Here is a 288,358-nt window from a genome sequence, read left to right on the forward strand (position 1 = left end):
TTGTGTTGTATTTTTGTGTTGTTGTTGTGGTATCTAATAACCCGACAATTGTAATGCACTTTGGCACAATCTAGGGGGAGGCTCACGGTAGGAGGCCGGAACAACAACAGGAAAGAAAACCAAACTAGAATATCAAGAAACTCGCTATTAATGTTATAGCGGCTTGATTACTTTATATACTGATTTCTGCGTGTCATAGTGACCCTTAATCTATTATTCTTAATCTGTAATTTCTAACCCAAATAAATAAGAATGCCTAAATATAGTTAACATAATGAAAATTGTTGACGTAGGTTGACCATATTGACCATTTTCCATAGTTTATGACATGATTTGTCAACCCTTATCAAAAACAAATTAAGTAATATCTGTACTATCAGAAAGTTAATTAGACCAACGTGAAGTTTACTTGATTTAAAAACCTATTTGCTGTTTCCCACACTCACAAATTGAACATGAAAGTTTGGATTTTAAAGTATATAGCAGTTAAACAATAGTTGCTTATATAATATTTTTCACAGTAGATTTTACATGTATTAATTAGTAAACTATATGAAATCAAATAAACTGCATTTTTATATTACAATAATCGCTCTCCCTTTGAAAAGGAGATTGTTCCACCAATCTAAATTCACTAACACAAAGAAATAACACACAATAATTAAACAATATTTTTTTTTTCTTGTTACTATTTTATTTTTCATATATGCAATAAAATACACAATGAAAAATAAACATATATAGTATATAGTACAATTAAATTTATATATATATATATAATAATGAATAACATAAATTGATGGTCTTTAAATATTTACAGATGTACATAAAAAATACTTAATTAAATGACTCTGTTGAAACAAAGGATCATCGTAATGTAAATGTCACTCAATTAAGATCCAGTTAACTTTTATTTACGTTAACGATTTTCCCTTTCATGACGAAATAAGGGACATAATTGTCCTCCTTGAAAGGAGCTAGTGGGTCATACCACATTAAATTCCTTCGATAATTTACACATGTATTACAATGGCAGCGAGCTAATGTTTTTAATTTGTACTCGTGCAAGTTCTTCGCGTTTCTATACGCGTGCTTGAATTTATGGTAGGCGATTTGGGGATTATCTAATAATGTAAGGGAGAGTCTACCTTGAATGGCCCAATATTTTGCAATATTTGGAAAATTAAATATAAATAAACGATGAATAAATGGTAAATATAATTCGGCATTATAAATTGAAATTATAGAACTTGGTAATAATAATTTAAAGTTCTCTTCATATATATTTAGAAGTGCTACTAGGGGTAAGATTTTAAATAGAATGTCTTATCGACAGGAATATTTATATCGTGGGAAATTTTTTGTTTAAGAATGTGAAAAAATACTATCATCAAACATGGAATAATCTACCTTGGTTTCATTAAAACGTAGTAAAGAATGAAAATATTCAGCTAAATTTATAAATTTGTTATCTTCATGAGTTAAAATGATAGTTGTAGTAACTGTTGTAAATTTACAAAGAATTTCTATATTTAACAAAAGTAGCTTTTTATTTATCTATATGATTTATGTAATTTTTCAAAATAGTCGATATATAAAGTAATAAATGGGGGTAAATTGTTTGGAATATCTATTTCTTGATTTTTTGAAATAGTATTTAAACAGGAAGATTGAAGACTTGAATAGTCAAATGGATCGAAACTGTAAGATACTAAGTAATCAGTGGCTTCTAAATAATCTATATCGACATGGTTGTTTAGCAATTTATACCAGACTTGGGATGACGAAAAGGTGTTTATGTCCTTTAGCTCTGGAAAATCTGAGGAATAGAAAAGAAATTATTAGTATAAGGTAGAAGGATATACAGTAGTCTTGCGGTTGTTTTTTTGACCTGGGGTATCAATATTTGTCGTTTTGGACATTTGATATTATGATGAGATATAAACATAGGAAGGGAGTTTAAGTATTGACCTTAGTGCGCATGCTTGAAAAATGTTCAGATCGATAATTTCAGGTACATATATGGATTGGGAAGTATTTTTATTTCGAACTGTACAATTTGGATATGAAATGTGTAATTTAGGTCTGATATAATTTACAACAGTTAAAATTATCAATAATGTTTGGATATTGAACATCCCAGTATGTTGGACATAAAGGCATTGAAAAAATTGGAATGCAAACACAATCAAAACCTGTTATTATTTCTAAACATAATTTAGTATTCATATTTGTTCTTTTAAAGGATTTAACTACCAAAATAATGGTCATTAAAAAGGAAATAAAAACTAATGTAAAACAGCATGATCCCAAGGTATATTGGAATTTAATACATTGATCCATGTAGGAGGTGCTTGAGTTGTGGAAGGTTCAAATTTAAAATTTGGTAGTGTAGTAGCAGATATTTGCACAGGTTGATATATAGCAATTGCAGCAACGATGATTTTGAATTTATAAAATAACCAGATAAGAACAATTGAGTTTAGTGAAGTAATAATAATTGCAACCAATGATAATATATCATTTGTCGTAGGCCATTTTTCGAAGTTTAGATCAAGTTGTCCATCTACCATAGCATCAGCTAAAGTGGAATATATAGTATTTTGTGTCTTGACTCTTGTGACCATTTTTTTTTAAATTGAGGTGATATTTTTCATCTTTAGCAAAAATATGATTCATTTTATTTTTGTATATCGTGAAATTTGGTAAGGAAATAGAAACTGGATCAGTGAAAGTCGTGATAGCAAGGATGTTTTCAATTTTGTATCATCAAAGAAGTGTTGTAAAATTACTAAATTGACTGGATGGAGTTTCGTAAAATCATGTGTTCCATTTTCACATAGTGATGATTTTGTTGCAAAGTGTGAAATTTTTTAAAGTAAAATACAGTGACAAGGGATCTTGAAAATACAAAAGGAATAACCTGATTCCGTTATATTTTTGTCTTTGCACATTAAATTTAAAATATCATATTTATAAATCAGAACTGAATCGTCTGATATTTGCTCAATATGTTGTTAAATGGAATTAGGCCAAAATTTAAAATCACAAAAGTTTTTAATTTTCTGTTTGTCATTATTGAAAATATGAAAAGCACATTCTGTAGTATTGGATGATTCAAATAAAGGATTAAAATAACAATGTTTTGGAGTTATACCTTGGCACATATTCATTTGTTCAAAGGTAAGAGTTGTGAAAAATTTACGATCATGCGTGATCAGCATATATTTAGGTAAATCAAAAAGTTGAGTTGCATGAGAAGTATTAGTAGTGATTTCAACAGGGAAAGATTTTATTTTATACACCTCAAATAGTTTGCCATGAGTTGTTAAAGGAAATTGAACAGCTAAATACAATTTTGTATCGTTTTGTAGAACAATATATTTAGCGTAATTATAATAATAATGTGGATTTGAAGCTAAAATTTTGTATCCAGTGTAGTTAGCATTTAAAATGTTTTGAATATCTGATACAGTTTGTTGAATTACTTCCGGTTTAAGAAGAAGAGGAGATAATTTTCCTTCTATTAAATTGATTAATAGCTGTTTTCAAATCCATTATATAATTCTTAAGAGTATAAGCATCTTGAGTTTGATCTGTTAGAATTTGAAAATAGTCTGTATAATGGTCTTCTAGGTTTTTATAATCTCTCTAAATAAGGGTATTTAAAAAGGATAAAGCCTGATAATTTTTTTCAATACCTTGCATTGCATTGTCAAGTCGTTTCTCTGTTTGTGAAACAAAAGAGACTAAACTACCTCTATATTGTTTTTAAGCATTTGAAATGTTATTGTTTTCAGATGTTAAGGCATTTATATGGGTAACTATTTTTTTCATGGATTTTTCGGTTACTAAACCGAACAACCCCCTTTGATTGGGGATAAATTTTTCCAGTGGTCTAAATAAAGAAAAATTTAGATATAGGTAGTCAAGTGGATTAATGTGATTGTCAATTGCATACCACTTTTGTGAAATAATTAAGTATTTATTAACGTCTTCTTTTTAATCTTTTGCGCGCTTTTTCTGAATGAAATGCTATCTTTAAAAGTTCACTAACATTTTCTTGCGGTTCCCATGTTGGGTTTGAATTATCTTTCCATTGAACTAAATAATATTTCTTACCTGATATCCATTTTAATTCTAATAATTTTATAGCCTCGTACCATTCGTCATTTTTGTTTTGACCTTGATTTGATGTTGATTCGTCAACATCACTTTGAGAGTTGTTTTCTTGATTTTCTGTTTGATTTAAATCTTCATTTAAATTATCAGGATTTGGTTGATTTATATTATCAGGCTCATTATTTAAAGCTTCGTTATCTTTTAAAAGATTTGGAGGTAGCCTGAAATCATTTGGATCTTTATACGCTTTAAGTCTGTATGCATGAATGAATGATTTAAGTGGCCTAAGGGTTTTTAAATTAAGTAGCTTATAAATTAAACCATGTCGATTTTCAAGTATAGAAAAATGGTCCAGTCCATTTAGGTTCTAATTTCTTTTTCTTTCCTATTTGTTCTTTTTCCTGTTTAAGTAAAACATGATCACCTACCTTAAAATTTGGTATTTTAGTAGCTTTATCATAATATGTTTTGCATTTAAGTTGAGCATCTTTCAAATTTGTTCTAGCAAGATCATTTGAACTCTATTCATTAATTGATCTATATATTTTCTGGAGATTGAGTAATTAATTCTTCAGGAATTAAGGCTGTATCTATTGGTAAAGGAATTTTTCTTCCAAATATCATATGATAAGGTGAAAAACCTTTAGATTGAGTACAAGGACTCATTCTAAATGCCATCATAATACTCGGTAAAACTTGCGGCCAACTTGTTTGTTGTTCAGAGCAATACGCTCTTAAAGATTGAGCTAAAGTAGAATTTGTTCTTTTACATGCTACATTACTTTGCGGATGGTATGAACTAGTGAAATGTTGTGTAACATTAAACATTTTGCATAAAAGATTGACAAGCTTGCTTAAATTACTTGCATGTCTGTCAGATACCAAATATTGACAAGCTCCATATCTAGTAAAAATTTCAGAATATAAAATGTTTGCAATTTCTTCAGCTTCTTGAGTTTTCATTGGAAAACTTTCGCACCAATGCGAGAAGGAATCTGTCACTAACAAAATATATTTGTATTTCTCTTTTGAAGTTGGTAATCCCCCTAAAACACCCATGTGAAGACGAACAAAAGGTCCTTGGATTGGCAATGATTTTAAAGGTGCTTTTTAGCAGTACTGTCTTTTTTCACAGTTTGTCAAATTTGACAACTAGTGACATAATCATAAACATTTTGATACATTTTTGGCTAAACATATCTTTGTTTAATAGCTTCATAAGTTCTTTGAACACCTAAATGTGCACCACCTGCATTTTGATCATGAAAAGATTATAAAATATCATAGCGCAATGTCTGTGGAATTGCTACTTGTTTGATGTTTTGATGTCCTAGTTTTCGTTCTGGGTTGAAAAAATTATCATTAATTATCATTTAGAAGTTCGTATTGACTAGTTTCATACGGTATAGCTTGTGCACTTTTCTTATTATCTGGTAAAGTACCGTTTTGTAAGAAGGTGATTATTGGTCCAAAATATGGACATTGTTTTTGTAAAGATGAAATATCTAGTAAGGAAAAGATTGGGACTTCTTTTACAGAATTAGTGATTTGTTCCAAAGTTTCCCCTGGATAAATGAAAGTAACTTCGGTTAAAACTTTGGTTTGTTCCGACTGTCTTTCATAATTGCGTCTGGAAAGCGCATCACAGTGTTGATTTTGCGATCCCAAACGATGTATAACGTCAAATTTGTATTCTTGTAGTTTTAACGCCCACTTTATTAATCTTGAATTTGTTTGTTTAATAGTTTGTAACCATGTTAAAGCTTTATGGTCTGTGTAAATAGTAAATTTGTTAGTAGCAAGACACACGTGAAAATACGCGACTGCTGATACTAGTGCTAACATTTCTTGTTCTGTAACCGTGTAATTTTTTTCTGCCGGCGTTGAAGCTCTACCACCATGACCACCATAACTAATGACATGTTCTTTTTCATCACTCCCACTTGTGATAAAATATAATCTATTGCGGAACAAGAAGCGTCACAAGATACAATAAATGGTTTATTGAAATTATGGAAATTTAAAACTGGAGTTGATGTTAAAGCATTCTTTAATGTATCAAAAGCGTTTTGACAGTTTTAAAAGGAGTATCTTTAGTAAGAAGTCTATTTAGAGGTGATGCAATTTTAGCATAACCCTTAACAAATTTTCTATAATAATTGCATAAACCTAAAAAAATGCAGACATCATGTTGATTGTTTGGAATAGGAAAAGTTTCAACAGCTTTAGTTTTAGAAGTGTCGACTTTAATACCTTCTTTAGAAATGATGTGTCCTAAATAAAGAATTTCTGATTGGGGCAAATCACATTTGTTAGGTCTTAATTTTAAATTTGCCTGTTTTAACCTTTGAAATATCAAATATAAATGTTGTAAATGAGATTCAAAATCTTTAGACCAAATAATAACATCGTCAACGTACACTAAACAATGTTTCCATGTTAAACCTCTTAAAACTTGTGTCATTAAAGAATGAAAACTTTGACAAGCGTTGTTCAAACCATAAGTCATTCTCTTAAGTTGAATGAAATTATCATGAGTTATAAAGGCTGTTTTATGCTTTGAGTGTTCGTCCATTGGCATTTGAAAGTAGGCCGTTGTTAAATCAAGTCGTGAATAAATTTTGGCATTTGATTGGCCTATAGCATCAAATACATCGTCTAAACGAGGCAGAGTATGTTGCTGAAGAATTGACTGTTTGTTAAGTGAACGAAAATCAATGCATAGTCTCCAAGTGTTATCTTTGTTCCTAACAAGCACGGTTGGTGAACTATATTCGCTAGTTGATGGCTCTATTATATCATATTTAAGAAGTTCTTCAACTTGCCTTTGATTTTCTTGTTTAGCAGATGGTGATGTCCTATAAGGACGAGATTTTACGGGCGGAGCATTTCCGGTATTAAATTTGTGTTTATAGACATCAGTTTTCCCTAATTCTTTTAAATTGGTTGCAAAGACATTCCTATTTTGGTTTAAAAATGTTTTCAATTGTTGTTTTTGTAGATCTGTTAAATCAGCTTTTGATAAATCAAATTGAATATCTGTTTGATTTGATTTAGTTTGTACCGAATTTATATATTTATCTGTGGATTTATTTGTAGACTTGTCATCGTCTAAAGTAAATATATTACCTTTACCTACATCATTAAGAGTAGCTAAAATCAAACCTGACTTTAAAGTAATGACCTCATTTGTGGGATTTAAAATTTGTAGGTAACATTTGTTATTACGATTTTTGATTAAACATCTAGCTGTTAGAAAATTGTACTTTAAATTTTTGAGTGGTTCTAATAAGTAATTTTGATGCGGCAATGCCTGAGACAATCTAACACAAACATTCATAATTGTAAATGGAGGGATGGTTGATTTCCTATAAACCCTAGCAAAACCTGGTGTTACTCTTACTACATTGATTGTAACTGAATCTTTAATTAAAGATAATTTATTAGTGTTCCAGTTTAAACAAACACTCTTTTCTTTGCAGAAATCTGTTCCTAAGATCATAGAATGTCTTAAAGCTGGTATAATATAAAAATTTTGAGAAAGGACTACTCCGCTTATTTCAAGATTTAACTCAATTTGGCCTTTTACCGGGTAAGTAGCTCCACCTGCTCCAACTATTTGCTTAATGTCTGAATAATTTAATTTTGGATGTAACGCGTCTTCCCGATTGGCTGACGTTGTTTTGTTTATCAGCTCATAGACATAATTTTGTCATGTGACTGCGACGTCATCAACGTTTTTTCATGATTTACTCCGGTTTAAAATGGAATTAAGAATTAAATTATAAGAAATGACTGTAATATTTTTATGTCTATTCGAAATAACATAAAAAATGTGGTGCACACTTTAAAATAACCCGCGTAGCGGGTTATTCAGTGTGTGACACATTTTTGATGATATTTCTTCATAGACAGAAAAAATATTACAGTCATTCCTTAAATGTAATAAACGATTGCTTGCAAATTTTGTTTTCAAGAATGTTTTTTCATTGATAGCAGATATTGTTGAACCAGTGTACAAAAGTGCTTTAATGTTAATACCGCCAAAATTTACCGGGATAAGACATTGATGCATATCCGTAACAAATTGTTTTGTCTGCGTTTTTGAATTTTCACGATTTGAACAATTGTTTTTAACTTTGTTAAATTTTGTATGCATGTCCAAAGTAGAAATTCGAAGAGGCCTGGATTGCTGTTGTGTTTGCATTCTTCTAGTAGATAGACAAGCTTTAGAAAATGTCCCATTTTGTTACAAAGATGGCAAATGACACCGCTGGCGGGACATTGGGCCCTATAATGAAAAAACCCATTGCAGTATGAACATCTACGAGATGATGTTTGCGATTGATTTTGATATCTAGTTGGTTGTCGAAAATTTTGATTAACTGGATAGCGAGGAGACATCCTATTGAAATTTTGACGTGGATGTTGATTTTGTGGTGCCCTATACCTATTAGATGGATGCATAGTATGATATGGTGCTCTTGGGGTATGATAAACTGGCTGTTGTACTAAACAGGATGTTGAGAAGGTTGATAAGACTGATGTTGGGTAGTATCTGGAACTGTACTATTCACATTAATAGATTTGATATGTTCCTTTAATGAATGATTCATGAAATTTACAGAATTTACGTTTGAATCAATAGCTTTTTCTGCCAAACTTGCGGCATGCCTAAATTCTTCAATATTTTTAGGTTCTTTCGTCATGACTATTGTTTTTAAATCGACCTTAAAACTATTCATTGCTACGGCTAGCAATATATCATCATATATATTTCTGTTAGTAGCTAATTTCAATAACCTAGATAAGAAATCTAGTACAGACTCATTTCTTCCCTGATGTGTTTGTAAAATTGTAATGTCCAAAAGATGTTGTTTATCTTTAAAACGATCTTTGAAAGCAGCGATCAAAAAAATCAAAATGATTTTTCTTTGAATCAGCTACAGTGTCATACCAAATTTTGGCATGACCTTCTAAATGAAAAGGAAATGAGTCTGCACTCTTCTTCTTTGATAAGTCGTAAAAACTACAATACTGGTTTAAATTAGTTAACCAAGTTTCTGGATTTTGAGTGTTGTCACCTTTAAATTTTTCAATTTTCAAAATTGATGACGTATTAAAAATGTTTGTAGGAGGTTGTACTGTCCTACCTGATGAATTTGAAGTAGTTAATACAGTTGTGGCCGTGCTCCTGCTCCTGGTCCTGCTGTTGTGGTTGTTGATGATACTACTGTTGAAGGAGTGGTTACAGTAGAAATGTTGGTTGCCGTAGTGTTGTTAGTAGCTGCTGGTGTAGTTGTAGGTAATTTTGGATATATAGCGGAAAATAGTTTTGTAGTCTGTAGTCGAGAATTTGCAACTGGTGCTGATCTTTTAGAAAAGGAAGATGGAATTGATGGCCTATGTATGATGGACGGTCTCAAAGGGGTGATACTGGTCGGAAGGGTACCTGTCCACGATGAAAGGAAATGATTGGTCTTTGAATGAATAGGCGACGACTGAAAGAAAGGCTGGTCGTCTACGTATGGTAATGTTGTGTCGTTGTCACAATCGACAACTGGCTGCGAAATTGGATGATCTTTTTTGAAGATGACAGCGTCGTCTGGTTGGTTGGAAAAGATGTTTAAGTTATCAAATGTAGACTCGATTTTAGATTGGACCTCTTGTAGGTTGTAGTTAGAAGGTGTTTTTCCTGGTTTCAGTGGTTTCTTTCCGTTGCTAAACATGGTCCTCTACCATTCTATTGTGTTTTATTTTTGTGTTGTTGTTCTGGTATCTAATAACCCGACAATTGTAATGCACTATGGCACAATCTAGGGGGAAGCTCACGGTAGGAGGCCAGAACAACAACGGGAAAGAAAACCAAACTAGAATATTAAGAATCTCGCTATTAATGTTATAGCGGCTTGATTACTTTATATACTAATTTCTGCGTGTCATAGTGACCCTTAATCTATTATTCTTAATCTGTAATTTCTAACCCAAATAAATAAGAATGCCTAAATATAGTTGACATAATTAAAATTATTGACGTAGGTTGACCATATTGACCATTGTCCATAGTTTATGACATGATGTGTCAACCCTTATCAAACAAAATTCAGTAATATTTGTACTATCATAAAGTCAATTTGACCAAGGTGAAGTTTACTTGAACTAAAAACCTATTTGCTGTTTCCCACACTCACAAATTGAACATGAAAGTTTGGCTTTTAAAGTATATAGCAGTTAAACAATAATTGCTTTTATAATATTTTTCACAGTAGATTTTACATGTATTAATTAGTAAACTATATGAAATCAAATAAACTGCATTTTTCTATTACAATAGTTACATATAAATCTTGAATGTCTCTTAGTTTAGTAATTGAAGATAAAGAGATTCCAGGAATCAAACAGAAACCTTCACTATTGCCCTTTTTATCTTTTACTGGTAGTTGCATACTTTTTTTCCTGAAAACATCTTCGCTGAAATAAGATTCCGAAATTCTGCAAATAGCTGCACTAAACACAGTTTCTGGTGATACGTTTGATACTTATATTCAGCCGAATAAATCAATAGCGCCGAGTTACAGTGCCTTTACTAGTTTAACAGCATGGAAATATCCTTTTTTACAATGGAAAACCTTTTCATACAGTCACTTCTGAAGCAGCTTTCCAGAGTTTTGTACTTTGGTTAGAACAATACGGTCAGGTCATGCTTGTTCCACATAATTGCAAATTATTTGATGCAAGGCGTTTGATTAATAACAAGTCCAAATTAACCTGCTATGCAGCTTTCGGGAAATATAGATTTCACCACTGCAACAAGTGTGTTACGATATTTCTCCACTCGAGACAGTTAAATTTTTTATATTTAAAGCGCAAGGCTTGCCGAGCTTTTTTTATACTTTAAATTTAACTGTTGAGAGTGGAAAAATATCGTAATACACGAGTTATAGTAGTGGAATCTGTTTCTCTAATGATTCTTATCCTTCCTTTTCAAAGATTTGCAGAAAGTTGTGTTCTTTATATGTGACGTCATCAGGCATGGTCGCCTTTTTTCATAACGTCACAATAGGAAAATTCAGAAGAAACTAAGAAAATTTGACGTCATAATTAAATTTCGACAAATCATTTGCCGAGAACAAATTTTTCACTAGTGAGGAGAAATATTTTTCTCACACCGGTCAAGAAATGTGAAAATAGCACAAAAATTAGAGAAATGTGATTCTGGATTCGCAGTCACGCTTCCGCTTTTCCGGCAACAATTTTCCAGGCCTAAATAGCTACAGTCAGCAAAAATTATTTTAACATTTTTGTAATGAGCAGTACAATGCGCATAATGCCGGTGATGATGTCGATTCCTTACATAAGTTAATGACTTTTTCCAAAGTAGAGAAACAAGATACACGTGAATTTTCCTTTATAGTTGAATCGATTGCTGAAAACATGAAATATGATAAAATCGTAAAAGATGATGCTGAGAGTTTTGGAGATCTTGTTAAAATGAAATATATGTCTGCTCACTCAGATGGCTGTAAGATGTGCCAAATCCGGTCTTAAGAAATGTCATCTGGATCTAGCGTTTAATAGAAAAGGCTTTCTGGTTGACTTGATTTGTTGTCTCAAAGAAGACAGGACGGTTCACCTCGTGTTACGAAAACCGCGGCCGTCATAAAAAAAATAACTGGATATGACGAAAATAAGTAATTGAAAAAAACATTGTTTGGAGTTCTTAGTTATTCATTCAAATAACAAACATTTTTTTTTTAGAACTGTTCTGTTTTTATAGTACAACTATCATCTATTTCTACAAAGTTTAGCTTTGTAATCACATAATCATTGAAACTTGTTGAACATTATCAGATAATCTTAATTAATCATGTTAACAAAATGCTTTTGCAGTTCGTGATTCTCCAATAAAGTTTTATCGCCTTTTTTTTAAAGGAATGCTAGTTTATATATAGTTAAGAAAAAAAAAATGTAATCTTAATTTGTTCCTTTAGGAAAATATATAAGTACAAAATGTATTGTGCTTTTATTACTGTGTAGAAAGAAAAAGGTATTAGCTTCTTTGATTATAACTGATAACTTATAAATCTTGTTTGAATGATCTTTGTTCGTTTATAGTAAATGCAATATTTTGTACTGATAAATGTATTAACACATTTATTTCTCGTGTTGTTTTTACTTTTTTCCTAAAAAAGAACTCTATTAATTCTGGAACAATAAAAAAAAAAGAAGTTGGGGTATCAATGATCATGACACAAAATCAGCACATACTCAGCCAAATAAAAACACATTAAAAACAAAGGAACAGCGCTGTTCTTCATCTCAAAGTCTCAGTTCGCTGTTTATACTAATCATGAGAAGACTTGCCAGAAAAGTACAAGTGTGTATAGAAATGAAAAATAGTCCAAGGTTTGTAAGTCAATTAACATGCAAGAGGGTAATTTTAAATTTTTAAGTTATCAAATATAATTGTGCTACTATATACTCACAGTAAATATTCATACAAAATCAAAAGGTGTACAACGTTTGAAAATTCAATGACAGGAGAAGAGTAAACTAATATGCATATGGTGTATAGCTATCCTTACATGACAAAAGAATGTTTGATCTTATTTTGGTGCTAATTTTTTCTCGTGGATTGTTTGGTCTTGTGTTTGTGACAGCATAATTCTTTTATTTTTTTGTATCTGTTAGGAAAGAAAATATAAATATAAAAAAACATACAAACCCATTTGTTAATATTGATTACAGAAATATCGGTATTTGCTGCTTCTCCGCTAAGCACGCGGCATAAAGGAGTAAGAGCAAAGACTGGTTAACTTGGATTCGGGTTAATATGTCAGGCTATGGTGACATGTCTTCCTGTGTACGGTTACTTTGTTAACTAGAACGTTAAACTAGAACGGCCATAGTGTCTGTCTAGTACAAAGCATGGTTAACACTCATATTGCATTAACATTCCCTCGTTCTGATTAAAAAAAATATATGTAGTATGATTACCAATGAGACAACTCAACACAAGAGACCAAAGGACACAGAAATTAACAACCATATGTCACCGTACGGCCTTCAACGAATGCATTTGATTTGCCACTGGACATAAAACAGCCATACATCGACATCATTTCTAATACCAGATATGGTGCACTAATCAACTGATGAAGTGTATAGTCACTTTTGTAGCTTTTCAAAAGGTGAATGTGCATCTGTCTGTCCTTCCGTTCATTCATCTTTTTACATGTTCTTTTCTTCTGAATAACTGGGCGTAAAACATCAAATCATGTATACAAGATCTAGTATAAAAAGTTTTAAATCATTTTGTTCAGAACCACATGGCTGACAGCGGTTTTTAATTCTCCTATGTCAATTTTCAATGTTCCCGTTGACTATACAACTTTATTACATTATAATGGAAAAATGGTTGTTCAAATTTTTGTAATCACTTATTAATTCTCCTGAACACCAAAATGATTAAAGCAGTACTGAGATGACGTGTATAGTCACTTTTGTAGCTTTTCAAAAGGTGAATGTGCATCTGTCTGTCCTTCCGTTCATTCATCTTTTTACATGTTCTTTTCTTCTGAATAACTGGGCGTAAAACATCAAATCATGTATACAAGATCTAGTATAAAAAGTTTTAAATCATTTTATTCAGGACCACATGCATATGGCTGACAACGGTTTTTAATTCTATGTCAATTTTCAATGTTCCCGTTGACTATACAACTTTATTACATTATAATGGAAAAATGGTTGTTCAAATTTTTGTAATCACTTATTAATTCTCCTGAACACCAAAATGATTAAAACAGTACTGAGATGCGGATCCAGGATTTTTAAGAGAGGGCACTATAGAAATTCATCGTTTGGAGTGATATTTTTAAAAAGTCTATGCATTTATCATATATCATATATAATCCTTAAGGATTACCCGGACCCCTGCCCCCTAAATCCAAGTCTAGAAAGAGTAGGAGGATGTCATCCCGAATTCCCGATAAGAAATTCACTAATCCGATTTCCAATGAAAATAATAAGTTTCCGCATCACGATATAAATAAATCTCGACTTCCTGTCAATTTAACTTGCTGTTCTTGAACTCCGTCAAATATTAGACATATCAATCCCAAATTCCTGAATATGGCCCTTCCACCCCTCAAAGTAAAGAGAAATAATCATTATACACCTTAATCAAAATAATTGTATAGTTTCTCTGTCTGGTAAAAGCCTCCTTTAACAAATTGAAGATTCTGCTACTTAAGATTTTTTTTTGTTTTCTGTCAAGTTCCGTTTGCAGGAAAAGACATCATGTGAGTAACCTTTGTGCTGAGATCCAATGGAAATAAGTATATACAAGTGAACTTTAAAAACTGGTTAAAAACAGTTTTCTTCAACTGTAATCATTGACCCGAATAACAGTTTGATTTTATGAATAAATGTGAAATTCTTAAAAAAGAGATTAAAATGTGAATAAAAGGATTTTAAGGGGTATGTTAATGAAACAGCAGCCCACCAACTAAAATAAACAAAAACCACCTAGGTGTCAACATATGGTCTAAAATAATACACGAGTGTGTACGGTACCTGCATGTCAAGTTCTAAATTGCCGCGAGTCTTTAAATTAAGCCGTAAAAAAAAATATCATCAGTCCGCAATAACTATGCTTGAGATGTTTCTCACTTTGATCACAAACGATAGAGGTATTTATGATACACATGATTTTTTTCCCGAAAACAATATTACCGATTTATGGGTAGCCTTATCTAAGCAATATTTATACATCTGAAAAATGTCGCCGAACACTTGCAGATAATTGGCGGGAGACGTCAAAATTCTCTGCCAGCGACGTCGTGCGTTTTCGCGCTAACATTGAGGTTACCAAGGGGGGACGTAATTTTTAGGATAAATCGCGATTTATCTTCGAATCCAACACGGTGACATATATTTTTTATCTGATATTTGGAGAAAGCATGACAAAATGCAGTTAATGTAGAAAAATGAGAAAAATGACATTTTCAGAAACACTCGATTTCCATATTTTTAGGTTAAAAAATATGACACTTTGAACATCTTGTCCGCAATGTCAAGCAAGGCTTTAATAATTATATTGTCATTCTTGTAGGAATTTATTTGTTCCTTATTGTCACTTATCACAGCTTCAGATTGAACCCAATCTTATTAATTTACGACGAAGATTATCTACTCCAATTTTTATATCATTGCCTAACTTTTTTACAAAATTGCACAAATCCCCAACTTTCAGCCTCAATTTTCTCGAAAACAAGCTTGTTGACCTATCTTTTATTTGGTGTTTTTTTTTTTATAACTCGCCAAGGCCTACAACATATTTCAAAATTATAAAAATGACATTATATCGAGAAACTGTATCGGATGCCCTTAAATGGAATTTAGACGGGTCTTTACTGAGTTTAGCCATAAACTGTGATTTATAACAGTATAGAAACAAGTCTGTTATTAAAGGGGATCAATAGGTGCCCATGGGAATACATACAATCTGTCGATAAACTTTAATGCCGAAACGTACATAAATGTTGTCAAGGAGAAAATTTATTGTTTAATCATCTCATCACACCTCCAGTCTCATGTGAGAAAAAAGGCTTTTTATGTGTTACAGCAAATAAATTTGCAAACAGATTTATTAAACGAACATTTAATTATATAGGAAAACTTTTGTTTGATAAGAATGTGTGGAAGTGTAGTATAAAGTGTTGAAAAGTCAACACTGTCAATGGAATCAAAATTACCATCAAAAGCACGTAATTTATCTAAAAACATCCAAAGACTTTTTTACACTCCAAAAATGGTTATAGTTCCACTCTTTTCATATGTTTTATTACAAAAATTAATGATAATTTCTTTGATAGTAGTTAAGGAACTCGTTAAAAGACGTGAAAGATTAGTAATAAACTTACTGGAGGCGGAGATGAAACGATATTTGACGGATAGTTTAGGTAACTAATGCATAGTGAGGACCTTCAACTGTTCAGAGGAGGCCTTAAGCTGAGCTGTGGTAGTGACATGATTATTTAGTATATTGCTCTCTGTGGAGCGTACGGCCTTGAATGCAGTTGAATGTATAATTTAATTCTTAAGGACTTCCGTATAGTATTTACGACATACCACCACCAAGACAAGGACGTATTGTTCTTTTATTTATTTCTAAATTATTTTCGAAATGTGATATGCGATTATCAACAATATTCAGACATTTTACACTAGTCATTTTGGAACCCTTTATAGGTTGCTGTTTGGTGTGAGCCAAGGCTCCGTGTTGAAGGCCGTACTTTGACCTATAATTGTTTATTTTTTACACATTATGACTTGGATGGAGAGTTGTCTCATTGGCACTCATACCACATCTTCTTATTTCTATTTAATTAAATAGGAATCAAGTGACTTTTTGTCAGATTTCTCCCGTTTACACCACTTTTTACAATAGGAATGGAAGAATGAAAGAACATCTTTGATAACCTGACGACACTCTTCCCAATTATTTTCGAAGGTGGACAATATTTTGGTCCTTTTTCAGAAAGTTTACCTCTCGGTCTTGAACGATTTTGAGGTCCCCTGTAAGTACAAGGTCATAGGGATCATAGCTAAACTTCGATGTTGCATAGTCTCATGTCGAAGGAGCATATACTGCTATACTTACATCCTGGTTGTTTCAGGACGGTTTGGAATTTTACAAATTTAATATTGTGTTTGTTTTTTTCCAAATGTTGGTAAATTAAATTTTTGAATTTCTTAGGTCTGCGGAAGCGGTATAGATGTTCTTGTGTTCGTTTGAAAAATTCACGTCCAGTTTGCCCTACATATTGAATACTACATTTCGGTTTTGTTAATGTTACAAGATATATGAGGTTTTGGGTTTTTCAAGTAATGTCACACGAAAAGGAGAGAGGAAAGGTTCATCCGTTCACTGATGACTGAACAGTATTATCTGAAGATAATCTGGAGCAGTTTTGTCATTTTCTGGCATTGCACGCGAATATTTGTTGATGTCCACATGCGTTTTTGTTGAAAGATCTAGCTGCATTGCCTCCTTTAACACAATTGTCATGATTGCGTCATGTGTTATATTTTGAAGGTAAATTTCGATTAGCGGCAGTGGAATTTATATTTTGAACGCGATTTTTAAGCACATGGGTATTCGAAGTGTGGAGAGCTTTTTTGTTATATTACCGTTTCTTAAAATCATGATATAATATAGTTCAAAAGTAGATAAGTAAAAGAGGCCGAAACTCAAAGCTTTGAATTTGAATTATAATTACGGGATAAGTAGTAAGTAGTGCAGTCGAAGAAAAATTGTAGTTAACTGGCGCGAGACCACAGTTATTTCGTTGTGCATTTCTTTTTTGACAATAAATTCAAATGAAAAAAAAACGTTCCTGCTCTATCTATATGTTCGTTATATTTTAGCTACCCAGTTTTTTCTATTCGATATTTTTTAGTACCCCATTATTCTCTATTCTTTAAATTTTAGCATCCCATTATTCTCTATTTTTATCATATCATTTTCTGTTCATTTTTTTGTTCATTCTGTAGCCTTTGTCCTTTATTCTATGTTATATCAACATCCATCCAGACCTTCATTCATGTATATGGCAGGCATCATTATTTGTCTAGTAATATAAAAATATTTAGAACGAAATTTACATTTTAGTCTTTTAGCTTATAGTTAACATAATATTCTTTATTTTTATCATATATATATCATTTTTTATTCCTTTTTTTGTGTCCATTCTGTAGTCTAGCTTTTTCCATTATTCTCTATTATTACATTGGTAGCAATGAATTACATTGATTTCCCAGTTAAATAAAAACCGATAATTTCACATGTGAAATAAACGTGGTTATTTCACTCTCTGACGTCATACAACAATAGGCGTTGTCAAGACGTCGATAACGTCGGATCAAAACAAATTGTGAATGCGTAGAAAAAAGATATAGTTCCTTACATTTTCTACATTAATTTCATTAAAAAAGCCATTTGCCAATGTAATAAAAAGAATAACTAATCAAAGAATTCAAATATCGAAAAATATTCAACTCGTGACCGAACAACACTGATAATTAACTCATGCGCTACGCGCATTCGTGAATTAATGTGTTGTTCGGTCACTCGTTGAATATTTTTCTCTATTTGAATTCTTCGATTAGTTATTCTATAATTATATAAGCACCCCATCGAGAACTTCATTCATGCATATGGCAGGGCAGGCATCATCATTTGTCTAATTTAAATTTGTTTAATTTAAATAATTAGAACGAAATTTACATTTTAGTCTTTTAGCTTATAGTTTACATAATATTTAAATTTAAAGGAGATACTACAAAGCCAATGAAAAATACTTACATTTTCAAAATATTAATTCAAATAAATCCTGACAAAACAATTCAAATTAGGTTAAGAACGAGAAGAAAAGAGTTGTATATTAGATCTTTTTGAGAAAAATACATTTGTGGATGTATGTGTGATTTAAAAATGGTTGTGGAAGCGCACATCTCGTCAATGTTTCTTTTTAGCAATCCAATATTTTAATTTTTCTCTGAAAACTTAAGATTCTGTGAAAAGGGAGGCAAATCAAATTTACCAAAAAGGTGCCATATTGCCAGCTGATGGTGCTTTATCAGCAGGTGCTCTATCAGCAGCTTAGTGATCTAGACCTTATTGAATGATATATGCATTCTCTTATAAAACCAAAAACAAAAAAGAGCAGATTTAATCTTTAATAAGTTGATTCAACATTTCGCATACACCTTAACTTCATTTAGATGGAAGTATCCTTTGACTTTTAAGGCAATCTTGACAAACCGTCCTGTTATAGCGTAGTAGCATTTCATAATTAAGTGCTGGTCATCACTAGCCGGGCCTTTGTATCTCCTGCATATCCGCATGTTTTTTAAAGTGTGACCAACCATAATATTCATTTCACGCAATCTACTACCTAAAATGAATATGAAAATGTTCAACACTGTGCAGGCATTTTAAATACATAATCATGAGGCAACTCTGAACAAATATACCAGTTCCTGCATTAAAAAGAAATTCGTGCAAATCAGAAAAGAATATCACTGTATGCCTGTCATTCCAACAATACATGCAAGACAGATTTTCAATTCAACATGTTTGACATGTATTACTCAATCTTTCAATTTCATGCGGAATAAAGTAGCAGTTTGTTCTTGCCAGAAACTTAAGACGAAAGACCCAAAATTCATCTACGTTTGTTAAATATGGCTACTTTGCTTGTGTAATGTTAAATTAACTATAATCACTGCAGCATTGCTTTTCAAGGATTTTGGACTTAAGCTTATTACAAGATTCTATACAAAAAACTTATCAAACGAAAATATAGTCCGACACCCCAATGGTCCGACAAATGAAGAAAGAAAGGGATGATTCTTTCAATTCACACGGTAAAGGCGGTTTGGTTGGTAAGAACGGGTAATTTTGCGTTAAAATAATAGTAACTGAAAGTTACAAAAAAGTATAAAGATGAAAACTATAACCTTTAGGTAAAAGGTGGAGAAATGAAAAAATAAATATACAGCAGTCAGGAAAATAAGAATTGAGCAACCTGAACCCCACAAAAACCAGAGATGGAATATATGTTCATTAGGGATCAGCAGTTCCTAATCCACTAGAGACACCCATCATGTAAATCTTGTCGTACACTAGCCATTTAGTGAGTCAACATCCTGTATTTTAAGACGTCATGAAACAAATGATAGCGTAAATATAAAAATAAGAAGATGTGGTATGATTGCCAATGAGACAACTCTTCACATGGACCAAATGAGACAGAAACTATAGGTCACCGTACGGCCTTCAACAAAGAGCAAAGTCCATACCGCATAGTCAGCTATAAAAGTCCCCGAAATGACAAATGTAAAGCTATTCAAACGAGAAAACTAAAGGCCTGATCTATGGACAAAATAATAAACGAAAAACAAATATGATATACAGCAACAAACGACAACCACTGAATTACAGGCTCCTGATTTGAGACAGGCACATACAGAATGTGGCGGGGTTAAACATGTTTGACGGGCACAAAACCCTCCCCTTACCTTGGACAGTGGTGCAACAGCAATAGTACAAACAGTCAGCAAAGTTAAAACATCCTAGCATTCAAACTGTAGGAGGAGTTATCTGGAATAACTATATACCCATAATGGGACGAACGGAAGGAAGGACAGACTGAAGGACGGATGGACGGAGAGGGATAAAACAATATCCCCCCCCCCCCCCCCCCAACTTTCAGTTGCAGGTGCATAACAAATCATGTATCTAAGACAAAAATATCAATCAGTACACATCCAACATCCAATGGATTAAGTGTAAAGACGTGTCATAAACAGTCAGAGAAAAACATGACCTTGTGCAATGTAAGTTTTCTTGTCTAGCCCTAGCTAAGACACAACCAAATTCATTAACCGTCGGTACAAATAAATTTTAAATATCTCTGATACCTGACCGAGGGCTAAATTATTGATATTTTTTAGACAAGGTCGCAAAACTACATGGATATGGAACAAATAAAATTTGCTGAAATATACCACACACTAAATAGAGCAAAAACAATAGCACGCTTGAACCCTTTCAAAAAAATATAGGGATAAACTCCTGTGCCTTCGGAAGAGTAAGCCGCAGTTCCGGCTTAATGCAATTCGTATTACAAACAATTAAATTATTATCAGATGACTTTTATATATGTGCTTCTTCTATTCCTTCATTTTCATCTACACATTTTGAAAATGACTTTATTATGCTATCATGAGTACAGCACACTATCTAAATCAAAAATGATTCTTCACAGAAAATTATCTGTTTGGTTTGGATTTGCTACCCTCAGACTATGCAATTGATATAGAAAACAAAGGAATTTACCAAGATAATATGGAGCAGGATCTGCTTACCCTTCAGGAGCACATGAGATCACCCCCAGTTTTTGATGGGGTTCGTGTTGCTCAATCTTTAGTTTTTTATGTTGTGTTTTGTGTACTGTTGTTCATCTGTTGGTCTTTTTCTTTTTAAGCCATGGCTGTGTCCATTTATTTTCGACTTATGAGTTTGAATGTCCCTTTGGTATCATTCGCCCCTCTTAGAATACACATGGTAAAAATATTTTTGATCTCTTCTTACCCTCAGGGCTACTAATAGCAAAATGGAAGATTATTAGGAGATTCGTTAGGTTATTATGCTTATATACACACACCGCGTCTAAAAATGGTTTTAGCACTGTTTATTATGCTTTAATAAGGGAGAGTCTCCTGTCCTCAGTTCAATATTTCAAGACAAATGACTTAACATATCTCTCAGATAATGCTAAAGTTGATTAATCTTTAAAATGTTTAATTGATGAGAACCACAATAGGTATAGTGTCAGGCTGGGATCGTATTTTTCAAGTGATTTGATCGGGTGTTTTCGATCGTGACCATGTTTTTTTGAGTGAATATCATCAAAAATGTAAACAAACAGACTTCCTTCCTGGTACGTCGTACAAAAAGAGGCTAGAACCTTATATACAAGAGCATAGAAGTTATTTCCTGATAAGTCGTACAAAAAGAACCTAGAACCTTATATACAAGAGCATAGAAGTTAAATTAGTATTTGTGATAAAAAAATAATTTCAATCCTACATTATTTTGTTTTAAAAACGTTTAATTTAGCCTTGCAATGCTTTATTCCAAAATATAGATTAAAGCCATTTCTATGCACATACCAATGCAAATGTCAACAGTACGTGGACTCTATACATACTTAGATATACAGACACTTTACAAAAAATCTTGTTTTTGCAATGAAAGGACATTTTGGATAGTAAATTCATTTTTATATGTCCGTATTTTTTCGAGAGCAGTCCGTGTTTTTTTCAAGTGTGTTGTGAAAGGTCAAAAGTGGACATCACTTCTTATCAAATTATTTATAAATTTTATGTGAAATAAATAAATTCAATTATCTAATCAAAAAGTGTGTAAAGAAATAAATGTCTCAATTTTATTAACATGTAAAGATTTTTGTTTACAAAGCTTTTTGTGTTATAAGTAACAATCAAGTGTCAGTATATTTTCACAAAGACGGCAATTTGTTTAAGGATATTAATACTTTTGATAAATAATAGATAAGGTAACAGCTTTACATAGTCCATGGAAGTAATATTGAGAGGAATAACAACGACTAATTAGCATGTATTTATGGCCTGCAGAGCTCTGTACTAAAGTCATATGATTTTATCCAATTATAGTCTAAGCGGCAAGACCCCTTTGGTTACTATCTGTGATACCCGGTTGTAAAATGGCATCTGGAATTTCTTATCACTCACGTGATTTTATCGAGTACGGTAATTATAAAGCACCTGTGTGAAATCCTAGTTTATTAAATAACAAGGTGGCGCTGTATCATATAAAACTTCTACCTGCAAAAAGAAATCGAATGATGTAAAAAACTTGAAAAACGGACGAGAATTGTTTACACTGCAGCAGTTAAACATGGAAAATTGTATTTATTTTTGCATATTTTTGCTTTTTATCGTTCGTTTTACACTGATCTAAAAGTATTTTCCGATTGAAAGCGGATCCCGAGTAAAACATGTAATACCGACGAAGCGATCTGGTTTCACATGATGTTTAACAAAATAATGAAGACAAATGAAGACATAGATTTTTTTACTGTTGAAATGTGCAAAGTTTATCGAGATTTAAAAAAGGATATTTACTTTCAAGTATTTTAAATTTATGTATATATGTAATAAATGTCATTGATTACATTATTTGTTTATTTATTTTTGGTGTTTTAACGCCACTTTTAAGCACCGTTTTTTGGCTATTTCGTGGCGGCCAGTTTTTATTGGTGGAGGAAGCCGGAGTGCCCGGAGAAAACCACCGACCTTCGATAGGAAAACTGACAATCCTAGTCAATTAAGATTGGAGTCGAGTACACCCGCACGAGCGGGGTTCGAAATCACAACCTCAGTGTTGACTGGCTAGTGATTACAGTAGTAACTACTTAGACCACTCGGCCACCGAGGCCCCTCATTGATTACATTATTGAAACTGGACAACTAAAATCGGGATAATAAGTTCGTAAATATCTATTTTTAAAAAGTGTTTTAATACAGTTAATATATAACACGCTACAGCTAAAATAAAAACACACAGACAAAATGAGCTTGACCCTATCTGCCTAACAGCAAATTAATTTATACGAATTAGTTTAAAGAATAGAAACGTTTGTGAATATTTTAATTGACTGGTATACATGCATGACTTGGATTATTCATATTTAATAAAAGGGGGTCCAAACATATTTTTTGTACAATCATATTCTTAAATTTTTAAGAAATGGCGTCTTAACTGTCTGTAAATATTAAATTGAAAACGATCCACCCATGTTCTCCAGTTTTTAAGATCGAAATAAACAGAAATAGGAAAATTAGACTAAAGTCAACATTGAACGAATTACTCTATTCGGCAGCGTACATCAGCGGAATGTAACGAGTGTATTCGGGTTACTTCGCACGAATATAAGACAACAACTTGTCTGTTCGTAATTTTCCGTGAACACGAAAACGACCGAAAAGTGTCAGTGATTTGATCGATCACATGCCGAGAGTCAATTACCATGCCATATATTAAACCAATTAACGAGTTATCGAAAAATGGGCGGTAACGCAGATGAAACCTTTGAACTGGCGTTGTAGTGATTCCTTTCAATATTACTTCCATGCATAGTCTTAAGTTTTCTTATGTAAAGAATAATTAATCCTGTAGTCATTCAATTAGCACTTATTCGGCCAAAAACCCAAACGACAGATTTTTGTTATGTAATAAGACAAGAGGACCGTTCAGGGTTCTCAATCACGTAAACCGTTGTTAGATTAAATAATAAACCTGTAGTGTACCAATTCTAGGAATGTTAACTTTGACCATTATAGTATTAATGTTTACCAACACTTTTTATAAAAAAAAGTCCCATTTAAGGATATAAAATCTAAGACAAATAAGTTTTTTTAGAAGTTTTTTACTATCCATTTTATTTTTTAACATGGTTAAACAGACTGGTTCATGTATTAGAAATTGTATCCCCCAAAGGAAACAAAATCTAAAACAAATAAGATATTTTAGATTTTAAAAATTTTATCTATTCTTTAAACTTTTAACATGTTTAAATAGACTGAAACATGAAATGGCAAATATAATTTAAAAACTATAAAGACTATAAAACCTATACGTCCATCAAGTATCAAGCAATGCCTCAAGGGAATGGATAAACAAACTCCAAGTTTATAAGTTTTTAAACCGCTATCCCATAAGGATGCATGGATTAAACTGAGAATCTATATATATATATATACATCTTCATGCCTTATATATCATGTACTGTATTACGACGCTAGATTAAAACTGACGAGGAAAGGTAACACCCGGCCACCGAAAGCTTTATTATAGTAAAGCCTAGGTGGTCGTGTGGTCTAGCGCGTCGGATACAGTGCAGGCGATTTGGTGTCACGATATCTCAGTAGCATGAGTTCGAATCCCGGCGAGGGAAGAACAAAAAATTTGCGAAAGCAAATTTACAGATCTAACATTGTTGGGCTGATGTTAAGACGAGTTGTATATATATATATATATATAAGTCTAGAGATTTGCACAACGATACTAATATAAGATGGTATTATACGAAGATGTTGTTATTAAATCGTGTTGACAAATATTTCGGCTTAACAAATAGCCTTCCTCAGTGTCAATAATTTTAACAATACTGATTATATGTATAAAAATAGCTCAGTAATACAGGTAAGTTTTGGTCTATTGATTTAATTCAAAATCCTGAACATCATAATATAAAACAAAACTCAATACTCAAATATACGTGACTGTGTATATTTATATCCCAAAATGAGTGAAAAATAAAACTTAGTATTTTTTATTGATGCCGTTTGGATGATGAACATTTAGTTCCTTTATCCAAAAGCTTTCCCGAACCTGTCGCTGGGCATCACTCCAGTGAATGTTCTGTTCAATCACTAGGATCTTCATGCGGTTAAAGTCATCAAGTTTGTGACCAGACTGTCTGAAATGCTGAGAAACTGGGAGAAGTGGCTTCTTAGAGATATCACTCCTATGGCCATTGAGGCGTTTGTGGAAAGGCTGCTTTGACTCACCAACATATAGGAGGCCACAAACCGAACATTCTAGAATGTAAATAACATTCATACTTTTGCAGTTTACATTGCAAAATATCCTATAGTTATTTTCGGTTGCCTTACTGTGAAAAGTTGATGAGTGATGCATCTTTAGGCAGCATTTGCAGCGTTTTTCATCACACGAACGACATTCTCCAGAAGTACTTCTATTATCAGACACTTCAGCCCGCACCAGCAGGTTCCGCAGACTATTGGGTTGCCTAAAAGTTATCATGGGAGGCTCGGGAAAAATCTTGGATAGTTTGGAATTCTTTTCAACTGTTTTCCAATGCTCACGAATGACACCAAAGCTGTTTTTGAGAGATGGGTGGTAAGTAAGAACACATGGAGTCCTTTTATTTTTCTTTTTATTTTTGTATTCTAACAGTTTACTCCTTGGAATAGTTTCCGCTTTCTGAAAACCTTTTTGGATAGTTCTGTTCTCTTCAAGCGGGTTTCGAGTTGACGTAGTTGTTTTTTAGTTGTTTCTGTCTTGGAACATATTTGCTTGACTCTGAGTGCCTGACTGTACGGGATGCTCTTAGTACAATGAGCAGGATGGCAACTTTTAGGGGACAGATATTGGTGATTGTCAGTAGGCTTAGAATATAGATCAGGTATCGAGGAAGGTGATTTTGGATTTAGATTTCTCATGAGTAACCCATTATGTGTATAATGAAAGTATTCCTAACGGACTACAAATCAAGCTCATGCCACAAACACCTGGCTATTTATCCAACACATTACTTCGCAAATGGGATCAAACCCTCTACCATTGTTCCAAGCGGTTAATGGTCCTCCTCAAACAACACTGCGAAGAACATCTGAAAACTCTTACTGGCGAATTTAACACCCTTTTTAATAGCTGCAAAAAAGATCTCATATCTGACAATTGTGATGCTATCAATGCTCGCCTTAAAGACATAACAACCATACAATCTCAAAATTTGAGTGAAAGGTAGAAAAGAAAATTCCGTAGGGATGGCATCGAACATATCCATCCTTCTTTACCATCTGAAAAAAAGAGAAAACGAGTAAGACGCTTTAAACGTAGGTCACTAGACACTGATTCGCCCTCCAACATTGTGGTCAATCTTTTCAAACACCAGTTAACGGAAGCTGAAACATCTCGTCTCTCGAGAGGCTTAAATTTCTGTCCTCTACCTGCCCCTGTCAATGAAACTAAATTGTCGGAAGACCTTGACAATTTTGCAAGAAGTCTACGCATTAAGGAATATTTCGCGTCGAAGGAGAATAACAACAGAAGCTCGGATAGCGACTCAGAAGTTTCGGAAGACGAGAATAACTACAAATTTATAAAAAAGAGTACTTGGATCCCTAAACCGAGCAAAAATGCCACCTTGGAATCATTTATTGACAATTTTAAGTCGGACATTATTAGAAATACTAAAAAATAACAATAAACCTTTTGACAATCTTACCAATGAAGAACGAACTGCACTGAAAAACTTACGATCTAACGACAATATCGTCATTAAACCTGCAGAGAAAGGCAGTGCAGTGGTTGTCATTGATAAATCTGCCTATATTCAAGAGGCTGAACGACAACTTGGCGATGCAAGGTTCTACCAAAAACTAGACTCTGATCCTACTACATCTTTTAGCAGAGAAATAACTGATAGTTTGGTAGAAATGCACAACGATGGTTTCATCGATGAAAAGACTCTTGAATATTTGAAACCAGAAAATCCAAAACCGGGCAGATTTTATCTTTTACCTAAAATTCATAATGCCAATAACCCAGGAAGACCTATAGTTTCTGCGAACGGTCATCCGACGGAAAAAATATCGGAATTCGTTGACTTCCATCTTCGTCAACATGTTGAAGACTTACCATTTCACATCAAAGATATTACCGATTATCTTAGAAAATTGCAGGCCTTAAATCCACTCCCCTCCGACACGACACTTGTCTCTATGGACGTCACCTCCCTCTACACGAATATTCGACATCCAGATGGCATTGATGCATGTAAAGAAGTTTGGAAATCCGAACCAGTGAAATATCCACCTACTGAATGCCTGGTCAAAATGCTCACGCTGGTACTAAAAAACAACAACTTCACTTTTGATGGAGATCATTATCTGCAAGTCAATGAAACTGCTATGGGCACCAAAATGGCTCCATCATATGCCAACATATTTATGGGCAAATTAATAAAAAACAACTACTTAAATCTTCCATCGAAAAACCGCTTTCCTGGTTTAGATTTATAGATGATGTGGATATGAAATGGAATAAAAGTGACGAGGATTTAGATACGTTCATCACTCATGCCAACAAGATACATCCAATTATCTAATTTACTCATGATAAATCTAAATCCAAAATCACCTTCCTCGATACCTCCAGCTCGCTCACAGATGGCATCATATCCACTGATCTATATTCTAAGCCTACTGACACTCACCAATATCTGTCCCCTAAAAGTTGCCATCCTGCTTATTGTACTAAGAGCATCCCGTACAGTCAGGCACTCAGAGTCAAGCGAATATGTTCCAACACAGGAACAACTAAAAAACAACTACGTCAACTCGAAACCCGCTTGAAGAGAAGGGGCTACAAACACAGAACTATCCAAAAAGGTTTTCAGAAAGCGGAAACTATTCCAAGGAGTAAACTGTTAGAATACAAATATAAAAAGAAAAATAAAAGGACTCCATGTGTTCTTACTTACCACCCATCTCTCAAAAACAGCTTTGGTGTCATTCGTGAGCATTGGAAAACAGTTGAAAAGAATTCCAAACTATCCAAGATTTTTCCCGAGCCTCCCATGATAGCTTTTAGGCAACCCAATAGTCTGCGGAACCTGCTGGTGCGGGCTGAAGTGTCTAATAATAGAAGTACTTCTGGAGAATGTCGTTCGTGTTATGAAAAACGCTGCAAATGCTGCCTACAGATGCATCACTCATCAACTTTTCACAGTAAGGCAACCGAAAATAACTATAGGATATTTTGCAATGTTATCTGCAAAAGTATGAATGTTATTTACATTCTAGAATGTTCGGTTTGTGGCCTCCAGTATGTTGGTGAGTCAAAGCAGCCTTTCCACAAACGCCTCAATGGCCATAAGAGTGATATCTCTAAGAAGCCACTTCTCCCAGTTTCTCAGCATTTCAGACAGTCTGGTCACAAACTTGATGACTTTAACCGCATGAAGATCCTAGTGATTGAACAGAACATTCACTGGAGTGATGCCCAGCGACAGGTTCGGGAAAGCTTTTGGATAAAGGAACTAAATGTACATCATCCAAACGGCATCAATAAAAAATACTAAGTTTTATTTTTCACTCATTTTGGGATATAAATATACACAGTCACGTATATTTGAGTATTGAGTTTTGTTTTATATTATGATGTTCAGGTTTTTGAATTAAATCAATAGACCAAAACTTACCTGTATTACTGAGCTATTTTTATACATATAATCAGTATTGTTAAAATTATTCACACTGAGGAAGGCTATTTGTTAAGCCGAAATATTTGTCAACACGATTTAATAACAACATCTTCGTATAATACCATCTTATATTAGTATCGTTATTATTATAGACGATCCGGTACATAGTAAATTTGCTGGTTGGTCCTTTTTATAGACTTCTATATATATATATATATATATATATTTATATATATATGCATTATGTAAATAATTCACTCGCACTAATAGGTATAAATAGAGTTTAATCATAGTTTTTACATTTCTGTAAACTTTTTAGGACATTAATATTTACGAAAGACTGTATATAACCCTTTTTATCATTTTACTATTTAATTTTAATTCCCAATCAAGTAAAATTAAGGGCTTTTAATGCCGTGTGACACGGGTGCTCCGATAACGGAGGAATCTTCTTAGAGAAAAAGAAGTACCTCACTTTGAAACAAAGTCACATGACTTTGGTATTTTTGTGGGGTTGGTGGTCACTTGCAAAGTGACCGTCAATAAAGAAAGTCTATATTTGTCTGTATTTTTCCAGGGGAGTCAAACATTTTAATAGTTGTCTAATATAAATCTTAATTCATATGATATTCAGTGAAATCTAATATCGTAAAGTATTCACAAACTTGTGCAAACATATTTCATCTTTGAATTGAAAAGAGTAGTTAAAAGATTCTGCAATTAAAACTTAGTTAATATCTAACGAAGTGATTAAACTATTTAAGTGTAAATATTTAATGTGTGTTTTTATGTGTAAAAAGGCAAAGTCATGTGTCATAATTAGCAAGGTTATTTTTCTAATTTTATTCATAGTTATTTTATTTAATCTATGTTTCGGTGCGCTGCTTCAAGGTATTGTAGGTGGCACAGTAGTATTTTCTGGCCCATAGGGATAATGATAGCCTTTTTAGAATTTTCACCACTTTCTAACACTGCCCAAAATTCTACATACATGGTAAACTCTAGTAATTTCATAATAATATTCAGAAATGAAATTGAATATGTATCATGATCGTTTACTTTTTTTGCTATTTTTATAAACCTAAGGCCACTAGTGCTTTTAGGTCTTTTATCATGCAGTGAATACAAAATTTAAAAAATTTCTCAAAAATTCATTTTCACCTGCATGTAAAATTATTTCATATTTCTAAACCGGATACACCCCTCAGTTTGGGAAAGTATGTTCAGTAGATACTGTATTTTTTGTCCAATCACACTGTTCAGATACATTGACTTAAGTAGGGTACACAAAAGAGCAACCTAAACTCTGGAATGTAAATACTACCGTGCCACCTGTAATGGTTATGGTTACAAGAGCACAATTATTCGTAATGCATTTTCCATAGGGTACCAGTGGTGTTTCGTATTTTTTTCTCGAAGACTACACAAACTAGGGAAAACGGGTAGCAGTTCCTGTAACTAGAAATGCCAGTGTTGCATTACAACCAAAACAATATATATGGTCATGCGGCAAAAATTGGCTTAAAATGCAGTTGAAAAAGATCGTCTATTTTTTTCGCTTAATGAAAAAGGCATATTTTTAATTGCCCTGCCGTGCAGAAATGGAAGATATTTTCTATACTTTGCAAAATGTGAATTTGATTTTCTGGATTTTTTAAACCTAATTGGATAAGTTTTCGATTAAAAGTAATTTCAATTCTCTATCATCCAATCAGAAACCGTACAGGATTTTATTCTGAGTACCGGGGTAAAAAACTTGCCGGTAAAATGTAAACAAATAATTGCGCTCTTGTAACTTTTATTAGTCAAGTAAAATATAGAGTTATCTCCCATATGAAAACAGCATTTTCATATTCACATCAAAATCAAAGTTATCATGGGAGTCCAAGTGAAAATGTACTATTTCAAAGACTCAGTAGGTAAATCTCAAGTCATAGACCACGCGTTTAACGAAAACAATGTCCAGTAACTGTTAAAAAGGTCAAATAGATCTCCAACGAAGATGTTCAAAGTCTCAGTACAATTGCAGCAGGCCCGTGTTTTTGTGTAAATAGCGCATTTTTTAATTTATTTATTGTACTGTTTTATATTGTCTGTCAGCTTTATTATCATAAGTTACGATTCCTAGTTTCATGTTAAAGATAACAAAGCAAGTTTAATAATATGAGTATGCAAAATACAATCAATCTAAATTTAGCATTGAAACTTAGTCAAAATTCATTTTTGGTAATTAAGGGGCCAGGGATGGGGTAAACGTAATCTGTAATCGTAATCGATTGTAATTTTCTTGGCATGATCACGTGTTTCACTAAGTTTAAATGTGTCGTTATAAAGAATCATGTTGATTCTTGAATTCATCAATTCATATTTGTACTGCATTCTTATGTTTATTTATTCATATTTCATTCCATTGTGTATTGTATAATTTTGTATATCAATTGCAAAGTGACTGTCTATAAAGAAAATTCTTATTTCTATTTGTCTGTATTTTTTCCAGTCAGCCAGTCAGCGGTTATCTAGCTGTATTCCAATACACATCAGTCAGACATCATTGGTCACACATAACATCATACAAAGTCACAAGTCAATCTTTCATCATCATCATTCCCCCCAACCCACCATACACGACAATCAACAAGATCACAGGTTCCTTGTTTTATCGAGTGAAACAAACAAACATCCTATGGCTTAAAATGTAATATGTCAGTGCATTTAAGTTTAAAAAACAATGAAAAGGTTCAAATAAAGTACTTTTCAAAGCACGAAACAATGCATTAAACCAGTTTGATAAAGCTGTATTAATACATACATTTCATAAAAGGTATTGTTCATTTTTATTCAGAAATCTTCATGTTAGTGTTCCGAAATGGATTTCATACAGTAAATATTTCGTGATGTAAACGTGATGTATGTGATCTCAGACATTTTGGATTGCGACGTATGTACATATAGTGTGTAAAGCGGGTAAATGTGTGTTTTGTTAACAGAAAATACAACCTATATGTTTCATTTACTATTTGTCTTGATGATAATACGCTTTATCGTTCTAGAAATGAATATCGAGAACAATGTGTAAATGCTCCTAGTGTAAAGAGGGGTCTGAGCAAGCGTATGCTATGCTTGGTCACACAGAAGTAAAGCACCATCATAGCTTCATTTCCATCAGAATTTTAACACTTTCACTCCTGAATTTTATTTTTTCGCGGGATTCTCTGGCCGAAATTTTATTTGCACGAGCTATTTGCCTGACCGGAATTAATTTAACATATGCTACAGCAAAAACGACCTCGTAGTTTTGATCCTTGAAATCTCATGAACCGTAGCGAATTATACGGTCAAATATTGATAAAATGTAGATAAATAACTAAGGTTGAGCGTCCATAAACTGTTCAAAGAGTAACAAGCAGTTTACCTTTAAAACGTAAACAATAACTTAGGTAGATCGAGTCGGAAGATATTTTTGTCATTGCATCATCGTATAACGCATTGACTTGCATTCGGAAATATCTTTTAAGCAAACGAGTGTTTCAAAATGCAATTTCTATAAGCCACTGAATCATTTAGCTTCAAAAACCGTTTCCGTATTCGTTTTCCTGACAAAAGTACTTGTAAATCTAGCCTGTCGTTCACGTGGATTTTGGCCGCCATTTGTTTACGTTTTGGGAAGAAGAAAGATAACTCGAGCTCGATAACGGCCAACAACTCTTCCAGACGAATTATATAATATTCCCCACGTTGATGAGTCAATTGAAAATAAATTTAACTGCAGCAATAATTGATGGGACTTCTTTACTTTATGACTTGAAAATCACGCCAGGAATGCCTTAATTCTTCCACCAGTGAATAATTTAATTTTGGATGTAACGCGTCTTTTGATTGGCTGAAAGATTTTTGTCTACCATCTCATAGACATAATTTTGTCATGTGACCGTGACGTCATCAACGTTTTTTTCGTAATTCACTCCTTAAAAATGGAATTTAGAATTAAATTATAAGGAATGACTGTAATATTTTTTCTGTCTATTCGAAATAACCTAAAATATGTGGTGCACACTGTTAAATAATTAGCTACGCGGATTATTCAGTGTGACCACATTTTTGATGTTATTTCTTCATAGATAGAAAAAATATTCTATAAATGAGACGAAGCTGTCCAATAAAAATCTCAAATAAAACAAAAGGAAATGAAACCAAGAAGTGCATTTTTTAAGTACTAAGCTCAGTTAATTTTATATGAGTGTGATCGTGTCTTGGGGGCAATATAATATAAAAAAAACATTTAAACTTAAATTAAGGTACTTCAGGTAAGCAAACATTCATCCGTGTCTCAAGAAAAAAAGCCTTCAGAAAAAAAAATAGAAAATTGTAAAAAATAAAATCTAAAGTATTTACAGTCAAAACTTATATTATATGGCAATAAACTATTGATAACTACATAAACCGATGTTTGTTATAGCAGCGCAAATAAATTAAACAAATGCTGACAATTTATTTTAAAATTTTTTTTAATCAAAGTTAAATTAGTTAACCACAGTAGAAGTAAAGAAGATTTTTCTACTCATGATATGCAAACAATTACACAATTAATTCTACTCGTGTTAAGTACACAGGCAGCTGCAAGTCACTGAAAGCTATTGTCAAAAAGGGAAAGGATAGACATTTGAAATATATGTTTTACTGCTGAATGCTTCAGTTTTAAAATACATTTTTGGAAAACCACATCAGTAAGTAGGCGAACTTATAACTGTCTGATAACATTTGGAAGGATGAGATTTGTTTTATTGCCAGTTTATCATGCTGGGTTGAATAAGAGGGTTTATGCCAAAAATCAATTTTCAAATTGAGTGAGAAAGATGGAAATTGAGATTTTTAAAATTTTCTGTTGATATTGTTGGGTTTAAGGGGTCTGTCAAAACAAAAATCAACAATACTTGAGTGAGGTTGTTGTACTATTTTCAGTCTATTGATTAATCATTTGTTTGCCTGACATCCAGCAGCAAGTTTACTTACGTATAAGCCTAGATATTAATGTGGTATGAAGATTACCTGCTTTGTACTAGACTAAGTGACTTGTAGTCCAATAAACTGTTTAAATTTAACAAGCTGGCTTACAAGTTTATTTAACAGTCACAAGAATACCCTACTCTGGACACATCTTTCTGACTCCAAGTTAATCAGTCTTTACTGCTTTATGCTTGGGTTCTGAGGGAAGCAGACAATACCACTTTAAGTCTTCTAATTGTTTTAAAAAAAGAGATGTTTTTCCAGTGTCAAAAAATGATTGTTAATAATAATAAACCAAGTGAAAAATGTGGCAATATTTGCATATCAAATGCATTTATTACATTGGTTGCAATGAACTACATTGATTTCCCAGTGAAATAAAAACCGATAATTTCACATTAAACGTGGTTATTTCACTCCTCTGACGTCATACAACAATAGGCGTTGTCAAGACGTCGATAACGTCTGATCAAAACAAATTGTGAATGCGTAGAAAACGATATAGTTCCTTACATTTTCTACTTTAATTTCACAAAAAAGCCATTTTCAAATGTAATAAAAAGAATAACTATTCAAAGAATTCAAATATCGAAAAATATTCAACTCGTGACCGAACAACACTGATAATTAACTCATGCGCTACGCGCATTCGTGAATTAATGTGTTGTTCGGTCACTCGTTGAATATTTTTCTCTATTTGAATTCTTCGATTAGTTATTCTATAAGTATTATGTCTAGAACACTCAGTAGACCCCAAAACCTATTGCCAAAGAAAATGTGCACTCTCCAAAAAAAAAGTAGGAAGAGGCCTTGGTCTAGAAATCGATTTACATGTGTAAGATTTATGCAGTACCTTTTAATATGGCAAACAACAAATGATTTCCCATTTCTAAATTTTTAAAACCAGTTTGTACAACATCAACGCCTTTAATGAATAGCTGCAACTATGATCCTAGTCTACTGATATTGATAGAATTCTTTTTAAATGCTCACATTTGCAAAATAGGATATCTAAAGTTTTAAACAAATTAGAATATTTATATAACTTTAGACACCAGCCATTCATCTCTTATGTTTGAGTGCAACTTGAAGGGGATGAGTTTTCTTTTATAATTTTCAAATTTTCCAGATAATAAAAAAAATCACTTCCCTTCTGAAACAAATAATTTTTCCCCTTCCCTTCTGAAACAAATGTATTTTTTTCACTTCCCTTCTGAAACAAATATAAATTTTTTTCACTTCCATTCTTAAACAATTTTTTCTCTCAACAAAATGAGAATAAAAACAATTTGTTCTATGAAAACAAATCATCTTGTCCTTAATTTTTGTATGATCACCTAAACATAAAATAAAAACTTTTAAAAACCTCTGTTAGATAAAATAAATCATGGAATACTATTTATACTCGATTTAAATATGAATAAAATTGAAGCATATTGTCTAATCTGTGGAAAACCCCTTTTCTGTTGAATGATAACAAACTGAGATGCAACAATACGTGTTCTTATTATACCTTACATATATTTCAAACAATTCAATTGGGTGAAACGTTATCACGTGTCATGGAATAATTCAGTTAATTTTCATTCAATTGCAAGGAAGAACGAATAACCCTAGAAATTTACACTAGCGTTGGATAACCCTACTATTCACCGGCGACTAATCTTTTTAGTTTGTTGATTTGTACTCATAAAAATGACGTCACAGACGTAAATAAACAAAATGGCAACGTTCAAGTTACAGGAAGCCCATTGATCGAGAGAAGAGGAAATAAGGCTTTTGACATGCATTTTGTGCCGATGATATCTCTAATAACGGTCCTTTTCAGGGCCATCAATATTTTACAAAAAGAATCTACCTTTGTTGTACATACGAGAATTCTAAGACACAAATTATATGTATTTTTGAACGTCAACTTGTGTTTGTTACTGACTCAAGTAAGGGTAAGTGCTTTTACAATGATTCAAAATGCCCTTCCACTGTTAGTTCGGTATAATAAAACAATTGCGGCCCCTTAGAAGCGATGAATATCCAAAATTGTCAACCCTTAAAAGTTATTTCACTTCGGGCTGCGCCCTCAGTGAAATAACCTTCTCGTGTTGACAATTTTGGATATTCACCTTTTCAACGGGCCATACTTGTATATTTTTAACCGAACTATTTTTAGACTCAGCTGTCAATTTTGTCAATATCCGATTCTATTTTTAATGAAAGTTGACATTCGTTTTTTCGACATTCAGACGACCAAGTTGCTTTTCGACGAAAAGAAATAAAACCTGTAACACCACAGCCTCCCAAAAGTCTCTACAATGACAGTAAAAACTCGGATCTATTTGGTAATGAACAATTAACTGTCAAACGGCAGAGAAATAAAAAAGATACAGCCATGCACCACCTGACGACAATCAAAGTCCCGATTTCGGGTTGTTTTACAATTATCCCTCTCACAACCCCAAAATATACGTACATATATTACTTTTGTACAAGTTCAGCTACTTTCATCACCGCGGGTTACGTTTTCTAAATGTTTTAACTCAAAAAAAACATTGTGTCTGACAGCGTAAATACGCTTGATATGAATATATGGAATGCATTTTATGTTTATTATACTATTTATGGATCAACTATGTCAAATTCGTTAGAACGATATTTTTTTCTGTTTGCATTGTGACCGTCTAAAAATAGAAACTTATGTATCCTTAAGGATACATTCGGCATCTGGACCGGTGTGCTAAAAGGATAATTTCGGCATGCGCACGAGGGTTCCAAAAGAATACATTCGGTATGAAAGGGTTTTAATTAAAAGGAATAAAAATTGACAATGTATATTTGTGAGGCGTTCGCATATTATATACACATTTCCATTTTTTTTTTATAATTTCAAAAGGATCGTATTAAAGCTTACATATTATTTATTTCGTTGTTTAGCAAATACATTGGATAAGTCCCCCGAGTTTAGCATCATCTTAGTAGTCAGCACTTCGGTACTAACATGATTTAAAACAAACCTTTCAAAAATTGTTTATCTCCAATGGGGACTGGGGAATAGAAAAATGGACACTTAGGTCCTCTTTAGACCGGCTGTAAAACCCTTGCAAAAGTGCGGCCTCCGTTTGGTTTTATGGGATGTTAAAGTACACAGCCACGTTCGCGGTCAGAATGGGGCGTGTAGAGAGAGTGTTACGCTCACTGCACGTTAATATACCCTCATTTTCAGTGAGTCTAAATTTACCAACCTTCATCCGAACGTCCCCTGTTACAGGACCTACCTAATTGACTTATTGTAAATTTGTTCTCGTCCTGAACATGCATGAAATATTTTCCACTGGACGTTCAGGAACCAGTAATCAATCATTCAAAACATTGTCCGTTAATAAATTAAAATAATTATAAAGAAACTAAGGTTTTAACTCCATCAGACAAAAATGACTCTAGATAGTTTGGCTATCTTGTAGGTCCTTTTGGTCATATAGCTCTTTAAATGTTTCGGTTCTTCTATATCCTTGGCTTTCAAATATTCCAAATGAAGGGAATTCCAGAAAAGCGCTTCGAACGCATGAAATTTATGAAGACTGAATTACGTCGGATAGAAATCGACATTATGCAAGTGCACATATATATGTACATGTATAAGACTTTGATTGATTTTGGAACATTCAAATACGAAATAAAACATGAATTTTGGTGTGTTTTGGATGGATCTTATAACAACTCAAGGGGGGGGGGGGGGGGGGGCTCTTTTCGTACAATAGTTTGGGTTTCTATTTTTACTTATTTCCCTTAGTTTTCTTGCTCCTAAATTTTTTTCGTCACTGTTATATATATCAATCATAATATAGTATTGACTGCAAAATCAAAGATAGCATGAAAAGAAATTAAAAAGATTAGGAGTCCCTGTACTCGGTTCTAAAGACCGTTTTAAATGGGACATAGTGATTTCATATATATATCGTGATATTGAAAAGTTATGCTAAAAACAAATTCAGAACTAAAAATTATCATTAAAGTGAAAAGGGTTAAATTTGATCAACAAAGTAATATGTTTTGGGACTTATTTAGAATATATAATATGTCCTTCGCTAAGTTACAGCTACAAACTGGAAAAATTCAGTTTTAAGCCCAAGAATGTCCTTTCTTAATAACATTTTTTTTCAAAAAAATCCCCGGACCATTTATTGAAAAACCCAGACGTTTCAGTGTCTAGGCAGAAAGTTGATGTGCCAATGTTATGTCAAAGAAAGTCTCGTCCTTTTTCTACCAAAAAATGTCATTGGAAGATACCAAGACCTTGTTGATAAATATTCCGTATCAACTTTACAAATAATACATGATGGTCTTGGGGTATAGATTCTAGGTACTGACGTTGTTTATCATCTTAATTACGTGTTAAAGTTTCGCTATTTTTTTTACCTTGTATTTTTTTTAACCTTTACTGTTTAGTCCATTTTTGATTATATACTTATGACGTGGCTCGGTACTTATACATCCCGCCATTGTGTTATTGTGCTATGGTTAATTTTGTCTTTCATTTGTGCTTATGTACTTTGTCTATATGTCATTTTATGTTTCTTTGTTGAAACAGTTATTTGTTTTTATAGTGATTAAGATTATATTACAATGTTGACCGCTGTACCCCAATTTTGGACGTTTTTACCTATTATGTCTGTTTGTTTTGCTCACACATTGTTGTCAATATAATGGAATTTAATGCGACTGTCATACAAGTGAGAAGTTTAGCTAGTTATAAAACCAGGTTTAATGGGGTTTTTTTGCTGAGCATGTACTGATTTTGTGTCATGGATGGATACCCCATATTCTTTGTTTTTCTATTAATCCACCATTTTCTACATAAGGAAATACTTGTACCAATTTATGAATATGACAAGTGTTTTCCATTCGTAAGATGTGTTTGAGCTTTTGATTTTGCCATTTTATAAAGGTCTTTCCGTTTTGAATTTCCCTTGGAGTTCGGTATTTTTGTTATTCTACTTTTTTTTAAACGTTGCTCTAGAAAAAAACACGGACAATATAAAACACTGAATTGTAAGTGAACTAAAATGAAATTGTGCGTCGTTCGTGCTAAAAAATGTCACGAATAAAACTATGATACTCGCAAAATAGCAGTAAATTGATCTGATCGCATATAATATCACTCGAAAAAATCTGATCTACACTCGAAAAAAGTGGACTGTTTCACTGGAATAATACGATCTCAGCCGGACACCATATTTACCGTGAGAACACTGAGTTTAAATTAGATAACAGTAAATGGAAAAGTATAAATGCTTACAAATGTACAGAACAATCAAAGAACTTGGTGATTAATACTCTATCCAATGGTAATATCAGAGAAGAAATCATTAGTCTAGAACTTAATATTGATAAAACTCAAGATGGTGTTGATGAAGCAGTTCAAAAGCTAACACATATTTTGCAAAATAGGGTGCAAGAAAATTTTTCGAAGTATCAAATAAAAAAAGACAACATTGGTCAGATAATGTAATTTATGAAACGAAGAAAGAGATTAATTCCATTGATAATAAAATGAAAAATAACCAAAATAATAACCATTTAAGGTGGATCATTAGTATATATTTCTTCAGATAGAATTTCTTATACTTTGTCAAAATGTAGATTTTTCCATGTTTTTTTTCAAAAACATAATAAAAAGTATATTGGGTCACCGTGCTATTTTTCAAGCTTCAGGTCGTTCAAAATTGCCCAAATTTGCATAGATTGTTCATGAATAAAAAGAAATCTATGAGATAGAATTTTGAAATAAAATATGAGAAGATAGGTTTTAAAATATGCTTTAATTAATTAGTTAATTTAACCCTTTCATACCGAATGTATCCTTTTGGCACCCTGGTGCGCATGCCGAATGTATCCTTTTGGCACACCGGTGTAGATGCCTAATGTATCCTTAAGGATACATAAATTTCTATGTACGTTTTGACGGGTTTCTTGACCCAGTTGATCCATAAATAGTATGATTAACACCAAATGCATTCAATATATTAGTATCGGGCGTAAAAACGCTGTCAAAAATGTTTTTATCAAAAATTGTTGAAAGAGAAAAAACTCGTGAAAAACAAAAAGGCGGAATCAAAAACAATCGCGGTCATGAGTTTCATTTCGAGTTGAAACATATAGAAAACTTAACCTGCGGTCATGAAAGTCGTTGAACTTGTACACAAGTAGTGTATGTACGTATATATTTTGGAGTTGTAAGAAGGATATTTGTGAAAAACCTGAAATCGAGACTTTGATTGTCGTCAGCAGGTGCCCGACTGTAACTTTTTTCTCGTTGCCGTTTAACAGTCAACCTTACATTACCGAATGGATCAGAGTTTTTTACTGTCGTTTTATGCACTCTTGGGAGGCTGTGGTGTTTTTATTTCTTTTCATTGAAAAGCAACTTGGCAGTATGAAGGTCGAGAAAACGAAAGTCCACTTTCATTTAAAATAGAACCGGATATTGGCAAAATTGACAGCTGAGTCTATAAATAGTGCGGTTCATAAAAGCACGAGTTGCTACATCTCAGTGCTTTATTATTTAACAGAAAAGTGGTTTTGAAAGATGAGACAATATGCTCCAATCTTATTCGTATCTTAATCGAGTATACATTATTTTCCATGATTTATCTCATCTAACAGAGGTTTTTAAGTCTTTATTTTAGTTCAGCATACAAAAATTCTAAAAGTTGTTTTGTAAAACAATTAAATTCTATTGACAGAGAGAGTGAAAAATTGAAAGAGGACAAGATGATTTTTTATGTAACAAATAGTTTTCATTCTCATTATTGTCAAACAAGAGGCTCTCAAGAGCCTGAATCGCTCACCTGTAATTTTTAGCTTAAATCTTTCATCAATGATTATTTTTGCTTGTTAATATATATATTAATGAGTGGCTTAAAAATTCCATTGAGATGTTCTTTGTATCTGTCATATTTTCTTCAAAAGCAAAGAAATAAATTGTACCCTTATGGTCCATTTTAGCCATAGTGGCTATGTTTCTTGACGTACAAGAAAATAAAATACAAAATTTATACTAGATATTCTGAAACTCATTCAGCCCAAAATGGCTGAAGTTGATTCAGCAGTTTCAAAGGAGAAAATTTTTTAAAGTAAGCAAACTAGATGAACAAATTGTGAAAAATTGTCTTTAAAGGGCAATAACTCCTTAAGGACACATTTGACAGTTTTGGTCATATTAACTTATTTGTAGATCTTACTTTGCTGAACATTTTTGCTGTTCAGTTTATCTTTATCATTAATAATATTCAAGATAATAACCAAAAACTGCAAAATTCCTTAAAATTACCAATTTAGTGGCAGCAACCCAACAATGGACTGTTAGATACGTCTGAAAATTTCATGGCTGATAGGACTTGGCCTAATGAACATTTTAACTTCTCATCAGATTTGCTCCAATTGCTTTAGTGTTTGAGATATATTAGCCAAAAACTGCATTTTACCCCTACGTTCTAATCTTAGCCATGGCGGCCACTTTTTTTGACGAAACAGAAAATAAAACACAATCTTTATTCTAGATACCCAAAGGATCATTCAGCTTAAGTTTGGTTGGAATTGGTTCAGTTGTTTCAGAGGAAAAGATTTTTTAAAGTTAGAAAACATGATAAACAAATTGTGTAAAATTGTCCTCAAAGGGCAATAGTCCTACATTTTACCCTATGTTCTATTTTTAGCCATGGTGGCCATGTTTTTGGACGAGACAGAAAATAAAACACAAACTTTATTCTAAATACCCTAAGGATCATTCAACTTAAGTTTGGTTGGAATTGGTTCAGTGGTTGCAGAGGAGAAGATTTTTTAAAGTTAGAAAACATGATAAACAAATTGTGTAAAATTGTCCTTAAAGAACAATAATTCTTTAAGGGGTCAATTGACAATTTTGGTCATATAAAACTTATTTGTAGGTCCTACTTTGCTGACCATATTTGCTGTTTACAGTTTATCTTTATCATTAATACTATTCAAGATAATAACCAAAAACTGCAAAATTTCCTCAAATTTACCAATTTAGTGGCAGCAACCCAACAATGGGTTATTAGATTCATCTGAAAATTTCAGGGCTGATAGAACTTCACCTTATGAACACTTGTACCCCATGTCAGATTTGCTCTAACTTCTTTGGTTTTTGAGATATAAGCCAAAAACTGCATTTTACCCCTATGTTCTATTTTTAGCCATGGCAGCTATGTTTTTTGACGAAACATAAAATAAAACACAAACTTTATTCTAGATACCCTAAGGCTCATTCAACTCAAGTTTGGTTGGAATTGGTTATAGTAGTTTTAGAGGAGAAGATGTTTGAAATAGTTTACACCAGATGGACGACGACAACGGACGACGACGACGACGACGGACGACGACGGACGTCAAGTTATGGCTAAAGCTCACCGTTCCTCCACAAGGGAAGTGAAAAAAATAATTTGTTTTAGAAGGGAAAGGAAACAAATATTTGTTTAAGAAGGGAAGGGGAAATAAATATTTGTTTCTGAAGGGAAGTGAATATTTTTCCAAAGTGAAATAATATAAGGTGTTGTTTGTTTCTACTGATTAATCTTAAGGTGGCTTCATTAACTTTTGTAAAATAATACTGTTCCTGTATGTTGCTGAAAACAATAGTTGTTTAATTTTCGTTTTGAAAATTATGAAGGAACATAATTAATTATTCCCCCTCATGTCGCACACAAACACAAAAAATGAATGGCCAGTGCCTAAAGTTATATTTACAATTTGTACAAAATTTTAGATATCCTTTTTTGCAAATGTAAGCATTTTAAAATAATTCTACCCATATCAGTAGACTATAGGATCATGGTTGCGGTTTTGATGTTGTACAATTTAAAAATTTATGGAAAAGCATTTGCTGAGTACCATATTAAAAGTTACTGCATAAATGGTATACATGTAAATGGATTTCAAGACCATGGCCTGTTCCCACATATTTTTTAAGGTTGCAAATGTTCTTTGGCAAGAGGTTTTTACTGAGTGTTCTGGATATAACACATGTATGTTGCTACTGTATCCTAGATGTCTTGTTCATTTGTCCATTTAAAATGCAAATATTGTCATATTTTTTGTGAATTTTTAACTTGGTTTTTGCTAATATAAACAACCATTTTTGACACTAGAAAATACCTCTTTTATGTAAAAAAAAAGAGACTTCAAATGGTATTTGCTGCTTCTCTCGCTTAGAAGCCAAGCATATAGCAGTAAGGAGTTAGAGAAAAGACTGATCAATTTGGAGTCGGAATAATGGGACCAGTGTAGGGTCAAGAGTTTTATTTCCAGTTGCCTGTTACCTTGAAAGTCAGCTTGTTAAATTTAAACTGTTTATTGGACTAGTACATGTAAGCAGGTATCTTCATACCACATTAATATGTAGGCTTATATGTAAGTAACACATGCTGTTGGATGTAATAGATTAATCATTAGAGTGGATGTAGTACAACAACCTCACTCAAGTAATTTTATCTATTTTTTTGACAAACCCTTCCATTAAATAACCTAACAATATAAACAGAAAATAAAAAAAAATCAGTTTCCATTATCCTCATTCAATTAAAAAATTGATTTTTGATATGAATCCTCCTATTCAATCCAGCATAATACACTGAAAATTAAACAAATTTCACAGCTTCCAACTGTTATTACACAGTATCAGCTCACTTACTTCCTTATGTTGCTTTCCATAATTGAATTTTAAAACTGAAGCATTCTGCAGTAAAATATATATTTCAAATGTTTATCCTTTCCCTTTTTAGACAATAGTTTTCAGTGACTTGCAGAGACCGTGTATATTTACGCCAAACATTTTTCATTTTAAGCTGAAAAAATAGATTTTGCAAAATACGCTACAAATTTTAAAGTTAATTGGTTTGATAAATGTAACAAAAATCTGTTGAAGTCACTTCTGAAAAATCATTTTCGTTATGAGATTTGAAATTTATAAGTTTCATGAGATTACGTTATTTGATTTCACGAGGATAATATAAAAAGTAATAATAAGTTTGTCTTAAAAAGATTTCATCTTATCAACAATTTGAATAAATTAAAACATTCGAATTTGATTGTTTTAGAAAAAAACAAATTTCAATCTCCTTCTAAAGAACAAAATATTGAAATTACTAACCTTAAGCATTTTTCAATTTGCCTTAAAAAATTGAAAAATGAAAAATGCTCCAACGTGGAGCATTTTTCAATTTGCCTTTAAAAATTGAAAAATGAAAAATGCTCCAACGTGGAGCATTTTTCAATTTGCCTTTAAAATATTGAAAATTGAAAAATGTACCGTATTGGTTGAATTTTCGTCTATAGAAAATTTTCTCAAAAATGAAAATGTTTTTGTGTGGAGCATTTTTCAAATTTTGTAATCGTTTGACAAAATGAAAAATGCTCCAAAGAGGAGCATTTTTCATTTTTCAAATTTATCAAAGATATTGAAAAATAGATAATCAAATTATTTTTTCAATCATTGTTGACACTTTAGAAGTTTTGTTTTTATGCTTTAAATATAATACACATGTGTGTATGTGTGAACCCGTATATACACATTTATTACCTTACCCCGAAAAGATAGGAGAACAACAACGCACCAGCAAAATTATTTGATGTGGCGCAGGATTATTATGCAATTGTTATTTCCCTTGTTTAAAACCATGAATTTTATATTTCCCTATTTTGTTATTTACATTCAGGTTAACTAAATATTCAATATATATCTGTTAAATTAAATAGATATTGGTATGTTGAATTCATTGATAAAGATATTTATTTTTACTCTCAAGTTTAGTATTTGCATCGTTGCAAAACATTTGTAAACTTCTTTTAAAAGTTAATGTACATTGAATATAAGATCTGAGCAATGTACCTGAGTGTAGATCAAACCATAACTATGTCTGCTCTTGAAAACACGTAATTGTTGTGGCTATCAAAAGGATTACGCATAGTTGAAAACAATAACAATGTGCCCTAAGCCCTCGACGACTAAATAGTTTACCCGAAGTCGTGAGAGTTATTCTGAATGTAAAGTAAATAAAAAAATATTGAAACAGGAAATTTTATTAACATAAAATTTCGTACTTTCATGCACTGGCTACGGGTTTGGTGATATCCTCGATGACAACCTAGAAAAGGTGTAAAGATAAAAACAACACATTGGAAAGCTGTTCTTTTCCCAGTCTCCCTGTATAAGGTTGATGAATATGCCATATTCCATCTAAATACGGCTTATTTTGGAAGTCATTGAATGCTCCATTTCTTAACTAGATAAAATGATATAATTTTCACTGTTTTTGGTTTTTATTTACTTAGCTATTTAGATACCAATAGTGCTTTAGCATTTGGCATCCATCGTCTCTGTTTACAACTAGAACAAGCTGTGGTCCACATCTCCGAATCTCAATTAAAATTACTCATGCTACATTTTGGTCCCGCGAGTTGGATGTTGAATTTTACAGCAATTTTTCTGTTTTTAACTGAAATACATTATTTTGGCAAAACTAATCAGGAAGCAGACATTTGAGTCAGTGCTTGGTGGAATTAGATACGACTGTCTTTAGGAGACAAGTTTTGAAGATTTAGGTGTATAATTGTTCCTGTGGTCTTTTATTTTTATAGTATGGTTTATTTGGTAAATGTATAGTCATAATAGTTTTGATGTTGTCAACACTGATATTGCTGATTACTTTGTTCATTTTGAGACAGATTTTCTATTATTTGAAATGAATGTGAGGTGGCATTTTAGTTGAAAATGAACTTCAAATGTGAAGCTAGTTTACGTTTCTCTAGATATAAGAAGATGTGGTATGAGTGCCAATGAGACAGCTCGCCTTCTAAGTCACAATTTTTAAAATAAAAACCATTATAGGTCAAAGTACGGTCTTCAACACAGAGTCTTGGTTCACACCGAACAGTAAGCTATAAAGTGTCCCCAAAATGACTAGTGTAAAACTATTCAAACGGGAAATACAACGGTCTAATCTATATACAGAACGAGAAAAACTTATGAACCACATCAACAAACGACAACAAAGAACATTAGAAGATAACAAAACCTTTAAACAAACTTATTAAGAAGGGATATAGTTACGATACTATTGTCAGGTCATTAAAGATTGCATATTTTGGCTTTAATATTGATTCACTTAAAGGGTCTTTACATCGGAATTAAACACATTTATTTAAAAATTCGTAAGGGTTCCGCGGAACCCAGTGTCTCGCCTACTTTTGCTGTTAATCACAGGCTCAACAAAAATGAGGGAAAAAAAATAAAAATATTCCTCTCTATCTTTTGATTGTAAGTAGCTTCTGTCCAAGTTTGGTAAAAATCCAGGATAATTTATGAATCTAATAAATGTTTTAAAAACTTAAACTGCAGACTGTATGTAATGTTGACTGGAAGAAAAACTAAGTCCATTTATAAGTAAAATACGGAAAAAATGGAACAAAACTTTATCAAAATTTCCTTCTAGATACTAGATTTTGATCATAAACATTAGCTTCTGTCCAAGTGTGGTACAAATCCAGGATAGTTTAAGAAAGTTGTTAAAATTTTAAAAACTTTAACCACAGAGTGAATGTAATTTCAACTGGCAGAAAAACTAAGTCCATTTATAAGTAAAATACGGAAAAAATGGAATTTTTTTTACAATAATCTTTCAATAAGTTTAATTTAGGTCTGGAGCTGGCATGTCAGTAACTGCTAGTAGTCTGTTGTTATTTATGTATCATTGCCATTTTGTTTATTTTCTTTTGTTACCTCTTCTGACATCGGACTCGGACTTCTCTTGAACTGAATTTTACTGTGCGTTTTGTTATGCGTTTACTTTTCTACATTGGCTAGAGGAATAGGGGGAGGGTTGAGATCTCAAAAAACATGTTTAACCCCATCGCATGTTTGAGCCTGTCTCAAGTCAGGAGCCTCTGGCCTTTATTAGTCTTGCATTATTTTTAATTTTAGTTTTTTTGTGTTTAATTTGTTTAGTATGACGTCCATTATCACTGAACTAGTACATATATATTTGTTTAGGGGCAAGCTGAAGGACGCCTCCGGGTGCGGGTGCATTGAAGACCTATTGGTGACCTATTGGTGACCTTCTGCTGTTGTCTGTTCTATGGTTGGGTTGTTGTCTCTTTGACACATTCCCAATTTCCATTGTCAATTTTAGAAAAGGGTATTGTCTGTTTAAAAAAATAGAAGGTACAAAATTATTATGTCTGAACACCAGACTCAAGCTAGCGAACACTAAGCCAGCGAACAATAAGATGCATCAAGCTAGCGAACAATAAGCCAGCGAACAATAAGAAAACGCGCCAACATGATCATGCCTAAAAACCGAAGACTTGCAATAACACAAAACGTCCTTTTAATTCTAATGAAACTAATTTCCAGTAGGAGAACGAAATGCAATTCCATTTTAACACAGACAAAGTTAATTAGTTATTCGTGTATCTAATACAACTGTTTTTTAACCGGACATCTAAAATTCCTATTAGGTAATCCTTTCTCTTTTTAGTGCTGTCTGATTAGAGATGGGTTTGTTGTTTTTATAATAATGAAACTAAACTAGTGTACATGTAACGATACAAATAAATCTTCTACTTTACATATGCGTTTGAAAAGAAAAGAAAAATAAATCATCTGATTTTGGAACGTCCAGTATTTTTTGTTAGATTTTCTTTAGAAATAAAAGCATTATACGCAGTTTTATTCTTTTGTCAAAGAACTAGTTCATTTTTCTAATTATTCAAAAGTATGTCGTCACTCTGGTAATGTATTTACTATATTTCGAAAGGAAGAGTGATAAGTGTAAGAGAGGCACCCAAATAGAACGAAAAATGAATTGACATAAAGATTTTGGTCCAAAGTTGGGGTAGGGTGACCCTACCACCATCTAATTTTAATTCATAAAAAAGTCCCTACATCAAAACTTTTGTCCACACTAGGTACAAATGATAAACAATTGCCTAAGGTTGCCTGGACCCAAAGACCCAGGTGAGTTAAGTTATGGAACTTGTATAATTGAGGTCAAAAGTTGGGGTAGGGTGACCCTACCCAACCCAATTTTAATTCATAAAAAAGTCACTACGGCAAAGCTTTTGTCCACACTAGGTACAAATGATAGGCAATTGCCTAAGGTTGCCTGGACCCAAAGACCTAGACGGGTAAAGTTACGGACTTTTATTATTGAGGTCCAAAGTTGGGATATGGTGACCCAACCCCCTCCCTTCTTTAATTCATAAAAAATACCCTACGGCAAAGCTTTTGTCCACACTAGGTACAAATGATAGGCAATTGCCTAAGGTTGCCTGGACCTAAAGACCCAGGTGGGTAAAATTACGGAACTTTTTAAATTGAGGTCCAAAGTTGGGGTAGGGTGACCCAACCCCCTCCCTTCTTTAATTCATAAAAAGGTCCCTACGGCAAAGCTTTTGTCCACACTAGGTACAAATGATAGGCAACTGCCTAAGGTTGCCTGGACCCAAAGACCCAGGTGGGTAAAGTTACGGAACTTTTTAAATTGAGTTATTGAGGTCAAAAGTTGGGGTAGGGTGACCTTACCACCACCAAATTTTAATTCATAAAAAAGTCCCTACGGCAAAGCTTTTGTCCACACTAGGTACAAATGATAGGCAATTGCCTAAGGTTGCCTGGAACCAAAGACCCAGGTGGGTAAAGTTACGGAACTTTTTAAATTGAGGTCCAAAGTTGGGGTAGGGTGACCCTACCACCACCAAATTTTAATTCATAAAAAAGTCCCTACGGCAAAGGTTCTGTCCACACTAGGTACAAATGATAGGCAATTGCCTAAGGTTGCCTGGAACCAAAGACCCAGGTGGGTAAAGTTACGGAACTTTTTAGATTGAGGTCCAAAGTTGGGGTAGGGAGACCCAACCCCCACCCAATTTTAATTCATAAAAAAGTCCCTACGGCAAAGCTTTTGTCCACACTAGGTATAAATGATAGGCAATTGCCTAAGGTTCCCTGGACCCAAAGACCCAGGTGGGTAAAGTTACGGAACTTTTATAATTGAGGTCCAAAGTTGGGATATGGTGACCCAACCCCCTCCCTTCTTTAATTCATTTAAAATTTCTTACGGCAAAGCTTTTGTCCACACTAGGCACAAATGATAGGCAATTGCCTAAGGTTGCCTGGACCTAAAGACCCAGGTGGGTAAAGTTACGGAACTTTTTTAATTGAGGTCCAAAGTTGGGGTAGGGTGACCCTACCACCACCCAATTTTAATTCATAAAAAAGTCCCTACGGCAAAGCTTTTGTCAACACTAGGTACAAATGATAAGCAATTGCCTAAGGTTGCCTGGACCCAAAAACCCAGGTGGGTAAAGTTACGGAACTTTTTTAATTAAGGTCCAAAGTTGGGGTAGGGTGACCCAACCCCCTCCCTTCTTTAATTCATAAAAGATACCCTACGGCAAAGCTTTTGTCCACACTAGGTACAAATGATAGGCAATTGCCTAAGGTTGCCTTGACCTAAAGACCCAGGTGGGTAAAGTTACGGAACTTTTTTAATTGAGGTCCAAAGTTGGGGTTGGGTGACCCAACCCCCTCCCTTCTTTAATTCATAAAAAAGTCCCTACGGCAAAGCTTTTGTTCACACTAGGCACAAATGATAGGCAATTGCCTAAGGTTGCCTGGACCCAAAGACCTAGGTGGGTAAAGTTACGGACTTTTATTATTGAGTTCCAAAGTTGGGATATGGTGACCCAACCCCCTCCCTTCTTTAATTCATAAAAAAGTCCCTACGGCAAAGCTTTTGCCCACACTAGGTATAAATGATAGGCAATTGCCTAAGGTTGCCTGGATCCTAAGACCCAGGTGGGTAAAGTTACGGAACTTTTATAATTGAGGTCCAAAGTTGGGATATGGTGACCCAACCCCCTCCCTTCTTTAATTCATTTAAAATTTCCTACGGCAAAGCTTTTATCAACACTAGGCGCACATGATAGGCAATTGCCTAAGGTTGCCTGGACCTAAAGACCCAGGTGGGGAAAGTTACGGAACTTTTTTAATTGAGGTCCAAAATTGGGATAGGGTGACCCTACCACTACCCAATTTTAATTCTTAAAAAAGTCCCTACGGCAAAGCTTTTGTCCACACTAGGTATAAATGATAGGCAATTGCCTAATGTTGCCTGGACCCAAAGACCCAGGCGGGTAAAGTTACGGAACTTTTATAATTGAGGTCCAAAGTTGGGATATGGTGACCCTACCCCCTCCCTTCTTTTATTCATAAAAAATTTCCTACGGCAAAGCCTTTGTCCACGCTAGGTACAAATGATAGGAAATTGCCTAAGGTTGCCTGAACCCACAGACATAGATGGGTAAAGTTACGGAACTATTGTAATTGAGGTCCAAAGTTGGGGTAGGGTGACCCAACCCCCACCCAATTTTAATTCATAAAAAAGTCCCTACGGCAAAGCTTTTGCCCACACTAGGTATAAATGATAGGCAATTGCCTAAGGTTGCCTGGACCCAAAGACCCAGGTGGGTAAAGTTACGGAACTCCTACAACTTAGGTCCAAAGTTTGTAGACCGTATCTCCCAACTTGAATTCTTAAAAAATTTCTCACGGCAAAGCATTTGTCCACTCTAGTAACAAATGATATTAATTTGCCTAAGGATGCCTGGACTCGAAGAACCCGCAGGTGGGTAAAGTTCCTGAACTTCTACAACTGATTTCACATTTGGTGTTTGCACACCCTATCACATTCCAAGTTTAATTTTGTCAAAAAATCATTCCGGCTAAGCGTTTTTCTCACTAGGTACAAATGATAGGCAATTCCCTACGTATTACCTGGAACAGATGGGCCGGGTGGATAAATTCTTGGAACGTTTGCAACTGAGGTCCAAAGTTGGGAAATGGAGACCTTTTCCTCTCAAAACTTTAATTCGTCAAAACAATTCTCTACGCGGCAAAGCTTTGACCACATAAGGTACAGATGAAATTCAATGGCATAAAGTTGCCCGGATTAGATGAACCTGGTGAGTTAATTCACGGAACTACTGCAACTGAGGTTCAAAGTTGGGATAAGGAGATCATTCCGTCCAAACTTTAATTGTTATAAAATTTCCTACGACAAAGCTTTGATAGGTTAGGCCTTGAAGTTGCCCGGACCAGATAGCGGAGGTGGGTAAATTCACCGAATTTCTTCAAATGAGATTCAAAATTAGGGTATGGATACCCCCACCCTCCCAATTTTACATGTAACCCTTAACAGATTCCTATGGCAAAGCTTTTGTCTTTTGCCCAGACAGTAGTGTGAAAAGGCCGATTCTGCCGCACTCCCCCATTTTAAGGAGAAATCCTGCATAGGACCCCTAAACCCGAGGCTAAGATGCAATCCGACAGCGTCCCTTCTTAGCGTATAATAAATCATGACTTTTGTACAGAATGGTTTCGTCGACACAGATGACTTCATCAGCGAAGACACCTTTCAGGAAAGGTGCAGGACCAGAATCAGGAAGCCATCAAATGGAAAGACTTGCCCACCGAGGTGATCTATAAGATCTTGGAGGTGGCTGAAGTGGATGGTAAGTTTGGAAAAAGCAAAATCCTCACCCTGAAGGACCGTCAAGGAGAGACCAGTAGAGTATGGGCTTGCCCCACGCTTAATAAGGAGAAATATTCTTTGCAAGGAGCCTTCGTACGAAGCACTGGGTTCAAGCTCAGCAAAAAGTCCAAGCAGGAGTATCTCTCATACGATCTGTTGAGGAAGTAAAAAAAAAAAAAAAAAAAAAAAAAAATAACCGAGGGCTAGGGGTAAGGACGCAAAAATTGGGAAATTTTTTTGGTCACCTAACACTTTGATCTGGAGGGTTCGGGAATGAGCGGGGAGCGAGGCGTAGCCGAGCGAGGCGCGATTGGAAGAACCCTCCCTACGGCGCATGCGCATTCAATTCTTCACTAATTGGGGTAGAAGGTTGACGAAGCTGATCCTTTTCATCATAGCAGTTTTTCAGGCAGACTGCAGGAGCACCGTCTTCACCTGCCAGCTGGAACTTGTAGGTTTTGGCTAATGGCACGCTGTCTCGATGCTTCTTTTTCTTCTTGGCGACTCGGCGTGAGATGAAGGACAGAACCATTATCCCCGTGACACATACACAGACGAGGGAACCTAGGGGAATGGATGCCACGGCACCCACACCGGTCAGAGCAGACCCCATGGTACCACTGGTCAGCAATAGACTGCCTACGCAGCACCAACCCAGGGCAATGGAGATAACCTTATCCAATCGGTTGTAGATCTTCAACGCATGCTCATATCTCCGGATTTCTGCGGTGAGCTCCTCTTCCATGCATGCGATATGACTGGCATCTACTTGATCCATTTATTTATAGGAGCATACCGAGGAGGGGAATATTTTTGAAGGGACTGTTAGCACCTAAGATCAGACCGGCTCCGTCGTGGAATTGCTGACCACGCTTCAGGTAAAGTCCATCACCATAGGTGATCCGGGCGTTTGAGGGTTTGAGGAAGAGACCGTTGCCACTAGGTTTCACGGTGCAAACGCATCCACCACGTTTCAGGTACAATCCAGACCCTAAGGCCTTGTTGACGGCTACACCACCCAGACCACTCAAGGCTCCAACACCCAAGGCGGGTAGAATGGTTTTTGCTAACATGGGAAGTGCCCTCATTGCCAGCCCCGCCAACATGGGTAGGAAGCCACCTACCTTCTGCATGTTTTCCTTCAATTGGGTCGCACTTAACTTTAGGACCATGTCACCAGTACCCTTCTGTAGAAGCTTGGCGATCTTTTGAACCTGGTGGGTGGTGAGCCACATCTTGTGTTCGCCTTGCAGGTTTGCGTGGGACAAACGAATGGAGACCGGACAACCTTTCTTGGCAGCCCGTTGTAGTTTATCAGCTTGACCTTTTGTCAAGTTTAAACCATGTTCGTGATTTATTTATACCTCACGAAGATGAAAGCGGATGGTGAGATGTTCACCCCTGAAATCGATGGGCCTACCGTCTTGATCGGTGAGATACGTTTGCATGCGATTGATGGTTCGCAAGGTCACTGGCAAGTATACTAGATTCTTAGGGGTTTGAATGATCTTCATACCAGGACCGTCTGCGGGAAAGAAGCTGTAGATGGTAGACTGCTGTGTACCATTCACATAACTTCCATGGATGATATCACTATTCACCAGAATGCTGTTGATGCTGATGATATTTACAATGTGTTCCCCTTCAGTATAGCCGTTTGTGATCATATCGAACATGTAAATCTGCCGCTCGAATCCCAAGACGGTGCTGATGCTATTGACAACGTTGAAGTCTACTTGATAGTGTCTGGCGAGGGTCAGCGTTGCTCTTAGGGTCGCCCGGTTGGCATCGATGATGATCTTCGTTTTGTGTTTGTTGAGCCGTAGCCGCCGCTGGATCTCATTGTTGATGTCTTCGATGTCATAGTAACCTGTGCTCAGTGCGATGGGAAACCAGTTGGCACCATCGTCGGGGGAGTAACGGAAGGAATTGTCACCTGTTTGAATGTTGGGGATGGAGTTATAGGTTTCCAGGTTCACCAATGCCATTTCGTAGGTCTTGGATTCCTTGAGATGTAGTGGGGGGTTGAACCGGGTAAGCATTTGGCTATCGTTTCCAGAGACGATGAAGGAAAACCCATGCTTTGGGTCGGTATTATCAACAATTTGCTGCAACAATGTGTTGTCCATTTATTTATGGTAGACCATTGTCACATATTTTTGCGTCCACTTTTCGATACCGCCATACTGCTCCTTGAGTTGTTTACCAGCCTTCACTACGATCGCATAGACTTCGGCGGGGCGACTGGTAAAGAGGAGTTGTAGGTGAATTTTATCCATTTACTTTTTAGTACACGACGTTCATCTTCTGACCATCGGATTCAAACTGTAGGATTCTGTCGGAAATAACAAGTGCAAACGCCTCGGTGTTGGCTGGAACATTGCGGGCGAATTCGGCCCGGATCTGAATGTCTACCGTAGATTCTTTGAGACGCTCAGACTGATGACTCACATCGATTACAAACAAGGGGTACAAGTCGATGTAATCGGAGGGATTAATACCACCATTACTGAGGAGACTGTCCATGTTGTGGAATTTCTTTCTGAAGTCAGAGGCCTCTTTGAACACTCTGGCGATCCTATTTTCGTTGAAAACTGCATTATAGTCAACTGCCGGATAACGTTCAGCGTTGAGGGTGACATGGATATTTCGCAATCGACAGTGATCGAACACGAAAGCATTATGGGTTTGGTCACCACTTTTGTCGGTTTGGAAGGCAACAATGATATATCTAGGCTTTTCGCGACCACTCTTGGCAGCTAGGCGCCAGTTAAACTGTGAGGCTTGGGGAACGGCTAGGGAATCACACTGTCTCATGCGAAATCCACAGTGGATCTTGGATTTACTTTTGATGGTTTTGTACAGTTGCATCTTATTTTCGTCTGATTGGGTGACGTGAGGGACGAACCACGATAGTTTACTCAGGACAATCTTTGCCGGATCGTTGACGGCAGCTGCTCTCAGAATGGCATTAGCATTTGAATCGCGAACGAGTGAGAGTTCGTGCCTGAACCCGTACACTATTTTGTTGTAATCATCTGCGAATCCAAAAATATGTTTTAGGGGGATGGCAAACGAAATCGATCCTTTGTTGGTGGGCTTGGTGATAATGTATCCATGGCGGGCTGCAAATCCAGTGTTCTCAGCCTCAGCATCGGTGGAAGAATCCTTATACCACAGTTGGTTGAGACCCTGCGATTTGGAGAAGTCGTCGGGGTAGGTTAACATTCCGAGCATAATGTTGGCGATGCCGGGGTCGTTAATATGTTCGATCTGCTGACCAGAAAGCCTGTAACTGATGCTCTTGAAGAGATACATGATACCATTATGGGTGAGCGACACAAGATCGCCATCGGCATATGCTGTGTCATCATTCTTGAGGAGTCGACCTTCCACCACGAGATAACTCTCGGCAGGGTGTAGGAACAAATCCTGGGTTTCGATGTTGATTCGGATTTCAGCACCGGCATTGTTCAGCTGGGCACCGGCTTGTGGTTCGTATTCTCGAACCTGATATTCCTGGAGACTTTCGTCGAAGGTCAATCCTTCGGTGATTGTAAGAATGTTAGACATAATGTATTTGTTTATAGCGTTGGACGAAGTCGTGAATGGTTTTGATACCAGAGCCGGAGATGAGATTGTTTAACCGAACTTGATCTGGCTTCTTGCGTTGAACACTAGGCTGTTGAGGGGTTTTACTGCGTTTTCTGGGGCGGATCACTTTATTAACCACATGGTCGACGCCTTTGGAGGCTCCTTTTTCAACACCTTTCAAGGCCGCATTGGTGGCAGCACTCACGGCCTTACTTCCTAGGGTTTTGGCGGCAGAGGAAGTAAACATGCGTCCAGCCAAACTGGCGATTGTGTCAAACAGTCCTTTACCACCGTAGGCGTACTTTCGAGCGTAACCTTTCTTGATTTGCAACATTTATTTATAGGATGCTACGATGCAGTGCCTTATATTCCTCGATGCTGATATGTTTACCCTTCTTCATAGCATCGATAATCGACACAATTTCGTTGCGCACACCATTATTTCCTGCTCGGTATGCTGCGGCACACAGTTCCAAGCGATCAAGAAGCTGCTTGAAGTTGGAAGGAAGAAATATGGTTTGCAGCCCACTACCAAACTTATCCTTCTTGTAGATGTGGGATACGATTTCCTTCCACTTGTAACCCTTATTTGCCTTCGGGGTTCTCGAGAGGGTGGAATTGCCTTGATACATGGCACCGGAACTTTTCAGGATCTGTGCATAGTTCTCTAGGTCTTCGGGCTCGAACGATTCTGGATTCTTTTAGACCATGAGTTCCCATAGGCCGGGGGTACCTTCGTAGCGCACTCCATCCACGAAAATATCATCACCACTGAACTCCACCGGTGAATTCCCGATCATGTAGGTGTTGTCTTCCACCCTCAATCCGAATGTATGGTCAGCCTCCGGAGTCGTACCGAGTTTGAGGTATTGCTGAGCTAAGGGTCAAAGTACGGTGTCAGCAAACTCGGCTGGTGGGGGAGGAAGGGCTGGTACCGCTGCAGGAAGATCTTCAATCGTTTTGGTAATCTTTGAAGCCGCTTCCCGCTGAGCCTCAACCACAGGCTTAAACACCTTGGAAAGGTCTCGGCTGAGTCCAATCTTGTCGAGACGATGCTGCATATTACTGGCTTGAATCTTCCGCTTGGTGTCTTGCAACTCCCTGGCAAGTGCCTCACGCTGCTTAGGGTCGGTAATCTTGATAAACGTCATTTATTTATAGGATCGAACGCTGTTGAACGCCCCTAAGCGTTGGATTGAACGCCTCTAAGCGTTGAATCGAACGCCCCTAAGTGTTGGTTTGAACGCCCCTAAGCGTTGGTGTGAACGTCCCATAGCGTTGGTTCGATCGCCCCTAAGCGTTGGGTCGATCGCCCTTAAGCGTTAGGAGAAACGCTCCCAAGCGCCTGGGGGAAGGTTCAGACGCCTTTCCTGATCGCTAGGGGTATCGACCGTATCCACTACGGCCCCCTTTTTCTTTTCAAGATTAAAGTGTCTACCACATAGGTCTTTACCAGGGCGGCATGGGTATGTGCACTGATGGCATCGAATCGTCTTGGTAGGGCATTGGGGTTGAGGAAAGCGCTCCACCTTACCATACAGACGGCCAGAGTTCCATGCGTCGAAATCACCTCCATTGCTATCAATCGGGCGGATGATTGTTACACCGCATTTCCAACACATACTAGTCATATCGACTGAGTCCCAATCGTGCTTGCATTCAGGGGGTGGTCGTGAGGGCTTGGGAGCATTCTCAAACTCCCTATCCAAGTCCCGTTGATTCTCCAGGAAAAATTCCTGCAAGTGATCCATTTTTTTTTTTATTTTATAACTCATAGAACTCATCTAATTTGCATCGGTGTTTCCCTGCTGACTTGGGGCTTGTGAGATCGATGGTTACAAATCCATAGGGTTCGGACCAGCAATGCTTACACAGAGCGTCAAATTGTTCCTGGGTAAGATCGTTGCAGTGATCGTGCCGAATATGGTCGAGATTCTTTGCGTCCTGCTGGAAGAGGCAGAGGAAGTTTGCATTTTCTCGGATCGATTGTCGGGGTAGTTTGAAGTAGTTCTGACACAGGTAGAAACAATCGATGTTGTTGTGGCGACCGCGCACGTAGTTGTCTTCACACGTGTTCTGTTTGCTTAGCATCAAGTCGTCAAACACCATGAGGTTTTTGCGGCTGGGATCGAGTTCCCGGGGGTCTGGTACATCGCTCGCTTGCTCGAAGAAAAAAGTGTCGATACCACCCGGGTGTCGTGGTGGTGGTAAGGCGTCGACCACATCGATCAACGAGTAGGGTGACTTGCTCTTGCACTGTAGGAGGTCTCGAATATCTTCCTTAGGGAAGCCTTTTCCCAGCGCTTGCTGCAACAGCTGGTAGATGGGCTGGTGAGGTGATTTTCCGAAGACGTACAATCGATCGTAGTCGAGCCATCCATCGCGCAGGAGTAGGTTGTTCAACAGCGTTGTTTTACCACAGTCCGACTTCCCAATGATCAACCCTCTGATCGACCGCTGCGGAAGGAGGTAGTGATTGCTCCTCGACGGAGGAAGTTTGGCAACTGCAAGGTGTGCGGTGCCAAGAAGTCTCAGTATGTTGCTACAACCGGTGCAGGGTTCATTAACAAGCTAATCAACCGATTACCCATGGAAATGCATCTGCCCGGACACAACTTCACCGGGCCAGGGACTAAACTTAGCAAGCGACTACTCCCCGATGGCACCCCGAAGGCTTGGTCAAAACCCATTAATCGAGTGGACCAGGCTGCATATCACCACGATCTTTGTTATGCCCAGCACAAGGATACAACCGCACGCAACTCCATCTGTGACAAAGCTATGCTAGCCTCGCTTAACACCATTCCCAACCCTACCACACGCAAACGCATGGACCGCAGCATCGTCGGACCCATCATCGGTACCAAAGCTCGATTCGGTCTGGGTGTTAAAAATAAAAAAAGTTCGCTAGACCGATGATTTAGCTGAGGAGTTGCACAAACCAGTTCGACGTAAGTTTCAAAACCGCCGTGTGGTAGTGGGTGGTGTGGATGAGACCTGGGCGACCGACCTTGTTGATATGAGTGCCTTTTCTAGGGACAACAAGGGAAATAAGTTCATCCTGAGCATCATCGATGTCTTCTCCAAATATGGCTGGTTGATACCGCTCAAAAACAAGAAGGGGGTGACGGTGCGGGATGCCTTTCAAGCGGTGTTCAAGGAGCGTGTGCCCAAGAAGCTTTGGACAGACAAAGGCACTGAGTTTTACAACAAGGATGTAAAGCAGCTGCTTCAAAAGCATGATATTGAGCTCTACTCCACCGAGAATGAGGAGAAGTCGAGAGTGGTTGAGCGCTGGAATCGCACCATGAAAGAGAAGATGTTCAAATATTTCTCGGCCAACTCCACGCGCGCCTATATCGATGTCCTGGACGATCTTGTTCGCCAGTACAATACCACCAAGCACCGCTCCATCAAGATGACCCCTGTCGCCGCAAGTCACAAGGAGCATGAAAACAAGGTGTATTGGAACCTTTACGGCAGCATACCTCCCATGAAACCACCGCGATTTCGTGCTGGCGACAAAGTCCGAATCACAAAGAAGAAAGGTACATTCGAGAAGGGATACACACCCCGCTGGACCGAGGAAGTATTCACCATTTCCCTAGTGTTGAACACTCAGCCGCCCAATATCGCCTCAAGGATTTCAGCGGCGAGGAAATTCAGGGATCCTTCTATGAGCCAGAACTTCAAAAGACTGATCAAAACATCTACCGCATCGAGAAGGTTTTGCGCCGGAGAACCCGTCTTGTATAATGAACGTACCAACAATATCGACTTTGTTACTCATACGGATGTCTGACTCGTCAGATCTACACAACAAGACCAAATACGGTCAACGTACATCTGGTGTGACTCATGTTATTGTCATGTGGTGCGTCATGCCCTGATCTTGCATCCTGATGACTCGTGGTATCGAAATGGTCGGATCGCATAATGACCAAAAATGGCGGGCGTGCATTCGGTATGACTCATGAGGGGGGATTGGCATGGTTCAACGTGAGTCCAACTGTTATATTCATATCCAAATATGGTCAACATGCATCCGTCGTGATTCATCTTCCTTACCTCTGTTCAACATAGGTGATATCAGAATAAAATGATATATATATATACTTAATTCCGGTGACGTCATTATGTTGGGGGAAAGGGGGGCGGTATATATACATCCAAATATGGTCAACATGCATCCGTCGTGATTCATCTTCCTTACTTCCAGTGACGTCATTAGAATGGGGGGGGGGGCGTATATGCCCATATATCATATAACATAAGGGGGCGGGACATGCCCATATTTGGCTTTAAGGGGCGGCGCAAAACCATATTTGGGACAACCACAGCAGCACTGGTTGTTGTGGGGGTTAAAAAATCAGAGACAATACTACTGGTTCACCTTTTCCCACGCAATCAAAGAAAAATATATATCAAATGAATCTACAGTTCCATACTGGGAAAAAGACCAAATTATTATTATCAGCTTCTTTGACAACATGTTTTTCAATAACTAGAATACTCAGTCAATCCAAGATGCGGGGTTATTAGTCCAGCTTAATGGAAAGTTCTAGTTAACCTGGTCTAAAGGTTCAGTCTGAGCTTTTTACAATATTTGGCGTCTGTTGTTTGTAGTCAGTAGTCGTCCGCCGTCATCATCCATTTACTTTTACAAAAGATTTTCCACAAAAATGATCCGCTAATTATGATCTACTTATTAGTTATTGTCGTCAGTTGATTGTTTATATTTTGCTGGTTTTTGCAGATAAATTTCTATATTTTGTTAAATAATCTAATTTAAAAGTGTAAACAACATTCCCTATTATTTTATCAACTTTTCAATTATAAATTATGTGTTGTGTGAAATGGCTTTCCGTACTTTCGGCATCCTGTCAAATAGTTCCTAAAATAACATTTTTTGTAGAATAAACGTATAGACAATGTAAAAACTATGTAAATGATTACCTTTCAAGACAAAAGTGTTTAAGTAAATTGATTTTTTCTTGAAAAAGCGGATTTCGTTTATCTTTTTGTTAAAGGCTTGAGAACTATATTATGTATCAATGTATGGTGCGCAACTTTTTTTATGAATTAAATTAAAAAGGTGATATACCCCCAACTTTGGACCTCAATTAAAAAAGTTCCGTAACTTTACCCACCTGGGTCTTTGGGTCCAGGCAACCTTAGGCAATTGCCTATCATTTGTACCCAGTGTGGACAAAAGCTTTGCCGTAGGGACTTTTTTATGAATTAAAGAAGGGAGGGGGTTGGGTCACCCTACCCCAACTTTGGACCTCAATTAAAAAAGTTCCGTAACTTTACCCACCTGGGTCTTTGGGTCCAGGCAACCTTAGGCAATTGCCTATCATTTGTACCCAGTGTGGACAAAAGCTTTGCCGTAGGGACTTTTTTATGAATTAAAGAAGGGAGGGGGTTGGGTCACCCTACCCCAACTTTGGACCTCAATTAAAAAAGTTCCGTAACTTTACCCACCTGGGTCTTTGGGTCCAGGCAACCTTAGGCAATTGCCTATCATTTGTACCCAGTGTGGACAAAAGCTTTGCCGTAGGGACTTTTTTATGAATTAAAGAAGGGAGGGGGTTGGGTCACCCTACCCCAACTTTGGACCTCAATTAAAAAAGTTCCGTAACTTTACCCACCTGGGTCTTTGGGTCCAGGCAACCTTAGGCAATTGCCTATCATTTGTACCCAGTGTGGACAAAAGCTTTGCCGTAGGGACTTTTTTATGAATTAAAGAAGGGAGGGGGTTGGGTCACCCTACCCCAACTTTGGACCTCAATTAAAAAAGTTCCGTAACTTTACCCACCTGGGTCTTTGGGTCCAGGCAACCTTAGGCAATTGCCTATCATTTGTACCCAGTGTGGACAAAAGCTTTGCCGTAGGGACTTTTTTATGAATTAAAGAAGGGAGGGGGTTGGGTCACCCTACCCCAACTTTGGACCTCAATTAAAAAAGTTCCGTAACTTTACCCACCTGGGTCTTTGGGTCCAGGCAACCTTAGGCAATTGCCTATCATTTGTACCCAGTGTGGACAAAAGCTTTGCCGTAGGGACTTTTTTATGAATTAAAGAAGGGAGGGGGTTGGGTCACCCTACCCCAACTTTGGACCTCAATTAAAAAAGTTCCGTAACTTTACCCACCTGGGTCTTTGGGTCCAGGCAACCTTAGGCAATTGCCTATCATTTGTACCCAGTGTGGACAAAAGCTTTGCCGTAGGGACTTTTTTATGAATTAAAGAAGGGAGGGGGTTGGGTCACCCTACCCCAACTTTGGACCTCAATTAAAAAAGTTCCGTAACTTTACCCACCTGGGTCTTTGGGTCCAGGCAACCTTAGGCAATTGCCTATCATTTGTACCCAGTGTGGACAAAAGCTTTGCCGTAGGGACTTTTTTATGAATTAAAGAAGGGAGGGGGTTGGGTCACCCTACCCCAACTTTGGACCTCAATTAAAAAAGTTCCGTAACTTTACCCACCTGGGTCTTTGGGTCCAGGCAACCTTAGGCAATTGCCTATCATTTGTACCCAGTGTGGACAAAAGCTTTGCCGTAGGGACTTTTTTATGAATTAAAGAAGGGAGGGGGTTGGGTCACCCTACCCCAACTTTGGACCTCAATTAAAAAAGTTCCGTAACTTTACCCACCTGGGTCTTTGGGTCCAGGCAACCTTAGGCAATTGCCTATCATTTGTACCCAGTGTGGACAAAAGCTTTGCCGTAGGGACTTTTTTATGAATTAAAGAAGGGAGGGGGTTGGGTCACCCTACCCCAACTTTGGACCTCAATTAAAAAAGTTCCGTAACTTTACCCACCTGGGTCTTTGGGTCCAGGCAACCTTAGGCAATTGCCTATCATTTGTACCCAGTGTGGACAAAAGCTTTGCCGTAGGGACTTTTTTATGAATTAAAGAAGGGAGGGGGTTGGGTCACCCTACCCCAACTTTGGACCTCAATTAAAAAAGTTCCGTAACTTTACCCACCTGGGTCTTTGGGTCCAGGCAACCTTAGGCAATTGCCTATCATTTGTACCCAGTGTGGACAAAAGCTTTGCCGTAGGGACTTTTTTATGAATTAAAGAAGGGAGGGGGTTGGGTCACCCTACCCCAACTTTGGACCTCAATTAAAAAAGTTCCGTAACTTTACCCACCTGGGTCTTTGGGTCCAGGCAACCTTAGGCAATTGCCTATCATTTGTACCCAGTGTGGACAAAAGCTTTGCCGTAGGGACTTTTTTATGAATTAAAGAAGGGAGGGGGTTGGGTCACCCTACCCCAACTTTGGACCTCAATTAAAAAAGTTCCGTAACTTTACCCACCTGGGTCTTTGGGTCCAGGCAACCTTAGGCAATTGCCTATCATTTGTACCCAGTGTGGACAAAAGCTTTGCCGTAGGGACTTTTTTATGAATTAAAGAAGGGAGGGGGTTGGGTCACCCTACCCCAACTTTGGACCTCAATTAAAAAAGTTCCGTAACTTTACCCACCTGGGTCTTTGGGTCCAGGCAACCTTAGGCAATTGCCTATCATTTGTACCCAGTGTGGACAAAAGCTTTGCCGTAGGGACTTTTTTATGAATTAAAGAAGGGAGGGGGTTGGGTCACCCTACCCCAACTTTGGACCTCAATTAAAAAAGTTCCGTAACTTTACCCACCTGGGTCTTTGGGTCCAGGCAACCTTAGGCAATTGCCTATCATTTGTACCCAGTGTGGACAAAAGCTTTGCCGTAGGGACTTTTTTATGAATTAAAGAAGGGAGGGGGTTGGGTCACCCTACCCCAACTTTGGACCTCAATTAAAAAAGTTCCGTAACTTTACCCACCTGGGTCTTTGGGTCCAGGCAACCTTAGGCAATTGCCTATCATTTGTACCCAGTGTGGACAAAAGCTTTGCCGTAGGGACTTTTTTATGAATTAAAGAAGGGAGGGGGTTGGGTCACCCTACCCCAACTTTGGACCTCAATTAAAAAAGTTCCGTAACTTTACCCACCTGGGTCTTTGGGTCCAGGCAACCTTAGGCAATTGCCTATCATTTGTACCCAGTGTGGACAAAAGCTTTGCCGTAGGGACTTTTTTATGAATTAAAGAAGGGAGGGGGTTGGGTCACCCTACCCCAACTTTGGACCTCAATTAAAAAAGTTCCGTAACTTTACCCACCTGGGTCTTTGGGTCCAGGCAACCTTAGGCAATTGCCTATCATTTGTACCCAGTGTGGACAAAAGCTTTGCCGTAGGGACTTTTTTATGAATTAAAGAAGGGAGGGGGTTGGGTCACCCTACCCCAACTTTGGACCTCAATTAAAAAAGTTCCGTAACTTTACCCACCTGGGTCTTTGGGTCCAGGCAACCTTAGGCAATTGCCTATCATTTGTACCCAGTGTGGACAAAAGCTTTGCCGTAGGGACTTTTTTATGAATTAAAGAAGGGAGGGGGTTGGGTCACCCTACCCCAACTTTGGACCTCAATTAAAAAAGTTCCGTAACTTTACCCACCTGGGTCTTTGGGTCCAGGCAACCTTAGGCAATTGCCTATCATTTGTACCCAGTGTGGACAAAAGCTTTGCCGTAGGGACTTTTTTATGAATTAAAGAAGGGAGGGGGTTGGGTCACCCTACCCCAACTTTGGACCTCAATTAAAAAAGTTCCGTAACTTTACCCACCTGGGTCTTTGGGTCCAGGCAACCTTAGGCAATTGCCTATCATTTGTACCCAGTGTGGACAAAAGCTTTGCCGTAGGGACTTTTTTATGAATTAAAGAAGGGAGGGGGTTGGGTCACCCTACCCCAACTTTGGACCTCAATTAAAAAAGTTCCGTAACTTTACCCACCTGGGTCTTTGGGTCCAGGCAACCTTAGGCAATTGCCTATCATTTGTACCCAGTGTGGACAAAAGCTTTGCCGTAGGGACTTTTTTATGAATTAAAGAAGGGAGGGGGTTGGGTCACCCTACCCCAACTTTGGACCTCAATTAAAAAAGTTCCGTAACTTTACCCACCTGGGTCTTTGGGTCCAGGCAACCTTAGGCAATTGCCTATCATTTGTACCCAGTGTGGACAAAAGCTTTGCCGTAGGGACTTTTTTATGAATTAAAGAAGGGAGGGGGTTGGGTCACCCTACCCCAACTTTGGACCTCAATTAAAAAAGTTCCGTAACTTTACCCACCTGGGTCTTTGGGTCCAGGCAACCTTAGGCAATTGCCTATCATTTGTACCCAGTGTGGACAAAAGCTTTGCCGTAGGGACTTTTTTATGAATTAAAGAAGGGAGGGGGTTGGGTCACCCTACCCCAACTTTGGACCTCAATTAAAAAAGTTCCGTAACTTTACCCACCTGGGTCTTTGGGTCCAGGCAACCTTAGGCAATTGCCTATCATTTGTACCCAGTGTGGACAAAAGCTTTGCCGTAGGGACTTTTTTATGAATTAAAGAAGGGAGGGGGTTGGGTCACCCTACCCCAACTTTGGACCTCAATTAAAAAAGTTCCGTAACTTTACCCACCTGGGTCTTTGGGTCCAGGCAACCTTAGGCAATTGCCTATCATTTGTACCCAGTGTGGACAAAAGCTTTGCCGTAGGGACTTTTTTATGAATTAAAGAAGGGAGGGGGTTGGGTCACCCTACCCCAACTTTGGACCTCAATTAAAAAAGTTCCGTAACTTTACCCACCTGGGTCTTTGGGTCCAGGCAACCTTAGGCAATTGCCTATCATTTGTACCCAGTGTGGACAAAAGCTTTGCCGTAGGGACTTTTTTATGAATTAAAGAAGGGAGGGGGTTGGGTCACCCTGCCCCAACTTTGGACCTCAATTAAAAAAGTTCCGTAACTTTACCCACCTGGGTCTTTGGGTCCAGGCAACCTTAGGCAATTGCCTATCATTTGTACCCAGTGTGGACAAAAGCTTTGCCGTAGGGACTTTTTTATGAATTAAAGAAGGGAGGGGGTTGGGTCACCCTACCCCAACTTTGGACCTCAATTAAAAAAGTTCCGTAACTTTACCCACCTGGGTCTTTGGGTCCAGGCAACCTTAGGCAATTGCCTATCATTTGTACCCAGTGTGGACAAAAGCTTTGCCGTAGGGACTTTTTTATGAATTAAAGAAGGGAGGGGGTTGGGTCACCCTACCCCAACTTTGGACCTCAATTAAAAAAGTTCCGTAACTTTACCCACCTGGGTCTTTGGGTCCAGGCAACCTTAGGCAATTGCCTATCATTTGTACCCAGTGTGGACAAAAGCTTTGCCGTAGGGACTTTTTTATGAATTAAAGAAGGGAGGGGGTTGGGTCACCCTACCCCAACTTTGGACCTCAATTAAAAAAGTTCCGTAACTTTACCCACCTGGGTCTTTGGGTCCAGGCAACCTTAGGCAATTGCCTATCATTTGTACCCAGTGTGGACAAAAGCTTTGCCGTAGGGACTTTTTTATGAATTAAAGAAGGGAGGGGGTTGGGTCACCCTACCCCAACTTTGGACCTCAATTAAAAAAGTTCCGTAACTTTACCCACCTGGGTCTTTGGGTCCAGGCAACCTTAGGCAATTGCCTATCATTTGTACCCAGTGTGGACAAAAGCTTTGCCGTAGGGACTTTTTTATGAATTAAAGAAGGGAGGGGGTTGGGTCACCCTACCCCAACTTTGGACCTCAATTAAAAAAGTTCCGTAACTTTACCCACCTGGGTCTTTGGGTCCAGGCAACCTTAGGCAATTGCCTATCATTTGTACCCAGTGTGGACAAAAGCTTTGCCGTAGGGACTTTTTTATGAATTAAAGAAGGGAGGGGGTTGGGTCACCCTACCCCAACTTTGGACCTCAATTAAAAAAGTTCCGTAACTTTACCCACCTGGGTCTTTGGGTCCAGGCAACCTTAGGCAATTGCCTATCATTTGTACCCAGTGTGGACAAAAGCTTTGCCGTAGGGACTTTTTTATGAATTAAAGAAGGGAGGGGGTTGGGTCACCCTACCCCAACTTTGGACCTCAATTAAAAAAGTTCCGTAACTTTACCCACCTGGGTCTTTGGGTCCAGGCAACCTTAGGCAATTGCCTATCATTTGTACCCAGTGTGGACAAAAGCTTTGCCGTAGGGACTTTTTTATGAATTAAAGAAGGGAGGGGGTTGGGTCACCCTGCCCCAACTTTGGACCTCAATTAAAAAAGTTCCGTAACTTTACCCACCTGGGTCTTTGGGTCCAGGCAACCTTAGGCAATTGCCTATCATTTGTACCCAGTGTGGACAAAAGCTTTGCCGTAGGGACTTTTTTATGAATTAAAGAAGGGAGGGGGTTGGGTCACCCTACCCCAACTTTGGACCTCAATTAAAAAAGTTCCGTAACTTTACCCACCTGGGTCTTTGGGTCCAGGCAACCTTAGGCAATTGCCTATCATTTGTACCCAGTGTGGACAAAAGCTTTGCCGTAGGGACTTTTTTATGAATTAAAGAAGGGAGGGGGTTGGGTCACCCTACCCCAACTTTGGACCTCAATTAAAAAAGTTCCGTAACTTTACCCACCTGGGTCTTTGGGTCCAGGCAACCTTAGGCAATTGCCTATCATTTGTACCCAGTGTGGACAAAAGCTTTGCCGTAGGGACTTTTTTATGAATTAAAGAAGGGAGGGGGTTGGGTCACCCTACCCCAACTTTGGACCTCAATTAAAAAAGTTCCGTAACTTTACCCACCTGGGTCTTTGGGTCCAGGCAACCTTAGGCAATTGCCTATCATTTGTACCCAGTGTGGACAAAAGCTTTGCCGTAGGGACTTTTTTATGAATTAAAGAAGGGAGGGGGTTGGGTCACCCTACCCCAACTTTGGACCTCAATTAAAAAAGTTCCGTAACTTTACCCACCTGGGTCTTTGGGTCCAGGCAACCTTAGGCAATTGCCTATCATTTGTACCCAGTGTGGACAAAAGCTTTGCCGTAGGGACTTTTTTATGAATTAAAGAAGGGAGGGGGTTGGGTCACCCTACCCCAACTTTGGACCTCAATTAAAAAAGTTCCGTAACTTTACCCACCTGGGTCTTTGGGTCCAGGCAACCTTAGGCAATTGCCTATCATTTGTACCCAGTGTGGACAAAAGCTTTGCCGTAGGGACTTTTTTATGAATTAAAGAAGGGAGGGGGTTGGGTCACCCTGCCCCAACTTTGGACCTCAATTAAAAAAGTTCCGTAACTTTACCCACCTGGGTCTTTGGGTCCAGGCAACCTTAGGCAATTGCCTATCATTTGTACCCAGTGTGGACAAAAGCTTTGCCGTAGGGACTTTTTTATGAATTAAAGAAGGGAGGGGGTTGGGTCACCCTACCCCAACTTTGGACCTCAATTAAAAAAGTTCCGTAACTTTACCCACCTGGGTCTTTGGGTCCAGGCAACCTTAGGCAATTGCCTATCATTTGTACCCAGTGTGGACAAAAGCTTTGCCGTAGGGACTTTTTTATGAATTAAAGAAGGGAGGGGGTTGGGTCACCCTACCCCAACTTTGGACCTCAATTAAAAAAGTTCCGTAACTTTACCCACCTGGGTCTTTGGGTCCAGGCAACCTTAGGCAATTGCCTATCATTTGTACCCAGTGTGGACAAAAGCTTTGCCGTAGGGACTTTTTTATGAATTAAAGAAGGGAGGGGGTTGGGTCACCCTACCCCAACTTTGGACCTCAATTAAAAAAGTTCCGTAACTTTACCCACCTGGGTCTTTGGGTCCAGGCAACCTTAGGCAATTGCCTATCATTTGTACCCAGTGTGGACAAAAGCTTTGCCGTAGGGACTTTTTTATGAATTAAAGAAGGGAGGGGGTTGGGTCACCCTACCCCAACTTTGGACCTCAATTAAAAAAGTTCCGTAACTTTACCCACCTGGGTCTTTGGGTCCAGGCAACCTTAGGCAATTGCCTATCATTTGTACCCAGTGTGGACAAAAGCTTTGCCGTAGGGACTTTTTTATGAATTAAAGAAGGGAGGGGGTTGGGTCACCCTACCCCAACTTTGGACCGTTTCCCCGATTATAATTCCAATGTTAAAATGAAATACTTTGTATTGTTGTGATTGCATCCTCTTCTTGTTAATTTAAATCAGTGTAAAGAAATTGTTCTTCTGATTTCGGTTTTTTCGTCTGTTTCCCGGTTTTTTTTTAAATATGCCTCCTTGAAAAGCTTTGATTTGAAAATTTTGTCTGTTAAAGTAGCTAAAATCTTTATATCCATTCAGATATCGTGTCACGTGTGTCATTGTCACATAAAACACATTTCCTATTGAAATGTAATAAATAAATTGCCAGTTTTCAATCATTCCTAACGAAAACTGTGGATATTTATTAGCTTTTATTTCAACTTATAATTCTGACTTCAAAATTCTGTACTTTACGTTCCAAAATCGGTATTTTGTTTTCTTTTAAAAAGAATATAAGCATGTGGATTTAATTTTATCTTTACACTAGTTAAGTATGGTCTAATTTTTTTATTTATTCACTATTATCATGATTATAAAGACAAACCGTTTCTACTCAAAGGTAATCAAAAAAGGGAGAGGAGAACCTAAAAGGAATTTTGAAAATCCTACAAGAGATATCCTGTGGTCAAGAACAATTATGTTGTCTTGAATATATAAATAAATAAATAAATAAACAGTTTTCAATTAATAGTCTTTTTGAAAATGTATTGCATTTCGTCTTCCTACTGGAAATGATTGTCATCAGATTTCAAAGAACGTTTCATGTTATTGCAAGTCTTCGGTTTTTAGGCAAGATCAGTTTGGCGCGTATTTCTTATTGTTCGCTGGCTTATTGTTCGCTAGCTTGATACACCTTATTGTTCGCTGGCTTATTGTTCGCTAGCTTGAGTCTGGTTGTCTGAACAACACTAAAATCTTATTCCGACATTACAGATGGAATTTTATTTCATTAACGTGAATGAGGTCGGAGTGACTCGGTGTGCGCCTTTTCCTAAATTTCTCTTTTTTTCTCCAGATCCCTCCTTTGTTGTCCCCTTGATTTCATTACCCCAATTTTTATAATCCTATATCCAACATCCCCTTTTTGTAACCTCGACATCACCCCCTCTCTTTATCCCACTTCGAGGGCTACTTGCAAGATTCATTTTGATCAAGATGAATTTTATTCCCAAAATTATCAGCCTGGTATGGAACAGGATTAAAGTTTCGTGATCCCTGTTAAAAAAACAAAACAGTTGTGACTTTCTGTTTACATAACGAATATAAAATGGGAGCGGACGAGCTACAAAAAATATAATAGTATCAACAAAGAGGCAATATCGATAAATGTTTTAATCAAATTATTTAAAATTTCACAAATTACGACAAGAGTGCGCACGCTGAAATGTCTCGCCTTCTTTACTTATCATTGATATTATGTTGAGGGGGTCGGATGGGTCCTGATCCCGAAATCCCGGACTTAAAAACATGAAATCCCGAGGTCCCGAATTAAAAAATAAACAACTGCGCCATGAGCGCATGATACGCCCTTCGTCTTGTGTGCAATAATCATAAATAGTTTCTGAGATACAGCGTGACATATGAAAACCCACCGTTTTTAACAAAAAAACTCAATAATAACTCTAAACCAAAATTTTGAATCATCACCAAAAAGTATACAGATCTTAAGATAAATATAACTTAGAAGTATGGAAAGTCTTAAGCAAAAATCATAAATTGTTTTGGAGATACAGCGTGACACGTGAAAGCCGCCCCCCTTTTTTTTTTACAAAAAACTCAATATTTCTAAAACAAAATTTTGAATCATCACCAAAAATTATACAGATCTTAAGATTAATATAACTAAGAAGTGTGTGAAGTTTTAAGCAAGTATCATAAATCGTTTTTGAGATACGGCGCGACATGTGAAAAAAAAAACACACCCCTGTTTTAGTTACAAAGTCCTGTAACTCAAAAAGTTTTAATCTTATTTTCACCAAAAAGTATACAGATCGTTTGACTATCATAAGGAACAACTGTATTAAGTTTCATGAAATTTAGATGAGTCGTTCTCAAGTTACGGTGAAACATGTTTACGCCAGACAGACGGACAGACGGACGGACGGACAGACGAACGGACAGACGGACGCCGGACATTTGTATACCATAATACGTCCCGTCAAAATTTTGACGGGCGTATAAAAATTATATCCCGACATCCTGGAATTTGAAAAAAGAAATCCCGGATCCCGAAAGGATCAATCCCGAAATCCCGAGCTTAAAAACACCCGATCCCGACGTCCCGAAAAAGGTCCTGCCCACCCTCTATGTTGATAGTCCTAAATATAAAGCTTTACTACAACTATCACATAAACTTAACATGGTCCAAGAAAATGAGGTCAATGTCATATAAACAAAACAAGAAATACATGTACACCTTACAATTAATCACTAAGTATAGTTGACCTATTGCTAATAGTTTCAAAGAAACAGACTTAACCGAGAAAACTAAACACTGACTAATGAACCATAAAGTTAAGGTCAAGGATCTGAACCAGACAGGCAGGCAGGCAGAAGTGTACAGCTAACAATTCTTCCATACAGCAAATATAGTTAACCTATTGCTAATAGTTTAAGAAAATCAGACCAAAACTAAAAAACTGAACACTGAGCAATGAACAGTGAAAATGAGGTCAAGGCCAAATAAAACCTGCCAGACTGACATGCACATCATTAAATATTTCCATACACCAAATAAAGATGAAATATTGCATATAGTGTTAGAAAAAAAAGACCAAATATCAAAAACTTAACTTTGACCACGGAACATGACATTTTGGTCAAAGTCTGATGAGCACAACCATGCTTGACACATCTATACCATTTCCTCTATTGTTCAATAAAATATCGTCATTTGATCTCGATGGATCAGCCAACGCGTTGTGACTCAGTTTAGATTGGTTGATCCGACATGTCTACTGGATCTGTTTTCGTATCAGAGGCTCCTCTGATTCTACCTCTATTCCTACCATCATGCCCACTAGTTCTGGTATATTTTGGTGGTATGCCTGTGTTGTTTTCGAGAATTCTACGTATTAATGACAATTAGAAGAAATGGAACAGTATTTATATGGAACATGATGTTGACGTTATTGACGAGAGCGTAGTTAGATCACGGTATGAAAGTGGAAAGGTCGTAGACTGATCGATGTAAGAGCGTTCTATAATCGCAGAAGTAGCGTGTTAAGATCGTGTTGCAATCGGATAAATCGTGCATGTATTGTCGTTATGAAAACGTGATTAGCGTAAGAAGAAAAAATTCCTAAACTGTACAACATCAAATCAAAAATTATATAAAAAACAATAGGGTACTTAGTTTAATAGATATAAACTAGTCACCATAGTTTCATCATAAACTACTGAAAGCATTTTTGATTTATTATCCGAAAAACTGAAAAAAGCCTCATTTTTTTATGAATAAGACTGCATAACTCCAAAAATGTAAATGTTTCATTAAAGTTGGTAAAAGTGTTTTTGAGTTATTGTCCAAAAACTGGAAAAATTCCCCTTTTTTCAATATAAAAATTCATAACTGAAAAAACGTAAAATCTGAAATTTATAAAAATTGAAAGGTAGCTTAAGTCAACAGATAAAAACAATTCACCAAAGTTTCATAAAATTTTGTGAAAGTGTTTATGAGTGATTGTTCGAAAACTGGAAAATCCCCCTCTTTTAAGCATAAAAATTCATGACACGGAAACGTAAAATCTGAAATTTATAAAACTCAAAAGGGAGCATACGTCAATAGATATAAACAATTCACCAAAGTTTCATTAAAGTTGATGGAAGCATTTTTGAATTATTGTCCTAAAACTGGAAAATCCCCCCTTTTTTAAGAATAAAATTTCATGACATGGAAACGAAAAATTTGAAATTTATAAAAATCGAAAGGGAGCTTACGTCAATAGATATAAACAATTCAACAAAGTTTCATAAAAGTTGGTGGAAGCGTTTTTTTATTAATTGTCCGAAGTGTGGACGAAGGACGGACGGACGGACGGACAACGGTATACCATAATATTTCCCGTCTTAGACGGGCGTATAAAAACCAATAAACAAGTTATAAAAAAGGCTAAACACATAGTACAGATACAAGCGTGCTCGAAGTTTGTGATAGTTAGTTCAAAGAGAATAACAACCTATAACAAGGCATCATGTGTCTGTGCCTAAAAAATCAGTCAGTACAATTGCAATGGATTTTGACAAAAAAAATTACTGTAATTTTATTATCGACACCTGTTACGATTATAAATCAATTATGTATCAAATATATCGACAGTTAATTTTTTTATCATTTTTTTTCTGTAAGTTAGTATTCTCAGCAGAATCTCTATTAAAACTATGGCTTTATAATTCTCTTCATACTTTTTATCTATTACATAGCAACACGACGATTTGATATATACTGATATGAACAGAAAAAGATGTCGCTTACACGGCAGCGAAATAACAACCCAACTAAACACATAATCTTGCGAAGCACTTATATTGTATTCAACAGAAGACAGGTGTCTCAATACATATTATGTCAACTTCCGAATCGTTTGAAAAGTATGATATACCTTAAGCGACTATCAAGTTATTTTTGAAAGTCACACTGGAAGTACATTCGCTTGCACAAACTACTTATAAATAAGTTAAGTACTATAATAGAATAAAAAAGAAGCTGGTAGCCTTAGTTCGTTTTGTATATAATTTTTTTTTATTTACGTTTATTAATATGTTTCGGAATTTAATGTGACGTCCATTTTCGATGAACTAGTACACATTTGTGTAAAGGGTCCAACTGGAGCACGACTTCCGGATTTTCTCGCTGTATTGAAGACCCACTAGTGGCCTTGGGCTGTTTTTGCTTTTTGGTCGGGTTGTTGTCTCTTTGTCTAATTCTCGTTCCTATTCTGACAACAGAAAGGAAAGATTGATTTTTATTTATAATTCAGGGGAAAGGTATTAGTATGAAACAGTTGATTTTACCCTACAGTGGTTAAAGTTCCATAAATCTTAAATATTGTCACATAAAAAGGAGAGTAATGACTGCTATGCTACCAAGTATATGAACTTTCTGCCATTTACATTAAGTTAAACCTTGCATAATTATATTTCCGTAAGCGTATTACAAAATGATATGAAACAATATTCCAAAACATCGTTCCCTGCAGAGAAATAATAATTATAAAAAGCCGAGAGATTGGTCGGTTAATCTGTATTGAGTATGCGGCTATATGGGCGGTTGGTCTGTTAATCGGGTCGGTTATACGTCTGTTAAGAGTAAAACGCACAATTTAAATGTTCAACTCTGTTAAATATACAGATTTTTGGCATATTATAAGAACCAAATAAAAAAAAAGAAAAGTGTCTGATAAAATGATATCTATCATAGAACATTTTCCACCTGTAAAAACATTTCATAGTCTGCGCAAACTTCAGTAAAACTAAAATGCGTCGCGCAAGTATGTGGTATTTATGCTTATACGCATAGCAATTGTTTTAATAAAAGGCGAAACAAACAATTTTAGATATCATTTAAAGGACACAAAATAGTACTTTGGTTCTAAAAAATAAATTGACATTAGTAAATATTTCATAATTGTAATATAACGTGAGTAATACCACGTTTTAGTGACTATTAGGGGAATAAAGTCTGTTAATGGGTTGGACAATTAAAATTGTGTCAGTTAAGAGTTATTTAGCCACGACAATAGTTTTGCTACCTTTATAATTTCCCATTAAAAAAGTTAAGAATGAGATGTACTTGAGTAAAAAAAAAATGACAATACGGTGCAACAGTATCCTTGTAGTAAGAGCATTTTTATTTTGACTTTCTATGCATTTTTATGAAAGGTGTGTCACTGCAATATAGCCTGATATGGATTGGCCGCTGGAATATGCATGAAATTTATTATTAACGTTTTCAATCAGCCTTGATTTTTGTGTCTGTTCAAAGAAGCACGTTCAAAAATCCGACTGTAAGTGTCTGTCTTATACAACACCGGGTACATATAACTTGTTGTCGTTCTCATATGGACATGATATTTGCCACTGGACGTTAAACCCTAATTCGTCAGCATCATCCAATTGGTTCTTTTGTTTTTTTACTTAATCATATGTTGTTTACAAAACGTTCTAAAGAAGTAAATGAAAAGAAGCGAATGCAGCTACATTTGATTATCTTAAGTTTTAATTCATTTTATTCCGTTTAGTTCCTTTCTACATAAGTGCAGAGGAGAACTGCAGTTGCGCGCTTGTAAAATTCTAGCATTTGTCACCAATTTGAGTACATCACAATCCGTTACTGTTTCAACCACCCCCTCTCCCTGAAATTTTGTTTTATTTGCACTTTAAAATATTTACTGAGCTATCAGATTTAGCGGTTGACAGGAGGCCAATGTTTATCGGACTCCAGTTTCAAATAACATAAAGTGATATACAGTAAAAGAATTGCAAAGCATCTATATAGATATCGTTGTCTATACTATTAATTTAAAAATAAGGAGATGTGGAATAAATGCCAAAATTGTTTTAACAATCATCTTGGAGGGTCTAAATAGTAAAAAGGGGTGTTTCATGTCTGTTATTTTTCTCTCTTTTTTAGCAATGCATCACTCTCTACTGTCCTTATCTATTATTCTATATTCTGCGTCTCCATCCAGATTCTCGTGTATACCATGAGGGTCCGGATTGGGGGTGTTGTTTATTTCTGTATTCTTTAAATTGTTATGTCACTTTTCTCTACATTTTATTTATTTTTCTCATTATTCTTTCTCTATTCTTTATATTTTAGCATCCCAATATATTTTACTTACTGATGTTTAGTTACATTACGACGTTTATCTCTGATATAAAAAAAAAAGCAGATGTGGTATGATTGCCAATGAGACAACTCTCCACAAGAGACCAAAATGACACAGAAATTAACAACTATAGGTCACCGTACGGCCTTCAACAATGAGCAAAGCCCATACCGCATAGTCAGCTATAAAAGGCCCCGAAATGACAATGTAAAATAATTGAAACGAGAAAACTAACGGACTTATTTATATATAAAAAAATGAACGAAAAACAAATATGTAACACATAAACAAACGACAACCACTGATTTACAGGCTCCTGACTTGGGACAGGCACATACATACATAATGTGGCGGGGTTAAACATGTTAGCGGGATCCCAACCCTCCCCTAACCTGGGACAGTGGTATAACAGTACAACCTAAGAACGAACTATAAAAATGATGTATATACTGGTTACCAATGTAGATCACAAATTGGTGTCATTCATAACAACGAAACAGAATTCACATGATATATGCGACCATTCTTTAATGAAATTAATATTACTATAATATTACACTTTTTGAAAACATTTTTATCAATTTCCAATTTCCATTGTCCAAATTTATGTTTCATTGTTCATGTGTTGTTTCCGTACATTTTAGCCACTCGTCTTGAGCCTACCCATTTGATCCGACAACTCCCCATAAAGCAATCAAATTATATTTTCATTGCCATTCATAACTCTTAACAGACCAAATAACAGACCGTGTTTTATACATCCGACCCATTAACAGACCAGGTTTTTAATAAAAATTGATTAATATCACCAAAATACAGATTTTCGTGTAGATTTTTCACACAATGATATTAATATGGTTAACAAACATAATGCCTGTCTTTTTTCGATGTTCAAAATATTGCATGCAAGTAAATTCAGCCAAGTTGTCATTTTGTGTACATTTTGTGTGTGTAAAATGTGTATAAATTTATTGATGAGTAACCCGCCTTTTCATTTTATTGATTGTTTATCGAAGCTAGAAAAAAAAAAAATAATTACACCACTGGATTCAGTACATTGAATTGTTTTGTCAGACATGAATAATTTTTATGATAGAAAATATATTTAAAAAGTTATACAATGAAACATACTAAACTTGCAAGTATTTTCTCGATAACATCTGATTAACAGACTTTAGCCAACCCAATTAACAGACCAACCGCCGATATAGCCGCATACTCAATATAGATTAACCGACCAATCTCTCGTTTAGCCGAGTGACGGCCGTGTATATACGTTTGTTACAAATAATTAAGAGCTGGATTGATTGATTGTTGGTTGCTAAACAAATACTAGGTAGAGGAAGCGAAATAAACTAATTATAACTTTTAGTTTGTTATCATCATTATTATAGGAAACCCAAAAATCGAAACAATAAAAGAAACGGGAAAAAACACGGTCAAGATTGCAATAAAACGATGAAAAAATAAGTTATGACTGACAGCAAATTGAATAAGAACCACAACTGTAATACATTCATACAAATTAATAGCTTGGGATACTAGTAGACAGGTACAGAAAAAGAAAGTTACTGTTTTAGAATGTTTGTAGGGTTCAAGTACCTGTCATGCCATTTGGGAGTAGTAAAGAACGATACCAAGATAATGATATATAAGAAGAAAGCGACATGACTCACTAGAAGACGATTTTTACACACACACACACACACACACGAAACTTGTATAATGACAAAAGATTTATCTATTTTAAAATATCAACTTTTTATTTACCTATCTTTTGACTAGCAAACAAAAATTAAGGCTATTCAAAAGAGATGTTTTATGTCCCGAATAAAACGCAAAATCCATGACCGATCATGGTAACAGTCACGAAAGCAGAAGGAATGTAGGATGAAAAACTTCAATCCAATAGTTTGGGGTGGGAGAGGGGGAGGGGGTGTAAAATTGCTGCGAGTTTTGTTTATCCAAAATCGATTTTACATATATCCATATTTTACAATCATTTTTCCCAAATTAAGTTAAGAAAAAGGGGGGGGGGGGGGGTGTGTCAGTGAACAAACTATGTGAATTAAGTTTTTTATCCTACATTGAACTTTTGACGTCGTCCCTTACTTCTTGGCTTTGTGAAAGCGTCGGCGATGTGCATAATACGCTGTCATCACTGCAGAAGTTGAAACACTATGTATTTCCGTTGGTGACCTACATGTAGATGAATGTCCTAATAAAACTATAAAAGGTAGCATTCATATTTCAATTTAAAAGGAATAAATGAGGAAGTAAAATAAAACAAATCAATAACTCTGAAATCAGGGGCTTCGAGTAGAGGATAAATTATGTAAATTATTCAGCACTGAAGTTGAAGATAAAATTCATTTTCTTCTTCAGTGTCCAGTTTTAGAAAATAAAAGATCTGAATATATAAATAACTTTTAAAGCCCCCAAATGAATCATTATTAATATGGTTAATGTCATCTGAGGATAATGTTAAAATTAAAAAAGTAAGTTTATTATTGTGTACTTTATTCAAAGAGAGAAATTTAATTCTAGATACAGTTTAGTCACCGGTAGTTTGTCCATCTACTAGTATATTATATTGTAAAACAATATATATCATGTATATTATTCCTGTAGAAATTATTCTGGTGAAAAAGACTTGATTTTGTTTAATTTTTAAATAATCAATGTCATCAATATGTAATCACTTGTATGAAATTGAACTTAATTGTACTGCTCAAATTATTGGGCGTCATAATTAGCAATAAAAAAACTTTGTATTGCATTGTATTGTATTGTATTGTATTGGTTTACATGTTACATCTTAAAAATATTGTGTGATTTGGAGAGTGTTATGAACGCCGAGGTTTCGTCACTTAACCATCAGAGAAGAAGGAACAAGAAGTTTGAATCATCACAGACTTAAGTCAAACCCAGCATATAATTGTGTAATGAATTATTTCCTATACCTGCTCATTTGCGGATCCAGGGATCCAGGGGGGGGGGGGGGGGGGGGGGGCGCCCCCCTTTTGTGGGGAAAATTTGGTTGATTATATAGGGAATCACTGGAGCATGACTGGAGCGGCCTCCCTTAGGTCAGTCAGTGCCCCCCTCCCCCTTATGAAAAGTTCTGGAACCGATGCTTTACCAACTCTAGCCTCAGACACGTTGATTCCTTTGCTTGATAAATGGCCTGTCATCATTTTCAGACCGTATGTGGGTCCAACCTGAAAATAGCACACACTATGCGCACATCATATTTTGAATGTAACTACTAGTATATGTTCCATGTACATGATGTATATGGTTCGGAATATGTTTGTGTCGATCTGTTTTTTTTTTTTTAACTTTTTTTTTTTATTTCAAAAGAAGATTGACTGAGACCCATTTTTTGTGTCGACATATTTGTCCTATAATACTCGTTTTGCTTTCACATATTAAAGATGTAAAATCATATTGAATAAAAGGTAATAGAATGTACATAAAACAGAACTTAGGGGCTAGAGGTATAGGGGGAGGGTTGAGATCTCAAAAAACATGTTTAACCCCGCCGCATTTTTGCGCCTGTCCCAAGTCAGGAGCCTCTGGCCTTTGTTAGTCTTGTATCATTTTTAATTTTAGTTTCTTGTGTATAATTTGGAGTTTAGTATGACGTCCATTATCACTGAACTAGTATACATATTTGTTTAGGGGCCAGCTGTAGGACGCCTCCGGGTGCGGGAGTTTCTCGCTGCATTGAAGACCCATTGGTGGCCTTCGGCTGTTGTCTGCTCTATGGTCGGGTTGTTGTCTCTTTGACACATATCCCATTTCCATTCTCAATTTTATTCATGGGAACTGTTTTATGTTTGTTGAAATACTATTCACATAATTATGATATATTCTTTGCTACATTTTTTTTTCGGTAAAAACAAAAATAAGAAGTCATTCATCCTTCGAAATATACATTTACCACACATACATGCATGCAAGTTACTTTCATATTTTCTTTTATAAGATGATGCTTATTTGATATTCTGCGACAGAGAATTGTGAATATTATTAGCTTGGGGAAAAACAAGTTTGCATTAAACAGATTCAAAATTAGGAAATGCTGTACAATGCAGACAAATACAAATTTTAAAACAAATACTAGCGCAGTGATCAGAATAATATAACATCTACACCCATCCCTCCCCACCCCACTCCACCCGCGAACCCTCCTCCTTGAACATGTACAGAAACTGACATGGACAGTATCTTATATTCTAATATTTTCCCTTCTTTTCTAACATGTTTTACACATTCAGCCACGATATGGTTTAATGCTCCTTCGTCTACTCCGCATCGCCTAGTAACTCCATTTTCAGAACAAAAACGGCGTATTGTTCGCGCTGATACATGCTTGATTCCTAAAGAAGTCAAGTGTTGAGAAATGTCTTGGTGTGTTCTTCCGTCAAGTATCATGTGTTGAATCAAACATCGATGGTCTAAAAGTTCTTCTATTCTTACAACATGTACATGTATGTAAACAAGTGACTTCTTCTCTTCGAGAGAACTAAATTAAAGATTTCAACCCCGACAATTCAAAGAAAGAAAAGACAAAGATAAACAAAAGTCAGATAGATAGACAGATAGATAGAAACAATGAATGACAGATTGATAGATCGAAAGATAGATATAAACATGTAGCTACAAAGACAGCTAGATATATAGATAAAAAGAAAGAATCATGTTTTGTGGTCATTATCGTACTTGTCAGTGTACCATTCTTGTTCGGAATTTGTTGATACCACACATAGTTCACACACACAAACACACACCTTAAAAAGATCTTCAAGATATTGCGCTTAAAACAAGAAAAAAGAAAACGGAAATAAAAAGTGTCAACAATTTAAACATTTAAAACGTCTATATTGAAACAAATTACATTTCGTTCTCATTATTAGACATTTAAATAATGAAGTAGATGGGAACATTTTTCAAATTTGAATATTGCACAGTAAAATGAAAAATGCTCCATATTGGAGCATTTTTCATTTTTCAATATCAAACGTCAAATTGAAAAATGCTCCACGTTGGAGCATTTTCATTTTTCAATATTTGAAGTCAAATTGAAAAATGCTCCACGTTAGAGCATTTTTCATTTTTCAATATTGTAAGCCAAATTGAAAAATGCTCCACGTTAGAGCATTTTTCATTTTTCAATATTGTAAGCCAAATTGAAAAATGCTCCACGTTAGAGCATTTTTCATTTTTCAATATTGTAAGTGAAATTGGAAAATGCTAAAGGTCAGCTATTTCAATATTTGCGTTTAAGAATGAGATAGAAATATGTTTTGTTTTCTAAAACAAGCAAATACAAATGTTTTAATATATTTAAACTTTTGACAAAATAAAATCATTTTTAACGCAAACTTATTGTTATTTCTTTCAATATCTTCGTGAAATCAAAAATGTAATCTCATGAAAATAACAAATTTCAAATCTCATAGAGAAAATGGTTTTTCAGAAGTGACTTCAATAGATTTTTGTTACATTTTTCAAACCAATTAACATCAAAAGTTGCAGAGCATTTTGCAAAATCTATTTTTCATTTTAAAATGACAAATGTTTGGCGTTAATGTACACGGACGTTGCAGCTGTGTGTGCATATCATGAGTATAAATAATACTGTACCCAGTACGACCAGTAGTTGTTGTTTGCATATATTATCTTCTTTACCTCTACTGCATGTGATTAATTAATCTAGCTATGATTAAAAAAATTAAAAATAATTAATTGTTAGCCTTGGTACTGCTATAACAAACATCAGTTTATGTCGTTGTCAATAATATGTTGTCTTATACATCCTAAATTTTGACTAACTACATAGTTTAGATTTTATTTTTTACAATTTTCAATTTTTTTTCAGTAGGCTTTTTTTTGCTTGAGAAACAGCTGAATGTTTGCTTATCTATAGTTCATTTATTTATGTTTAAATATTTGTTATATTATACTACCCCATGACACAGATCACGTTTATGGGAAATTTCATGGATTTAGAACTTTAAAAAAAGTGCACTTCTTGGCTACATTTGCTTTTGTTTTATTTATTGGAAAGCTTCATCTCATTCACATGTGGAAGAATTTTAAGGCATTACTGGAGTGAAGTCAAAAAGTAAAGAAGTCCCATCGATTATTACTGCAGTTAAAATATATTTGTAATTAGCTCATGATCGCTCATCAACGTGCGGGATATTATACAACTCGTCTGGAAGAGTAATTGTCCGGTATCAAACTGGAGTTTTCTTTCTTCTTTCCAAACCGTAAACAAATGGCGGCCAAAATCTACGTGAACGACAGTCTCGATTTACAAGTATTTTTGCCAAGAAAACGAAAACGGCAGCGGTTTTTTGAAGTAATATAATTCAGTGGCTCATAGAAATAGCATTTTGAAACACACGTTTGCTTACAAAATGTTGCAAATTGTGGGTCAAAGCGATATACCATGTATACGGTACGCAATGCCAAAAATTATCTTCCAACTCAATCAACCTACGTTATTGACACGCGTTTTAAAGGTAAACTACTTATTACTCTATGAAAAGTTTATGGACGCTCAACCTGTGATATATATCTACATTTTATCAAATTGACCGCATAACTGAGATTTCAATGACCAAAACTACGAGGTCGTTTTTGCTGTAGCACATGTCAAATTAATTCCGGTCAGGCAAATGGATCGTGGAAATAAATTTCGGCCATGAAATCTCGCGAAAAAAATTAATTCAGGAGTGAAAGTGTTAAGAAAATAAGTACCGACCTTGTGTTTTTGTTAAGTAAAAATTGAAAATTTCTCTATCATTCCATTATAAAAAATTTACTATCTGAGTTATCTTCCCTTAAATGCCCAAGTTGGCAATTTGTTTCGAACAAACACAAATGTTTGGTATTTGTTAAATCAGTCTAAATAATGCAATAAATCACATATCTTCCCTTATTCCAAATGAACAGTCTAACACATAATAGCAAATCTGTCTCAAAATTTGCAGACTTAAGCAAAGAAACAGACCGATTGTGAACTGCTTTTTTAAAATCCAAGATGGCGGTATACAGTTAATCTACCTTAAAGCAATATATATTTCCTATATGTAAAAATTTTAAACGAAAGTAAAGCTTAAGAAAATACAACAAAAACTATTTGCTTCTTTATCGGAAAATAATGGTCAAAGTCCAGAAGAATATTGGAACAAACTAAATCATTTATAAAGAAATCGACAGATGAAACAGAAAAAAAAAAAGAAGATGATAAATTGATATAACACTTAATGGATCAAAGAAATCAAACACAAATTCCAAAGGGAAATAGAAAATAATATTATAGAAAATTTAGAAACAGATAAACCATTCAGTTTCTCAGAAATAAAAAACAAAATATAAAAGGACTAAAATTAGGGAAAGTTGCTGCCCGAGATAGAATAATAAATGAAGTTATAAAATATCCTAAACCATTAATGATTTAATTTTAAAATTATGTAAAAGTATTTGATGTTATTCTACAAACAGAAAAATACCCCAAAACATGGAGAAAGTTATTCAAGTCCCATTGCATAAATCTGGGATAAAAATTATCCCAATTACTATAGAGGAGTCTCCTTGATTAATTGTCTTGCAAAAATATTTAATGCAACTCTAAAATTATAGATAACCTATTAAAAGTAACAGGCAATATGGTTTCATATTCATATTCAGAGAGAACCACAGAACTGCAGATAGCACTTTCGTTTTAAACCTCTAATAAATAAGTATATAAAAACAAAAAGAAATTTTATGCTTGTTTTGTAGATTTAAGAAAGGCATTTGACTCTGTATGGAGATATGCTCTTTTGTTCAATATTTATAATATGGGGGTAGAAAAGAAACTTTTTAACATCAATATGATGACACTGGGTCTTCACTAAAATACAAAAAAAAATGGCTACTGAAGTGTTTAATATTACAAGAGGGGTAAAACAAGATAATTCACTATTTTATTTAATAATTTCATTAATGATATTACAGAGATCTTTGAAAATGATTTATTTTATCCTCTAAGAATCATAGATTCAAAAACAAGTTGTCTGATTTTTGCAGATGACTTATTGATATTGTAAGGAACTAAAATAGGACTTCGGAATGGTCTCAATAATTTAGCAATATAATGTAATAAATGGCAGATAGAATAAAATGTCAATTGTTCTTGAACAATTGAGAGGTCCTTCCCTTTCATTATGTAAAATATATGTTTAAATAAGCGTATAATGCATTGAAAAGCTCTAAAACCCACACAAAACCCTTAAAATATGGTCAAAAACACATAATTCGGAATTTGGGACCTTTACTTTTGACCTAATGACCTTTGTCAAGGTCATTGGTCCACGATGTCATTACAAAAGATTCCATGAGTCGAGGACCTTTGGTTCAAGAGTTAAAGCTAATTTTGTCTTTTCAGAAACAGTTAACGGGGGTTATGCCCATTACGGATAGGTCAAATCTCTTCGGTCAAAATGTAAAAAAGTTGCGGCTTTATGACCCACACATTTTTCAATATTTACAGTTTCTGTAAGTATAATTGTTTTTGAGACATCCAAAAAAAGTTGTGGGGTCAAAGGTCAAGGTGAACATTAAAAACCTTTAAAACACACTTAAAATCCTTTAAATAAGGTCATAAACACATAATTCGCTATCTTGGACATGACCTTGACCTTTGATCTTGTGTCCTTTGTCAAGGTCATTGGTCCCTAATGTCATTGCTGAAGACCCTATGGGTCTAGGAACTTTGGTTCAATAGTAAAAGATAATTTTGTCTTTTCAGAAACCTAAAACAGGGGTTATGTCCCTTAGAGAAAATTCAAATCTCTTCGGTCCAATGTAACAAAGTTGCCCCTAAATGACCCAAACATTTCCCACTATTCAAAACTTCTGTAATTATAATGGTTTCTGAGATAATTCCATAACAAAGTGTTAGGTTAAAGATCAAGGTCAACATACGAATTTGACTTTGAGGCATTGTCAGAGTCACATAAATTGATGATGATTGGTGAAAATCCTAGGTGGCTACGACTTACAGTTTCTGAGTTTTAGTGGCCAACCTACATCGGTTAGATTTCATCGGGGCATAATCCTACCAATGAGTCGTTGAATCTTTTCGATCCAAATGTAACGAAGAACCATGGTCTGGTCCTGAACAAATTTCACACTTCGTTTTTTTGTACCTATTACGGTTACGGTGTTTGAATGATAACAAGGTTTTTAGGTTTCGGAGGGATAACTCTGGACCGACAAAATTTTACAACTCACAGGGTGAGTTCCGGATAGGTATTAATGACAACGATACAAATTGTGAACATGAAAGCGACACGTTTTACGGTTAAGGCTGCTAACTTCGTCAAAGTTTGGCGGAAAAGGAATAATAATAATTAAAATATGACAAAAACAACAAAATTCGCTATTCAGGACATGACTTTGACTTTTGACCTTGTGACCTTTGTGAAGGTCATTGGTCCACGTTGTCATCTTAAAAAAACCCATGGGTCTAGGACCTTTGGTTCAAGAGTTAAAGCTAATTTTGTCTTTTCAGAAACAGTTAACAGGGGTTATGCCCTTAAGTATATGTCAAATCTCTTCGGTCATAATGTAAATAAGTTGTGCCTTAGTCACCTTAAATTTTCTCACTATTTACTATTTCTGAAAGTATAATCGTTTTTGAGATATCCAATAAAAAGTTGTAAGGTCAACCTTAAAAAGTTTGAAAACACACTAAAATCCATTATATAAGGTTAAAACACTTAATTCGCTATCTGGGACATGACCTTTGACTGTGTGACCTTTTGTCAAGGTCATTGGTCCCAAATGTCATTGCTGAAGACCCCATGGAACTAGGACCTTTAGTTCATGAGTTAAAGCTAATTTTTCTTTTCTAAAACTGTTAACAGGAGTTTTGCCTCTTACGGATAGGTCAAATCTCTACGGTCATAGTGTAAAAAAGTTGTGCCTTAGTCACCTAAACATTTCTCACTATTTACTATTTCTGTAAGTATAATCGTTTTTGAAATATCCAATGAAAAGTAGTTAGGTCAAAGGTCAAGGTCAACCTAAAAAACCTTTAAAACACACTAACAATCCATTAAATAAGGTCAAAAACACATAATTTGCTATCTGGGACATGATCTTGACCTTTGAACTTTTAATCTTTGTCAAGGTCATTAGTCCCAAATGTCATTGCTGAAGACCCCATGGGTCTAGGACCTTTGGTTATATAGTAAAAGCTGATTTTGTTTTTTCAGAAACCTAAAACAGGGCTTATTCCCCTTACATAAAGGTCAATATTCTTCGGTCAAAATGTAACAAAGTTGTGCAATAATGACCCAAACATTTTCCACTATTCAACACTTCTGTAAGTATTAAGGTTGCTGAGATTATCCCATAACAAGGTGTTATTTCAAAGGTCAAGGTCAACATACAAATTTGACCTTGAGGAATTTTTCAAAGACACATGAATTTATGATGGTTGGTGAAGATCCTAGGTGTCTACGACTTACAGTTTCTGAGTTTTGGTGGCCAACCGACACCGGTTAATTTTCATAGGGCATAACCCTACCAATGAGAGGTTGAATCTTTTCGAGTCAAATGTAACGAAGAACCAGGGTCTGGTCCTGAACAAATTTCACCCTTCGGTTTTTTTGTACCTATTACGGTTACGGAGTTTGAATGATAACAAGGTTTTTAGGTTTCGGAGGGATAACTCCGGACCGACAAAATTTTACGGAGTTCCGGATAGGTATTTATGACACCAATACAAAGTGTGAACCTGAAAGCGACATGGCTTACGGTGACGGAGGGAAATTTTTTCAAAGTTTGGCGAAACAAAAAGAATAATGAATATAAATCAATTGTTTTAAAAACAATTGTTAACGGTCTTTCCCCTCAGAAACATGATTGATTGATTGATTGATTGATTGATTGATTGATTGATGAATGGATTGATTGATTGATTGATTGATTGATTGATTGATTGATTGTCTTATTACACACGAAAAAAATGAGATCTTGGACCCGTATTAAACACAAAGGACCGAAACATGCATGTAATGGATGGTTGGTTGGTTGGTTGGTTATACACATGGGGCCGAGCCACTAGGACAACGCGAAAAGGGAATTGAGAGTCTAGTGCCCGTGTTTAAACACTTGAGACCTAGCCTCTAAGAATGCACAAAAAAGGAATTGAGAGCCTAGTGGTCGTGTTTAAACACTTGGGACCTAGGCTTAAGGAATACGCGAAAAGGGAATTGAGAGCCTGGTTCCCGTGTTTAAACACTTGGGACCTAGGCTTAAGGAATACGCGAAAAAGGAATTTAGAGCCTAGTGGCCGTGTTTAAACACTTGGGACCTTAGGCTTAAGGAATACGCGAAAAAGGAATTGAGAGCCTAGTTCCCGTGTTTAAACACTTGGGACCTAGGCTCTAGGAACCGCGAAAACGGGTCCTTGCAACATGTTTATTTATATTCAAATTATGACATTTGTAGGAACATGCAAGGATTTAAACACACTTACAAAAAGTACCCTTGCATTTTCCTTTATAAATGTTCCCTTTTTTCATAAGGCTTCCCAGTACTTGTGTCTTATTTACTTATTGTGTGTGCATTGTTTTCAATTTTATGATTAAAGGACATCGGATCTAACCTGCATGGATCTTTTGTATTTAACCCTGTACGTGCACATTTTAATTATTTTCTAAAAGGGGAAAACCCCTATTTTATTTTAGGCAGCACGCGCTGCACCGGATAGTTGGTGTGATTGTGACGTCACCAAGCTGATTGATATACACAGAAAGACTTTAGTTGCAGAGGGATTGTCGTCAGGACCAGACCTGTGTATAAAGATTGTCAGCTAACGGATTTAAATTTTCTTTCATTTACAGGTCATTGATGTCGGATCATGCATGCTTTTTTTCGTACAGTACATATATTTACTGGAACACAGATTTGTTTTTTAATGCATGCTTAGAAATTTGATTCTAGGGTTTTACTACTATTCACGAACTTTTGAGGGATTTTTACGCCATTGATTTTAATTTATTCAATCCAGATTGGAACGTCAAGCGGACTGCACGTGATTTTTACTGCTAACGGAAAATATATTTTCTAGGTTTATTCTACAGGTAAACTATTATCCGAGCGCTGACCACTGGTCGACTCATTCATTGCATGCACACAAAAATAATGCTGGCGTTAGTACTTTTACAAAACGTTTATCGATTAATTTTCAGAAATACATGAACATGATTTGGAGCAGATTTTATTTTGCAGGAATAGATTTGTATTTCCGAAAGAAATGTATTCATAAAAAAAAGAAGGATAAGCATTTTTATAATAAAATAGAAATGGGATTCCTAAAAAAAAAAGGGGGGGGGGCTAGATGGGTAGTTGTGGGCATTGGATGATTTACAAAGATGAATTGCATGTACGCATCATGAGAGCTGTAAAATTTGAAGCTATAATTAGTTAATTTGTTCATTTTTCCATTTCAGTGGCATGAAAACCCCCAAAATACTACGCGTATCATTTTGACAAATACTCTCGACTTAAATAATGTCGTGACTAACATTTTGCTCACATTCTTTTAAGTTTTACCCCTAACTTTTTTCTGAGTAAAAGCAGTTTGAAGTGAATGTCAAAATTTAGAACATGACCTTGACCTTTGACCTTGACCTTATTTTCTAAGTTGGGACCCAAGGACCTTCAATAAAGCGACTCTAAGTTTATACGGCTTACGGTTTATGAGTTTATATGTATATCACTTATATCAAATGCATAAGGGGAAATAACTCTCATATGGAGACTCCGGAGTACTTTGGTGCAAACCGACTCATTATCTTGAAGATATAGCAAGCACTTTGGTAAAATAAATTTGTCGTAATCTTTTACGGTTGCGAAGGAGTAGTGGTCACAAGAAAAACAGTGTTCTGGGAGATAACTCTTACAACGTAAAGTGTACGGTTTAACAGGGTCAGTTTCAAAAGCGCAATAACTGTTCGATATCATATGCGAAAAATCTAAGCGACATCTTGCGAAACCACAATACTACGCAAGAACAAAATGTGGCGGAAGAAAAAAAATAAAATCTCAGAACAAAACCAATAGGTCTTTCCACGGAAAAGTGGAAAGACCTAATAATAATAATCAGAAGAGATACAGTAAGGTATTTCCTTATAGAAAAAAAACCTTAATTAAACACACATACAACTGTAAAAATATGACATAAAAAAAAAACAAACAAATTCGCTATTTAGGATATGACCTTGACTTTTGACCTTGTGACCTTTGTGAAGATCATTGGTCCACAATGTCAATTTGAAAGACCCCGTGGGTCTAGGGCCTTAGATTCAAGAGTTAATTTTGTATTTTATGAAACCGTTAACGGGGGTTATGCCCCTCAAGGATATGTCAAATCGCTTAGATCATAATGTAAAAAAGTTGTGCCTTAGTCACCTTAACATTTTTCACTGTTTACTATTTTTCTGTAAGTATAATCGTTTTTGAGATATCGAATAAAAAGTTGTAAGGTCAAAGGTCAAGGTCAACCTTAAAAACCTTTAAAACACACTAAAATCCTTCAAATAATGTCAAAAACACATAGTTCGCTACCTAGGACATGACCTTGACCTTTGACCTTTTGACCTTTGTCAAGGTCATTAGTCCCCAATGGCATCGCTGAAGACCCCATGGGAATAGGAACTTTGGTTATATAGTAAAAGCTGATTTTGACTTTTCAGAAACTTTAAACAAGGGTTATGCCCTTTACAGAAAGGTCAAATCTCTTCCGTCAAATGTAACAAAGTTGCGCATTAATGACCCAAACATTTTCCACTATTCAACACTTCTGTAAGTATTAAGGTTTCTTAGATTATTCCATAACAAGGTGTTTGGTCAAAGGTTAAGGTCAACATACCAATTTGACCATGAGGAATTTTGCGAAGTAACATGAAATGATGATGATTGGTGAAAATCCTAGGTATCTACGACTTACGGTTTCTGAGTTTTGGTGGCCAACCGACATCGGTTAATTTTCATAGGGGCATAACCCTACCAATGAGTGGTTGAATCTTTTCGATCCAAATGTAACGAAGAACCAGGATCTGGTCCTGAACAAATTTCACCCTTAGCTTTTTTTCAACCTCTAACGGTTAAGGTGTTTGAATGATAATAAGGTTTTTAGGTTTCGGAGGGATTACTCCTAACCGACAAAATTTTTCGACACACAGGGTGAGTTCCTGATAGGTATTTGTGACACCGATACAAAGTGTGAACCTGAAAGCGACACGTCTTACGGTGAAGGCTGCTAACTTCGTCAAAGTTATGTGGAAAAAGAATTATAATAAACAGAAGAAATACTGTAAGGTCTTTTCCTTTTGAAAAAGGAAAGACCTTTATTAAAATGTCGATTGTTGGTCTTTCCTTTTCGTAAGGTAAAATACATGTCCCAATAGACGTAAATTGCATTGAAAAGCTCTCAAACACACATAAAACCGTTAAAATATAACAATAAACAACAAATTCGTTTCTTAGGACATGACCTTGACTTTTGACCTTGTGACCTTTGTGAAGGTCATTGGTCCACGATGTCATTATAAAAGACCCCATGGGTCTAGGACCTTTAGTTCAAGGGTTAAAACTAATTTAGTTTTTTTTTCAGAAAGTGTTAACGTAAAAAAAAAAAGATATAAAAAGACTACAATTAGGGAAAGTTGCTGCCCGAGATAGAATAATAAATGAAGTTATAAAATATCCTAAACCATTAATGATTTAATTTTAAAATTATGTAAAAGTATTTGATGTTATTCTACAAACAGAAAAATACCCTAAAACATGGAGAAAGTTATTCAAGTCCCATTGCATAAATCTGGGATAAAAATTATCCCAATTACTATAGAGGAGTCTCCTTGATTAATTGTCTTGCAAAAATATTTAATGCAACTCTAAAATTATAGATGACCTATTAAAAGTAACAGGCAATATGGTTTCAGAGAGAACCACAGAACTGCAGATAGCACTTTCGTTTTAAACCTCTAATAAATAAGTATATAAAAACAAAAAGAAATTCTATGCTTGTTTTGTAGATTTAAGAAAGGCATTTGACTCTGTATGGAGATATGCTCTTTTGTTCCATATTTATAATATGGGGGTAGAAAAGAAACTTTTTAACATCAATATGATGACACTGGGTCTTCACTAAAATACAAAAAAATGGCTACTGAAGTGTTTAATATTACAAGAGGGGTAAAACAAGATAATTCACTATTTTATTTAATATTTTCATTAATGATATTACAGAGATCTTTGAAAATGATTTCTGTTATCCTCTAAGAATCATAGATTCAAAAATAAGTTGTCTGATTTTTGCAGATGACTTATTGATATTGTAAGAAACTAAAATAGGACTTCGGAATGGTCTCAATAATTTAGCAATACAATGTAATAAATGGCAGATAGAATAAAATGTCAATTGTTCTTGAACAATTGAGAGGTCTTTCCTTTTCATTATGTAAAATATGTGTTTAAATAAGCGTATAATGCATTGAAAAGCTCTAAAACCCACACAAAACCCTTAAAATATGGTCAAAAACACATAATTCGGAATTTGGGACCTTTACTTTTGCCTTAATGACCTTTGTCAAGGTCATTGGTCCACGATGTCATTACAAAAGATTCCATGGGTCGAGGACCTTTGGTTCAAGAGTTAAAGCTAATTTCGTCTTTTCAGAAACAGTTAACGGGGGTTATGCCCATTACGGATAGGTCAAATCTCTTCGGTCAAAATGTAAAAAAAGTTGCGGCTTTATGACCCACACATTTTTCAATATTTACAGTTTCTGTAAGTATAATTGTTTTTGAAACATCCAATAAAAAGTTGTGGGGTCAAAGGTCAAGGTGAACGTTAAAAACCTTTAAAACACACTTAAAATCCTTTAAATAAGGTCATAAACACATAATTCGCTATCTTGGACATGACCTTGACCTTTGATCTTGTGTCCTTTGTCAAGGTCATTGGTCCCTAATGTCATTGCTGAAGACCCTATGGGTCAAGGAACTTTAGTTCAATAGTAAAAGATAATTTTGTCTTTTCAGAAACCTAAAACAGGGGTTATGTCCCTTAGAGAAAATTCAAATCTCTTCGGTCCATATGTAACAAAGTTGCCCCTAAATAACCTAAACATTTCCCACTATTCAAAACTTCTGTAAGTATAATGGTTTCTGAGATAATTCCATAACAAAGTGTTAGGTTAAAGATGAAGGTCAACATACGAATTTGACTTTGAGATATTTTTCAGATTCACATCAATTGATGATGATTGGTGAAGATCCAAGGTGTCTACGACTTACGTTTTTTGAGTTTTGGAGGCCAACCGACTGCGGTTAATTTTCAAAGGGGCATAACCCTACCAATGAGTCGTTGAATCTTTTCAATCCAAATGTACTGAAAGACAACATTTTTCGACTCGGGTGAGTTCCGGATAGGTATTCATGACACCGATACAAAGTGTGAACATGAAAGCGACACGTCTAACGGTTAAGGCTGCTAACTTCGTCAAAGTTTGGCGGAAACAGAATAGAAATTAAAACCCAATTGTTCAGAGAACAACTGAAGGTCTTTCCAACCGAAACGATATATTTTAATGCGAAAAATATTTAAACTCGGTTAGAAATGTAATTTTCAGTGCCAAATGATAGCTTATTATACGCTGTATTTAAAATATATGGTTTCTATAAATTTTTGTTTGAAATAAGGGAGATAATTTGTTACTTCCGGTTTGAAAAAGATCATTTCCCGTATCATTTGATAGTTTACTTGAGACTGATTCCAAAAATAAATGGTTCTATGTACTTTCACATTAAATATGGACAAGAAATAGCTACTTCCGGTTTACAAAAGGTCATTTCCGGTTTTTTTTTCAAGGTCATGTGGCTTGCAACTTAATGCGCAAAGTACCATAGCTTTATCAGGCATACATTAAAAGTTAAAGCAAAGGTCAAAATTTAGAACGTCAAATCAAACTTTGACCTTGACCCCAATTTCAAGGTCATAAAAAAGGGCCGCAATCAAAACACTCTAGGTTTCTACTATATATTGTTAATGAGTTATATTATCATACAGCTAATATTAGATATAAAAGGGGCGAAAACTCCCATTAAATGTCTACGTACCCTTTCAACTAAAATATACATGTTACGACATGTCACATCTAACAATTCTGTAAAAATATTTTGTCGATTACTTATACAATCACTGAAAATAAGTGATAACAAGCCAAAACCAAAATTAAGAATATGACTTTGACCTTTGACCGTGACCTTTTTTTCTTCTTTTTTTTTGGACATAGGACCTCAAATCAAAAGACCCCAGGTCTCTTTAAGTTATGGTTTTTCAGTTACAAATGCACATCACTTATATCAAATGCATAAGGGGAAATAACTTTCATATGAAATCTCTATACTGCTTCGGTCAAAATTAATAAAAACATTCTGAGAATATAACGAGCAATTTGGTAAAATAAATTTGTCTGTTTCTTATACAGTTGCGAAGTATTAGAAACAACAAGAAAAACAGTGTTTGGGGAGATAACTCTTACATGGACAAGTATTAGGTTAAGCGGGGTCAGTTCCAAAGCGTATTAACTGTTCGATATCATAGAACAAATAACTAAGCGACATCTTACAAAATAAAAAAACAGCGAAGGAAAAAAGTTTAGGCGGAAGAAGAAAAAAAATAATAATCAAAACAAAAGCAATAGGTCTTTCAACGGAAAAGTGGAAAGACCTTAATATATGGTTATATGTAATTTTAAATTTAATATGGACAAGAAAAAGCTACTTCCGGTTTACAAAAGGTCATTTTCGGTTGATTTTTTTCAAGGTCTTTCCTTTTTTCTTTTATTGATAGCCTTCTTAGTTCAAAAATATATGGTTGCTAAGGACTTTTATGTTCATAACAAGTAGTTGTTAAGGACAAAAATCATTCCTTAGGATAAAAACCATTCCTTAGGATAAAAATATTACTTCCAGTATAAAAAATGTCATATGTACTATTCATAGTCTTTCAAGTTAAAAAAAAAAGTAATTGCTAAGGACTTATATGTCGTTGCTAGGGACAAAAATGTCATTTCCAGTATTAAAAATTTCATATTTATATTATTCATAGCCTTCTAAGTTCAAAAATATATGGTTGCTAAGGTATTTTATGTCGTTCCTAGGGACCTTGACCTCTGATATTGACCTAATTTTATAGATCTTATTATGCTGAACATTTTTGCATTTCAAAGTTTCTTTCTATCTCTAACCTCTTTTGAGTTATAAGCAAAAAATCATCATTTCGGACCCGAAAAACAGTTTTGGTGCCCTAGGTCAATAAAAGTTGGTCCAATAATTTTGAACCCACAAAACAAATGTAGATCTTGCCAAGACACACATTTTCTCCGTTACATTTTATCAGCCATCTTTTGAGTAAATCCAATAACAAGCTAATGTCAAAATCTAGGTCATGACCTTGACCTTTGACCTTAAGTCAATTTTCATGGTCACGTGAATTGATGATCATTGGTGAAGATTCTAGGTGGCTACAACTTACGGTTTCTGAGTTTCAGTGGCCAACCGACATTTGTCAATTTTCAAAGGGGCATAACCCTACCAATGAGTCGTTAAATCTTTTCGATCCAAATGTCTCGAAAGACCAGGGTCTGCTCCTGAACAAATTCAACCCTTCGTTTTTTTTCTACCTAATATGGTTATGGAGTTAGAATGATAACAAGGTTTTCGGTATTAGGGGAGATAACCGCTTTAAAAGAAATGTTATGGGGTCGTGCCCTCACCACAAGATAGCTTTTGGTCAACCGATACTAGATACCTAATATCATTTTAACATGTCGCTTACTTTTTTTGGGAAATGTCGTTAAAGTTTGGCGGAAAGAATAATAATAATAATTAAAATGTCAATTGTTCTTGAACAATTGAGAGGTCTTTCCTTTTGTGATGTAAAATACATGTTCCAATAGACGTAAAATGTATTGAAAAGTTCTTAAACACAAAAAACTGTTAAATATGATAAAAATCAACAAATTCGCTTTTAAGGAGATGACCTTGACTTTTGACCTTGTGACCTTTGTGAAGGTCATCAGTCCACAATGTCATTGTAAAAGACCCCAAGGGTCTAGGACCTTTAGTTCAAGAGTTAAAGCTAATTTTACCTTTTCAGAAACCGTTAACGGGGGTGATACCCCTTAAGAATATGTCAAATCTCTTCGGTCAAAATATAAAAAAGTTGTGCCTCAGTCACCTAAACATTATTCACTGTTTACTATTTCTGTAAGATTAACAGTTTTTGAGATATCGACTAAAAAGTTGAAAGGTCAAAGGTCAAGGTCAACCTTAAAAACTTTTAAAACACACTAAAATACTTAAAATAAAGTCAAAAACAAATAATTCGCTATCTGGGACATGACCTTGAACTTTGACCTTTTGACCTTTGTCAAGGTCATTAGTCCCCAATGTCATTGCTGAAGACCCCATGGGTCTAGGACCTTTAGTTATATAGTAAAAACTGATTTTGTCTTTTCAGAAACCTAAAACAGGGGTTATGCCCCTTACAGAAATGTCAAATCTCTTCGGTGAAAATGTAACAAAGTTGCGCCTCAATGACCCAAACATTTTCCACTATTCAAAACTTCTGTAAGTATAATGGTTTCTGAGATTATCCCATAACAAGGTGTTAGGTCAAAGGTCAAGGTCAACATACAAATTTGACCTTGCGGCATTTTCAAAGTCACATGAATTGATGATCATTGGTGAAGATCCTAGGTGTCTAGGACTTGCGGTTTCTGAGTTTTAGTGGCCAACCGACACCGGTTAATTTTCAAAGGGGCATAACCCTACCAATGAGTCGTTGAATCTTTTCGATCCAAATGTGACGAAGAACCGGGGTCTGGTCCTGAACAAATTTCACCCTTTGCTTTTTTTCTATCTATTACGGTTACGGTGTTTAAATGATAACAAGGTTTTTGGGTTTTGGAGGGATTACTCCAAACCGACAAAATTTTTCGAATTACAGGGTGAGTTCCGGATAGGTATTCATGACACCGATACAAAGTGTGAACATGAAAGCGACACGTCTTACAGTTAAGGCTGCTAACTTCGTCAAAGTTTGGCAGAAAAAGAATAATAATAATAATAATAATAATAATAATAATAATAATAATAATAATTAAAATGTCAATTGTTCTTGAACAATTGAGAGGTCTTTTCTTTTCGAAATGTAAAATACATGTTCCAATAGGCGTAGAATGCACTGAAAAGCTCTCAAACACACATAAAACCGTTAAAATATGACAAAAAACAACAAATTCGCTATTTTGGACATGACCTTGACTTTTGACCTGGTGACCTTTCTCAAGGTCACTGGTCCACGATATCATTATGAAAGACACCATGGGTCTAGGACCTTTGGTTCAAGAGTTAAAGCTAATTTTGTCTTTTCAGAAACCGTTAACGGGGGTTATGCCCCTTAATGATATGTCAAATCTCTTCGGTCCAAATGTAAAAAAGTTGCGCCTTAGTCACCTAAACATTTTTCACTATTTTCTATTTCTGTAAGATTAACCGTTTTTGAGATATCCAGTAAAAAGTTGTAAGGTCAAAGGTCAGGGTCAACCTTTAAAAGCTTTAAAAGACACTAAAAATCCCTTAAATAAGGTCAAAAACACATAATTCGCTATCTGGTACATGACCTTGACCTTTGACCCTGTGACCTTTCTCAAGATTATTGGTCCCTAATGTCATTGCTGTTGACCCCATGGGTCTAGGACCTTTGGTTATATAGTAAAAGCTGATTTTGCCTTTTCAGAAACCTAAAACAGGGGTTATATCCCTTACAGAAAGGTCAAATCTCTTCGGTCAAAATGTAAAAAAGTTGCGGCTTTATGACCCAAACATTTTTCACTATTTACTATTTCTGTAAGATTAACCGTTTTTGAGATATCCAATAAAAAGTTGTAAGGTCAAAGGTCAAGGTCACCCTTAAAAAGCTTTAAAAGACACTAAAAATCCCTTAAATAAGGTTAAAAACACTTAATTCGCTTTCTGGGACTTGACCTTGACCTTTGACCTTGTGACTTTTCTCAAGGTCATTGGTCCCAAATGTCATTGTTGAAGACCCCATGGATCTAGGACCTTTGGTTATATAGTAAAAGCTGATTTTGTCTTTTGAGAAACCTAAAACAGGGGTTATGCCTCTTACAGAAAGGTCAAATCTCTTCGGTCAAGATGTAACAAAGTTGCGCCTTAATGACCTAAACATTTTCCACAATTCAAAACTACTGTATGTATAATGGTTTCTTAGATTATCCCATAACAAGGTGTAAGGTCAAAGGTTAAGATACAAATTTGACCTTGAGGCATTTTCAAAGTCACATGAATTGATGATGATTGGTGAAGATCCTAGGTGTTTACGACTTACGGTTTCTGAGTTTTGGTGGCCAACCGACACCGGTTAATTTTCAAAGGGGCATAACCCTACCAATGAGTCGCTGAATCTTTTCGATCCAAAATGTAACGAAGAACCAGGGTCTGGTCCTGAACAAATTTCACCCTTTGCTTTTTTTCTATCTATTACGGTTACGGTGTTTGAATGATAACAAGGTTTTTAGGTTTTGGAGGGATAACTCCGGACTGACAAAATTTTACGACTCACAGGGTGAGTTCCGGATAGGTATTCATGACACCGATACAAAGTGTAAATCTGAAAGCGACATGGCTTACGGTTACGGAGGGAAATTTTGTCAAAGTTTGGCGGAACAAAAAGAATAATAATTAAAATGTCAATTGTTCTTGAACAATTGAGAGGTCTTTCCTTTTGTAATGTAAAATACATGTTCCAATAGACGTAGAATGTATTGAAAAGTTCTAAAACACACAAAAAACTGTTAAAATATGATAAAAATCAACAAATTCGCTTTTTAGGAGATGACCTTGACTTTTGACCTTGTGACCTTTGTGAAGGTCATCGGTCCACAATGTCATTGTAAAAGACCCCATGGGTCTAGGAACTTTGGTTCAAGAGTTAAAACTAATTTTACCTTTTCAGAAACCGTTAATGGGGGTTATGCCCCTTAAAAATATGTCAAATCTCTTCGGTCAAAATATAAAAAAGTTGTGCCTCAGTCACCTAAACATTTTTCACTGTTTACTATTTCTGTAAGATTAACCGTTTTTGAGATATCGACTAAAAAGTTGAAAGGTCAAAGGACAAGGTCAACCTTAAAAACCTTTAAAACACACTAAAAATACTTTAAATAAGGTCAGAAACACATAATTCGCTATCTGGGACATGACCTTGACCTTTGACCTTGTGACCTTTGTCAAGGTAATTAGTCACCAATGCCATTGCTGAAGACCCCATGGGTCTAGGACCTTTTGTTATATAGTAAAAGCTGATTTTGTCTTTTCAGAAACCTAAAACAGGGGTTATGCCCCTTACAGAAAGGTCAAATCTCTTCGGTCAAAATGTAACGAAGTTGCGCATTCATGACCCAAACATTTTCCACTATTCATCACTACTGTAAGTTTTAAGGTTTCTTAGATTATCCCATAACAAGGTGTTAGGTCAAAGGTCAAGGTCAACATACAAATTTTACCTTGAGGAATTTTTCAAAGTCACATGAATTGATGATTGATGAAGATCCTAAGTGTCTACGACTTACGGTTTCTGAGTTTTGGTGGCCAACCGACACCGGTCAATTTTCATAGGGGCATAACCCTACCAATGAGTCGTTGAATCTTTTCGATCCAAATGTAACGAAGAACCGGGGTCTGGTCCAGAACAAATTTCACCATTGGGTTTTTTTCTAGCTTTTACAATTACGGTGTTTGAACGATAACAAAGTTTTTTGGTTTCGGAGGGATTACTCCGAACCGACAAAATTTTTCGACTCAAAGGGTAAGTTCCGGTTAGGTATTCATGACACCGATACAAAGTGTGAACATGAAAGCGACACGTCTTACGGTTAAGGCTGCTAACCTCGTCAAAGTTTGGCGGAAAAAGAATAATAATAATAATAATAAACAGAAGAAATTCAGTAAGGTCTTTCCCTTTTGAAAAAGGAAAGACCTTAATAATTAAAATGTCCGAATTTCCTTTTCATTATGTAAAATATATGTTTAAATAAGCGTATAATGCATTGAAAAGCTCTAAAACACACACAAAACCCTTAAAATATGGTCAAAAACACATAATTCGGAATTTGGGACATGACCTTGACTTTTGACCTTATGACCTTTGTCAAGGTCATTGGTCCACAATGTCATAACAAAAGACCCCATAAGTCTAGGACCTTTGGTTCATGAGTTAAAGCTTATTTTGTCTTTTCTAAAATAGTTAACAGGGGTTATGCCCCTTACGGATAGGTCAAATATCTTCGGTCAAAATATAAAAAAGTTACGCCTTTATGTCCCAATTATTTTTCACTATTTACTATTTCTGTAAGTATTATCGTTTTGGAGATATCGAATAAATAAGTTTTAGAATCAAAGGTCAAGGTCAACCACAAAAAGCTTTAAAACACACTAAAAATCCTTTAAATAAGGTCGAAAACACATATTTCGCTATCTGGGACATGACCTTGACCTTTGACCTTTTGACCTTTGTCAAGATCATTAGTCCCCAATGTCATTGCTCAAGACCCCATGGGTCTAGGACCTTTGGTTTAACAGTAAAACCTGATTTTGTCTTTTTAGAAACCTAAACTAGGGGTTATGCCCCTTATAGAAAGGTCAAATCTTTTCGGTCAAAATGTAACGAAGTTGCGCCTTAATGACCCAAACATTTCCCACTATTCAAAACGTCTGTAAGTATAATGGTTTCTGAGATTATCCCATAACAAGGTGTTAGGTCAAAGGTCAAGGTCAACATACCAATTTGACCTTGAGATATTTTTCAGCGTCATATCAATGGATGATGATTGTTGAAGATCCTAGGTGTCTACGACTTACGGTTTCTGAGTTTTGGTGGCCAACCGACACCGGTTAATTTTCATAGGGGCATAACCCTACCAATGAGTTGTTGAATCTTTTTGATCCAAATGTAACGAAGAACCGGGGTCTGGTCCTGAACAAATTTCACCATTGGGTTTTTTTCTACCTATTACCGTTACGGTGTTGGAACGATAACAAGGTTTTTTGGTTTCGGAGGGATTACTCCGAACCGACAAAATTTTTCGACTCAAAGGGTGAGTTCCGGATAGGTATTCATGACACCGATACAAAGTGTGAACATGAAAGCGACACGTCTTACGTTTAAGGCGCCTAACTTCGTCAAAGTTTGGCGGAAAAAGAATAATAATAATAATAATAATAATAATAATAATAATAATAATAATAATAATAATAAACAGAAGAAATACAGTAAGGTCTTTCCCTTTTGAAAAAGGAAAGACCTTAATAATAAACAGAAGAAATACAGTAAGGTCTTTCTCTTTTGAAAAAGGAAAGATCTTAATTAAAATGTCAATTGTTTTTGAACAATTGAGAGGTCTTTCCTTTTCGTAATGTAAAATACATGTCCCAATAGACGTAAAATGCATTGAAAAGCTTTTAAACACACATAAAACCGTTAAAATGTGACAAAAAACAACAATCTCGCTATTTAGGACAGGACCTTGACTTTTGACCTTGTGACCTTTGTGAAGCTCATTGGTGCACGATGTCATTATAAAAGACCCCATGGGTCTAGGACCTTTAGTTCATGAGTAAAAGCTAATTTAGTTTTTTCAGAAAGCGTTTAACGGGGGTTATGCACCTTAAGGATATGTCAAATCTCTTCGGTCATTATGTAAAAAAGTTGTGCCTTAGTCACCTTAACATTTTTCACTATTTACTATTTTTGTAAGTATAATCGTTTTTGAGATATCGAATATAAAGTTGTAAGGTCAAATGTCAAGGTCAACCTTAAAAGCTTGAAAACACACTAAAAAACCTTTATATAAGGTTAAAAACACTTATTCGATATCTGGGACATGAACTTGACCTTTGACCTTGTGACCTTTGTCAAGGTCATTGGTCTCATATGTCATTGCTGAAGACCCTAGGGGTCTAGGACCTTTGGTTCAATAGTTAAAGCTAATTTTGTCTTTTCAGAAAGCGTTAACGGGGTTATGCCCCTTAATTATATGTCAAATCTATTCGGTCATAATGTTAAAAAGTTGTGCCTTAGTCACCTTAACATTTTTCACTATTTACTATTTCTGTAAGCATAATCGTTTTTGAGATATCCAATAAAATGTTGTAAGGTCAAAGGTCAAGGTCAACCTTAAAAAGCTTTAAAACACACTAAAAATCCTTTAAATAAGGTCTAAAACACATAATTCGCTATCTGGGACATGACCTTGACCTTAGACCTTGTGACCTTTGTCAAGGTCATTGGTCACAAATGTCATTGTTGAAGACCCCATGGGTCTACGATCTTTGGTTTAACAGTAAAAACTGATTTTGTCTTTTTAGAAACATAAACTAGGGGTTATGCCCCTTATAAAAAGGTCAAATCTTTTCGGTCAAAATGTAACGAAGTTGCGCCTTTATGACCCAAACATTTCCCACTATTCAAAACTTCTGTAAGTATAATGGTTTCTGAGATTATCCCATAACAAGGTGTTAGGTCAAAGGTCAAGATCAACATACAAATTTGACCTTGAGATATTTTTCAGAGTCACATCAATTGATGATGATTGGTGAAGATTCTAGGTGTCTACGACTTACGGTTTCTGAGTTTTGGGGGCCAACCAACTGCGGTTAATTTTCAAAGGGGCATAACCCTACCAATGAGTTGTTGAATCTTTTCAATCCAAATGTAATGAAGAACCGGGGTCTGGTCCTGAACAAATTTCACCCTTCGGTTTTTTTCTACCTATTACGGTTACGGTGTTTAACTGATAACAAGGTTTTTAGGTTTCGGAGGGATTACTCCTAACCGACAAAATTTTTCGACTCACAGGGTGAGTTCCGGATAGGTATTAATGACACCGATACAAAGTGTGAACATGAAAGCGACACGTCTAACGGTTAAGGCTGCTAACTTCGTCAAAGTTTGGCGGAAAAAGAATAATAATAATGAGAGGTCTTTCCTTTTCATCATGTAAAATATATGTTTCAATAGGCGTAGAATGCATTGAAAAGCTCTTTAACACACATAAAACCCTTAAAATATGACAAAAAAACACAAATCCGCTATTTGGGACATGACCTTGACTTTGACCTTATGACTTTTGTCAAAGTCATTGGTCCAGGATGTCATTACAAAAGACCCCATGGGTCTATGATCTTTGGTTCAAGAGTAAAAGCTAATTTTGTCTTTTCAGAAACAGTTAATTGGGGTTATGCCCCTTACAGATAGGTCAAATCTCTTTGGTCATAATGTAAACAAGTTTTGCCTTTATGACCCAAACATTTTTCACTATTGACGATTTCTGTAAGTATAATCGTTTTTGAGATATCCAATAAAAAGTGGTTAGGTCAAAGGTCAAGGTCAACCTTAAAAAGCTTCAGAACACACTGAAAATACTTTAAATAAGGTAAAAAATACATAATTCGTTATCTGGGACATGACCTTGACCTTTAACCATGTGACCTTTGTCAAGGTCATTGGTCCCAAATGTCATTGCTGAAGACCCCATGGGTCTAGCACCTTTGGTTTAACAGTAAAAGCTAATTTTGTCTTTTCAGAAACCTAAAACAGTAAAACAGGGGTTATGCCCCATACAGAAAGGTCAAATCTCTTCGGTCAAATATAAAAAAGTTGCGCCTTAGTCACCTAAATATTTTTCACTATTTACTATTTTTGTAAGTATAATCGTTTTTGAGATATCCAATAAAAAGTTGTAAGGTCAAAGGTCAAGGTGAACCTTAAAAAGCTTGAAAACACTAAAAATCCTTTAAATAAGGTTAAAAACACTTAATTCGCTTTCTGAGACATGACCTTGACTTTTGACCTTTCTCAAGGTCATTGCGCCCAAATGTCATTGCTGTTGACCCCATGGGGCTAGGACCTTTGGTTATATAGTAAAAGCTGATTTTGCCTTTTCAGAAACCTAAAACAGGGGTTGTGCCCCTTACAGAAAGGTCAAATCTCTTCGGTCAAAATGTAAAAAAGTTGCGGCTTTATGACCCAAACATTTTTCACTATTTACTATTTCTGTAAGATTAACCGTTTTTGAGATATCCAATAAAAAGTTGTAAGGTCAAAGGTCAAGGTCACCCTTAAAAAGCTTTAAAAGACACTAAAAATCCCTTAAATAAGGTTAAAAACACTTAATTCGCTTTCTGGGACTTGACCTTGACCTTTGACCTTGTGACCTTTCTCAAGGTCATTGGTCCCAAATGTCATTGTTGAAGACCCCATGGATCTAGGACCTTTGGTTATATAGTAAAAGCTGATTTTGTCTTTTGAGAAACCTAAAACAGGAGTTGTGCCCCTTACAGAAAGGTCAAATCTCTTCGGTCAAAATGTAAAAAAGTTGCGGCTTTATGACCCAAACATTTTTCACTATTTACTATTTCTGTAAGATTAAACGTTTTTGAGATATCCAATAAAAAGTTGTAAGGTCAAAGGTCAAGGTCAACCTTAAAAAGCTTTAAAAGACACTAAAAATCCCTTAAAGAAGGTCAAAAACACATAATTCGCTATCTGGGACATGACCTTGACCTTTGACCTTGTGACCTTTGTCAAGGTCATTGATCCCAAATGTCATTGTTGAAGACCCCATGGATCTAGGACCTTTGGTTATATAGTAAAAGCTGATTTTGTCTTTTCAGAAACCTAAAACAGGGGTTATGCCCTTACAGAAAGGTCAAATCTCTTCGGTCAAAATGTAACAAAGTTGCGCCTTATTGACCCAAACATTTTCCACTATTCAAAACTTCTGTAAGTATAATGGTTTCTGAGATTATCCCATAACAAGGTGTAAGGTCAAAGGTCAAGGTCAACATACAAATTTGACCTTGAGGTATTTTTTAAAGTTACATGAATTGATGATCATTGTTGAAGATCCTAGGTGTCTACGACTTACGGTTTTTGAGTTTTGGTGGCCAACCGACACCGGTTAATTTTCATAGGGGCATAACCCTACCAATGAGTCGTTGAATCTTTTCGATCCAAATGTAACGAAGAACCGGGGTCTGATCCTGAACAAATTTCACCCTTCGGCTTTTTTCTACCTATTACGGTAACGGTGTTTAAATGATAACAAGGTTTTTCGGTTTCGGAGGGATTAATCCGAACCGACAAAATATTTTGACTCACAGGGTGAGTTCTGGATAGGTATTCATGACACCGATACAAAGTATGAACATGAAAGCGACACGTCTTACGGTTAAGGCTGCTAACTTCGTCAAAGTTTGGCGGAAAAAGAATAATAATAATAAACAGAAGAAATACAGTAAGGTCTTTCCCTTTTGAAAAAGGATAGACCTTAATAATAATAATCAGAAGAAATACAGTAAGGTCTTTCCCTTTTGGAAAAGGAAAGACCTTAATAATAATAATAAACAGAAGAAATACAGTAAGGTCTTTCTCTTTTGAAAAAGGAAAGACCTTAATAATAATAATAAAAATAATAATAAACAGAAGAAATACAGTAAGGTATTTCCCTTTTGAAAAAGGAAAGACCTTAATAATAATAATAAAAATAATAATAAACAGAAGAAATACAGTAAGGTCTTTCCCTTTTGAAAAAGGAAAGACCTTAATTAAAATGTCAATTGTTGTTGAACAATTGAGAGGTCTTTCCTTTTCGTAATGTAAAATATATGTTTCAATAGGCATAGAATGCTTTGAAAACCTCAAAAATACACATAAAACCCTTAAAATATGACAAAAAAACACATAATCCGCTATTTTTCGAAATGACCTTGACTTATGACCTTTGGCACGGTCATTGGTCCACGATGTCGGTATAAAAGACCCCATGGGTCTATAACCTTTGGTTCAAGAGATAAGGCTAATTTTGTCTTTTCAGAAACAGTTAACAGGTGTTATGTCCCTTACGGATAGGTCAAATCTCTTCGATCAAAATGTGAAACAATTGCGGCTTTATGACCCAAATATTTTTCACTATTTATGATTTCTGTAAGATTAACCGTTTTTGAAATATCTAATAAAAAGTTGTAAGGTCAAAGGTCAAGGTCAACCATAAAAACCTTCAAAACATATTCTAAATCCTTTAAATAAGGTCAAAAACACATGATTTGCTATCTGGGACATGACCTTGACCTTTGTCAAGGTTATTGGTCCCAAATGTCATTGCTGAAGACCCCATGAATCTAGGACCTTTGGCTATATAGTAAAAGCTGATTTTGTCTTTTCAGAAACCTAAAACGGGTTATGCCCCTTACAGAAAGGTCAAATCTCTTCGGTCAAACTGTAACAAAGTTGCGCATTAATGAACCAAACATTTTCCACTATTCAAAACTTCTGTAAGTATAATGGTTTCTGAGATTATCCCATAACAAGGTATTAGATCAAAGGTCAAGGTCAAAATACAAATTTGACTAGGAGGAATTTTTAAAAGTCACATGAATTGATGATGATTGGTGAAGATCCTAGGTGTCTACGACTTACGGTTTCTGAGTTTTGGTGGCCAACCGACATCGGTTAATTTTCATAGGGGCTTACCCTACCTTTGAGTCGTTGAATCTTTTCGATCCAAACGTAACGAAGAACCGGGGTCTGGTCCTGAGTAAATTTCACCCTTCGGTTATTTGTCTCGCTTGACGGAGTCAAAAAGCGAGACATAGGTATGCTGTTTCCGGCGTCGGCGGCGTCAACAATGTATTAGTTTGTGATTAGGTCTAGTTTATGGTGAACCACTAGTGGTAAGTTAAAGATATTTGGTATGCAGTTGTTTTAGTATTGGCACATCTCATTACCATGGAGATTATTTGGCCCCGCTCCCTCAGTTATGGTCTATTGACTTTGAAATGTTTGCTTAGTTTTCGTTTATTAGTTTGTTATTAGGTCAGTTAATGGGGAACCACTAGTGGTAAGTTAATGATGATTGGTATGCAGTTGTATAAGCATTGGCATATCTCAATTCCATAGAGATTATTTGGCCCCGCCCCCTCAGTCGTGGTCTATTGACTTTGAAATTTTTAATTAGTTTTCATGTATTAGTTTGTGATTAGGTGGGTTTATGGGGAACCACTAGTGGTAGGTCAATGATATTTGGTATGCAGTTGTATTAGCATTGGTACATCTCATTACAATGGAGATTATTTGACCCCGCCCCCTCAGTTATGGTTTATTGAATTTGAAATTTTGCTTAGTTCACATGTATTAGTTTGTGTTAAGGTTTGTTTAAAGGGAACTACTTATGATAAGTCAATGGTATTTGGTATGCAGTTGTATTAGCATTGGCACATCTCATTTCTATGGAGTTTGTTTGGCCATGTACCTTCATTCATGATTCATTAACTTTGAATATTTGCAAAACTTACATGTAAAAGTGTTGCTATTTTAATTTCAACATTTGCATTATCGAAATAACCAAAAAGCGAGACATATCTCTGTGATAACAGTTTATCTGTACCTATTACGGTTACGGTGTTTGAATGATAACAAGGTTTTTAGGTTTCGGAGGGATTACTCCGAACAGACTAATTTTTTTAATCACAGGGTGACTTCTGGATAGGTATTAATGACACCGATACAAAGTGTGAACCTGAAAGCGACACGTCTTATGGTTAAGGCTAATAAGTTCGTCAAAGGTTGGCGGAAAAAGAATAATAATAATAATTAAAAACCAATTGTTCAAAGAACAATTGAAGGTATTTCCACATCAATTTTCTAAATAATTGATAGGAAGCTACTTCTGGTTTACTCAAAGTTATTAATAGCGTCAAAGTATAGATTTCTTCATACTGATTCAATAAATAAATGGTTTCTATATACTTTTGCCTGAAATAAGGGAGATAATTGCCAACTTCCGGTTTAGAAAAAGTCACTTCCGGTCTCATATGATAGCTTTATTCACACTGATTCCAAAAATATATAGTTTGTATATACTTATGCCTGTAATAAGGAAGATAATATGCTACTTCCGGTTTATAAAACGTCACTTCCGGTCTCAAATGATAGGTTAACCTATGATCATTCAAAAAATATGTGGTTTCTAGGTACTTTTCCATGAAATAAGTGCAAAAAATACTACTTCCAGTTCACTCAAGGTCACTTCCGGTTTACTTTTTTCATGTTCATATGTCAACCAACAGTTTGCAAAAGACCCTATGGCTTTATCATGTACCAAGTTGGAGTAATAATCAATTAACCTTAAATTGAATCATTTCATGGACAATAAATCCTATAAGATATCATTGGATTGTTTCAGACCAAACGTATCATATCTTAATCACAATTAAGCAAACATTTTGCACTAGTTCTTCAATTTGTAATTTTAAAAGTGACAGAGGAGATCAAATAACAAGGAAAAGTCAAAATTTAGAATATGACCTTGACCTTTGACCTTGGCCTCAATTTCATTTAAATGAACCAAGGGACTCAAATCAATATACCTTAGGTCTCTATCACTTACCATTCATGCTATACATTTATATATCCCTTATGTCAAATACAGAAGGGGAAATAACTCTCATATGGAGTTTATGTATCGCTTCGGTCAAAATTGGACAAAACATCCTGAGGATATAACAAGCAATTTGGTAAAATAAATTTGTCGCTTTCTTTTACGGTTACGGAGGAGATGCACACACAAGGAAAACAGTGTTCGGGGAGATAACTCCTACAAAGAAAAGTATTCGGTTAAGCAGGGTCAATTTCAAAGGCGCATAAACTGTTCGATATCATATACGAAACATCTAAGCGACATCTTGCGAAACAAAAATTTATCGCAAGAACAAAATTTGGCGGCAGAAAAAAAAAATTAAAAACCAATTGTTCAAAGAATTTTCTAAATAATTGATGAGAAGCTAATTCTGGTTTACTCAAAGCTTCTATTGGCGTCCAATCATATGTTTCTTCATACTGATTCAATAAACATATGGTTTCTATAGACTTTTGCCTGAAATAAGGGAGATGATTGTCAACTTCCGGTTTAGACAATGTCACTTCCGGTCTCATATGATAGCTTTATTTACACTGATTCCAAAAATATATGATTTATATATTCTTTTGCCTGTAAAAAGGGAGATAATTGGCTACTTCCGGTTTAGAAAATGTCACTTCCGGTCTCATATGATAGATTTATTTACACTGATTCCAAAAATATATGGTTTATATATACTTTTGCCTGTAAAAAGGGAGATAATTGGCTACTTCCGGTTTAGAAAATGTCACTTTCGGTCTCATATGATAGCTTTATTTACACTGATTCCAAAAAAATATGGTTTATATATACTTATACCTGTAATAAGGGAGATAATATGCTACTTCCGGTTTATAAAATATCACTTCCAGTCTCAAATGATAGATTAATGTATGACCATTCAAAAAATATATGGTTTCTATGTACTTCTACATGAAATAAGTGCAAAAATGACTACTTCCGGTTCACTCAAGGTCACTTCCGGTTGACATTTTCAAGGTCATATGTCACCTAACATTTTGCAAAAGATCTTATGGATTTATCATGTACCAAGTTGGAGTAATAATCAATTAACCTTAAATTGAATCATTTCAGGGACAATAACTCATATAAGATATCATTGGATTATTTCAGACCAAATGTATCATATTTTAATCACAATTAAGCAAACATTTTGCACTAGTTCTTTAATTTGTAATTTTAAAAGTGACAGAGGAGATCAAATAACAAGGAAAAATCAAAATTTAGAATATGACCTTGACCTTTGACCTTGGCCTCAATTTCATTTAAATGAACCAAGGAACTCAAATCAATATACCTTAGGTCTCTATCACTTACCATTCATGCTATACATTTATATATCCCTTATGTCAAATACAGAAGGGGAAATAACTCTCATATGGAGTTTATGTATCGCTTCGGTCAAAATTGGACAAAACATCCTGAGGATATAACGAGCAATTTGGTAAAATAAATTTGTCGCTTTCTTTTACGGTTACGGAGGAGATGTGTGCACAAGGAAAACAGTGTTCGGGGAGATAACTCCTACAAAGAAAATTATTTGGTTTCGCAGGGTAAATTTCAAAGGCGCATAAACTGTTCGATATCATATACCAAATATCTAAGCGACATATTGCGAAACAAATATTTATCGCAAGAACAAAATTAGGCGGAAGAAAAATAAAAAAAAAAATAATCAGAAGAAAACCAATAGGTCTTTCCACAGAAAAGTGGAAAGACCTACTAATCAGAAGAAAACCAATAGGTCTTTCCACAGAAAAGTGGAAAGACCTAATAATTATAATAATAATAATTAAAAACCAATTGTTCAAAGAACAATTGAAGGTCTTTCCACGTCAATTTTCTAAATAATTGATAGGAAGCTACTTCTGGTTTACTCAAAGTTATTAATAGCGTCAAAGTATAGATTTCTTCATACTGATTCAATAAATAAATGGTTTCTATATACTTTTGCCTGAAATAAGGGAGATAATTGCCAACTTCCGGTTTAGAAAATGTCACTTCCGGTCTCATATGATAGCTTTATTCACACTGATTCCAAAAATATATAGTTTGTATATACTTATGCCTGTAATAAGGAAGATAATATGCTACTTCCGGTTTATAAAACGTCACTTCAAGTCTCAAGTGATAGGTTAAACTATGATCATTCAAAACATTATATGGTTTCTAGGTACTTTTCCATGAAATAAGTGCAAAAAATACTACTTCCGGTTCACTCAAGGTCACTTCCGGTTTACTTTTTTCAAGGTCATATGTCACCCAACATTTTGCAAAAGATTTTTTGGCTTTATCATGTACCAAGTTGGAGTAATAACCAATTAACCTTAAATTGAATCATTTCAGGGACAATAACTCCTATAAGATATCATTGGATTATTTCAGACCAAATGTATCATATCTTAATCACAATTAAGCAAACATTTTGCACTAGTTCTTTAATTTGTAATTTTAAAAGTGACAGAGGAGATCAAATAACAAGGAAAAGTCAAAATTTAGAATATGACCTTGACCTTTGACCTCGGCCTCAATTTCATTTAAATGAACCAAGGAACTCAAATCAATATACCTTAGGTCTGTATCACTTACCATTCATGCTATACATTTATATATCCCTTATGTCAAATACAGAAGGGGAAATAACTCTCATATAGAGTTTACGTATCGCTTCGGTCAAAATTGGACAAAACATCCTGAGGATATAACGAGCAATTTGGTAAAATAAATTTGTCGCTTTCTTTTACTGTTACGGAGGAGATGCGTGCACAAGGAAAACAGTGTTCGGGGAGTTAACTCCTACAAAGAAAATTATTTGGTTTCGCAGGGTAAATTTCAAAGGGTATGAACTGTTCGATATCATATACCAAATATCTAAGCGACATATTGTGAAACAAATATTTATCGCAAGAACAAAATAAGGCGGAAGAAAAAAAAAAAAAAAATTAAAAACCAATTGTTCAGGGAACAATTGAAGGTCTTTCCACGTCAATGTTCTAAATTATTGATGAGAAGCTTCATCCAGTTTACTCAAAATTACTATTGGCGTCCAAGCCTTGGTTTCTTCATACTGATTCAATTAATATATGGTTTCTATATACTTTTGCCTGAAATAAGGGAGATAATTGCCAACTTCCGGTTTAGAAAATGTCACTTCCGGTCTCATATGATAGCTTTATTTATACTGATTCCAAAAATATATGGTTTATATATACTTTTGCATGTAAAAAGGGAGATAATTAGCTACTTCCGGTTTAGAAAATGTCACTTCCGGTCTCATATGATAGCTTTATTCACACTGATTCCAAAAATATATAGTTTGTATATACTTATGCCTGTAATAAGGAAGATAATATGCCACTTCCGGGTTATAGAATGTTACTTTCGGTCTCAAAAGATAGGTTAACATATGGTCATTCAAAAAATATATGGTTTCTAGGTACTTTTCCATGAAATAAGTGCAAAAAATACTACTTCCGGTTCACTCAAGGTCACTTCCGGTTGACATTTTTCAAGGTCATAGGTCAACCAACAGTTTGCAAAAGACCCTATGGCTTTATCATGTAACAAGTTGGAGTAATAATCAATTAACCTTAAATTGAATCATTTCAGGGACAATAACTCCTATAAGATGTCATTGGATTGTTTCAGACAGAATGTATCATATCTTCATCACAATTAGGCAAATATTTTGCACTTGTTCTTTAATTGGTATCTTTAAAAGTGACACAGAAAAGTGGAAAGACCTAATAATAATAATAATAATCAGAAGAAGAAGAAGAAATACAGTAAGGTCTTTCCCTTTTGGAGAAGGAAAGACCTTAATCAAATATTAAATAGACAAAATCCATGATATATATAAGGATGATCTAAACTAGAACCACCATAGCTGTATGTTTTAAAAATTCTAACATTGATAATGTATCAGAATATTCATTTTTAGGCTTAAATGTAATGGCAACCTGTCTCATAGAGAACTAAAGAACTAGTAAAAAAAGGCCAAAAAAGCTTTATTACGTTTGAAAAGTTATACAGTCTTTGAATAATTTACCAGTCAAAGTGGCATGCCACCTCTTTGATTCCCTCATAAAACCAATTATGAAATACAACTCTGAAGTGAACTATTTAAACACACACACACACATATATATATGTTTTTAGAGCAAAAAATAGAGCTTTAAATTCTGGAAAAGAAGTAGACATTTTAAGTTTTGATGGAACAAGTCCCACTGAAAAATACATTGTGAATTTTGTAATTTTTTACTTGGAAATAAAAAGAATGATTCTAATCTTGCAACTAGAGCTGAATTGGGGAGACTTCCTATAGAATTATATATTAAAACACAAACATTATTATATTTAAAGAGATTTGAATGTTGTAAGATAAATCTTTTTTTGAAAGAAGCTTACATGCTTAGCAAAGACGTAGACACAAAAGGAGTAAACTCCTGATTTACCTATGTAAAAATTATTCTTTGTGAACTTAATTTAGATATAAGGCACAAATACAACAAGATACTAGTTCATACCTAAAAATAAATACATGCATTTCATTTAAAGGTTATATAAATTTTCAAAGTAGTTTTTAGAGCTTGTTTTTATATAACCTTTAAGGTAGATTCATGGTATACCGCCATCTTGGATTGTACAATCGCAGTACACAAAAGGTCTAGATCTATGCCCAAATCTGCAAATTTGGAGACATATAGACAATTTATAGGTTAGACTGTTTATTTAATGCAAGAAAACTTGGTGATTGATTGCATTATTCAAAATGTTTAAATAAATACCAAATAATTGTGTTTTTATAATCATTTTTTCAACTTGGCCATTTAAGGGGAGATAACTCTTTTAGTAAAAAATTTATACTGGACTGATAGGGAAATTTTATTTTTTTACTTGTAGCAAGAAAACAAGTTCGGTGACACCATTTTTTCTTTTTATTTTCTTTAAGCATATTATAAAACCTATCTTCTCATATTTTATTTCAAAATTCTATCTCATAGATTTCTTTTTATGCACAAAAATGTGTTTTTTCATGAACAATCCAAGCAAATTTGTGCAATTTCGTACGACCCGTAGCTTGAAAAATAGCACGGTGACCCATACTTTTTATTATTTTTTTTGAAAAAGCATAGAAAAATCTTTATTTTGGCAAAGTATAAAAAAATTCTATCTGAGGAAATATATACCTATGATCTACCTTAAATGAAATACATGTATTTATTTTTAGGTAAGAACAACTACTTTGAAAATTTGATTCATAATAAGATGCAAAAAAATAATGAAAAAAGTAAACTTTATTTATATAAAAACCTTAAACCAAATTTATATTTTGAAGATTATTTAAGAAAACCAAACTTTACATATAGAAAATTAAAACCAAAACTAAGAATTAGTTTCCATAATTTAAATATAGAAAAAAAGAAGACATTCTAATATTCACAGAGAACAGAGATTATCCATTTAAGGTAACATATTAGAAGATGAAAAACATTTTTTATTAGATTGTTAAATAAATAGGTAACTGAGAAACAACTCTTTTGATAATTTGGAAATACATTTTTCTGTTAAAGATTTGTCTGATGAAAAAATGGTGATTTTTATACTCAATCCATCAACACCATCACAGTCATTAGACCTGAGGACAGGGGACTCTGGACTATTTTATGTTATCAAATTATTGTGTATATATATGTGAATTTCAGTTATATTGTATACTTATTTTATATTTGTCACAAACTTATTGTTTAAAGTTTATATGGCAATAAACATTTAAATTGAATTGAATTATTCTTTCATTCCATAAATTATATAATTAACTAAATATCTGCGATTTATTCTTACGATTGTGCTTTTTCATGCAAGAGAAAGAAATATTTAGATAAAGAGTTTTGTTCTTTAGTGTGTATGTCCTGGGATTTTTATATTGTCCGCGATTCATAACCTTCTTGGAAAATATGTCGTATACAGTTTGTCCGAGATTCATTACCTTCTTGGAGAATGTCGTATACAGTTTGTCAGCGATTCATTGCCTTCTTGGAGAATGTCATATATACAGTTTGTCAGCGATTCATTGCCTTCTTGGAGAATGTCGTATACAGTTTGTCCGCGATTCATTACTTTCTTGGAGAATGCCGTATACAGTTGTCCGCGATTCATTACCTTCTTGGAGAATGTCGTATACAGTTTGTCCGCGATTCATTATCTTCTTGGAGAATGTCTTATACAGTTTGTCTGCGATTCATTACCTTCTTGAAGAATATCGTATACAGTTTGTCCGCGATTCATTATCTTCTTAGAGAATGTCGTATACAGTTTTTCCGCGATTTCTTACCTTCTTGGAGAATGTCGTAAACAGTTTGTCCGCGATTCATTACCTTCTTGGAGAATGCTGTATACAGTTTGTCCGCGATTCATTACCTTCTTGGAGAATGTCGTATACAGTTTGTCCGCGATTCATTACCTTATTGGAGAATGTTGTAAACAGTTTGTCCGCGACTGATTCATTACATTCTAGGAGAATGTCGTACACCGATTGTCCGTGATTCATTACCTTCTTGGAGAATGTTGTAAACAGTTTGTCCGCGACTGATTCATTACCTTCTTGGAGAATGTCGTATACAGTTTGTCCGCGATTCATTACCTTCTTTAAGAATGTCGTATACAGTTTGTCCGCGATTCATTACCTTCTTGGAGAATGTTGTAAACAGTTTGTCCGCGACTGATTCATTACCTTCTTGGAGAATGTCGCATACAGTTTGTCCGCGATTCATTACCTTCTTGGAGAATGTCGTATACAGTTTGTCAGCGATTCATTACCTTCTTGGAGAATGTTGGTTACCCTTCCATTTACGTTTTAGAATTTTTTTAAGTAAATTTATCAAACGTCATATATTTCGTTTCGTTTCGATTTCGTTTCGTATTTTAGTAAAAACACCCTTTTTTATCATGTATGCATAAAGACGATTTGCCATCATCGTTTGTTTTAATACTTCATCTAACCCCTTGTCTCAAAAACTTCTTTAAATACTTCCAAACAGTTTTTTCTTCATAAAAGAAAGTTCTGGCCTTGCGATCATAAAACTTTCGAGCACGATTTTCGTACTCAGACTCAGAAATCAACCAATCAAAATCAGTTTGGGTGTTTCGAGCACAAATTTTGTACTCCGAGTACTGACTAAAGTTTTATGACCGAGAGCCCAGGTCCATATTACATGTATAACCTTGTTCAACAATCCGCTATCATTTGCAAAGTGCATGGAACAAATCAGCCAGTCATCATCAATTCGATATTCAGACAATCCAATTAAAATATCTCTGATTTCGTTATGCTCGTAAGCGAGTTACGATAGATCTGAATTTTAATCAGATTGATATTAAGATAACATGACCATTGAATATTATTTTAATAGATATGGGTACTTTCATTTCCAGTATTTTTATTCCCAATTGTGTACATTTTTGCAAACATCAGGGATTAATTTACTTACCTAATCTTCTCGTATTCCACATTTCGACACGACGAACTGAGTAGGGGCTTCCGAGGAATACCCACCAATATGGATCCTGTTCAAATTTCGTATGAAACATTGTAAAGTGACTGTGGTCAACACCATAACGTGAAGGGTAGCGCGATGAATAGGTTGAACTTTGACCTGTCTGTTTCCTGAATGACACTTCTTTTGTACACGTTTTACGTGGAAGCGGTTCTATGAAGAAAAAATAAAAAGTCGTTGAACTGCCCTGCTATATCTATAAATATACAATTCGTCGTGACTAAATTGTTCAGAAAAGAAAAGTTGGTGTGCAAAGTTATACGTTTTGAAAAGCAATATATAACCGAATGTTGTAATGCTTAATCCAAATCAAACTGTATTTCTATTTGGAGAACCAGGATATACGTCAATAAGGAAACAACCCGACAATACAAACAAGTTGCTTTCTTAGCAACCATTGCAATTCTGATAATCATTGGTATATATTTCTTCAGATAGAATTTTCTTATACTTTGCTAGACTGTAGATTTTTCCATGCTATTTTTCAAAAATATAATTAAAAGTATGTGTCACTATGCTATTTTTCAAGCTACTAGTCGTGCAAAATTGCCAAAATTTGCATAGATTGTTCATGAAAAAACATTTTTGTGAATAAAAAGAAATCTATGAGATAAAATAAGATAGGTTTAAAAATATGCTTTAAGGAAATGAAAAGAAAAAAGGTGTCACCGACCTTGTTTTCTTGCTACTAGTAAACATTAAAAACTGTATGAAAACAATTACTTTTTGAGTTATACACCCTTAAAAGGCTAAGTTGATAATTTGATTCGAACAAACACAAATATTTGGTATTTGATAAATCAGTTTGATTAATGCAATAAATCACTTATTATTCTTTATTCCAATAAACAGTGTAACCCATTAATTATATAATAACTAATCGAAGAATTCAAATAGAGAAAAATATTCAACGAGTGACCGAACAACACATTAATTCACGAATGCGCGTAGCGCATGAGTTAATTATCAGTGTTGTTCTGTCACGAGTTGAATATTTTTCGATATTTGAATTCTTTGATTAGTTATTCTTTTTATTACATTGGCAAATGGCTTTTTTTAATGAAATTAATGTAGAAAATGTAAGGAACTATATCTTTTTTCTACGCATTCACAATTTGTTTTGATCCGACGTTATCGACGTCTTGACAACGCCTATTGTTGTATGACGTCAGAGAGTGAAATAACCACGTTTATTTCACATGTGAAATTATCGGTTTTTATTTGACTGGGAAATCAATGTAACTCATTGCTACCAATGTAATAATTGCCAATATGTCTCAAAATTTGCAGAATTAAGCAAAGAACTAGACTATTTTACAATCCAAGATGGCGGTATACAGTTAATCTACCTTAAATAAGCAATACATTAACTAGTGAGGCGGATGATACAAAAACTATAACCAAGAGTCAGTTTCACAAAAAATCTTACGACTAAGATTAATTGTTCATGGCTAACAAACGATGAAAGTGTCTTTGTAAGCTCTCTCTCTCCCTCTTTCTCTTTCTCTCTTGATGAAAAGGCAGCTATTTCATTCACGACTAAGGGGTTAATTCTGATTCCTTGAAAATTGTTCGCCTAAAGGTTAGAGTTATTTAACTTAAAAAATCTGTGTTTCCTGTCTTAGGTGTAAAAATAATGTATCTTGACACAATTGGTACATGTAGTTAAAAAAAAAGAGGCGAAAGATACCAAAGGCCAAAGGAACATTCAAAATCATTAGTCTAAAATAAACAGACAACGTCATGGCCAAAAAAAGAAAAAGACAAACAGACAAACAACAGTACATAAAACACAACAGAGAGAACTAAAGACTGAGCAACACGAACCTCATCAAAACTTGGGGTGATTTTTTCACTGAATAATTAAAATATGATTAACATACATGTATCTGCAAATGCCTAAATATGACTTAAGGATGTTCGCTACTCTTGTTTTTGACTTTCTGTTTGATATTCGGAATCCTTTGTTTAATCAATGTAATGCCAATACAAATTTTGCCCACTAACCTTTCTGTTTCTTTATATAATTTTAATTCATATAGTTTTAAAATCCATTTTTGTCTCGCCTTGACGGAGTAAAAAAGCGAGACAAAGGTATGCTGTTTCCGGCGTCGGCGGGGTCAACAATCTTTAGTTTGCAATTAGGTCTATAGTTTATGGTGAACCACAAGTAGTAGGTCAATCATATTTGGTATGCAGTTGTATAAGCATTGGCATATCTCATTTCCATGGAGATTATTTGGCTCCGCCCCCTTAGTCATGGTCTATTGACTTTGAAACTTTTGCTTAGTTTACATGTATTAGTTTGTGATTAGATCAGTTTAAGATGAACTGCTAATGTTAAGTCAATGATATTTGGTGTGCAAATTTATTGGCATTTGCAAGTGTCGTTTCCATGGTGATTATATAGTCCCACCCCTCTTCATGGTTCATTGACTTTGAAACTTTTACACGATAGTTTACAAGTTAATGTTTGTGTTTAGGTTTGTTTAAAGGGAACGACTTATAATAGGTCAATGGTATTTGGTATGCAGTTGTATTAGCATTGGCACATCTCATTTCCATGGATGTATATGGAACGCCGACACTGTCTTATTATGACATTTCTCATTATATGATGTTCATTTGCCATTATTTGATGTCATTTTACCCTTATATGATGTGCAAATGACATTATATGATGTGCACTTGTCCTTATATGATGTACACTTATCATTATGTGATGTGAACTTGTCCTTATATGATGTACACTTGTCATTATATGATGTGAAGTTGTCCTTATATGCTGTTCAAACACGTTTATATGAGGTGCAAACATCTTTATATCATGTCCACAATTCATTATATGATGTGCTTTCTCCATTATGTTATGTGATTGAGTCCTTATATTATGTGATGCTTTCCTTATACGATGTAGAAACGGCATTATGTGATGTGCAATCACCTTTATACGATATGCAATCACCTTTATACGATATGCAATCACCTTTATATGATGACAATTTGACCTTATCTGATGTGCAAATTATATTATATGATGTGCAAATTATCTTATATCATGTACAGATGTCTTTATATTATGTGCAAACTTCTTTATATGATGTGAACTTATCCTTATGTTATGTGCTAACATCGTTATATGATGTGGTAAGGTCATTATATTATGACAATGTAACATCATATGGTGTGGTTCGGTTTACATCTTTATATGATGTCAGAACATCATTATGATGATGTCGAAACATCATTATGATGATGTGCATTCATCGTCCTGATGGTCAATGAACATGATTACGATTAAAGCGATTACTCACTACGTCAGAACTGATTCCGATCTGCTTCTACGAAAAAAGCAGTTCTGTATCTATGTCGTATGAAAAATGGATGAGATTTTGAAAGAGTTAAACCTAGGCACGTTGGTATCGCGTTTTAAAGATGAAAAAATAACACCAGATATTGTCGGAAAATTGTCCAAATTTGAATTGCAAAGTTTAGGCTTAATCGATAGCTCTAAAATAATGAATTTACGGTTAAAGTGTTTAAATTATGGATCTTCTACTTTGTGCCGAGCACCTGGAAGTCCAATATTTCAGATACCAGAGGATATTCTACACTTTTTTCTTGAATGCCAATTTACTGTTACTGATATAGCAAAGCTCCTATCAGCTTCTGAAAGTACAGTTTATAGGAGAATGCGGCAATGTTATTTAACTAAAAAGAACGTCTCAAACATTTCGGATGAAGATTGAGATTCCTTAATACAGGAGATAGTTCAGGAATTTCCCCGCTGCGGCGAAAACATGATAAAAGAATTGTTAATGCAAAAAACAGCTATACAGGTATGTTGAATACTCTCTTTTTTATTTTTATATTTGATTTCCTTTCTTCTAATACCAAATAAATCACACAGTCACGTGTTTCATAAAATTAATTGTTACCAGGTGGTGAACATGGGATCTAGTCGTTGTAAAAAAGGGGATGGGGTTGGGTGGTATTGCGGTTGGAATTTTCAATTTGAACCTTTTTGCTAAAACTGTTATTTTTTGTAGCATGGACATTAAAGTTCTTTCTTGTACACAACTACTTTTAGAACTGTTTTGCATTTTGAAAAGCAGAAGAATTTTTATTTTCAATTTGTCTTTTGCAAATCAACTTAATTTTTTTTCTCCCGAAATCCTTTAGCCACTAGCCCGCCTCCATACCGAATGGTCATGCCATACATTTACAAGTATTATCTATTAAATATGAGTGAAAATGTAGCGGGACAGTAAACTAAACATAAAATTGTCACCAAACGAGCATCCAGTTTTCGGGAATGGATAAAAGTGTAATTTCCCATGAATATTGTTTCACTTATAGAGCAAAGATATAAAAGATGATGGCAAAAAGAATAAAAAGTGGAAACGATGAAATCGTCAAAAAGATTACAACCCGACAAAAATTTACAAAACAACCTAAGGCCACCAGTGGGTCTTCAATAAAGCGAGAAATCCCGCACCCAGATGCTGGCTTGAGAAGGCCCTGAAACACTTATATAAAAAAGAGATGTGGTGTGATTGGTATGACACAACTCTTCACAAGAGACCAAATGACACAAAAATTAACATCTATATAGGTCACCGTACGGCCTTCAACAATGAGCAAAGCCCATACCGCATAGTCAGCTAAAAAAGGCCCCGAAATGACAATTGTAAAACAATTCAAACGAGAAAACTAACGGCCTAATTAATGTACCAAAAAATGAACGAAAAACAAATATGTAACATAGCAACAAACGACAACCACTGAATTACAGGCTCCTGACTTGGGACAGGCACATACATACATAATGTGGCGGGGTTAAACATGTTAGCGAGATCACAACCCTCCTCTATACTAAATCAGGAAAATAGACGCCACTCTACACTTCGAAACACAGAGATGAACCAAAAGTATAAAACATACAAGAATAACAAATGCTTAAGGTTCTGGACTTAGGACGGTCGCAAAATACTAGTAAGGCGAAGTTAAACATGTTTAGTGAGCGCTCAATCTACCCGCTCACCTTGAGCCAATGTACACATATTTAACTTCAACGTCTACAATTTTGAGTGTCAATGCCAAAGAATAAATTTTGGGATCCCTAAAAAATTTAGCATTTTCACAATTTTATATTTTCCATTAATTCGAAAAGTCCGTCACAGCTGTTTAAGTCATACTTTAGATATTGAACGTAATCAAACTTTTCAGTCGAAGGTTTTATTTTGTTAAAACATGAATCTATGGTGGCATATATCTGCCCCTACTTGTCACTTAGTTAAGTCGTCATAATAAGCTAAATAAGTCTACTTGTCACTTAATTAGATCTACTTGTCACTTAGTTCAGTTCACTTGTCAGATATATAAGTCTGTTTTTACATGTCATGAAATGGGCAAAAACACCTAAAGATGTTTTTATTTTCTATACAAAATAGTGTCATTTTATTATCTGACAAGTAGACTTAATAAACTTTCTCAAAATATGTTGCGGAACAGATTTTTCCCGAATGTGACCTACCGAATTAGACTTATTACAGGGTTTGTACTAACATGAGCTACACTATGGCTGCCACATGTGGAGCAGGATCTGCTTACCCTTCCGGAGCACCTGAGATCACCCCCAGTTTTTGGTGGGGTTCGTGTTTCTCAATCCTTAGTTTTCTATGTTGTGTTTCGTGTTCTGTTGTTTGTATGTTTCTTTTTAGCCATGGCTTTGTCAGTTTATTTTTTACTTATGAGTTTGAATGTCCCGTCGGTACATTTCGCCCCTCTTTTACTCCAGTTTAAATCTCCGGAAAACGAAACATTGATATGTACATGTCACTTAAGTTAGAGCACCATCAAGTATGCTGTTCCTTTTAACCGATGTTTTAATACTCAAGTAATCCGTAATATTAGTTCAAAAGGAGTAATGCATATTGTGTCTTCTACAAAACATCCTTGCCCAAGACATGCTAAAATAAATATGCTTACAAAATTTCATTTGTTTTTGTATTCATATACATGAAATATATACATATATATATAAATATATATATATAGATCTAACCACTTCATTCTTTAACAGGTGACTATAGAATGCGTTTAAGAGAGAGCTTACATCGGCTGGATGACATTGGAATACAAGATAGAAAGAAGAGAAGGTTGCATAGAAGTATATACAACGTTGATGGTGTAAATCATATGTGGCATATTGACACAAACCACAAGCTTATCCGATGGAAATTTATTGTGTTAGGGGGAATTGATGGCTTTAGTAGATTTATAACCTTTCTCAATTGCAGGGACAACAATAAAGCTGTTACATTACTGGATTCCTTCAAAAATGGTGTAGCAAAATTACGGAATGCCTTTACGTGTTCGATCCGATAAGGGCCTTGAAAACTGCCTAGTTGCTGATTACATGATCAAAGATCGAGGTCCTAACCGTGGTAGCATGATAACAGGGAAAAGCTGTCACAATCAGAGGATAGAAAGGTTGTGGAGGGATGTTTTTGAAGGTGTATTGTGCTTTTATTATGATCTTTTTCATTTCATGGAGGAAGAAGGCTTTCTTGACAATTCACTTAGCGACCACATGTTCGCTCTACATCATGTATATATATGCAAAAAATCACGCGATGTAAAAATTGAACATATGGGCACGGGCGTGGGGAAAACACCGCCTTCGTACTGCAAAATCGTCTCCTCTTCGATTATTTACTGCAGGTATGATTAATAATCCACCCGATTTTGAAATTTTTGACATCGAAAATTACGGTACAGAGGGAAATTATGAAGATACTTTAAATGACTATACTGGCATAGATGATCCCAGGCCTATACTTGATTCACAGGCGTTTGTTGTAAATGAAACATGCCAAGAACAACTAAACTTGTATTGTCCAAAAAATTGGAGCTCTGTATATCATGGAATCGACGTATATCTACAAGCATTACATATTATCGAGAGGAATTCCGGAATTATTGAGTGATTATAAACGAGTTAACCTTTTTCAGTGTAGGACATATGTATATCATCTTCTCATTTTTATCTTAAGTGTTTGGCAATAAACTTTCAGACAGATTGTGAAATTGAAAGAGTTAGATAAAACCAAACTGGTTAAGCATTATGTTGTTGAGAAATAAGAATATAAAAAAAAAGCTGTTACAGTTTACTATTTCAAAGATGATGACTTCCGAGATTGTTTTATTCCTTTTATGTAATTTGTACATGTCATTTTATGCTTTAAATACAAATGTTTATCGAACACTTTGATTGAATCAAGTATATAGTTGTGGTATGTAGTTTAACTCTTGTCCGTTTTTCTGTCATTTAGTCATTTCACAACGAACGACTTTCAGGACTTCCGATATTCAGGCGATTTTTGGTATACATGCCAGTCTTTAAGGTAACAATACACAGTTATCAAACAAAGTGATAATTTACCCTCATAAATATTAGCCATCCTCTTTTCCTTGCTTTTAAATAGTAAAAGCTTAATGTTTGTATAAATAAGAAGATGTGGTATGAGTGCCAATGAGACAACTCTCCATCCAAGTCACAATGTATACAAAGTTAACAATTATAGGTCAATGTACGGCCTTCAACACGGAGCATTAGCTCACACCGACCAGTAAGCTATAAAGGGCCCTACATATCCAGTGTAACACAATTCAAACAGAAAACCAACGGTCTTACTAAGTATCTATTTACAAAACGAGAAACATCTAATATATGTGCATATGTCTATAATCAGAATCTTCGAAAGATTCTATTTCCAATGCTAAAAAGGGTGAAATTTTATTTATTTTTGGTGTATCCATGGCAATAATCTGCATGTATTTGCTATAAAATAGTGCTAAAATGGGGGTGAAGGTGTCGTTTCCCAAAAATTTTGTCCCGGCAAACTTGAATTTCAATGGCCTTGAGTGATACCTTTTCTGAATCTATTTACATACATATATCAAAATATGAAAGAAAAATCATATGTCTTTCGCCTAATTTTTTTCGTAAAATTGCGTTGAAAAGTTGGAATAAGATCCCAGTTAAGGTAACCAGTCAAGTACCCACGAATGTAGTACTTAAACTAGACAAAATGATGCCCCCCCTCCACACTCCACTCTGAAGTAACTGTATTATAACAAAGTCAATGTAGGACTTTCTTTGAGATATTATTGTGTCTGGGAGACACAGATGATGCCCCCAGAGATGCAAAGTGTTATTTCGGAAATGTTATGCATGTATATACTCCAAATATGACAAAGTTCAACGATCTCCCAAAAGAGCAAATATTGATAAAAATCAAAACCCTGACCACATGCACACCTTCAATATATGAGGGGGTGGACAGCTATTGAGGGAGGTGGGAGAAGGAGGGGCGGGAGGTGGGGGAGGAGGAGGTGGGAGAAAGGGGGGCGGGAGTTGGGAGACAAAAAAAAAGTGGGAGAGAAATTACTAAAAAAAAAAGTGGGAGGTGAGAGATAGGGAGCGGGAGGTGGGAGAAGGATACACCCTGTCCACTCCCTCATATATGTACAAACAGCCAGCAAAGTGAAAACTTCTTAGCATTGAAACTGTAGGAGTTATCCGGAAACGATATGCACCTCTTGCAAGTATATACTCCAACTAGAGGCTCTAAAGAGCCTGTGTCGCTCACCTTGATCTATGTGCATATTAAACAAAGGACACAGATGGATTCATGACAAAATTGTATTTCGGTGATAGTGATGTGTTTGTAGATCTTACTTTACTGAACATTCTTGATGCTTACAATTATCTCTGTCTATAATGAACTTGGCCCAGTAGTTTCAGTGGAAATTATTTTGTAAAAATTTACAAAGTTTATGAAAATTGTTAAAAATTGATTATAAAGGGCAATAACTCCTTAAGGGGTCAATTGACCATTTTGGTCATGTTGACTTATTTGTAGGTCTTACTTTGCTGTACATTATTGCTGTTACCAGTTTATCTCTATCTATAATAATATTCAAGATAATAACCAAAAGCTGAAAAAATTTAAAAAAATTACCAATTCAGGGGCAGCAACCCAACAACGGGTTGCCTGAATGGTCTGAAAATTTAAAGGCAGATAGATCTTGACCTAATAAACAATTTTGATTTTGAAAGATTTGCTCGAAATGCTTTGGGTTTAGATATATGAGCCAAAAACTGCATTTTACCCTATGTACTATTATTAGCCATGTCGGCCATCTTGGTTCGCAGGCGGGGTCATCAGACACAAATTTTAAACTACCCTTATGATGATTGTTTACAACTTTGGTTAAATTCATCTTAGTAGTTTCAGAGGAGAAGATTTTTTGTAAAAGATAACAAAAATTTACGAAAAATTGTTAAAAATTGACTTTAAAAGGGCAATAACTCCTTAAGGGGTCAACTGACCATTTTGGTCATGTTGATTTATTTGTAGGTCTTACTTTGCTGTACATTATTGTTGTTTACAGTTTATCTCTATCTATAATAATATTCAAGATAATAACCAAATACGGCAAAATTTCCTTAAAATTACTAATTCAGGGGCAGCAACTTAACAACGGGTTGTCCGATTCATCTGAAAATTTCAGGGCAGATAGATCTTGACCTGATAAACATTTTACCCCAGATTTGCTCTCAATGCTTTGGTTTCAGAGATATAAGCCAAAATCTACATTTTACTCCTATGTTCTATTTTTAGCCATGGCGACCATCTTGGTTGGTTGGCCGGGTCATGTTGACTTATTTGTAGGTCTTACTTTGCTGTACATTATTGCTGTTTACAGTTTATCTCTATCTATAATAATATTCAAGATAATAACCAAAAGCTGAAAAAATTTCAAAAAATTACCAATTCAGGGGCAGCAACCCAACAACGGGTTGCCTGAATGGTCTGAAAATTTAAGGGAAGATAGATCTTGACCTAATGAACAATTTTGTTTTATGAAAGATTTGCTCGAAATGCTTTGGGTTTAGATATATGAGCCAAAAACTGCATTTTACCCTATGTACTATTATTAGCCATGTCGGCCATCTTGGTTCGCGGGCGGGGTCATCAGACACAATTTTTAAACTACCCTAACGATGATTGTTTACAACTTTGGTTAAATTCATCTTAGTAGTTTCAGAGGAGAAGATTTTTGTAAAAGATAACAAAAATTTACGAAAAATAGTTAAAAATTGACTTTAAAAGGGCAATAACTCCTTAAGGGGTCAACTGACCATTTTGGTCATGTTGACTTATTTGTAGGTCTTACTTTGCTGTACATTTTTGTTGTTTACAGTTTATCTCTATCTATAATAATATTCAAGATAATAACCAAATACGGCAAAATTTCCTTAAAATTACTAATTCAGGGGCAGCAACTTAACAACGGGTTGTCCGATTCATCGGAAAATTTCAGGGCAGATAGATCTTGACCTGATAAACATTTTACCCCAGATTTGCTCTCAATGCTTTGGTTTCAGAGATATAAGTCAAAATCTACATTTTACCCCTATGTTCTATTTTTAGCCATGGCGACTATCTTGGTTGGTTGGCCGGGTCACCGGACACTTTTTTAAACTAGTCTTACTGGCTGGTACAGTCGATACAAAAAATAAAATAAAAAATGTCATTGACATTCTACTTACACCGTTGAAGTCAGTTTTGGGTATATATTACCCCTTTTAGGCTTCGTAGAAATATACACATATTCTTAAAATCAAATTCTTTGTCCACACAAGTAGAAATAAATATATCAAAAAGTTCAAACTGCTTAAAAGTCCTTTAATTTATTACATTTTCGCCATCACTTTAGAGGAAATAAGTTTTGCTAAGGCACTAAGAAACACGAATTACTCATGATTGCCATTGTTGTTGCTCAATAATGACGAAATGAGGAAACTTTATAAAGGCTTCTTGTCAGACGGACGCATGAATGACAGCCACCAAGTGAAAACAAAACCTCAATAGGCCTTTGGTCAGCCCAGCTAAAATTTGATCAACTATTAAAAATAGGTCATTAGTCCAATTCTAGGCTTTTATTTATCAAATCAAAACATTCAAATTTATCCTAACAATTGTATTCTTTCTACATTCATGTAACATGATTTATTCAACATACATGTCGTCAAAGATCTGCATCTGATAACATACGACACGTTGATATACTATCAACTTTGCCTTCCATAAACGTATCTATCAATTCTTCCAAATTAATCTGAGTCAAAACCCGTCTAACAGCGTCTGCTGACGTCGACGCCATTTTAAAATGATAGGTTTTCGTAGAAGCAGATCGGAATCAGTTCTGACGTAGTGAGTAATCGCTTTAATCGTAATCATGTTCATTGACCATCAGGACGATGAATGCACATCATCATAATGATGTTTCGACATCATCATAATGATGTTCTGACATCATATAAAGATGTAAACCAAACCACACCATATGATGTTACATTGTCATAATATAATGACCTTACCACATCATATAACGATGTTAGCACATAACAAGGATAAGTTCACATCATATAAAGAAGTTTGCACATAATATTAAGACATCTGTACATGATATAAGATAATTTGCACACCATATAAGACCATTTGCACATCATATAAGATAATTTGCACATCATATAATATAATTTGCACATCAGATAATGTCAAATTGTCATCATATAAAGGTGATTGCATATCGTATAAAGGTGATTGCACATCACATAATGCCGTTTCTACATCGTATAAGGAAATCATCACATAATATAAGGACTCAATCACATAACATAATGGAGAAAGCACATCATATAATGAATAGTGGACATGATATAATGATGTTTGCACCTCATATAAATGTGTTTGGACAGCATATAAGCACAACTTCACATCATATAATGACAAGTGTACATCATATACGGACAAGTTCACATCACATAATGATAAGTGTACATCATATAAGGACAAGTGCACATCATATAATGTCATTTGCACATCATATAAGGGTAAAATGACATCATATAATGGCAAATGAACATCATATAATGAGAAATGTCATAATAAGACAGTGTCGGCGTTCCATAGATGTACCTCAGTCATCGTTCTTTGACTTTGAATATTTGCATAACTTACATGTTGAAGTATTGCTATTTTAATTTCAACATTTGCATAATCAAAATTACAAAGAGGTGAGCCAAATCTTTGTGATAACAGTTTATTTCAAAATATGATAAAATCCTTGTTATTTTTATTTTTTCATAGTGTTTGAAAGAAAAAAGGTTAAATGTATGAGAAACTATAGACAATAATTCCCGCCAGAATATGTGTCAACAGGACACAATGCCCCGCTCGAACTATCATGTGTCAATGTGTTTATGGTCAGTGAAATGTGAAATCTTATCGTTTGGCATTAACTTGAGAAGTGTGACTCCCAATAAAACATGTGCAATAAGATTCAACTTAAGGATGTACTTAGGTGAAATTAAAAAAATCTAGAATTTAAAATTGATACTTTAAGTTAGAAGAGCATTAGTTAAGGAACAAAATAAGCTAAAAATATTGATATGTTATGGAGCTCCTTCTCGAGATATTTTATTTTTTTAATGGAGGGAAAAGACTGACTCGGACTTTTACCTTATATTTGCATTGGTATTATTTGGGTCTCAAATCGAAAGAAAAGAAATCTAGAATCTGCTTAAATTTTGGTAAATGACCTTTTATTTAGCTATTAAAGTCTTATATGAAACGAAAAATGGGTGTTATGGGGCAAACTATTTTACCCTGAATCGTAGGAAAAAAACAAGGAGTTTGAAAATCTGACAAAAATTCCTAAACCTGACCCAAGTACATCCTTAATGTGACTACAACTTAGTTTGTGCTAAGGTAATCTACATGTACTTAACCAAAAACCATCACCTGAGAATGTACTAATTTCGCACTACCACATTTCTATGTTCTGTGAACCATTAAATTGGGGGCAAAACAGTAATTTTGTAAATAATTCGAAAGATCAAATCATAATTACCATGTAACCAAACTTCATGGTAAATAACCTTTATTACAAATTTTAACATGACACTGAATAGACTAACGGACGCACGCCCTGTACTTCTGTACATATGGCACAAAAATCTAAAAAAATGTCGAGAATAATTATAGGATTGAACTCATTTATAAAGAAGTTATTGATGTGTTAACTTGGATGCTGACTTTCAAACTCTAAATAAAAGTCCTTTGGATTTGATCCTATAAGAGACATTTTAAAATTGTAAAAAAATCCTCATCTTGTGCAGTAAAAATTATGACCGGCTTTGATACATCGGGATTGTCAAATCAGTCTACGTATTGACTTTTCTTTACCTCGGGGCTGGGAGGAGAGGTTGCGACTTGGCGTTCTATTACAGTTTTTTTTATAATTTTTTTATGATCTAAGTTTAAAGATTTATGAAACAGTAGATATCATTGAAAAATAACACTTTTATCCATATGTAATCAGGAAAATGATAGAAGTCTAGTGGTTTGAGTCATCTTGTTCAATGCCTTAAAACCTATGTGTTCCACATAATCTGACATGTTCAAAACCTGAGTTTGCAAGTACAATTTTTTTTTTTATATATCACTTTTATATCATTACAGAAGATACACAAAATAAAAGTTCAATATCCATTCTTTATTTTCTTTTACAAAAAAATAGTAAGATTATCCTTTTATTAATCATCTAGTCCTTATATCATATTATCAGATTATTACATAGCATTGTTCATATCAGATGTATTATCACCCCAAGGTTCAATGTCAGCCTAAGACCCGAAGGCTGATCATACATCTGATATGAAAAAATGACATGTTATATAGAGAATATCATATGGCTTTTTCAATATCACACCTGTATCAACCCGAGACACCAAGATAATCACGAGAGCTCTGCTCGTGGGAAGTTATATTGGTTGAGGGTTGATATGGTGTGTGATATTGAAAAAGCCATATCATATACTAGTACACTTTATTATATCAATGTACCTCAAGTACAACTAATCTCTCTTATGTATTTTTCACGAGACATGACGTTATACATATTAGGGGTTTGGTAAAGCTTTTGTAACCGTGACTAACATCGATTACGTAACGTCATACAGATTAGGGGTTTGATAAAGCCTTTGCAACCGTAACTGATATCGATTTCATCACGGATGGCTGATACAGCACGATTATCTTCAATTGTATTACACATACAATTTACCGGTATTTACTACTTAGTATATAATAAGGTCTTTTTATCATATGCTTCAACAATAGAAAATAATAACAGTTTAATAAATTGGTCCTTTTTAGTGGTTCTCAAGTAGATGTTTAAAAAGTGAAAAGTTTACAGAAGAACGCCAAATGTAATGCATCATGTATGAAATCTTTCTAGCATATGCATCAACAGAGGAGAAAAACAACAGTATAATGTATTTTTGTATTGACGATAAAAAAAATCAACAAAACATAATGAACACTGTTTGGAAAAGTCAACATTTGTCATGTTTGTAATGTTACTTGCTAAAATATGCTGGAAACTTGGAAAAATGCATTTATTGTATCATTTGTTTTGCATTTTACATAATATATTTTCCTGATATTTGTTTTGTACCCTATTTCGTTTTTTTTTAACTGAAAACGTACCATTGAGGATATGCCGAGTAACGTCGGAATACCATGCGATTACGTTACGGAAAGGCCTGCGATAATAGCCAGAAGCAGTTGATGAATTTTCATATCAGCCCGCTAAACTCAATTTCGGAAAATATTGAATTCACGTAAATTTAATGCTAGTATCATATTGTAAAAATTATGAGTTATTTACTCTAAGTAAATGATAATTATAGAATAACTAATCGAAGAATTAAAATAGAGAAAAATATTCAACGAGTGACCGAACAACATATTAATTCACGAATGCGCGTAGCGCATGAGTTAATTATCAGTGTTGTTCGGTCACGAGTTGAATATTTTTCGATATTTGAATTCTTTGATTAGTTATTCTTTTTATTACATTGGCAAATGGCTTTTTTATGAAATTAAAGTAGAAAACGTAAGGAACTATATCTTTTTCTACGCATTCACAATTTGTTTTGATCCGACGTTATCGACGTCTTGACAACGCCGATTGTTGTATGACGTCAGAGGAGTGAAATAACCACGTTTATTTCACATGTGAAATTATCGGTTTTTATTTCACTGGGAAATCAATGTAATTCATTGCAAACAATGTAATAAAGTCATTTATTTCTTTTTATTAGAAGAAATTCTAACATAGAAAAAAAGAGATAAAAAAAAAATCACAGAATTAAAAGATAAAGTCTTAAGGTGAGAGGTACGTAAAATCAGCACCTCTTCCGGAAAACGGTAAGATTACGTTCGTTGTTATGAGAGTTATCTCCCTTATACCAGAAAAAATATTTTCAAGATGTCGGGAGATTCCGCCTCGTCGGAAAAACAGACAAGTACGGTGTAACTGTACTCGATGCACTCTATCAACATTTATCAAAAAGCGTAATTATTGTACATGAAATTTTTTGTCCGAGTGAAACAGATCTTCCCTCCCAAGAGAATGAAATAATTAAGCATGGCGTGATGGTCGGAGAGTGTTTGAGTTGGGTTAACTGGCCGCCTAACTAAAAGCTTGTAAGAACTGCTATGCACCTTTGTTTCGACAACTCTAAAACAGAAAACAGATACGGTCTTGGACGTATATACCTTGTTACAACTGTCCCTACACTGACTTATAAGCACTAGAAAACGGCACAGGTCAGAGACTTAAAAAAGAAATTCATTGATGATATGGGCCGTGATCACAAAATGAAGTAAAATTATAAACACACGCATACACACGCAATACGATAAATTAAAGCTTATACTAAAACGTTGGATTTTTATTATTTTTATTTTGTAATTCCAAACAACCGGACAGCAAATCCCTGATTTGTCCGTTAAAACCCCGGATTTATTATCCGAGAATCAAGTGGAGATAATTTCTGAGAAAGCCGTCAACAGATGTCGCTGCGCAAAAAAATAATTAAAGAGGGCTACACATGATATCATAAGTTTTAGAAATTCGCAAAACTACTGACACAATATCTAATTTTCGACTTTAAAAAGAAAATCACTTTTATGTCATGTTTATATACGGTAACTGATTTGATGTTCATGCTAGATAATATCTTTCCAGTATAAACAAATAGAAAATCAATATAGAAATATAAATCAATTGCTTTTAAAAAGCAATTGTAAACGGTCAACATGTTTGTTTGTTTGTTTGTTAGCTTTGTTTGATTAATTTGTTCAATGAATGTCTTAACGTCTACCAGTCAATTGTTCATATTACAAGGGGAGGAAAAAAACACGAGTAAAAGAAAGAAACAGGTTTAATGACCACCCCCTTTTTCTAAATAAAAAGAGGGGCGGGACCCACGTTCTCATTGTCATACAAGGGTCCACATTCTTGTATTGGTTAAGTTTCTATATTTAGATTGGAAAGTTTTTATTCTATTTCAGGTCCCGCGCGCGTCTCTTGTGCCAGATTGTGACGTCACAAGGCTCGTTCATATTAGCGAAAACTTGGCATATTTCTATCTTTTTAGGTGGAGATGTTGGACAGACAGCATGTATATCGACGGAATAACACATAACGTGTTTCTTTTGTCACTGCAGGTAATTGATGTTTTGATCTGAGTTCACGAGCAGTGCATGCTTTTGATTTATTTTATCTTGTGTACTTTTAAAACACGTTTATCGATTATTTTCATACAATGTACATATTTCAGCAGCAGTTTGTAACACAGATTTGTATTTTAATCTAGGAGCAGACCTTTTATTGTAGGATTTCACCGATATTTACGGAGCTCGAAAGCGATTTTTACGGCATTGAAATTTGTTTTCTCTAAAAAAAATTCTTGGTAGGTAGCTGCACAATGTTGTGATAATTAGATTTATTATATACTTAATAGTAAATACAAGCAAATTGTATGTGTAATACAATCGATGGCAATTATGCTGTATCAGCCAACCGTGATGATATCGATTTCAGTCACGGTTGCAAAGGCTTTATCAAACCCCTAATCTGTATGACGTCACGTAATCGATATCAGTCACGGTTAAACGGGCTTTATCAAACTCCTTATATATGTTTTACGTCATTCCACGTGAAAAAAAACATCTAAATTAGTTGTACTTGAGGTACATGTATATAGTAAAGTGTATATGATATGGCTTTTTCAATATTACACTCTGTAACAACCCTCAACCAATATAATCCCTCGAACAGAGCTCTTGTGATTATATTGGTGTCTCGGGTTGATACAGGTGTGATATTGAAAAAGCCATATGATATTCTCTATGGTATACATGTCATTAAGTAAAATGTATTCAATGCTCATTTAAGTTGCTAAATTATATGAATTAAATGATACTAATAATTGCATTTTATACTATATTACATGTATTATTGTTGATTATAATATTATTAATAAAATGTATGCGCTTTTAAAAAAAGAAGATCTTAAAACAATTTCAATCTTAGTTATTACTGTTTTCAGGCCCTTGCTAATCCCCCTTTTGACCGCATGGTGTGCTGTTGGTTAAAGATGTACTTAGGTGAAATATAAAAAATCTAGATTTTAAAATTGATACTATAAGTCAGAAGAGCATTAGTTAAGGAACAAAATAAGCTAAAAATATTGATAGGTTATGCAGCTCCTTTTCGAGATATTTAATTTTTTTTAAATGGAGGAAAAAGGCTGACTCGGACTTTTACCTTATATTTGCATTGGTATTATTGTAAAATAAAATATTGTCCTCCATGCATGAAATATTGTCCGTCGGACAAAATTTCATAAAAAAATATTGTCCGCTGACACTATTTCATAATGAAATACTGTCCAGCAGCCGGTTGTACGAACGTGTCATTAGTCTAATGAGTCATTAAGTCTTCATTGGCCTAATGCATCATAAAGGCTTAATGAGGACTTAATGATCCATTAGGCTAATGACACGTTCGTACAACCGGCTGCAGGACAATATTTCATTATGAAATAGTGTCCTTGTCCATGAAATTTTGTCACTTCATTTTGGACAATATTTCACTATGAAATAGTGTCCATGACAATATTTTACTGTGAAATTCTGTCTATGACATTATTTCACTGTGAAATTCTGTCTATGACATTATTTCTCTGTGAGATTCTGTCCATGACAATTGTTCACTGTGAAATACTGTTCATGAAAATATTTCTTAATCATGCAGCATGCCCATTTTTAGATTAATATCTAAAATTATTTTGTGAAGTAAGTATTTTATATTTCAAACTAATATTTATTTTAACATAAGCTAGTTTCATTTTTGCATGGATACTTTATGAATGGTTAACATTGTTAATAGATTAAAGAATTGTGTAATGTATATGAATATATTAAGTAATGTACTGACAATTACTAATTTATGTTCAAATACTAGATTGACAAATCTTTTTGCAACAGCGTTTTGGAGGTACAGGAGTAACTCAAATATTATTGTGTTTATTTGTTATTATCAATAAAAAAAAAACAACACTTTAATGATATCATTATTCAACATGATATATGTTAATAACCTCCTCTTCATGAGACAAAATTTCATGACAATCTGTCTATGAAATAGTGTCTCAATACACACAAAATATAACCTCCCTTTAACAGGACAAAATTTCATAGTATTCATTTGTGAAATATTGTCTATATACAGACAAAAATTGCACAATAGAAATTTGTCCTTCTCTGGACATTTTTTCATAGATGAGGACAATATTTCATAATGCATAGTCATGAAATATTGTCTTAAGGGACAATATTTCATAGGACAAAATTTTGCTTTACATTATTTTGGTCTCAAATCGAAAGAAAAGAAATCTAGAATCTGCTTAATTTTTTGTAAATGACCTTTCATGAGCTATTGAAGTCATATATGAAAGAAAAATGGGTGTTATGGGGCAAAATATTTTACGCTGTATCGTAGGAAAAAAATCAAGGAGTCCGAACATCTGACAAAAATTCCTAAACCTAACCTAAGTACATCCTTAAGTCCAAGCCTAGCAGTAATACCACTGTAAACATTACCCATAATCTCAATTCTGATACTATTGTCATTTTTCAAAAATGCGAGTTAACCCTCTTGCTGCCAGTTGTTTTTCAAGGTTTCATTTTGTGTGCCAGGAAATACGACAGCTCGACGTCTGTGACGTCAGATGTCCAACAATGACGTAATTCGATATTCGAATTATGACGTCACGCCAACATGACCGTTACATTTGGGACCCATTGAAGAAAAATCTAACACTATTTAATCTTTGGTCTTTTATTTGAAAAAGATACAGCAATGAGGAGAAGTTTTCATATATTAAAACATGGACATATGTGTCCCTCCGCCACAGTCGGTGTGGACACATGTGTCTCTCCGGCAGCAAGAGGGTTAAGTACCTTGTGTTATATTTTAGGTAAATGGGATTTTTTTTTCAGAGACAAGTGTTTGTGGTAAAACGCTAATGAATATGATTCATTAGATCAATTACATAATACGTAGGACGGCAAGTGGCCATAGAAAAAACCTGGATGTATTCCGAAAAGACAGTACTAGACTACAAAAACAACCAATTGTGACTTGGATGGAGAGTTGTCTCATTGGCACTCATACAACATCTTCTTATTCAAATATATATACGTGAACCCAATAACCAAAAGAAAAAGACGTATAGTAGAGAGTCGGTTAAAGAGCTCTTAAGATCTCATGTTCATTGTTCTTTTGTATATATGCAACCCGACTTTAAATATAGATGACTTACTTACTTACTTACTCAGAGAAAACATACAATCTTCAAAAGTAGACAAGTGTCTAATTAAAAAAAATAGACCGGTGTCTCTACAATAGTATAAAAAGATTGAATAAGTTAACCGATATAACCACCAGAAAAATCTTCCACCAACAACAACTTTTTATTTGTATGGCCTGGGACTATTATACCAATATATTATGTCCCAGGTGTGGCCAAGGACGTATAACTAACATCTAATATACGTCCTTGGTATCGCGAAATGATATTTTTAGACTTTGGTTAATTTCTTAAACTAGTTTCATATTATTTCCATACCTTTTTTTATAAGTATCTTGCCTATATTTTTTATAAGTATCTTTCCTATATTTTTTCTAAGTATCTTTCCTATATTTATTTTTAGCATCTTTTCTTGAGTGTTAATTTCTTCTTTCAACTTTTTCTCGACTCCCAGGATAGTATGTTGGGAAAGTCTGCAAGCAGACGACAACATAATACATCCGAATATCAAAACAGTAGCACAGTATAGCATTTTAGCAAATTTCATACTGTTGTAAACAGTCAACAGATAACCATTTGAGCTGTAAATAAAAAAAAGGAAACACTGAATAGGATAATATCACGCAAAATATCAATTAAAAAGCTGTGTGTGTGTTACGCAACTGATTCGAACGATTCGTAAGTATATAGTACATACCTTTACTTCAATACCTGTTATTGATGATTCAAAGCGAGGAGACTAAATATATATATATTTTTTAATTCCCTTTCCATTTATCTAGAAAATAAAATACTATACAGAGCATACAAGTCTGCCTTCTTACCTTGTCGTTTGCCTAGACAGTCGGAAAGCAAGCCCTTAGAAACGACTGTTTGCTACTTTCTAAAACAACAATGTGACTGATACTAGAACCCGCCATTCTGAAGTTGCGTTAATTTCGCGGAAAAAATGAAATTGGCGGCATTTTGGAAAAGTCAGATATGATGTGATGTCTTTCTTATCTCTTAACCATGTGTCTTATTACTATACTATAAAAATATTAATTTTGGTGAACCATTTGGGTCGCAAATTCCCCTAATTCTCAAGAGTAAGGAGAGTTATAAAAATAATGTGAATACACAGAACCCCGATCCAATCCATCTTTTGTAAAAAGAGTTTATTATTATCAACATTCCATTTTTCTATAATTTCTATTTAAGCCGGTATGCAAAAAACGGCATTAAAAATAGATATGCCAATAATTAAAATTCCGCTGATTGGTTGAACTACTGTGACGATTCCAAAGATTCACAAAAATACTTTTAAGAGCCAGTATGCCATAAAACCATGCAAAATCCCAAATTTCGTCCAAATTAGTTGTTACAACTTGCCAAAATTATATATATTTCCAAAAACTTTAGGTATTCAGGAGTTAAGATTAAAATTGTTTTTTTTTTATTAATTTGCACTATTTTCCATTTAACCGCCTAATTTGCATATTGGTGAATTATTGTAAAAAATGGCTAAAAAATACACCGTGGTCTTATTTATGCACTTTTTAAGGGACTGGATAATTGATATAGCTCTTAAATGAAATTTTATTTTTATCATATTTTGAAGGAGCATTAGTTAATTACTAAAAAAAATTAGATTTTTGAGAATTTCTGACCTTTTGGCAGGTTGCCAGAAAGTTTGCGCAACAGATGTAATAAACAACTTGTATATACTACATGTACTCAATAGCAGTTTTCTCTTAAGATCATATTTTTTATTCTTAACTTTTATAATATTTTTAAAGGCGTATATCAGTTCTAAGACAGGTAAACAATTTTAGCTTGGCAAATAATGGAAAGTTGATCAAAAATACTCTTAAAATAACCATAAAATGAAGCAATTCTAATAGTTTTTGTTTCTTGTTGTTTAACTAAAATTGCTTAAAGTAGGTGGTAACTGGGCTTAAATTGATTTATTTAATATACTATATAATAAAATATTAATTTTCGCGAACCATTTAGGTCACAGAAATTCCAAAAAATGGCATCAGTAAGGAGAGTTGTACAAATGATGTGAATACACAGAACCCGGATCCAAAATATCTTTTACTAAAAGTATTCATCATTTTCTGTTTTGTATGTACTAACAACATTTCATTTTTCTACAATTTCGATTAAAATATTATAAAACCTGCAGTTCAATAGGTCACATGCCCCAAATAAACATTCCCCGATTGGTCGAACTACTGTGGCCTCGGTGTAAAGCAACGCAAAGCCTCGATGTAAAGATCACGCTTCCAAAAATAGAGGTATGTCCCAACTTAACATTCCCCGATTGGTTGAATTGCTGCTCGATGTAAAGCAACGGAAGCCTTGATGCAATGAAGGAAAGGGGTTGACAGGATAAACGTAATCGTTATAAATTTTAACTTCATGGTTCTTATGCAAGCAAATTTAATAAACAATGATTTTATACAGTTGTGTTATTGTTTTCACCTTACATAGGGCTTTATTTCTGATCTTATTTCTGTGTACACAATTCTGAATCTACATATTTCACCTATATCAATATTAGGTAATCCGTTTGGACGATTCCATATACTATTATGTTTTAGCAGAGACATATAATTATATGTCTCTGGTTTTAGGTTTTTTTTAGCTTCAGTGTCGAGTTGGTGTATAGTATTGAGGGCTATCTGCGAGAAATAAATCTTTTTTTCTGATAGATTAACTAAATTCAAAAACCAATATAAAAATAGTTAACACATATATTTTATTTAACTGAGTAAATTGATCGGAATGTGAATGATACATAAACCTAAAATTCGTTTTGGTCTATCCCAGTGATGACATTTGCGCGGGAATTTAGTCCATTGACATCGTAATATAACTTACTTTGGATTATAATTATCTTTAGATGTTATGTTACAGGATTTAATGTGAAATCATTTGTCTCTTCTTTTATAGTACACGAGTTTGACGTCAGGTTTGTACACATGAAGTCTCTAGTCTAAAAAAAGCCAGTGACAGAACGATAAACAGATATTGAGATAAGCAACTGTCTAGGGCCAAGTAAGGGAGGTGAAAAAGCCAGTATTACGCAGAACGATAAACAGTTACATAGACGGATCCAGGGGGTGGGGAAAATTTGGTTGATTTTATAGGGAAGCAGGGGAGGATCCAGCCATTTTATAAAAGGGGGGTTCCCAACTCAGGACAAAGGGTGGATGGGGGGTGTGTTTCAACTGTGTCCCCATTCAAATGCATTGATCGTCCAGAAAAAGGGGGGGTTCCAACCCTCGGAACCCTCCCCACCTATCCGCCACTGGGGAAGCATGACGGGATTGGGCAACCTATGTCAGTCAGCGGCCATCCCCCTTTTATGAAAAGTTGTGGATCCGCCACTGAGATTTATATAAGCAGGTTTTCTTTGTGTAGATACTTTAATTTATCACCAACTGTCACTGTGCTTAAACGGCTGTGGGTAACTTAAGTTACCCACAGCCTAAGATGGCGGTCTCTAAACTCGTTGATATATGATTGATACAAAAATCTACTTTTTGCAACGTTTTTCATGCACTATATAAATATTTATAGGATTCTTGAATAAATAAATCACTTACCATTACCATAAATTTGTTAATTTTAGCGCAAGGCCAACTTTAAAAAATGCATAAGATGTCCGTAACTTTATGGTCAAAACTAATCAGACTGTCCGTAACTTTATTTTCGAATGTGGGTAACTTTTGTTTTTAAAATTGTAAGATTGATAATTTCAACAATTAAAGGACAATAAACACTATCAAATCCCGTATTTATTACCTAGTTTTATACTATTACGATATGCGTCAAAATAACTAAGAGAAAAGAGAATTTAACATAGCTGTAAAAAATCAGACCTGAGTTTTACGGATTTACCGTTGTTTTTTTCAATTTATTCCCGATTTTCGGATAATATGTTGATAGATTAATCCAGTAAACCTGGTTAGCAGCATCCAAAGTATACTTTGCAGAGTGTTTACATAAAACAAGATCTGATGGTACGGCGAAATTTATATTGCATTCTTCTGGCTTTATAGATTGTTCACTGTTGAGTCCTTGGCCCTTTAGCCGCGGGCAAAATTGATACCTTTTCCTTTAAATAATTTCCGAATTGTTAGCCAAAAAAGTATGGTCTCCACTATACCTAGTGTTATGAAATAAAATGCCAACATCTTTAAGTGAATGGAAAGCTATATTGTTGAACAGGTGTCCGTTTATAACAGCAATTAAGGTAGATTTAAAATCTTCTAAACATTTCATTGACCTCAGGGATTCAATAACACTTGGTATCAAAGCGTAAATATCTTTTTCAGATGTCTGGACAGCTCCATCTATGTATTTCCGCTCAGGATTGACATCTGATCTTGTTCTCTTAAAGGTGATTTTCGTATGTTCACTTTTAATGTATGGTTTAAAGCCTTGACACAATCTTATCAAGAAAAAGTTTTCATATTTAATTAAATGGTCTTTTGAAAAATCTCATTACAAATTTATTTGCTGTTACTCGTTTAAAGCCTTTTTCTGTAACGAAAAAGGAAAGTATGCTAGATACACTTACTGGAAATGTGAAGATATGATTGAAGCTTTAAATTTTCTCCTGGACAACATATATGTACGTTTCGGCGATAAAGTGTATCGACAAGTAGTAGGCATTCCTATGGGCACTAACTGCGCCCCTTTAATAGCAGATCTATTCCTGTATTGCTATGAATCTCAGTTTATGACCAAACTCAGTAAAGACATTGTTACATTTGGTTGATACATTCAACAATACCTTCCGTTATCTAAATGATATATTTTAGTTAAATAATCCAGAGTTCTCTAAATATACTACCGAAATTTACCCAAAAGAACTTACTTTAACTAAATTTAACATAAACAGCAGTAGTTGTCCTTTTCTAGATTTAGACATTTCTATCTCTAAAGGAAAACTCCATACTAAAATTTACGACAAAAGAGACGACTTTTCATTCCCTATTGTTAATTTTCCTTTTTTAGACGGCGATGTTCCTTTGGCTCCATCATACGGTGTTTATATATCCCAACTCGTTCGTTATGCCCGTGTGTGTAGTGATGTCATAGACTTTAACGAACGTAATCAATGCATCACTGGTAAATTATTAAGTCAGGGATTTCGTTACCATAAGTTATGTAAAACTTTTACTAAATTCTTTCATAGATACAAAGATTTGATTAGTAAATTTGGCTGTACCTGTAGAAAACTGATTAAAAATGGTATTTCACATCCTAAATTTTACGGTAATATTGTACTTAAAGCGCAGAAATCACTATGTGATCCGTGTAAACTCATCGAACCTTTAAACAAACTTATTAGTAAAGGTTTTCTTACCAATGTTGTAATTAGATCTTTGAATATAGTTTACATTGGCACTAATATCGATTTTGTCATCAGCAAATTAAAACATAACTAAATTTGTATTCTTTTCAAACGGGATGTATGAAGACACACCCATGTTCATTTTGATCTATAAAGAGGTTAACTCCTAACTAGCCTACTGCCTGTCGATACATTTATTTTTGGAATTGTACAAGTCCTGTCTTCTTTGACTGTCCATGACGTTAAAATACTAAATCCCTGGGATGTGTTTTAGTTGATATTGGTCTCTGATGCATGATTTTTATACGACCGCAAAAATTAAAAATTTTTTGGTCGTATATTGGTATGACGTTGGCGTCGTCGTCGTCGTCATCCGGCGTCGTCCGAAGACACGTTGGTTTTCGCACTCTAACTTTAGTTTTAGTGAATGGATCTCCATGAAATTTTACCATAAGGTTCTATACCACAAAAGGAAGGTTGGGATTGATTTTGGGGGTTATGGTACCAACAGTTAAGGAATTAGGGGCCAAAAATAAGCATTTTTGTAACTTCCAGACAATAACTTGAGTGTAAGTGTATGGATCTCTCTGACATTGTACCACAAGGTTCCATATCACAAAGGGAAGGCTGGAATTGATTTTGGGGGTAATTGCCTCAAAATTTTAGGAATTAGGGGCCAAAAAAGGGGCAAAAAACAAGCATTTTTCTAGTTTCATGACGATAACTTGTGTGTAAGTGTTTGGATATTTCTGAAATTGTACTACAAGGTTCCATATCACAAAGGGAAAGCTGGAATTGAGTTTGGGGGTAATTGCCCGAAACGTTTAGGAATTGGGGGCCAAAAAGGGCCAAAAATAAGCATTTTTCTAGTTTCCAGACAATAACTTGTGTTCAAGTGTATGGATCTCTCTGAAATTGTACTGCAAGGTACCATACCACAAAGGGAAGGCTGGGATTGAGTTTGGGGGTGATGAATCATAAGGGGGTTCCAAAAATATGGGGGGGGGATTTTTTTTTTTCTTTTTTTTTCATTTTTTCCTTTTTTTTTTCTTTTAAAATTTTCCATTTTAAGTTGGTTATTTCTGAGTTATATTTAAAAGCAAATAATACTGAATATGGTAGGAGATACACACCAAACAGGATGTGTAAATTATTATATAAGTATTGTGCAATATCAAGAAATTTTCAATTGCACAGTATTGCACAATAGCAAGAAATCTTCAATTGCACAGTATTGCGCAATAGCAAGAAATCTTCAATTGCACAGTATTGGGCAATAGCAAGAAATATCCAATAGCACAATATTGCGCAATAGCAAGAAATTGTCAATTGTACAGTATTGCGCAATAGCAAGAAATATTCAATTGCACAGTATTGTGCAAAAGAAGATACTTTGTATAAATTGCTTATTTCTTGATCAATTTCAATGGGGTTTTATTCTTGAATTCTTGGGGTTCTTTAATATGCTGAATCTAACTGTGTATTAAGTTTTTGGATTTTGGGCCCCGTTTTTAAATTGGTCTACATTGAGGTCCAAAGGGTCCAAAATTTAACTTTGTTTGATTTCATCAAAAATTGAATTATTGGGGTTCTTTGATATGCCGAATCTAACCGTGTATTTAGATTCTTAATTTTTATACGACCGCAAAAAAATTTTGAGGTCGTATATTGGTATGACGTTGGCGTCGTCGTCGTCGTCGTCGTCGTCGTCATCGTCCGAATACACAATGGTTTTCGCACTCTAACTTTAGTTTAAGTGAATGGATCTCTATGAAATTTTACCATAAGGTTCAATACCACAATAGGAAGGTGGGGATTGATTTTGGGGGTTATGGTACCAACAGTTAAGGAATTAGGGGCCGAAAATAAGCATTTTTGTAACTTCCAGACATAACTTGTGTGTTAGCATATGGATCTCTTTGACATTGTACCACAAGATTCCATATCACAAAGGGTCAATGCTGGGATTGATTTTAGGGTTAATTGCCTCAAAATTTTAGGAATAAGGGGCCAAAAGGGGGCAAAAAACAAGCATTTTTCTAGTTTCATGACAATAACTTGTGTGTAAGTGTATGGATCTTTCTGAAATTTTACTACAAGGTTCCATTTCACAAAGGGAAAGCTGGAATTGAGTGTTGTGGTAATTGCCCAAAACGTTTAGTAATAAGGGGCCTAAAAAGGGGTTTTAAATAAGCATTTTTTAGTTTCTAGACAATAACTTGTGTTCAAGTGTATGGATCTCTCTAAAATTGTATTACAAGGTACCATACCACAAAGGCAAGGCTGTTATTGAGCTTGGTTTGGGGGGAAAGGGGGGTGGGGGTGATGAATCATAAGGGGGGCGGGGTCAAAAAAGGGGTAATTTTTTTTTTCCTTTTTTTTTTGTTTAAAATTTACATTTTAAGTTAGTTATTATTTATCACGAAGAGAAAGTAGGAATTGAGTTTTGGGGTTAATTGCTCAAACATTTATGAATAAGGGGCCAAATATTGGTCAAAAATAAGGATTTTTTTAGTTTGCAACAAAAACTTGTGTTCAAGTGTATGGATCTCTGTGAAATTGTATTGCAATGTACCATACCACAAATTGAAGGTTGTGATTGAGGTGGGGGATGATGAATCAAAAGGGGGTTGAAAAAATGTGTGGGAGGTAGGATTTTTTTTTTTTTCCTTTTTTTTTCTTTAAAATTTTCCATTTAAAGATGGTTGTTTCAGATTTATATATGAAAGAAAATAATAATGATACGGTTATATATCATGAGGAATTGAAATTTAAAATTATGTATATTGGAAATTTAAGTTGCATTGGAAAGTAATAATTGGCTTTGGGGGGGGGGGGGGGGGGGGGGGTTATGGCTCTAATGTTTAAGGAATAAGGGGGAAAAAGGTTAAAAAACAAGGGTTTCCATTTTAATAGACAAATAATTGAGTAAAGAACATTATTTAAAAGCAGTGTAAGGTTGGTAATTCAAACTCATTTAAATATCTCATCTACACTGCTTTTAAATTATGTAAATTGGAAATTTGCCAATAACTTTATTGTTAATAAATGCATTGGAAATTTGCCAACAATTTTAGTGTAATAAACTTCATTGGAAATTTGCCAATATAAAATTTTGCTGATGAAGGTTTTTTGTTTACCTTTAGCCTTGACTATGAAGTCATTTTCTATTTTTATAGCCTTATGATGTAGTTGAATTATTTAATACTTTTATGATGTGTTTAAATGGGGTTTTATCATGTTTGTTTATGGTTGCAAATTTATTGTTTTAGTATAATAAACTCCATTTAAAATTTGCCAATAAAAAACATTTTTGTTTATTTTTAGCTATGATTATGATGTCATTTTCTATTTTACTTTTATGGTTGCAAAGAAATTTTTATTTTTAGATATTACTGTTAAATGATGCTGATTAAGGTTTTTGCTATGTTTAGCCATGACTATGATGTCATTTTCTATTTTAATATCTGTTATGATGTATTTAAATGGGCTTTTATGGTTACAAAGGAATTTTATTTTTGGGAAAATGACGCTATCAGCGGCATGTTTCCGATACCATTGACCAGAACTTACGGAAGTCGATTATTGCCTCCGCCTACCGCACTCGGTTTCATATTTACTATTTTACATACTAACTGGAATCTGCTTGTATTACGCTACACTCGAACAAAGTGTTGTAGTCGGACGGGAACCAGTTTACATACTTTAATTTATTTACCAAAAAGATATCTTGACCTGTGCATAAGTTTTTTGTTATTAAATGGTATTTGGAGCTATCCCTTTGTTATATTTTTCATATTTACATGATAAATAGATCCGTTTTGTTATGGTGTTGGACTTTTTACCCTCCAATGATCAGCAATCGCTAGACAAAATAGTTCTCGGAATCATTTTGATATCCATTGGATAGAAACTGGTCTTTATCCAGATTTACGAAGATTTTAAAAATCGGAAATTAGTAATACGGTTATACCCACGCGGTGCGTATGAATCTTTGTTTACAAAACAGGATTTCGGAACGTCTCTAGTTTTTAGATCGTAAGTCACGATAAACTCAAACTGAAAGTAAACAGTTGTTTGTAAGACGCAGGTTTACTCACCATAAACAAGATGAAACGTTCAGTATGGCATATATTTTAGGTTAAAGACGGTTCCATTCATTTAAAAAGCATTTTGAAAGAAGACGATGGGATTATTTCAGGTTTGGGGAACGAGTATATTATCACAAAGTTCATTTCTTGACGACCTCATAATTTCATCATGTCGATTGTACAAATCGATTTTTACTGTTTACTGTCGCTTCTCATGTTTTGTATTTAAACGGTCGTTTATTTTTGAACCCGAACCAGGCATATGCATTCTGTAATTGTGCAAATCTTCGTTCTTTGGTCAATTGGCTTATGGATAGTTGTATCAATTTCAACTCTTACATTATTATTTTTTTTAAATATATTTGCATTACACATGCAATGGCAGTACCTTTCCAATTACAATTTATGTGTTGTGTCTAAATTAAAGTTGTAACACTTTATAGTGACTGGAAAGGGTAGAAAAATTCATCAGATGAGAAAAGGCTGAAGATACTTCAAACGGCACCGAATCATTAGATATTGCATCTTATAAAAAGAAACTGAGATTTGGATAGTTCCACTTCAAGGTAAAAATGTTTATCTCTTGTGAAATGAAATAAAAGAAATATTGTAACACTGTAGTTAATTAATCAAGATACTATTACGTGTATTTCTGTATTGGCCTTATTATTGGTTCTCCACCAGCAGTCAAACGGCACCGAATCATTAGATATTGCATCTTATAAAAGGAAACTGAGATTTGGATAGTTCCACTTCAAGGTAAAAATGTTTATCTCTTGTGAAATGAAATAAAAAAAATATTGTAACACTGTAGTTAATTAATAAAGATACTATTACGTGTATTTCTGTATTGGCCTTATTATTGGTCCTCGGCCAGCAGTATTGGCCTTCCGCTTCGCCTCAGACCAATACACCCAAGACATGGACCAATGACAAGGCCAATACAGAAATACTTACGCAATGATATTATAGAATGACAGTATGGTTCAATAGCAGGAATCAGCCCCTCAACTACTTTTTACATAAATATTACCTTCTGGCTTCAACGCTTTATTCGTCTTGTCTGGAGATCTTGCTGTAGTTCCAGTTCAGCAAGCATTTTAGAGACGTATCCCGTCCATCCTCTTTTGACTTGTAATCGCTGGTGATAGATTTTGCCGCTTGACATTGTATCCTTTCAAGCTTGTTTTTTTTTTGTTACCGTGTAGGGGTCCAATACTATGGCTCCATATTAAATTATAAGATCCATTCCTAAAGATCTAGATCATTGTTCTAATCTGACACAAATTTCAATAACTGGAATGCTACCCAAGTTGAATATATGGTGACCCACGAGAACAGCATTATCACTATTGAAATTGTGACTAATACCATCATTGTTCAATGTCATTAACTTAAATGGAGACAGACATTTGACCTGAAAGACATGAAAGGTGGTGTGGGAGTGCAAAATCAAAAACTAACTGACTATGATATATGGTTAAAGAATGAATATCAATTACATGGGTCAACATGGTCAAGGGCAGAGTTGTTATAAAATAACAATATGGCAGAGAAGTGGTTTCAAGTTTCATATAAAGCGACCTGACTGACATGAAATAAAAAATCGAAGGAGTATCCCTATTTGTCTAATCTTCAAGGTGATATAAAACTAGTAAAACAATATTATACTATTGTCTAAATATACAGAAATATAATTTGCTTCAAGTAACAGAAATTACTAGGTCACTAGTAACTTATTTAATGAGTATGTGGGGTATAAGAGCTTGCTAACAACAGGCTCTTCATAATCATTTGGTTTGAAAAGGATACTAGTAGTCTATATTCTTGATTTAGAAAAATGTAATTGCAAGAAAAAAATCACATTACTTAGAATACTTTAGATCATTCAGGTAGTCTTTATTTATATGTACAAAAGAACAGCCAGTAGTCGTTAGATATTGTAGATCATTCAAATAGTCTTGACCTTTTTATTAGTACAAAAGAACAGCCAGTAGTCATTGGATATTGTAAATCATTCCGGTAGTCTTGACCTATTTATTTATACAAAAAAACAGCCAGTAGTAATTGGATACTGTAGATCATTCAGGTAGTCTTGACCTATTCATTTGTACTGAAAAAACAGACACATATACGAATATCAATTATATGCTTACGAGACATGTTGCAATGTTAAACTTATTACGGTATGTGAAAATCAAGACTTGCATAAAAAATATCACAATATTAGAGACAGTGGCGTCATTTTTCCTCAGAGCTTTCAGCTCTTTGATTAGATATTACTATAAAATGTTGCTGATGCTGATTAAGGATTTTGTTTATTTTTAGCCATGACTATGATGTCATTTTCTATTTTAATACCTTTATGATGTAATTTCCATTTTTAGATATTACTGTTAAATGATGCTGATTAAGGGTTTTTTGCTATGTTTAGCCATGACTATGATGTCATTTTCTATTTTAATATCTTTATGATGTATTTAAATGGGCTTTTATGGTTACAAAGGAATTTTATTTTTAGATATTACTTTAAATGTTGCTGATTAAGGATTTTTGTTTATTTTTAGCCATGACTATGATGTCACTTTCTATTTTAATACCTTTATGATGTATTTAAATGGGCTCCCATGTATTTAGATTTTTGATTATTTATACATGTTACCAAATTGGTCCACATTGAACAAAAACTTTATTACATTACATCAAACATTGAATTCTACATATTCTTTGATATATTGAAATTAACAAACAATTTAGTTTATGGATATTCCACCATAATAGGTAAATTAAATTTTTTCCAGTTCTTACACCACATTCATCCTGTGTCAGAAACCTATGCTGTGTCAAATATTTAATGACAATCCAAAGTCATAGCTGTATCAAGCTTGAATTTTGTGTCCATACTTGCCCCAACTGTTCAGGGTTCGACCTCTGCGGTCGTATCAAGCTGCGCCCCAGCGAAGCATTTTATTGGTTCTGTTTTCAAATTGGTCTACATTTTGGTCCAAAGGGTCCAAAATTAAACTTAGTTTGATTTTAACAAAAATTGAATTGTTAGGGTTCTTTGATATGCTGAATCTAAAAATGTATTTAGATTTTTGATTATGGGCCCAGTTTTCAAGTTGGTCCAAATCGGGGTCCAAAATTAAACTTTGTTTGATTTCAACAAAAATTGAATATATGGGGTTCTTTGATATGCTGAATCTAACCATGTGTTTAGATTTTTGATTTTTGGGCCCCGTTATCAACTTTGTCCACATTGAGGTCAAAAGGGTCCAAAATTAAACTTTGTTTGATTTCATCAAAAATTGAATTCATGGGGTTCTTTGATATACTGAATCTAACCATGTATTTAGATTTTGGATATTGGACCATAATAGGTGAATGTCCAATTTAAAATTTTTAAGTTCTTAGACCAGATTCATTCTGTGTCAGAAACCTATGCTGTGTCAAATATTTAATCACAATCCAAATTCAGAGCTGTATCAAGCTTGAATGTTGTGTCCATACTTGCCCCAACTGTTCAGGGTTCGACCTCTGCGGTCGTATCAAGCTGCGCCCTGCGGAGCATTTTATTTATTATTAATTGTTTTTGGCTTTTAACTAGCTACCAGTAACTGCGAGTACTCTCAAATCGTACTTTCTTGTTTATGACCTGTTGATACTAATTGTAATGCTTTTTTGTAATTTAATGTTATTCAGGGTTATATCTGGTCTTTATACCAGCTTTGATAAGTGTTTGGAATTACTATAAATTTTCACTTCTTCGTACTATGAATATCAAAATTATTTATTTTGTAAAAATATTTCATTTCTCTATCTGAACTGTACAAGTATACCTAACAACAAAATTATTTTTATTTATCTGTGTTTAAAGTATAATTGCAAATGGCTGATATTTTTGTTCAAGTATATTGTTTTTATACGACCGCAAAAAATTTTTGCGGGCGTATATTGGTATGACGTTGTCGTCGTCGTCGTCCGAAGACACATTGGTTTTCGCACTCTAACTTTAGTTTAAGTGAATGGATCTCTATGAAATTTTACCATAAGGTTCAATACCACAAAAGGAAGGTTGGGATTGATTTTGGGGGTTATGGTACCAACAGTTAAGGAATTAGGGGCCAAAAAGGGGCCAAAAATAAGCATTTTTGTAACTTCCAGACCTAACTTGTGTGTTAGTGTATGGATCTCTCTGACATTGTACCACAAGGTTCCATATCACACAGGGAATGCTGGGATTGATTTTGGGGGTAATTGCCTCAAAATATTAGGAATTAGGGGCCAAAAAAGGGGCAAAAAACAAGCATTTTTCTAGTTTCATGACAATAACTTGTGTGTAAGTGTATGGATCTTTCTGAAATTGTACTACAAGGTTCCATATCACAAAGGGAAAGCTGGAATTGAGTTTAGGGGTAATTGCCCAAAACGTTTAGGAATTAGGGGCCAAAAATAAGCATTTTTCTAGTTTCCAGACAATAACTTGTGTTCAAGTGTATGGATCTCTCTGAAATTGTACTGCAAGGTAACATACCACAAAGGGAAGGCTGGGATTGAGTTTGGGGGTGATGAATCATAAGGGGGTTCTAAAAATTTGGGGGGAGGATTTTGTTTTTTTTTTTTCCTTTTTTTTCTTTTTTTCCTTTTTTTTTTCTTTTAAAATTTTCCATTTTAAGTTGGTTATTTCTGTTTTATATTTAAAAGCAAATAATAATGATATGGTAGGAGATACACACCAAACAGGATGTGTAAATTATTATATATTAAGTATTGTGCAATAGCAAGAAATTTTCAATTGCACAGTATTGCACAATAGCAAGAAATCTTCAATTGCACAGTATTGCGCAATATCAAGAAATCTTCAATTGCACAGTATTGTGCAATAGCAAAAAATATCCAATAGCACAATATTGCGCAATAGCAAGAAATTGTCAATTGTACAGTATTGCGCAATAGCAAGAAATATTCAATTGCACAGTATTGTGCAAAAGAAGATACTTCGTATAAATTGCTTATTTCTTGACCAATTTCAATGGGGTTTTATTCTTGAATTCTTGGGGTTCTTTAATATGCTGATTCTAACCGTGTATTAAGTTTTTGGATTTTGGGCCCCGTTTTTAAATTGGTCTACATTGAGGTCCAAAGGGTCCAAAATTAAACTTTGTTTGATTTCATAAAAAATTGAATTATTGGGGTTCTTTGATATGCCGAATCTAACCATGTATATAGATTTTTGATTATGGGCCCAGTTTTCAAGTTTGTCCAAATCGGGGTCCAAAATTAAACTTTGTTTGATTTCAACAAAAATTGAATATATGGGGTTCTTTGATATGCTGAATCTAACCATGTATTTAGATTTTTGATTTTTGGGCCCCATTATCAACTTTGTCCACATTGAGGTCAAAAGGGTCCAAAATTAAACTTTGTTTGATTTCATCAAAAATTGAATTCTTGGGGTTCTTTGATATGCTGAATCTAACCATGTATTTAGATTTTGGATATTGGACCATAATAGGTGAATGTCCAATTTAAAATTTTTAAGTTCTGTGTCAGAAACCTATGCTGTGTCAAATATTTAATCACAATCCAAATTCAGAGCTGTATCAAGCTTGAATGTTGTGTCCATACTTGCCCCAACTGTTCAGGGTTCGACCTCTGCGGTCGTATCAAGCTGCGCCCTGCGGAGCATTTTATTTGGCATTGTACTAATTTTCATAATTTTATTAGTACACTTTACTTACAAAAGTGCAAAAAAAATGTTACACTTACAATACTGATTTCGTAATGAAATGCCTAGCATAATATCAATTAACCACAAATATAGATATGGTACGTACTCTTTAAAAGAATGTTAAACACAAAGCTTAAAATAAAATAGTATTGTTCATATATTTATAATACAAACAAATATATCTTTAGTAGCTTGTTTAACATATGTGAAAAAAAATACGTTGGGTATATGCTAATTAGACATTTGTTTTGATTTATCATTTTGATTAAATAACTAGGTAATTTAAACATATTTTTTTTTCATATAGAAATGATGTTTTCCTTGTTAAGAGTTATAAATTCATTGAAACATGTTGACATTGTGAAATTAAAAAAAAAAGAATAAAATTTCTGTCTTTTGCAGATTAAACATCTTGTAGATTAAATACCATGTGGCCTTTTGGTAAAGAGAAACCTCCAGGTATAGTATAGTTAATCTTTTTACATGTGTAAAACTCTTGAGATACTTTGGGTTTGATGCTGAGTTTGCACCGACAGTTCAGCCTTTAAAGAAGGAATTACCTCTTATGGAACTACATATATGGTTAATACATAGACTTTTTATCCCACTCCAAAGTTGCCTAGTTTGGGGGTCCCAAGGCCCCCTTTTTCCAAAATACTGGATCCACATTTATACAGAAACCACTGAACTGCTTTGAGTTTTTTGAGAAGTTCCATTCAACAAACTACCAAATATCTTACTCCCAACACCAAATTTTTAGTAGACAAAAACAAAAAGAGATGAACAATCTCTGCAAAATAACAATTTGAGAACAGATAAATATAAACATTTAGAGGAGATAAATCTGTACTTATATTTACAGACAAACATCTACATATATGGAATTCTACTTAAGCCTTTGTTAAAATGTTGTAACATTATGTATAACCCTTATTATAGAAGCATTAATATAAATATCAATACAAATTTACAGTGCTTAATTACATTAAGAAGCCAGCAAAAACTTCTGGGTCAATCAATCATTGATTAAGGTAGCGTTGTAGTCTGGTTCATGACAATGTCAGTGGACATGTATGTAGTACTGATACATTTCAGATTCCATAACAATTAGTTTTCTGGGTTTGGATTCTTTGGAATTTGTTATTCTTTCAAATAGGAAATTGGTGATAGCTTCTCTCTTTCTTTCTTTCTTTCATGGAAAGTATTTTAACTTTTTTAAGGATGTATTCTTCTGATGTTTCAGTCTCATTGAAATCTTGTTCTGGAATTATTTCCAAAACATGTGATACAAGTGGAAAATATCAATGAATCTAAAAAAAGTTATAATCAAACTTAACTATGTGAAAGAATTGTGTTATCTACAATAAGTAGTTTTTGAATTATAAATTTTTCAAATTTTATTACCAATCAAGTCAGTCTTTTTAGCCAAACTTTTGAGAAAATGGATGAGGGGTACAACAAATGATTTTATCAGAAACATGTACATCTAATATCATTTTTTTCATTTCAAATTTCTTAGATATGTATATTTTCAATCATTTATAACAGAGAAGTTGAAATAATATGCATTTTGTTCTTAAAATAGAGAAAAATCACAAATTTACAAAATTGACAGCACGGTAAATTTGACAAGAAATAACATCAAAATATAATAAAACTTTCTTATATTAACACCTACCTATAGTTTTTTAAAGTTAAATTTATACAGAATGGTCCACTTCATCTTTATTGAAAGTATGAAAAAAAGTTTAATTGTGGAACTGTGGTATTTTTCACGATAATAGCCCAAAAATGGGAAAATCATCAAAATTGGGTACTTTCAAAGGGCCGTAGCAAAAAAAGAAGTGCACCACCATATGATTTTTTCTTCACCAATTATTTTTTTACAGTCATATAAACCCAAAAATCAGGTAAAGAAAAAAAAAGTTTAATTCTAAAAAAATTGGCTCCTCAGAGGTGTGCATCCTTAAGGAAGAGTCTCTTAGATTTATTATCAACATATTTGTGTACTTACGGTGATTTAAAGCTTGACATTATTCATGGTAAAGACACTTGTCTGTTATAGAAAACCTCTTAACATCTTTTGGGTTTTTCCTGCTGATTTCCTGTCTTATTGATATCTTGTCTATTCTCATTTAATTATTTTGATGAACCAAGAATGTGGAATTTAAATATAGTTATAATTCATTTTTATACGACCGCAAAAATTAAAAAAATTTTGGTCGTATATTAGTATCACGTTGTCGTCGTCGTCAGCGTCGTCGGAAGACAGATGGTTTCCGGATAATAACTTAAGTATAAGTAAATAGAAATCAATATAATTTTAACACAAGGTTTATAACCACAAAAGGAAGGTTGGGATTGATTTTAGGGGTTATTGCCCCAAAGGTTTAGGAATTAGGGGCCATAAAAGGGGCCCAAATAAGCATTTTTGCAGTTTCCAGACAATAACTTGTGTTTAAGTGTATGAATCTCTCTGAAATTATACAACAAGTTTCCATACAACAAAGGAATGGTTATGGGGGTTATGGCTCAAACCATTTAGCAATTAGGGGCAAAAAAGGGGGAAAAACAAGGGTTTTTATGGTTTAAGGACAATTTAGACAATTTAAAAGCAGTGTAAGGGAGGTAATCCAATCCATTTAAATGATACTGTTGTATATATGTTTGATTACCTCCCTTACACTGCTTGTAAATTATGTATTAAGAAATGATTGTCTTGAGATGATTAGCTGTAAATTTATTTTTAGAAGTTACTATTAATTGATATTAATTATAATCATGACTGTAAGTCATTTTATATTTTAATATTTTATGATGTATTTAAATGAGTAGTTATGGTTGCAAACTCCATTAGAAATTTGAATTGAGATAATTTTTGGAATAAGGGAAAGGGGAGTTGAAAAAAATTTGGGGGGGGGGTAAATAAAAATTTGTGGGGTGGCTACAATTATTCTCATTTCAGATTTCAGAAATTAAAAAGAAAATTTCTTCAAAATATTTTTGTTTTTGGGGGGGGGGGGGGGGTTCATATTCAACAGCATAGTGTATTGCACAAAAGCAAAAAATTGAATATAAATTCAAATCATATAACCAATTTTAAGTTCTTTGACTACAGTTATTCTGTGTCAGAAACCTAGTATGTGTCAAATATTTGATTACAATCCAAATTCAGACCTGTATCAAGCGCGAATATTGTGTCCATTTTTCCCCAACTGTTCAGGGTTGGACCTCTGTGGTCGTATCCAGCTGCGCTCAGCGAAGCATTTTATTTAACATAACAGTATGTAAGAATTCTCATTATTTCAGTTGTTTAGGAAAAGTATCTCTGGAACTGAAAATTGTAATTTTGTGAAAAGGAATGACATTTCATACAATCCTATCGATACTTTTCCTGATCATGTTAAAATTTTCAATAATAATTATTATTGTAATAGTTTGAGACTGTAATACCTTGTTAAGTGTAATAGCTGGAGACTGTAATACCTCGGTAAGTGTAATAGTTGGAGACTGTAATACCTCGCTAAGTGTAATAGCTGGAGACTGTAATACCTTGTCAAGTGTAATAGCTGGAGACTGTAATACCATGTTAAGTGTAATAGCTGGAGACTGTAATACCTTGTAAAGTGTAATAGCTGGAGACTGTAATACCTTGTTAAGTGTAATAGCTGGAGACTGTAATACCTCGTTTAGTGTAATAGCTGGAGACTGTAATACCTTGTTAAGTGTAATAGCTGGAGACTGTAATACCTCGTTAAGTGTAATAGCTGGAGACTGTAATACCTTGTTAACTGTAATAGCTGGAGACTGTAATACCTTGTTACACTGTAAAAATTGTGCTTAGAATTTAAACGTGTTGCAAGACTTATGTGCTTAGAAAAGTGTTTAATTTCTAATCATAAAAAAATAAATATGTTTTGGCTCTCAGCACTTCGCAAGAAACATGTTTTGGCTCTCAGCACTTTTCAATAAACATGTTGCTGTGCTAAACATGTTTAGCTACTTTGTCAAGTATATAAAGCTAAACGTGTTTAAATTCTAAGCACTTTTAATATTTAGGCACTTTCCTAAACACGTTTAGAATTACAACACATTTAGGCCGAATACGGCATTCATATCACGTGCTAATTTTTGAGCGGGAAGAAGAAACAAAGAACCCGAAGTCAAAGGCCACGCTGTTTACTTCTGACCATAAATGACCGTAACTTGACTGTTTCAGAAAGGTAAGGAGTTATGATTATACTGTCTTTTATTTTGTACTGCCAATTTCAACTGATTATTGACAGTTATAAGCATTATTTACAAGTACACTACCGTATAGTCAATGCAGGAGAGAAAAGGGGGTACCATCCCACGAAACAAGTGCTTGTAAGAGCTTTAAGTGTTCAAACTATCTTGTGTATAGATGATAAGAGTTGTTAAATGTTCTATCATGCAAGTTTGCATTTATTTTTTTATTTATATATGTTCTTGGAAAGGAGTTTGTGAGGATAATTTTCGTTCGGTACTCCTCGGCAGATTATAATGGAACATGAAGGGTAGCGGAATCTGCCGAGTCTTATCAGGATGAGGTGCATCATTCGCAAATCCAGTGTCATATCGAGTTCATTGTTTTCGTAAGCACTTCCGATATGCACAATCAACATTTCCTCAAAATAAATAGAAAGATGCTTGTTTATTTCAATAGTTATAAGCGGTTGTGATTTTTTTTATAATTTTATTGATATGTATTGTTTTATTTTAGATGAGAAAAGTGCAGAGGAAATCATCATCTGTCTTGGCATGCTAAAAGAGGAGATAAAGAACAGTAGCAAATATGCTGCTAGGTAAGAATCAAAAGTGTATTTGATTTTAAAAATGCCAATATATATTTGATCAAATGAATAATATTAAGCATGAAAAGAAGTTTTATATTAAAAAATATCAATTAATTCATCAGTAAATTTATGTTTTTATACCACGGTCCTAATGTCGTTATCTGGATCTTAAATCATGCTTTTACTTTTTGGTGTTGTAGTTCGTATTCTTATATTTTTAGATTAATTCTACTTAGTTGCTAATCAATATTTTTCTATATTTCAGGCCATTGACCAGCAGTTGGGTACTAAGAAAGGAGAAGCTCTTATTGGCCTGTAAAATGAAAACAGGACATTTTCAAATTGTTTTGTTGTAAGGATGGGGTACAAGTAGAAGATTGGTCAATATTATGTACATGTACCTTGATATGAATTTATTTTTGATTGTGTTCAATGATAAACTGGAAATAAATGATAACATAAACTCCTTTGTTTTATATGTTGTAATTTTGTTTTTAAAGCTAGAATTAGTATAATGATAATTTCATTTCAAAAGTTCTAGACTGTTTTACGAATATTTGAAATGAAGAAAAAATGCAATAGTCGAATGACGTGAATTGAATTAAAGAAAAAACTCATTGAGATTGAAAAGGTATTGGTCACATTCAATTTGATATGGAAATTCCAGTTTCTTAGTTTGATGCATTGGCTCCTTTTTGTGATGGTATGAAAACCTGTTTTATTGAGAGCTATCATACGTTTTAAAGTCAAGCCTTCCGGAATATTAGTTTAATTGGGGCCTAATGAAGTAACGGCTTCTCACAATAAAATGATAAACATGTTTCTTCACGACCCTTTATGGTCTAAACATGTTTACATTCAAAACACTTCACAGCTAAACGTGTTTCCAGACAAAACACTTCTCAGCTAAACATGTTTCCAGATACAACAATTCACAGCTAAACATGTTTACAGTCTAAGCACTTTTTAGCTAAACGTGTTTCTAGTCTCAACGCTTTACAGCTAAACATGTTTACAGTCTAAGCACTTTATAGCTTGACACGTTTAGGCTGTTAGCACATTAAATATTAAACATGTTTAGATTTAAAACATGTCAAAAATCGGTTTCATAAATGTGTTTATGAAAGTGTTTAGGCTCTAAACACATTTTTTAGAGTGTAAGTGTAATAGCTGGAGACTGTAATACCTCGTTAAGTGTAATACCTTGTCAAGTGTAATAGCTGGAGACTGTAATACCTCGTTAAGTGTAATAGCTGGAGACTGTAATACCTTGTTAAGTGTAATAGCTGGAGACTGTAATACCTTGTTAAGTGTAATAGCTGGAGACTGTAATACCTGTGAGCATAATTAAGCTTGATGAATAATTTACTTTATGTACTTTTAAAAGTTATAAGTTATATATAGCTTTTCAAATGCATATACAACTCATTGGCTCTAGTTGTCATGAATCAGCCAATTTTGTTACCTAAAACTCAGCGTATGAGCAATTAAATAAAGTTTAGTACAAATTATATTGAGTTATGTAATTTCCATTGCTCTTTTTTCCAAAAATTTAACACATTGTTATAAAGATCACATAGATTCTTAGTCATCATGTGATATCGATTAAGTCTATCTGAGTCATCATGTGATATTGGTCGAGTCATTATGTGATATTGATCAAGTCATCATGTGATATTGATCAATAAAATTTAGAATGGAAATGGGGAATGTGTCAGAGAGACAACATTGAACCCGACAAAAGAGCAGAAAACAGCCGAAGGTCACCAATGGGTCTTCAACACAGCGAGAAAATCCCGCATCCAGAGGCAGGCTTCAACTGGCTCTTATGTCTCCATGTGATATTTATAAAGTCATCATGTGACATGACCAATTATTATTAGATACAAATGTACTATTTTCCCTTTCATTGATTTTCAAAACTTTATTTTAAATGTCACTGTTGAATTTTTAATTTAGAATGTTGTTTATTGAACAGAGTTTTTTGTTGTTGTAAGTTTTGATGTTAATTGTGATAACAGCCCATTTTCAAAGTACTCATGTACTTTATCAATTTATGGAAATAATTATTTCATTCTTGAGAAAATTAAACCCTTTGGTTAAACAAAATACAAAATACTAGTCTAATCTCTAGTTCAGAAAACAATGTGCATGATGTGGGAGATGAAAAGAGAATTGCTCACAACACCTTTATAATTGAATAGTTTTAATTCTCTTGGATTGAACATAGGGATATTATTATGAAAATGTCAATTTAAAGTCAGTTTCATTAATAGCTAAATATTTAATGAAATCAGGTGAATCAAACAAAAGTTTCAGAGTTTAATTGGATGTATGACATGGAAGATTTTTCTCTAGAAGTCCTTGAATTAAAATAAGTGGACTACATGGGACGCTTAACTGGATGAAAATTAGATGAATTTATGTCCAGTCAACTGTGGCAAATACTTCACGCCTAATCAAACAATATATCAAAAAAGTACCGTCTGCAAATGGATTTCTTGTGATGAAGGTTAGGAAATTTGAATCCTATTTTTATGGCTAGAATTCACAATTAACTTGTAGCCATATTGCATTATCAATCAAGACTATCATTATATTTCCATTTTTGTGAAGACCTATATTTGGGAGTTTAAGAAATATAACCAATAAGGGTCCATTTTTAGCTCACCTAGCCTAAAAAGCCAAGTGAGATTTTCTCATCACTTGGCGTCCGTTGTCTGTCGTCGTCCGTCCACGTTAACTTTTACAAAAATCTTCTCCTCTTAACCAAACTTGGCCACAATCATCATTGGGGTATCTAGTTTAAAAAAGGTGTCCGATGATCTGGCCCGCCAACTTACTGGCAGACATGGCTAAAAATAGAACATAGGAGTAAAATGCAGATTTTGGCTTATATCTCTTAAACTAAAGCATTAAGAGCAAATCTGACGGGATAAAAATGTTCATCAGGTTAAGATCTATTTGCCCTGAAATTTTCAGACAAATCAGACAACCCATAGTTGGGTTGCTGCCCCTGAATTGGTAAATTTAAGGAAATTTTGCAGTTTTTATACGACCGCAAAAAATTTCGTATATTGGTATGACGTTGGCGTTGTCGTCGTCGTCTGAAGACACAATGGTTTTCGCACAATAACTTTAGTTTAAGTGAATGGATCTCTATGAAATTTTACCATAAGGTTCAATACCACAAAAGGAAGGTTGGGATTGATTTTGGGGGTTATGGTACCAACAGTTAAGGAAATAGGGACCAAAAGGGGCCAAAAATAAGCATTTTTGTAACTTCCAGACAATAACTTGTGTGTTAGTGTATGGATCTCTCTGACATTGTACCACAAGGTTTCATATTACAAAGGGAATGCTGGTATTGATTTTGGGGGTAATTGCCTCAAAATTTTAGGAGTAAGGGGCCAAAAAAGGGGCAGAAAACAAGCATTTTTCTAGTTTCATGACGATAACTTGTGTGTAAGTGTTTGGATCTTTCTAAAATTGTACTACAAGGTTCTGTATCACAAAGGGAAAGCTGGGTTTGAGTTTGGGGGTAATTGCCCTAAACGTTTAGGAATTTGGGGCCAAAAGGGGCCAAAAAAAAGCATTTTTCTAGTTTCCAGACAATAACTTGTGTTCAAGTGTATGGATCTCTCTGAAAATATACTGCAAGGTACCATACCACAAAGGGAAGGCTGGGATTGAGTTTGGGGTGATGCATCATAAGGGGGTTCAAAAAATTTGGGGGGGGGGATTTTTTTTTCTATTTTAAGACTTTTATGATGTATTTAAATTGGTAGTTATGGTTGCAAACTCCATTGGAAATTGGAATTGAGATTATGACCATATCTTGAGGGAAAGACTTTTTTTTTTGGAAAAGGGGTTGGAGGGGGGAGGTGAAAAAAAAATTTAGGGGGGGGGGGAAGAAATTGTGGGGGCAATTTTTTTTTCATTTCAGATTTCAGAAATTAAAAGAAAATTTCTTCAAATATTATTTCTTTTTGCCATAACAGCATAGTGTATTGCACAAAAGCAAAAAATTGAATATAAATTCAGATCATATAACCAATTCTAAGTTCTTTGACTACTGTTATATGGTGTCAGAAACCTATTATGTGTCAAATATTTATTTACAATCCAAATTCAGACCTGTATCAAGCGCGAATATTGTGTCCATTTTTGCCCCAAATGTTCAGGGTTGGACCTCTGCGGTCGTATCCAGCTGCGCTCAGCGAAGCATTTTATTCTTAAATTGTTAAACATTTCACAGCGGTATAACATGTTATTCTTCCCTTAGTTTATTTATTTTGTATTTGCATTGTATCATAGATCAAATTTATTTGTTCAGTGTATGTTCACCGGTGTTAATATGTCTTTTGATTGAGTTAAGCCATTTCAATTGATATTTTATCGTGTGTTTTTCTATGTTGTGATGTTACACTATTGTTTCAGATAAGGGTGAAGGTTTGGTACCATTAAAACGTTTAAACCCGCTGCAATTGTTTGCACCTGTCCTAAGTCAGGAATCTGATGTTCAGTAGTTGTCGTTTGTTGATGTGGTTCATAATTAAGTGTTTCTCGTTTTTTATATAGATTAGACCGTTGGTTTTCCCGTTTGAATGGTTTTACACTAGTAATTTTTGGGACCCTTTATAGCTTGCTGTTCGGTGTGAGCCAAGGCTCTGTGTTGAAGACCGTACTTTGACCTATAATGGTTTACTTTTATAAATTTTGACTTGGATGGAGGGTTGTCTCATTGGCACTCATTCCACATCTTCTTATATCTATTGAGTAATTTGATCTGAAATTTGTGATATCTGCAGTGGGAAGTGGTGGGATTTACAAGCTGCATGTCCTGACTTTTCGTCCAAAACTAGTTTCCTTATGCTAAATTTTGAAGTTCCATTGTGTTGGCTGATTGAGTGATAAACATGGTATCTATGTCACTAGATAAACTAACAAATGTAATTTAAAAAAAAATTCGAGTTTATTAGCTGGGTACAATACTAGAAATCATGGTATTCACAAAAGAATTATATCATACTAGAAATCTACTTTATTTCTGATTATATATTCGATGCAATTTCCATAATATGTTTAATTATTACATCCATGCACGAATTCCGATTCTTTGAAAGTTACAGCTGGGACTATTATACTATAATATATTATGTCCCAGGCTAAGGACATCATGTTAAAGTTACGGACATCCCGTTAAAGTTACAGACATCCCTATTGGTATAATGAAAAAAGTTACGGACAAGTTGTTTTCAAGTTACGGACATCCTAAGTGTTTTCGAAAATCGTAATGTGATCGTTTATTTTGCAGTATTTAATCATCTTTTATGTGTAGGTGTTTCCCTAAAAGATTGATACAACTTTTTAATTACTGAACATTTGTGTTGTTTTCATTGTATTGTTATTATATAGGAGAGAAGTTTCTTACCGAAGCCAGGCGGCTCCATCTTGGGCTGTGGGTAACTTAAGTTACCCACAGCCGTTTAAGCACAGTGAACTGTGACTGAGTACACAATTTGATTCATTTTATCTCATTAGCTGGGCTCACTCGCTAAAAAGGTTCATTGCGGGCCTGCTCACTGGCTAACATTTTTGATATTCATGACTCGTGAAGAAAAGCCGATAATCTATACATGTGTGTGAGAAGTAGTTATCAAGCTTCCTCTCGTCTGTAAAGACTGTCTTAGGCCAAGTTAGGGAGGTGAAAAAGCCAGAAATAGAACGATAAACAGATGATCAGGTTTTCTTCATATAGATCCCTTACAATATCCCCCACTGAGGACACAATTTGATTCATTTTAGCTCATTAGCTGCGCTGACTCGCCATAATAGGTTCATTGCGGCTTACTGGCTAATATGTGTAGAAAAGCTGATAACCTATACATACATGTACATGTATATGGTCAGATCATATGTTTTCGTACATCATATGAATTTGTACTATGCATGCCTTTCAATGGAAATTGTGACGACAGTATGCATTCTTAATAGCACGAAAAATGATCAGAAGAGGATACATATGTCAACCAAAATTTTTCAGCAACGTCAAAATATGTGAGGACACCCTATCAAGATCTATCAAGCTTGTGTTCATGTTGCGTTAAAACTGTTTTAGGAAGGTGAAAAATACCAACAACATAACAATAAATAGATAATCGATATTGTAAAATATCAATGTGTTGAAAAGCCAATGATCTACATATATACTTAAATATGTCAATCATAAAATAAAACTGATTTAATTTACACCACAACTGTTGAAAAAACCTTTATGTTTATATAACTTATCTCATTCTAGTCCATTCAACTGACAGAATTGGTGTACATTTCATGAACTCTTTAATAACAAGAATCATCATGGACTATTCTTTATAGCAATATCTGTTAGCCATTTAGGGGTCTTTTGCATTCAAAGTTTAGTTTTAGTGGGTTTATTTTGCGAAAAAGAACTCAATTTCCAGATCAAAGTTAACATTTTCTATATATTTTGCTGTGTCAAAATGACCTAATAAATATAAAGGACAGTACCCATATAGACCCAAAAATGGTATATCACATTCTACACATGACATTTTAGCAGGAAAGACTGCCATTGGAGTATATAACTTTTAACCTGTGTATATATAATTAAAATACGATAATAAAATTCATGTCTTTTTCAGGACCTCTGATCCAACCATGTAGTATGGCATGTTTGTGAGATATGGTTTTGGTGGATAGGATGTTCATGAAGGACCTGTAGTACAAAGTATATCACTGGATTGAGCTCTTTGTCTAAGTGTATTATTAAAGTGCTTTGCTTTGAGCTCAGTTCATTGTTATGCAATTCATTCTTTGTGAAATAAAGATTTGACAGACAACTCTCATGTACAAGGATTTGTCAGGGTAGTATCCATTCTATGTACAATGTAAGTAATAAGGAGATAAAAGCATTTTATTATGATTTGAACCAAACATGTTTTGTCCATTAACCAAATTTAAAAAAAAGAACAAATTTACCCGACAATGCTACACTCACTACTAGCAATATGATGCTAGGTTGTTTTAATACATCTGTACTGCCTACTGATGACTCGGTTCTGAGTGTAAATGGTCATTCAGTATGTTAAAAAAAAGGGGCAAAATTTATAAGGCCTATCTGGCCTAATTGATTTCTAAAACTATATTTCATTGTACATGTTCAACATTTTTCATTCATTTGTTTATTTCTTAATTTGTGTGAATTAACATTGTTACAGTAAATGTTAATTACTACACTTTCATACCATAACAAATACTGTATTGGTATCATTTATATTTGTATCCATATAACAAAAAAAATTGAAAAGAGAATAATTTTGCAATACCTTTTTCATATTGAATACTATAACTTTTTTGATATTTAGACATATTAAGTAGATTTTCATAATACCCACTTGACATGCTTGAAATTCTATCAGATTACTTTTGGAGCAGTTATGAGTCTTTGAAGCATGCTCACAAAGGTTTTTTTGTTGATATCATTTTCATATTGGTCAAAACTTTTTTTTGCTTCGGCCAGCTTTGGAGGAGATGTTATCAAAGAATTGATAAAAAACAACACAGAAGTTTACTTTCTAGCTCTTCTAGCCCCAAGCATCATGTCAGGCATTGTCATTACTAAAAACCAATAAATGTCTTCTAATCTGAGAAACAATTTCGACATTTTAACAAAATATTTTACTAATGATACTTACAATCCACCACAAAGTAATATAAATAGAACCATACAAATAGTGAGCAAATACATATAAAAAAGATGTGGTATGATTGCCAATGAGACAATTCTCCACAACAGACCAAAATGACACAGAAATTAACAACTACGGGTCACCGTACAGCCTTCAACAATGAGCAAAGCCCATAACACATAGTCATTTATGTTATTTATGTACACAAAATAAACGAAAAACAAATATTATGTAACACATAGACTAACGACAACCACTGAATTACAGCCTCCTGATATCATGTTCTCAGATATCATCTCCCATTTAAAAAAAAATCACATGAAAAAATGAACCTATTCTGTGTTGCTCTCCTAGCTACAAAATGTATCCAAAATCAAAGATGTGGAAAATATTCTATCATAATCATTTGGTAATTAATGCAATTAGTGTCTCTTCCATGCCAGTCTTGAACATAAAATCTAAATATTAAATAAACAACACTCCTCATGCTCAGGTTGGTTGTCATCGTGCAACACAGTTAATAACAACATATAGGAAAAACATAGAACTCCTTTTGTCATATAAAACACTGTCAAACATCCAAACATACTATCCACATTCATCTGTGTCCACACTTGTTTATGTTGAAAAATATTTCTGACTAAATGTATGTTTTTTTTTTTCTTGTTAATTTGCACAATTTAACATTAAGTTACCCAAAGGTAGCCTCAAGGTTATTTTTGTGGTTAAATTGCCTCCCTTAGTGGAAATCTTTTACTGGCAATATGGCAGCTTCCAGTGATGAAAAGCAGATAAACTGGTCCGCCATTCCATCTAAAGCTTCGCACTGAAGGAACGGGTTGGAGCCATTGTCACCTCGGCATTAATATACCACTTTCGAGTTCATCCTTCACCGGAAAAAACTCGTCAATTATGCGCGCCTTTATGACGTCGTTTACATGTACCAGATAGAGGGGATCGCCTGTATCCCTGCACTATTAACGTTCATCAAGCGTCTTAATGATTGTCATTGTGCAGGATAAACTAGAAATAATGTAGAAATGATGCAGGCGCCATAGGCATAGCCATAAAATAAAATGGCCTTTCAAGACGTCATAATTATTTTGACCACCGGTCCCTCCCTGGATGAATCCACCACTGTATTATGAAAAGATTCATTTTTTAAACTGCCACATATGCATGACTTACCGGTAGTGGCGAGGTATATAATTATGTGATACGATGAACATATATACATGTATATACATATGGAAAAAGGCATTTATTTCTAATACATGTAGATATGTGATATATGCAACACGCACAACCACCATCTAATTCATGTAAAAAAAAGTTTGCGAGCTGTAAATTACCAGAAATGAATCATTAAATATAAAAAAAAACCAACCTGCACTACATGTACATGTATATATGGTCAAGATACAAAAAATTGTAAATTATAAATTTCTATTGAAAGAAGGACATACCGGCGGTACATGTAAAAACCAACCTACAATATATTCCTAAGTTGGAAAGGGCACACATAAATGTAGTGAGGTTGAACTTGTTTTGTATTTGTCACTAAAATCTCAGTTCCCCTTTTATTTGTCTGAAATGAAAGCACAAAATCTAAGGTGAGTTTCTCACTTGAAGATGTATGACGTTTTACATGTAGTCTTGATATTCATTCTGCTTACTGACTTTAATAATGTCTCCATCATGTCCATGTATTCGAATGAGGCATGCCTTTTTGTAAATAAATTAGTTTTAACCTTTAATTTGATAAAACAGATTTGTCTATTATAATTTATTCACTGGCATCATGCCGTAGAACAACAGGTTTATAAATTGATTGATTGTTCACACCTGAAATATTGTTCATCTGGACATTGACATGATCATGTTTTATTGATGTTTTTAGTGTGTATGGTACCATTGACTGGCTGCATTATTCCATTTTTTCACAAAGGCATACATTGTAGGTCTCTGCAAGCAGTGTTTTACCAAGATTAGACAAACAGTAGGTAGCTGATGGAGGAATCATAGTTGATACAAAAAAGATTATGGTAAGAAAACATACATGTATGAGAATGTTATTGCATTTATAAAAAAAGAAGTGATTTGAATTGATTGCAAATGTGACAATGCTCCACAAGAGACTAGATGACATAAAAATTAACAACTATAGGTCACTGTATGGCCTTCAACAATGAACAAAGCCCATGCATACCGCATAGTCAGCTATCAAAGGCCCAGAATTTGAGAAATCACAAATGTTTAACTATTTAGAATGAGTAAACATATGTACAAAACAATTAACGATAAACAAATATGGTATACAGCAACAAACAACAACCACTTTGAGGTTAAATTCGTTTGAAGGCGCCAACCCTCATCTAACCTGGGACAGTAATGTAACAGTACAACATAAGAAATCAGTCATGTGTCAGTTGAGGCTTAACTCATCAGATTGAAGCATAAATACATCTAACAAAATCAGAGATCGGATGTGACAGGGTTCTTATACATCCCCACATAGTTTATTTACACATGTTATAGGGGTAATTGAAAGGCATTTTGAACATTTTAAACTGATTGTAAAATGTACAGAGATACATTTAGTGGGAAGGGCTGGAGGTTAGGGAATCATGAGACGACCAGTGGTAAAATTTTTAACCATTACCAAAAAAGTGATAATGTCAAAAATATTACTGTAAATTTTGAAATTATTGTGATGTTTTATTATTGCGAAAAATGCGACAGGGTTATAATCGCACTAATTTAAACTCACATTTTGAAATTTACTATATGAATTAAACAGGATTTTTCTGAAAATTGCAAAAATTAAATTCGCACTTCAGTCTAAAATTACATTACAAAATCGCAGTTATTAATGCACGCAATAATTTCTGAATTTTCAGTACTGGGTATAGCTTTGTATTAGTTTTATCATGGACTTGGATTCAATCAAGGACCTCATAGTAGAATTTCCTAATAAACATCTATAACTAGGTCATTATGACCTACATTTTCACTTAAGTGACACTAGATATAGTCATGAAACATGTAGTATAGCTATGATATTTGACCAGTGGATAGGTTTAGGGTAGAGCAATAGGGTAAATGATAAAAATTAGGTCACCTTGACCTACATTTTCCACATGAGTGACATGGTTAAGTTTTTTGCATTAAGGTCAATATCTCGGGTACAAAATTGTATAGCTTTGATACTTAACCAGTGTATTGATTTTGGATAGTCCAACATGATTCACTTTTATAAAGGTAATGTTGACCTACATTTTCCACTTGAGCAACTTTGTTAATTTTGTGTGTTTAGGTCTCTCTGTAAGATAATAGACATGGTATTACATTGATACTTGACTATAGCTAGTGGATAGATATCTTGGGTAGTACAACATGGTTACTATTGATAAGGTCACGTTGGCCTACAATTTCTGCATGAATGGTTTGGTTAAGTTTTTGCATTCAGACATTGAGGTTTTATCAGATATACTAGATGTGGTAAAGCAATGATTTTACTCCACCAGTTGAGATATCTTATATATTTTTTTTTCATTGGGTCCAAACCAAATAGATTTCATAACAATCTCATATATCATGGACATTGTATATTTGAGAATTCATTTATCTTTAATCATGTTAATTTGATAAGGGATATATTATTTTTTTAAAGTACATTTGTAGATTTATTTTTTATCTTTTTAGATGGAGATGAAAGCCAAATTAAAGATGCTCAGATTCTCATAGGAGTATATTCACAGCATCAACTAATTTTTCACAATATTTAGCATCAGATTGGGAAACAGATACATGTAACATTTCTGACCGGGAGAAACTCAACAGAAGCTTGCATTTCCTTTGAAATGGAAAGTATCCACCATTATGAAACCAATTGAATCTGGCATGGGATGGTGTATCAAAAAGTACAATGGCTTTTTCTACAAAATTATCATCAGAAATTATTGATTTGATTTTGAATTATATTGTACCTGCACAACACAAGTCGATAAAGTGTTCTAATCTGTAGTAGAAAAGAGGAAAACAGACGAAACACAGTCAATATTACAACAGGATGTTTTTTGACTGAAGCTCTTATTTATTGATGCATACCTACTAACTTAGACCTGAATAGTCATCCGACCTGGCTTCAGATCTTATCACTGTTTGCATGTATTCAGACCGTGATGCATGTTTCTCTTTATGGCAGACTTCACTAATATTATATGACAGTAAAATTATAAGCAAACAGCCTGAATAATTATATAACCATTTTAATGAAAATGTCTGCACCACAGTTGAACCATTTATCTGTATATTTGTTTTTATTCTTGTAGGTATAAAATAAATTCTATTTCCATTTGAAATATTTTTGTTTCTCTGTGGTAGTAATAGGCTAACTACATCCTACATGTCTTATTCACATGCCTCAAGTTATTGGAGATTACATTCTATGAGGAAACTTAACATTGTTGTTATGTTGACTGTTATCCCAGAAGCTACATAGGGATCACTATCTGTCATTCATGGCAGCGTCACAAAATTTAAGTAACACTTTTCTCAGCATCTGCTTGATATTTGACAAAAAGCTTATAAAGATTAATTCCAATATAAAAAGATAGACCCCCTTTTCTTTAGGTAAGAAGCACCCAGTCTCAATTTTTATATGTGTTTGTAATATCATCAAATACAACATGTATTTAAATATCAAGACTGAACAAAAGTGGCCATATCCATTTTAGACAAAAAACGTCTAAAATTAGCACACATGCTAAAATTGTGAAGATTTCAGAAATTTTACATAAATTAATGATGATAGTACCTGTTGAATGTTCATAGTATTGTAAAAAAAAACAGCCCATTAAAAATGATTTTAAAGTAACTGAAGTATTCTACTTTTGAAAAGTGACTTCAATAAGTCGATAAGTTAATACATGTATACAGTCCGCCAAAAGTTAACCACCACCTAATTTAATATAACTGGCAATATTTTTTTAACTATTGCGAAAAAAATATTTATGTTTGGTGTTATGAATTGCCTATAACATACACTAAGAAAATTCATTACGACAAAAAAAAATGAACTCCGATAAACACGCCAAGCAATTTTTTATTAAAGGTCATCTGCACTTTTTCGAATACACTGTTTCGATGCCTTAAAACAATCTTCCTACTGTCCCGCGTACAGGTGAAATTTGACCTTCACCAAGTCACTGTGAAATATGACAAGGGGAAAGTTATATGTGACTGAACTTTGACAAGCAATTGACATGTCAAATACCGGTAGGAGCACTAGTTGCATATTTAACCATTTCAATGTTAAACACACCGTCATTGTCAGATTTTTACAACGTCATGTTGACACAGGAACTGTAAATGATAGACCAAGGTCCGGAAGACCCCGTTTAACTACCGATCGTGATGACAGACTCCTTATTGGTTTTGCTAAAGCCAATCCATTTACTCCTGCCCAACAACTTAGACACCACTGGCGTCAAGGTGGTCATGTTAGTGTTCGAACATTGGTCCGTCGACTTCATAGAGGCTAGCTAAGAGCACGTCGTGTTGTCAATAAGAGACTTGCCCTAACAGCCAGGCACCGTATAATCAGGTTTCAAAGGGCTAATGGCCATCGACGCTGGAACATGAGAAGCTGGCAAAATGTTCATTGGTCAAATGAGAATCAGTTTCTGTGGTTTCATGTCGATCCGGCTCCACGTCGATCCGGCCCAAGTCGATCCGTCCCACGTCGATCCGGCCCAACATCGATCCGGCCCATATTTAAAGTCGATCCGGCCCCAATAAAAAAATATATTTATAAGGAATAAAAATAAAGATATATATTAATTGTGATTCATAAATGATTATGAATTTTATTATTATGTAAAAGGTGTACGGTAAAAAAAATGGCCTTTGACAAATATTTTCTTTAGATGAATATAAAACAAGTAGGTTGATTATGTTTTCATTACAAGTTTTCAAGATTATTGGGTATAAATATAATAAAAACGTATATAACAGAATTTAGTACAATCAACAGACATCAACATTAATCAGCAGTAATTAGCATTTTCTTTCAATTGACAATTAACAAGTCTTTCATCCTGTGTAATAACAAAATTAATAGATACATACACAACGGTACAAGCCGATCCCCAAGCTGATATATACAAACTTTGTTTTTGTTTTAAGTTCTTAAAACTTCTCAAATTGAGAAATGTAGCTATTCTGTGTGTGAATTAAATAAAATAAAAATCGCCATGACATTCAAAGTTATCATGGAAAATAACTTCATATTAATATGTTGAAGCTGAGACTACTATAACACATGTGTTATAGTAGTCTCAGGTTGAAGCTGCTATACAAACAGACACAATCACACTCAGTTTCGTATCGATTTAAAATAATTCTTTGACTGGTACACCAATACTTCACTTACCTGTTGTCATCCATCATCGATACTTTTTGCAAAATCCATTTATACTGTTAAAAATCCTCCAAGGTCAATATAGTTTATTCATATTTTATTATGGGGCCGGATCGACTTAGGGCCGGATCGGTTTGGGGACGGAACGACCGGATACCGTTTCTGTTACGACCAATAGACGGCAGAATACGAATTTGTCGTGGAAATAAAACTGCTAATGACCAAAACAACATTTGCCCAACGACTGCATACGTTGCTGGTGGTGTTGCAGTATGGGGTTTTTACTCATACTGTTGTAAGGTGGGTATGCATATTCTGCAGGGTAACATGAACGGACAGACATACAGGGATTTGGTGCTTAGAAACATTGTAGTCCCTCATTTTGATAATCCTTCACTTGCTTCAAGACCCTTGTGCATGTACGACAATGCTAGACCACACAGGGCAAGGATTGTAACCGAGTACAAAGAGCAAGAAGCCATTGACACTATCTTTTGGCCTTCCATGTCTCCAGACATGAACCCTATCGAACATGTCTGGGATGCCATTGGCAGAAATCTCAATCGCAGAGATCCGCCTTTGCAAAATCTTAGCGATTTAAGAAGCGCAATTGTTGCTGAATGGAATACATTTGCTCAACTTAAGTTCAGAAGGCTTGTACAGAGTATGAGACTCCGTGTTATGGGACTGTACCGAAAGAGAGGGTGTTACACATCCTATTGACTCAAATATTGACATTAAATTTGCCGAACATACCATGATATTGGGTGATTAATTGTTGTAAAAAAATAAAATCACAGTGAAACTTAAGTTCCGTTTCTGATTTGTGTAATTTTCACTATTTCTATGAACGCAAATTTCAAATGCGTAGAACCTGCATACGTGAAAAAACTTAAGTCTACGGTTTGTTTATGGTATATGTTAGCAAAATTGCTACATGAATATTTTCTCTTTTTCGAGGATTAACTGATTTTTTTTTAAATGAAAAAATTTCGATGCAATAAAAATAGGTGGTGCTTAACTTTTGGCGGACTGTATATTTTAAACAAATTGAAAAATGCTAAATTTTGGGTCTTAAAAGGAGTCTTTCCAGGCCTACTTCCGATCTGTAGTATATTTTCAATTAAAACTAAGTTAAACTATGTTAAATCAAACAAGATAAGCAATAAACATTATATCTGTCATTATTTTCTTATATTTTTACTATCACATACATTTGTAAAGTTTCTCTTGTAACCAATAAAAAAATCATAAATACGGCAAAATTGCCATCTTGTCCATCTTAAATTGTTATTTTATCGTAAGAAGGTATCATTTGCCGAGCACCATTTTCTTGCATTTTGTAGATAAATATATAAGCTTCATGCTGTATTACATTTTATTAAAAACAGAACATGATCTTACAAGTGTAGTAGATGATTTCCTATGCTAAGGAATTATAAAACTAACGAAAGCTAAGGTTCTGATGTGTCATTACCAGTAGATAAAACAACTCTGAAATAGCAGTATAACATATATAAATTAAACTAGCTATTTCATATAACATAAGTATGTACTTTTACGAAATATCACAAATTATATAATACAGAAATATAATAATAAATAATACTTTTAACTGTTATTAACTAATTAGCAAGTAAAGTGTATTGCAAGTAGAAAATGTTCAATATTTACAGTCAGTGAAATTGACATCGGTGTCACGTGTACTTTTACAATTGGTTTGTCCTTAAATTTTTATTTTATCTTTATGTTTATCCTTAAATTACACACTACTTTGGAATGTGATCTATTATTAATATGTGTATCTGTGTATATGTTTTTACTACTGATTTACTTTACATACGGTATATAATAAATGCTATATCTGCATTTATTAATAATGAATTCATTAAAATAATTTTATTTATAATACTTATAATAATTAATTATGTAATATCATACAACAATCATAAAGTTGCAAATATCGTAATCATAAAGATTAATGATGTCAATATTATTGATTCGTATAAAACTCCAAATCTACGAGAGGTAACTCATGTTTACAATACAATATTGTTGATTGGCTATAAATAAGAGTGCACACGCTGAAATGTCTCGCCTTCTTTACTAACCATTGATATTATGTTGATAGTCCTAAATGAAAGCTTTACTACAACTATTACATAAACTTAACATGATCCAAGAAAATGAAGTCAAGGTCATATAAACCAAACGAGAAATACATGTACACCTTACAATCATTCAATACACTAAATATAGTTGACCTATTGCTTATATAGCTTCTAAGAAACAGACTTAACCAAGAAAACTAAACATTGACCAATGAATCGTGAAAATGAGGTCAAGGTCAGATGAACCATGCCAGGCAGACATGAACATCTTACAATCCTTCCATCCAACAAATCAAGCTGACCTATTGCTTATAGGTTAAGAAAAACAGACTGAAACACATAAACCTAACACTGAGCAATGAACTGTGGAAATGAGGTCAAGGTCAAATAAAACCTGCGAGACTGACAAGTACATCATAGAATATTTCCATACACCAAATATAGTTGACTTATTGCATATAGTATAAGAAAAAAAGACCAAAACTCAAAAACTTACTTTGACCACTGAACCATGAAAATGAGGTCAAAGTCAGATGACACCTGCCAGTTGGACATGTACACCTTACAATCATTCCATACACCAAATACAGTAGACCTATTGCATAAAGTATAAGAAAAACGGACCAAAACACAAAAACTTAACTATAACCACTGAACCATGAAAATGAGGTCAAGGTCAGATGACACCTGCCAGTTGGACATGTACACCTTACAATCCTTCCATACACCAAATATACTAGACCTATTGCTTATAGTATCTGAGATATGGACTTGACCACCAAAACTCAACCTTGCCGTTCACTGATCCATGAAATGAGATCGAGGTCAAGTGAAAACTGTCTGACAGCATGAGGACCTTGATAGGTACGCACATACCAAATAAAGTTATCCTATTACTCATAATAAGAGAGAAATTAACATTACAAAAAATCACAACTTTTTTTTTAAGTAGTCACTGGACCATGAAAATGAGGTCAAAGACAATGGACATGTGACAGACGGATACTTCGTAAAATAAGGCATCTATATACAAAGTATGAAGCATCCAGGTCTTCCACCTTCTAAAATATAAAGCTTTTAAGAAGTTAGCTAACGCCGCCGCCGCCGGATCACTATCCCTATGTCGAGCTTTCTGCGACAAAAGTCGCAGGCTCGACAAAAATGCCAAACTATAATTAAATATACTCTTACCACTTGTGGAGTGAGTTTAACTGGAAAAGGCTAACAGCACATCATACAATCATATGTTCTATATATAAGTATATCAATTGGAGTGCTGAAACCATGCAAAATATGAACATAAATACTCGGACTCAAATTATAAAAATGTACAATGTGACAAATATTCTTTACTCATTCATATTTGTACTTTATAAAAACTATTCAATACAAAACTATTACTTTATATAAATGGAAACACTTTTCCGTCTTTTGTTTAACAAGCCGCCATTTATAAAATAAAGACTATTCGTGAAAATAATCAAATAGTTATGTACACAAATTAACAATATAAATCTACCGTGGCAAATAAACCGTAGATCATAAAATCATGTACTCGTAACCTGGGAACAGTATATCTAACAATATATATGTTCCTGTCGTAACTTAATAAAAATACTCTCATATACATCTTTCTTACTAGTGTAACATGCATGCGATATGAGGAGAACGATACAAGAAAATAGTAACTTTACTAGAATATTATTTACGTGAAAAATATAAATAATCATGTTAATAAAGAAGTAAACTTACAGTATTCAATAATTATGTTGTGTCCAAAATAATAAGGTATACAGGTAACTATCTATATGGTCAATGTAATGGGGACATAACTTGATACAATCAACTGTCATGGCTATCGTCCCGAGGAAATGTACTAGGTACAAAACAAAGTCAAAGGAAATTAAACTTGACCGCGAAATACTAACAGCCAATCAGATACAACGATTCAAGTAAATCCCCAATGAATATTCATACCTGTACGAAATGTGACGCCTGTAAATGACACGGAAACCAGGCGTAGAAATCATATTTTATCCTGGCGTCATTGCAGTGTTTAAGGAATGCATGTCCAGGCGTCAACCAGGCGTAAACCAGGCGGAAACCAAGCGTAACTGAGGCTGAAACCAGGCGTAAAATTAGGCGTAATATTTAAATGATTACGCCTGGTCAACAGAAAACCAGACACTACCTGTGTATTTTGTGTATTTGATACAAATTTGTACTGTTGATTAAATTTTTCACTGTTTGACATAAAACTTGAAATAATTTTAACAATTGAAGACGCTATTATTATAATTATATTATAATATTATAATTATTTAAATAAAGACATATAAGAATTATGACAATTAATTTTTCTTGAAATAAATCTAACATTAGGATTAAGTTGTTTTGAAAATTAATGTCATTATTAAATTGAACTAAAAAATCAATGATAATATTGTCATTTAACTTGTGAAAGATTTGAATATTATTATCCAAGGATGAGTGAGGATTTCCAGAATTTGAAATAATGTTAAAAAAATAAAAACTTAATAACTTAGTTTACTCATATAATTATTCTTTATCATGTATACTACTTTCCTTTCATTTCACAATTTTCATTCATCAATTTGATTCCATAATTCCAATTTCAAATTCTTCCAAAAAGCACAAAAAAGCTAATTTTCCCTGAATATTTCAAGCTGCCATATGTCCAACTCTTGCAAGCTAATACCAGAGAGCCAAATTTTGAATAAAATTCCCATGATCCTTTAAACAAAGCATTATGGGTATTATGATTTACGCCCTTCCAACACTTTTACGCCCGTAGGACAATTTACGCCTTCCTTATTTTATTTTACGCCAGGTTTATCACTTTTTTCTACGCCTGGAAATGCTACAAATTTACGTTTCCTGCTCCATAACGACTGGATCTGGACACGTAACTACCACTTACGACTGGTTTACGCCAGATTTCCAGGCGTAATACGCCTTATAATTTCGTACGGGTATAAAATAAATTGAATACTACTATACATAAAGATCAGGTTTGCAAGTAATAAGTTAAACTAAAATACAATATTCAAAATATGTAATTAAGCTTTTATGATAAATATAGTAATTAAATAGATGATTTTTACAATATTTAAAATGATCATAAAAATCACTCTGCTGCATTAGATTCCGGTCTTTAAAAAAGACAAATTTTGCTGAATCGGCACTTTTCAAAACCATGCAATATCAACCTGCCAGTAGGGGTATTGAGAAATGTCAAAACTTTGAAAACTATCATAATTTTCTTTCAGTTTAAGTTGTTTGTTTATCTATGGCTTCCAGGAATTATTTCGATCCTAATAGGACAAATACGGTAATTTAAGAACTTAAGCGAACGTAAGATTGCCGTGTGTATGGCTGTTATATTTTACCCCCTGTAAGATAAAAGCTACAAAGTTCATATAAATATAAGTCTTACATGAAATATTTCTCAAATAAGCAGTAGAAAAAATGTGTTCAATTCTCATAATTCTTAACCCAAACATTTATTTTTCGTTTGCTGCTATTTACTGTCAAATCCAGAGTTGACATGTCGTAACTAAGGAGTGAGCCGCCATGTCGTAACTAAGGAGTGAGCTGCCATGTTGACTTGCTGAAATCCACAAATGTGCGAATAATGCAATGGAATAGAAAATGAAATAACACCTACCTCAAAACTCTATTTTAATGCAATATTATCCGAACTTAGGGCGTATACGTAACGGAAAACATTCAGCTTTAGAGTTTTCATTTGTATGACATGACGTTAATGCGCCAAGATCATTCATGAAATTTGGCGGAATTTTATTTTATTTTGATTTGATACATTTTTTAAGCTCTTATGCATTAATTATTTTTGTTATGCAATATAATAGGAATAACGGTTCTGTACTTTCTTTTTCAATTTCAATTTGGACACAATGAAACCGACATAGTGTTTGCACATAGGTTACGATACATGTGGATTTACGTGGGAGGTAAACAGTAACAGCCACCAATATGGAGATCTCTGAGTCTGCGCTAAGTATAGATATGTTGAGAATTTTATCACGGTGTTGTTTACAAAGCGAAAGAAGCACGTCATATTAGAATAAGGTATTAGTTATCATTAAGCTACACATTTTCTATAATAATACAAAAAACCAGGTCAAAATACCCTAAAATAGGCTTAAAATGGCCATTTGTCAGTACAGAAATGGACAATTATCGAATGTTCTGCATACACAAATAAAGGCTGAATATTTTTTCAAAATATTTTGCACAAATAGTTATTACATATAAGGTATCAAAAATACAAAATATCAGTCTGATTGGATAATTTTGGATTCGGACCATTTTGCATGATTTAAACAACAGACTGGCTCTTACTAAATTTCCTCCGCTCAAAATGTAATTCTAGTGAAGTACACTGTTAAGCTAATATATTAATCTTGACAAAGATATATATAAAACGTATGTCATGCTTATGTATGTCTATATTAATTAACACCGAAGTATTGTTTAATGAAATTCTATACAATTGTGTTATATAAATCAATACACCTTATCGCTATTTGTCCGCCATTAGGCATTACTGGATATCACAAAGGTTTCCGTAAAATTTTGACGTCACAATACAAAATATCTGACGCCACAATGGAAAGTGATTGTTGTATGACGTCGATAGTTCAAGTGAGACAGATTCTCGGGTCAACCGGGACAGATTTCCAAATAGCGATAAGGTGTATAGTGAGTAAATCGATAGTGTGTAAGGATCTATCGCGCCATTATAAAATCCATGAATGAGGAATGTCAACGTCTTCTTAAGACTTTCAATGGTTTTCATTCACCGAATTTTGCACTCGAGGGGTCGCTGTTGTTTTATCGGTGGTTAGCGAAACGCTTATATATCGTTTTGACGCTTGTAACTATGATAAACTAATGGAGTCGGCAAAGTATAATAAGTGGACGCTACCCAAGTTAAACGCAGAATTGGTTGTAAGGGGAGCTGTAACAACAGGAAGAAAAGCAGACCTAATTGATAGGTACTTTTCCTATGTGAAATAAGATCTTCAGTATAGAATACCGTTAATAAAAAATATTTCTGTCAGACCAAAAAAATTGAGACGATGTCACTTGCGTTCGCTAGATATATATTTCGTATAAAATCACATTTTTCCAAAAAAACATTGTGGGATCATTTCTGGTCGGATTTTAATCAACTTGGTACCATTAAAATCAGAATTTTCAATTTTTTTATTTGTTTTTTGGGTTAAATTTTTTGTTATAAAGAGTTATCTTTTTCTGATGATTTAAACACTGACTTTTTTGCTGATAATTTGCTTAACATCTCATTTAATAGTTATCAGTGTGTTTACTTCATCAGAAAATAAAATTATAAAAAACAAAAAAACTGAAGACAAAACAATAACAAGAAAAAAAAAGTTCAAACAATCCTGAATTTTTCAACACCTGGTTTGCAAATAAATTAAAAAAATACCTTTACAACATTTAAAAAGAATTTGTTACTATATATATACTACAATATTAATTTTCGCGAACCATTTAGGTCACAGAAATTCCAAAAAATGGCATCAGTAAGGAGAGTTGTACAAATGATGTGAATACACAGAACCCGGATCCAAATTATCTTTTACTAAAAGTATTCATCATTTTCTGTTTTGTATGTACTAACAACATTTCATTTTTCTACAATTTCGATTAAAATATTATAAAACCTGCAGTTCAATAGGTCACATGCCCCAAATAAACATTCCCCGATTGGTCGAACTACTGTGGCCTCGGTGTAAAGCAACGCAAGCCTCGATGTAAAGATCAAGCTTCCAAAAATAGAGGTATGTCCCAACTTAACATTCCCCGATTGGTTGAATTGCTGCTCGATGTAAAGCAACGGAAGCCTTGATGCAATGAAGAAAAGGGGTTGACAGGATAAACGTAATCGTTATAAATTTTAACTTCAGGGTTCTTATGCAAGCAAATTTAATAAACAATGATTTTATACAGTTGTGTTATTGTTTTCACCTTACATAGGGCTTTATTTCTGATCTTATTTCTGTGTACACAATTCTGAATCTACATATTTCACCTACCTATATCAATATTAGGTAATCCGTTTCGACGATTCCATATACTATTATGTTTTAGGTTTTTTTAGCTTCAGTGTCGAGTTCAACTTGGTGTATAGTATTGAGGGCTATCTGCGAGAAATAAATCCTTTTTTCTGATAGATTAACTAAATTCAAAACCAATATAAAAATAGTTAACACATATATTTTATTTAACTGAGTAAATTGATCGGAATGTGAATGATACATAAACCTAAAATTCGTTTTGGTCTATCCCAGTGATGACATTTGCGCGGGAATTTAGTCCATTGACATCGTAATATAACTTACTTTGGATTATAATTATCTTTAGATGTAATGTTACAGGATTTAATGTGAAATCATTTGTCTCTTCTTTTATAGTACACGAGTTTGACGTCAGGTTTGTACACATGAAGTCTCTACTGACTCTAGACTCTAGTCTAAAAAAAGCCAGTGACAGAACGATAAACAGATAAGCAACTGTCTAGGCCAGGGCCAAGTAAGGGAGGTGAAAAAGCCAGTATTACGCAGAACGATAAACAGTTACATAGACGGATCCTAGGGGTGAGGAAAATTTGGTTGATTTTATAGGGAAGCAGGGGCGGATTCAGCCATTTTATAAAAGGGGTTCCCAACTCGGGACAAAGGGTGGGGTGTTCCAACTAAGTGTCCCCATTCAAATGCATTGATCGTCCAAAAAAGGGGAAGCATGACGGGAGTGGGCAACCCTTGGGTCAGTCAGCGGCCACCCCCTTTTTATGAAAAGTTGTGGATCCGCCACTGAGATTTATATAAGCAGGTTTTCTTTGTGTAGATACCTTAAAATATCACCAACTGTGACTGAGTACACAATTTGATTCATTTTAGCTCATTAGCTGGGCTCACTCCCTAAAAAGGTTCATTGCGGGCCTGCTCACTGGCTAACATTTTACGATATTCATGACTCGTGTAGAAAAGCCGATAATCTATACATGTGTGTGAGGAGTAGTTATCAAGCTTGCTTTCGTCTGTAAAAACTGTCTTAGGCCAAGTTAGGGAGTTGAAAAATCCAGTAATAGAACGATAAACAGATGATCAGGTTTTCTTCATATAGATCCCTTAAAATATCCCCCACTGAGGATCCAATTTGATTCATTTTAGCTCATTAGCTGCGCTCACTCGCCATAATAGGTTCATTGCGGCTTACTGGCTAATATGTGTTGAAAAGCTGATAACCTATACATACATGTACATGTATATGGTCAGATCATATGTTTTCGTACGTCATATGAATTTGTACTATGCATGCCTTTTCAATGGAAATTGTGACGACAGTATGCATTCTTAATAGCACGAAAAACGATGAGAAGAGGATACATATGTCAACCAAAATTTTTCAGCAACGTCAAAATATTTGAGGACACCCTATCAAGATCTATTAAGCTTGTGTTCATGTTGCTTTACAACTGTTTTAGGAAGGTGAAAAATACCAACAATATAACAATAAATAGATAATCGATATTGTAAAATATCAATGTGTTGAAAAGCCAATGATCTACATATATACTTAAATATGTCAACCATAAAATAAAACTGATTTAATTTACACCACAACTGTTGAAAAAACCTTTATGTTTATATAACTTATCTCATTTTGTCCATTCAACTGACAGAATCGGTGTACATTTCATGAACTCTTTAATAACAATAATCATCATGGACTATTCTTTATAGAAATATCTGTTAGCCATTTAGGGTTCTTTTGCATTCAAAGTTTAGTTTTAGTGGGTTTATTTTGTGAAAAAGAACTCAATTTCCAGATCAAAGTTAACATTTTCTATATATTTTGCTGTGTCAAAATGACCTAATGAATATAAAGGACAGTACCCATATAGACCCAGAAATGGTATATCACATTCTACACATGACATTTTAGCAGGAAAGACTGCCATTGGAGTATATAACTTTTAACCTGTGTATATATAATTAAAATATGATAATAAAATTCATGTCTTTTTCAGGACTATTGATCGAACCATGTAGTATGGCATGTTTATGAGATATGGTTTTGGTGGATAGGATGTTCATGAAGGACCTGTAGTACAAAGTATATCACTGGATTGAGCTCTTTGTCTAAGTGTATTATTGAAGTGCTTTGCTTTGAGCTCAGTTCATTGTTATGCAATTCATTCTTTGTGAAATAAAGATTTGACAGACAACTCTCATGTACAAGGATTTGTCAGGGTAGTATCCATTCTATGTACAATGTAAGTAATAAGGAGATAAAAGCATTTTATTATGATTTGAACCAAACATTTTTTGTCTATTAACCAAATTTTAAAAAAACAAATTTACCCGACAATGCTACACTCGCTACTAGCAATATGATGCTAGGTTGTTTTAATACATCTGTACTGGCTACTGATGACTCGGTCCTGAGTGTAAATGGTCATTCAGTATGTTAAAAAAAAAAAAATTTATAAGGCCTATCTGGCCTAATCGATTTCTAAAACTATATTTCATTGTACATGTTCAACATTTTTCATTCATTTGTTTATTTCTTAATTTGTGTGAATTAACATTGTTACAGTAAATGTTAATTACTGCACTTTCATACCACAACAAATACAGTATTGGTATCACTTATATTTGTATCCATATAACAAAAAAAAATTGAAAAGAGAATAATTTTGCAATACCTTTTTCATATTGAATACTGTAACTTTTTTGATATTTAGACATATTAAGTAGATTTTCATAATACCCACTTGACATGCTTGAAATTCTATCAGATTACTTTTGGAGCAGTTATGAGTCTTTGAAGCATGCTCACACAGGTTTTTTTGTTGATATCGTTTTCATATTGGTCAAAACTTTTTTTTGCTTGGGCCAGCTTTGGAGGAGATGTTATCAAAGAATTGATAAAAAACAACACAGAAGTTTACTTTCTAGCTCATCTAGCCCCAATCATCATGTCAGGCATTGTCATTACTAAAAACCAATAAATGCCTTCTAATCTGAGAAACAATTTCGACATTTTAACAAAAAATATTTTACCTGTGATACTGACAATCCACCACAAAGTAATATAAATAGAACCATACAAATAGTGAGCAAATACATATAAAAAAGATGTGGTATGATTGCCAATGACACAATTCTCCACAACATACCAAAATGACACAGAAATTAACAACTACGGGTCACCGTACAGCCTTCAACAATGAGCAAAGCCCATAACGCATAGTCATTTATGTTATTTATGTACACAAAATAAACGAAAAACAAATATTATGTAACACATAGACAAACGACAACCACTGAATTACAGCCTCCTCATATCATGTTCTCAGATATCATCTCCCATTTAAAAAAAAATCACATGAAAAAATGAACCTATTCTGTGTTGCTCTCCTAGCTACAAAATGTATCCAAAATCAAAGATGTGGAAAATATTCTATCATAATCATTTGGTCATTAATGCAATTAGTGTCTCTTCCATGCCCTCTTGAACATAAAATCTAAATTGTACATGTACATGTAAACAGGGGAACAACAATAGTGTTAAAATAAGGCTAATTTTACCTCTTTATTGATGTGTGTAATGTAGAAAATAGTATCAAGCATTGAGCAATTAACACTACTACAGCGATGCATATTTTTTTTATTGTATAATGTAAATAAAACTGAAATATTTTGCTTGAAATAATTGTGGCTTTGTCCAGTGGATATATGGAAATTATGATGGTAACATACATTTTGTTCAGATATTTCGTACAACACACATAAATTATAGGTAATGTAAAATCTCCTATTGTGTACAAATTAAAGTGTGTTAGAATATTAGATGAAAGAATTCTTGTAATACTATCATGACTATTAGAACATTAGAACAAAAATTAAACGACCAATCAGTTAGTAGCTGTTATTACACATGTTACATTTTATTTATTTATTTCAGTACACTGAGGTACCATATTTAGGAAGCATTTCGACTGTCAAGGGTTTTCTACGTCTTGTCTTCACTTTACCGACAAGACGTAGAAAACCCTTGACAGTCAAAAGTGACACAGAGATAGATGAAGCAGTGTAAAAAATACCAGTAAAGTTGCTAAAAGGTAAAATATATTATTATTTAAATGTATACTAAAAATCAAAAGTACTAGTACATGTTGTATGGTTGCAAAAGACGGTGGAAAGATGCGAAAGAGTTTTCAAAACATAATTTCAAAATAAACTGACAGCGACACGAAAAAAAAAAAGTTCTAAAGACAACTGCTCACAAAACACAACATAGAAAACTAAAGAAGAGCAACACCAACCCCACCAAAAACTGGGTTTGAACTCAGGTGCTCTTGCAGGGTAAGCAGATCCTGTTCCACATGTGCCACCCATCATGTTGCTCTTGTTACTTCAAACCAACTGAGTGTAATTAAGTAGGTTACATTTGAGAAAAAAAGGATTAGCATTAACTAGAAAAACAGTCTTTTGGATGAAAAGACCTAAAACTATACAATAAAGTTTCAATAAATTTGATGACAATTTTCATATTCCTCAGGTGTTTAAAAGTTTCATGTTAAATCCATTGCATATGTTTCATTTTTATACGACCGCAAAAAATTTTTGCTGTCGTATATTGGTATGACGTCGTCGTCCGAAGACACATTGGTTTTTCGAACAATAACTTTAGTTTAAGAGAATGGATCTCTATGAAGTTTTACTATAAGATTCAATACAACAAAAGGAAGGTTGGGATTGATTTTGGGGGTTATGGTACCAACAGTTAAGGAATTAGGGGCCAAAGATAAGCATTTTTGTAACTTCCAGACAATAACTTGTGTCTTAGTGTATGGATCTCTCTGACATTGTACCACAAGGTAACATATCACAAAGGGAATGCTAGGATTTTAGGGGTAATTGCCTCAAAATTTTAGGAATTAGGGGCCAAAAAAGGGGCAAAAAACAAGCATTTTTCTAGTTTCATGACAATAACTTGTGTGTAAGTGTATGGATCTTTCTGAAATTGTACTACAAGGTTCCATACCACAAAGGGAAAGCTGGAATTGAGTTTGGGGGTAATTGCCCAATACGTTTAGGAATAACGGGCCAAAAAGGGGCAAAAGATAAGCATTTTTCTAGTTTCCAGACAATAACTTGTGTTCAATGTATGGATCTCTCTGAAATTGTACTACAAGGTACCATACCACAAAGGAAATGCTGGGATTGAGTTTGGGGATGATGAATCATAAGGGGGTTAAAAAAAATGTGGGGAGGGGTATTTTTTTTCCTTTTTTTTTTCTTTAAAATTTTCCATTTTAAGTTGGTTATTTCTGATTCATATATAAAAGCAAATAATAATGATATGGTTTGAATAGGTAAATTAAAATTTTTTAAGTTCTTAGACCACATTCATTTTGTGTCAGAAACCTATGCTGTGTCAAATATTTAATCACAATCCAAATTCAGAGCTGTTTCAATATTGCATGTTGTGTCCATACTTGCCCCAACTGTTCAGGGTTCGACCTCTGCAGTCGTATCAAGCTGCGCCCAGCGGAGCAATTTATTAAATTTTCTATGTGATCTTTATGGCCTACACAAATTGAAGTTGTCCCTAATCAGCGTTTACACATATAAATGTTGATTTATTATAAAAAAAAAAACAATATATTAATTCTTTTATAAAATTACAATAAAAAAAAATGCAACCATCCCATTTACTTGGATAATTAAAATTGTTATTAAACTTGTTATTGAAGTTTATAAATAATTAATTGTTCTTTTGTTTTCAGATCAAAACGCAAATGTTCTGGACCAAAATTTGTTGGGAAAGAAATATTACATGAATGGGTGGAGGAAAACAACAACAGAAAGTGGTATACAGGCAGGGTAATTTCTGTTATCAAGAATAAAGATGGAGACAAAGATGCTGTATATGAAGTTTTATATGAAGACTGTGATGAACCTTATGAAATTGATCATTTGCTAGAGGATTTTACAAATTCCTCTTTGAAATTGATTGATTTATAGATGTAAGTACAATATGATAATTTAATGTGCAGCAATAGCTTGATAAGGATGCTTTCCTTACAAATAATTTAATTATACAACAACACTTCAAAAATAAGGTTGTCTGAGCTTGGTCTAGATAATCAAATACAATAATCCAAACAATGAAACAAGCAATATTTCAAATATAAAATTTATATGACATTGGTGGTATGATTGCCAAAGAGAACAATATAATCAAGAAACAAAAAGCTGTTGATTCAAACAAATTATGTTCAATGTATGGCCTTTTGCATGGAACAAATGCACATAATTCATAATGTTTTGCTATCTGTTGGTATACATACTAAATACATTTAGTATGTAAAAAGGGAGGTAATAAGCATTAAAAATTTTATTTATATTTTTTTAACAAAAAACAGATATTTTCTTTATCTACTGATGAAGTTAATTGATTTGGTACAATAAGGTTCAATTTTAATCACCCACCATGGTAACTTTCTAACTTCATTTATATTATATAACATTTAACCATTCATTGAGTTTTTGAAAACATGCTTTCCATACTTTTCCCAAAAGTATTTCCAAAATGGAAGATTTCATATATTTTTTTCAAATGAAAACCAAACACTAACATTAGAATTTAATTGAAATCTTGCAATTAATGCATTAAATATCATTGGTAGCACATAGATATAGTTACAAAGAATGTTTTTTTTTAATTTTTCATAGTTTTAGAAGACAGAATATATACAGGGCATTTTTTCTACAAAAGGACTTACATTTGGTATTATATTTCTTTTATTTGACATTTAATATTTAAATCAATGTAACACTATTATAGTAATGACCATGATGAACACAATGATATGTTATAAGTCATAAATTGTTTGGCAGAAATATTTTTAAATGTTTTTTTTTTATTTTTTCAAAAGTTTGTTATGATGAACCTTAACCAAATGTTATGAAACTTACACATAATGCTTATTACCACAAAACACAGATCAAGTTTGAATTTTGGTAGCGTCATATTTACCATTCTAAAGTTATGCCCCTTTACAAATGGAAAAATTGCTAATTTTTTCGTTTCCGTTCTCTAACTTCAGTTTGCCTCAACCAAATATTATGAAACTTATACACAATGCTTATTACCACATACTCAGATCAAGTTTGAATTTGGGTGGTGTCACTTCTACCGTTCTAGAGTTATGCCCCTTTACAAATGGAAAAATTGCTGAATTTTTCGTTTCTTTTCTCTTACTTTAGTTTGCCTCAACTAAATGTTATGAAACGTATACACAATGATTATTACCACAAAGCTCTGATCAAGTACAAATTTGGGTAGCAATTTTTTTACAGTTCCTAAGTTATGTCCCTTTACAACTTTATGTGCACGCGGGGGCATCATCTGTGTCCCATGGACACATTCCCCATTTATTTTTTTATTAAAATCGAACGAAGTTTAATCTTGAACCCAATTCGAAAACCAGGCATAAAATTTAAATTCACAGTTAAAATCAGTATATCAAATAACCCCAAGAATTCAGTTTTGGAAGAAATCAAATAAAGTTTAATTTTGGAACTAAAGGTGGACCAATTCAAAAACGGGCACATATTCCAAAATCAAAGTACACAGTTAGATTCAACACATAAAATAACCTAAGAAATCAAGACTTTTGAAAAGTATTGTTTTTTACTCCTTTTCTCTAAAAATTAGGACCATAACCTCCAAAATCAATCCCAACCTTCCTTTTTTTTGGGTATAGAACCTTTTGATAAAATTCCATAGAGGTCCGTACAATTATTGTCTGGAAACTAAATGTCTTCCGACGAGGACGAGGCTGACAACGTTATAACATTATACGAACGCAAATACTTTTCGGTCGTATAAAAAGGTAGTGCCTCATCTACGTAATCATTTATGAAATTTCCAGAATTACATGATGAATGTATATACCATCTTATTTGCAAGGACAGAGTATCTACATGTTGATGTCTTAAGTTGTTGGGTTCACTTCTAATTGTCTCCTATACACAGATTTCCTTTATTCCTGTACGAAGCACTTTAAAATTACATCGTCCTGAACATGCATGAAATAATTGCCAATGGACATCAAGCAATCATCAATCAATCAATTCCCAAAACTACGCGTAGCTCATAATTAGCATTAAATGATTTTGCCGCTACATCCGGTTTTGCTGACAATACTAGTCTTTTTTATATACTACGTGGAATTTATAATTAGAATTATAAAACCAATATAATCAAATATAATAATGTAAAATTAATTTTCTTTTAAGAATTGCAACTCCAGGAAAAGGATTGTCAGTAAAGTACGATATGTGTTGGCAGAAGCGAGGATCATGTCGCTCGTACAGTAGTTCGTCGGGCGTTGGAACAGCAATTGGTCAGGTTACTGGGAAAATGTTAGATTATGACCTTCGTGTTACACAGTGCGCCATATGTCACAGTGCTGAGAAAGCCAAAATAGACGCAAAACCGCACAACTGTCAAACGAATTAGACAAAAAGCGCAAAAGCCATGGAATCGTCAACAGGAGCATCCCTGATGGAAAATATTGAAGAAGTGTCTGGGGTTCCTGTTGATGTGCTCATTATGGATGATGATGCAGCTACTTTGTCTAGGGTAAAAGAAGCTTTGGACCACGAGGTAAAAAAAAATGGAGCGATATCAATCCTTCAACAAAATCACTCAGTAATGCTTTTTATATTTTGAAATCTAAGCACAAAACACTAAGTACAGATATTATAGAATATTACAAAATGTGTTTTTCATATGCTATTCAACAAAATAAAAACAATGAAACTAAGCTCAAAGAAACATTGACAGCAATTGTTCCACATTCATTCTGTAATCATGACATGTGGCAATTGGTGCAATAAAAGCATTGAAAATAATTTTCATAAATATCTCCCTAGTGGTAAACCGACAAGACGTCCAAATCATATTTGACATGGTAGCTAACAATGCTGAACGGCTAGTACCGGCTGGATCCACAAAGGATGTTGAATCTACAAATAATATGTATGCATCAAAAGCACCAAAACGGTTTTGTTTCAGTAAAAGTGAAAATCTGAAAACACGGGTGAGTGCTGCAGTGTTGCAAAAAACATAGGATATTCTTATATTTCATGCATAAATACACAAGCTAACCTATTAACTGATGAAATCACTAATAAACATTCTGAAAAATTGCCAAAAGAGAGAAAACGGAAACGGAAGTATTCCCGGCAACCAGTTGTAAAAAAGAGGCGTTTAGAAAAGAAGAAATTTAGAAATAAATTAATACAGACAGAAAAAAAAGAGGGTGGTATATCGTGTTGTATTTTTGTGTTGTTGTTGTGGTATCTAATAACCCGACAATTGTAATGCACTTTGGCACAATCTAGGGGAGGCTCACGGTAGGAGGCCGGAATAACAACAGGAAAGAAAACCAAACTAGAATATCAAGAAACTCGCTATTAATGTTATAGCGGCTTGATTACTTTATATACTACTTTCTGCGTGTCATAGTGACCCTTAATCTATTATTCTTAATGTGTAATTTCTAACCCAAATAAATAAGAATGCCTAAATATAGTTAACATAATGAAAATTGTTGACGTAGGTTGACCATATTGACCATTGTCCATAGTTTATGACATGATTTGTAAACCCTTATCAAACAAAATTAAGTAATATCTGTACTATCAGAAAGTTAATTTGACCAACGTGAAGTTTACTTGATTTAAAAACCTATTTGCTGTTTCCCACACTCACAAATTGAACATGAAAGTTTGGCTTTTAAAGTATATAGCAGTTAAACAATAGTTGCTTATATAATATTTTTCACAGTAGATTTTACATGTATTAATTAGTAAACTATATGAAATCAAATAAACTGCATTTTTCTATTACAATAATCGCTCTCCCTTTGAAAAGGAGATTGTTCCACCAATCTAAATTCACCAACACAAAGAAATAACACACAATAATAAAACAATATTTTTTTTTTCTTGTTACTATTTTTTTTTCATATATGCAATAAAATACACAATGAAAAATAAAACATATATAGTATATAGTACAATTAAATTCATATATATATATATAATAATGAATAACATAAATTGATGGTCTTTAAATATTTACAGATGTACATAAAAAATACTTAATTAAATGACTCTGTTGAAACAAAGGATCATCGTAATGTAAATGTCACTCAATTAAGATCCAGTTAACTTTTATTTACGTTAACGATTTTCCCTTACATGACGAAACAAGGGATATAATTTTCCTCCTTGAAAGGAGCAAGTGGGTCATACCACATTAAATTCCTTCTATAATTTATACATGTATTACAATGGCAGCGAGCTAATGTTTTTAATTTGTACTCGTGGAAGTTCTTCGCGTTTCTATACGCGCTCTTGAATTTATGGTAGGCGATTTGGGGATTATCTAATAATGTAAGGGGGAGTCTACCTTAAATGGCCCAATATTTTGCAATATTTGGAAAATTAAATTTTAATAAACGATGAATAAATGGTAAATATAATTCGGCATTATAAATTGAAATTATAGAACTTGGTAATAATAATTTAAAGTTCTCTTCATATATATTTAGAAGTGCTACTAGGGGTAAGATTTTAAATAGAATGTCTTATCGACAGGAATATTTATATTATGGGAAATTTTTTGTTTAAAAATGTGAAAAAATACTATCATCAAACATGGAATAATCTACCTTGGTTTCATTAAAACGTAGTAAAGAATAAAAATATTCAGCTAAATTTATAAATTTGTTATCTTCATGAGTTAAAATGATAGTTGTAGTAACTGTTGTAAATTTACAAAGAATTTCCATATTTAACAAAAGTAGCTTTTTATTTATCTATATGATTTATGTAATTTTTCAAAATAGTCGATATATAAAGTAATAAATGGGGGTAAATCGTTTGGAATATCTATTTCTTGATTTTTTGAAATAGTATTTAAACAGGAAGATTGAAGACATGAATAGTCAAATGGATCGAAACTGTAAGATACTAAGTAATCAGTGGCTTCTAAACAATCTATATCGACATGGTTGTTTAGTAATTTATACCAGACTTGGGATGGCGAAAAGGTGTTTATGTCCTTTAGCTCTGGAAAATCTGAGGAATAGAAAAGAAATTATTAGTATAAGGTAGAAGGATATACAGTAGTCTTGCGGCTGTTTGTTTGACCTGGGGTATCAATATTTGTCGTGAGCATATTGACATTGTCAATTGGACATTTAATATTATGATGAGATATAAACAGAGAAAGGGTGTTTAAGTATTGACCTTAGTGCGCATGCTTGTAAAATGTTCAGATCGATAATTTCAGGTACATAAATGGAATGGGAAGTATTTTTATTTCGAACTGTAAAATTTGGATTCGAAATGTGTAATTTAGGTCTGGTGTAATTTACAACAGTTAAATTATCAATAATGTTTGGATATTGAACATCCCAGTATGTTGGACATAAAGGCATTGAAAAAATTGGAATGCAAACACAATCAAAACCTGTTGTTATTTCTAAACATAATTTAGTATTCATGTTTGTTCTTTTGAAGGATTTAACTACCAAAATAACGGTCATTAAAAAGGAAATAAAAAGCTAATGTAAAAACAGCATGATTCCAAGTTATATTGGAATTTTTACATTGATCCATGTAGTAGGTGCTTGAGTTGTGGAAGGTTCAAATTTAAAATTTGGTAGTGTAGTAGCATATATTTGGACAGGTTGATATATATAGCTATTGCAGCAACGATAATTTTGAATTTATAAAATAACAAGATAAGAACAATTGTGTTTAGTGATGTAATCATAATTGCAACCAATGATAATTTTTCATTTGTCGTAGGCCGTTTTTCGAAGTTTAGATCAATTTGTCCATCTACCATAGACTCAGCTAAACTGGAATATATAGTATTTTGTGTCTTGACTCTTGTGACCAATTTTTCTAAATTGAGGTGATATTTTTCATCTTTAGCAAAATATGATTCATTTTATTTTTGTATATCGTGAAATTTGGTAAGGAAATAGAAACTGAATCTGCGAAAGTCGTGCTAGCAAGGATGTTTACAATTTTTGTATCATTAAAGAAGTGTTGTAAAATTGCTAAATTGACTGGATGGAGTTTCGTAAAATCATGTGTTCCATTTTCACATAGTGATGATTTTGTTGCAAAGTATGAAATTTTAGAAAGTAAAATACAGTGACAAGGGATCTTGAAAATACAAAAGAAACAACCTGATACCGTTATATTTTTGTCATTACACATTAAATTATATCATATTTATAAATCAGAACTGAATCGTCTGATATTTGCTCAATATGTGGTGAAATGGAATTAGGCAAAAATTTTAAATCACAAAAGTTTTTAATTTTCTGTTTGTAATTATTGAAAATATGAAAAGCACATTCTGTAGTATTGGATGATTCAAATAAAGGATTAAAATTACAATGCTTTGGAGTTACACCTTGGCACATATTCATTTGATCAAAGGTAAGAGTTGTGAAAATTTTACAATCATGCGTGATCAGCATATATTTAGGTAAATCAAAAAGTTGAGTTGCATGAGAAGTATTAGTAGTGATTTCAACAGGGAAAGATTTTATTTTATACACCTCAAATAGTTTGCCATGAGTTGTTAAAGGAAATTGAACAGCTAAATACAATTTTGTATCATTTTGTAGAACAATATATTTAGCGTAATTATAATAATAATGTGGATTTGAAGTTAAAATTTTGTATCCAGTGTAGTTAGCATTTAAATGTTTTGAATATCTGATACAGTTTGTTGAATTACTTCCGGTTTTAGAAGAAGAGGAGATAATTTTCCTTCTACTGAATTAAGAATAGCTGTTTTCAAATCCATTATATAATTCTGAAGAGTATTAGCATCTTGAGTTTGATCTGTTAGAATTTGAAAATAGTCTGTATAATGGTCTTCTAGGTTTTTATAAACTCTCTGAATAAGGGTATTTAAAAAGGATAAAGCCTGATAATTTTTTTCAATACCTTGCATTGCATTGTAAAGTCTTTTCTCTGTTAGTGAAACAAAAGAGGCAAAACTACCTCCATATTGTTTTAAAGCATTAGAAATCTTATTGTTTTCAGATGTTAAGGTATTTATATGGGTAACTATTTTTTTCATGGATTTTTCAGTTACTAAACCGAACAACCCCCCCCCCCCCCCCCCCCCCCAAATAAAAATCCCCCCTTCCTCAATGCTTCCTACGAATGGAACTATCGCTCTCTTTGATTTGCCAATTAAAGTGATATTTGGTCTCGGTACCAATTTGTCTATTACTGATTTTGTGTCTTGAATTTGTGCATTCATATAATTATTCTTTCATATATTTAAATTAAATTGTGAAACAATTTTGTCATACGATTGACATTCACGACCTGCTTGTTTTGGACATTAGTGACCAACTTATGTTGTAGGGTCAAATACATTGGGATTTCATAAATATGTGTCCAATAATCTGTAGCGAAGTCAATATTAGGTTGATTTTGAAATATATTTCCATAATTTATTCTCTGTTCATCTGCGTTTGACGTTGACAAAAGTAAGGCAAAAAAGCAAAAATGGCAAAGTCACAAATCCAAATCTTGACATGCCTACAATATAAAAAAAGGAATTAATTTGATTTCTGGTGATCAAAAGATTGGGGATAAATATTTCCAGTGGTCTAAATAAAGGACAATTTAGATATAGGTAGTCAAGTGAATTAATGTGATTGTCAATTGCATGACACTTTTGTGAAATAATTAAGTATTTATTAACGTCTTCTTTTTAATCTTTTGCGCGCTCTTTCTGAATGAAATGCTATCTTTAAAGGTTCACTAACATTTTCTTGCGGTTCCCATGTTGGGTTTGACTTATCTTTCCATTGAACTAAATAATATTTCTTTCCTGATATCCATTTTAATTTTAATAATTTAATAGCCTCGTACCATTCGTCATTTTTGTTTTGACCTTGATTTGATGTTGATTCGTCAAAATCACTTTGAGAGTTGTTTTCTTGATTTTCTGTTTGATTTAAATCTTCATTTAAATTATCAGGATTTGGTTGATTTATATTATCAGGCTCATTATTTAAAGCTTCGTTGTCTTTCAAAAGATTAGGAGGTGGCCTGAAATCATTTGGATCTTTATAAGCTTTAAGTCTGTTTGCATGAATGAATGATTTAAGTGGCCTAAGGGTTTTTAAATTAAGTAGCTTATAAATTAAATCATGTCGATTTTCAAATATAGAAAATGGTCCAGTCCATTTAGGTTTTAATTTCTTTTTCTTTCCTATTTGTACTTTTTCCTGATCACCTACCTTAAAATTTGGTATTTTAGTAGCTTTATCATAATATGTTTTGCTTTTAAGTTGAGCATCTTTTAAATTTGTTCTAGCAAGATCATGAATAATTTTAACTCTATTTATTAATTGATCTATATATTTTTATGAAGATTGAGTAATTAATTCTTCAGGAATAGGGCTGTATCTATTGGTAAAGGAATTTCTCTTCCAAATATCATATAATAAGGTGAAAAACCTGTAGATTGAGTACAAAGGACTCATTCTAAATGCCATCATAATACTCGGTAAAACTTGCGGCCAACTTGTTTGTTGTTCAGACCAATACGCTCTTAAAGATTGAGCTCTTTCACATGCTCCATTACTTTGCGGATGGTATGAACTAGTGAAATGTTGTGTAACATTTAACATTTTGCACAAAAGATTGACAAGCTTGCTTAAATTACTTGCATGTCTGTCAGATACCAAATATCGACAAGCTCCATATCTAGTAAAAATTTCAGAATATAAAATGTTTTCAATTTCTTCAGCTTCTTGAGTTTTCATTGGAAAACTTTCACACCAATGCGAGAAGGAATCTGTCACTAACAAAATATATTTGTATTTTTCTTTTGAAGTTGGTAATCCCCCTAAAACATCCATGTGAAGACGAACAAAAGGTCCTTGGATTGGCAATGATTTTAAAGGTGCTTTTTTAGCAGTACTGTCTTTTTTCACAGTTTGGCAAATTTGACAACTAGTGACATAATCATAAACATTTTCATACATTTTTGGCCAAACATATCTTTGTTTAATAGCTTCATAAGTTCTTTGAACACCTCAATGTGAACCACCTGCATTTTGATCATGAAAAGATAATAAAATATCATTGCGCAATGATTGTGGAATTGCTACTTGTTTTATCAATTGATGTTTTGATGTGTTTTACTAGTAGTTGCATACTTTTTGACCTGGAAACATCTTCGCTGAAATTAGATTCCGAAATTCTGCAAAAAGCTGCACTAAATACAGTCTCTGGTGATATGTTTGATACTTATATTCAGCCGAATAAATCAATAGCGCCAAGTTCCAGTGCCGTTACTGGTTTAACAGCAAATGGAAATATCCTTTTTTACAATGGAAAACCTGTTCATGCAGTCACTTCTGAAGCAGCTTTCCAGAGTTTTGTACTTTGGTTAGAACAAAACGGTCAGGTCATGCTTGTTGCACATAATTGCAAATTATTTGATGCAAGGCGTTTGACTAATAACATGTCCAAATTAACCTGCTACGCAGCTTTCGGGAAATGTGTTTCTGGATTCGCAGACACGCTTCCGCTTTTCCAGGCCTCACTGGCTAAAGTCAACAAAACTAAGTTAAGCTTTACGATGGTTTATATTTAACTTCCTCAATAGTGCAAAACAATTACAATAAAAGTTCAACGGTAAATACTCCAAAAAGATAAAACAACTGGTAATTCCAATAAATGTTCTATACTAAATACAATGAATGTCACTGTAAAATGCACGGCGTCCGTACAGCTTGACCGCTGGTATCCAACCGACCATTTACATAGAAACGATCTAATATGAATTACGTAATCTTACTTCATCATAACTACATGTAATAATGAAATTTGTCACTTAATGATTCAAACAAATAATACAATTAAAAAACATATATATGATAACAAGAAATGGACATTGCTAGGATTAAAATGGATTAACTACTCAATATCTAAGCTAACAATTTCGAGAACAATAGTCGCTTGCTTTTAGGTAAAGTTTGAATTTCCACGAAATAAAACAAAGAGGAATGAATATATCGCTGTCACATAATCATTGAAAATTGTTGAACATTATCAGATAATCTTAATTAATCATGTTAACAAAATGCTTTTGCAGTTCGTGATTCTCCAATAAATAGTTTTATCGCCTTTTTTTTTAAAGGAATGCTAGTGTATATATAGTTAAGAAAACATAATATAATCTTAATTTGTTCCTTTAGGAAAATATATAAGTACAAAATGTATTGTGCTTTCATTACTGTGTAGAAAGAAAAAGGTATTAGCTTCTTTGATTATAACTGATAACTTATAAATCTTATTTAAATGATCTTTGTTCGTTTATAGTAAATGCAATATTTTGTACTGATAAATGTATTAACACATTTATTTCTCGTGTTGGTTTTACTTTTTTTCTTTAGAAAGAACTCAAATAATTCTGGAACAATAAAAAAAAAGTTGGGGTATCAATGATCATTACACAAAATCAGCACATGCTCAGCCAAAATAAAAAACACATTAAAAGCGAAGGAACAGCGCTTTTATTGCTGTTCTTCATCTCAAAGTCTCAGTTTGCTGTTTATACTAATCATGAGAAGACTTGCCGGAAAAGTACAAGTGTGTATAGAAATGATAAATAGTCCAAGGTTTGTAAGTCAATCAACATGAAAGAGGGTAATTTAAAATTTTTAAGTTATCAAATATAATTGTACTACTATATATTCACAGTAAATATTCAAACAAAATCAAAAGGTGTACAACGTTTGAAAATTCAATGACAGAAGAAGAGTAAACTAATATGCATATGGTGTTTAGCTATCCTTACATGACAAAAGAATGTTTGATCTTATTTTGGTGCTAATTTTTTCTCGTGGATTGTTTGGTCTTGTGTTTGTGACAGCATAATTCTATTAATTTTTTGTATCTGTTTGGAAAGAAAATATAAATATAAAAAAACATACAAAACCATTTGTTCATATTGATTACAGAAATATTGGTATTTGCTGCTTCTCCGCTAAGCACGAGGCATAAAGGAGTAAGAGCAAAGACTGGTCAACTTGGATTCGGGTTAATATGTCAGGCTATGGTGACATGTCTTCCTGTGTACGGTTACTTTGTTTACTAGAACGTTAAACTAGAACGGCCATGGGGTCTGTCTAGTACAAAGCATGGTTAACACTCATATTGCATTAACATTCCCTCATTCTGATTAAAAATAAAATTATGTAGTATGATTACTAATGAGACAACTCAACACAAGAGACCAAACAACACAGAAATTAACAACCATATGTCACCGTACGGCCTTCTACGAATGCATTCGATTTGTCACTGGACATAAAACAGCCATACATCAACATCATTTCTAATACCAGGTATGTACCGGGTAGCACTAATCAACTGATGAAGTGTATAGTCCCTTTTGTAGCTTTTCAAAAGGTGAAAGTGCATCTGTCTGTCCTTCCGTCCATTCATCTTTTTTACATGTTCTTTTCTTCTGAATTACTGGGCGTAAAACATCAAATCATGTATACAAGATCTAGTATGAAAAGTTTTAAATCATTTTGTTCAGAACCACATGGCTGACTGCGGTTTTTAATTCTCCTATGTCGATTTTCAATGTTCCCGTTGACTATAAAACTTTATAATGGAAAAATGGTTGTTCAAATTTTTGTAATCACTTATTAATTCTCCTGAACACCAAAATGAGTAAAGCAGTACTGAGGTGCGGATCCAGGATTTTTAAGAGAGAGCACTATAGAAAGTCATCGTTTGGAGTGATATTTGTGAAATGTCTAGGCATTTATCATATATGTAGCTCCTTAAGGATTACCCGGACCCCTTCCCCCTAAATCCAAGTCTGGAAAGGGTAGGAGGATGTCATCCCGAATTCCCGATACGAAATTCACTAATCCGATTTCCAATGAAAATAATAAGTTTCCGCATCACGATATAAATAAATCTCGACCTCCTGTCAATTTAACTTGCTGTTCTTGAACTCCGTCAAATATTAGACGTATCAATCCCAAATTGCTGAATATGGCCCTTCCAACCCTCAAAGTAAAGAGAAATAATCATTATACACCTTAATCAAAATAATTGTATAGCTTCTCTGTCTGGTAAAAAGCCTCCTTTAACAAATTGAAGATTCTGCTACTTAAGATTTTTTTTGTTTTCTGACAAGTTCCGTTTGCAGGAATAGACATCATGTAAGTAACCTTTGTGCTGTGATCCAAAGGAAATAAGTATATACAAGTGAACTTTAAAAACTGGTTAAAAACAGTAGGAGCCTCCAAGTTTTCTTCAACTGTAATCATTGACCCGAATAACAGTTTAATTTTATGAATAAATGTGAAATTCTTAAAAGAGATTAAAATGTGAATAAAAGGATTTTAAGGGGTATGCTAATGAAACAGCAGCACACCAACTAAAACAAACAAAAAACCACCTAGGTGTCAACATATAGTCTAAAATAATACACGAGTGTGTACGGTACCTGCATGTCAAGTTCTTAATTGCCGCGAGTCTTTAAATTAAGCCGTAAAAAAAATATCAACAGTCCGCAATAACTATGTTTGAGATTTTTCTCACTTTGAACACAAACGATAGAGGTATTTATGATACACATGATTTTTTTTCCGAAAACAATATTACCGATTTATGGGTAGCCTTATATAAGCAATATTAATACATCTGAAAAATGTCGCCGATAACTTGCAGATAATTGGCGGGAGACGTCAAAATTGTCTGCCAGCGACGTCGTGCGTTTTCGCGCTAACGTTGAGGTTACCAAAGGGGGACGAAATTTTTAGGATAAATCGCGATTTATCTTCGAATCCAACACGGTGACATATATTTTTTTATTTGAGATTTGGAGAAAGCATGACAAAATGCAGTTAATGTAGAAAAATGAGAAAAATGACATTTTCAGAACCACTCGATTTCCATATGTTTAGGTTAAAAAATATGACACTTTGAGCATCTTGTCCGCAATGTCAAGCAAGGCTTGAATAATTATATAGTCATTCTTGTAGGGATTTATTTGTTCCTTATTGTCACTTATCACAGCTTCACATTGAACCCAATCTTATTAATTTACGACGAAGAATATCTACTCCAAATTTTTATAACATTGCCTAACTTGTTTACAAAATTGCACAAATCCCCAACTTTCAGCCTCAATTTTCTCGAAAGCAAGCACGGTGACCTATCTTTTATTTGGTGTTTTTTTTTATAACTCGCCAAGGCCTACAACATATTTCAAAATTATAAAAATGACATTATATCGAGAAACTGTATCGGATGCCCTTAAATGGAATTTAGACGGGTCTTTATATTACTGAGTTTGGCCATAAACTGTGATTCATTACAGTATAGGAACAAGTCTGCTATTAAAGGGGAACAAAAGGTGCCCATGGGAATACATACAATCTGTCGATAAACTTTATTGCCGAAACGTAGATAAACGTACATAAATGTAAATCAAGGAGAACATTTATTGTTTAATCATCTCATCACACCTCCAGTCTCATTTGAGAAAAAAAGGCTTTATATGAGTTACAGCAAATGAATTTGCAAACAGATTTATCAGACGATTATGTAATTATATAGGAAAACATTTGTTTGATAAGAATGTGTGGAAGTGTAGTATAAAGAGGTGAAAAGTCAACACTGTCAAGGAATCAAAATGACCATCAAAAGTACGTAATTTATCTAAAACATCCAAAGAATATTTTACACTCCAAAAATGGTTATAGTTCCACTCTTTTCATGTTTTATAACAATAATTAATGATAATTTCTTTGATAGTAGTTTAGGAACTCGTTAAAAGCACTGAAAGATTAGTAGTAGAACACTTACTGGAGGTGAAGATAAAACGATATTTGACGGATAGTTTAGGTAACTAATACATAGTGAGGACCTTCAACTGTTCAGAGGAGGCCTTAAGCTGAGCTGTGGTAGTGACATGATTATTTACTATATGACTCTCTGTGGAGCGTACGGCCTTGAATGCAGTTGAATGTATAATTTCATTCTTATGGACTTACCACCACCAAGACATGGGCGTATTGTTCTTTTATTTATTTCTAAATTATTTTTGAAATGTGATATGCGAATATCAACAATATTCAGACATTTTACACTAGTCATTTTGGGACCCTTTATAGGTTGCTGTTCGGTGTGAGCCAAGGCTCAGTGTTGAAGGCCGTACTTTGACCTATAATGATTTATTTTTTACACATTGTGACTTGGATGGAGAGTTGTCTCATTGGCACTCATACCACATCTTCTTATTTCTATTTATTTGAATAGGAATTACGTGACTTTTTGTCAGATTTCTCCCGTTTACACCACTTTTTACAATAGGATAAAAGAACATCGTTGATAACCTGACGACACTCTTCCCAATTATTTTCGACGGTGGACGATATTTTGGTCCTTTTTTCAGAAAGTTTACCTCTCGGTCTTGAACGATTTTGAGGTCCCCTGTACGTACAAGGCCATAGGGATCATAGCTAAACTTCGATGTTTCATAGTCTCATGTCGAAGGAGTATTATTTGCTATACTGACATCCTGATTGTTTCAGGACGGTTTGAAGTGGTAGGAATTTTACAAATTTAATATTGTGTTTGTTTTTTTCCAAATGTTGGTAAATTAAATTTTTGAATTTCTTAGGTCTGCGGAAGCGGTATAGATGTTCTTGTGTTCGTTTGAAAAATTCACGTCCAGTTTGCCCTACATATTGAATACTACATTTCGGTTTTGTTCATGTTACAAGATATATGAGGTTTTGGGTTTTTCAAGTAATGTCACACGAAAAGGAGAGAGGAACGGTTCTTCCGTTCACTGATGACTGGACAGTATTATCTGAAGATAATCTGGAGCAGTTTTGTCATTTTCTGGCATTGCACGGGAATATTTGTTGTTATCCACGTGCGTTTTTGTTGAAAAATCTAGCTACAGAGGCATTGCCTCCTTAACACAATTGTCATGATTGCGTCATGTTTTATATTTTGAAGGTAAATTTCGATTAGCGGCATTGGAATTTATATTATGAATTCGATTTTTAAGCACATGGGTATTCGAAGTGTGGAGAGATTTTTTGTTATTTTTTCCGTTTTTTAAAATCATGATATAATATAGCTTAAAAGTAGATAAGTAAAAGAAGCCGAAAGTCAAACCTTTGAATTTGAATCATAATTACGGGATGAGTAGTAAGTAGTGCAGTCGAAGAATTCTAAAAAAAAATTGTAGTTAACTGGCGTGAGACCACAGTTATTTCGTTGTGCATTTCTTTTTTGACAATAAATTCAAATGAAAAAAAAACGTTCCTGCTCTATCTATATGTTCGTTATATTTTAGCTACCCAGTTTTTTCTATTCGTTATATTTAAGTACCCCATTATTCTCAATTCTTTAAATTTTAGCATCCCATTATTCTCTATTTTTATCATATCATTTTCTGTTCATTTTTTTGTTCATTCTGTAGCCTTTGTCCTTTATTCTATGTTATATCAACATCCATCCAGACCTTCATTCATGTATATGGCAGGCATCATTATTTGTCTAGTAATATAAAAATATTTAGAACGAAATTTTTATTTTAGTCTTTTAGCTTATAGTTAACATAATATTCTTTATTTTTATCATACTATTTTTTATTCCTTTTGTTGTGTCCTTTCTGTAGTCTAGCTTTGTCCATTATTCTCTATTACATAAACACCCCACCGAGAACTTCATTCATGCATATGGCAAGGCACGCATCATCATTTGTCTAGTTATATAAAAATAATTAGAACGAAATATACATTTTAGTCTTTTAGCTTATAGTTTACATAATATTTAAATCTAAAGGAGATACAACAAAGCCAATGAAAAATACTTACATTTTCAAAATATTAATTCAAATAAATCCTGACAAAACAATTCAAATTAGGTTAAAAACGAGAAGAAAAGAGTTGTATATTAGATCTTTTTGAGAAAAATACATTTGTTAATGTATGTGTAATTTAAAAATGGTTGTGGAAGCGCACATCTCGTCAATGTTTCTTTTTAGCAATCCAATATTTTAATTTTTCTCTGAAAACTTAAGATTCTGTGCAAAGGGAGGCAAATCAAATTTACCAAAAAGGTGCCATATTGCCAGTTGATGGTGCTATATCAGAAGGTGCTCTATCAGCAGCTTAGTGATCTAGACCTTACTGAATGATATATGCATTCTCTTATAAAACCAAAAACAAAAAAGAGCAGATTTAATTTTTAATAAGTTAATTCAACAATGGTTACTTTTCGCAAACACCTTAACTTCAAGTAGATGGAAGTATTCCCTGACTCTTAAGGCAATCTTGACATACCGTCCTGTTATAGCGTAGTAGCATTTCATAATTAAGTGCTGTCCAGCAGCAGCCGGGCCTTTGTATCTCCTGCATAGCACCATGGCTCTTAAAGTGTGACCAACCGTAATTTCCATTTCACGGAGTCTTCTACCTAAAATGAATATGAAAATGTTCATCACTATGCAGGCAGTATAAATACATGATCATGAGGCAACTCTGAACAAATATACCAGTTCCTGCATTAAAAAGAAATTCGTGCAAATCAGAAAAGAAACGTTCAGAATATCACTGTAACCTGTCAATCCAACAATACATGCAAGCCAGATTTTTCATTTCAACATGTTTAACATGTATCACTCAATCTTTCAATTTCATGCGGAATAAAGTAGCAGTTTGTTCTTGCCAAAACTTAAAACGAAAGACCCAAAATTCATCTACGTTTGTTAAATATGGCTACTTCTGCTTGTGTAATGTGAAATTACCTATAATCACCGTAGCATCGCTTTCCAGTAATTTCGGACTTAAGCTTATTACAAGATTCTATACAAAAAACTTATCAAACGAAAATATAGTCCGACACCCCAATGGTCCGACAAATGAAGAAAGAAAGGAATGATCCTTTCAATTGACACGGAAAAGGCGGGTTGGTTGATAAGAACGGGTAATTTTGCGTTAAAATAATAGTAACTGAAGTTACAAAAAAATATTAAATAGAAAACTATAACCTTTAGGTAAAAGGTGGAGAAATAAAAAAAATAAATATACATCAGTCAAGAAAATAAGAATTGAGCAACCTGAACCCCACAAAAGCCAGAGATGGAAAATATGTTCCTTAGGGATCAGCAGTTCCTAATCCACTAGAGACACCCATCATGTAAATCTTGTTGTAAACTAGCCATTTGGTGAGTCAACATCCTGTATTTTAAGACGCCATGAAACAAATGATAGCGTAAATATAAAAATAAGAAGATGTGGTATGATTGCCAATGAGACAACTCTCCACATGGACCAAATGACACAGAAACAATAGGTCACCGTACGGCCTTCAACAAAGAGCAAAGTCCATACCGCATAATCAGCTATAAAAGTCCCCGAAATATGACAAATGTAAAGCTATTCAAACGAGAAAACTAAAGGCCTAATCTATGTACAAAATAATGAACGAAAAACAAATATGATATACAGCAACAAACGACAACCACTGAATTACAGGCTCCTGATTTGAGACAGGCACATACAGAATGTGGCGAGGTTAAACATGTTTGACGGGCGCAAAACCCTCCCTTTACCTTGGACAGTGGTGCAACAGCACAACACAAGAACAAACTATACAAAACAATAAACGAAAAATAAATATGATATACAGAAACAAAAAACAACCACTGAATTATAGGCTCCTGAATTGGGACAGGCACAAAAAGAATGTGGCGGGATTAAACATGTAAGCGGGCGCACAACCCTCTCCCTAATCCGGGACAGTGGTGTAACAGTACAACATATGTATAAACTATAAAAATCAGTTGAAAAGGGCTTACTCATCAGATAGATACAAAGCAAAAACAAGTAACAAAAACACAGAGTGGACGTGACAGGGTACGTGTACATCCCAACAGCAAAACGACACTAAGTACAGATCTAAGAGTACTCAAAGTTACTGACAGCTAGTTCAAAGCCAATAACAACTAATAAAACTAGAAAAAGTGATGTCCCCGCACTCCACTCTGAAGTAACTGTATTATAACAAAGTCAATGTAAGACTTTCTTTGAGATATCATTGTGTCTAGGAGACACAAATGATGCCCCCTAAGATGCAAAGTGTTATTTTAAAATACACAAAGTTGAGCATAGGAGCACATAGGTCTATGATTCACTGTAGGAGGAGTTATCCGGAAAAGCTATGCACCTCTTATGCAAGTATATACTCCAAAAATGACAAAGTTCAACTATCTCCCAAAAGAGCAATTATCAATAAAAATCTAACCTGACCACATGCACACCTTCAATATATGTACAAACAGCCAGCAAAGTGAAACCTTCGTAGCATTCAAACTGTAGGTGGAGTTATCCGGAAACGCTATGCACCTCTTATGCAAGTAGATACTCCAAAAAATGACAAAGTTCAACTATCTCCCAAAAGAGCAAATATTGATAAAAATCAAAACCCTAACCACATGCACACTTTCAATATACGTACAAACAGCCAGCATAGTGAAAACTTCCTAGCATTCAAACTGTAGGAGGAGTTATCCGGAAACGCTATGCACCTCTTATTCAAGTAAATACTCCAAAAAATGACAAAGTTCAATTATCTCCCAAAAGAGCAAATATTAATAAAAATCAAAACTCTTACCACATGCACACCTTCAATATATGTACAAACAGCCAGCAAAGTAAAAACTTCCTAGCATTTGATCTGTAGGAGGAGTTGTCCAGAAACGCTATGCACCTCTTATGCAAGTATATTCCCCCAAAATGACAAAGTTCAACTATGTCCCAAAAGAGCAAATATCAATAAAAATCAAAACCCTAACCACATGCACACCTTATATGTACAATATACATGTACAAACAGTCAGCAAAGTTAAAACATCCTAGCATTCAAACTGTAGGAGGAGTTATCTGGAATAACTATATACCCATAATGGGACGAACGGAAGGAAGGACAGACGGAAGGACGGACGGACGGAGAGGGGTAAAACAAAACCCCCCAACTTTCAGTTGCAGGGGCATAACAAATCATGTATCTAAGACAAAAATATCAATCAGTACACATCCAACATCCAATGGGTTTAGTGTAAAGACCTGTCATAAACAGTCAGAGAAAAACATGACCTTGTGCAATGTAAGTTTCTTGTCTAGCCCTAGCTAAGACACAACCAAATTCATTAACCGTCGGTACAAATAAATTTTAAGTATCTCTGATACCTGACCGAGCGCTAAATTATCGATATTGTTTAGTCAAGGTCGCAAAACTACATGGATATGGAACAAATAAAATTTGCTGAAATATACCACACACTAAATGGAGCAAAAACAATAGCACGCTTGAACCCTTTCAAAAAAATATAGGGATAAACTCCTGTGCCTGCGGAAGAGTAAGCCGCAGTTCCGGCTTAATGCAATTCGTATTACAAACAATTAAATTATTATCAGATGACTTTTATATATGTGCTTCTTATATTCCTTCATTTTCATCTACACATTTTGAAAATGACTTTATTATGCTATCATGAGTACAGCACACTATCTAGTAGAGCTAAAATATTGGTTATCGGAGATTTAAACTCCAGAACTGGAAAATTACAAGGCTGTATCAAAAATGATTCTTCACAGAAAATTATCTGTTCGGTTTGGATTTGCTACCTTCAGACTATGCAATTGATATAGAAAACAAAGGAATTTACCAAGATAATATGGAGCAGGATCTGCTTAACTTGCAGGAGCACATGAGATCACCCCCAGTTTTTGATGGGGTTCGTGTTGCTCAGTCTTTAGTTTTTTATGTTGTGTTTTGTGTACTGTTGTTCATCTGTTGGTCTTTTTCTTTTTAAGCCATGGCTGTGTCCATTTATTTTCGACTTATGAGTTTGAATGTCCCTTTGGTATCATTCGCCCCTCTTAGAATACACATGGTAAAAATATTTTTGATCTCTGCTTACCCTCAGGGCTACTAATAGCAAAATAGAAGATTATTAGGAAATTCGATAGGTTATTATGCTTATATACACACACCGCGTCTAAAAACGGTTTTAGCACTGTTGATTATGCTTTAATAAGTGAGAGACTCCTGTCCTCAGTTCAATATTTCAAGACAAATGACTTAACATATCTCTCAGATAATGCTAAGATTGATTAATCTTTAAAATGTTTAATTGATGAGAACCACAGTAGGTATAGTGTCAGGCTGGGATCGTGATTTTCGAGTGATTTGATCGGGTATTTTCGATCGTGACCATGTTTTTTTCGAGTGAATATCATCAAAAATGTAAACAAACAGACTTCCTTCCTAGTATGTCGTTCAAAAAGAGGCTAGAATCTTATATATTAGAGCATAGAAGTTCCTTCCTGGTAAGTCTAACAAAAAGAGCCTAGAACCTTATATACAAGAGCATAGAAGTTAAATTAGTATTTGTGATAAAAAGATAATTTCAACCCTACATTATTTGGTTTTAAAGTTTAATTTAGCCTTACAATGCTTTATTCCAAAATATAGATTAAAGCCATTTCTATACACATACCAATGTAAATGTCAACAGTACATGGTCTCTATACATACTTAGATATACAGACACTTTACAAAAAATCTTGTTTTTGCATTGAAAGGACATTTTGGATAGTAAATTCATTTTTATATGTCCGTATTTTTTCGAGAGCAGTCAGTGTATTTTTCGAGTGTGTTGTGAAAGGGCAAAAGTGGACATCACTTCTTATTAATTTATTTATAAAATTTATATCTAAATTTTATGTGAAATAAATAATTTCAATTGTTTAATCAAAAAGTGTGTAAAGAAATAAATGTCTCAATTTTATCAACATGTAACGATTTTTGTTTACAAAGCTTTTTGTGTTATAAGTAACAATCAAGTGTCAGTATATTTTCACAAAGACGGTAATTTGTTTCAAGATAATACTTTTGATAAATAATAGATAAGGTAACAGCTTTACATAGTCTTAAGTTTTCTTATGTAAAGAATAATTAATCCTGTAGTCATTTCAATAAGCGCTTATTCGGCCAAAAACCCAAACGACAGAGTTTTGTTATTTAATAAGACAAGAGGACCGTTCAGGGTTCTCAATCACGCAAATCCTTGTTAGATTAAATAATAAACCTGTAGTGAACCAATTCTAGGAATGTTAACTTTGACCGTAGTATTAATGTTTATCAACACTTTTTATATAAAAAAAGTCCCATTTAAGGATATAAAAGCTAAGACAAATAAGTTATTTTAGAAGTTTTTTACTATCCATTTTATTTTTTAACATGGTTAAACAGACTGGTTCATGTATTAGAAATTGTATCCTCCAAAGGAAACAAAATCTAAAACAAATAAGATATTTTAGATTTTAAAAGTATTATCTATTCTTTAAACTTTTAACATGTTTAAATAGACTGAAACATGAAATGACAAATATAATTTAAAAACTATAAAGACTGTAAAACCTATACCTCCATCAAGTATCAAGCAATGCCTCAAGGGAATGGATAAACAAACTCCAAGTTTTATAAGTTTTTAAACCGCTATCCCATAAGGATGCAGGGATTAAACTGAGAATCACTCGCACTAATAGTTATAAATAGAGTTTAATCATAGTTTTTACATTTCGGTAAACTTTTTTAGGACATTAATATTTATGAACGACTGTATATAACCTTTTTATCATTTTACTATTTAATTTTAATTCCCAATCAATTAAAATTAAGGGCTTTTAATGCCGTCTGACACGGATGCTCCGATAACGGAGGAATCTACTTAGAGACAAAGAAGTACCTCACCTTGAAACAAAGTCACATGACTTTGGTATTTTTGTTGGGTTGGTGGTCACTTGCAAAGTGACCGTCAATAAAGAAAGTCTATTTGTCTGTATTTTTTCCAGGTGAGTCAAACATTTTAATAGGTGTCTAATATAAATCTTAATTCCTATGATATTCAGTGAAATCTAATATCGTAAAGTATTCAAAAACTTGTGCAAACCTATTTCATCTTTGAATTGAAAAGAGTAGTTAAAAGATTCTGCAATTAAAACTTAGTTAATATCTAACGAAGTGATTAAACTATTTAAGTGTAAATATTTAATGTGTGTTTTTATGTGTAAAAAGGCAAAGTCATGTGTCATAATTAGCAAGGTTATTTTTCATATTTTATTCACAGTTATTTTATTTAATCTATGTATCGGTGCGCTGCTGCAAGGTATTGTAGGTGGCACAGTAGTATTTCCTGGCCCATAGGGATAATGATAGCCTTTTTAGAATTTTCACCACTTTCTAACACTGCCCAAAATTCAGATATGAAATGAATTTGAATATGTATCATGACCGTTTACTTTTTTTGCTATTTTTATAAACCTAAGGCCACTAATGCTTTTATGTCTTTTATCATGCAGTGACTACAAAATTTAAAAAATTTCTCAAAAATTCATTTTCACCTGTATGTAAATCTATTTCATATTTTTCTACACCTGATTCATCCCTCAGTTTGGGAAAGTATGTTCAGTAGATACTGTATTTTTTGTCCAATCACACTGTTCAGACACATTGACTTAAGTAGGGTACACAAAAAAGCAACCTAAATTCCGGAATGTAAATACTACCGTGCCACCTGTAATGGTTATGGTTACAAGAGCGCAATTATTCGTAGTGCATTTTCCATAGGGTACCAGTGGTGTTCCGTATTTCTTTTTCTCGAAGACTACACAAACTAGGGAAAAACGGGTAGCAGTTCCTGTTACTAGAAATGCAGGTGTTGCATTACAACCAAAATAATATATATGGTCATGCGGCAAAAATTGGCTTAAAATGCAGTTGAAAAAGATCGTCTAATTTTTTTGCTTAATGAAAAAGGCATATTTTTAATGGCCCCGCCGTGCAGAAATGAAAGATATTTTCTATACTTTGCAAAATGTGAATTTGATTTTCTGGATTTTTTAAACCTAATTGGATAAGCTTTCGATTAAAAGTAATTCCAATTCTGTATCATCCAATCAGAAGCCGTACAGGATTCTATTCTGAGTGCCATCTTGGGGTAAAAAAACTTGCCGGTAAAATGTAAACAAATAATTGCGCTCTTGTAACCTGTATTAGTCAAGTAAAATATAGAGTTATCTCCCATATGAAAACAGCATTTTCATAATCACATCAAAATCAAATTAATCATGGGAGTCCAAGTGAAACTGTACTATTTCAAAGACTCAGTAGGTAAATCTCAAGTCATAGACCACGCGTTTACACGCAAACAATGTTCAGTAACTGTTAAAAAGGTCAAATAGATCTTCAATGAGGATGTTCAAAGTCTCGGTACATGAATCAGCAATTGCAGCAGGCCCGTGTTTTTGTGTAAATAGCGTATTTTTAAAATTAGTCATTGTACTGTTTTATATTGTCTGTCAGCTTTATTATCATCAGTTACGATTCCTAGTTTCATGTTAAAGCTAACAAAGCAAGTTTTATAATATGAGTATGCAAAATACAATCAATCTAAATTTAGCATTGAAACTTAGTCAAAATTCATATTTGGTAATTAAGGGACCAGGGATGGGGTAAACATTATCTGTAATCGTAATCGATTGTAATTGATTACATTTTTCCAAGTAATCGTCAATATTTTCGATTACATGTAATCGTAATTTAATCGATTACAGCAAAAATTATCATCTAATCATCGATTACATTTCGATTACTTTATAGATATATTCGATATAGTTTGATAAAATAAAACCTAGTTTAGATGAAAATGGACAACTGCCTGTACTATTCATTTTATGGTACAGATTAAATAGAATGTATAAATAGGACTTGAGAATTCTATCAAATTTCTTATTCAGTTTTATGTTTGCATTAAAGCTGCCTTATGTTCAACCAGATTTCCTGACAAATTTTACTGTATTTCCAGCTTTTTAAACAAAATGACTTACAATTCTTGAAAAAACTTAAAGATCTTCAATATATATATGAGTATATATGGAATGAAAAAAAGAAGAAAAATAGCTCAAGTCAAGTTATGTACTACATATACATTGAAGGAAAAAACTCAATTGTGTAAAAATATCTTAAAGCATAAATATCAACAAGAGAGTGAGTTTTATCTTGGAATAGATCAACCTTTGGTCCATGATATAATGTTATGATATTAGAATTAAGAAATGTTTCAAAGTCATCTTGACAATGAACCAATGCATTTATATTCTAGTTCAGTAAAAGAGACACATGTACTTGTATCCCATTTTGACAATAAAAATATTTATTACATTGGTTGCAATGAATTACATTGATTTCCCAGTGAAATAAAAACCTATAATTTCACATGTGAAATAAACGTGGTTATTTCACTCCTCTGACGTCATACAACAATAGGCGTTGTCAAGACGTCGATAACGTCGGATCAAAACAAATTGTGAATGCGTAGAAAAAGATATAGTTCCTTACGTTTTCTACTTTAATTTCATAAAGAAGCCATTATCGTGTTTAAATTTTCATTCTAACATGACGTGCTTCTTTCGCTTTGCAAACAACACCATGATAAAATATTCGATATATCTATACTTAGCGCAGACTCAGAGATATACATAATAATGGATGTTACAAAATACCTCCTACGTAAATCCACATGTATCGGAACTTATTTGCAAACGCTATGCCGATTTTATTGTTTTAAATATTACAATTGAAAAAAGACTACAGAACTTCTATTCTTATTCGGATGCATAACAAAAAAAAATAAATGCACAATAGCTCGGAGAAATCTACAAAATCAAAATAAATTAAAATTCCGCGAAAGTCCGTTAATGCTTTGGGCGCATTTAAGTCATTTCAAAACATGACGTCATACAAATGAAAACGTTAAAGCTGAAGGTTTTTCCGTTACGTGAACCATGGAAGTTTGTATAATATTGCATTAAAATGAATTTTTGAGGAAGGGGTTTGTTTTATTTTCTATTCTATTGCATTATTCGCATATTTACTGATTTCAGCAAGTCAACATGGCGGCTCCTTAGTTACGAAATGTCAACTTTGGATTTGACAGTATAGCTTACGAGAAAAACATGTAAATTACAAATGGCAAATGTTGGATTTGAGAGTTAAAAGAATTAAACACATTTTTTCTAGCAGTTATTTGCGAAATATTTGCTGCAAGCTACATATTTATTAGAAAGTTTAAGCTTTATCTAACAGGGAGTAAAAAAGAATAGCGACACACACGGCATACCCACCCTCGCTTCAGTTTTTTAATGACCGTATTTGTCCTATTAGAATCGAAATAATTCATCGCTCAGGATATAATTCGAATATCACGGCCAAGGCCATGTGTAAATTTCCAACAAATCTATGGCTTCCATGAATTATTTCTTAATTAAGCCTGTCAACATCATTCGGGTTTAGAGTTGGAATATTTGGATTTTCTTCTCTTTTTTTTCTACTGTTCAATAATTTCCAATACTCTTTTGAGTTATTGGATCTCAATATGTTTATTTTTTTAGCAATTTTTTCTATGTGCAGTAATTGCTTTATCTAAAGTCTTTTTATATAATTTCTCCGAAGATTTCATAATTTGGCAGTTTTGTTCTGACCGATTGTTTTTAAATTTTCCTTAGAGCTTGCGATAGTTTTGGCGAGCAAATTTACAGTCACTGTCAAACCATTCTTTATCCAATTCTACTGGCTTGTTTTTAGATTTCTTCGAACCCCTAGTAACCCCAAATGTTGCCTTGGCTGAGTCCAAAAATAAGTCACACATGTTATTAACAATCATGGTCAATTCATTTTTATTCATATTTGCTTCAACTTTATCAATTTCTTCAATTAGAGCATAAACCCCTTCCACATCTATCCCATTTTGAAAATCCAAAGTTTTATCATTATCCCACTTTTTGATATTTTCTGGACGGTTACATGTATCTGTTCCAGCATTTAAACACTGATTTCTTTCAACAACTTGTTTAGTGCTCGCTAAAGTTATCTCTAATGGGGAATGAACATCAGAATATAAAGTAGAAAAATCAAGTACATGAAAATTAGTAAAATATTTTAACAACTCAGCACTACTAATACACTAATCTACAATACTGCTATTTCTACATGTTAATTTACCATACTGTCTATCATCACCAATTCGACCATTTACAATAAATAAATTATTTCCTTTGCATAAATCTAACAATCGTTTCCCGTATTCATTTTTTACTCTGTCAAAAGAATTTCTTTTCTTTGGAATATTAAATTCATCAAGCATATACACTTTATTTTCTATAAAATCTGTTAGATTATTTGTATGTTTATCATTATGTATAATAACAAAATCGTCGTCGTCTGCTGTTCGTCCGTTAAAATCTCCTAGTAATGACACATATTTATAAGTATTAGAAGAAATAATGTATTCATTTACTAACTGACTGTAAACCTCTTGAGATGAGTAATTTGTGTATTCCGGAGGAATATATACTATGCCAAAAACTATATCATCGTCAATACTACGTAAATCTGACGAAACTTTGAACCAAAGAACAAACTGACTGTCAGTTGTTAACACTTTTATTTTATTTGCTAGTTCTAATTTGTATTATAAAGTTATCCCCCTGACCAATTTCTTGACACTTTCTTTCTATTTTTCATTTTAAATTCATAACCTGGTAAATCAATAATATCTATATCGTCAGTTTTTGTTTCAACTAAACAAATTATATCGTTATTATTTTACATGTTTTCGGTATTCAGATAGCTTTTGAACTGGTTACTAATGTAAACAAACTTTAATTGCATAGCTCAAAATTACGGTAATACTTTTGAAAAAGAACCAGTCGTCGGTTTTTTTTGGTATTCAGATAGTTTTTTAACTGGTAACTACTGTAATATAACTTTTTTAGCATAGCTCAAAATTACGGTAATACTTTTGAAAAACAACCAGTCGTAAAAGTCATAATGGCTGCCGCATGGTCCATCTCGTTCAAAGATGGTGCTAAACCCGGTGTTAAAAGAGTGCAAACGAAAGATAATGAGACATAAAACAAACATGTAATCAAACATGTAATCAAACTGACAAAGTATAAAAATTAGTGAACAATGCAGAGTTCAAAATTTAATTGAAAACAAACAAATATATAACATAGAAACTAGGATGGAGTTAATATAGTATTGAGCAATGACTTACATGTAGATAAATTCAAGTAAAATTACAGGACCACCAGATTTTCTCAAGGACCACCATATTTTAAGTCTTGGTGGTCCCAATGAAAATCTTTTAAGTTTTTTCAAGAACTCTGCATGTATTTAATTAATTTTAAGTATTCAACTATTAAATTATCTAGACAGATTATTACACTTTTATTTTAAAGTTTCAGACAAAAAATCAAACATTTTTATAGTAATGAACATTATAAATTATCATCTAAAAATTCATAGTTATAATCTGCCAATAAAGAGTTAAACGAACAGCAAAATTTAAGTCAGTAAGCCAGTATGTTATAAAATATGTGCAAAATATGAAGCAAAGACCCATAATAAAAAGATGTGACTGGTGCATTGGTGGAAGTCAATTGCGGGAATTTTATCACCACTCTCTATTGTTGACCCATATTTTAAGAACTTGTAATTTATTAACATGTTAATAAGCAGTGCTTGTGTAAAGTTCTGAATTTCCACTAACAAACTCATTGACCATTATTATTGTGGTAAGCTTTCCTTAGTTATAGAAAAAAAAAATCAGCATGTAGTTGACAGTAATCGAAAAATAATGTAATTACTTTTGAGAAAGAAATAGATTGTAATCAATTACACACAAAAATCTGTGTAATCGATTATTAATCGATTACTAAAAAATCCTTCATGTTATCGATTATTAATTGATAACAATTGACAGTTATCGTGCCCATCCCTGTAAGAAGCTAAGATATATTGATATATGTTTTATCAAGTAGAGCAAATATATTCAATCATTCATTTATTGTGTTTCGAGCTAACTTCCCCCAGTAATTCAATATTCAACTAGTTTCCCCATTTTTTAACATATTTCAGTCATTAATAATATTCAGATTATTATTCAGATTAAATGTGACTTTTCTTGGCATGATCACGTGTTTCACTAAGTTTAAATGTGTCGTTATAAAGAATCATGTTGATTCTTGAATTCATCAATTCATATTCGTATTGCATTCTTATGTTTATTTATTCATATTTCATTCTATTGTGTATAGTATAATATTGTATATCAATTGCAAAGTGACCGTCTATAAAGAAAGTTCTTATTTCTATTTGTCTGTATTTTTTCCAGTCAGCCAGTCAGCGGTTATCTGTATTCCAATACACATCAGTCAGACATCATTGGTCACACATACCATCATACAAAGTCACAAGTCAATCTTTCATCATCATCATTCCCCCAACCCAACATACACGACAAGCAACAAGATCACAGATTCCTTGTTTTATCGAGTGAAATAAACAAACATCCTATGGCTAAAAATGTAATATGTCAGTGCATTTAAGTTTAAAAAACAATAAAAGGTTCAAATAAAGTACTTTTCAAAGCACGAAACAATGCATTAAACCAGTTTGATAAAGCTGTATTAATACATACATTTCATAAAAGGTATTGTTCATTTTTATTCAGAAATCTTCATGTTAGTGTTCCCAGATGGATTTCATACAGTAAATATTTCGTGATGTAAACGATCTTTATGTGATCTAAGACATTTTGGATTGAGACGTGCGTACATATAGTGTGTAAAGCGGGTAAATGTGTGTTTTGTTAGCAGAAAATACAACCTATATGTTTCATTTACTATTTGTCTTGATGATAATACGCTTTATCGTTCTAGAAATGAATATCGAGAACAATGTGTAAATGCTCCTAGTGTAAAGAGGGGTCTGAGCAAGCGTATGCTATGCTTGGTCACACAGAAGTAAAGCACCATCATAGCTTCATTTCCTTCAGAATTTTAACACTTTCACTCCTGAATTTTATTTTTTCGCGGGATTCCCTGGCCGAAATTTTATTTGCACGAGCTGTTTGCCTGACCAGAATTAATTTAACATGTGCTACAGCAAAAAACGACCTCGTAGTTTTGATCCTTGAAATCTCATGAACCGTAGCGAATTATACGGTCAAATATTGATAAAATGTAGATTAATAACTAAATAAAGGTCGAGCGTCCATAAACTGTTCAAAGAGTAACAAACAGTTTACCTTTAAAACGTGTGTCAATAACTTAGGTTGATCGAGTCGGAAGATATTTTTGTCATTGCATCATCGTATAACGCCCTGACTTGCATTCGGAAATATCTTTTAAGCAATCGAGTGTTTCAAAATGCAATTTCTATAAGCCACTGAATCATTTAGCTTCAAAAACCGTTTCCGTATTCGTTTTCCTGACAAAAAAACTTGTAAATCTAGCCTGTCGTTCACGTGGATTTTGGCCGCCATTTGTTTACGTTTTGGGAAGAAGAAAGATAACTCGAGCTCGATAACGGCCAACAACTCTTCCAGACGAATTATATAATATTCCCCACGTTGATGAGTCAATTGAAAATGAATTTAACTGCAGCAATAATTGATGGGACTTCTTTACTTTATGACTTAAAAATCACTCCAGGAATGCCTTAATTCTTCCACCAGTGAATAATTTAATTTTTGATGTAACACGTCTTTTGATTGGCTGAAAGTTTTTTGTCTACCATCTCATAGACATAATTTTGTCATGTGACCGTGACGTCATCAACGTTTTTTTCGTAATTCACTCCTTAAAAATGGAATTTAGAATTAAATTATAAGGAATGACTGTAATATTTTTTCTGTCTATTCAAACTAACCTAAAAAATGTGGTGCACACTGTTAAATAACTCGCTACGCGGATTATTCAGTGTGCACCACATTTTTGATGTTATTTCTTCATAGATAGAAAAAATATTACAGTCATTCTATAAATGAGATGAAGCTGTCCAATAAAAATCTCAAATAAAACAAAATGAAATGAAACCAAGAAGTGCATTTTTTAAGTACTAAACTTAGTTAATTTTATATGAATGTGATAGTGTCTTGGGGGTAATATAATACAAAAAACATTTAAACTTAAATAAAGGTACTACAGGTACATTAGGTAAGCAAACATTCATCCGTTTCTCAAGAAAAAAAGCCTTCAGAAAAAAAAGTTGAAAATTGTAAAAAATAAAATCTAAAGTATTTACAGTCAAAATTTATATTATATGGCAATAAACTATTGATAACTACATAAACCGATGTTTGTTATAGCAGCACAAATAAATTAAACAAATGCTGACAATTCATTTTTTTTAAATTTTTTATCAAAGTTAAATTAGTTAACCACAGTAGAAGTAAAGAAGATTTTTCTATTCATGATATGCAAACAATTACACAATTATTTCTACTTGTGTTAAGCAAACAGGCAGCTGCAAGTCACTGAAAGCTATTGTCAAAAAGGGAAAGGATAGACATTTGAAATATATGTTTTACTACAGAATGCTTCAGTTTTAAAATACATTTATGGAAAACCACATCAGTAAGTAGGCGAGCTTATAGTGTCTGATAACATTTGGAAGGATGAAATTTATTTTATTGTCAGTTTATCATGCTGATTTGAATGAGAGGGTTTATGTCAAAATTCAATTTTCAAATTGAGTGAGAATAATGGAAATTGAGATTTTTTTAATTTTCTGTTGATATTGTTGGGTTTAAGGGGTCTGTCAAAACAAAAATCAACAATACTTGAGTGAGGTTGTTGTACTATTTTCAGTCTATTGATTAATCGTTTGTTTGCCTGACATCCAGCAGCAAAGTTACTTACATATACGCCTAGATATTAATGTGGTATGAAGATTACCTGCTTTGTACTAGACTAAGTGACTTGTAGTCCAATAAACTGTTTAAATTTAACAAGGTGGCTTACAAGTTAATTTAACAGTCACAAGAATACCCTACTCTGGACACATCTTTCTGACTCCAAGTTAATCAGTCTTTACTGCTATATGCTTGGGTTCTGAGGGAAGCAGACAATACCATTTTAAGTCTTCTAATTGTTTTACAAAAGAGTTGTTTTTCCAGTGTCAAAAAATGATTGTTAATAAGAATAAACCAAGTGAAAAATGTGGCAATATTTGCATATCAAATGCATGTATTATGTCTAGAACACTCAGTAGACCCCAAATCCTATTGCCAAAGAAAATGTGCACTCTCAAAAAAAAAAGTGGGAAGAGGCCTTGGTCTAGAAATCGATTTACATGTATAAGATTTATGCAGTACCTTTTAATATGGCAAACAACAAATGCTTTCCCATTTCTAAATGTTTAAAACCAGTTTGTACAACATCAACGCCTTTAATAAATAGCTGCAACTATGATCCTAGTCTACTGATATTGATAGAATTCTTTTTAAATGCTCACATTTGCAAAATAGGATATCTAAAGTTTTAAACAAATTGGAATATTTATATAACTTTAGGCACCAGCCATTCATCTTTTATGTTTGTGTGCAACTTGAAGGGGATGAGTTTTTCTTTATAATTTTCCAATTTTCCAGATAATAAAAAAAATCACTTCCCTTCTGAAACAAATAATTTTTCCCCTTCCCTTCTGAAACAAATGTATTTTTTTTTCACTTCCCTTCTAAAGCAAATATATATATTTTTCACTTCCATTCTTAAACAATTATTTCTCTCAACAAAATGAGAATAAAAACAATTTGTTCTATAAAAACAAATCATCTTGTCCTTAGTTTTTGTATGCTCACCTAAACATCAAATAAAAACTTTTAAAAACCTCTGTTAGATAAAATAAATCATGGAATACTTTTTATACTCGATTAAAATATGAATAAAATTGAAGCATATTGTCTAATCTTTGGAAAACCCCTTTTCTGTTAAATAATAACAAACTGAGATGCAACAACACGTGTTCTTATTAACCGAACTATTTTTAGACTCAGCTGTCAATTTTGTCAATATCCGATTCTATTTTTAATGAAAATTGACATTCGTTTTTTCGACCTTCAGACGACGAAGTTGCTTTTCGATGAAAAGAAATAAAACCTGTAACATCACAGCCTCCCAAAAGTGTCTACAATATGACAGTAAAAACTCTGATCTATTTGGTAATGAACGATTGACTGTCAAACGGCAGAGAAATAAAAAAGCTACAGCCATGCACCAGCTGACGACAATCAAAGTCCCGATTTCGGGTTGTTTCACAATTATCCCTCTCACAACCCCAAAATATACGCACATCTATTACTTTTGTACAAGTTCAGCTACTTTCATCACCGCGGGTTAAGTTTTCTAAATGTTTTAACTTGAAATGAAACACTTGACAACGATTGTTTTCCTTTCTGCCATTTTGTTACGTCGCGAGTTTTTTCTCTCAACATTCTTTGAAAAAACATTGTGTCTGACAGCGTAAATACGCCCGATATGAATATATGGAATGCATTTTATGTTTATTATACTATTTATGGATCAACTATGTCAAATTCGTTAGAACGATATTTTTTTCTGTTTGCATTGTGACCGTCTAAAAATAGAAACTTATGTATCCTTAAGGATACATTCGGCATCTGGACCGGTGTGCTAAAAGGATAATTTCGGCATGCGCACGAGGGTGCCAAAAGGATACATTCGGTATGAAAGGTTTTTAATTAAAAGAAATAAAAATTGACAATGTATATTTGTGAGGCGTACGCATATTATATACACATTTCCATTTTTTTTTATAATTTCAAAAGGATCGTATTAAAGCTTACATATTATTAATTTTGTTGTTTATCAAATACATTGGATAAGTCCCCCGAGTTTATCATCATCTTAGTAGTCAGTACTTCGGTACTAACATGATTTAAAACAAACCTTTCAAAAATTGTTTATCTCCAATGGGGACTGGGGAATAGAAAAAATGGACACTTAGGTCCTCTTTAGACCGGCTGTAAAACCCTTGCAAAAGTGCGGCCTCCGTTTGGTTGTATGGGATGTTAACCCTTACCGAAAAATAAGCTCTGCGGCAAACATTTGCCACAAGTTTGCAGCAAACATTGCCGCAAGCTTGCAGCAAACATTTGCTGCAAACTTGCCGCAACCATTTTACCATGCAAATGAAGGTTGCGGCAAGCTTGCTGCAAACATAATTATGCAAATTAGATTTGCCGCAAGCTTGCGGCAATTGTTTGCTGCAAGCTTGCGGCAATTGTTTGCTGCAAGCTTGCGGCAATTGTTTGTTGCAAACTTGCGGCAAACTTGCAGGAACTACACATTATATCAATGTCATGTGTGTAGATATATTCAATTTATCTCTTTCAAATTACACAGCAACATTTTTAAAAAATCAATTCATGCCTGTATACAAACAGTCATTGAAAGAGTTCTTGCAAACTTACGAGATTTAAGGAAATACATACATGCATTTGAGTTTTGAAAAAGGGGGCAGGGGTCATTCTCAAATGACATCATATACCTGTATTAAGAAATGAAAAAGGATAAATCTCAAATGTGTATTGAGTATAAAGCTAGGTAACAATTGCATAACAGAATTGAACTTAGTTTTAATAAACATGGTACAGTACATCAGTTACAAAATTCAAACTTATAATAGCTAAAGTTTTTCATTACACACATACATGTATATATAGTTGCTTACTTTATTATGCATGATGATAACATTAATTATTTTATTAAAACATTCTATGAATAATTTGTACTTACAAAATTACATACTGACTATCTTTATCTATTGAACCAAAATGCCTCCTTGATCTCTTATTTGTGAAATGCATTTTCCAAACACAACCAACATGACCTAGCCACAATTTCAAATTGATAACTTCCAGGAAGTGCCAACTAGGCATGCCCAGTCAATATTGTGTAATTCTTGCAATGTTCTGGCAAACATATAGAATGGTGAAAGTTTTCTGCAATCTTGCGGCAAACATATAGAATGGTCAAAGTTTTCTGCAATCTTGCGGCAAACATTCTTTATAATTTTAAACTTTCTGGCAATCTTACGGCAAACATTGATGTTTCTGCAAACTTGCCGCAAGCTTGCAGCAAAAAGCTGCAATGTTTGCCGGAAGTTTGCAGCTAGCGGCAAACATCTGCAAACACTATTTTCTGTGTTCCTGCAAACTTTTTGTTTGCCGCAAGCTTGCAGCAAGTCTGCTGCAAGTTTGCGGCAAACAATTCAGTTCCATAAGGGAAAGTACACAGCCACGTTCGCGGTCAGAATGGGGCGTGTAGAGAGAGTGTCACGCTCACTGCACGTTAATATTGTCGTCAGCAGGTGCCCGACTGTAACTTTTTTCTCGTTGCCGTTTAACAGTCAACCTTTCATTACCGAATGGATCAGAGTTTTTTACTGTCGTTTTATGCACTATTGGGAGGCTGTGGTGTTTTTATTTCTTTTCATTGAAAAGCAACTTGGCAGTATGAAGGTCGAGAAAACGAAAGTCCACTTTCATTTAAAATAGAACCGGATATTGACAAAATTGACAGCTGAGTCTATAAATAGTGCGGTTCATAAAAACACGTGTTGCTACATCTCAGTGCTTTATTATTTAACAGAAAAGTAGTTTTGAAAGATGAGACAATATGCTTCAATCTTATGCGTATTTTAATCGAGTATACATTATTTTCCATGATTTATCTCATCTAACAGAGGTTTTTAAGTCTTTATTTTAGTTCAGCATACAAAAATTTTAAAAGTTGTTTTGTAAAACAAATTCTGTTGACAGAGAGAGTAAAAAAATTGAAAGAGGACAAGATGATTTTTTTATGTAACAAATTGTTTTCATTCTCATTATTGTCAAACAAGAGGCTCTCAAGAACCTGAATCGCTCACCTGTAATTTTTTGCTTAAATCTTTCATCAATGATTATTTTTGCTTTTTAATATATATATTAATGAGTGGCTTAAAAATTCCAATGAGATGTTCTTTGTATCTGTCATATTTTCTTCAAAAGCAAAGAAATACATTTTACCCCTATGTTCCATTTTAGCCATAGTGGCAAAAAATAAAACACAATCTTTATTCTAGATACCCTAAGGATCATTCAGCTTAAGTTTGGTTGAGATTGTTTCAGTAGTTTCAGAGGAAAAGATTTTTTAAAGTTAGAAAACATGATAAACAAATTGTGTAAAATTGTCCTCAAAGGGCAATAGTCCTTAAGGGGTCAATTGACAATTTTGGTCATATAAACTTATTTGTAGATCTTACTTTGCTGAACATATTTGCTGTTTACAGTTTATCTTTATCATTAATACTATTCAAGATAATAACCAAAAGTGGCAAAATTTCCTTAAATTTACCAATTTAGTGGCAGCGACCCAACAATGGGTTATTAGATTCGTCTGAAAACTTCAGGGCTGATAGAATTTTACCATATGAACACATTTACCCCATGTCAGATTTGTTATAACTCCTTTGGTTTTTAGATATAAGCCAAAAACTACATTTTATCCCAATGTTCTTTTTTTAGCCATGGTGGCCATGTTTTTAAACGAAACAGAAAATAAAACACAAGTTTTATTCTAAATACCCTAAGGATCATTCAGCTTAAGTTTGGTTGGAATTGGTTCAGTGGTTTCAGAGGAGAAGATTTTTTAAAAAAGGCGACCATGCCTGATGACGTCAATATAAATAACACAACTTTCTGCAAATCTTTGAAAAGGAAGGATAAAAATCACCACTATAACTCGTGTATTACGATATTTATCCACTCTCGACAGTTAAATTTTAATTATTTAAAAAGCTCGGCAAGCCTCGCGCTTTAAATATTAAAATTTAACTGTCTCGAGTGGAAAAATATCGTAACACACTTGTTGCAGTGGTACAATCTATTTTATTAGATTGTTAATTGAATAGGTAACTGAGAAACTACTCTTTTGATAATTTGGAAATAATTTTTTCTGTTAAAGATTTGTCTGATGAAAAAAAGGTGATTTTTTATACTCAATCCATCAACACCATCACATTCATTAGAACTGAGGACAGGGGACTCTGGACTATTTTATGTTATTAAATTATTGTGTATATATATGTGAATTTCAGTTATATTGTATACTTAATTTATATTTGTCACAAACTTATTGTTTAAAGTTTATTTAAGGAATGACTGTAATATTTTTTCTGTCTATGAAGAAATAACATCAAAAATGTGGTGCACACAGAATAACCCGCGTAGCGCGTATAGCGCGTAGCGGGTTATTTTAAAGTGTGCACCACATTTTTGATGTTATTTCTTCATAGACAGAAAAAAAATTACAGTCATTTCTTATAATTTAATTCTAAATTCCATTTTAAACCGGAGTAAACCATGAAAATACGTTGATGAGGTCACGGTCACATGACAAAATTATGTCTATGAGCTGATAAACAAAACAACGTCAGCCAATCAGAAGACGCGTTACATCCAAAATTAAATTATATGGCTATAAACATTTAAATTGAATTGAATTGAATTATTCTTTCATTCCATAAATTATATAATTAACTAAATATCTGCGATTTATTCTTACGATTGTGCTTCTTCATGCAAGAGAAAGAAATATTTAGATAAAGAGTTTTGTGCTTTAGTGTGTATGTCCTGGGATTTTTATATTGTCCGCGATTCATAACCTTCTTTGAAAATATGTCGTATACAGTTTGTCCGAGATTCATTACCTTCTTGGAGAATGTCGTATACAGTTTGTCAGCGATTCATTGCCTTCTTGGAGAATGTCATATATACAGTTTGTCAGCAATTCATTGCCTTTCTTGGAGAATGTCGTATACAGTTTGTCCGCGATTCATTATCTTCTTGGAGAATGCCGTAAACAGTTGTCCGCGATTCATTACCTTCTTGGAGAATGTCGTATACAGTTTGTCCGCGATTCATTACCTTCTTGGAGAATGTTGTATACAGTTTGTCCGCGATTCATTACCTTCTTGGAGAATGTCGTATACAGTTTGTTCGCGATTCATTATCTTCTTGGAGAATGTCGTATACAGTTTGTCCGCGATTCATTACCTTCTTGGGGAATGTCGTAAACAGTTTGTCCGCGATTCATTACCTTCTTGGAGAATGCTGTATACAGTTTGTCTGCGATTCATTATCTTCTTGGAGAATGTCGTATACAGTTTGTCAGCGATTCATTACCTTCTTGGAGAATGTCGTAAACAGTTTGTCCGCGATTCATTACCTTCTTGGAGAATGTCGTACACAGTTTGTCCGCGATTCATTACCTTCTTGGAGAATGTTGTAAACAGTTTGTCCGCGATTCATTACCTTCTTGGAGAATGTCGTATACAGTTTGTCAGCGATTCATTACCTTCTTGGATAATGTTTGTTACCCTTCCATTGACGTTTTAGAATTTTTTTAAGTAAATTTATCAAACGTCATATATTTCGTTTCGTTTCGATTTCGTTTCGTATTTTAGTAAAAACGGCCTTTTTTTAAATCATGTATGCATTAAGACGATTTGCCATCCTCGTTTGTTTTAATACTTCATCTAACCCCTTGTCTCAAAAACTTCCTTGAATACTTCCGAACAGTTTTTTCTTCATAAAAGAAAGTTCCATATAACATGTATAACCTTGTTCAACAATCCGCTATCATTTGCAAAGTGCATGGAACAAATCAGCCAGTCATCATCAATTCGATATTCAGACAATCAAACTAAAATATCTCTGATTTCGTTATGCCCGTAAGCGAGTTACGATATATCTGAATTTTAATCAGATTGATATTAAGATAACATGACCATTGAATATTATTTTAATAGATATGGGTACTTTCATTTCCAGTATTTTTATTCCCAATTTTGTACATTTTTGCAATCATCAGGGATTAATTTACTTACCTAATATTTTCCTATTCCACATTTCGACACGACGAACTGAGTAGGGGCTTCCGAGGAATACCCACCAATATGGATCCTGTTCATAGCTCGTACAAAACATTGTATATTGACTGTGGTCAACACCATAACGTGAAGGGTAGCGCGATGAATAGGTTGTACTTTGACCTGTCTGTTTCTTGTATGACACTTCTTTTATACACGTTTTAAGTGGAAGCGGTTCTATAAAGAAAAAATAAAAAGTCGTTGAACTGCCCTGCTATATCTATAAATATACAATTCGTCGTGACTAAATTGTTCAGAAAAGAAAAGTTGGTGTGCAAAGTTATACGTTTTGAAAAGCAATATATAACCGAATGTTGTAATGCTTAATCTAAATCAAACTTTATTTCTATTTTGAGAACCAGGATATACGTCAATAAGGAAACAACCCGACAATACAAACAAGTTGCTTTCTTAGCAACCATTGCAATTCAGATATATTTTAAGGTGGATCATTGGTATATATTTCTTCAGATAGAATTTTCTTATACTTTGCTAGAATGTAGATTTTTCCATGCTATTTTTCAAAAATATAATTAAAAGTATGTGTCACTATGCTATTTTTCAAGCTACTATAGTCGTGCAAAATTGCCAAATTTGCATAGATTGTTCATGAAAAAACATTTTTGTGAATAAAAAGAAATCTATGAGATAAAATAAGATAGGTTTTAAAATATGCTTTAAGGAAATTAAAAGAAAAAAAGGTGTCACCGACCTTGTTTTCTTGCTATTAGTAAAAATTAAAAAAAAAATTACTATGTGAGTTATCCCCCCTTAAAAGGCTGAGTTGATAATTTGATTCGAACAAACACAAATATTTGTTATTTGATAAATCAGTTTGATTAATGCAATAAATCACTTATTTTTCTTTATTCCAATAAACAGTATAACCCATCAATTGCCAATCTGTCTCAAAATTTGCAGAATTAGGCAAAAAAGTAGACTATTTTACAATCCAAGATGGCGGTATACAGGTAATCTACCTTAAATAGGCATTCATTAGCTAGTGAGGCGGATGATACAAAAAGCATATCCAGGAGTCAGTTTCACTATAGAACTTACGACTAAGATTGATCGTAAGTATACTGAATTGTTCATGGCCTACGACCAATCTTAGTCTTTTGTGAAACCGATTCCAGTCTCATAAGACGAAAGCAAAGTGACACTGGAGTGGCAGCAAATGAAAAAAGACCAAAGGACAAACAACAGCCTATAAATCTCAAGATATAAAACCAAAGACTGAGCAACACGAATCCCATTCTAAATCTGGTGTGATATCGGGTACTCAAAAAGGGATATCCTGCTCCACATGTGGCACCGATTCTTTTGATAATTAACAGTCGATTTTGAATTATTGACCACAAATAAAAATGAGAATGGAAATGGGGAATGTGTCAAAGAGACACAAAACATTTCTATACATATAACTTAATTAGTCGAAGTGATAGCTTGACAACAGATTATTGCTTAGCAACTACCTAGTAATGTGTGACTTGCCTAACAACCAAAGGATTTCAAACGATGAAAGTGTCTTTGTATGTTCTCTCTCTCTCTCTCTCTCTCTCTCTCTCTCTCTCTCTCTCTCTCTCTCTCTCGTTATTTGAAAAAGTGTTTGTTTTAGTTGTGTATGACCTGATGAAAAGGCAGCTATTTCATTCACGACTAAGGGGTTAATTCTGATTCCTTTAAAGGTGGGCGCCTAAAGATTAGAGTTATTTAACTTAAAAAATCTGTGTTTCCTGTCTTAGGTGTAAAAATAATGTATCTTGACACAATTGGTACATGTAGTTAAAAAAAAAGAGGCGAAAGATACCAAAGGCCAAAGGAACATTCAAAATCATTAGTCTAAAATAAACAGACAACGTCATGGCCAAAAAAAGAAAAAGACAAACAGACAAACAACAGTACATAAAACACAACAGAGAAAAAACTAAAGACTGAGCAACACGAACCTCATCAAAACTTGCGGTGATTTTTTCACTGAATAATTCAAATATGATTAACATACATGTATCTGCAAATGCCTAAATATGACTTAAAGATGTTCGCTACTCTTGTTTTTGACTTTCTGTTTGATATTCGGAATCCTCTGTTTAATCAATGTAATGCCAATAAAAATTTTGCCCACTAACCTTTATGTTTCTTTATATAATTTTAATTAATATAGTTTAAAAACCCATTTAGTCTCGCCTTGACGGAGTAAAAAAGCGAGACATAGGTATGCTGTTTCCGGCGTCGGCGACGTCAACAATTTTTAGTTTGCAATTGGGTCTAGTTTATGGTGAACCACAAGTGGTAGGTCAATCATATTTGGTATGCAGTTGTATTAGCATTGGCACATCTCATTTCCATGGAGATTATTTGGCCCTGCCCCCTCAGTCATGGTCTATTGACTTTGAAACTTTTGCTTAGTTTACATGTGTTAGTTTTGATTTGGTCAATTTATGGAGAACCACTAGTGGTAGGTCAATGATATTTGGTATGCAGTTGTATAAGCATTGGCATATCTCATTTCCATGGAAATTATTTGGCTCCGCCCCCTTAGTCATGGTCTATTGACTTTGAAAATTTTGCTAAAGTTAACATGTATTAGTTTGTGATTAGGTTTGTTCAAGGGGAACCATTAGTGATAGGCCAATGTTAATTGGTATTCATAATTGGTATTCAGTTGTATAAGCACTTGCACATCTCATTTCAATGGAGAATATTTGGCCCCGCCCCCTCAGTCATGGTCTATCGACTTTGAAACTTTTGCTTAGTCTACATGTATTAGTTTGTGATTAGATCAGTTTAAGATGAACTGCTAATGTTAAGTCAATGATATTTTGTATGCAAATTTATTGGCATTTGCAAGTGTCGTTTCCATGGTGATTATATAGCCCCACCCCTCTTCATGGTTCATTGACTTTGAAACTTTTACACGATAGTTTACAAGTTAATGTGTGTGTTTAGGTTTGTTTAAAGGGAACGACTTATAATAGGTCAATGGTATTTGGTATGCAGTTGTATTAGCATTGGCACATCTCATTTCCATGAAGATTATTTAGCCATGTACCTCAGTCATCATTCTTTGACTTTGAATGTTTGCATAACTTACGTGTTAAAGTATTGCTATTTTAATTTCAACATTTGCATAATCAAAATTACAAAAAGGTGAGCCATATCTCTGTGATAACAGTTTATTTCAAAATATGATAAAATCCTTGTTATTTTTTCATAGTTTTTGAAAGAAAAAAGGTTAAATGTATAAAAAAACTATAGAGAATCATTCCCGCCAAATTTTTAAAAGCTTATATCTCAAAAACAAGCACATCCTTCATTTTTTTCTGCTTTTTTAGTCCCTTTATTCATAAACTATCAATTTATAACAGTCTTTTAAAAAGCTTGTTATTTTGAAACAGAGTAGCGAACATCCTTAAACGTGATTGGGTAATTACAGAGTTTTTTTGTTTGCCTCCTATTCAACCTGTGTAAATATTTGGTCGATTTCACGTTGAAATTTTCATGCATTTTACATATAATAAAGATATAAAAGGAATCCAAAGATTCTAAGAAATAAAACAAGAATATGTGTCAACAGGACACAATGCCCCGCTCGAACTATCATGTGTCAATGTGTTTATGGTCAGTGAACTGTGAAATCTTATCGTTTGGCATTTACTTGAGAAGTGTGACTCCCAATAAAACATGCGCAATAAGATTCAACTTAAGGATGTACTTAGGTGAAATTAAAAAAATCTAGAATTTAAAATTGATACTTTAAGTTAGAAGAGCATTTGTTAAGGAACAAAATAAGCTAGAAATATTGATATGTTATGGAGTTCCTTTTCGAGATATTTTATTTTTTTAAAATGGAGGGAAAAGACTGACTCGGACTTTTACCTTATATTTGCATTGGTATTATTTGGGTCTCAAATCGATAGAAAAGAAATCTAGAATCTGCTTAAATTTTGGTAAATGACCTTTTATTTAGCTATTAAAGTCTTATATGAAACGAAAAATGGGTGTTATGGGGCAAACTATTTTACCCTGTATCGTAGGAAAAAAACAAGGAGTTTGAAAATCTGACAAAAATTCCTAAACCTGACCCAAGTACATCCTTAATGTGACTACAACTTAGTTTTTGCTAAGGTTATCTACTTAACCAAAAACCATCACCTGAGAATGTACTAATTTCGCACTACCACATTTCTATGTTCTCTGAACCATTAAATTGGGAGCAAAACAGTAATTTTGTAAATAATTCGAAAGATCAAATCATAATTAACATGTAACCAAACTTCATGGTAAATGACCTTTATTACAAATTTTAACATGACACTGAGCAGACTAACGGACGCACGCCCTGTACTTGTACATTAGGCACAAACATTTTGAAAAATGTCGAGAATAATTATAGGATTGAACTCATTTATAAAGAAGTTATTGATATGTTAACTTGGATGCTGACTTTCAAACTCTAAATAAAAGTCCTGTGGATTTGATCCTATAAGAGACATTTTAAAATTGTAAAAAATCCTCATCTTGTGCAGTAAAAATTATGACCGGCTTTGATACATCGGGATTGTCAAATCAGTCTACGTATTGACTTTTCTTTACCTCGGGGCTGGGAGGAGAGGTTGCGACTTGGCGTTCTATTACAGTTTTTTTTTTCATTTTTTTATGATCTAAGTTTAAAGATTTATGAAACAGTAGATATCATTGAAAAATAACACTTTTATCCATATGTAATCAGGAAAATGATAGGAGTCTAGTGGTTTGAGTCATCTTGTTCAATGCGTTCCACATAAGCTGACATGTTCAAAACCTGAGTTTGTAAGTACAATTTTTTTTTTATATATCACTTTTAGATCATTACAGAAGATACACAAAATAAAAGTTCAATATCCATTCTTTATTTTCTTATTCAAAAAAATAGTAAGATTATCCTTTTATTAATCATCTAGTCCCTTATATCATATTATCAGATTATTACATAGCATTGTTCATATCAGATGTGTTATCACCCCAAGGTTCAGTGTCAGCCTAAGAGCCGAAGGCTGATAATACATCTGATATGAAAAAAATGACATGTTATATAGAGAACATCATATGGCTTTTTCAATATCACACCTGTATCAACCCGAGACACCAAGATAATCACGAGAGCTCTGCTCGAGGGAAGTTATATTGGTTGCGGGTTGATATGGTGTGTGATATTGAAAAAGCCATATCATATACTAGTACACTTTATTATATCAATGTACCTCAAGTACAACTAATCTCTCTTATGTATTTTTCACGAGACATGACGTTATACATATTACGGGTTTGGTAAAGCTTTTGTAACCGTGACTAATATCGATTACGTAACGTCATACAGATTAGGGGTTTGATAAAGCCTTTGCAACAGTGACTGATATCGATATCATCACGGATGGCTGATACAGCACGATTATCTTCAATTGTATTACACATACAATTTACCGGTATTTACTACTAAGTATATAATAAGGTCTTTTTATCAAATGCTTCAACAATAGAGAATAATAACAGTTTAATAAATTGGTCCTTTTAAGTGGTTCTCAAGTAGATGTTTAAAAAGTGAAAAGTTTACAGAAGAACGCCAAATGTAATGCATCATGTATGAAATCTTTCTAGCATATGCATCAAACAGAGGAGAAAAACAACAGTATAATGTATTTTTGTATTGACGATAAAAAAAATCAACAAAACATAATGAACACTGTTTCGAAAAGTCAACATTTGTCATGTTTGTAATGTTACTTGCTAAAATATGCTGGAAACTTGGAAAAAAGCATTTATTGTATCGATCATTTGTTTTGCATTTTACATAATATATTTTCCTGATATTTGTTTTGTACCCTACTTTGTTTTTTTTTAACTGAAAACGTACCATTGAGGATATGCCGAGTAACGTCGGAATACCATGCGATTACGTTACGGAAAGGCCTGCGATAATAGCCAGAAGCAGTTGATGAATTTTTCATATCAGCCCGCTAAACTCAATTTCGGAAAATATGGAATTCACGTAAATTTAATGCCAGTATCATACTGTAAAAATTATGAGTTATTTACTCTAAGTAAATGATAAAGTCATTTATTTCTTTTTATTAGAAGAAATTCTAACATAGAAAAAAAGAGATAAAAAAAATCACAGAATTAAAAGATAAAGTCTTAAGGTGAGAGGTACGTAAAATCAGCACCTCTTCCGGAAAACGGGAAGATTAGGTTCGTTGTTAGAAGAGTTATCTCCCTTATACCAGAAAAAAATATTTTCAAGATGTCGGGAGATTCCGCCTCGTCGGAAAAACAGACAATTACGGTGTAACTGTACTCGATGCACTTTATCAAAATTTATCAAAAAGCGTATTTATTGTACATGCGAGTGGAACAGATCTTCCCTCCCAAGATAATGAAATAATTAAGCATGGCGTGATGGTCGGAGAGTGTTTGAGTTGGGTTAACTGGCCGCCTAACTAAAAGCTTGTAAGAACTGCTATGCACCTTTGTTTCCACAACTCTAAAACAGAAAACAGATACGGTCTTGGAAGTACCTTATATACCTTGTTACAACTGTCCCTACACTGACTTATAAGCACTAGAAAACGGCACAGGTCAGAGAATTAAAAAAGAAATTCATTGATGATATGGGCCGTGATCACAAAATGAAGTAAAATTATAAACACACGCATACACACGCAATACGATAAATTAAAGCTTATACTAAAACGTTGGATTTTTATTATTTTCATTTTGTAATTCCAAACAGCCGGACAGCAAATCCCTGATTTGTCCGTTAAAACCCCGGATTTATTATCCGAGAATCAAGTGGAGATAATTTCTGAGAAAGCCGTCAACAGATTTCGCTGCGCAGAAAAATAATTCCCCGCGGAAGACAACCCGGTATGAAATCGAGAATTTGTGAATTTTAAGAAACCAAACGTATCTTGAGCGCTTTACATGATATCATAAGTTTTAGAATTATTTGAAAAATATAAGAAGTCAAAGTAATGTATCGTTGAAAAAGAAATTCAAGTCATTTTAATTTTCAATCTTCGGAACCGCCATTTTTCAACTTTCGACTGTCATTGACAAATTTTCAGCTCGGGACGAATTGACACAGGCCTGGTTTACCTAGGAAAAATAAATTATTTGATATTATGCCCCATAAACACTGTTTCCCTTACTAAAATTGAGCGAAAGGCTTATTTCCACTCGTTTCTGATCAGCCGTCTCTTGAACGAGATTTCATTTGAGTTATCTCTCTTTGGCCGGTTGCTTATTTTGGACCTAATGAATTGACACGCGGCCTGTTTACCTGACGAGTTTTGGTAACAATAGGCATTTTATGTTCATAATATCAGGAGGTATCATCCCTCTAAAGGAAAATACGTTACCATTCCATGTGTCATTTCAATTTACATTTATTTACTGAGAAGTGTCACGGCACGTTTTTTCATCTTTGCCAATCAAATAATCAAGGAAATTCTACATTTTCATTCTTAACGTAGTGAAAGTTTGAAACCTGCTGTATCAAATGATATATTTGTTTGAGCATGGTAAATACTTAAAATATCTTTCGCCGTCGATTTCGTGGCGTCATTGCCGTTGCTAAAAAATGTCATTTTTTGAACTGAAAACAACGTGACCAGAAAAATAAAATCACCGCCATTATGAGATTTGCTGTCCGGCTGAAAGTAAATTATAAAATATATACAGTTCCATAAAAAGAAATAAATTCGTTTCGCAAAACAACTGACACAATATTTAATTTTCGACTTTAAAAAGAAAATCACTTTTATGTCATGTTTATATACGGTAACTGATTTGATGTTCATGCTAGATAATATCTTTCCAGTATAAACAAAATAGAAAATCAATATAGAAATATAAATCAATTGCTTTAAAAAAGCAATTATAAACGGTATTTCCCCCTTTCGGAAACATGATTGATTTGTTTGTTTGTTTGTTTGTTTGTTTGTTTGTTTTTGCTTGTTTGCTTGCGTTTATTGTTTAATTTGTTCAATGAATGTCTTAACGTCCACCAGTCAATTGTTCATATTACAAGGGGAGAAAAAAAACACGAGTAAAAGAAAGAAACAGGTTTACTGACCCCCCCCCCCCTTTTTCTAAATAAAAAGAGGGGTGGGACCCACGTTCGCATTGTCTTACAAGGGTCCACATTCTTGTATTGGTTAAGTTTCTATATTTAGATTGGAAAGTTTTTATTCTATTTCAGGTCCCGCGCGCGTCTCTCGCGCCAGATTTTGACGACACGAGGCTCGTTCATATTAGCGAAACTTGGCATATTTCTATCTTTTTAGGTGGAGATGTTGGACAGACAGCATGTATATCGACGGAATAACACATAGCGTATTACTTTTGTCACTGTAGGTAATTAATGTTTTGATCTGAGTTCACGAGCAGTGCATGCTTTTGATTTATTTTATCTTGTGTACTTTTAAAACACGTTTATCAAGTATTTTTATACAATGTACATATTTCAGCAGCAGTTTGTAACACAGATTTGTATTTTAATCTAGAAGAAGACCTTTTATTGTAGGATTTCACCGATATTTACGGAGCTCGAAAGCGATTTTTACGGCATTGAAATTTGTTTTCTCTAAAAAGAATTCTTGGTAGGTTGCTGCACAACGTTGTGATAATGAGATTTATTATAATATACTTAATAGTAAATACAAGCAAATTGTATGCGTAATACAATCGATGGCAATTATGCTGTATCAGCCAACCGTGATGATATCGATATCAGTCACGGTTGCAAAGGCTTTATCAAACCCCTAATCTGTATGACGTCTCGTTATCGATATCAGTCACGGTTAAACGGGCTTTATCAAACTCCTTATATATGTTTTATGTCATTCCACGTGAAAAAACATCTAAATTTGTTGTACTTGAGGTACATGTATATAGTAAAGTGCATATGATATGGCTTTTTCAATATCACACACCATATCAACCCTCAACCAATATAATCCCTCGAGCAGAGCTCTTGTGATTATATTGGTGTCTGGGGTTGATACAGGTGTGATATAAATAGAGAATATCATATGGCTTTTTCAATATCACATCCGTATCAACCCGAGACAGCAATATAATCCCAAAAGCTCTGCTCGAGGGATTATATTGGTTGAGGGTTGATACGGTGTGTGATATTGAAAAAGCCATATCATATACACTTTATTATATACATATACCTCACGTAGATGTGTTTAATGTGACATGACGTCATACAGATAAGGGGGTTGAAATGACGTCATACAGATTAGAGGTTTGAGATGACGTCATACAGATTAGGGGTTTGATAATGCCTTTGCAACAGTGACTGCAATCGATGACGTGACGTCATATAGATTAAAGGTGTGATAAAGCCTTTGTAACCGTGCTGATATCGATATCATCACGGGTGGCTGATACAGCACGCTTGCCAATGATTGTATTACACATACAATTTATCTGTATTTACTACTTAGTATATAATAAACGTATTTACACTTTTGGTATTTAGCTATATTTTGCCTCCGAATGACCTTAGATCTACTCCGATGATCACCTTTTGACGTCAGACAACAATCACTTTTTCATTATGATGTCAAAGTTTACGGGAACCTGTGTGATTTTACGTAATGGCGGACAAATTTGCATACAAGTGTAAATACGTCTATTGAAAAAGCCATATGATATTCTCTATGGAATACATGACATTAAGTAAAATGTATTCAATGCTCATTTAAGTTTCTAAATTATGTGAATTATATGTTACTAATAATTGCATTTTATACTATATTATTATTGTTGATAATAATATTATTAAGGTAACACGATACCGAATGGCATATCTCCCGATTTCTAAATTTTTTGGCACACTTGTTCTTTGATTCGAGTTACATCGGAATATGAAATAAAAAATGGGGGTCACCATTCTTGTTTTTTTTGTAATTTTGATAAGTAAATGTCAATTTTGGCGCCAAATTTACATAGATATATAGGGAAAATGCCTTTTTATCGACTTACTTTTTTAGATTTTTCAATGGATGTCTATTTTCTCATATACGGAGAAAGACTAAAAAACTAACAGAATATCCAGGAATGTGTACCAAATCTATACATACATAAAAAAAACATATTTCACCATCCTTGTTTTTCAGATAAATTGCTTCAAAGATGACCGATCATACGCTTAGAAATTGACAAAAATATTTGACGTTACGGAATACACAATATAACGTTGTTTTACATTGACTCATTTTAGTTGTCTTTCATTTCCTGAAATTCACGGAACATAAAAGTATCAAGTAAATAACACGCAATTATGTATAAAAATATAATTTAATGGATATTGTCAATTAGATAAATACTGGCTAACACGATTTATAATTTTCTTCTGATTACTAATCCGTGGTTTCCCATTTGAAGTCCTCTCAGCAAAAATACTCCGAAGGCCGTCTTGTCCGGCTCTACTAAAAGAAGACTTGATATGATCAAAACTAAGTCCACTTCCGGCTGCCCTATCGCACAGTGCTTTTGACATAATCTTTTCTCTAATAACCCCATTATAGGAGACCATTAAATGTTTCTTTGCGTGAAACATCTTCAATTGACGTTCTATTTCATTTACAACGAAACTATTCTCAATAAGTTGTTCTTTTGCATTGTCTACCTCTATCAACTCCTTTAACATTTTTACATCATCAAGCGCATTGTGAGCATTATATGTTGTCTTAAGAATGTCATTGGCAAGAGAGCTCTGTGGATATGATTTTCTTTTCGGATATTTAACACGGAATAATGGTAGTGTGTCTGAAAATCCTAATATACGGTCTTTGAGGTTTTGTAAAATTGTTGAATTTAAAGGCTGCATCTGGGATACAAGTTTTTTTGCATCGAATTGTTTACAATTATTTGCAACCAGTAATGAGTTTTTCGGAAGCCAATCAATAAAACTATTAAAAACATTCTCCTTTGGTTCTGTCACAAGTTGCTGACCTTCATAATAAAGACGCGTCCCTGTACTGAAAAGATGGGTGACTTCGGTAGCTTTTGGATGAATCGGTTTTGTCGGAATAATGTACTTATCAAACTCTCCTTTGTTACAAACTGCTGACAATTGAACTATCTCGGAATCGTATCCTGTGATAAATGCATACATATGATCATAATTATGTTGATTGCTATAACGTATGATTGTTTCTTTTTCATAAATCGATAGTAATCGGGTCAGTTTGATGAACCAGAAATTAGTGTTTTGCAAATGAAATATATTACAAAAGAACACAGCGTCTTACATTAATTGATATGGGCTTATAACTGTATGAGTGGCTGTTGATTTTACCATAAAAAGGTTTTCGGGGCCTTTTATAGCTGACTATGTGGTATGGGCTTTGCTCATTGTTGAAGGCCGTACGGTGACCTATAGTTGTTAAATTCTGTGTCATTTGGTCTCATGTGGTGAATTGTCTCATTGGCAATCATACCACTTTTTTTTTTAATCAAGCCAACAGGCATTTATCTATTGGCCTAAAATATACATGACATTAACTAAAGGACAAGTCGATTTGGCCAACGCTTTCATACCCTAATGAAACTTCAATAGATGGCAATTTATTCTGAAATGTTTCCAATTACTTAAGACGTTCAGGTCCGATGTCCTTTTCAGTTAAGTTATTTAAATAATAAACATCATCGTGTTAATAGTCAACTTACCAAATCCGGTGGTTTCAATGTCGAAAACGACAACAGAAAGTTCCTCGCTACTATCAATGTCGACTCTTGTTGGTAGTTCTAAATCACTTGGGTCTGGGATTATTTCGATATCTCCATGATCCCCATCTGGTCCCATGGCAATCAGTGATTTGTAAGTTATACCTTCTTTGGTCTCTTTGGTTAAAGTGTTAATAAATGAATCGGACTTTTTACTTTTTCTCTTCCTTTTGATATCCGGTAACTTTTTCTTTTCTGCATCTCTTTTAGCCTTCTCGTCTAGTTTTATTGTTTTTGATACCGTTACTTTTCCAGGTGAAATTCCATGATTTTCGTTTACCTGTATAAAATAAAAAGTTAAATTCATAAGCTTATTTGAATGAAAATTTGATGATCATAAAATTACATAATATAACAATAAAACGCTATTTTGCACTTCTTTAATATTGTGTACTTTCTTCGGAAGATATCCAATGTTTTAAATTAATCTATTAAATCGACAAAAATATATTTATTCTACCTTACAAGACAAAAACCTCTAAACAAGGAGAAAATTTATCTCCTTTTCTTTTTTCTTTGTATCTGAATGACTTGGAAGAAATTTTTCATAGAAATGATGTAATAGGTTTAAACACAGTGACAAATGAAATAGAAGAACAAATTAATATTTACTTGATACTTTGTGTACTACTTTATGCAGATGATGCTGTTTTATTTTCTGAAACTACACAAGATCTTCAACAGCAGCTAAATACATTTTATGAATACTGTGATATATGGAAACTGAAGGTTAGTTAATCCAACCAAAACAAAAATTGTTTTTTTTTGGTAATGGTAGATTCTCAAACAAAATTTTACACTTGATGGTAATGATTTAGAAATTGTCAAGGATATTTCATATTTAGGCATTATTTTATCATAGTATTTATATAACATTAGAATTTGTATTTTAAGTCTTCTCTTTGTTTCCTATTCAAGGGACAAAAAAAAATCGCAAAACATAATGACACATAAATTAAAGTACTTACGTCAACTATATATTTTCGCCCACAATTCAGGTGTGCCACACCGGCAGCTACTCTGAAATTCAGGGACTCTGATCCGCCAAAATGTTTGGCTTTGGGTGCTTTTATTGCAATTATATGATTCAGCGACTCATTCGCCTGAGAGGTACCAATGTGTATTAGCCTATCCGATCTGTCTACAAATCGTTGGAATAGCTTCAGTAAGTCATCTTGGAGCTGTTCTCCTGACATGTCGAACCCACCTGGTAAACTATTATGTTTGTATGTCTCTGGATTTTTCAGAAATCCGCACCACTCTGATTTACAACGATCGTGATCACCGTATGCATGAGGGACAATTGCAAGCAAGCTTTGTTTCAATTCGTCAGAGTGACCTTGGTTTTGAGAAATGGCATACGAGGCACACCTTACAAAGTAACTGATTACGCTTGTGCTTAACTCCTTATAGCCTTTCTTTATTTTATAAAGAGAGTTTGAAAGGGTTTTCTTTATGTGATTCTTGTCAGACTGTTTGACTATATTTGGATTAACTGACTTATGAAGTCGTGATATAGTAGTTGAATCCTCATCCATGGTTATTGATTTCACTCTGTAGCCCATTTTCATTAAATTATAAACTAGATCTACTGCTATTGCCGATTCCATAGATCGTGCACTTCCTGCATAGTTCTCCCGACAGTCATGGTCTGATTGTTTATCTGTAAAAAGACACTTTCTGCAATCTGTTGATTTTACCCCAAAGTCTAAACATTTACCAGTTTTTTCTCCAATCATCGTAGCATGTCCTGAAAAAAAATGAACATCAAAGTACCTTGCATTGAAAATGAAGTAGTTTCACAACAGATTAAAAAATTCAATACATTATAGCACATTATAGAGATACAGACTACATACAACCAAACTTAATGTATAAGTAATTAAGGTTACAAATAATAACATAAACTCTACCATTTATTCGACAACAAATGCGCATTTCGACAATCAATGTCTCTTCGGTGATGCTCGAGGCCAAAATATTTGGAAATCCAAAGCTTAAGGTAGGAATTGTTGTCACAACATTCATAAAATCAAAGTACTGAAGTACTGAACATCGGATGACCGCAAGTTCTTGTGGATGGTCACAAGCACTTGTCTCAGAAAAAAAAAATCATTGACGGACAGATATGCAGACAAGGTGAACATTATAGGAAACTTTCATCTCGATGCGAGACCATAAATACGATGTTTTATATAACAGTTTTAAAAAGAAAATTACAGATGGAAAAAACAAGACTAAAATTAGCCATAATGAATAGTTAATTGTGCTAGGTTTTTACCACTGCAGTTTATCTGAGAATTCAATAACTTACCTGTTTTACTATTATAACATTTTCCACTCCCCCTTTTCTGCCAAGCGCCATCAAACGAGACGGAAAGTAACCGTTCAATGTCCACATCATTGTCAGTAGAGTTTTCTATGGTACATGTACTGTTGACCTTCTATAATTGAAATACATAAATAACGAGATTTTTATCACTGAACATACATGTTCAATTTTGTATAATATGATATAAAGAAAACGGAAATTCAATCGAGTACGGATCATTACGATTTACATTTTGAGATGTAGCTACATGTAAATTTCTATACATTTTAAATCTGCTAATAAAATCCCCTTGTCTAGCATTGTTATTACACACATATATATATACATGATCAAAATTGAAAATGGAAATGGGGAATGTGTCAAAGAGACAACGACTGAACCAAAGCAGAAAACAGCCGAAGTCAACTAATGGGCCTTCAACACGGAGAGAAAATCCAGCACCCGGAGGCGGGATTACAGCCGGCCCATTAACATACATTGTGTATTAGTCCAGTGCATGATTACCTGGTTATTTGTATTTCCTCATCGATTCCTTGTTTACAAGTGTCAGCAGCCTTTTTCTCTATCGTCGATCCTATTTGTCGCTCTCGTTTTTTTTTAGTGCTTTTACAGTTATTGAAGGGACATTCATGGTTGAGAAGAAATATCCAACGTGTTCAGGTCCTATACCAGTATGTATCATTGCTGGAAACAAATAATAAATATTATAGAATATATGGCAAAAACAATAGAACATCCCGTAATTACATTTACTGGCAATCACCACCTGGTAAACTGAGTTCACGACGTTTGGGTTAGCCCGGTTTTCATTTAAGAATTGAATACTTCTTTTTGTAACTTCATTGGGGTGTAAAAGCGTTGACCGAAGTCCATTTTGTATGAAGCGCTTCCGCGCTTCATTCTAAAAATGTGCGCACGGTCAACGCTTTTACAACCCTATGAAGTTACAAAAAGAAGCATTCAATACTTATAATTACAATTTTTAGCTAGGATCATGAAAACACGATTTTTATCAAGTTATTATTTAATTTACCTGTGCACTTTATTGTGGGACCTCGTGTCATCATGAATGATAAATTTCATTGTGTAATGAAGTTGATTAACGCGAGATTGCAGTTAGCCAATCAGAATAACGTATTATCATAATGAAACATACATCTAATGTTATTATTATTACTTGTTGCGGTTATAAAAAGTGTCAACAGACAGTTTCTTTTAAAAAAAATTATTAATTTTGATTCTAAAAAAGGAAAGTTTTAATAGAATTACAACATCATTATAAAACGGAGATGTACATTATTTTTTTCTATTATTACTTCACTGAGTTCATGCATGGACGAAATGAAGGAAATATTAATGACAAAAAAGTATCTACATGTATGACTGTGAGTATCTTGGACAATTTTTTTTGTTTGACTTACCTAGAGCACTTTTGGTATTAATATCCCATATTCCAAATCCTTTGTTTTCTTTATTTTCATCTCTGTGTTGTTTTCTCGTGTAAACACAATTGACGGTTTTACACTGCTGGCATTTTATCTTCAATACGCTACCGAATCCGTATCGTACTTCTGCAAGACAGTCTGACAGGTTGAGTGTTGACTTTTTACATTTTTTACAACAAGACAACTGTTCCGTTAAATACCCAAGCTCTACAATTCTTCTGCCCTCATTCCACAAAATAAAGTCTGAATCAGTTTGTGTTTCAAAAGTACTGGTTTTTACTGGTTTGTCATCTTCTACTTTTCTTTTTTTTCCAAGTGAACTTGCCCTTTTTAGAATGCATGTGCCGCTTTTCCGCCATTTAGATAGATAAGTCTGTAAGTATTGTCTGTAGTTCTTAGATACAATCTGTAAGTATTGTCTGTAGTTCTTAGATAAGTCTGTAAGTATTGTCTGAGGTTCTTATATACAGTCTGTAAGTATTGTCTGGGGTTCTTATATACAATCTGTAAGTATTGTCTGAGGTTCTTAGATACAGTCTGCAAGTATTGTCTGCAGTTCTTAGATACAATCTGTAAGTATTGTCTGTATGCATGACTGAAACGTCTAACGGGATTTGCAGTGTACGTCACAATATAAAAAGCACACATATTCCCGCAAATTTGCAGTTTGATTTTATTATACACGGTATTGATACAAGATAAATATTGCGAACATTTTACACGATCATGTAATACAAATAGATATAGGAAGATGTTGTATGAGTGCCAATGAGACAACTCTCCATCCAAGTCACAATTTATAAAAGAAAAACATTATAGGTCAAGGTATGGTCTTCAACGCGGAGCCTCTAGGCTCACACCGAACAGCAAGCTATAAAGGGCCCAAAAAATTACTAGTGTAAAACCATTCAAACGGGAAAACCAACGGTCTAATCTATATAAAAAAAGACTATTTATAAGTATTTTTTATGTTTTTGTTTAAACTTTCACATATGTGTGATTTTTGCTATTGTTCTCGTTTTTGTTATTTTCATTTCGATCGCATACATGTAGATTATTAGAATTGTGAATATGATACATACTACGTATTTGTAAATTTGAAATAAAGAAACATTTATCTTTCAACTGTTTTATACCAGACTAATGCAAATTGTTTGTTTAACTCGTTCTAAGTTATAACAAAACATCAGGTTTTACGTTTGTCGTCAATTTCATGTTTGTCCGACAACAGCAGGAACGTTAACTCGTGACATAACGTCATTCGGTATCGTGTTTCCTTAATAAAATGTATGCGCTTTTAAAAAAGAAGATCTTAAAACAATTTCAATCTTAGTTATTACTGTTTTCAGGCCCTTGCTCATCCCCCTTTTGACAGCATGGTGTGCTGTTGGTTAAAGATGTACTTAGGTGAAATATAAAAAATCTAGATTTTAAAATTGATACTATAAGTCAGAAGAGCATTAGTTAAGGAACAAAATAAGCTAAAAATATTGATAGGTTATGCAGCTCCTTTTCGAGATATTTATTTTTTTTTAAACGGCGGCAAAAAGCTGACTCGGACTTTAACTTTATATTTGCATTGGTATTATTGTAAAATAAAATATTGTCCTCCATGGCATGCATGAAATATTGTCCGTCGGACAAAATTTCATAAAAAAATATTGTCCGCGGGCACTATTTCATTATGAAATACTGTCCAGGACAATATTTCATTATGAAATAGTGTCCTTGTCCATGAAATTTTGTCACTTCATTTTGGACAATATTTCACTATGTGTCCATGACAATATTTCACTGTGAAATTCTGTCTATGACATTATTTCACTGTGAAATTCTGTCTATGACATTATTTCTCTGTGAGATTCTGTCCATGACAATACTTCACTGTGAAATTCTGTCCGTGACAATTTTTCACTGTGAAATACTGTTCATGAAAATATTTCTTAATCAAGTTGTTACAAAATTAAAAACAGTACACATGGGCATGCAGCATGTCCATTTTTAGATTAATATCTAAAATTATTTTGTGAAGTAAGTATTTTATATTTCAAACTCATATTTATTTTAACATAAGCTAGTTTCATTTTTGCATGGATACTTTATGAATGGTTAATAGATTAAAGAATTGTATAATGTATATGAATATATTCAGTAATGTACTGACAATCACTAATTTATGTTCACATACTAGATTGACAAATCTTTTTGCAATAGCGTTTTGGAGGTACAGGAGTAACTCAAATATTAATGTGTTAAAAACCTTTATTTGTAACAGTTATTATCAATAAAAAAAAACCACTTTAATGATATCATTATCCAACATGATATATGTTGATAACCTCCTCTTCATGAGACAAAATTTCATGACAATCTGTCTATGAAATAGTGTCTCAATACACACAAAATATAACATCCCTTTAACAGGACAAAATTTCATAGTATTCATCTGTGAAATATTGTCTATATACAGACAAAAATTGCACAATAGAAATTTGTCCTTCTCTGGACATTTTTTCATAGATGAGGACAATATTTCATAATGCATAGTTATGAAATATTGTCCCTTAAGACAAAATTTTGCTTTACATTATTTTGGTCTCAAATCGAAAGAAAAGAAATCTAGAATCTGCTTAATTTTTTTTAAATGACCTTTCATGAGCTATTGAAAGAAAAATGGGTGTTATGGGGCAAAATATTTTACGTTGTATCGTAGGAAAAAAATCAAGGAGTCCGAACATCTGACAAAAATTCCTAAACCTGACCTAAGTACATCCTTAAGTCCAAGCCTATAGCAGCGGTAATACCACAGTAAAAATTACCCATAATCTCAATTCTGATACTATTGTCATTTTTCAAAAATGCGAGTTAACCCTCTTGTTGCCAGTTGTTTTTCAAGGTTGCATTTTGTGTGCCAGAAAATACGACAGCTAGACGTCTGTGACGTCAGATGTCCAACAATGACGTAATTTGATATATGACGTCACGCCAACATGACCGTTACATTTGGGACCCATTGAAGAAAAATATAACACTGTTAAATCTTTGGTCTTTTATTTGAAAAAGACACAGCAATGAGGAGAAGTTTGCATAAATTAAAACATGGACATATGTGTCCCTCCGGCACAGTCGGTGTGGACACATGTGTCTCTCCGGCAGCAAGAGGGTTAAGTACCTTGTGTTATATTTTAGGTAAATGGGAATTTTTTTCAGAGACAAGTGTTTGCGGTAAAACGCCAATGAATATGATTCATTAGATCAATTACATAATACGTAGGACGGTAAGTGGCCATAGAAAAAATCCAGATGTATTCCGAAAAGACAGTACTAGACTACAAAAACAACCAATTATGACTTGGATGGAGAGTTGTCTCATTGGCACTCATACCACATCTTCTTATTCAAATATATATACGTGAACCCTCAGGTGTTCGCGCAATAACCAAAAGAAAAAGACATATAGCAGAGAGTCGGTTAAAGAGCTCTTAAGAGCTCATGTTCATTGTTATTTTGTATATATGCAACCCGACTTTAAATAAAGATTACTTACTTACTTAGAGAAAACATACAATCTTCAAAAGTAGACAAGTGTCTAATTAAAAAAAATAGACCGGTGTCTCTACAATAGTATAAAAAGATTGAATAAGTTAACCGATATAACCACCAGAAAAATCTTCCACCAACAACAACTTTTTTTTGTATGGCCTGGGACTATTATACCATATATATTATGTCCCAGGTGTGGCCAAGGACGTATAACTAACATCTTATATACGTCCTTGGTATCGCGAAATGATATTTTTAGACTTTGGTTAATTTCTTAAACTAGTTTTATATTATTTCCATACCTTTTTTTATAAGTATCTTGCCTATATTTTTTCTAAGTATCTTTCCTATATTTATTTTTAGCATCCTTTCTTTCAACTTTTTCTCTACTCCCAGGATAGTATGTTGGGAAAGTTTGCAAGCAGATGACAGCATAATACATCCGAATATCAAAACAGTAGCACAGTATAGCATTTTAGCAAATTTCATACTGTTGTAAACAGTCAACAGATAACCATTTGTGCTGTAAATAAAAAAAAGGAAACACTGAATAGGATAATATCACGCAATATATCAATAAGTAAAAAGCTGTGTGTGTGTTACGCAACTGATTCGAACGATTCGTAAGTATATAGTACATACCTTAACTTCAATACCTGTTATTGATGATTCAAAGCGAGGAGACTAAATATATATATTTTTTTAATTCCCTTTCCATTTATCTAGAAAATAAAATACCATAGAGCATACAAGTCTGCCTTTTTACCTTGTCGTTCGCCTAGACAGTCGGAAAGCAAGCCCTTAGAAACGACTGTTGTTGCTACTTTCTAAAACAACAATGTGACTGATACTAGAACCCGCCATTCTGAAGTTGCGTTAATTTCGCGGAAAAAATGAAATTGGCGGCATTTTGGAAAAGTCAGATATGATGTGATGTCTTTTTTTATCTCTTAACCATGTGTCTTATTACTATACAATAAAAATATTAATTTTGGTGAACTATTTGGGTCGCAAATTCCCCTAATTCTCAAAAGTAAGGAGAGTCATACAAATAATGTGAATACACAGAACCCCGATCCAATCCATCTTCTGTAAAAAGAGTTTATTATTATCAGCATTCCATTTTTCTATAATTTCTATTTAAGCCGGTATGCAAAAAATAGATATGCCAATAATTAGAATTTCGCTGATTGATTGAACTACTGTGACGATCCCAAAGATTCACAAAAAATACTATTAAGAGCCAGTCTGCCATAACAGTCGGAAAGCTGACCCCGGTTTGACCCCATTTCTTAAAGCAACAATGGAAGTCATGTGATTACCATATATGGGCATTTTTTTACCAAAAAAAGTGAAGCCCGTTTTTTGGAATTTGTAGTTTTTTGCATGAATTAAAACTAATTTGCTTTAAAGTGAACATTCTTGAGTATATAAGAAATATATTGATCCACTCAATTATGGATTAAACTAATTTTTTCTCTCAAAATGTGTCTTCAAAGTCTAGGTGTTGACCAAAAAAATCGGTCACTGGAAATTAAAATCGTAATTTTCTTTCTTAACTTCTCGGGAAGCTATGCTGAATTTAAATTATGTTATGTAACATAACTTTGACTATGAGATGTCAAATTTGTGCCACTTAATCCGCTGTAATACGCAAATGTGCCACTTCGATGTGTCGATATTTCTGACACTCTCATGATCAAACTATTATTATATTAAGCACCATATGCTGTTATTTACATGAGGATAATATGAGGAAGGCGCTACCTTAAATGCCAGCTTTATACCAAGACTATGTCCTATATATTGATTGATTGTTGGTTGCTTAACGTCCAGTGGCAAATATTTCATGCATGTTCAGGACGAATGTCCTACATATATATAGTTTTTGTCTAAAATAAGATAATAAGTTCAGATGGAAAATGAACTTCAAAAGGCAGGAGGGGGTATGGTATTTTCTTTAAAAAAATATTCCGATTCCCAAATTGATGAGAAAAAAAATATTCTGTTCAAGCAGAGGACAAAAAAAAATATTCTGAATCCAGATTTACCCCATACCTTCTAGTGTTAAATTTTGACCAAATAATTTTGATTGATAGCGTTGAAGCCCGGCCTTCCATGAAAAAAATCTGACAGTCAAACAAAAAACCATACCTCCCCCTTTGAAGCTAAATGGTTGCATCGATCCCTTATTGTTTTCTGCTGAAAATGAATTTTTTGGTGATTTTAATGACATTGCTTACATTCATTATCTTGTGCCATTTTCATATCCATTTTTCTTTCTTTGCAAATTTTACAAAATTTAAAACAATTAAAAACCAATTGTTCAAAGAACAATTGAAGGTCTTTCCACATCAATTTTCTAAATAATTGATAGGAAGCTACTTCTGATTTACTCAAAGTTATTAATAGCGTCAAAGTATAGATTTCTTCATACTGATTCAATAAATAAATGGTTTCTATATACTTTTGCCTGAAATAAGGGAGATAATTGCCATCTTCCGGTTTAGAAAATGTCACTTCCGGTCTCATATGATAGTTTTATTCACACTGATTCCAAAAATATATATTTTGTATATACTTATGCCTGTAATAAGGAATATAATATGCTACTTCCGGTTTATAAAATGTCACTTACGGTCTCAAATGATAGGTTAACCTATGATCATTAAAAAAATATATGGTTTCTAGGTACTTTTCCATGAAATAAGTGCAAAAAATACTACTTCCGGTTCACTCAAGGTCACTTTTGGTTTACTTTTTCCAAGGTCATATGTCAACCAACAGTTTGCAAAAGACCCTATGGCTTTATCATGTACCAAATTGGAGTAATAATCAATTAACCTTAAATTGAATCATTTCAGGGACAATAACTCCTATAAGATATCATTGGATTGTTTCAGACCAAATGTATCATATCTTTATCACAATTTGCACTAGTTCTTTAATTTGTAATTTTAAAAGTGACAGAGGAGATCAAATAACAAGGAAAGGTCAAAATTTAGAATATGACCTTTGACCTTTGACCTTTGCCTCAATTTCATTTAGATGAACCAAGGAACTCAAATCATTATACCTTAGGTCTCTACCACTTACCATTCATGCTATACATTTATATATCCCTTATGTCAAATACAGAAGGGGAAATAACTCTCATATGGAGTTTACGTATCGCTTCGGTCAAAATTGGACAAAAATCCTGAGGATATAACAAGCAATTTGGTAAAATAAATTTGTCGCTTTCTTTTACGGTTACGGAGGAGATGCACGCACAAGGAAAACAGTGTTCGGGGAGATAACTCCTACAAAGAAAAGTATTCGGTTAAGCAGGGTCAATTTCAAAGGCGCATAAACTGTTCGATATCATATACGAAACATCTAAACGACATCTTGCGAAACAAAAATTTATCGCAAGAACAAAATTAGGCGGAAAAAAAAAAAAAAAAAAAATTAAAAACCAATTGTTCAAAGAACAATTGAAGGGTTTTCCACATCAATTTTCTAAATAATTGATGAGAAGATAATTCTGGTTTACTCAAAGCTACTATTGGCGTCCAATCATAGGTTTCTTCATACTGATTCAATAAACATGGTTTCTATAGCTTTTTGCCTGAAATAAGGGAGATAATTGTCAACATCCGGTTTAGAAAATGTCACTTCCGGTCTCATATGATAGCTTTATTTACACTGATTCCAAAAATATATGGTTTATATATACTTTTGCCTGTAAAAAGGGAGATAATTGGCTACTTCCGGTTTAGAAAATGTCACTTCCGGTCTCATATGATAGATTTATTTACACTGATTCCAAAAATATATGGTTTATATATACTTTTGTCTGTAAAAAGGGAGATAATTGGCTACTTCCGGTTTAGAAAATGTCACTTCCGGTCTCATATGATAGCTTTATTTACACTGATTTCAAAAATATATGGTTTCTATAGACTTTTACCTGAAATAAGGGAGATAATTGTCAACTTCCGGTTTAGACAATGTCACTTCCGGTCTCATATGATAGCTTTATTTACACTGATTCCAAAAATATATGGTTTATATATACTTTTGCCTGTAAAAAGGGAGATAATTGGCTACTTCCGGTTTAGAAAATGACACTTCCGGTCTCATATGATAGATTTATTTACACTGATTCCAAAAATATATGGTCTATATATACGTTTGCCTGTAAAAAGGGAGATAATTGGCTACTTCCGGTTTAGAAAATGTCACTTCCGGTCTCAAATGATAGTTTAACCTATGATCATTCAAAAAATATATGGTTTCTAGGTACTTCTCCATGAAATAAGTGCAAAAAATACTACTTCCGGTTCACTCAAGGTCACTTCCGGTTTTACTTTTTTCAAGGTCATATGTCAACCAACAGTTTGCAAAAGACCCTATGGCCTAACATGTACCAAGTTGGAGTAATAACCAATTAACCTTAAATTGAATCATTTCAGGGACAATAACTCCTATAAGATATCATTGGATTATTTCAGACCAAATGTATCATATCTTAATCACAATTAAGCAAACATTTTGCACTAGTTCTTTAATTTGTAATTTTAAAAGTGACAGAGATCAAATAACAAGGAAAAGTCAAAATTTAGAATATGACCTTGACCTTTGACCTTGGCCTCAATTTCATTTAAATGAACCAAGGAACTCAAATCAATATAACTTAGGTCTCTATCACTTACCATTCATGCTATACATTTATATATCCCTTATGTCAAATACAGAAGGGGAAATAACTCTCATATGGAGTTTACGTATCGCTTCGGTCAAAATTGGACAAAACATCCTGAGGATATAACGAGCAATTTGGTAAAATAAATTTGTCGCTTCTTTTACGGTTACGGAGGAGATGTGTGCACAAGGAAAACAGTGTTTAGGGAGATAACTCCTACAAAGAAAATTATTTGGTTTCGCAGGGTAAATTTCAAAGGCGCATAAACTGTTCGATATCATATACCAAATATCTAAGCGACATATTGCGAAACAAATATTTATCGCAAGAACAAAATTAGGCGGAAGAAAAAAAAAAAAATTAAAAACCAATTGTTCAGAGAACAATTGAAGGTCTTTCCACCCATAAAGATCTATTTTGATATAAAAATATTAAAATTCGGTTTAAAATGTCATTTCCAGCGTCAAATGATAGCTTATTGTACAAGGATTCCAAAAATATATGGTTTCTATACATTTTTTTTTAAATAAGGGAGATAATTTGTTACTTCCGGTTTGAAAAATGTTACTTTCGGTATAATTTGAATGTTTACTTGACACTGATTCCAAAAATATATGGTTCTATATACTTTTATATTAAATAAGTACAAAAAATAGCTACTTCTGGTTTACACAAGGTCACTTCCTGTTGGATTTTTCAAGGTCAAATGGCTTGCAACCTAATGCAAAAAGTCCCATGGCTTTATCATGTATACATATGAGGTAAAAGCAAAGGTCGAAATCTAGAACGTCAAATTTACCTATGACCTTGAGCTCAATTTCAAGGTCATAAACCAAGGACCTCAAATCAAAAGACCCTAGGTCTTAGTTATATATGGTTAATGAGTTATATCACCTTCAGTTTTTTAAAATACAAGAGGGGAGAAAACTCAAATTTAATGTTAGCGCACCCTTTAACCAAAATGTATGTGTTACGACATGTCGCAACTAACAATTTAGTAATAATATGTTGTCGATATCTTATACGGAGTGAAAATAAGCCAAAATCAAAATTCAGAATATTACCATGACCTTGACCAAATTTTCTTTTTTTTGGACCAAGGACCTCAAATCAAAAGACCCTAGGTCTCTATCACTTATGGTTTACCAGTTAGAAATGCATATCACTTATATCAAATGCATAAGGGGAAATAACTCTCATATGGAGTCTCCGGAACGATTTGATGAAAACCAAACTCAACATTCTGAAGATATAGCGAGCAATTTGGTAAAATAAATTTGTCGTAATCCTTTATGGTTGCGAAGGAGTAGTGGCCACAAGAAAAACAGTGTTTGGGGAGATAACTCTTACAACGTAAAGTATTCGGTTAAGCGGTTGTCAGTTTCAAAAGCGTATAAACTGTTCGATATCACATACCAAATATCTAAGTGATATCTTATGAAACAACAATACTACGCAAGAAAAAAATTAGGCGGAAGAAAAAAAAAAAAAAACAAAACTTAAAAACCAATTGTTCAAAGAACAATTGAAGGTCTTTCCAAATCAATTTTCTAAATAATTGATAGGAAGCTACTTCTGGTTAACTCAAAGTTATAAATAGCGTCAAAGTATAGATTTCTTCATACTGATACAATAAATAAATGGTTTTTATATACTTTTGCCTGAAATAAGGGAGATAACTGCCAACTTCCGGTTTAGAAAATGTCACTTCCGGTCTCATATGATAGCTTTATTCACTCTGATTCCAAAAATATATGGTTTATATATACTTATGCCTGTAACAAGGGAGATAATATGCTACTTCCGGTTTATAAAATATCACTTCCTGTCTCAAATGATAGATTAATGTATGACCATTCAAAAAATATATGGTTTCTATGTACTTCTACATGAAATAAGTGCAAAAATGACTACTTCTGGTTCACTCAAGGTCACTTCCGGTTGACATTTTTCAAGGTCATATGTCAACTAACATTTTGCAAAAGATCTTATGGCTTTATCATGTACCAAGTTGGAGTAATAATCAATTAACCTTAAATTGAATCATTTCAGGGACAATAACTCATATAAGATATCATTGGATTATTTCAGACCAAATGTATCATATCTTAATCACAATTAAGCAAACATTTTGCACTAGTTCTTTAATTTGTAATTTTAAAAGTGACAGAGGAGATCAAATAACAAGGAAAAGTCAAAATTTAGAATATGACCTTGACCTTTGACCTTGGCCTTAATTTTATTTATATGAACTAAGGAACTCAAATCAATATACCTTAGGTCTCTATCACTTACCATTCATGCTATACATTTATATATCCCTTATGTCAAATACAGAAGGAGAAATAACTCTCATATGGAGTTTACGTATCGCTTCGGTCAAAATTGGACAAAACATCCTGAGGATATAACGAGCAATTTGGTAAAATAAATTTGTCGCTTTCTTTTACGGTTACGGAGGAGATGCGTGCACAAGGAAAACAGTGTTCGGGGAGATAACTCCTACAAAGAAAATTATTTGGTTTTGCAGGGTCAATTTCAAAGGCGCATAAACTGTTCGATATCATATACCAAATATCTAAGCAACATATTGCGAAACAAAAAAAAGAACAAAATTAGGCGGAAGAAAAAAAAAAAAAAATTAAAAACCAATTGTTCAGAGAACAATTGAAGGTCTTTCCACAAAAAAACAAGTATTTTGATATGAAAATAGTAAAAATTCGGTTTAAAATGTCATTAACAGCATCAAATGATAGCTTATAGTACGCTGATTCCAAAAATATATGGTTTCTATACAATATTTTTTAAATAAGGGAAATAATTTATTACTTCCGGTTTGAAAAAGGTTACTTCCGGTATTAATTAACTGTTTAATTGACACTGATTCCAAAAATATATGGTTCTATATACTTTTACATTCAAAAAGTACAAAAAAATAGCTACTTCCGGTTTACACAGAGTCACTTCCGGTTCCTTTTTCAAGGTCATATGGCTTGCAACTAAATGCAAAAAGTCCCATGGCTTTATCATGTATACAAATGAGGTAAAAGCAAAGGTCAAAATCTAGAACGTCAATTTTATCTATGACCTTGGGCTTAATTTCAAGGTCATCAACCAAGGACCTCAAATCAAAAGACCCTAGATCTTAATTATATTTGGTTCATGAGTTATATCACCATATGCATATTTTTGAATAAGAGGGGAGAAAACTCTAATTTGATGTAAGCGCACCCTTTTAACCAATATGTATGTGTTACGACATGTCGCAACTTGCAATTAAGTAAAAATATGTTGTCGATATCTTATATCGTGTTTGAAAAGTGGTGAAAATAAGCCAAAATCCAAATTTAAAAATGACCTTGACCTTTGACCTTGACCCTATTATCTTTTTTTTGGACCAAGGATCTCAAATCAAAAGACGCTAGGTCTTTATCACTTATGGTTTACAAGCTACAACTACATTTTTCTTATTAAAAATACAAAAGGGGAAATAACTCCCATATAACGCAATCTATTTGAAAAAGAGAATTTCTATTTTATTCTCTTTTTTCAATGTTTTCTATTTGTGTGAACAAAGTATTCCAACAAACATTTAACTGGCATGATTGTAACAAATATATTTGATGATGGTATCCAATAACACTACACAACAAAACTTGGAGAACAATCTCAAGAAATAAACACGTATTACTTTACATATACAAGAAACGCAGAAATTATTTGTTAACAAGTATTGGGGAAATTTCCCCATAAAGTTGATAACCAATCAGATATCAATAATTTGGGAAATTTCCCCAAAAAGATGATGACCAACAACAAATCAATAGAATGGGGAAGTTTCCCTAAAACGATGTTTACGAAAAAGAAATCAATAGAATGATAAAATCTCCCCAAAATGATGAAAACTAAAAAGAAATCAATAGAATGGTAAAATTTCCCCAAAAAAGACGATAACCAACAAGAAGTCAATAGAATGGGGAAATCTCCCCAAAAAGATGATAACCAACAAGAAATCAATAGAATGGGGAAATTTCCCCAAAAAGACGATAACCAACAAGAAGTCAATAGAATGGGGAAATCTCCCCAAAAAGATGATAACCAACAAGAAATCAATAGAATGGGGAAATTTCCCTAAAAAGATGATAACGAAAACGAAATCACTAAAATGGGGAAATTTCCCTACAAAGTTGATTACCAAAAAGAAATCAAAAGTCTGGGGAAATTTCCCAAAAAAGATGATAACGAAAACGAAATCACTAAAATTTCATAATCAAAAATAAATCAATAGACTGGGGAAATTTCCCAAAAAAGATGGGAACGATACCGAAATCAATAGAATGGGGAAATTTCCTTACACAGTTGATAACCAAAAAAAATATTTAGACTGGGGAAATTTCTTCACAAAGATTTTAACCAAATAGTTTTCTATAGACTGGGGAATTATTCCCACAGAGATGATAACCAAAATAAGTTCACAGGCTTGAAGAAAATACTCATGCATTGCACAATGATTGCACATTCTGTTGTATACAACAGCGAGAAATATGTCGTCTAACAGATACTGTAAGAATAGAAAAGAGTCACTGTTGTGAATGTGAAACATTTTCAGCAGCAGATAACACAATTGAAAGAAATCATTGGCTGGGGAAACATTCACACTGATAAATTAAACAACAAACATCAGAGATAGAGATGATACAGTATAGGAAATGGGCTAATTTCCTCACAAACTCTTGTGTAACTGTAATCATGTATATCGGGGCCTTTAATAGGCGACTAAACAGTATGGTTTTTCTCATGTTGAAGGTCGTAAGGTTGCCATTAATTGTTAATAAAATGCTCCGCAGGGCGCAGCTTGATACGACCGCAGAGGTTGAATCCTGAACAGTTGGGGCAAGTATGGACACAACATTCAAGCTTGATACAGCTTTGCATTTGGATTGTGATTAAATATTTGACACAGCATAGGTTTCTGACACAGAATGAATGTGGTCTAAGAACTTAAAATTTTTAAATTGGACATTCACCTATAGCTATTATGGTCCAATATCCAAAATCTAAATACATGGTTAGATTCAGCATATCAAAGAACCCCAAGAATTCAATTTTTGATGAAATCAAACAAAGTTTAATTTTGGACCCTTTTGACCTCAATGTGGACAAAGTTGATAACGGGGCCCAAAAGTCAAAAATCTAAATACATGGTTAGATTCAGCATATCAAAGAACCCCATATATTCAATTTTTGTTGAAATCAAACAAAGTTTAATTTTGGACCCCGATTTGGACCAACTTGCAAACTGGGCCCATAATCAAAAATCTAAATACATGGTTAGATTCAGCATATCAAAGAACCCTAAGAATTCAATTTTTGTTAAAATCAAACTAAGTTAATTTTGGACCCTTTGGACCTTAATGTAGACCAATTTGAAAACGGAACCAAAAATTAAGAATCTAAATACACGGTTAGATTCGGCAAATCAAAGAATCCCAATAATTCAATTCTTGATGAAATCAAACAAAGTTTAATTTTGGACCCTTTGGACCTCAATGTGGACCAATTTAAAAACGGGGCCCAAAATCCAAAAACTAAATACAAGGTTAGATTCAGCATATTAAAGAACCCCAAGAACTCAAGAATAAAACCCCACTGAAATTGGTCAAGAAATAAGCAATTTATATGAAGTATCTTCTTTTGCACAATACTGTGCAATTAAATATTTCTTGCTATTGCGCAATACTGTACAATTGACAATATCTTGCTATTGCGCAATATTGTGCTATTGGACATTCCTTGCTATTGCGCAATACTGTGCAATTGAAGATTTCTTGCTATTGCGCAATACTGTGCAATTGAAGATTTCTTGCTATTGTGCAATAACGGCAATTGAAAATTTCTTGCTATTGCACAATACTTATAATATAATAATTTACACATCCTGTTTAGTGTGTATCTCCTACCATATCATTATTATTTGCTTTTAAATATAAATCAGAAATAACCAACTTAAAATGAAAAATTTTAAAAGAAAAAAAAATGAAAAAAAAAAAAAAAATCCCCCCCCAAATTTTTTGAACCCCCTTATGATTCATCACCCCCAAACTCAATCCCAGCCTTCCCTTTGTGGTATGGTACCTTGCAGTACAATTTCAGAGAGATCCATACACTTGAACACAAGTTATTGTCTGGAAACTAGAAAAATGTGTTTTTTGGCCCCTTTTTGGCCCCAAATTCCTAAACATTTAGGGCAATTACCCCAAAACTCAAACCTAGCTTTCCCTTTGTGATATGGAACCTTGTAGTACAATTTCAGAAAGATCCATACACTTACACACAAGTTATTGTCCTGAAACTAGAAAAATGCTTGTTTTTTGCCCCTTTTTTGGCCCCTAATTTCTAAAATTTTGAGGCAATTACCCCCAAAGTCAATCCCAGCATTCCTTTTGTGATATGGAACCTTGTGGTACAATGTCAGAGAGATCCATACACTAACACACAAGTTATGTCTGGAAGTTACAAAAATGCTTATTTTTGGCCCCTTTTTGGCCCGTAATTCCTTTACTGTTGGTACCATAACCCCCAAAATCAATCCCAACCTTCCTTTTGTGGTATTGAACCTTGTGGTGAAATTTCATAGAGATCCATTCACTTAAACTAAAGTTAGAGTGCGAAAACCAATGTGTCTTCGGACGAAGCAGGACGACGCCGGACGACGACGACAACGACAACGACGACGACGACGCCAACGTCATACCAATATACGACCACAAAAATTTTTTTGCGGTCGTATAAAAACCACTTAAAATGATCTTTGAGGAATAGATGTCTCATTGACAATCATACCCGATCCCCTTATTTATGAATAGCTATAAATTAACTCGTATGTTTTAATCTGTCGGGGCCTCGATGGCCAAGTGCTACAAGTAGTCCAACTACTGTATCACTAGCCAGTCAACGCTGAGATTATGAATTCGAATTCCGCTCGTGCAAGGTGCGCTCGACTCCAATCTTAATTGACTAGGCCCATGATTGTCAGTTTTCCTATCGAAGGTTCGTGGTTTTCTTCGGGCAATCCGGCTTCCCCCATCAATAAAAAATGACCGCAACGAAATAGCACAATAAATAGTGTTGAAAGTGGCGTTAAACACCAACAAATCAATCAATCAATCAATATAATCTGGTGAATTTCCCAGCCTGTTTGGAAAAAATTACACCCTATGGGAGACCATGAAAAAAATTTACACATTTGAAGTGAGTTTATAATCTTGCAGAATGTGGTTTTAATTTCAACTGTTTAACATTTACAGCAAATATTATAATTCAAACCATACAGATTAAAAAGAAAATAAGCTCTGTCCTTTATTTGGTGTCTTTATACAGCAGTTATAGATCATGCCTTAAGTTGAAGTCTTCTTTTCCTTTCCTGTAAATATATCATGCCTTGAGTAGAAGTCTTCTTTTCCTTTCCTGTAAATATATCATGCCTTGAGTAGAAGTCTTCTTTTCCTTTCCTGTAAATGTATCATGTCTTGGGTAGAAGTTCTTTTCCTTTCCTGTAAATAGATAAATCGTTGATACATATAGATTCTACCACTGCATCGAGTGTGATACAATATTTATCCACTCGAGACAGTTAAATTTTCAAATTTAAAACGCGAGGCTCGCCGAGCGTTTTAAATATTTAAAATTTAACTGTCGAGAGTGGATAAATATCGTATTACACGAGATTTGGTGGTGGAATCTGTTTCTCTAATGATTTTCAAACAAATACGCAGGCAAATTTATTCCTTCTTTTCGAATGATCTGCAAAAAGATATTATAATGATCTTACTATATTGAACATATATTTGTAATATATGGTTCAATATAGTAAGATCATTATAATATAGAGTAAATAGATATAAACGAAGTACAAAGTTGGGAATAATATCAAATTGATAATTTGTATATAAATGAACTTGTCCACATTTCTATGTGACGTCATCAGGCATGGTCGCCCTTTTTCATGCCGTCACAATAGGAAATTCAGAGGAAAGCAAGAAAACTCGACGTCATAATCGGATTTTAACCAATGAAGAACTGAGATCAAACGAACCACACGTTGATTAATTTTTTTTTTATACAATGGGTACAGAAAGGGATAAATTGACGAAGAATTAGAGAAAAAAGATTGCTACATGTACCAGACAGTGTGACGTTACGTTAATATTATAAGGAAGCTTCCATTTCATTTTTAGGGGAGGGGGGGGGGGGGGGGGGGGGAGGCGGCTGGGATGAAATTTGAAGAAAAAAAACGTCAGGACCGAATACAGGGGAAAACAAAAAGAAAAAGGCAGGACAGAGATTACAATAAAAAAAAAATGCAGGACAACATTTTTCATCCTCCCCCCTTTTTCCTCCAATTAAAGTCAAATGGTAGATCTCTTACGTATAAATAAGCCTGCTATATGTATATCGTTACAGGGTTAACTGCATTGAATGTCTCAATACTTTCTGTTATCGTCATTCTGACGTTGATATCTATAAAATGAGAAGATTGTACCTGCATAGGGCAATTTTGATATCATTTAGAAAGAGTACGAGCACCTTTACAGACATTCTGATATCTGAGTATACAACAAATTTTGAGGAGGTTTGCGCGAACTATAAGTTCAGTTTTAGAATATGTATCATGAGAAACATTCTGTCAACACTGTGTTAATCGGGACAATTTCAAACTCGATATTTGATTCATAATATTAGGACAATACAAACATTTAAAAATAGATGTGAAACCTGTCTAATTTAGAAAAGATGGAGTTACTGTCTATACAGTAACTTTCTTTCACTTGCAGTATATTTACATATTTGCCAATGTGCGTGTTTGTATTGGCAGCAGAAATGTCCTTAAAAACTAGTAAGTCTATTTCCTCATCAATTGACTACGCTTGAGAATTGGCAATAGTTAGGAATAGTTCACGCTCACGATTTTTTTTACGACACTGTATGGTATAATAGCGTTATAGAGTATAGAAGTTGTGGTGACGTTACAGTAGAAATTAAATAAGGTCACCGAATTTGTTTTTTCCGCTAAAAATCAAACCTTAAAGAAATGCATTCTAAAAAAATAAACTAAATAAATGGGAATGGACACAGATGCTGCCCCCGCTTGCATATAATGTTATAAAGGGACACAACTCAAGAACTGTAAAAGTGACGCTACCCAAATTTGTACTTGCTCTAAGTTTTGTGGTAATTAGCATTGTGTATACGTTTCATAACATTTAGTTGAGGCAAACTTAAGTTAGACAACCGAAACAAAAAATCCAGCAATTTTTCCATTTGTAAAGGGCATAACTCTAGAACGGTAAAAAATGACGCCACCAAAGTTCAAACTTGATCTGTGTTTTGTAGTAATAAGCATTGTGTATAAGTTTCATAACATTTGGTTGAGGAAAACTAAAGTCAGAGAACGGAAACAAAAAAATAAACATTTTTTCTATTTGAAAGGGGCATTACTCTAGAACGGCAAAAGTGACGCCACCAATATTCAAACTTGGTCTGTGTTTTGTGGTAATAAACATTGTGTATAAGTTCCATAAAGTTTGGTTGAGGCAAACTAAAGTTAGAGAACGGAAACAAAACTATTAGCAATTTTCCATTTGTAAAGGGGCATAACTCTAGAACGATTAAAATGACGCCACCAAAATTCAACCTTGGTCTATGTTTTGCGGTAATAAGCATTGTGTATAAGTTTCATAACATTTAAGTGAGGCAAACTAAAGTTAGAGAACGGAAACAAAAAATTCAGCAATTTTTCCATTTGTAAAGGGGAATAACTCAAGAATGGCAAAAGTGACGCCACCAAAATTCAAACTTGATCTGTGTTTTGTGGTAATAAGCATTGTGTATAAGTTTCATAACATTTGGTTGAGGGAAACTAATGTTAGAGAACGGAAACCAATTTTGGGACGTTCTTAAGGAAGTACAGACATACAAGGATAAAAAAACTTATTGCCCCTATTATATAGTAATACCCGCTCGACCAAGATCGTTCAAATTCGAATTAAATGTACGTATGAACGACCAGCCACTCCGCTAGCAGCCATTTTTCAGATATGTCTATAAACCAAAAAAAATTGCATAAGATTCATTCTAACTTAATTTTTTTTATTAATATACTAGTAACCCCTAAATCGTGTGTTTTATATATAAAATGAAGCAGTCAAAGACACTATTAAATGAATTGTCGTTAAATTAATGAACACGAACTGAAATTTTGAAATTCATTTAATCAGAGTGTCTTTGACTGCTTAATTGTATCCTTAAAACAGATAATTTAGTAGTCATAAATTAATAAAAACGGTTTCAAGTTAACTTAGTTTGAATCTGATGCAACTTTTTGTTTAAAGCCATATCTGAAAACTGGCTGCAAGCGTAGTGGCTGCTAGCTTGATCCTGGTCTGCGAGGCATTAATACCTTAAAAATGAGATTACTGGCTTGTGTATATTGAAATTGATCTTATTTTGTCATGTTTTCTAAAATCCTACCCATAAAATTCCAACCTATTCATGTTATACTTTTTTCATAATATTTATAGCATGCAAAATCAGATATAATATAAAGTAATGTCTACTAAATCTGCTTATAAACCATTCGTGCAACAGTTACTTGAAAGCATAATCGAGTACACACACTATCGTTTGCTATAAATACGTATTATATCCAAGTGAAAATAATGCCATGATGCAGCTAAAAATACTTCCAATACTGTTGATTATGATTCATAAAACGTACGTTGATATTAAGCGTATATATCAATTATTTTCGTTCAATCTCGGCTCCCCTGTCGTGCTACGGTTGGTACGGCATCAAATCGGGTATCTGCTATTAAAATTTCTCTTGTGCAAATGTAAAAGAAGAGATGAAGGAGTCTGCAGCTGTGAATTTTTGTGTTCAAGATAATTTCAGAATTGATGGTTGTTTGTTACTTCATTTTTACTAAGCGTTGGTCATTTGACTTTCCCACAAGTATTGATTACAGCACGGTGTTGTCTGTTCACTTTTAATTGTATGCATCATAAATATCTAGCAAATAACACATCTTGTTGTGATTAACAAAAGATATCGATTAAAAAGATTGTCTGAATTATTCGGGTTATTTATATATATTGTGCATAAAACAGTGAAAAATAGTAATTACATGCTTTATTTAAAAATTGACACACTTGCATTTTCACTGATCCATGAAATGAGCTCGAGGTCAATTGAAAACTGTCAGACGGGCATAAGGACCTTGCAAGGTACGCACATATACCAATTAACTAGCTATTTGTTAGCGAAAAATACGTCATAATTGTGTCATTTGGACAGAGGATTCGTTCTGCATATGTCTGAAATGTTTGTCACTGGAAGTTAAACAAGCATGCAGTTTTGTATTTGTATGATAATATAAATTTTAATTTCTGGTAAATGATGCATTCAAACTATTTTTTCAAACTGATATGCTACAATTAAAATAATAGTAAATATTTGATATTTTTCTGATCAAAACCCTTTAACCTCCCCCGGCTCCCGCCGCTACTGGAATAAACTTTTGAATTTTTTTTGGGGGGGGGGAAATTATTTCAATAAACACTTTAATTAAAAAACATTGTCAAAGTTAGGAGTTAAGCGCGATGATAATTGCTGATTAATACTTTTTATAAGAATTTTATGATTTTCAAGCCTGTATATATAACCGTTATGCGTGTTAAGCCAACGGCCCTTTCATGAATAAAACAAAACTTTTAAACTGATTGTAACTTAAACTGAAATGTTAATGGCTTGTGGGTAATTTTTTTTTTTTTTTTTTTTTTTATGAAAATAGTTGCGGGGATTTCTTTTCTTCCTTTTTATTTATTTAAAGGCAAACATTGCGTAAAAACTGACATATATGTCATTAATGACATGGTCGGTAAATGTCATTTCCTTGACAATGAAGTACACATCCGGTTATTTCGGTATGTTCCGTTATTACAATGTCACGAGGTTCCAAAAAATCGATCGAAACCAATGCATCCATATGACATGTCGAGTTAATTAACAGATAGTTAATGCGGCATCGCACTATAAACGATTGAAGTCCACTTGTTGGAGTTCCTGTCAATATAAATGATAATACTTCCATGAGGATACTAATATTGGGTGCATGCCCCCAGACCTGGTGGGTAATTAGCCGGGGTTTAGGAAACCGCTTTTACATTTTATTGAAGGGTGTTCCAATAAACACTAAAACAACTGGCATATATAATTTCTTTCCTGAAAGAAGATTTCACCTGTTAAATGATCTTAATGAGGAATTCTTGTCAAATGTTCTGACTCCTTCGTTTTATTTATACGATACAGGGTAAAATAATTTGCCCTATAACACCCATTTTTCTTTTCATTTAAGACTTCAATAGCTCATAAAACGTCATTAACCAAACATTAAGCAGACTCCAGATTTCTTTTCTTTCGATTTGAGACCCAAATGATGCCAATTCTAAATATAAGGTAAGAGTCAGCCTTTTCCCGCCATTTTTTAAAGATTAGATATCTCGAAAAGGAGCTCTCTAACCTATCAATATTTTTAGCTTATTTTGTTCCTTTACTAATTCCTTTCTGACTAATAGTATCAACTTTTTAAACTCTAGATTTTTTCAATTTCACCCAAGTACATCCTTTATCTGTAATATTGTTTTAAAAACCAATAGAAATATTCGTGCTGTTTAAATTACATGTACATGTAGTTTACATAAAAGCTTTTGCAAGGAGACATTTCAGACAGGTGTCAATATTTACACACCCAACGATAAGCTGTCATAAATAACGCATGTTGAAGCTGCCATAGGCGGATCCACGGGGCTCTGGGTGGTCCGGCCCCCTCTTTCATGGGAAAAATTTGGTTGATTATATAGGGATTCAATGAAGGTCAGTCAGCGCTCCCCCCCCCCCCTTTCCCCTTTAGAAAAAGTTCTGGATCCGCGACTGGAGCCTGGGTTTGATTAACGACAAGTGTATAAGTCAAATCAAGCTGTAAATAATATCTTAGATGTGGATAAGTAGATTCAATAGCAATACAAAGTTTGCTGGTGACCTTGACCTTGCGATGGGGAGGGGCACGTGGCCCCCTCTGACTCCAAGTAAATCCGCCACTGCAGTGATCAGTACGTAAACAAGAATATTTCACCCCCTTTCCTCGGAGAAAATATGCATTAAGATTGATTCTTACTGAATGCCTGATTACTAGCATGACTAGTATCATAAAAAGAAGAATAATGGTGTATTATTAGGTTGCTGTTACAGTATATTAACACTATATGTATAAGTTTTGTTAAAATTGAGGGTGGGAATGGGGAATGTATCAACAACAACCCGACCCTTAGACCCGACCAAAGAGCAGTGAAAATAGATCACGTGTTCACTTAAAAACATGTATTTAGTACACTTAACCCATTATCATGATTATTGACTATACATTTTAACTTGTTCTAAATCACAAAAGATAAAATTTCATGTCTTATACTCGTACAGCGTTTAAGGATTTGAATTTTTCTAATTTTTCGATGTCTTTTAAGATCGATGCATGTTTGAACACGATTAAAGATCATTGAATTAACTCTTAGGTTTTTCATCGTTTATTTCAACAAGCGTAAATTCATTGTACAGCCACAGTTATAAATATTTGTTAATCATGTATAAAACATACCTGTCGCCAATTTTGTTCTTTTTTTCACTTTCACTTCTTTTGTCGTAGATGGCATCAACATTCATTAAAATACACAACAACATATGGCAGCATTGTAAATGTGAAATTTTACGCGTACATTAAGTTAGATGTGCAGACGAGATGATGACGACTATTTCCGAGATCTGTAGTAAAATCATGCTGTGATTGACAAGCATTTAGTGCTGTGGGGAATTATCAAGATTATACAGGCACACAGTAAACCGTACTGTTGTTCGTTATGAATAATTCAGACACTTAATTTTACATTTGTGTCACGATAATCATAAATTGTGTTTGGATATTGTGTAGTAAACTCAAGTAGTGAGAAAAGTAAAGACAACAAACCTACCAGGAGCATAAGGAGTGATACAATGTACGTTCAGGTACATATATAAGATTTAAAATATTTCTTTAACTTAAACTTTTGTAATTTATGTATCATCAGAATACGTATGTTTGTTTCGGTTTTTGTTTTATTTTCAGAGAGATTTGTAGGACTTTATGGTTTCTTTGTTATACGAATAAAATTGGTATTCTCGCATTTTCTATTATTATGATTATACCGGTTTTTTTGGAACTATATAAATATAAGTAGATGTACGTGGTATGATTGCCAATGAGACAACAATCGACCAAAGCTTAAATGAAGAGGATGTAAACAATTGTGACGGGATTGCTTCCCTTCATTAGTAGATACTTAGTCAGCCGTAAGCGGTTGATCTAGGGAAGTACTTCTTTAGCTCAGTCGGTATACGCGCTGCCTTGTAACACAGAGGTCCCGGGTTCGAGTCCCGGTGGAGACATAGTCGGCAATATAAAATGTTCCGACCTCAAAATCATGTAACAATTCAATTAGAAAACAAACGACCTACTTCATAACAAAATAGTCGACAAAAAACAAAGACATGTGTCTATATATCATGCACTGGTATACAGGCCATGCAGAGTCTAGACGCATTGCATAAATCTAATACAACCTCTGTTCTGACATCAAGACCTACATGTACACTCTCCAATGACAAAATAGTATTACAGGCAAGATATATCAAAATATAAAGAAATGTTTTGCACAGAACATCATTTCAAATCCTACTTTATATCAATTAGAACGAAGAAGAGGCATTCGTTTTTTTTCCTAGTTTGTGTAGTCTTCGAGAAATAAAATACGAAACATCGCTGGTACCATTCGGAATATGCATTACGAATAATTGCGCTATTGTAACCTTCAAACTAGTGTAACCCCGCCACATTCTGTCTTTGCCTGTCCCAAGACAGGAGTCTGTAATTCAGGGGTTGGCATTTCATGCTGTGTATCATATTAGTTGTTGGTTCATTTTTTAGTTCATAATTTAGTTTTCTCGTTTGATTTGATTTACATTTGTAATTTCGGGGCCTATAAGGTATGGGTTTTACTTATTATTGAAGGCTGTATGGTGACCTGTAGTTGTTAATTTCTGTTCCATTTGGTCTCTTGTGGAGAGTTTTCTCAGTGACAATAATACCATATATCTTCTTATTTATATAATTATCAACTATAGTAATGATGCTTATCATGCATCAAAATATATCGGCAATTTATTAGTTATGAATTTATTAGCAGTAGCACTTATTATCGCCTCCTTTGGTTTCCTTTTGGATGCCATCAGCTAAGAGGAGACGATTTGTAGATTTGTAGACTTGTAGATTAACAAAAACATAGACAATATATGTTAGACTCAGATCGACGTCCGGCCTCTAATCGACGTCCGTTCCTCAAATCGACGTCAAAATCTAACGTCATATTCTCAAATCGACGTCCAATATTTTTATCCTCAAATCGACGTCCAAATCTGATGTCACATTCTCAAATCGACGTCCAATTCTGACGTCATATTCTCAAATCGACGTCAAATATTTTGATCCTTTAGTCGACGTCCAGGCATTACCAAAACAGCGACCTATTTATTGTGGTCTTCTGTAATCAATGTCCAATATCAATAAATAATAAATTACTGCACTAACACTAAATAAGGCCTTTACTTTTCTAGTTCAAATATTTTTACATTTTTCATATGGCTTTTAATCATGTAGCGGCTTTGAATCATTAACATTACCGTATGTTTTTTTTTATCATTGTTGAAGGCCGTACGGTTGCCTTTGATTCAACTCTGGTGGATATTTGTCTAATTGAAAATCATACCACACCATCTTATTTTTTTATATAATTTCTTAAATTCCGAAATTAGTATCACAATCTAATTACATAGTTGGTCATTAATTTTAAAAAACATATTTTTTAAATATATTTTATTTGTCACAGAGAATATGTTTTAAAAAATTGTAAGGTCTGAGCTGATATCTGTTGAGTTCAAATTTGTATTTTGTGTTGTCATCTTCTATTACAAATAAATTCCCTCTTGACATATAGTATTGATAATATTTATGCATCTTCCTCTTCTCCAGTATCCACTAACAAATACAGCTGTTCCCTTGTTCATGGCGGGGTTTGTCCTAAATTGTAACACTTCCCCCATCGTAGGTGTGAATACGTTTTCACAGTCTCCCCCAAATAACTCCAAGGGATATACTTCTAACTGCTTTGCCTTAAAGTATTCCATAAGTCCCTCGTTGACTAGTTGATTTTGTGACGTACACGGGGTAAATATGGTATATGTAACCATCCGGTTATCAGGTTTATCAAAACATTTGTACATAATTCCGGTCAAACTTATATCACGATGAATTACTCAATATGTGGAGTCGTGTGTAATGCTGATTCAAATTATTATGTCTATAAATCTTACATTACTTTGATTTACTTGAAAATTAATTGAAGTTGTATGACTTAAAATTAATAATTAAATGGCTTTGAATTGTGCATCTATAGTGTTTATTAGAGAATAGAAATATCTTGGTCACCTACACTTCTACAAGCCGAAAATAAAATCCTTACTGACGTATAGAGTGCATGCATGCGGGATTTATAATTAAGCAACCACTAAATTTTTAAATGTAGGCCTTTCATCCAGATTGACCCCCGGCTGAACCAAAGTACAAAAATACACGACAAAAGGGACGATTTTTCGTTCCTTATTGTTATTGTTAATTTTCCTTTTTTTTTTTGGACGGTGGTGTTCCTTCTGCTCCATCTTACGGTATTTATGCATCACAACTCGTTCGCTATGCACGTGTCTGTTGTGACGTTTCGGATTTAAATGAACGTAATCTATTTATAACTGGTAAATTATTAAGTCAGGGATTTCGTTACCAAATTATTTAAAACCTTTACTAAACTCTTCCATAGATATTTAGATTTGGTTTGGAAGTTTGGTTGTATTTTAATCGGAAAGCACACCCTAGTTTTTACGGAGATGTACATGTAGTTTGCAGAGCCTGGAAATTAAGATACATGTACGTCCCGGGTAAACTTATCGTTCCTTTTATTAAACTTATTCTAAAAAGGTTACCAATTCAACGCTATAATTAGATCTTTTTGTACTGTTTTCATTGGTATAGTGGTTATCAGTAAATTAAAATCAAACTAAATATTAATTTAAATAGGCACATTCATTTATTATAAATCTTTACACTAAATCCATTATATAGATGTTGGATGTGAACTTATTTGATATTATAGTCTTAGATGCATGATTTTATTAGTTATTATTGGCTTTGTCAATAACTGCGAGTACACTCAGATCTGTACTTAGTGTCTTTTTGTAGTGGGGATGTATAGGTACCCTGTCACGACAACTCTGCGTTTTTGTAAGATGTATTTTTGCTTTGTATCGATCTATCGAGTTTAGCCATTTTCAACTGATTTTTATAGTTCGTTCTTATGTTGTACTGTTACACCACTATCCCAGGTTAGGGGAGGGTTGGCGCGCCTTCAAACTTGTTTAACCCTGCCACATTCTGTATGTACTTGTTCAGGAGCCCGTAATTCAGTGGTTGTCGTTTATTGCTGTATATCATATTTGTTTTTCGTTCATTATTTTGCACATACATCAGGCTGTCAGTTTTCTTTTTTGAATTGTTTTACATTTGTACATGTCATTTCAGTGATTTTAACAGCTAACTATGCGGTATGGGTTTTACTCATTGTCGAAGGCCGTACGATGACCTATAGTTGTGTTATTTTGTGTCTTTAGAAGATTTGTCTAATTAGCAATCGTACCACATCTTCTTATTTTTATAATGACATATATAGATTAGACCGTTAGTTTTCCTGTTTGGATGGTTTAACACTAGTCATTTTTGGGGCCCTTTATAGCTTGCTGTTCGGTGTGAACCAAGGCTCCGTGTTGAAGGCCGTACTTTGACCTATAATAGTTTACTTTTACAAATGGTGACTTGGATGGAGAGTTGTCTCATAGGCACTCATACCACATCTTCTTACATCTAATATTATGATGATATGGACAAACGAATAAACTATTTAATAACAAAGCCTCGTCTCAATTTTTATGATATTCTATGAAAATTCTATTTTGATCTCCTTACATACGTAGACGTACAGTGTGCCACCGATTGGTTCCAAATTATAAATTATGTTTATGCTTTGAGTATACAATTCCTTGGCGTTACATAGTATCTACAATCCATAGTTCACAGCTGGTCATAATCATCTATAATATTCTGGTCATCAGATAAGTTCATGCTGTGAAGACAAATACACAAACGTTTGACTAAATTATTTTCTGATTAACTGTATGTGCTGGCTACGTAGGGTTGAAAGGAGTGTCGATATGGGGATAAAAATATATAATCTTATTTTCCAACTACGTCACGTTAATGTTTAAAAGCAACGCAATTCAGTGGCGGATCCTGGGGGCTCCTTGAGTTGGAACTCCCCGCCCCTTTTATCCTGGGTTGGGAACCCCTCCCCCTTTTTGAAATCGCCCCTGCAATCGTCATAATCACACCTTGCTTTTCTGATAAATTCGTCACATCTTAAATACTTTCCACTATTTGCCCTTTCATATCTTTCAGTATGACGAAATTTCACTTTCAAAATACAATAAACAAGTTTGGTCAGATAAATGTAGTGACACCCCATGGCCAGAGATAGATTTATATTATTGAAAAACTGATAAAAAGTTACATTGCCGTTCCCTCTTAAAAGACGCTGACACTGTGGAATTTCTTTAAATAATTGTTATCATGTTTCATGTATACAAACCGTTGAATGTTAATTAGGTGCAAATGTCAAAATGGTCGGATTAGCTGCATCAAAAATAGATACTGACACCTGATTCAGATACTTACAGTGACTTATGATATAATCAAGCAAGTGATAAATTCAACCTATTGATATATGTTATCTGAATTTCTCATATGGAGCATGAAATAGTGAACTATTTCAGTGGCCCATCCTTACCACTCATTACATTATTACATTAAGTGCAATCCCCCCCCCTTTTCCGGGCAAAGGATATATATATATATTCGTTTGCATAATGGTTAGGAAGGTCATTTCATACGAAAACAATATTTGTTTTTATTGAATTTTGCGCTAAATCGGTAAGTTAAAAAACTTACGAAGCCGTGTTACAAAGTAGGTATGCATATTTACATTACGGCATTTATCAGATTATCAATTATCGAAGATTAATATCATTTGTATATATATTTAAAAATGTTGCTTAAATGAACCTAATTATATAAATAAAGGCTAGACCTTTAACTGGGATAAAAAAGCAAATACAAAATTATTTGTCAAAGTTTCAGTTTCACAAATAAAATCATAACTATTGTATAATGAGAACTGGATTGCGATTGGCATGTACAAATATCTGCATATTTGTTTGAATTGTTTTACATTTGTCATTTTATAGCTGACTATGTGGTATGGGTTTTGCTCAATGTTGAAGGCCGTACGGTGACCTATACTTGCTAGCTTCTACGTCATTAAGTCTCTTGTGGAGAGTTGTCTCGTTGGCAACCATATATGTACCACATCTTCTTATTTTTATATTTATCAAATATTTGGAAAAAAAGAGAAAAAAAAAGAAACTTTTATACAAATTTTCTAAATATAAATCTTACAAGCGGTGATCAAAGACATCATTTGTTGAAGTAGAAAAAGGAGAAATAAAATAATTGTATTCAAAATTTTAGAATAAGGTATAAAAATGAGAGAGTTTTTTCATAGATACATATTTCAAAGTCGTGTTATCAGACAGCCCAACGACACAAATAACCAAAAGACAGTTGGACAGACAGACGTCCATATTTAACATTCTGATTTCGTGATGAAAGAAAATTTATAAATCATTTGTTTTTGTCCAGAATAAAACTTGATAAAGCAAAGTATAATATATTGTCATTTCTGAAATACGGATTATAAAAATAAAGCATAGCACCATATCGATCCATTTTGCGTCTTGTGAAACATCTTCATAGCAATTATCATTCGTAATGTTAGAAAATTTTGGATAGATAATGTGTTTTTGTTCAGAGTAATTTTTGATAAAACAAAGTGTATATTGACATATATTCATAGCTTTCGTCAATATAATGATATATATTCAAAGACGAGGAATTACTGCCATGCCGATTCGTTTTTCCTCTTATGAAACAATGTTGTCATTTCTGAAATATGGATCATCAAAATTCCTATTTCTAGCATGAATACCACTACATGTTCTCAAAAAAGCATACCGGTAGTTACTGCGAGAATACCTTACTGCGATACCAGTTCCTTTTTGCGTCTAGTGAAACATTTTAATTGTAGCAAATCAATTTGAAAAAAATAGTTTGATTGTATCATTTACCAGAAATTAAAATTTATATTATCATACAAATATAAAACTGCTTGTTAAACTTCCAGTGACAAATATTTCAGACATATGCAGAACGAATCCTCTGTCCAAATGACACAATTATGACGTATTTTTCGCTAACAAATAGCTAGTTAATTGGTATAGGTGCGTACCTTGCAAGGTCCTTATGCCCATCTGACAGTTTTCAATTGGCCTCGAGCTCATTTCATCGATCAGTGAAAATGCAAGTGTGTCAATTTTTAAATAAAGCATGTAATTACTATTTTTCACTGTTTTATGCACAATATATATAAATAACCCGAATAATTCAGACCATCTTTTTAATCGATATCTTTTGTTAATCACAACAAGATGTGTTATTTGCTAGATATTTATGATGCATACAATTAAAAGTGAACAGACAACACCGTGCTGTAATCAATACTTGTGGGAAAGTCAAATGACCAACGCTTAGTGAAAATGAAATAACAAACAACCATCAATTCTGAAATTATCTTAAACACAAAAAATCACAGCTGCAGACTCCTTCATCTCTTCTTCTACATTTGCACAAGAGAAATTTTAATAGCAGATACCCGATTTGATGCCGTACCAACCGTAGCACGACATGGAAGCCGAGATTGAACGAAAATAATTGATATATACGCTTAATATCAACGTACGTTTTATGAATCATAATCAACAGTATTGGAAGTATTTTTAGCTGCATCATGGCATTATTTTCACTTGGATATAATACGTATTTATAGCAAACGATAGTGTGTGTACTCGATTATGCTTTCAAGTAACTGTTGCACGAATGGTTTATAAGCAGATTTAGTAGACATTACTTTATATTATATCTGATTTTGCATGCTATAAATATTATGAAAAAAGTATAACATGAATAGGTTGGAATTTTATGGGTAGGATTTTAGAAAACATGACAAAATAAGATCAATTTCAACATACACAAGCTAGTAATCTCATTTTTAAGGTATTAATGCCTCGCAGACCAGGATCAAGCTAGCAGCCACTACGCTTGCAGCCAGTTTTCAGATATGACTATATACCCAAAAGTTGCATCAGATTCAAACTTAGTTAACTTGAAACCGTTTTTATTAATATATAGGGACTCTGCAGGATTTTTTGACGCAATTGCATCATACTTAAACTATACATCATTTTAGAAGATTAATTGAGGCAAAACGGAAAAAAAATATTTTGGCGGGAAGAAATGTGATTTGAATGGTTAAGGATGAGTTATCGCCTTGTTGGAATACAATGTTTATCTGCAATTGTTTGAACATGACTTACTTGCAGCATTGTCATGAAAACAAGTAGATTTAACATGGCAAATATCCTTTAAACACTGATTTTAAGTCTTATAAGTCTCTAACAAACAAAAATGTTTACTACATTGTACATCTGTTAGAAATGGAAAATCATGTCCTCTGATAATTACTGACAGCTTTAATATGATGGAAGATGTTTGGCGAAAAATTCCTAATTCGACTTGCTTGTTTAAAAGCATAAAAGTTGGGTCCAATTTGTTTTTACATTGAACAAGCTCTAGTTAAGCAATGTCAGTCAAAATATTCTGTATATTATTCCTTTACGGACATTTCAAGATTGCGTTAACTTTTTTTAGGTCCAGAATTGAATTTTTATACGTATACAACTTACGTGCAAGAAATTTATCCATATTGTAGTAATAATATGAACAGCGTGTAATTCAGGAGGACCGACTGAGAACAAATTTTTACTTTTCATGCTATTATAAAGAAAATGATTAATGAGGGTATAAAAACAACTGTGAGGTCTAAAGCTCCAGGTTCTGTAATACAGAAATGATAGCACCGTTAAAGAACTACATTCTACTGACATTGCTATCAAATCACTGTATTGCAATCTATGAAATCAACAAAGCTACTCCTAGTGAGGCTACTTGGTTTTAACTGTGACATGATATTATACTCTATGTGGATGTTTTCTTAAATGAAAACTATGAAAGTGTTTTATTTATTTTTTATATTTTTATATGAATAAAAGAAGAATAGTGGTATGCGTAAATGAGACATCAGTCCAACGACACAAAAGACATTCAGAGTTCGACAAAAGGTCTTCAACAGTAGACAGAATTCTATCCAATATGTGAAATTCTAAATCGACCAGATTCTTAAAAAAAGTGGTTACTAACTACATGGAATTTCAAAAAAGTCAAAAAATGAAAAGTAAAAAAAGATTATCTTAATGTTTATTTTGTATGAAGAAAACACGTGCACTTTGAATTGTTTTTTTTTTTTCTTTTTTTTTTCATGAATTAAGCAATATCTTTCTTTTTTACATTACTATATGTTTATCTTTATCGTTTACAATTATCATCGTTTGATATACTTCAAGAAATTGACGAAACAAAACGTGGACCTAGTATATCGATAGTTTTCTTTATAAAAACCCAGAATCCATGTATAGGAACCATAAAGATAACTTTCATGGCTTGTATTCGCCAACAGTCAATTCAGAATTAAAGATTGTTATTTTCTGCGAGAAAAGAAAGGGGTAGTGAGTTCGAACCCCGGCCCGATGGAAACCGAAAAACTTTACAATTATTCCATTTGGACCCGCTTCATTTAGTTTGATATTTATATGTGTAGTCTTTTGTATCGTATTATATGAATATCTTTATGTGTATATTATACTAATTTATGTATGTATGTATGTTAACTCAAGCTGCCAAAATTAAATTATTACTGGTTTATGTTTCCTTTATTTGAAAGCCCCGCAATTTGTAAACCGTGTAATCGTTGTCAAAACCGTAATCTGCTATATAATATGAAAAGTTCACATTATAACGAACAATTGTCCTTAATATAATTTAATGTTGATGAGACCAGCCCTTCATGATAAACTATCTAAACCAAAACCTTAACCAAATATGGGACGGACTAACAGAACAGAAAATATAAGCCCCCCTACCCTGTTCTATCGTAGGTGGGCATACAAAAGAATGTTACAACCATAATACGCTCTTCATTATTTCAGATAGGAAATTAAAGCTTCAGTTTCTTTATTGTTAAAAGTTTAAGTTAATACATCTGTACTCAATACTTGACCTTTATGTATTATTATTGGTATCTATTTTTGTCATGCATTTAATATTTCCGTCTATAGGTTGCACTTTGTAAATACAGCTGTTTCTCAAACCACGCCTCTTTTGGGGAGATATATAATATTCATAGATATGTTAATTTGTTAACGTACTGGTTCCCATTTATGATCTCTGTGTTTCATTTCATAGAGACATCACTTGGGAATGTAACCAGTATAGAAAAACATGGTAGCGCCTAAATTTTAATTCTTAGGAGGTCCAAAAATGGAGGTAAGGGTAGTATAGAATTTTAGTATAAGTTTAAACTCTTAGAAGTTCAGGGCATATAAATGTTGAAAATATGCCGCACAGCCCTATATTTTGACCTTTGAATAAAATAGTAGTGCATATAAACTTTCCGTTCTAGGATATTATTTTTCACGAAACTTCATAGTAAAAGTGTCACAGTTTTAGCCGCAAAGGGAGTTCCTATGGGAAATTGCATTGTCTATATTTACAGAATTGCAACCTATATAGGGTTAAAAATTAGAACATACAGAATTTCACAAAATCTTGTTTATCTCAGAGATTTTGAAGAATTTAACTCAATTATGAAGTTTTATAAATATTTCATGAAGATTGAGAAAATCCTGGGCCTAAACTATGATGAGTCAGCATAAATTTACAGTTTACAGTATGCATTGTTTACTTAAAGCCCTGAATTAAAAATAAATTCATAATATATGCCTATTTTTAATTTAAATTGTTTAGAAGTGCTTATATTTACTCTTCGCAGTCATTGCAACTCATTGATCCTTCTTAAATATTTTTGGTGGGGTGTTTTGTCCTGTCGATAACCCAAAAGTAAGCCGTAACACTTAAATGTGCTTTTTTGTGACTGCGGCATAAAAAGTACAAGCTAGAATTACAAAAAGACCTCAATAAAACTTAAAATAGTGTGTTCTATCCTGAATATGTACCAAATATTCCACATTGCTAGAAACAGGGAAAAAATTTAGGAAGTGTGAGGCCCCAGGGGCAAAAAACAGAGAAAAATGCCTCCCCCTGGGTCATAAAACAGATAATTTAACTTCTAAATGCTATGATTTTATTATTTTAAAGGTCTTCTGTAAAGAAAACAATAACTGTGCTAGGAAGTTATGCAAAAATAAGATGTAAGAAGTCATTTCTATCAAACTTTTAGTGAATGTAGGCATCAGACTGATATCTTCATAAATACAACTTTTGCAAATATGGCTTTGTTTAAACACTTCTAGTTCATATATTAACTAACTTATGTTAGATATATGGTTAGGGATGATACTGTTGTAACATGAATTCTAAACTGACCATTTGAGGCAGAAATTGTGAACTTTCATTGACAAATAGGCATACAGTAAGATGTGGACTGGAGACACAGGCAGGATTGGATACTGTGTATAATCTTGAATGTTGGAATGATTAACTACTAAACATTACATCTAAAGTATTTTAAAATGCTTTCAATTTGTTATCAGAATAGTTTCAAACAGGTTTTAGACAGTTCATGTCAGAAAACATGCACATAGGGTAAGCTGGCAATAATTAAAGTCTTGTTTTCAAATTCTTTAAAAAATTGAAACAGGGGTAGGGGTATAAAATGTACTGTAAAAGGAAACTTAGAGTATATGCAGTGATTTCTTTAAGGCTATAATTCTGATAAATAAGTATTGTTGTGAGAAAAAGTGTTTTTAGAGAGTTTTCTATTTGAATAAATGTTTGTATAGGTTGCACTTTGTAAATACAGCTGTTTCTCAAACCACGCCTCTTTTGGGGAGATATATAATATTCATAGATATGTTAATTTGTTAACGTACTGGTTCCCATTTATGATCTCTGTGTTTCATTTCATAGAGACATCACTTGGGAATGTAACCAGTATAGAAAAACATGGTAGCGCCTAAATTTTGATTCTTAGGAGGTCCAAAAATGGAGGTAAGGGTAGTATAGAATTTTAGTATAAGTTTAAACTCTTAGAAGTTCAGGGCATATAAATGTTGAAAATATGCCGCACAGCCCTATATTTTGACCTTTGAATAAAATAGTAGTGCATATAAACTTTCCGTTCTAGGATATTATTTTTCACGAAACTTCATAGTAAAAGTGTCACAGTTTTAGCCGCAAAGGGAGTTCCTATGGGAAATTGCATTGTCTATATTTACAGAATTGCAACCTATATAGGGTTAAAAATTAGAACATACAGAATTTCACAAAATCTTGTTTATCTCAGAGATTTTGAAGAATTTAACTCAATTATGAAGTTTTATAAATATTTCATGAAGATTGAGAAAATCCTGGGCCTAAACTATGATGAGTCAGCATAAATTTACAGTTTACAGTATGCATTGTTTACTTAAAGCCCTGAATTAAAAATAAATTCATAATATATGCCTATTTTTAATTTAAATTGTTTAGAAGTGCTTATATTTACTCTTCGCAGTCATTGCAACTCATTGATCCTTCTTAAATATTTTTGGTGGGGTGTTTTGTCCTGTCGATAACCCAAAAGTAAGCCGTAACACTTAAATGTGCTTTTTTGTGACTGCGGCATAAAAAGTACAAGCTAGAATTACAAAAAGACCTCAATAAAACTTAAAATAGTGTGTTCTATCCTGAATATGTACCAAATATTCCACATTGCTAGAAACAGGGAAAAAATTTAGGAAGTGTGAGGCCCCAGGGGCAAAAAACAGAGAAAAATGCCTCCCCCTGGGTCATAAAACAGATAATTTAACTTCTAAATGCTATGATTTTATTATTTTAAAGGTCTTTTGTAAAGAAAACAATAACTGTGCTAGGAAGTTATGCAAAAATAAGATGTAAGAAGTCATTTCTATCAAACTTTTAGTGAATGTAGGCATCAGACTGATATCTTCATAAATACAACTTTTGCAAATATGGCTTTGTTTAAACACTTCTAGTTCATATATTAACTAACTTATGTTAGATATATGGTTAGGGATGATACTGTTGTAACATGAATTCTAAACTGACCATTTGAGGCAGAAATTGTGAACTTTCATTGACAAATAGGCATACAGTAAGATGTGGACTGGAGACACAGGCAGGATTGGATACTGTGTATAATCTTGAATGTTGGAATGATTAACTACTAAACATTACATCTAAAGTATTTTAAAATGCTTTCAATTTGTTATCAGAATAGTTTCAAACAGGTTTTAGACAGTTCATGTCAGAAAACATGCACATAGGGTAAGCTGGCAATAATTAAAGTCTTGTTTTCAAATTCTTTAAAAAATTGAAACAGGGGTAGGGGTATAAAATGTACTGTAAAAGGAAACTTAGAGTATATGCAGTGATTTCTTTAAGGCTATAATTCTGATAAATAAGTATTGTTGTGAGAAAAAGTGTTTTTAGAGAGTTTTCTATTTGAATAAATGTTTGTATAGGTTGCACTTTGTAAATACAGCTGTTTCTCAAACCACGCCTCTTTTGGGGAGATATATAATATTCATAGATATGTTAATTTGTTAACGTACTGGTTCCCATTTATGATCTCTGTGTTTCATTTCATAGAGACATCACTTGGGAATGTAACCAGTATAGAAAAACATGGTAGCGCCTAAATTTTGATTCTTAGGAGGTCCAAAAATGGAGGTAAGGGTAGTATAGAATTTTAGTATAAGTTTAAACTCTTAGAAGTTCAGGGCATATAAATGTTGAAAATATGCCGCACAGCCCTATATTTTGACCTTTGAATAAAATAGTAGTGCATATAAACTTTCCGTTCTAGGATATTATTTTTCACGAAACTTCATAGTAAAAGTGTCACAGTTTTAGCCGCAAAGGGAGTTCCTATGGGAAATTGCATTGTCTATATTTACAGAATTGCAACCTATATAGGGTTAAAAATTAGAACATACAGAATTTCACAAAATCTTGTTTATCTCAGAGATTTTGAAGAATTTAACTCAATTATGAAGTTTTATAAATATTTCATGAAGATTGAGAAAATCCTGGGCCTAAACTATGATGAGTCAGCATAAATTTACAGTTTACAGTATGCATTGTTTACTTAAAGCCCTGAATTAAAAATAAATTCATAATATATGCCTATTTTTAATTTAAATTGTTTAGAAGTGCTTATATTTACTCTTCGCAGTCATTGCAACTCATTGATCCTTCTTAAATATTTTTGGTGGGGTGTTTTGTCCTGTCGATAACCCAAAAGTAAGCCGTAACACTTAAATGTGCTTTTTTGTGACTGCGGCATAAAAAGTACAAGCTAGAATTACAAAAAGACCTCAATAAAACTTAAAATAGTGTGTTCTATCCTGAATATGTACCAAATATTCCACATTGCTAGAAACAGGGAAAAAATTTAGGAAGTGTGAGGCCCCAGGGGCAAAAAACAGAGAAAAATGCCTCCCCCTGGGTCATAAAACAGATAATTTAACTTCTAAATGCTATGATTTTATTATTTTAAAGGTCTTTTGTAAAGAAAACAATAACTGTGCTAGGAAGTTATGCAAAAATAAGATGTAAGAAGTCATTTCTATCAAACTTTTAGTGAATGTAGGCATCAGACTGATATCTTCATAAATACAACTTTTGCAAATATGGCTTTGTTTAAACACTTCTAGTTCATATATTAACTAACTTATGTTAGATATATGGTTAGGGATGATACTGTTGTAACATGAATTCTAAACTGACCATTTGAGGCAGAAATTGTGAACTTTCATTGACAAATAGGCATACAGTAAGATGTGGACTGGAGACACAGGCAGGATTGGATACTGTGTATAATCTTGAATGTTGGAATGATTAACTACTAAACATTACATCTAAAGTATTTTAAAATGCTTTCAATTTGTTATCAGAATAGTTTCAAACAGGTTTTAGACAGTTCATGTCAGAAAACATGCACATAGGGTAAGCTGGCAATAATTAAAGTCTTGTTTTCAAATTCTTTAAAAAATTGAAACAGGGGTAGGGGTATAAAATGTACTGTAAAAGGAAACTTAGAGTATATGCAGTGATTTCTTTAAGGCTATAATTCTGATAAATAAGTATTGTTGTGAGAAAAAGTGTTTTTAGAGAGTTTTCTATTTGAATAAATGTTTGTATAGGTTGCACTTTGTAAATACAGCTGTTTCTCAAACCACGCCTCTTTTGGGGAGATATATAATATTCATAGATATGTTAATTTGTTAACGTACTGGTTCCCATTTATGATCTCTGTGTTTCATTTCATAGAGACATCACTTGGGAATGTAACCAGTATAGAAAAACATGGTAGCGCCTAAATTTTAATTCTTAGGAGGTCCAAAAATGGAGGTAAGGGTAGTATAGAATTTTAGTATAAGTTTAAACTCTTAGAAGTTCAGGGCATACAAATGTTGAAAATATGCCGCACAGCCCTATATTTTGACCTTTGAATAAAATAGTAGTGCATATAAACTTTCCGTTCTAGGATATTATTTTTCACGAAACTTCATAGTAAAAGTGTCACAGTTTTAGCCGCAAAGGGAGTTCCTATGGGAAATTGCATTGTCTATATTTACAGAATTGCAACCTATATAGGGTTAAAAATTAGAACATACAGAATTTCACAAAATCTTGTTTATCTCAGAGATTTTGAAGAATTTAACTCAATTATGAAGTTTTATAAATATTTCATGAAGATTGAGAAAATCCTGGGCCTAAACTATGATGAGTCAGCATAAATTTACAGTTTACAGTATGCATTGTTTACTTAAAGCCCTGAATTAAAAATAAATTCATAATATATGCCTATTTTTAATTTAAATTGTTTAGAAGTGCTTATATTTACTCTTCGCAGTCATTGCAACTCATTGATCCTTCTTAAATATTTTTGGTGGGGTGTTTTGTCCTGTCGATAACCCAAAAGTAAGCCGTAACACTTAAATGTGCTTTTTTGTGACTGCGGCATAAAAAGTACAAGCTAGAATTACAAAAAGACCTCAATAAAACTTAAAATAGTGTGTTCTATCCTGAATATGTACCAAATATTCCACATTGCTAGAAACAGGGAAAAAATTTAGGAAGTGTGAGGCCCCAGGGGCAAAAAACAGAGAAAAATGCCTCCCCCTGGGTCATAAAACAGATAATTTAACTTCTAAATGCTATGATTTTATTATTTTAAAGGTCTTTTGTAAAGAAAACAATAACTGTGCTAGGAAGTTATGCAAAAATAAGATGTAAGAAGTCATTTCTATCAAACTTTTAGTGAATGTAGGCATCAGACTGATATCTTCATAAATACAACTTTTGCAAATATGGCTTTGTTTAAACACTTCTAGTTCATATATTAACTAACTTATGTTAGATATATGGTTAGGGATGATACTGTTGTAACATGAATTCTAAACTGACCATTTGAGGCAGAAATTGTGAACTTTCATTGACAAATAGGCATACAGTAAGATGTGGACTGGAGACACAGGCAGGATTGGATACTGTGTATAATCTTGAATGTTGGAATGATTAACTACTAAACATTACATCTAAAGTATTTTAAAATGCTTTCAATTTGTTATCAGAATAGTTTCAAACAGGTTTTAGACAGTTCATGTCAGAAAACATGCACATAGGGTAAGCTGGCAATAATTAAAGTCTTGTTTTCAAATTCTTTAAAAAATTGAAACAGGGGTAGGGGTATAAAATGTACTGTAAAAGGAAACTTAGAGTATATGCAGTGATTTCTTTAAGGCTATAATTCTGATAAATAAGTATTGTTGTGAGAAAAAGTGTTTTTAGAGAGTTTTCTATTTGAATAAATGTTTGTATAGGTTGCACTTTGTAAATACAGCTGTTTCTCAAACCACGCCTCTTTTGGGGAGATATATAATATTCATAGATATGTTAATTTGTTAACGTACTGGTTCCCATTTATGATCTCTGTGTTTCATTTCATAGAGACATCACTTGGGAATGTAACCAGTATAGAAAAACATGGTAGCGCCTAAATTTTAATTCTTAGGAGGTCCAAAAATGGAGGTAAGGGTAGTATAGAATTTTAGTATAAGTTTAAACTCTTAGAAGTTCAGGGCATATAAATGTTGAAAATATGCCGCACAGCCCTATATTTTGACCTTTGAATAAAATAGTAGTGCATATAAACTTTCCGTTCTAGGATATTATTTTTCACGAAACTTCATAGTAAAAGTGTCACAGTTTTAGCCGCAAAGGGAGTTCCTATGGGAAATTGCATTGTCTATATTTACAGAATTGCAACCTATATAGGGTTAAAAATTAGAACATACAGAATTTCACAAAATCTTGTTTATCTCAGAGATTTTGAAGAATTTAACTCAATTATGAAGTTTTATAAATATTTCATGAAGATTGAGAAAATCCTGGGCCTAAACTATGATGAGTCAGCATAAATTTACAGTTTACAGTATGCATTGTTTACTTAAAGCCCTGAATTAAAAATAAATTCATAATATATGCCTATTTTTAATTTAAATTGTTTAGAAGTGCTTATATTTACTCTTCGCAGTCATTGCAACTCATTGATCCTTCTTAAATATTTTTGGTGGGGTGTTTTGTCCTGTCGATAACCCAAAAGTAAGCCGTAACACTTAAATGTGCTTTTTTGTGACTGCGGCATAAAAAGTACAAGCTAGAATTACAAAAAGACCTCAATAAAACTTAAAATAGTGTGTTCTATCCTGAATATGTACCAAATATTCCACATTGCTAGAAACAGGGAAAAAATTTAGGAAGTGTGAGGCCCCAGGGGCAAAAAAACAGAGAAAAATGCCTCCCCCTGGGTCATAAAACAGATAATTTAACTTCTAAATGCTATGATTTTATTATTTTAAAGGTCTTTTGTAAAGAAAACAATAACTGTGCTAGGAAGTTATGCAAAAATAAGATGTAAGAAGTCATTTCTATCAAACTTTTAGTGAATGTAGGCATCAGACTGATATCTTCATAAATACAACTTTTGCAAATATGGCTTTGTTTAAACACTTCTAGTTCATATATTAACTAACTTATGTTAGATATATGGTTAGGGATGATACTGTTGTAACATGAATTCTAAACTGACCATTTGAGGCAGAAATTGTGAACTTTCATTGACAAATAGGCATACAGTAAGATGTGGACTGGAGACACAGGCAGGATTGGATACTGTGTATAATCTTGAATGTTGGAATGATTAACTACTAAACATTACATCTAAAGTATTTTAAAATGCTTTCAATTTGTTATCAGAATAGTTTCAAACAGGTTTTAGACAGTTCATGTCAGAAAACATGCACATAGGGTAAGCTGGCAATAATTAAAGTCTTGTTTTCAAATTCTTTAAAAAATTGAAACAGGGGTAGGGGTATAAAATGTACTGTAAAAGGAAACTTAGAGTATATGCAGTGATTTCTTTAAGGCTATAATTCTGATAAATAAGTATTGTTGTGAGAAAAAGTGTTTTTAGAGAGTTTTCTATTTGAATAAATGTTTGTATAGGTTGCACTTTGTAAATACAGCTGTTTCTCAAACCACGCCTCTTTTGGGGAGATATATAATATTCATAGATATGTTAATTTGTTAACGTACTGGTTCCCATTTATGATCTCTGTGTTTCATTTCATAGAGACATCACTTGGGAATGTAACCAGTATAGAAAAACATGGTAGCGCCTAAATTTTAATTCTTAGGAGGTCCAAAAATGGAGGTAAGGGTAGTATAGAATTTTAGTATAAGTTTAAACTCTTAGAAGTTCAGGGCATACAAATGTTGAAAATATGCCGCACAGCCCTATATTTTGACCTTTGAATAAAATAGTAGTGCATATAAACTTTCCGTTCTAGGATATTATTTTTCACGAAACTTCATAGTAAAAGTGTCACAGTTTTAGCCGCAAAGGGAGTTCCTATGGGAAATTGCATTGTCTATATTTACAGAATTGCAACCTATATAGGGTTAAAAATTAGAACATACAGAATTTCACAAAATCTTGTTTATCTCAGAGATTTTGAAGAATTTAACTCAATTATGAAGTTTTATAAATATTTCATGAAGATTGAGAAAATCCTGGGCCTAAACTATGATGAGTCAGCATAAATTTACAGTTTACAGTATGCATTGTTTACTTAAAGCCCTGAATTAAAAATAAATTCATAATATATGCCTATTTTTAATTTAAATTGTTTAGAAGTGCTTATATTTACTCTTCGCAGTCATTGCAACTCATTGATCCTTCTTAAATATTTTTGGTGGGGTGTTTTGTCCTGTCGATAACCCAAAAGTAAGCCGTAACACTTAAATGTGCTTTTTTGTGACTGCGGCATAAAAAGTACAAGCTAGAATTACAAAAAGACCTCAATAAAACTTAAAATAGTGTGTTCTATCCTGAATATGTACCAAATATTCCACATTGCTAGAAACAGGGAAAAAATTTAGGAAGTGTGAGGCCCCAGGGGCAAAAAACAGAGAAAAATGCCTCCCCCTGGGTCATAAAACAGATAATTTAACTTCTAAATGCTATGATTTTATTATTTTAAAGGTCTTTTGTAAAGAAAACAATAACTGTGCTAGGAAGTTATGCAAAAATAAGATGTAAGAAGTCATTTCTATCAAACTTTTAGTGAATGTAGGCATCAGACTGATATCTTCATAAATACAACTTTTGCAAATATGGCTTTGTTTAAACACTTCTAGTTCATATATTAACTAACTTATGTTAGATATATGGTTAGGGATGATACTGTTGTAACATGAATTCTAAACTGACCATTTGAGGCAGAAATTGTGAACTTTCATTGACAAATAGGCATACAGTAAGATGTGGACTGGAGACACAGGCAGGATTGGATACTGTGTATAATCTTGAATGTTGGAATGATTAACTACTAAACATTACATCTAAAGTATTTTAAAATGCTTTCAATTTGTTATCAGAATAGTTTCAAACAGGTTTTAGACAGTTCATGTCAGAAAACATGCACATAGGGTAAGCTGGCAATAATTAAAGTCTTGTTTTCAAATTCTTTAAAAAATTGAAACAGGGGTAGGGGTATAAAATGTACTGTAAAAGGAAACTTAGAGTATATGCAGTGATTTCTTTAAGGCTATAATTCTGATAAATAAGTATTGTTGTGAGAAAAAGTGTTTTTAGAGAGTTTTCTATTTGAATAAATGTTTGTATAGGTTGCACTTTGTAAATACAGCTGTTTCTCAAACCACGCCTCTTTTGGGGAGATATATAATATTCATAGATATGTTAATTTGTTAACGTACTGGTTCCCATTTATGATCTCTGTGTTTCATTTCATAGAGACATCACTTGGGAATGTAACCAGTATAGAAAAACATGGTAGCGCCTAAATTTTAATTCTTAGGAGGTCCAAAAATGGAGGTAAGGGTAGTATAGAATTTTAGTATAAGTTTAAACTCTTAGAAGTTCAGGGCATATAAATGTTGAAAATATGCCGCACAGCCCTATATTTTGACCTTTGAATAAAATAGTAGTGCATATAAACTTTCCGTTCTAGGATATTATTTTTCACGAAACTTCATAGTAACACTGGCAGACCTATTTGGAAAATCACCGCGATTTTTGTAAAAACTCCGGTGTTTTTTGGCTAATCTCCGCGAAACGGATAAAAATTAGAGGTTCATCGTAAATTTGCTGTATTACAGGATATTTTGCATGTTATCCGGAGATTTTCCGTGTCGGCGGGAATTAGCCGTTTGTCCGATAAAACTGGTGTGTATTGAGTCATTGATAGAATCACTGATGCGTGAGCGACGGTTATTAATAGGTCGTTGTATAATCCGTTATGCGTGAGCGACGGTTATTAATAGATCCTTGTAGTGTGGTACAAATTATGATATATAGATGTTTACAGAAGTAAAAACAAAGTAACTATAATCATTTGAGATATAAGGAATTTTCAAAAATATATCATATAATGTTTCTGTAAATTTAGAGAGAAACAGATTATATATATCTGGGGATTAGATGGTTACTTTTTTTAATTATATGTCAGAGGCCGCAGATCATTTAATTGCTTCTAGAACCGTTTATTGAAACAAAAATTAAATGAACGGCCAGGGGAAAGTCTTTAGTAACCTTAGTTGGTATCAGGGGTCAACTGGGTTGAGTTCAATATCGTAGCAGCTACGTAGCGGCTATGTAGTTGCTATCAATATCTATGTAGCAGCTTATCTATAGCTACACGTTCAATAGTAAAAATCTACATAGCACTACGTAGCCGCTACGATATTGAACGCAACCCTGGTAATACATAGAGTCAGACCGTCGTTGCATAATATGTATATGTATTTACACACAATGCAGTGCATTCAAACTCGATTTCGCAAACTCGTGGGTTGTCTTTTTAGACAAAAAATTTCAATTTAAAAGATATGAAAGTTACGTACATGTATACAAGCATAGATATAATAGCCATTATATCTATGATACAAGGAATTGTATATTTAACGTCAATGCCTGTCTTGTAAACTAATCTGTTACACTTTGAAATGTAAATAAGTTCTTTTTAAAAGATTGGACGGTTATTTCACATGAATAAAAGTTCTTCTGATCATTTTTGTTTTACAATGATTTTTGAAAGTGCGATCTTAAAACTAAGTTTGTCCGGACTTGCATGGAATATTTGCCACTGGAAGTTAAGCAACCAACAATCAATCATCTTAAAATAAAATAAATATGCCTGAGCGATAATATTCTTAATTTTTTTAATGTGAAACACAGTTTCTTCATTTATTAGAAATCACTTTCAGGTCTAATGGTAAAGTGAATATACATTCCGGGATGAGATTAATTTACTATAATTGCCAAAGAAAAAGAAATGATATTACGTTTCTTTTAATTAAATTTTAGACTGCAACAAATGTAGATCGAACATTTTTAATAATGAAATATTGCACGTCAAAAATTTCGCTCACAATAGAGATGTTAAAAATTGATTTTATCAATTGTGTCACTGCACGAGATCTTCCAACGGCGGGAAACATCATGTAGCTATAAACACAGGTGATGTTACTGACCGATTGTGGAATGTCAATTTAGGGTTAAATTTGATGTGTAATGATTGACATTATTGTGCGCGTTAGGTTGAGGCTCTAGAAGGTTCATTTCAATTGATAACCAAAATTATAAAATCAAGTTTTTTTTTCAAATCAACGTTTAAGTGTAAAATTTTGTGGGAGGGAAACTTTATTTTGTTTGTTTTTTAGGGGCACAGGGAGTTACCATAAAAATCTATAGGAACATTGAATAAAACAATTTCGAAGGTCACAACTTGTAAACTAATGAAAACAATGATAAACACTGCTGACAAGCGTAAACAGTTGTACATTACTTAGAAAATAGAGAGAGTGAAAAAAAAAAGGACGTTGATGATGGTTACTGTTCATGTAAATTTTGAAAGATCGTGGTAACTGATTTCTCGGATGGTGGTACTTGCCAAAAGGTTGTATAAAAGGACAAACTAAGTACAATTTTAGCCGTGATATATGGGGGCCCCTCACGCTTGAATTAATTTACGTTACGTATTTCGTCCTTTATTATGACCTACAGTTGATCATAGTTGAGTACTACGTATCGGTCAGGTGCGGATCCAGACACTGTGAAAAAAGGAAGGGTGTGCTAGCCAGGGTTTCTCAGAAAAAAGGGGGTGCTAGTACAGTTGGCCTAATGTATTTGAAGGCCAGGATTGGAAGATTATCAGACATTCTGTGGCTCAATTTTAATTTTATTTTCTAACTGTGAAGTGCTACCTAAGCCGTGGCCTGGAGAACCATACCCAATTTTTTAAAAGGGTGTTCCAAAGGCATATTAAAATACTTCCAGCATTATACAGGTCCTGAGCTACAATTTCTTGGGGAGGAGATTTCAATTGCTGTTATGTGGGTTAATTTTTTGTTACTAGGAATTTTCGTTTTTTTTTTTCATCAGATTTGCCCCAATTGTCTATTCTGTTAAGGTTTCACAAAAGTCAAAATATATAACACTTCATAAACATCCGAACTTTGCCTGTATTTTTCAACCTATAATGAATAAAGTCCTAAACTATATGCAAATATCTTCATTTAAACATACTTAAACATATGCACACCGTGTAAATTGTAAATAAAATTGAAATTGTTATGTTGTGGCCAACCCGGTTCTTGGGGTGAACACCAAATTTTCCAAAAGAAATCTGGAGGCCTATTCTGATCATATTCTGATCCCCAATTTGATGAGAGAAAAAAATATTGTGGTCTGGCAGTTGACAAAAAAAATCGGAATTCCAGAATTCCCCATACCGTTTATTTCAAGAAAAAAATGTTTGGTGCATGGCAGTGGGGAATAACGTTGTGTTCCGAATTATTTCCGACTCAGAACAAACCCCTAACCCTTTGAATTTAAATGTTGCTCCTATATACCTTACTATCGTGAATTTTCAATGTTTCATGTATATTTCAGGTCAGATCCCAGGGCATACTATGTGTTCAAAATTATAAAAACGTAGAAAATTCATGATTCATGTACGTGTAATATGTCTCAAGAAAATGGATTGAAGGCATATTAATTATCAAATTATTTATTTGTACAAAAAAAACACATAGGCAATGAAAACCGTGTGTGCGCCAAGAAAGGTCAATACGTATGACTCAACTCGGAGGCTGATTTAGGGACAGGCTGTCCAGATCCCTCCTTATGGAACTACATATGGTTAATTTTGACTTTTATTTACTTGTTTCACTTACCCGAATAATTCAGTCGTTATATTCCGCTGATCTACGATTATTTCATTAACAAGTATATAGAAGAGATCGATTACGGAGAGAGACTGAATTTTTCGGGGTTAGTTCCACTCCGACCTTTTTTTAGTTTATACAATAAAGAAAATCTATTTAATCCATTTCTCCGCTGTTTTCGTTATATATAGCACTTTCGTCATACTAAGGTTAGGTTTCAAAGAGTGGATCATTAATATGAACATGTCGGGGTCTTTTAGAGCAGACAATGCGGTATGGGCTTTGCTCATTGTTGAAGGCCGTACGGCGACCTATAGTTGTTAATTTCTGTGTCATTTTTGGTCTCTTGTGGAGAGTTGTCTCATTGCCAATCATACCACATCTTCTTTTTTTATATATAATAACAATATCATAATTACAAATACTAATTCTCCTTACGTCATCCGAGAATACACGTGTCTTTTCTTTAGGCTAAAGCGCGAGTAGATGGTCAGATATATATATGGAATTTTGAAAGGACCTTGACTGGCTACACAGCCCTTGCACGATCTGATCGATGGTCAGAAAGATGACCGTCAAGTTCTAAGTGCACACAAATGGTCACATGTCATGAATATCCATGAACGTACAACGAACTAAATTTTATATATACGAATCCTTGCTGTACCACAGGTGTCCTTGTGTAATGAAATTTTAGGGTATTGGTGCATAGTCAAGTGATTAGATAAACTTGGATAATCAATGAGAGAGAATGAATGACCATTTTAAGTTAATCCAGGGACTTTCTATTGATTGTTGTTTGCTTTACGCTGCATTAGCACAAAAATGCTATATCGCGGCGAGAGCTTATTCCAATATTTTTACAATTTAAGGTATATTTTTAAAATCAGACAATAAGGTCCTTCAATAAACTAAAAATCTAGACTAAAGGGACGATCTATACTAACGGGATAAGATAAGATAAAACTTTTTTTTATTAAATAATGAAAGCTTTTTCAGATAAAGGGAGTGTCGGACATAGTTTTAACTCTAAATGAAACTGTTCTTTAATTCATAAATAATAAAACATAAAATTAAAGGCATTTTAGACCCTTCCTACAAACGGAAAAGATGAGCATGAAAAATAAGTGAAAGGGGGGTGGGCATAAGTGACTGGTTACGAATTAATTTTAATAGTAGTTCACCGTGCAAGAAGTTTTAAAGTACTAATGGAATAGTGTGACAGAAGCGGATTTAGAGGGGGCCAGGTACCCCTTTTCTTGAAAAAAAATGTGGTTGATTATACATGTATTGGGAATCACTGAAGCATGACTGAAGCGACCCCCTCTTAGGCAGTCAGTGCATATGAAAATTTCTGGATCCGCCACTGGTGTGCTAGCTTATAAATGATATATTTTTTACTTCCTTTATTTTTTTTAATCCTTACTCCGTCTTTGTAAAATAATCGAGACTTCATCAGGTATACACGCGGAGAAATAAAATATTGAAGTGATTTGAGTACCGATATATGAAATGTCTCCTTGGTAGCTGGTATCCCTTGTGGGATTAATAAATTGAACTCATGTGTGCCGGAATAGGTAATTAATATATTTAATTTTTATTATTTGTCAACTTATGGTACGGTAATAACTTTTATTTTTTTATTTTCCTTTTGTTTCAATTTCAATTTGCCCTTCGTTCTGTGAACAAAATAACACGGCTACACATTTTAAGACAAAACACACTAATAGTTCGACTAACACGTTGACTTATTGTACTCACTTAGTATCAGATAAACGAGATGCATGCTCCTTAAAATCATTTCAGATATTCTATGGAATTTTTAATTCACTAGAAAATCAGAAATATCCATCTTAATCATTTCTTTTTTCATTGGATGTTATATCATTTTAAATATCTAACAAGGCACATAAAAAATTCTAGTTTTTTTGCGATGTCCAATATTACGTGCGATGATGCGTAGCTGCATGGAAGTTACTACATGAATTACATCATTTTGATTATCTTTGAAATCACTCACACGTGGCGGTGTACACATTACACTCAATATACGACTTAAAATACCTGGGGCAATTTATACTTCCGTTTATTGTCCCTTTACTAGCCAGTGTACCTGTGTAAGGTTATAGACTCCAAAACAGTCATAGTGCGAATCCCGGATTTTGACAAAGATTGTTGGAGGACGAAAAGACAACATTCGAAATGAGATTTATGTATAAAGTTTATATTATGCATATATACCATTGAAGCAGCCTCTGATAAATTGTCATCTAAGACGGTATAAATTAAAATTCTGTTGACATGGCACGAAGAGGAGTTGAGAAATATGCGACACATTTTATTCAATGTCCTCACAAAGGTAGTTTATTTTACATGTTCTCGGACATTAAATATATTTCTTGTGTGACAGTTTGCTGACTGTTAACACCATGTTCAATTTATCTTAACTGACAAACATTTTGATAAGGTTCCATCATTTGAAAATAAGTTATTAAAATCTCAGTAGGTTCAAAACTACTAAATTTTATCACACAGAATGCAACAAATAAAGGTTACAGAAATGGGCTCTACCACTTCACACTTTGGCAATTGAAAATAAAATATAATCAGTCAAATTCTCAGTATCACAACTTCATTTAACTGCAGTAGATATTGTCTTTCAAGATAACTGAATAAAATAAATATTCTTTAAAACAAGAGTGTAGGGAGTCTATTTCCTACCGACTCGCATGAACAATTTTCATTTTTTTTATATACTGCCTGAATGACATGACTCGAGAAATATTTGTCACTGGACATCAATTTAAAAATTAAAAAGAAAACAAAGAACTCGAAATTAAGGATCTGTATGACACCGTACGGCCCTTCTCAGACAGTGAGCAAAACTCATTCCATATAGAATTTATAAAATGCCCCGACATGACATAATTTGGAAAAATTAAAAAGACAACACCTTTAAAAATTACAAGCTCCTGACTTGCCAGGACAGTCATAGAATGAGGAGGGTTTAAACCTATTTGAGATAGCTCAACCCTCATGCGGTCACCAATCCTGGAATGTAAGACTGAGAAAATCCATATCCTTTGCTTTATAGGATAGGACTGGGCCTCTCCCAACCTGGACAGTGAGGTAATAACATGCACAAATTGTGAAAATTAAAGTTAAAATCAATAAGAATCATTGGATCTAGTGTAACGCAGTTATAAACAGTCAGAGAAAAATCATGAACTTGTGTGATCCAGACATCAATACCAAAATATACGTACATAAAATCGACTAAATTCCACTAGCCCGACGCCCGGGACTAGACTTTTACACTTCGGGCAATTAAAACTTGTAACCGAATATGCCCGACGGACTAGTAACAAACAATTCTTGGCATTTCCAAAATAGTAAGTGGAAAATCCCCTCATCGCTAGCCTATTCTATCTTTGCCAATCAGATTCAATTACGTACGTCATCCGGGATTCCAAGAATTTGAACCGATTTTGTACATGTTTTAAAAATAGAACAACTAACTCTGGGTGAACCGGTATCATGTATTGATCGCAATTCACGTACTTTCAATATCAATTTCTCAGTACAGGGGGTATTGTACATTGCTTATGCCGAGATTTTCAATTAATGGTACTTGGGTGTATGATGTAATGATCGATATTGACCTGTCTTGTCGGACAGCTGTTAATTTGAGCTTGAAACCATGCACAAATTATTTCTAAACATTTTAGTACGGCCACCACAGGAACTTTGTCAGTTTTAAAACGAAAAACGGTAGATGAAGGGGGTAATGAGGCTGAAAATTTATCCCAAAAAATGCCAAATACGACCAGGAAAAGCGGAAAAAAACATTTATAGTGTCATTGACAGAAAGATTCCCCATGGGCAAGGTCGACTGTTACTGATGATAAACAAGAGATGATGTTTTGTGAATATTGCCCTTATTTTCCCGATCTCGCTGATAAAAAGTCTGCTTTGTATGTGGGAACAACAAATATACGAATTGAACCACTGGTTTAACATGACAATATCAATGAACATGTTTTCTGTGCCCGAAAATATTTAACAACCCATAGTACAAGGGATATCCAAAAAGATGTCTAGAGATCCCTGTTATAATTAATAAAACAAAAATTCATTTGATTTATTTAATCAAATACCGTGTACAATGCCGGATTCAAAACAAGGGACATCCACTCTAAATTTGAAAGGTATACTCGGGCTAGCAGGTCAGTTTTGATGGGCTAGCAGCTCTTTCAACAGGGCTAGTAAAATCCTGCTACCAATAAGTCCTGGGCTAGTGAGCTGTAACACATTTTTTTAACCCCTGACAATCCTAATTCAGACAGTAATAAGCTTGAATATTGTGTCAAAATTTGCCCCAACTGTTCATGGTTCAACGTCTGCGGTCATATCAGGCTGCGCTCAGCGCCGAAGCATTTTATTTTTGTTATAATATTTTAAACATATATAACTCAATTAAAAAAATCATTGCTAGCACTGAATGCAATAATCCTTCATCAATAAAGCATCGAATCGCCAAATATGACAGTACAAGGGAAAAGCTGTGGATTTTCTAAAAAAAAAATCCATATGTTTAGGATTTAATCAACACAAGGGTACATAATCCTTAAAAGCCTTTGAGAACGTAACTTTATAGCAAGGAACTATAACGTATGCAGATTTTCTTTGAACACATACGAAGGTCTTGAATATTGGGGGGGGGGGGGGGGGGGGGAGGTCTTTCAATCCTAATTGTCTTTTAATTTGTTAGTCATCTGTTTTTCTCTATTCTTCATATTTTTTTCTCATTATTCTATATTCTTTATTTTCTTGGCAGCTATTTTTTTTTACTTTTCTGGTCCTATGTTGTGCACTTTTTGTCCATTTGTGTTCTCTATTCTTCTATAAATCCTATCCAGACCCTCGCAAACATACATAATCAATAAGTTCCGCTCCTATTACCTAACCCCACTTGACATGGATATAGATAATTGTCATCCATGGGGTTTTCTCATCCGTTTTGAATATAACATTGCTATTAAAACGGGTACGTTATAAAAAAAGAAGACGTGGTATGATTGCCAATAAGACAACTCTCCACAAGAGAAATGACACAGAAATTAACAACTATAGGTCACTGTACAGCCTTCAACAATGAGCACAGCCAATATTGTATAGCCAACTTTAAAAGGACAACATACTAGGAGTCCATTACATCAGATATAACATATAGAGATGTATAAATACGCAGTCACGTATACGTCCGATGCTAAATTGTTGACTTTGTTGGAAGGCAAAATGATTAGCCCTAAACTGACTGGAACTAGTATATATATAACTGAAACTAGATGAAAATCAAGGAATCTACACATGCTGTAATAGCAAATCTGAACGGAACCAAAACGCATGTTTGCAAAAAAAATAAATAATATACAACTTACATTTCAGCAACTGTTATATTAGTAATTATTAATGATGTAGTTCGTGAATAAATTGTCCTACACAGTGGAACAAATGAACAGTCTAAGTACGTTAATGTCTGGATTAATATTTCTGCAAAGACGTTGTCATTTTATTGTTTCCATTAACCGACTTAAATAAAAATCAAATTATAACTTTGTAATTATTATAAATGTTTACCTTTTGAAATAAATTTTGGTTTATTGAATATATTTACGGGAAAAACGAACTCAAATGTTTTATTTCCATGTATTTTATGACATATTAAAAAACATCTTTGTGTAAAAGAAAAATCGAATCACATCAAATTTTGATCGGCCGTAAAATAAACTTCACATCACTTTATTTATATCACAAATCAATTTACAAAAACTTCTCAACGATGTCATAATAGAAAGCACGAGTGATCTATCTGGCGGACCAACTTGTGGCTAATGATTGACAGGTATGATTAGATCTTGAGGCTCCTATGGGGAACCTTTTGTCGAAAGGAAAATAGAAGATTATTCAATTATAATTTTTAGGACTCGTACGAAATGTGATCTGATATGGAAAATTTTGAGTTCTTTTAATAGCACAAAGAAATAAGACGTTAGAAGGGTTACAAATGTGTAACTATAAACCAATGACTCGTATGTAATTTACGGGAAAGATTTTATCAAAAGTTTGTTGAAAACTTTCAATTTCAAACCTTCTTGGTTGGAATGAATATGTTCGATTTATATGCAAATAGGTCTTTATTATATAATATATTTAAATTATCTTCATTAATTACAATACAATATATAACATGTATCTATGATATCCTCCGTAACGACTAAATATATGTACAGGTAAAATTAAATTCTGATCAATCGGGTACAGATTGATTTACGACCTTCCACTGGTATTGCACAAGCAATATCACAGCAGGTGTTAAATACACTAGGACAAGTGTCAGATCAGTTTGACATCCTGCCCGATTACGGTATCTTCCGGAGACTCTATAAGTACAAGGACTGATTTTTTTTCTAAACATGACAATTGTGAAGAATTTTTTAAAGTGAGAACAAAGTTTCTGACCCAAACTATCGATTCACATTATGAATCTATCATGAATAGTAGATTAGTTTACGTTTTTTAACGTAAATACGATTTCCATTCATATATTAAAAAAATTGTAGTTGTCTTTTGCAAAGATAACACATGTATTCATCTTGTTCATTGGTCACATTAAAATAGATTTTTCTTTAATGAACAATGAAAACATTTGATATTTATATCGTAAGTAACTTTATTATCAAAAACACCGTTTTATCTCGACCGAAAAGGGAAATAAGATAGTTTTTTTAATCTGACTGTAAACATTGTATATATCACAACGATCTATTAATAACCGTCGCTCACGCATAACGGATTCTATAATCATCTATGTACAACGATCTATTAATAACCGTCGCTCACGCATCACTGGTTCTATCACTGACTCAATACACACCCGTTTTACCGGACAAACGGCTAATTCCCGCCGACACGGAAAATCTCCGGATAACATGCATAATATTCTGTAATACAGCAAATTTACGATGAACCTCTAATTATTATCCGGTTCGCGGAGATTAGCCAAAAATCGCGGGCATTTTCCAAATAGGTCTACCAGTGTAAAAGTGTCACAGTTTTAGCCGCAAAGGGAGTTCCTATGGGAAATTGCATTGTCTATATTTACAGAATTGCAACCTATATAGGGTTAAA

General features: G+C 33.8%; 4 long non-coding RNA genes across 6 annotated transcripts; 1 reads left to right on the top strand and 3 right to left on the bottom strand.

Annotated features, from left to right (window-relative positions):
- Positions 1-18,853: 18,853 nt before the first annotated feature.
- Positions 18,854-239,988, bottom strand: LOC127711201 (uncharacterized). 3 transcript variants are annotated; one of them, XR_007986585.1, is made up of 4 exons: positions 239,940-239,988; positions 239,476-239,696; positions 113,844-114,062; positions 18,854-19,085 (listed from the first exon to the last, which is right to left on the bottom strand). It is a non-coding gene; the product is annotated as an uncharacterized LOC127711201 (long non-coding RNA). The 3 variants fall into 3 exon arrangements; XR_007986587.1 differs by lacking the exon at positions 239,476-239,696 and adding an exon at positions 134,035-134,297 and having other exon boundaries at positions 239,940-239,951; XR_007986586.1 differs by lacking the exons at positions 239,476-239,696; positions 239,940-239,988 and adding exons at positions 134,035-134,297; positions 134,541-134,586.
- LOC127711203 (uncharacterized) lies at positions 151,909-157,943 on the bottom strand. Its single transcript, XR_007986590.1, has 2 exons — positions 157,805-157,943; positions 151,909-152,027 (listed from the first exon to the last, which is right to left on the bottom strand). It is a non-coding gene; the product is annotated as an uncharacterized LOC127711203 (long non-coding RNA).
- On the bottom strand, positions 152,389-155,045 carry LOC127711202 (uncharacterized). Its single transcript, XR_007986589.1, has 3 exons — positions 154,945-155,045; positions 152,609-152,674; positions 152,389-152,542 (listed from the first exon to the last, which is right to left on the bottom strand). It is a non-coding gene; the product is annotated as an uncharacterized LOC127711202 (long non-coding RNA).
- LOC127711208 (uncharacterized) lies at positions 180,116-182,800 on the top strand. The gene is made up of 3 exons (XR_007986596.1): positions 180,116-180,159; positions 181,831-182,070; positions 182,780-182,800. It is a non-coding gene; the product is annotated as an uncharacterized LOC127711208 (long non-coding RNA).
- Positions 239,989-288,358: the final 48,370 nt, after the last annotated feature.

The sequence above is a fragment of the Mytilus californianus genome, unplaced genomic scaffold, assembly GCF_021869535.1.
Source record: "Mytilus californianus isolate M0D057914Y unplaced genomic scaffold, xbMytCali1.0.p SCAF_8, whole genome shotgun sequence".
NCBI classification, from domain to species: Eukaryota; Metazoa; Mollusca; class Bivalvia; order Mytilida; family Mytilidae; genus Mytilus; species Mytilus californianus.